This window comes from Equus asinus, chromosome 6, assembly GCF_041296235.1.
Source record: "Equus asinus isolate D_3611 breed Donkey chromosome 6, EquAss-T2T_v2, whole genome shotgun sequence".
In the NCBI taxonomy this organism is placed as follows: Eukaryota; Metazoa; Chordata; class Mammalia; order Perissodactyla; family Equidae; genus Equus; species Equus asinus.
In genome coordinates this window covers 75,337,145-75,592,855 of record NC_091795.1, presented here as the reverse complement: position 1 = coordinate 75,592,855, position 255,711 = coordinate 75,337,145, and the positions used below count along the sequence as shown (strand labels likewise).

General features: G+C 35.4%; 1 protein-coding gene across 17 annotated transcripts; it reads left to right on the top strand.

Annotated features, from left to right (window-relative positions):
- The first annotated feature begins 28,331 nt into the window (after positions 1-28,331).
- On the top strand, positions 28,332-252,277 carry BIRC6 (baculoviral IAP repeat containing 6). Of its 17 annotated transcripts, XR_011504108.1 has the most exons (75): positions 28,332-28,949; positions 64,897-65,078; positions 67,219-67,356; positions 74,125-74,318; positions 77,197-77,308; positions 79,258-79,340; positions 82,791-83,013; positions 83,094-83,254; positions 87,256-87,314; positions 91,870-93,264; positions 98,317-98,466; positions 100,973-101,198; positions 102,798-102,958; positions 103,985-104,116; positions 104,601-104,732; positions 106,818-106,996; positions 108,007-108,140; positions 108,651-108,812; positions 108,906-109,037; positions 109,680-109,777; positions 111,242-111,389; positions 112,260-112,393; positions 116,849-116,995; positions 121,214-121,401; positions 122,213-122,545; positions 122,800-122,899; positions 124,813-125,027; positions 125,192-125,400; positions 125,730-126,076; positions 126,716-126,935; positions 127,440-127,573; positions 128,311-128,448; positions 130,222-130,349; positions 133,721-133,852; positions 134,697-134,912; positions 135,490-135,673; positions 136,294-136,449; positions 137,844-137,977; positions 138,625-138,778; positions 141,075-141,191; positions 143,093-143,247; positions 143,741-143,867; positions 146,291-146,401; positions 147,854-147,987; positions 149,890-150,017; positions 156,309-156,871; positions 157,850-158,025; positions 159,011-159,107; positions 159,256-159,450; positions 160,411-160,611; positions 162,836-163,115; positions 164,263-164,519; positions 164,778-164,886; positions 167,337-167,558; positions 168,589-169,369; positions 170,782-170,925; positions 171,380-171,509; positions 174,977-175,108; positions 176,018-176,185; positions 177,318-177,491; positions 178,737-178,933; positions 184,017-184,317; positions 186,530-186,747; positions 190,236-190,400; positions 191,497-191,665; positions 214,384-214,594; positions 229,103-229,248; positions 229,912-230,022; positions 235,840-236,057; positions 237,667-237,828; positions 238,284-238,361; positions 239,799-239,913; positions 243,585-243,773; positions 247,693-247,827; positions 251,133-252,277. XR_011504108.1 is itself a non-coding variant. In XM_070512297.1 (74 exons), exons 1-74 carry the CDS (start codon positions 28,625-28,627, stop codon positions 251,310-251,312), a joined length of 14,523 nt encoding a protein of 4,840 aa, XP_070368398.1. In that variant the 5' UTR covers positions 28,332-28,624; the 3' UTR covers positions 251,313-252,277. The 17 variants fall into 17 exon arrangements, 14 of the variants coding, with proteins under 14 accessions (XP_070368398.1, XP_070368394.1, XP_014710425.3 ...); XM_070512297.1 differs by lacking the exon at positions 239,799-239,913 and having other exon boundaries at positions 104,027-104,116; positions 116,849-116,983; positions 121,214-121,302; XM_070512293.1 differs by lacking the exon at positions 239,799-239,913 and having other exon boundaries at positions 104,027-104,116; positions 116,849-116,983; positions 126,734-126,935.
- The last annotated feature ends 3,434 nt before the right edge of the window (positions 252,278-255,711 follow it).

Genomic DNA, 255,711 nt, shown 5'->3' with positions numbered 1-255,711 from the left:
ATTATGGATGACCTCAAAAACCTAATGTTGAGCAAAAGAAACCAGACACAAAACAATACATACTTTGGGATTCTATTTATGTGAAGTACAAAATCAGGATGTTGGTTACTCTTGAGTGGGAAGGAAGTAACTGAAAGAGGGTACAGGGATTGAGGCTTTTAGAATGCTGGTGTGTTCTGTTTCTTAATTTCTTAAACTCTGATTCAGTTTGTGTTCAATTTGTGAAAATTTATCAAGCTGTATACTTGTAACATGTACACGTTCTGTAAGGATACTGTGTTTGAATTAAAAGTTGTAAGTTGGAGAGAAAAAAAAACACACCCAGAATGAAGTGTTAGTGAAGTGTTGATAGCTTCTTAACATTCCTTTGAAATTTCATAAATGTTCATATTCTAAAACTGTGGAAGAACATGGTAATGAACTCTAACTTGGAATATTTCTTGCAACATTCTAAAAGGTCTTTTGGTATTGTGCAAGAATTAATATAAAGTAAATGACGTTCATTTCTGAAGTGAAAGCATGACTTACTGCAAGTGATATGAATGCTGAATGCAAACAGTGATCAGAATTGTAGTGTTGAAAGTGTTAAACTCATATTTCATCCAAAAAGTAATCATGTTCACTTAAATCTCATCATTCAAACAAAAATTTGCAGTCATCAATGATAAAATTAAAAGGACGTCGTAAATCATTTTCAACAGTAAAGAATTTGAAATAATAACTTCTAAAAATTTCACCTAAGAATTTCAATTGATCAAACAAGAAATATTTTAAAAGAATATTCAAATTGTTAACATCATCTACTCTGTTGTTAGTGTTAAGTACAATCAAGGATTTTTAGGCATAAAATATTTAATAAAACTAATTAATAGAGTCTTGTTCCAATTTAGATTTATGGTCTCAGTCATGAAACAAAACAAAAAACAAAAAAATTCAATTATTTCACAAAAACAAAAAAATTCAATTGTTATTGCAAAGCTTCACTTGTTACACATTAAAGTGTCTTAATTTACTTAAAAGGCAAACTATCACAATTTTAAAAATAATTTAATGGCTTCCATTGATGCTGTGGTGCTGAAAGTAATGTCTGAGGGAAGATACTGAATTTTATTACAGACATTCAAGGAAAATGATTCCAATAAGAACTATAGGGAAACTTTATTGGGTTCTGAACAGAGTACTATAGAACACTAGGGGAGAAATCTGGAATTTTAGCCAAAGTTTTAGAAAGATTTCCAGATGTTTTAATTTGGCACAAAGTCACTAAATTTGAATATATCCAAATGATGCAATAAAGATGTAAATAAATGAAACACTTTTTTTTTTTTTGAGGAAGATTAGCCCTGAGCTAACATCTGTCACCAATCCTCCTTTTGCTGAGGAAGACTGGCCCTAAGCTAACATCCGTGCCCATCTTCCTCTATTTTATATGTGGGATGCCTGCCACAGCATGGCTTGACAAATGGTGCGTAGGTCCGCACCCAGGATCCAAACCAGTGAACGCTGGGCTGCTGAAGCAGAACACGTGAACTTAACTGCTGCGCCATTAGGCTGGCTCCATGAATCACTTTTAAGTATTTTCCCAATAAACTATATTTACTATCATAAATTTATGATAGCAAATAAAGGTAAAAATTTTCCGAGAGAGATAATAGTATCTGAAGAGCTCAGAATTGTGGTAATGATAATTGGAATTATATTTTGGTTTCAGTGGCAGGCTACAGTGCTGGAACTACAAAACTAATTTGGAAATCATATCAAGCCTTGTATATTTTCTTCATTAGAAATTCTGAAGTCAGAGCAAACATTTAGAATGTGAAAATATTTTTAGAAATTTGGCCTCACTAGAAGTATTTAGCAGAGACGTCAATTTTTTGTTTAGGTTTTCCAGAGAACAGTGTTTTAGTAATTAATATTTTTATGGGGCCAGCCCGGTGGCATAGTGGTTAAATTTGTACGCTCTACTTCGGCGGCCTGGGGATCAGGAGTTCGGATCCTGGATGCGGACCTAGCACCACTCGTCAAGCCATGGTGTGGAGGCATCCCACATACAAAATAGAGGAAGAATGGCACACATGTTGCTCAGGACAGTCTTCCTCACACACACAAAAGATTTATAAATTAATTTGACAAGAACTAAAAGTGATTGAACATACAAAACTAAAAGTGTGAAAAAGAAGCAGAAGTTATTTAGAATATAGAAATACAGTATGCCATTTGAAATAAAACAAAATATAGGGCCAATTCAAGGGAAACGATTATCTAATAAATTGATAACATTTTGATATATTCCTTTCTGTGATGGTTAATTTTATGTGTAAGCTTGACTAGGCCATATGGTACTCAAATGTTTGGTCAAGTGTTAATTTGGGTGTTTCTGTGGGAGCATTTTTGGATGAGATTAACGTTTATATAGGTAGACTGAGTAAAAGATTGCTCTCTCTAAGGTGAGTGGACCTCAGCCAATTCATTGAAGGCCTGACAGAACAAACAGGTTGACCCTCCACCCCGTGGTAGGAGAGAATTCCTCCTGGCTGACTGCCTTTGAGCTGGGAGGACGTCTGTTTTTTCCTGCCTTCTGACTCAAACACTTCCTGGGGCTTGAGCCAACTGACCTTTGGACTGGAACTACACCATTGGCTCTCCTGGGACTCCAGCTTGCCTGCTCACCCTGCATATCTTGGGACTTGTCTATAATTGTGTGAGCTAATTCCTTATAATAAATCTCTTTGCCTATATGTGCATATATGTTTATGTGTGTGTGTGTGTATATATACACACTTCCAGTTGGTTCCTTTGCTCTGGAGAACCCTGATACAATTTCTATCTTTTTTTCCCTGTGCGTAGTCTTAAAACATGGACATTTTATGTAAGTAGCTTTTGTACAATCTTTTTCTAAATGTACTTAGTGCTCATTGATTTTCAGAAATCTATGTAAGAGAAAATAGAGTTATATAATATTTACCTTTTTAAAGCACAGGAAATGCAAGGCTTTTTGTAAGTGGGTCAGCATACTCTTGAACAGCTTGTCACAGAATATGGTTACCTGAAAACTCAACTTCACTCACCTCTGAGTACTTTTTGGCTGTCACTGTTCCTCAGACCTGGGTGTAGTCTAACTGGCCCCCAGGGGGATCTCTCTTCCTCTGGTCGCCTGACCCTTTAAGTCTGTCAGTGCAGTCTGCTGTGGGGTTTATTTTCTTGGAAGCTGAATCACACTGATAGCCCGGCCTATAGGTTCATCTCACGCTCCTGTTGTACAAGGCCACTTATTTGGGAACCTGAGTTTTCTTGTTTTGCTGTTGGTCTGGTCCCTTAGTTTGGAGGTTATTTTCCTCCCTTGAGAAGATAGGAAAAGGAGACTCCTAGCTTTGTGTGCTTCCAATTACCTACAACAATGTACAAGCATCTCTGAATTTGAGCATATTCCTGATAATCTCTAGTGTTTGCTTATTCTGTGTGGTAGCTTTCTGGCATTAATTTAATGAATCATCATTCAGGTGCAAGAAGCATCACATTTCTCTTTCTAAAGTGAATTAAATCTAACCTGAACTTCCTCAGGTCTGGCTAAAGGAACTTCCCATGTGGGTGGAAAGTGGGATTCCCTAACTCCTTTATTGGATCCTAAGAAAAATCCTGGCCTTACCTGATGCAAAGGATGAAGTGTGGTTCATTGAGTTTTCCATTGTTTCCGTTGCTCCTTCTAGAAAACCCTATTGCTGGGGGATGGTCTTCCTCCATCTAGTAGGCGCTGTTGCTCTGTAAGGGTCACTAGGGTGCCCTCAGTGCCATTCTCCCCACTGACCACAGGCTGGCACAGCACAGACTTCTGCTTTGCTCTCAAGGCCTCTGCACTTATGCCACCTTTGACCACCCTGGTCACAGCTACATAAGAGAGACACATCTTAACCTCTTTAGAAAACCTCCCAAACCCAATTCCCATCACAGTCCCCAGGAGCCCTCCTTTTTTTCTAATCAGGCTACTCATTTTTCATTCTCAAGCACCAGTATTTTCCACATTGCTATTCCATCGTCAGCACCAGGTTAATTCCTTTCCAACAAAGGCTTGGAAAAATTTTTTTCCATGACACCCACTGAAATACAAAGGAGCTGTAACCCACCTCCTATCCTCTCTACACACACACTGGTGGAGAAGAACCCAAATTCTAGAACGTAAAGGCTTGATTGGAAAAGGGGTAATTCCTGTCTATCATGATGAGGAAATACATTTCTATCATGATCTTACAGTCAGGAAAATAAGATCAAGGTGATTTTTCTTTTAAATATACTACGAAGCATTTTAGACATTAAAAAAGTATGCAGATTAGTATAATCAGCACTTGTGTTAAGAAATAAAGTGTTACTAATAGTTTGTGCTCCATAATCACATTTTTCTTGCTTTCCACCCAATAAAAATAATGAGTCTCCTAAATTTGGTGGTTTTCATGTCCATGCATTTTGTTACAATTTTACTACATATGTATATATCTTTAAGCAAAATATGTAGGATTGTTTTGAGTGTTTTAAATTTTATGTCAATGTTATCTTTTTTGTATGTATTATTCTGCATACTGCTTCATCTGTGGGGATAAAGAAAACTGTAAATTTATTCATTTCCGCTGCTGTACAGGATTTCCTTGAATTAATATATCGCATGTTATTTATCCATCCAGTGGATAGGACATTTAGATTATTACCAAATATTTGCTATTACGTACAATGTAACTATGAACGTACTTTTTCATAGCCCTTGTGCACACAAGTGACATTTCTCTAAAGGAAAATTTACCTAGAAGCAGAATTGTTGGGTCCTAGGCCATGCACATCTTCTACCTCAAGATAAGTTGCCAAATTGCTCTCCAAAGTGGATACACTAACATACCCTCTTACCAGAATTTTCCCTTTGCTTCACGTCTTTTCCAATGCTTAACATTCTCAGAATTCTTAACTTTTGCCAATGTAACTGTACCTCGTGGTTTTAACGTCCCTGATTACCAATGAAGAGGAGCATCTTCATACCCTCTGTCATTTTTATTATTATTTTACAATACTGGGTTGTCTTTTTGTATTGATTTATAGGAGTTCTTTATGTACTCAAGAAACTAATTTCTTGTCATCCAGTTGCATTTGCAAATATATTCTTCCAATCTACAGCTTGTTTTTTTACTTTGTTTATGATATTTTTGGATGTACAGAATTTTTAAACTTTAACATAGTCAAATGTCAATCATTTTCTTTCGCGTGTGCTTTAATTGTTTTTAAAGATTTTTTTTTTCCTTTTTCTCCCCAAAGCCCTCTGGTACATAGTTGTATACTTTCAGTTGTGGGTCCTTCTAGTTGTGGCATGTGGGATGCCGCCCCAGCATGGCCTGATGAGCGGTGCCATGTCAGCGCCCAGGATCCAAACTGGGGAAATCCTGGGCCGCTGGAGCGGAGCACATGAACTTAATCACTTGGCCACGGGACCGGCCCCTAATTTTTTTTTTTAAAAAGCAACAAACTCCTTTCTACCCCAAAGTCTTAAGGATATTCTCCCTGTCCTCAGCATTCCCTTGTTTAAAATCTTTGCTTTTCATATTTAGGACTTTAATCCTCCTGTTAATTATTTTTGTTTGTGGTGTGAAATGGAAACCAATTTTATCATTTTCCATATAGGTAACCAATTGTCCAAGCACCATGTAGTAAATAATTCAACATATCCCCATGAGCTGCAGTGTCTCAAGTTTCCAGGGACGTGTGGGTATGCAGAGATAATTTGTAGTCTGGTGACCCTATTACACCATCCTTAGAGTTTATCTTACATTTTTTTGTTCATCCTTGATCTTTTGGGTTTGTCTGAGCTCACATAAGCGCTCCATTCACTGCACGGTGGTTGCTTTGAACACCTCCCTTTCTTAGTCAATGGAATTGCTGGCACTTGTATTGTTAGACTATCATTTTAAAACTTTCCTATCCCTTTGTATTTCCTTTAAGAATCCCTGGCCTTGGTATCACTTGAATTGTTTTACTTTCATGATGTCACTCCTAAAGTTAAGGGTATATGTCTACTTTATGTTCAACATTCTTCTTTTTGCTGTTAGAAAATCTTCCAAGCATAAATTCACACTGATGTCGTGACATAACTCTACCTTCCTGGTCGGAATTAAACTTGGCTTATAAGCCATTCTAAATATTTTTACTCCCTTCAGAGCAACATGGTCATGAGCAAGGCAAGTGTTCTCTGGAAAGGCATTAAAAACTTTCCAAATACCATGAAGTATTTCTTGATTAATTTTAAAGTAGGAAATTTCCTTTGACCTTATCTAAAAAGTCTACAATCCTCTTCATCCTCTACTTTAAAAAATACGCTAATTCTCTTGCTTTGCATAAGTACTTTGAAGTGTGAATAAGCAGCAGGAGATGGGGCCTCAGCTTGGTCTGAGATGAAGTCTGAGCACATCCATTGGATTGCTGGGCAGGCTCACCAGAAGCCTATTGCCATGAGGGCCTGAAAATCCTTGAAGGACTCAACTTATCCTTAGGGAAGAGAGAACCCGGCATAGCAAGTTTGGTGCAGCTGCAAACCTTTAGTTTTCTGAGGGAAGAAGCAATGCTGTGTCAAGTCTGTTTCTTGGACTTAATTCCCAGGTTTGCAGTACGTTCCCTTCTCTCCCCTTCCCCAAGTAGAACCAGGATATGACAGTAAGGTCAAAGAACTCAATAAGAGTTTTAGCTAATATGGGATAAACTTCCTTCTCAACCCTGGAAATACTTTTATCTTTAAATATTTATGCTAAGAGGGTAGGTCTATAGCCAGACAGCCCAGATTCTAATCTCAGCCTTGTCCCTTAACTGGGAGACCTTTGGCAAGTTATTTAACTTCTTTTGTGCTTCAGTTTCTTCAACTGTAAAAATGAAAATAGTAAAAGTAGTAGCTACTTCATAGAATTGTAATGATGATTAAATGTTAATATATGTTTATGTATGCGTGTGTGTATATTCACATGAGTATGTGGGTATAAATGTATATAAACATATCTATTTCCCATTTGTTTGCTCATAGAACCCAGTAGCAATGAGCACACATAGCATCCGGATGTTGGCTTCTAAATCCCATTCTCCATTAAAAAGAAGCAAGACTCCATGAAGAAATGGGTGATTCCAGGACTAGGGCAGGAAAAGTACAAGATGCGCCTGGAACATCTTTCCATGCTGTGTGAGAGTCACGGGAACCTGTTTGAAGGAGCACTCACTGACCAAATCTGTAACAATTTGAACATCAAAATAAAGAATAGAAGCAAAGGAATATAACATACGAGTGAAGAACAGGACCGCAATAATAGAGATAGATAGATAGATAAGAGAAAGTTCATTTTTAAAGTAGAAAGCCATGTAGAAGAAATGATGGAATTAGCGAATCATCATTAAGCAACCATCATAGTAATGATTATGGTTGCTAAAACTAGTGAAAGTTTGAGGAATAACAGAATATTTACAGATTCTCAAAGTATCTCTCTACAAGATAAAAGGGTACAAACTACAAAGGGTAAACTAATAACTCAACAGTGGATAAATCTGGCCCATATCAACTTAATCAATGTCAAAGACAACATCACTAATAACGGGACAAATCTCCTGAAGCATGACGAGAACTCAGCATCAGTTCTTGCCAAATTGCATAGCTTGGATCTAATCACGAGGAGCTGTCAGACACATCCAAACCGAGACACCATCTACAATACAACTGGCCTGTACTTTTCAAAAATGCCCATGTCATTTACTACAGAGACAGACTGATAAACTGTGGCACACTAAAGGACACTAAAGAGGCATGACAATTGAATCCATACATAATCTTGGAATTTCTTCTAATGTAAAGGACATTTTAGGACAAATGGTGCAATCTGAATTCTGTAGATAGTGGTATGACATAAATGACAATTTCCTTGGTTTTAGCAAAAAACACACTACTGAGGTTCTTAGAGGTAAAATGGCATAATGGAGCTTACTCTTAAGTGGTTCAGAAAACAATTAGTTACTATAGGCACATGAGCATATAGAGAGGAGGGAGGAGAAGCAAAAGTAGTAAAATGTTAACAATTGGTGGATCTGGGTGAAAGGTATCCAGGAGCTCTTTGTACTATTCTTGCAACTTTTCTCTCTGAAATTAAGTCAAAATAAAAATTTTATTTTGATAGTTATGTTTACTGCCTTGATTGTGGTGATGGTTTCACAGTTGTATGCATATGTTCAAATTCCTCAAATTGTATACATTAAATATATAAAATTAAATAGGTGAAGTTTTTTGTATAGCAATTATACCTCAATAAAGTTGAAAAAATTTTAATTAAAATATATGTAAAAGAGCTTAGAATGGTGCCCAGCACATAATAAGGAGTGTATGTGTGTTTGCCGTTCCTATAAGGATAGATTAGGAGCGTAGGTTACCTGAAGATATAAGAAGGTGAGGGTAAAAACATGAGGGTAGGTGACATTTTCCTTAGATTATCTCAAGTCCCAAGATCCCAGAACTTGTAATAGTTTACTTTAGTATCTAATGTAGCCTGGATTTTTTTTTCACTTGGAAAGAATCTAAAAGCACATGATCTTAAAGTGGAAAGTAAAAAATACCTTTTTATTTGAAAAGAATGGACAGATTTTGTAGGCAGATGATAAGCACACCATCTGGTTAACTCAAGAGAAATCCTAAGAGCTTAGATTTTACATTTTTATCAGCCATGTACGGTTTAAGATAGAACTCCCTAAGCTAAAAATATCCAATCATATTTGTTCTGCTATTCATAAGTTAGTTGAAAATGCTACTCAACTGCAGTGCTAAAGGTCCCATTTATCTTATCTAAGAGTCAGAGTCCAGGGGCCAGCCTGGTGGCACAGCAGTTAAGTTCGCACATTCTGCTTTGGCGGCCCAGGGTACGCCGGTTCGGATCCCAGGTGCAGACATGGCACCGCTTGGCAAGCCATGCTGTGGCAGGCATCCCACATATAAAGTAGAGGAAGATGGGCATGGGTGATGGCTCAGGGCCAGTCTTCTCAGCAAAAAGAGGAGGATTGGCATCAGATGTTAGCTCAGGACTAATCTTCCTCAAAAAAAAAAAAAAAGAATCAGAGTCCATTGTAGTTTGTATTCTCAAGTTCAAATGTTCAACTGTGTGCAGGACAAATTAATCACATAAGAAATAGGCAAGCTTGGGGGCCGACCAGGTGGCGCAGTGGTTAAGTTCGCACGTTCTGCTTTTCAGCGGCCCGGGGTTCGCAGGTTCGGATCCTGGGTGCAGACACGGCACCGCTTGGCAAAAGCCATGCTGTGGTAGGCATCCACGTATAAAATAGAGAAAGATGGGCACAGATGTTAGCTCAGTGCCAGTCTTCCTCAGCAAAAAGAGGAGGATTGGCAGTAGTTAGCTCAGGGCTAATGTTCCTCAAAAAAAAAAAAAAAAAAAAAGAAAGAAAGAAAGAAAAAGAAATAGGCAAGGTTGGCACAATAGTAGTATCTCTAAAATTAAATAAATTTTAGTTCTTTAAAAATATGATCTCTAGGGTCTGGCCCCGTAGGGCAGCAGTTAAGTGTGCACTTTCCACTTCCGCGGCCGGGGTTCCCTGGTTCGGATCCCGGGTGTGGACATGGCACGGCTTGGCAAACCATGCTGTGGTAGGCGTCCCACATAGAAAGTAGAGGAAGATGGGCATGGATATTAGCTCAGGGCCAGTCTTCTCAGCAAAAAGAGGAGGATTGGCAGATGTTACCTCAGGGCTGATCTTCCTCAAAAAACAAAAAACAAAAAACAAAAAACAAAAACCATGATCTCACTCAATGATCCTTGATCAGGAACAGTTTTGCCCCTAGGGGATATTTTGCAAAGTCTGGAGACATTTTTGCTTGTAACTACTGGGGAGGGGGGGTGAGCGTGTTGCTGGCATCTAGTGGTAGAAACCAGGGATGCTGCTAAATATCCTACAATGCAGAGGCCAGCCCCCTACAACAAAGAATTATCTGGTCCAAAATGTCAGTGGCGCCAAAGTTGAGAAATCCTGCGCTAAATGAACACATTTTCTCCAATTTCGAGCAGTTAAAGTGCTACTAGGGATGGAATAGTGCTTCTAGTCCTGCCTTAGACATGGATATGGAGTATCGTCAGCTAGCCTAGTGCCCGATACATATTATTCACTAAATATGTATTTCTTTAATCAATCAAAAACGTGTGCTGCCCTGATTATATGAGTATTTTTATGGCTTTCCCTTCATTTATATGTGCACTAAAACTGGACCAGAACTTCACTACTACCTGTCTCATAAATAGCCACCCTCATCTCAAAATATAACAAGGGGGAGATTTTTATACAAGATTATAGACAGACTAGGCTACAGGAAATACTCATTAGAGATTGAATATGAAAAAGAACCAATTTGTGTCGCTTCCAGTATAATAAAAGAATTTTAAATATAATAAAGACGTTTATTAGGAAATCTCATTACAAACAGAGAATTCAAATGATACTCAAAACGTGGATGAGAAATCAGCCCTGCAAGTGTTCACGTGCTGTGCAATATCTTTAAAGCTATTCCGGCCACAGCTACTTGTCAAACAAACTGGGGAGGATAAATCTCTCCCATCCTCCTTCGCTTATTCTGCGCTTGAGGAAAATCATGTAGCAGGAAGTTACTTATCATGGCTCCACTCCCGAGGGAGCGTAAGCTCCAAGGTGCACCCACGGCCCCTGTTAAAATGGAGAGGGTATGAACTGCTGAGAGTTCCTCTACACCGCTTGGTTTTATTTCTCTCTAGGAATCTCATCAATCTGCGGCAAAGCCTCAGGTCATCTGATTGGTTTGGAAATCACGTTTAATGTGTTATATTCAATGACTGCCTCTTGTGTCTAGAAATCTCTGAAGTGAGAAAGAAGTGATAATTACTTAGGGAATACAGTGGTTAAAGGAAAAACAAAAGTATTAATATTTGTTAGAAACTATTATCAAATTTCTTATTTATTTGTATTTATTTGATTACGATGATTTTTAAATTTTTTATTTTATTGAGATCATAATAGTGTATAACACTGTGAAATTTCAGTTTTACACTATTTGTCAGTCACCATATATATGTGACCCTTTACCCCTTATGCCCACCCCCCACACCCATTCCCCTCTGGTAACCACTAATTTGTTCTCTTTGTCCATGTGTTTATCTTCCACATATGAGTGAAATGATTATGATGATTTCTAATTGTCTACTATATTCTAAAATATCTTACATTTAATAACAGTTCTCCCTACATTTGATATGCTAGGGAAAAATATTATATCTATTTTCAATCCAACTTGGTTTTTTAAAATTTTTATCGATTATTTTAAGAAATTAAATTAGTATTTAGTGGAAAAAAAATTAGCCAGTCCAGAGAACTTAGAATGAAATGCCACAGCCCCCACTGCCGTTCTTTCCACACTGATCCCAGTACAGCTTCTCTGGGGCAGCTTATTTTGTTTTCTTTTTCGGGTAGTCATCTTTATACCTCTCAATTATATTCCTATGTTAATATTTCCTGATGCGTCAGTTGTAGACATTTATTCCTATCTTACAAAGGTGAGGATTTAATTAAGCTCTTCCCCCTCCCCTCCATTTTTGGTAGTTATATTATCTTTAGTTAGTCTATTGGCAGTCTTTATAACTTAAAAAAGTAAACTCCTGCTTCTTGTTCATCAGCTGTTTTTCTACTAGCCCTTATCTCCCCTGTATGTAAGATGAAGCCATTACCACATCCTCGTCTTCTTCTCTCCTCCTTTTCTTCCACCCAACCTCTGTCAGCTTCACGTTTTCTTTCTGTCTTTTATTTTTATGACATCAAGGTTAATGACAAATACACTCTGTTCTGCAACTATAAATAGATATTGAATGTTTTGTCTATAATTGATTCTAAACTTTGAACTGCAGTATGCAACATTTGCTTTATTATCATTATGTAAATATTACTCAGTGCAGAAACAAGTGCTACGCCAGGACATTTCCTTCTTCATGGGTTCACTTTTTGACCCCTCTGCCACCTAAGAGTGAATGTCCCATTCCTTAAATTCCATTGGTTGTTCAAAATCAACCACATTTTAGTTTGCTTCATATATGGATGATGGCTTTCTTGTGATTTTTTTTTTCTCCTACAAATTCCAATTGCCTTTCTTTTTCCCTACTGAAAAGAAGAAATATGTGCCTCCTTTATCCATCTATTCATGTAATGAAATGCATTCCCTTCTCATTCTTGAATCCATGCTCCTTGGAGCCCACTGACTTACATCCTAGGGACGCAGATTGCTTCCCGCTCTGCTGCATTGGCAGCTCTTGGCATTGTTCCTCGCTGGACTTCTGGTTAGCTGCTGTGTTCTTGTATCCCATGTCTTCATCTTTCTTGATTTCTGCCCTTGTTTTGCTGGCATAAATCAATACATTTTCAAAAGGATTTCTTGTTTTCTAATTTAGAACATGTCCTTGATTCTCCTTTCCGAAAAATATTAAGTGTTATGCACCCATGTGAATTTCTTCTACCCTAAGTGTTCTACCCTTGTGAACTTACCTTCCAACTTCCTTCTTAGATTCCTTGCCAGAAAAGCACCAACATTCTTCTTTAAAATGCAGGCATACTATGAATTCTGTAATTTGGAGCAACTATTGGTTCTCTGTATGGTGGAATAATAATCCAAATAACATGAAAAAACTTAGTATATATTTTACAACATAAAATTTGCAAGCTTTTATAGAGATCGAGTGTGAGTTTGACTGATTTTGTCAAATTGTCTTGATTTTAACAGTATTTTCCAATAACATAGATTAACTGAATTTAAGGGTGTGGACACAATCATTGTAGCTATATAAAGAGATCTAAATTATAATGACAAATTTTAATAAGGGACATGAGATAAACATTTATATGGCCTGAAGAATTTAAGCATATTTTAATGTTTAAGATATCTTTAAAATACTGTTTCTTAGAATGTTAATTATTTCTTATAAATATAGTTTAGAATAAGATTGATTTGAGAACCTGGTACTAACGATTGAGGTAAAATCAGGTAAAGATTGAGGCTTTTAAAAGGGATCCAAAATCAGGAGCCTTTTCTACAATAAGACGTGAGCTAGTGGGGTCAACCAAGCCTAACAGATCTGTCGGAGGGATGTGATGGGTAGTGTAAAAGTCCTGGACATAAGTAGAAACTAGAATCTAAAACCAAGAGTTGGATAATAACAGTCCCCACAGCTGAACAGTGAAGATTCCTGGAATAAATGGACAGCAAGTATCCCAGTGGCAAATAATGGAGGTGAAGAGGATCACCCAACCAGCAAAGCCACTACAGGCTTTTATGCAGGGATGCTTTTCAAAATATTTGACAACCAATAGGGAACAGTCAAGGACTAACTGGGATTGAGGCTGACCATGGCTCGGTAACAGGTGCCTAGAGGACCCTGCTGGACAGAGCATTAACTTTTTAGTGGATGCATTATTGGGAGGGTCCAGCGGCCCCTGGGTGAGAGGAAAAGTGTGAGGGAGCACTGGGGTGTCCAGGAGAGTGGCTGTTTCAGCGCTTTAACCACCTGTACAGCCATGCTGGTGAGTCCTAGCTGTCTGAATTGGTGGCCAGCCTGGAGGACTTGCAGGCGTCGGAGATCCAAATAATGTTCTAACCATCCACGCAGGAACTCAGCTTCCAAGGTATTAGGGAAAAATCCATTTCTACAGAAACTGAGTCACAAGTGTGGAAACTCAGCTCCAGAGGGGAGGTTATGCCAGATGCTGAGAAACTTGGAACAAAGGTCAGGTGAGGATAAGCAGCAAAGTCAGGGCTACTGAATTTGAGCTCTGCATGTCTTATCAGCCTGGGGTCAGGGTTGGAATCACAGAAAAGGGCAGGCCAGGACCACTGTGTGTGTGTGTGTGTGTGTGTGTGTGTGTCACAGGGGAGTAATTAGAATAATGTGAATTAGAATGTGCAGGTCCAGGCAGAACATTTCACTATATTATTATTCTCTGAAATCTTACTGATTGTACCAGCCAGGGTTCAGTGAAGGAAACAGAGACCACCGCAAGTATTTTAAGCATGAAGGGATTTATTATACAGATTTATGTGCTTAGAAAATCTTTGTAAGGGCTGAAGGAACAGGTTTTAGGCTGGGACTTCAGGAGTGACTCCTAGAACAATACAGAACTGATTCACCAGGGGATTCCCTTCTGCGGCCACTACTTGGAATGATTGAGTTTTTTTTAAAAAAGCTTTTATTTTTATTTATTTACTTATTTTTTAAAGATTGGCACCTGAGCTAACAACTGTTGCCAATCTTCTTTTTCTTTTTTTTTTTTACTTCCCAAAGCCCCCCCAGCACATAGTTGCATATTCTAGCTGTGACGAATGATTGAGTTTAAGACAGCAATACCACGGATACATTCCAGGAATCCAACATGGCTCTTGTTGCCAAAGTAACTGCACCCCTCCTCCCCAGAAGCTGCGGAAGAAACGCTGAAGGTCTGCTGCAAAAAATAAAACCTCACATTTTCATGACCTCACCTGCAGCAGAAAAATAAGCAAGACAATCAGGAAAATAGCTTCCACCTCACTTCTGCCTTCCAAATCTCACTCGAATGTGTCTAATTGGTAGAAGCTAATTGACGTCCAGAGCTGTACCTGCAAAGGAGCCAGAACCGTAGATTTTAGTGTTCTAGCTTGTCCAGTCCAGGAAGGTACCTGATGAAGGGTAGAATGCAGGTGGAGTGAGCCAATCCACATTATCCACTAAAATGATACACCAATTTTAAAGTGCAAATAAATACACTGAGTGGGAAGAGAAATGACCACTCAAGGTGTCACTTAGAGGCCAGATTCTGTGCAGGGGTGCTGAATTCAGGATCAAACATTTTTCTACAGTGTTTACAGACACTATGGACTTGATTTACTTCTAACAGTTAGTACCTTATTGGTCAATCTTTTCTCCTTTCAGAAAGTTTCTTGACAGTTTTATCTTATTTTGTGAATAGGTAATGCATTCATATGGTTCAAAATTTGAAAGGTTCACAAGGCTTTACAGTAACTGTCCTTCAGCTACTCAGTTATTCTCCTTAGAAGTAAACAATCGTACCTTTTTATATGTATCCTTCCAGAGATATTTTATGCATAAGAATATATGTGTATCATATTCTCCCCTCCCTTTTTATGCAGTGATGGCTTTCATGCACACTGCTTTTCACTGTACTTTTTTCACTTCCCAATAGATCTTGGAGATTATGGCATAGCACCAGAAAAAGAGCCTCATTCTTATTTATAGATGCCTAGTATTCCATTGTATGATTATATACCACAAATTATTTAACCAGTCCCCTATTGATGGATGTTTAGATTACTTCTTTTGCTATCACAGATAATACTTCGAGAAGTAATCTTGCACACATGCCATTTCGTAAGTCTGCAGGCATATCCATAGGATATTCCTAGCTGTGGAATTGCTGGTATTTTCATTGTTTAAAAAAGAACTCAGACAATAGACAAGAAGTGGAACCACCCTAAGTGCCCAGCAACTGATGATTGGATAAAGAAGATATGGTATATATATACAATGGAATACTACTCAGCCATAAAAAGGACAAAATCGTCCCATTCACATCAACATGGATGGACCTTGAGGGTATTATGTTAAGTGAAATAAGCCAGACAGAGAAAGATGAACTCTGTATGACTCCACTCATAGGTGTAAGTTAACATATAGACGAGGAGAACTGATCAGTGGTTACGAGGGGAAAAGAGGGGGTGGGGGGAGGGCACAAAGGGTGAAGTGGTATACCCACAACATGGCTAACAATAATGTACAACTGAAATTTCACAAGGTTGTAAACTATCATAATCTTAATAAAAAAAAAAAAAGAACACGGACTAGAAATGATGAGGAAGACCTGGAAGCATTAAGATACCTCTGCAGAGGAAGGTCATCCTAGTGTGCTTAGATTTGGGTCACCCTATGGCGGATCCTCTAGGACTTTCATTAGGACCTTGTGAAAATCAGGTTTCACTTGCCTGCTTGCCTCTAAAGGTTCCAATTTACTACGATCATTTGTCCTTTAAAATTTAAGTAAAATTGCCCTTAGTAGGACAGTATAGCAATATCTATCACAATACATAATCCACGTACACTTCACCCAGCAATTCCACTAGAATTATCATGATATCTAACAATAGGGTCTGGTTAAAAAACATTATGGTACATAGAGTCAATGGCTTACCGTTAGTTGTATAAAAGATTAAGGAAGTTCTTCATAAACTGATATGAAAAGATCTGGAAACATTGTTAAGCAAAAGAAGCAAGGTGCACATAATTATGTATAGTGTGCTTCTAATTATGTAATAATAAAGAGAAGGACAACATATACTCAGATTTGATTCTAAATGAATGCTTAAAATTTCTAGAATGATACTTACAAAACTAACTACAGTGGTTAACTGTTAGTGGAGGGAAGGGAAAGCCAGGCGAATGGAAGACAACGAGGGCCGGCGGGAGGGAGAGCGAGAAGGAATGATTTTTTAAAGACAAAGTATAAAATAAAAAAAACTTAAGTAAAATAGTCCAGAAGCACAATATACTGGAAAACTCAATATTCCTCCAAAACCTCTGGAAATTCCTATGGTGTCCACATACTTCCTAGTTGCCTGTCTTTGAGTTGTTGCTTCTGCTGACTTCTCTTGTTTATCTGCTGTTTCACCCCCCCCCTCAGTGTTGTCCCTTTGCCATCCTGTGTCACAGCTGTGCATCATCTGGATTCATTCAGTTCCCAAAGCACCACCGCAAGGCTGCGTGTAGCACACCTTTACTCAAGAGCCGCACACTGTAGCACATTGTGACCCAACGAACAACTTCAACTTGGACCCTGTTCTTAAAAGTCCCCCAGCCACTCCCTCCTCATGACTGCCTCTCCATGAGGAGCCTTGCAGCTGAGTACTTGTCTCCTCTTCGACCTTCTCCCCTGTCCTCTAGCATTACTCCCAAAACTGCTGTGAATTTCTTAGGCAAAGCAGTTTGGTTCTCTCTTTGGTTCTCAGTCCACTCCAGAAGGTCTCGACCAACCAAAAGCAGCCTTTAACATGTGTATGTGTTAACGTTTTCTTTTGAAATAATTTTAGGCTTAAAGTTGCAAAAATAATACAGAGAGTTCCTGAATACCTATCTCCCAGTTTTCCCTAATGTTAACATCTTGCATAACTGTAGTACATTTATCCAAACAGGGAAATTAACATCAGTACAATATTATTACCTAAATGATAGACTTTATTTGGATTTCATTCGATTTTCCGTCAGTGTCCTTTTTCTGTTCCAGGATCCAATACTGGATCCCACATTACATTTAGTCATCATGTCTTCTTAAGTCTCTCCAGTCTGTGATAGTTCCTCCATTTTCCTTGTCCTCAAGACCTTGAATCTTTTTTTTTTTTTTTGAGGAAGATTAGGCCTGAGCTAACAACTGCCACCAATCCTACACTTTTTGCTGAGGAAGACTGGCCCTGAGCAAACATCCGTGCTCACCTTCCTCTACTTTATGTGTGGGACACCTCCACAGCATGGCTTGACAAGTGACGTGTAGGTCTGCACCCAGGATCTGAACCGGTGAACCCAAGGCTGCTGAAGCAGAACGTGCAAACTTAACTGCTGTGCCACTGGGCCGGCCCCCATGACCTTGAAACTTTCAAAGAGTACAGTTCCTTTGTAGAATGTCCCTTAGTGTGGATCTGTCTGATAGTTTTCTCAGGATTAGACTGAGGCTGCGCATTTTTAGTGAGAACCTTCAAAAGTGATGTCCTTCCCAGTATACCATATCAGGCGGTACGTGATGTTGATGTGTAAAGTAGTTTCAGAGTTGCTAACCCCATGCCTATGAGAAACAAGTTTACTAACTAGAGTATAGTACTTGTGCAGTCTTTTTCTTCTTTAACTTTATGGTCTATAGTCAAAATACTGTTTTCCAAAGTTACTTACATTAATTCTTTTCTGCTCCACTCCCTTCAGTGTGCTTGTGTTGCAGCCATGTGTCGCTTAATGACGGGGATACATTATGAGAAATGCATTGTTAGGTGATTTAGTCATTGTGTGAACATCGTAGAGTGCACTTACACAAACCTGGATGGTAGAGTCTACTACACATCTAGGCTATATGGTACTAATCTTAAGGAACCACCATCATATATGTGGTCTGTCATTGACTGAAACGTCACTTTGCGGTGCATGGCTGTAATAATTGGTAATACAGTTAGGTTAATTTGTTATAATTTGTATTCTATTTTGGGTTTCCATCACATTCGGGTTGAAAATTTTTTTAACTTACATTAAGACACGTTTTTAAGCAAAGCATATTCTCTTCAGGAGAAAAATTCTACAGGCAGCTCTCTTAAAGCAGAGGCCCAGCTAGGTTAGGCCCAAGGGTGTAATATCTTTGTCCACACACAGGGTTTTTTTTAACCATTCTGAATTCCTTGCCAACATGAAAAAATTGGGAGATTTCACATAAAAAATCCAAATTGACAGCTTTGCCTAAAAGAATCAGATCTACCTACCCTGAGCATGCCTTCCCATATGAACAAAAATTCCAACTTTGTAGGTCTGTTGTGTGACAAGGAAGTTCCCCAGGAGGTCTTTAGGTCTCCTGTGATTGAGAACTACTGCTCAGAGGGCTAGAGGGAGGGACACTGGGAGAAGACAGGATTGGAGCTCTGGTGGAATCCTCTGACCCGAGCATTCCTCTCACTACACCATGTTCTCTCTGAGCGTTAATATCAAATTAGTAAAGGTATATTGTTTAGGGGGAAGTTTAGTATAGTGGCTGAAAGTACAGGCTATGATGTCAAATGGGAGTTCAAAGTTCAAACCCTGAATCCTCCACTTACTAATATATGATCTTCCTTATCCCTTTAACCCCTCCCTTAACCTCCTGAACCTCTTAGGACTTCAGCAGCATCATCCATAAAACAGGAATAACAACAGTTTGCACCTTAGGAGTGTTGTAAGTTCTATCTCAGATAATGTTCCTCCTTCGGTCTTCTCAAACCATGTACTGCCTCAGTGCTGATCTATGTATTGAAAATTTCACTGCTGCTGCTACCTCATGAAAGAAACTGTTCATCAGGAGGGCAGTTGGGCATCTGGATCAGGGAACAACCGAATGTTGATTCTGATCTCCCTATTCTGACAATATGGAGCAGGTCAGAAATGAGGGAAAGATACCTGAAGAGATAAGGGGTGGGTATGATGTAAGGAGTGCCTCCCAATAGCCAGGAGGGATCACAGCCACCGACAAATGTTAGTCATCCGGGACAGATCATGACAGCCTAGAGGAGGATCCTGAGATGAACAGCACAGCTCTGTCTTACATGTCAGATGGCTAGACTCTGCTCGTCTTATTTTATATTCAGGAAACCTGGAGTGAATCTCTTAGAGACATGCGTCTTCCTTAACTCAATGGGGCTGTTGGCATTTGAGCTGGGGCTGGTGCAGCATCAACGTACTGGTTCTGGCAGCTATGCTGATGTACTCATTCCTCAGAATCATAAGTTCTGCTGGGCTGGAACACTATGACAGTCAAAGCATTTACTGTCACACTTTTCCTTCATTCAACCAACAGTGAGGTCAGAAAATGGTGAGTCTTCCTTGACGTCTCCCTCTCCCTCATTCCTGTATTGTTGAACCAAGAATTGTTGATCCTACTTTTTAAAACACCTGACATTAGCCACTGCTCTCCTTTTCTTTGCCACTGTGCCAGTTCAAGTCACTCTCTTTCATCTCCTGAATCCTGCCCTAGCCTACTTTGACATTTCCTCTACCTGAGACCCTCTTCCTTTGGTTCTCACTGTTCAGATTTTAGCTCTTCTGGCCTTTCTTAGCCATGCTTTCTTAAGTAGCCCCCTCCTAGTCACCAGATCAGATTCTCTCTTATACCTCCTTAATTGAACTAACAAAATCTAAAATCATCTTGTTTATTTAGTTCTTTATATTACATCCGAATGTACACTCCATGAGAGCGGAGACTATAATTATCTTTCTCACTCTGCACCCCCACAATGTAGAACAGTGTCTGGCATTGTTGAATGAATGAATAGATGAATGATCTCCTAATTGGTCTTCCTATTTCTGCTCTTACAGGGTGAGGCAAGTGAGGCACTCGCTTCAGGTGCAAAACTTAAGGTGGTGCCAAAAACCTCAGTAATCAAGATAAAGTGTATGTTAATGAAATATTTAAAAAAATAAAAATAAGTGCAAAAAATGATGAAAAAAATCAAAATTTTAAGTAAAGACAGGATCTGCACTTGCATGATCCTGTTGTACTCTTCTCAAGCTAATCCCAGCCCTGGTTCCAATGGAACCTTATTTACAAAAGCAGGGAGCTGGACTGTAGGCCATAGTTTGTAGATTTTTAAAAATAATTGCTTTAAAATATGATTTGTCTGGATCACTGAGTGTTTTGGCAGCTCTTAAATTTTGCATCTGAGGTGAGTGCCTTACTTGCTGCTCCCTATTTGGGTCCTGATTGTTGCCTTTCAATTTACTCTTCACATCGCAGCCACAGCGTCTCTTCACACGCAAATCAGATCATGTCACTCTATCGTTAAATGGCTTTCCTTTGCATTTAATATGAAGTCCAGAATTCTTGGTGTGGCTACACCTGTTGGTTCCTATGTAAGCTGGCCCCTGCCCTCCTCTTGAACCTCATCTTGTACCATTCTTTCCATTCCCTACTCAACTCCAGCAACACTGGCTGGAACAAGCCAAATGCCCCAGGGCCTTCATACAGAATTTCTCTGCCCAGAACATTCACTTTTCCAAAATACTTCTAAATATTTTCCTCTTCACTTGGTGTTTCCTTTTCAGGTTTTAGATGTCAGCTTGACTTCCACTTATGTTGACAAGCCTGCCTTGACTTTCCAGTCTCAAACAGATGCCCTATCACTTTCTCATAGCACAAGTTTTTCCTTCATACACTTATCGCATTTGCGATCACATATTTATTTTGGTGGTGATTTGGTTAACGTCTCTCTGCTTATTTGACTGTAAACTCCAAGGAGCAGAGACTGTATCTGTTTTTTGTTCTGTTGTTTCTATCATCTTTACTCTGTCACTAGTGCTGAGTGTGTAGTAGGTGCTTAATAAATGCCTAACACAGTGACTGGGGCATAATAAATTCTTAATAAATTTTTGCAAAATTATTATTAGAAAGGTAAATCAGATAGGGTATGAAAGGGAGGAGGAAAGCAAATGAACTTTCAAGGCGCTGTAATGAATGTCCAATTAGTTCCCACTGTTTTTTTCATTGGTATTTTAGTCCATGACTTTTCCTTTCATCTCAGGCTGCAATCTTATGCTTGTCCTTATCATACAGATAGCTTCTGAAAGTGTCTATCCTTAATCCAGAACAGCCCGGTGAATTTTTATGATTGCCTGAAAGTGTCAAAGCATCCCAGCCTTTCAGTTCAATGCCACATTGAGCTCTTCTCTGTAAATAATGACTGCTCACACCAAAAAGGCACTAGCTTCTTTCCAATGATTGTCCTGTATCAAATTCAGAAAATGGAAGATGTTCAACATACCTCACTTTCCATGAGTATGGTTTGGCCAAGAAGGAAGAACTGAGCCCATGAAAGAAGAGCGGGTTCCCCTTACTTCTGCTTTTCATCTTCTAGCTCTTTGCTTCTCAGAAGATGGTCTAGGCATCAGCAGGATTGGCCTCAGAGCTGGGAACTTGTTGAACACAGAATCTGGAACCCGTACCCCCAGAATCTATATTTTAACAAGATCCCTAGGCCTTGAAAAATTTAAGAACATTTGTTCTTAGTAAGGGTTTAATATAAACAGCAACCCATTCCAGAATGGGAAGAGACTGTAGTCCAAAGGTTTCCAAACCTCGCTGGTATCAAAACCCCATAAGGTGCTTATATAAAAATATAGGTTCCAGGAGATTCTAATTTCATAGGTCTAGGGTGGGGCTCCAGAATGATTGTGATGCCACCAACATACAAATGACATTTGGAAACTGCTGATTTTGTCCAGTTTTATAATTTAACACAGGAGGCAACTGAGTTAGGAAGCTTTAGCAGCTTGCATATAGTCTCTAGATAGTGACAAAGCGATACTGGAAAAGAATTCTTTCAGAGGGAGGTGGAGGGAGATTCCAAGAGTTTAATTTTATTCTTTCACTCTGATATGTATTTTTAAAACATTTTCTTATGAAGAATTTCAAACCCAGAAAAGTTGAGAGACTTTTCATAGTAAATCTCTGTATACTGACCACTTAAATTCCACCACTAACATTTTACTATACTTGCTTTATCATAGATTTACCCATTTCAATCCACTCCTCTATCCATTTATCCATCCATCACTATCATTTTTTTGATGCATTTCCAAGTAAATTGCATACATGAATTCATTTTCTCAACACTGCATCATGCAATGAGATAATTTGTTTAACTTCTCATCTTTACACTGTATCACACACTTTTCATAGGAAGGGCAAGAAAACCATGAAGATAGCAGAAGTGAGAAAAACAGCAAAAACATGTAAAAGGAGGAAAGCAGGAAACATTGGCACATTTAAAGATGATTAACTCCAATTTTTGAAGTACAAAAAAACCTCACACAAACCTAGTAAGTTTATGTAATTTACTACAGAGAGTAATTTTTTAAAAAACAGTACCTCCTAGATATGTATTAACTTCATGAAGTCTGATCTTTGGCACTAGATGCAATATTTGGAGCTAACATGCTATTGTTCCCCCTGACAGCATTTCCCGCCTATAAATCATCATATTCACATCCCAAACATACACATCCTGTAACAGCCCTAGCTCTGGCCTCTTTCCAGGACACTAGGATACCACTGAGGTGAAATGAAACTATCTGGAAAAATTTGAGGGGCTGTAATTCCTTCTCAGTTATGACAAACAAACATGGACTGTGCTCCTGTTTTCTCTTGACAGTGAATTAAAACAAATATTTTTTTTAATTGTGATAAAACACACATAACATTAAATTTGCCATTTTAACCTTTTTTTTCTTTTTTTTTTTGAGGAAGATTAGCCCTGAGCTAACTACTGCCAATCTTCCTCTTTTTGCTGGGGAAGACTGGCCCTGAGCCAACATCCATGCCCAGCCTCCTCTACTTTATATGTGGGACGCCTAACATAGCATGGCTTTTGCCAAGCGATGCCATGTCTGCACCCAGGATCCGAACTGGAGAATCTCGGGCCACCGAGGAGCGAGAAGCGGAACGTGCCGGCCCCTTAACCATTTTTAAAACTAATAGACTTTAATTTTTAGAACAGTTTTAGATTTACAGAAGAATTGAGCAGATGGTACAGAGAATTCCCAAATATGTACCACCTCCCCTGCTCTCAGTTTCCCTATTATTAACATCTTGCGTTAGTATGACATGTTTGTCATAGTAAATGAACCAAAACTAATACATTATTATTAACCAAAGTTCATAGTTTACGTTGTTTCCCTCTTTGTGTTGTACATTCTATGGATTTGACAAGTGCGTGATGTCATGTATCCACCATTATAGTATCACACAGAATAGTTTCACTGCCCTAAATATCCTGTCCTCCATCTATTCATCCCGCCCTCCTCCCCGAAAACTGCTGGCAACCACCGATCTTTTTACTGTCTCCATAGCTCTGCCTTTTCCAGAATGTTGTGTAGTTGGAATCACACAGTACACAGACTTTTCAGTTTGTCTTCTTTCACATAGCAATATGCATTTAAGTTTCCACCAGGTCTTTCATAGCTTGATAGTATGTTTCTTTTTATCACTGAACAATAATCTATTATGTAGATGTACCACAGTTTCCTAATCCATTCACCTAGTGAAGGGCATCTCACTTGCTTCCAGGTCTTGGTGATTATGACTGAAGTTACTATAAATATCCATGTACAGGTTTTGTGTGGACACAGGTTTTCAATTCAGTTGGGTAAATACCTAGGAGTGTGATTGCTGGATCATATGGTAAAACTATGTTTACCTTTGTAAGAAACTGCCAAACTGTCTACCAAGGTGGTTTTACCATTTTGTATTCTTACTAGCAATGAATGAGAGTTCTTGTTGCTCCACATCTATCAGCACTTGGTATTGTCAGTTTTTTGGATTTTAGCCATTCTAATATGCATGTAGTGGTACCATCTTGACCACTTGTAAGAGCACAGTTCAGTGGCATTAAACATATTCACATAATTATGCTACTATCACCACCATCCATCCACAGAACTCTTCATCTAGCAAAACTGAAACTCTGTACCCATTAACCAGCTCCTCACTCCCTCATTCCTCTAGCCCCCGCAACCATCTTTCTACTTTCTGTCTCTATAAACTTAACTACTCTAAGTATATCATGTAAATGGAGTCAACAGTATTTGTCTTTTTGTGAGTGGCTTATTTCACTTAGCATAACATCCTCAAGGTGGTCATCCATGTTGTGGCGTAAGTCAGAATTTCCTTCCTTTTTAAGACTGAATAATATTCATATATATTTTTCACATTTTGCTTATCCACTCATCTGTCATTAATGGACACTTGGGTTCCTACCACACTTTAGCTATCGTGAATAATACTGCTATGAAGATATAATACTGCCCGAAGATACAAATATCTTCGAGACCCTGCTTTCAATTCTTTTGAGTATATACCCAGAAATGGAATTGTTGGATCAGATGGTAGTTCTATTTTTAATTTTTTGAGGAACAGCCATACTGTTTTCCACAGCACTTGTACTATTTTACATTCTCATCCACAGTGCACAGATTCCAATTTCTCCACATCCTTGCCAACACTTATTTTCTGCATTTTTTGGTTGGTTGTTTGTTTTTGATAGTAGCCATCCTAGTGAGTGTGAAGTGGTATCTCCTTGTGGTTTTGTCCTCAGAGTGAATTTTAATGATACGCATACTGCTTGTCAATATCAGGTCAGATAGAAGGAATTCCTAGGCAATCAGCCTTTCCTTTAGAAATCATTAGAACTTTATCATAGTCTGCTTTGGGACAAAGCAAATCTCGCTGTAAACTTCAGTAGGGAAGTTAATTAATTTGAGCATTAGGGTGATGATTTCTAATTATTTTTTTTTGGTTTAGTGATTCGTTTATTGTCATCGAAGTTTTTTTTTTTTTTCCTAAATTTAGATTCCCTTATTACATCAAGCATTTCTTTTATGCAATGTTTGTATATGGCTCAATTGTGTTTGTGTATTGTGGGATTTTCCAGGAGTGTGTCACAAATGTGTCCAAATCCTAGCTCCCATTGCATGACCTCAGCCACCCATTCAGAGTCCTCTTGGTACTTATCAGGGAATCTTCAGGGACAGTGTTTGTTCCGTAAGCTCCAGAGTCAGTTTTGCCTCTCTCTCTGCTCCTATGTAGCTCCAGACACAGGTCTCCACTCAACCAGAGCCCCTGCTTACTCTTCTGCTAATCGTCATCTGTAGTTCTGGGGCAACTCGTCTCTTTTAGGCCTCAGCCTCAAATCCTTCTCCTAAAGACTGGTCCCTATTCCCAGTGGTTGCACAAGGGAGAGAGAGGGGCAGGAATGAAAAACTCTGCTCTTTCTCTCTCTTTGCTTTTTGTTTATTTTTCTTGCCTTGTTGTAGTGACTTCCATTAAGTTCCAGAACTTCCAGTACTTGTTGAAAAAGAGTGATGAAAGTGGATGTTCTTGACTTGTCCCTGATTTTAGAGGGAATGATTTCAGTCTTTTGCCGTTAAGTATGCTGTTAGCTGTAGGTTTTTTGTAGATGCTTTTTATCAAGTTGAGGTAATTTTCCTCTATTTTTAGTTTGCTGAGAATTGTTTTTTCCTTGAATAGGTGTTGGATTTTGTCAAATGTTTTTCTGTGTCAATCAGGCCTACTTTCTGTGTCCACATTTCTGATTCCAGCAAATTCCTCTTTCCAGATGATTGTTAGTGGGAATTTCTACTTCCTTTAGGTGATCACCACCTATGCCCAGAATGGCTTGGTTGGAGGCCCTCAAAAGGATTTGCTCTTAACTCCACGTGCAGGAAGACATCAACAACACAGCTGATGTTGAACTTCACCCAGTCTTGCCCAGTTTCATTTTTCTGATCACTTCAAGGAACCTTAACTGGTGTCCTGAAACACTTAACTGCAGTCTTTCAGGTCTCAGCCAGTGCTCAAACAAAAATACACACTCTCAAAAACAAGGAACAAGTTACATTAAAGAGTGCTCACTGAGACACTGTTTTGCAGGATTCTACAGTCATATGAGTTTGTGAAATGCTAGTTAAAGAAGGTTAGATAGGATTCTTTACCAGAGGAGGTCTCAAAGCTTTTGTTATGCTAATGTGTATTATAAATCTCCCAAGAGGAATAATATAGGGGGGTTGCTTCCCAAATTTCTCTGATTATGTGTTTTACTTCAGAACATCTGGGTAATTAGCTTTGGAGAATGCTGGTTTACAGGTGAAAGCAATCTAAATTCATAGAGAAGAAATCTTTTTTTCCCAATCAAAAAAAGAAAGTAACAGGCTAACAGACAAAATTATGCCCCAACTCTTTTCAATGTAGTACAACAGTAAAGCACACTGAGTTTAAACTTAGTTTTCAGGTACTAGTTTGTTTTCCTTGTCAATAAGGTGGGGGACTTGATCTGCTTGCGAGGCCTATTCAGGGGAACCTTTCGGACTAATGGAAAAGTTTGGCTCAAATGGGTCTTGAGGGAAAAAACTTTCAAATGGCAGATTTTACAGTTTCTGCTTGTGTCCTGAGATTTAAAAAGCTGTTTCAGGAGGACACCCCCAGGGACATTTAGACTTGATTATCTGCACTCCTTTATTTACCTCAAGATGCTGAAGTGCTGAGCAAGAGGGTTAAGTTATGAGCACGGGTTCTGGAGTCAAATCGTGAGTTCAAACTCTAGCTTGCTGTTACCACCTCCTTACAAGCTGTGAGACCTTGGACGAGCCATTTAACTGTGTTTCCATATTCACAAGCACTTGTAACAAACCTAACTAGGACAAAGAACTTTATCATCTCCGTTTGACACTTGGTGAAACATTCTCAGAATGTGTGAGTGACTTGCCCAGGTTCACAGATAGAGCTGATAAATGAAGCCACAGTGACTCAAAATCATTCATTTAGACTTTAATACCTGGGTATTCTTCTACTTTATTCTATGTTGCCTCAAAATATCAGATAAAAATGGCATATTTGCCATTCCAAAATGGAATGAATAGATTATATAAATACAATTTTGCATATGAGTAAAAGGTTTAAGACGTAGTTGGGATAATCCATGAAGATTTCCTGAAGGAAGTCTGCAGGAACAAAGGCAGGCAATTAACTTTCATAACTTTTCTTGAGCACCTACTGTATGTCAGATGTTGTTCTACACATTTTACAAATTATTCTTCCTGGTCGCAACAGCACTTTGATTAGGTTTTAAGGAAGAGGAAATTAGGCTTTCCAAGATAATGATCCCAAATACACAGAACATACAGTTCTGTACATCTTGATTGCACTGCAGGAATGTACACGTAATAAAATGACACAGAACTGTACACATATCATGTAAATATCAAACCCTCGCGTTTGATAGTGTACTAAAATTATGCAACATGTAACCGTTGGGGGAAACTGGGTAAGCTGGACTTCTCTATCTTTGAGAAGTATTGGTCAGGTATGTTACAGCATGTCCTTCAATTTAGGTTTGTCCAATGTTTTTCTCATAGATGGGGGTTATGGGTTTCGGGAAGGCAAAACCCACAGTACAGAGGTCAGTACTATAGCTGCAACTAACTGTGAATCTAATAATTATTTCGAAACAAAAAGTAAAAAAAAAATGCATTGTTATTCTCCAAAGGGGGATTATTAGTAAATTTATTACAGTCCTTTCTCACCCGACAACACCCACACACACCTATTAACCATTCGCATAACCTGAATTGTTTGGAATGTGGATAGACAAACTAAGCTTAGTTATATGCTTGCAGCACCTCTTATCTGGCACTTTTGTTGAACACAAAGATTTGCGGATGGGCGGGGCATTGTAATAGTCACGGGCTTGGGGAAGTTGTTCGGTTTCTCCAAACTCAGAGTAGAGGTTTTTCAGACGGCTTATTCTCGGACTAGAGCAGCGGCCCAGACCCTGAGGTCGGCTTCCGACCCCGGGCAAACAGCTGCACCACGTGTCGTGGGAACCGTCCGAGGGCAGCTGGAACCGCAGCAAAGGGCCTCAGGCCACCTCAGACAGGTCAAAAGGGCCGGAACCCCCGCCTAGCGGAAATACACAGAACCCCACTTCCCCACCCCGTCAGGAACAGGAGAGCGGGGCGGAGCCCAGGCAGCGACCACTCCCGGGCTCAGAAAAAGAAACTGGCACGTTGCGGACCCGGAGCTGGCCGGACCAGCGGCGCGTGGCACGCGCGAGCCCTCCCGCGCATGCTCCCTCCGCCCGCCGGCCGCCCCCGCCCGGGGTTCCGCCTCTTTCGCTCCCTCGCCCCCTCCCCCGCCAGCCTCCCTCCGAGCTTGGCCCCTCCGGGCGCGCGGCCGACGTCCCGCGTGCGTGCCGGCGCCTGACTTCACTTCCGGCTAACGCGCTCCGCTTGCCCCCTGGCCCCGGATGGTGACTGGCGGTGGTGCTGCACCTCCCGGGACTGTCACTGAGCCGCTTCCCAGTGTGATTGTGCTGAGCGCAGGCCGGAAGATGGCGGCTGCGGCTGCGGCGGCCTCGGGCCCGGGCTGCTCCTCGGCGGCGGGGGCGGGGGCGGCCGGGGTCTCGGAGTGGCTGGTGCTGCGGGACGGCTGCATGCGCTGCGACGCCGACGGGCTGCACAGCCTCTCCTACCACCCGGCGCTCAACGCCATCCTGGCCGTCACCAGTCGCGGGACCATCAAAGTCATCGACGGCACCTCGGGGGCCACCCTGCAGGCCTCGGCGCTCAGCGGTGAGTGTGCGGCACGCCGGGCGGGTACCGGGCCGGCCGCGGGAGGAGCCGGGCCCGCGGGATGCCGGGGAAAGAAGCCGCCCAGCCCCGGGGCTTGGCCTCCGGAGGAGGGGAAGCGGCGTGACGGGAGCAGGGTGGCAGAGAGCAGGGGTAGGGGCTCAGGCCTGGCTGTGAAGCGAAGCCCGGAAGCTGATGGAGGAGGACCTTAGGACTTGGCTTTTTCAGCGGCTGCAGCTGGGAAGGAAGGACTGGCGAGTCGGGGAGGGGTGGGAGTTGCCTTTCGGGCCTTGGGCGTCCGGTTGTAGGTTGGTCCTCCGGGAGAGGTAAGGAGGCCTCGGGGCTCGGCCCCCGAGAAGGCCAGGCCTCCGGGTAGGTCCTGGAGAAGGTGTCGGTACTGCCTTCGGCTAGATTAGAAAGCGAAAGGGTCGCAGGGTTGGGCCCAACTTGAGAGGCCGGTGGCGAGCGACCGAGCCGGCATCCAAGCCCTCCCCTCCGGTGGAGAGAAGTGGATACTCGGCTGTTCTGGGACGCGCAGGTGCTGGGATGTACAGCGTGCTTCGCGCCCGGGATGGGGGTGGGGTGGGCCCGGAGTGGGGGTGGGGAGGGAAGTAGGCGGGCCAGCTGCCTGAACTGTCCCGTCGATGACTTTAGGACTCTGGCGGACGCCGTGGAAGACTAGACCTTGTCTCTTAGCTCGGGGATTCCAACTTCTACCCCCCGACGACGAGAAACTCATGATCTGCAGTGTATGAACTATAGATTTATTTGGGTTCAGAATGAGGTGACATTTCAGGTCCTCTCTACTTGTTTTGCCCCAGCAAGCCGAAGGTTGGGATTGGGAGGTATGTCTGAGTCTCTCCAATGGAGGAGAGCAGTTCTGGGTGGTTTAAACGTTGGTCCGGGGAGGGGACTTATAGTATGTATGAGGTGAACGCTCAGTGGACTGGAGTGGAGTGTTTTGGAATTGCCGTGGCCAAGTTACATTTGGCTGAGATGGACATTTCATTTGCGGTTAAATGATGAGTGGCTTAATTTAGATGCTATAGGCTGAGATTGAAAAGTTACTGTATGAGTGACTTAGACTCATGCACTGAGATATGATATATCCACCTTTCTCCATTTAGCCAAGTGGAAGTAGTTAGGCAGTCTGCCAATTCACTTGTATTTTAACATAGACAAATAATGAAAGGTTGTTATTCTAGTTACTGTGTAAGTAATAAGACGCTTAAGAGTAGATGGCAATTTAGGGACACAGGATTTAATTTTTGTTGATGAGAGAATTGTGAAAGAAATGGATTGTGTATAGCAATAGAATATAAGCCTGTAGTACATCTAAGATAATGTCTAAGGGAAAGTTTTGGGTTGTACGCTTGTAATTTTTCTTTTCTTGTCTTAGGTAATGGACAGGAGGGGCGTCCTAGATGTAGCAGTGAGCACTTACCACGATGTGGACATTACAGCTTGTCACTATGTATGAGAAAAAGATACTCATTAGTAATTGGATATCTTTCTTCTTAAACTCACCTAAAAGTATTTCATATATGGAAAGATATAAAGAATAATTTTGATGAACATGTATCCCAGTTTAAGAAACAAAACATTACAAATAGAGTTGAGGCCTCCTATGTCCCTCCTGGAGTGCATTCCTCCAACCCTCCCTCCTCCATGAGCATAATCCTTCATTTGATTTTGTCATTTTCCTATGTGTTCGTGTTTTTTAGTATGTGCTTGAATCTTTAAAAAATGTCTAATGTCTTTCATGATTTTAAACTTTGAATAAGTGTTATCATAGTATATGTCTTTGGATTTCTAGAAGAAGCCACATTAGAAGTTTTAAAATGTTTTTGGTAGAGAGAGGAATCTCATGGCGTGCTTTTTGTCTGGAGGCCATGTTTGAGAAAAATAATGTATGCTAGAGTTTGTTATAAATGGTTGGGGAAATTGGATACATATGTATGTGCCTATTCGTGAAAGGGAAGAAAATAGTCACTCTAATGGTAGATCACTAAAGGGGAGGGTTTTAGGTGTATAAGTGTAAAGGTAGATGAATAAAACATAGCACTGATTTGGGATAGCTTAGTTGGGGTATGTTGGGGCATTTGTTAATTAAGAAAGTATGAGATTGGTGGATACAATTGCAGATTCCCAGGCATTGAGGATTGAGTATGTGATTAAAAATGTGTAGAAGAGTTTATGGCAAACAAAATAGGAGGATTACAGGAAAACTTTGAAAGTAACAGTGAACAAATTCTGAAATGTTTTTTTATACGAGAAGTGCAGTTTATTAATAATTACCAGAGGTTGTGTGGGGTCCTGTGTTTGTCATCTATTCAGATGATTGGGGAGAGAATGCTGCATTTTATGTTTTGCCAGGAATATATAGATATTTAGTAGCTTTGCTTTTAATGATTAACAGAGGGTGACAGTCCTATAAATAGAATGGGGAGAAGATGCCAGTGGTGACCATGGTCCTAACATGACTCCTCTTTCCAGTTCATGGGCAGTGAGCCTCCTCCTTTTCTACCCCAGGGGAAAGACGTCTTTGTTTGAGGGGATAAAGAGAGGTACAACCCTATAGGGCTTTATTGAGTGATACAGTAGTGTTTCTTATGGATGAGTTCAGTTTATAGGGTTATGGGTAGCCTATTAGTGCAGATTGGAAATCGAAGAATGGGAGCAGGACTTGTATGTTTTATATTCAGGTGGGTGGCAAAGATGGCGAATTTTAACTATATCTACCGGTATATATCTTCAAATTATCTGTATCTGACATAAAATGTTTATAAATACACTTTGATTGGATTAAGAGCTGTCAGTAGCTACATAGGTTACACAAGTATTTGCTCTGTGTTAGTGTCGAAGAGTTAAGATTTCTGTCTCTGTGCTGACTTCTTGGCCTGGCATTGAGTGACGTCCATGCTCTGGCCTCTACCAGTCTCTGTAGTCTTGTCTCCTTATTTTGTTTTGTGAAACTGCTTCGTTTAATTTGCTTTCCTGACTACAGTAGTTTTCCTCTTCCTTGGGATGCACCAGTTCCCTGCACACAGTTAGACACATCTCACTCAGTTTTTAAGACCTACAGCAAATCTTAACTTCCTGATTCTTTTAGGCTGAAGTGATCTACTGAACCCCTAAGCACATATTGTCCTATTAAGGTCTGTTTTAGTAATTTAGCAACTTACTGTTTGTAGTTATGTTTTCTGTCTTGAACTATTTAAATTCCATTTTATTTAGCTTTTTGTGAATATGTGATGTCCGTTTTAGCTATATTTCAAACTCCTTTTGGGAAGGAACCTTGTCAACTTGTTTATATCCCCTCCCCGGGAAGCCTAGTACAAAATATTAATAAATATTTTTGATTTGGTGTGTATGTACTAATGAGTATGTTAAATGGATGCTTCCTTACATATTGACTGCTAAATAAACACCTTCTTTGGCTTCCTTTTTCCTTGAGTAGACTCTATTTTTAGAGAAGTTTTAGAGTCATAGTAAAATTGAGCAGAAAGTACAGAATTCCCATACGCCCCTTGCCTCTGCACACACAGACTCCCTCACTTCCAACATCTGGCATCACGGTGGTTGCTATGTTTGTTACAATCAGTGAACTTGCATTAACACATCATCATCACCCAAAGTCTGTAGTTTACATTAGGTGGTGTATGTTCTATGGGTTCTGACACATGTATATGACATATCATACAGAATAATTTCACTGCCCTAAAAATCCTCTGCGCACTGCCTTTTCACCCCTCCATATCCCCTACTCCCTGGCAACTGCTGATCTTTTTCTGTCTCTGTGGTTTTGCCTTTTCTAGAACCTCATATAGTTGGAATCATACAGTAACCTTTTCAGTTTGGCTTCTTTCACTTAGTAATAGGCATTTAAGTTTCCTCCATGTCTTTTCATGGCTTGATAGCTCATTTCTGTTTAGCATTGAATAATATTCCATTGTCTAGATGTACCACAGTTTATCCATTCACCTGCTGAAGGACATCTTGGTTGCTTCCAGGTTGTTGCAGTTACGAATAAAGATGCTATAAATATTTGTGTGCAGGTTTTTGTGTGGACATGTTTTCAGTTCATTTGGGTAAATACCAAGGAGCATGACTACTGGATTGTATGATAGGAGTATGTTGAGTTTTGTAAGAAACTGCCAAACTGTCTTCTAAAGTGGCTGTACCATTTTGCATTCCCAGCAGCAATGAATGAGAGTTCCCGTTGCGCCATATCCTCATCAGCATTTGATGTTGTCACTGTTTTGGATTGTGGCCATTCTAATAGGTGTGTAGTGATATCTCATTGTTGTTTTAATTTGCAATTCCCAAATGACATATGATGTTGAACATCTTTTCATAAGCTTATTTGTGGATTCTGGGTTTTACAAATCAAAATAGCTCTACATACACGACTTTGACCGTATTGTTTATATTACTAGATACGTCCCTCTCTTTAGCTATTGTTTGTTCATGCAGTTTAGCCTAACAGTCAGGAAAGAGCCTGGTTTTGGAGACAGAGGGCTTGGGTTAAGATCTCAGTTTCTGTTCCCCCCCCAGTTTGACTATGTAACCTTGACTAAATTACTTAACATTTCTGTTGCAGTTTCCCCATTTGCAAATTGGGGATGATAATGTACAATTGTGAGAATTAAGTGTTAATACATGTAAAGTTCTCAGAACAGTGTGTTTACTGTTCAAAAAACCATTTCTTTTATTTACTTGTAAATCTCTTTAAATACCGTTTTTTTTCTTTTTCTCTTAAACCTTTTGATATTCCCTGTTAAATCTTTTGAACTTAACCCCAAATTTGAACTATTTAGGAATTTTTTCTGACTTACTCCCTTTCACCATCCTGCAGAAACCATCTAGTTTTTGCTTTGATGTAAGAGTAAGGTAATGTTAATTTATTCAGTATTTTCTTATTTAATTATTGGTGGTGATGTTTTCTCTTGCTTCCTGAAATAGCACTCCTCCTGCCCTAAATACAGTACATTTTATATTGTTTATTTTTGTATAAGCTTTTTTGAGGGCTTGTGGAGAGAATGGGCATAAAGTTTTAGGTAGTCCTGAATTTTGAATTTCAACTCACTCACTAACTCTCTACCTAAACTTCCTGAACTTCAGCTTCCTCATTTGTAAATTAAGATTAATGTTTAATCCGGATGGTTGTGAAGATTAAGTGGTAAACATATTTAAAGTGCCTAACACTGCTTGGCATATGCATAGTGGGTACACAGTGAATGCTAATTCTCTTAAGCATTGTGAATGCTTAGTATTGCCATGCTCCTCATTATTATTTTAAAAAATGTGCACTGACTTATTGTTTATGTACAGAGGATAGATAGGTATCATTCAAATGTAGGTGGAACTACAAATGTTGGTAACAAATATTAATTATATTTGGATAATTATCTTTAGTGTGTTGGTGTGGCTAAGTGTCAGAATGAAGTTAAGACTGTTGTAGTACTATTCTGTGTATACTGATTTTCCCTGTAGTATATCTACATAAGTAAATGAAGATATGTGTGTGTGGTGTTAACGGATATTGTAGTGTATGTGTAAGAGGAAATCATGTCTCTTCAGTTTCTTTTTTTTTTTAACAGTTAACTTTATTTTTTAAATTTTTTTTGAGGAAGATTAACCCTGAGCTAAGATCTGTTGCCAATCTTCTTTTTGCTGAGGAAGACTGGCCCTGAGCTAACATCCACGCTCATCTTCCTCTAGTTTATATGTGGGATGCCTACTGCAGCATGGCCTGCCAAGTGGTGCCATGTCTGCACCTGGGATCCGAACTGGTGAACCCTGGGCCATCGAAGTGGAACCTGCGAACTTAACTGCTGCGCCACCAGGCCAGCCCTGTCTCTTCAGTTTCTGAAGTGGGTTCCAGATCTCTGTCACGGTGAAAAAGAGCAAACTCCAAAGCTGCTCAGTGTTTTTAGACAAACATTCCAGTTTTACGTTTCTTTATGAATTTCTCCCTTTTTCCTTTTCCTATATAGACATTGACTTTGATTTGATTTGAGAAGTTTGTACAATGGTCATAAATGAGAAAAAGATCATTGTATTCCAGTTGCAGTGAAGTTCAGATTGAGTGAGTTTTTATTTATTGTTGAAATGACATCTTCTTGTTCAGACTGAAAGCCCAGAGCTGTCTGCTCTAGGAAGTCTTGGAATATAGAAAACTAATTAGGTTAGCCTGCATAGTCTTCAAGAAATAAATTTTGTGGATAAAACTCATACTTATCACTTTCTTAGAGGTGGAAAATATTTTTCTTACTACTTCTGATTTAGGCATGCATTAATTTGGGTAAGATGTAAAATCTTCCTGTAAGTCTGAGTTGTGGGAATTGTAAATGATTCAAACCACTTCCTATTTCCTGACTAACCTTGATACATGCAGCCTTCCTAGTCTCAATTATTCTTCTGTGAGACATAATAAACATGATATAGGGTTGGGATTTCAATAGCCCTAGAAGATAGTCGTCTTCTGGATATATCTGAGTTCTCTATAAAAACTTAATTTGGCAAATCTTTTTGTGGGCTATGGGTACATACTTTGGCTCTGTTTCGGTTGACTGACTTTAGTAATGCTACTTGATTACCTCTCTTATGTCAGAGATTGCTGTTTTACTAGCAAAACATTTTCCTATAATTAATTAGAATGAGTGTATATTAAGATTTTTAAATATGTATTTTTGCTGTGTTTTTAAGATCTTCCGTGTTTATCCAAATTTTTATGTTTACCACTCAAGTTTTCCTAACTGTTGAATGCTCAAAGATGGTTTTACTCTGGAAGAAAATTTCTCCTAGTCTTTGTTTTAGTAGTTATAGACTTATTAATGGGCGGCAGTCTAGGAAATCAGCCTCTGGAGCCAAACAGTTTGGGCTTAAGTCTTGCTTCTGTTTGATCTTGAAGTTCACCTGTAAAATGAGGATAATAGTATCTATCTTATAAGGTGATTATGAGAATTGAAATGAGTTGATATATGTAAAGCGTGTAGAAGAGTGCCTGGTATATAGTATGTGCTTTATAAGTGTTGATTTTTTCTATTCTTCTGGAAGCAGTGGCTATTTGAAAGGTTGCTGAGTGTAGTTAGATGTTTTTGCTACACGTATTCTATTGAAATTGTAGTACTCTGTTTTCTTCCAGTTTTCCATGTGTGTGAAAATGTGACCAGCTGAAATCTAATAAGCATAAGAGCAATAATTTTTGTATTATGGGAGAGAGATAAACTATATAAGTTAATGGATTTTGGACTTGAAATTGTTAAAAGGGCAAGGTGACGTGAAAAGCTGCTTTATTGGTATTCATTCACACATTTATTGAACATTTGCTAGACACGGGAGCACAAAATAATTAAGACAGCAGTTGGGCCTTTGCATGCTTGGTGATGTTTTTAGGTAAACCATTTTAGCGTAAGTACTGTAATATGCAGTCTTGCACTGCCTAACAATATTTTGGTCAGCGATGGACGGCATATATGATGGTGGTCTTGTAAGATTTAATGGAGGTGAAAAACTCTTATAGCCTAGTGACGTCATAGCTGTTGTGATGTCACCGTCATGATGTCATAGCACGAGCCATCACTCATGTATCTGTGGTGATGCTGGTATAAATAAACCTGTTGTGCTGCCAGTCATATAAAAGTATAGCACATGTAGTTGTGTATGTATATAATGGTTGATAATAAATGACTATGTTACTGGTTTATGTATTTATTATACTATACTTTTTATTGTGTTTTAGAGTATACTCTTTCTACTTATATAAAAAAAGTTTACTGTAAAACAGTGTGCCATGTTACACTTGCAGCAGCCTCATACATCTTGTGTTTATCATGTCTCTTGATTGCATCATTTTCTCTTGTGCTTGATTTAATCTTGTGTTGTTTTGTTCATCATGGCCCCTAAGTGTACAAAATCCACTGCTAATGTTGCAAGAAAGAGGCCACATCGAGTGATTGACCTGGAAATTAAAAGTGATTAAGGATTACAGTGGTTGAAAATCAGTGATGGTTATTGCTTGCCAGTCAGGCGTGTCCCATTCCATCATAACTATGATCTTGAAGAACAAGAACAAGGTGACAGAAGCTGTTAAGGGATCTGCTTCATCGAAAGCAATGAGACTAACAAAAATTCGAGAAGAGGCTGTGTCAGGACTGGAGAAATGTCTAATGACCTGGGTTGAAGACCAGACACAGAAGCGTATCCCTCTCAGCACCATGGTGATCACGGCCAAAGCAAAAAGTTTGTTTGCAATGTTGAAAGAAAAGGCTGGACCTGACTACAGTGTTGAATTTACTGCTAGCTCTGGGTGGTTTAAACAATTTAAGAATCATTATTCATTACAAAATGTGAAAATGAGTGGTGAGTTTGTGAGTGCTGATGTGAAGGCAGCTGAAGAAGTTTTGGAAACTCTAGATAAGCTGATTGTGGAGGAATATTACTTACCAGAGCAATATTCAATATGGATGAAACCTCCCTATTCTGGAAATGGATGCCTGAAAGGACTTTCATTCATAAGGAGGGCAAGTCAATGCCAAGGTTCAAGGCTTTTAAGGACAAGATAACAGTCTTGCTTGGGGTCAATGTTGCAGGCTACATATTGGGAACCCTTTGTAGTCTGGCACAGTGAGAACCCCAGGGCCTTCAAGCATATCACTGTCACTGAAATGGAGTACTGTTTGGAGAATGGCATACCTTTGAGGATTTTGCTTATTGTTGATAATGCTCCCGGACATCCTCCTTTTATTGGTGATCATCATCCTAATATCAAAGGAATGTTTCTACCTCCACATACCACCTCTTTGATCCAAGCAATGGATCCAGGAGTTATAGCAGCTTCTAAGGCCTGCTGCCTGAGAAGGCTCTTTGCCCAGGCTGTTGCTGTAACTGAGGAAAACTCTGGGAAGACACTGATGCAATTATGGAAGGATTACAACATCTGTGACTGCATCAAGAACGTGGCTTGGGCTTGGGGTGATGTCACCAAGGAGTGTATGAATAGCATCTGGAAGAAGAAACTCAGGTGCTTCATCCATGACTTCAAAGGATTTGCCAAGAATGAGGAGGTTGCAAAAATCAACAAGGCTGTTTGTTTGAGATGGCAAACAACTTTAATCTGGGTGTGGATGAGGATGACCTTGAGGAGCTCCTCTGCGTGGTTCCTGAGGAATTGACTGATGAGTTGTTAGAACTGGAGTAGGAATGCATAGCTAAAGAATAGGCAAGAGAAAAGGAAACTGCAGAAGAAAAAGAAGAACCTCCAAGAAAATTTATAGTTAAGGGTTAAGCAGAAGCTTTGCAGACCTCAGCAAGCTCCTTAAAAAGTTTGAAAACATGGACCCCAATACTGAAAGATTTTCATTAATAAAGAGGAATGTTCGTGGTACATTATCTGCTTAAAGCAAATTTATGATGAAAAAAAAGAAACAAACCAAGCAAACCACCACGGACTTATTTCTGAAGAGTGACACGTCTTCAAGAAGAGCTTCAAGGAGGTCCTGTAGAAGGTGTTCTAGAAGAAGGCGTTGTTATCATAGGAGATAGCAGCTCCATTCCTGGTATTGCCCCTGAAGATCTTCAAGTGGGACAAAATGTGGAAGCAGAAGACAGTAATATTGATGATCCTGACCTTGTGTAGGCCTAGGCTAATGTGTGTGTTTGTGTCTTAGTTTTTAACAAAAAAGTTTTAAAAGTAAAAAAAAAAAAAAAAAAAAAAGATTTTTCTAAGTAGAAAAAAGCTATGGAATAAGAATATAAAGAAAAATATTTTTTGTACAGCTGTACAGTGTGTTTGTGTTTTAAGCTAAGTGGTAACCAGAGGGTCAAAAAGTTTAAAAAAATTTAAAAGTTTATAAAGTAAAAAAGTTACAGTAAGCTAAGGCTAATTTATTATTGAAGAAATATTTTTTTAAATAAATTTATGGCAGCCTAAGTGTACAGTGTTTCTAAAGTCTACAGCAGTGTACAGTAATATCCTAGGCCCTCACATTCACTCACGCTCACTCACTGACTCACCCAGAGCAACTTCCAGTCCTGCAGCCTCCATTTAGGGTAAGTGCCCTATACCGGTGTACCGTTTTTTATCTTTTATACTATATTTTTACTGTACCTTTTCTATGCTTAGATATGTTTAGATACACGAATACTTACCATTGTGTTACAGTTGCCTACAATATTCAGTATAGTAACATGCTGTACAGATTTGTAGCCTAGGAGCAATAGGCTATGCCATATAGCCTAAGTGTGTAGTAGGCTATACCATCTAAGTTTGTGTAAGTACACTGTGATGTTCATATAACAGTGAAATTGCCTAATGACCCATTTCTCAGAATGTATCCCTGTCATTAAGTGATTCATGACTGTGGATGTGCAGAATGCTGTGTGAGTACAGAGGAAGGACTTTCTTCAATCTGAGTGAAATAGAGAAGCCTTCTCAAAGGTGTTTGTTTTAATGATCAGTTTGAAAGAGAGGATGTGGGAGGGAATGTTGTAGAGATGATCATCTTATGCCAGGGTTCTTGCTTATGCAGAGACATGTTGGTCTTTACAAACATGGTGAATTCAAGGAACAGAGAAGTTTTGGGAGAGAGGGATTGGGTTTAGGGTGTGTGTGGGTATCGTTAGAGTTGCAGCTGAGAGAGGTAAGGACAAGATCATATGTTTTGTGAACAAGTTTGAACTTGATGTCAGTGGTAGGGAGCCATTGTCAGTTATGACACGATCAAATTTGTTTTTAGAAGGATTGGAAGCTAGTGTCCAGGTGTGAGAAGTGATGAGAGAGTTAGTTTGAGAGGTAGGAACAACATAATTTGATGAATGTGGGGATATGAGAGATTGAGACGGTGAAAATTTCTCATGCTTAGGATCCTATTTTGGGTAACTGGGCGAATCGGTGAATCGTGTTTATTAACCTGAATAAGCAATACAAGAAGATGTGGTGAGCAGCTTTTGTTGGAGAAGGCTGGGAAGCAAGATAGGGAGATAGATTTCAGTTGTGTTAATTTTGAGGTTCTTGAAGGATGTCCAAGTAGAGATGTCCAGAAGGCATTTGGAAATTCAGGGTTGAAGCTTGAAGATTTGGGAATACAGGTTTGGAAGGCATTGGCATTTATAGAGAAAGCTTAGTCCAGTGGTTGAGGATACTGGCTCTGGAGCCAGACTGAGTTCCAGTCTATGATTCACCACTTGTTAGCTCTATCCTTAGGCAAGATGCTTAACCTCTTTCTGCACTTCATAATTAGTGCCTAACTCATTGGGTTATTGGAAAGATTAAATTAACTAATACATAGACACTGCTTGATCCACCATAAGCACTCAATAAATGTTACTTTTTGTATTGGTGTTTTTAATTATATAGTTCACTTCAACAATTGTTTGTCTGTCATATGGGGACAATAAGATGAATTTGAAATCCACCCCATCCCCCAAGTTTGAATGCTTTCTAGAAGAGGTGACACCTCAGCTGAGACTTGAAAGAAAAGGGATTAGCCAGGTAAAGGGCACAGCATGAGCAAAAGTAGAGGCATGAAGCAGGTAGTATTTGTTATAAGCAGTTTGGTATTAGAGTACAAAGCACGAGAGAGGGAGTGATGAGAGAGCCTGAGAATCTTGGACCTGCTCCTCCCGAGTGATGGCTCCCATATTTCTAAGTACAAGAACTCCCAGTTTAAGGTAAAAAATTTAGGGCGCTACTATGATAGGAGCTATGTTTTTAGTATCAATTAATTGATAAAATATTGCAAAAAGCTATTTTAAGTAATTTTTATTTTAGACTTATTATACATGTAGTTTGAAAAATACTGCAGTATGCAGACTTTAGGCTTTCCTCCCTACTGGCTTAGTTTTGAGATTTTTTTTTCCTGTGAGGAAGATTCATCCTGAGCTAACATCCGTTGCCAGTCCTCCTCTTCTTTTTGCTTCAGGAAGATTAGCCCTGACCTAACATCTGTGCCCATCTTCCTCTCTACTCTGCATATGGGATGCCTCCATAGTATGGCTGATGAGTAGAGTAGCTCTGTACCTGGGATCTGAACCCGCAAACCCTGGCTGATGAAGCGGAGCCTGCTGAACCTTAACCACCCGACCACAGGGCTGTTCCCTGGCTTTAAGATTTTTTTGTTTTATTAAGATTATGATAGATTACAACCTTGTGAGATTTCAGTTGTACTTTATTGTTAGTAATGTTGTGGGTACACCACTTCACCCTTTGTGCCCTCCCCCCACCCCCCCTTTTCCCTGGTAGCCACTGATCGGTTCTCCATGTCTGTATGTTAACTTCCACCTATAAGTGGGGTCATATAGAGTTCGTCTTTCTCTGTCTGGCTTATTTCGCTTAACGTAATACCCTCAAGGTCCATTCATGTTGATGTGAATGGAACAATTTGGTCCTTTTTTATGGCTGAGTAGTATTCCATTGTGTATATATACCATATCTTCTTTATCCAGTCATCAGTTTCTGGGCATTTAGGTTGGTTCCACGTCTTGGCTATTGTAAATAATGCTGCGATGAACATAGGGGTGCAGGGGATTCTTGGGATTGCTGATTTCAGGTTCTTAGGATAGCTACCCAGTAGTAGGATAGCTGGGTCATAGGGTATTTCTATTTTTAACTTTTTGAGACATCTCCGTACTGTTTTCCATAGTGGCTGCACTAGTTTGCATTCCCACCAACAGTGTATGAGGGTTCCTTTTTCTCCACAACCTCTCCAAGATTTGTCACTTTGGTTTTGGATATTTTTGCCAATCTAACGGGTGTAAGGTGATATCTTAGTGTAGTTTTGATTTGTAGTTCCCTGATGATTAGTGATGATGAACATCCTTTCATGTGTCTGTTGGCCATACTTATATCTTCTTTGGAGAAATGTCTGTTCATGTCCTCTGCCCATTTTTTGATCGGGTTGTTTGTTTTTTTGTTGTTAAGCTGTGTGAGTTCTTTGTGTATTATGGATATTAATCCTTTGTCGGATAAGTAGCTTGTAAATATTTTTTCCCAATTAGTGGGCTGTTTTTTTGTTTCAATCCTGTTTTCCCTTGCCTTGAAGAAGCTCTTTAGTCTGATGAAGTCCCATTTGTTTATTCTTTCTATTGTTTCCCTCATCTGAGGAGTTATAGTGTCCGAAAAGATTCTTTTGAAACTGATGTCAAAGAGTGTACTGCCTATATTCTCTTCTAGAAGACTTATTGTTTCAGGCCTAATCTTTAGGTCTTTGATCCATTTTGAGTTTATTTTTGTGAATGGTGAAAAAGAATGGTCGATTTTCATTCTTTTACATGTGGCTGTCCAGTTTTCCCAGCACCATTTATTGAAGAGACTTTCTTTTCTCCATTGTAGGCCCTCAGCTCCTTTGTCAAAGATTAGCTGTCCATAGATGTGTGGTTTTATCTCTGGGCTTTCAATTCTGTTCCATTGATCTGTGGACCTGTTTTTGTACCAGTGCCATGCTGTTTTGATCACTGTAGCTTTGTAGTATGTTTTGAAATTGGGGATTGTGATGCCTCCGGCTTTGTTTTTCTTACTCAGGATTTCTTTAGCAATTCACAGTCTTTTGCTGCCCCATATGAATTTTAGGATTCTTTGTTCAATTTCTGTAAAGAATGTCCTTGGGATTCTGATTGGGATAACGTTGAATCTGTAGATTGCTTTAGGTAGTATGGACATTTTAACTATGTTTATGCTTCCAATCCATGTGCATGGAATGTCTTTCCATCTCTTTATGTCGTCGTCAATTTCTTTCAAGAAAGTCTTGTAGTTTTCATTGTATAAATCTTTCACTTCCTTGGTTAAATTTATCCCAAGGTATTTTATTCTTTTCGTTGCGATTGTGAATGGGATTGAGTTCTTGAGTTCTTTTTCTGTTGGTTCATTGTTAGTGTATAGAAATGCTACTGATTTATGTATGTTGATTTTATACCCTGCAACTTTGCTGTAGCTGTTGATTGTTTCTAATAGTTTTCCTATGGATTCTTTGGGGTTTTCTATATATAAGATCATGTCGTCTGCAAACAGCGAGAGTTTTACTTCTTCATTGCCTATTTGGATTCCTTTTATTTCTTTTTCCTGCCGAATTGCTCTGGCCAACACCTCCAGTACTATGTTGAATAGGATTGGTGAAAGTGGGCACCCTTGTCTTGTTACTGTCCTCAGAGGGATGGCTTTCAGTTTTTGTCCGTTGAGTATGATGTTGGCTGTGGGTTTGTCATATATGGCCTTTATTATGTTGAGGTACTTTCCTTCTATACCCATTTTATTGAGGGTTTTTATCATAAATGGGCGTTGGATCTTGTTGAGTGCTTTCTCTGCATCTATTGAGAAGATCATGTGGTTTTTGTTTCTCATTTTGTTAATGTAGTGTATCACGTTGATTGACTTGCAGATGTTAAACCATCCCTGTGTCCCTGGTATAAATCCTGCTTGATCATGGTGTAGAATCTTTTTGATGTATTGCTGTAATCGGTTTGCCAGAATTTTGTTGAGGAGTTTTGCATCTATGTTCATCAGTGATATTGGCCTGTAGTTCTCCTTCTTTGTGTTGTCCTTGTCAGGTTTGGGGATCAGAGTGATGTTGGCTTCATAGAATGTGTTAGGGAGTACTCCATCTTCCTCAGTTTTCTGGAATAGTTTGAGAAGGATAGGTATTAAATCTTCTTTGAATGTTTGGTAGAATTCTCCAGAGAAGCCGTCTGGTCCTGGACTCTTATTTTTGGGGAGGTTTTTGATTGCTGTTTCTATTTCTTTACTTGTGATTGGCCTATTCAGATTCTCCATTTCTTCCTGGTTGAGTTTGGGGAGGTTGTAAGAGTCCAGGAATTTGTCCGTTTCTTCTAGGTTGTTCAATTTGTTGGCATATAGTTTTTCATAGTATTCTCTTATGATCCCTTGTATTTCTTTGGTATCTGTTGTGATTTCTCCTCTCTCATTCCTAATTTTATTTATTTGAGATTTCTCTCTTCTTTTCTTGGTGAATCTGGCCAAGGGTTTGTTGATTTTGTTAATTTTTTCAAAGAAGCAACTCTTTGTTTCATTGATCCTTTCTACTGTCTTTTTAGTTTCTATATCGTTTATTTCTGCTCTTATTTTTATTATTTCCCTCCTCCTACTGACTCTGGGCTTTGTTTGTTCTTCTTTTTCTAATTCTGTTAGGTGTCGTTTGAGGTTGCTTATGTGAGCTTTTTCTTGTTTTGTGAGGTGAGCCTGTATTGTGATGCATTTCCCTCCTAGGACTGCTTTTGCTGCATCCCAAATGATTTGGTATGACGTGTTCTCATTTTCATTTGTCTCCAGATAATATTTGATTTCTTCTTTAATTTCTTCAGTAATCCATTGTTTCTTCAGTAGTGTGTTGTTTAGTCTGCACATTTTTGTACCTTTGTCTGCTTTATTCTTGTAGTGGATTTCTAGTTTCATAGCATTGTGATCAGAAGAGATGCTTGGTATTATTTCGACTCTCTTGTATTTATTGATGCTTGCTTTGTTTCCCAAAATATGGTCTATTCTTGAGAATGTTCCATGTGCACTTGAGAAGAATGTGTAGCCTGCTGTTTTTGGATGAAGTGTTCTATATATATCTATTAAGTCCATCTGGTCTAATTTTTCATTTAATTCTATAATTTCCTTGTTGATTTTCTGTCTGGATGTTCTATCCATTGGTGTTAATGGGGTGTTGAGGTCCCCTACTATTATAGTATTGTTGTTGATGTCTTCTTTTAGTTCTATTAAGAGTTGCTTTACAAATTTTGGTGCTCCTGTGTTGGGTGCGTATATATTTACAAGTGTTATGTCTTCTTGGTGGAGAGCCCCTTTTATCGTTATATACTGTCCCTCTTTGTCTTTCTTTATCTGTTTTGCTTTGAAGTCTACTTTGTCTGATATTAGTATAGCGACACCTGCTTTCTTTTGTTCATTATTAGCTTGGAGTATTGTCTTCCATCCCTTCACTCTGAGTCTGTGTTTGTCTTTGGGGCTGAGGTGTGTTTCCTGGAGGCAGCATATTGTTGGATCTTGTTCTTTGATCCATCCTGCCACTCTGTGTCTTTTGATTGGAGAGTTCAATACATTTACATTTAGTGTGATTATTGAAATGTGGGGGCCTACCACTGCCATTTTATGTCTTGTTTTCCGGTTCTCTTCAATTTCCTTTGTTTCTCGTCCCATGGTTTAGTCTGTTCTGATGGAGAGCTGCTACTCTCTGTTGTCCTTCTACTTATCTCCTTTGCTCTTGGTTTTGTAGTCCCTTTCCTTTTTTTGATTTTTCAGGAATGAGGGTTTTCCTGAGCATTTCTTGAAGAGGATGTTTGGTGGCAATGAACTCCCTTAATTTTTGTTTATCTGGGAAAGTTTTTATTTCTCCATCGTATTTGAAGGATATTTTTGCTGGGTAGAGAATTCTCGGCTGCAGGTTTTTGTCCTTCAGATTTTTGAATATATCATTCTACTCTCTTCTAGCCTGTAAAGTTTCTGCTGAGAAATCTGCTGAAAGCCTGATGGGGGTTCCTTTGTAGGTTAATTTCTTCTGCCTGGCTGCCCTTAGTATTCTCTCCTTGTCGCTGACTTTTGCTAGCTTCACTACTATATGTCTTGGGGCTGGTCTACTTGCATTGATAAAGTTTGGAGATCTATTGGCTTCTGTCACATGAAGTTCCATCTCTCTCCCCAGGTTTGGGAAGTTCTCAGCCATTATTTCTTTGAATAGGCTTTCTGCCCCCTTCTCCCTTTCTTCTCCCTCTGGTATACCTATCATCCTTAGGTTACATTTCCTAATTGTGTCAGATAATTCTCGGAGAGTTTCTTCATTTCTTTTTAGTCTTAGCTCTCTCTCCTCCTCTGCCTGCAGCATTTCTATATTCCTATCTTCCAAATTGCTAATTCTTTCCTCCATATTATTGGCCCTACTGTTCAGTGCGTCTAGATTTTTCTTAATCTCCTCTATTGTGTTCTTCATTTCCAGTATTTCTGTTTGGTTCTTCTTTATAGTATTGAACTCTTTTGTGACATAGCTCCTGAACTTGTTGAGTTGTCTATCTGAATTCTCTTTTAACTCATTGAGTTTTTTAATGATGGCTGTTTTGAAGTCATCATCATTTAGGTTGTATATTTCATTGTCTTTGGGATTGTTTTCTGTGTGTTTGTCATTATCCTTCTGTTCTGGAGATTTAATATATTTTTTCATATTGCTTGATGGTGTAGATTTGTGTCTCCGCATAGAGATAGAATTTAGTTACTGCTTCCACTTGTTTCTACTGGTGTGGTGGGGGGACAGCTGTTTATACTGCTCCAACCAGGAACCCTATCAGCTGTTGCTAACTGGGCCTGGGCCCCTCCTCGCAGTCACAGTGATCCTGTGGGTTCCCTCTTCAGCTGTGGAGGCCGTCACAGGGGGGCTTCAGACTGCTGGTGCCTACTGTTGCAGACCACCTAGACGTGCTCCCTCCTTAGGGTCTGCAGCGGTGTTATGGGCTTTCCCACCAGCCAGGGGCAGGATCACTTATATTTGCAGCTCTGTCACTGTCGGTGCCTACAAAATCTCGCTTGTCCACTGTAGGTCACAGCAGAGCTATGGGCGTTTTCTACAGTCTGTGGTTAGCTCGCCTAGCTGTGCTACTTTTGTCCCAGTGTCTTCCAGCTTTGTGGTTGCTGGGTGGGTGCTCTCTACTCGTACTGTGCAGAGGATATCGCTGAGGCTTCTGTGAGACTAGAGTTTCCCCCGGGCCACAGAGCTGGGTTGCTGGAACTCCACCCAGCCCCAGTCCTCTCCCCTAGGATCTCGGGGAGCCCATTGCCCTGTCTGGGGGATAGCTGGATACCTTGAGTTCAGTGGCAGCTGGTCGGCGGCTGCCCTGCCTGGGATTCTCCTCTTTGGGACCCTCCCGGTGTTGTGGATGCTGGGCGAGGCCTCTCTGATAATGGCCCGTAAAGACTCTGCCTGCTGCCAGGATGGAACTCTAGAGTTTCTCACCTGGGCTGTGTTGCCAGCCGCTGGAGCTCCACCCAGCCCCGGTGCTCACCCAGGAGATCTCCGGTAGTCCCGAGCCCCTCCTGGGCGAAAGCCCGGTCAGTGGAGCCAGTGGCGGCAGCCGGCGGGCCGGCGGGCTGTTTGGGATTCTCTCCGGGAGCCCCCAGGCGTTGTGGATGCTGGGCGGCGCCTCTCCGCTAATGGCGGGTAGGGTTTTTCCCCACCGCCTCTGGTGTGTAACTCTGGAGCTTCCCTCTGGGCTCAGGTATAATTGCGGGGCGCTTAGGTAGGGCTCTGTTCACCTGTTTCCACTGTCGCTCCTCTGGTGTGCACTCCCTCCTGCCCTTGGCGTGCGGCGATGTTCTGGGGGCGTCCGCTGGAAGAAAGCCGCCCGCAGGCTCTAGGCTGTTCGGGGGTCAGGGTCGGAGAGTTTTCACCTGTCTCCACCACCTCCCGGAGGGAAGTACGTCCACCTTCCGATGTATAGCAGTGTGGGTCTCTCCGATGTCCTGAGATGCTATATAAATATCCTTTGTCAAGCGATGAATGTCCAATTAGTTGTAGATTCGAAGGGGGAGAGACAAAAAAGTCTGCTCACGCCGCTGTCTTGGATCTTCCCCAGTCCCATGTACCTGGCTTTGAGATTTTTATGGTGGAACTCTTCTGTCTACCCTCCCACTTCAAAAATTTTGTTGCAGTCATCTCCTCACTTTTTTTTTTTTTTGTATTTGTGGGTTCTTTTATGCCCTCTTCCTTTGTTTACTGTCTTTCCAGTGGGAGCTTGGGAGGGAGCAGAGGTAAGGGTGTGCCTATTATATCCTTGTTGTTTAATTGGAAATCTGTAGTCGTAACAGTACTTAAGATGTTGAACATCTCATACTCTGTCCTTAGGATCTTGGCTATAACTATAGATAGGATATAATTAATCATAAGTTTCTGTAACATAGTATGTGAGAACAGTGGGGATGTGGGTGGGAGGTAACTCTCTGATACATTCACTGTACTGCTCATGGCCTTATGCAAAAGGTGCCTTTGGCAAGACACTTTCTGAGTTACCATCTTTAAAATGGGTTGGTAATTCTTGTCCAGACTGCTTCATCATCTGATAAAATAATGAATGTAGAAATTCTTTGTAAACTCTAGCACTTCAAATATAAGGTATACAAAAAAGTTACGATAAACTCCTTGGGTATAGAAGAGGAGATAGTAGAGGTACAAATAACAAAAAGAATAAAGTAATTGCTGTGTAAAACGGTTTGCGACAAGGGCAGTGCTCCTAAAAAGAAGTCATTGTGATCTAGTTTGAGTATGTTAAATCAGGGATGCATTTTATTAATTTGCGCTTTCTCTCTTCTTTTCTTGGTGAGTCTGGCTAGGGGTTTGTCAATTTTGTTAATTCTTTTGAAGAACCAACTCTTTGTTTCATTGATCCTTTCTATTGTCTTTTTTGTTTCAATATCGTTTATTTCTGCTCTTATTTTTATTATTTCCCTCCTTCTACTGACTCTGGGCTTTGTTTGTTCTTCTTTTTCTAGTTCCGTTAGGTGTCGTTTGAGGTTGCTTATGTGAGCTTTTTCTTGTTTAGTGAGGTGAGCCTGTATTGCGATGAATTTCCCTCTTAGGACTGCTTTTGCTGCATCCCAAATGATTTGGTATGTCGTGTTCTCATTTTCATTTGTCTCCAGATAATATTTGATTTCTTCTTTAATTTCTTCAATGATCCATTGTTTGTTGAGAAGCGTGTTGTTTAGTCTCCACATTTTTGCACCTTTCTCTGCTTTTTTCTTGTAGTTGATTTCTAGTTTAATAGCATTATGATCAGAAAAGATGCTTGATATTATTTCAACTCTCTTGTATTTATTGATGTTTGCTTTGGTTCCCAAAATATGGTCAATCCTTGAGAATGTTCCATGTGCACTTGAGAAGAATGTGTAACCTGCTGTTTTTGAATGAAGTGTTCTATATATATCTATTAAGTCCATCTGGTCTAGTTTTTCATTTAATTCTATTATTTCCTTGTTGATTTTCTGTCTGGATGTTCTGTCCATTGGTGTTAATGGTGTGTTGAGGTCCCCTACTATTATTGTATTGTTGTTGATGTCTTCTTTTAGTTCTATTAAGAGTTGCTTTACAAATTTTGGTGCTCCTGTGTTGGGTGCGTATATATTTATAAGTGTTATGTCTTCTTGGTGGAGAGTCCCTTTTATCATTATATACTGTCCCTCTTTATCTTTCTTTATCTGTTTTGCTTTGAAATCTACCTTGTCTGATATTAGTATAGCGACACCTGCTTTCTTTTGTTCATTATTAGCTTGGAGTATTGTTCTCCATCCCTTCACTCTGAGTCTGTGTTTGTCTTTGGGGCTGAGGTGTGTTTCCTGGAGGCAGCATATTGTTGGATCTTGTTCTTTGATCCATCCTGCCACTCTGTGTCTTTTGATTGGGGAGTTCAGTCCATTTACATTTAGAGTGATTATTGAGACGTGGGGGCCTACCACTCCCATTTTGTGTCTTGTTTTCCGGTTTTCTTCAGTTTCCTTTGTTTCTCGTCCCATGGTTTAATCTGTTCTGATGTAGAGCTGCTACTCTCTGTTGTTGTCCTTCTACTTATCTCCTCTGCTCTTGGTTTTGTAGCCCCTTTCCTTTTTTGGATTTTTCAGGAATGAGGGTTTTCCTGAGGATTTCCTGAAGAGGAGGTTTTGTGGCAATGAACTCCCTTAATTTTTGTTTATCTGGGAACGTTTTTATTTCTCCATCGTATTTGAAGGATATTTTCGCTGGGTAGAGAATTCTCGGCTGTAGATTTTTGTCCTTCAGATTTTTGAATATATCATTCCACTCTCTTCTAGCCTGTAAAGTTTCTGCTGAGAAATCTGCTGATAGCCTGATGGGGGTCAGGGATGCATTTTAAAGGAGATAAATAGTACGTTTACTTTTTAGAAGAAATGATGGAAATGTTAGGGTGGAGCAGATAAGAATGTCTTCTTTGAGATTTATTGTGGGTGCCAGGAATTTAAATCTTTATGATTTGTGTCTGTACTTTTACTTTGATTTATGAAGTAGGAGAGAGAGCAGTAAGACTGGGGAAATGGCACAAGGGTGGTGGTTCTCAGCCTTGGTTGTTCGTTAGAATCACCATGGGAGCTTTTAAAAAAAATACTCTACTTGGTCCTCAGTATTGTGACTTAAGTGGTCTGGAGTGGAGCCCAGGCATACTTTTTTTTTATTTAAAGCATGACAGGTGATTCTAATGTGCAGCTAGGTTTAGAGATTCAAACTTCACCTATCACCTTACAGGAGAAAGTTTATTTGATATAAATGAGAAACAGGTTTCATTTGAATTGAATAGTATTCTATTTAGTCTTAAAACATTTTTTTTGTTAAGAAAAACCCCCCAAGTTAGTCTGTCTGCTAATAAAACTTACCTATCATATTTTAAATTGTATTTAGTGACTATATAATGAAATATGCTTCTAAGTAGCAGGGCTACATCAAGGGCCAAATTTCTGTTAGTTTTTTTGTCCTTTTCTGCCATAATTCAGTTTTGGTTGATTTTTTGAACCAGCTAAGTGCTCTTGTACTTTTTTGCCAAAATGCCACTACAGCCAAGGACCATGATCTCATACTGGGGGCAGAAGGAGAGGAGGGGTAAAAGGGGCTATAGAGGGCAGATATGGCTCAGATTATTTGTATCAGGTCAACTAGTGTCATGCCTAAAATGTCATTTCATGTAGTATTAAAAAATAGCTGTAAGAATATTGAATTTACCACCTTATAGTTTAGTTTTAATATATTAAAAAGTTCTTCAAAACTATAGAAAATGATTCATTTATTCAAAAACGTTTACTGGGAGCTGGCCCCATGGCCTAGTGGTTAATTAAGTTCAGCATGTTCTGTTTTGGTGGCCTGGGTTTGGTTCTAAGGTGTGGACCTACACCACTCATCAGCAGCCATGCATGCGCTGGTGGCGACCCACATACAAAATAGAGGAAGATTGGCATAGGTGTTAGCTCAGGGTGAATCTTCCTCAAGCAAAAAAAAAAAAGAAATATTGGAACGGATGTTAGTTCGTGATGAATCTTTCTCAGAAAAGAAAAAAAAACCCAGCAAAAAACCTCCACGTTTACTTTGTGTCAAGCACTGATGATATAGAATTAAACAAAGTCCTTGCTTTCCTAGAGCTCATGGTTTAATGGGAACAGATGTATTACGTGTGCATGCGCACACGGGCACGCGCACACACACACACACTATATCAGGTGGTGATAAATGCCGTAAGAAATTAGAGCTGGTAGGAGATGGTGGTGGGTGAATTTGTGCTGTGAGATGCTCTGGGAAGGTCTCTGTGAGGTGGCACTGGAGCAAAGATCCTGATGATGTGAGATAGCAGCAAGGCAGATATCCAGGGGAATTTTCTGTCGGCCTGCTACTGTAGTATGCAAAAGCAGCTAGATGGATTTTCATCTTATTTGCATGGAATTTGACTTGGACTCACTTAAAATGTAGACTATATGAAGAATGATGATAAGTTTGTGTGACTACCAGTCTGGAGATGTGTGCCATCTATATTAAACAGAGAACAGTAGTTTCAAATATGAACTCTAAATATAAATTCACGAGAGCACATGATCTAAATTGTAGAATTGTTGTATTAATTTGTAGCCGAGTTGCTTCTCATGTGGGCACCTTTGTCTAGCAATAGGAATTTGTTTACAGGTAGTTAAGTGTTCTCTTCAGCACCATCAGACAGGGAGGTATGTTCCCAAATTTTACTTAATTATAGCTAGGTCAAAGTCCTGAAGGAAGGGGCTGGCCCCGTGGCCTGGTGGTTAAAGTTCTGCATGCTCTGCTTCAGCAGCCCAGGTTCGGATCCCAGGTGCAGACCTACTCCACTCATCAGCCCTGTGGAGGTATCCCACATACAAAGTAGAGGAAAGACTGGCACAGTAGCTCAGGGCTAATCTTCCTTAAGTGAAAAATAAAAGAGGAAGATTGGCAGTGGATGTTAACTGAGAGTGAATCTTCTTCACAAAAAAAAAAATCCTGAAGGAAGAACGTAACTTATGTGTCTCAAGGAGGTGGTTGAGAGATTTAACCGTGACAAATTAATTAAATAGTAAATATGGAAAAGGCTCCACAATTTCTTGCACGGAGTTCGGTCCTTAAAGATTGAGTCCCATCATGGAAATTTTTCAGTGGTGATTATGTTCTCAAAATTTTCTCAATTAATGTCAGATACTTAAGATTATTGTAGAATAAGTGGTCTGATGGCAGTTTTGGATAAAGTGCATAGAGAGAATTGGAAGTTGGAACTCTTCATTGCAATAATTCTGTATCTTTTGGAGAACCTCTTCCATGCTTAGGTAGACGTTGGTTCTCTTGCTTGGAATAATACTCTCTCTGCATTGCATTTGTTAGCCTTTCTTTGTGGCCTAGCCACTGAACTTTTCCAAACTTTCTTAGCTTTGCACTGAGTTCAGTTTTACAGGAATACTCATTTTGGCTTTGAATAATAGCGTGTACTAACAACTTTCATTAAGTGATTTTTTTTGTTATTTTAATTATATTTTAAAAGCTTTGTAAGAATCTAACATTAATTTTGCACCCTCTTTATTGACTTTGAATGATGATTGTATATAGTACATTATAATGGACTATTTTAGGCTTTGAAATCTGATGTTATCTCAGTGGAAATGGAATTTTACAGTGTGTTATGTCAGTTTGCAAAGATAATATATTTCTGATAGTATTTTTGCAAGTTTTGTAGGCATGCACATGGATAGTGCATTCATAAAGAATATTTTTTTTTTAAAGATTGGCACCTGAGCTAACAACTGTTGCCAGTCTTCTTTTTTTTTTCTTTCTGCTTTTTCTCCCCAAATACCCCCAGTGCATAGTTGTATATTTTAGTTGTGGCTCCTTCTAGTTGTGGCACATGGCACGCCGCCTCAGCAGTGTGCAGTGGTGCTATGTCCGTGCTCAGGATCCCAACCACCGAAACCCTGGGCTGCCGCAGTGGAGCATGTGAACTTAACCACTTGGCCATGGGACTGCCCCCATGAGCTGAGTATTTCATAAAGTGGGTATTAGAATTGATAACTGATTTAAAAAACACAATTTCCTTCCTTTTGAAATTTCCATTTTAGAAGTGACTTACGTTATTATAGGATGTCACATAGGCTAAGGAAAAGAGTAGTTACCTATGATTTCATTACCTAGAGATGGCCATTGTTAGCATTTTGGTATGTAACGATTTTTGCTTTTTTCTACTGTTTAATACAGTTTTATAGGATTTGCGTTGTAATATGTTATGAACTATTTCCTCCTCCCATTTACTTAGTTAATAGTGCATTGTGAATATTTTGTTCATAAGGTGTTGTGAATATTTTCCCGTCTTTATTCTTTTATAATATCATTTAAAATAAATTTATTTAATAAGTGTCCAGAAAAATGGCCTCTTTTGTGTGTCTGTGTACTAGTAATACATACGTAGATTCATGTAACCGCTACCACAATCAGGATACAGAGCAGTTTCAACACCTAAAAACATTCTCCTGTGGTTTCCCTTTGTAGTCACCTCCCACCTTCCCTTCCCGCAATCTTTGGCAGTCACTCATCTGTTCTCTGTACTATCAGTTTTGTCTTTTCTAAAATGTCGTAGAAATGGAATCCTAAAGTAAGTTTTCAGTGTTGAGTTCTTGTACTTAGCATAGTGCCTTTGAGATTCACACAAGCTGTTTTTTGCATGTATCAATAATTCATTCCTTTGTATTGCTAAATTGTATTCCATCATATGGATATATCACCATTTGCCAGTTGCTCTTTGAAGGACATTTGGATGTTTTCAGCTTTTGGTGAGTATGAATAGAGCTGCTGTAAACATCCAAGTACAGATTTTTGTGTGAATATAAAGTTTTATGTCTCTAGGATAAATATGTGGAAGTGAGATTACAGGGCAGTTTGGTAAGTGTATGTTTAACATTATAAGAAACTATCAAACCAGTGTGGGTTCCGTTATGCATTTCTACTGGAAATGTATGAATTTCTACTTGCTCTGCATCCTTGCTAGCTCTTGGTATTGTCTGTGTATTGTTAAGAATTCAATACTACCCAAAGTGATTTACAGATTCAGTGAAATCCCTGTCAAAATCCCAATGATCTTTTTGCAGAAATAGAAAAATCCATCCTAAAATTCATATGAAATCTCAAGGGACCCCAAATAGCTAACGCATTCTTGAAAAAGAAGAGCAAAGTTGGAGGACTCATCGTTCCTGATTTCAAAACTTACTACAGTGCTACAGTAATCAAAATAATCTGCTACTGGCATAGACACAAAGATGGGTGGAATAGAGAGCACAGAAATAAGCCCTCACATATGTGGTCAAATGATTTTCAACAAGGAGGCCAAGACCATTCAATGGGGGAAAGGACAGTCTCTTCAAAAAATGGTGCCAAGAAAACTAGATATGCACGAGCAAAAGAATGAAGTTGGACCCTTACCTAACACTGTATACCAAAATTAACTCAAAATGGATCAAAGACTTAAATGTAAGAGTTACAAGTATAAAGCTCTTAGAAGAAAATAAAGGGGAAAAGCTTCATGACATTGGATTTGGCAGTGATTTCTTGGAAATCACACCAAAGGCACAGGCAACCGAAGAAAAAATAGACAAATTGGGCTTCATCAAAATGAAAAACTCTTGTGTATTGAAGGACATTATCAACAGTAAAAAGGCAAACCACAAATTGGAGAGTATGTTTGCAAATCACATATCTAAATATATAGAGAGAATTAGTATCCAGAATCTATAGAGAATTTCTGCAACTCAGCAACCAAAAACAGCCTGATTAAAGATTAGGCAAAGGGCTTGAATAGGCATTTCTCCAAAGAAGATATACAGATGGCTGACAAGCACATGAAAAAATGCTTAACATCACTAATCATTAGGGAAATGCAAATCAAAACCACAATGAGATACCACTTCACACCCATTAGGGTGCTATTATTGAAAAAAAAAAAAAAAAAAGAACAGTAAGTGTTGGCCAGGATGCACAGAAATTGGAACCCTTGTGGACTGCTGGTGGGAATATAAAATGGTGCAGCCATTATGGAAAACAGTATGGTGGTTCCTCAAACAAAAATAAAATTACCATGTGATCTCACAATTCCACATCTCTGTGTATACCCAAAAGAATTGAAAGCAGGGTCTTGAATATTTGTATATTATGTTCATAGCAGCATTATTTTCAGTAGTCAAAAAGTAGAAGCCAGGGCCTGGCCCCGTGGCCATGTGGTTAAGTTTGCATGCTCTCCTGCAGTGGACCAGGCTTTTGCTGGTTCAGATCCTGGGTGCAGACCTGGCACCACTCATCGGGCCATGCTGAGGCGGCATCCCACATGCCACAGCTGGAAGGACCCACAATTAAAAATATACAACTATACCTCAGGCTTTGGGAGAAAGAGGAAAAATAAAAAAAAAAATCTTAAAAAAAAGAAAAGTAGAAGCCACCCACCTGTCCATTGACACCTGAATGGATAGACAAAATATGGCATATGTGTACAGTGGAATATTAACCTTAAAAAGGAATAAATTCTGGCATGTACAACATGGATGAACCTTGAAGTCATTATGCTCAGTGAAATAAGCCAGTCACAAAAGGACAAATACTGTATGATTCCACTTACAAGGTACTTAGAATAGTCAATTTCATCGAGACAGAAAGTAGAATAGTGGTTGCCAGGCTCTGGGGGGATGGAGATGGGAAGGGAGAGTTAGAGTCTAATGTTTATAGCGTTTCAGTTTTGCAAGATGAAGAGTTCTGTAGATGGATGTTGGTGATGGTTGCACAACAGTGTGAGTGTACTTGGTGTCACTGAACTGTACAGTTAAAAGTGGTTAAAATGGTAAATTTTATGCATAGTTTACCACAATTAAACATGTGGGACTATCTGGATTCTGTTCCATAGATCTATGTGTCTCTCCATTTGCCAGTACCATAATTTCTTGTGGTGCTATAAGCTTTATATTAGGTCTTAAAAATCATGTGTAATTTGTCCAGCTTTATTCTTTATCAAAATTGTTTTGGCTATTCCAGTTTGTTTCTTCAAGTAAATTATTAGAATCAGTTTATCTGTATCTTAAAAAATCCTGCTGGGATTTTGACTGAAAATTGTGTTAAATCTATAGAACAATTTGAGAGTTATTACCATCTTTATACACTGTTGACTCTTTCAGTCCATGACCATGGTTTTATTTAGGTCTTTGATTTCTTTCACCAGCCTTTTGTACTTTCAGCATACATATTTTGTATATCTTTTGTTAGCTGTATATCTAAGTATTTTATATTTTTAGAGCTATTGTAAACTGTTACTGTTTTTTGTAAATTTTGGTTTCAGGTTGATCATTGCTAGTATATAGAAATGCAGTCAATTGCTTTTTGTGTATTGGCTTTGTTTACTGTAGCCCTGATAAACTCATATATTAGCTCTAGGAGTTTTGTTTTTGTTTATTCCTTGGGATTTTCTACTTAGGTAATCATATTGTTTGTGAATAGGGACAGTTTTATTTCTTCCTTTCTAATCCATATGGATTTTAAATACTGTTCATTTCTTATTGCAGTGCGTAGATCTTCCAGTATGATACTGGATAGGAGTGATGAGAGAGTGTACATCCTTGTTCCTGATCCTAAGGGGAAAGTATTCAGTTTTTCACCATTGAGTATGTTGATAGTGGTAGGATTTTTGTAACTGTCCTTTATCAGGTTGAGGAAATTCCTTTCATTTCTAATTTGCTCTTTTTTTTTTTTTAATTATGAAAGGATGTTGTATTTTGCCAAATGCATCTACTGACCTGATTATGTAGTTTTTCTTCTTTAAGCTATTAATGTGATAGCTTACATTGATTTTTGAATATTGAACCAGTTTTCATTCCTGGGACTACCCTACTTGGTCCTAGTGTATTATTATTTTTATATATTGCTAGATACCATTTGTTTTTATTTTGTTGAGGATTTTTTCATTGATCTGCACGAGGGATAATGGTATGTATTTTTCTTGTACTTTCTTTTCTAGTTTTGATCTCAGGTTAATGCTGGGCTCATAAAATGAGTTTGGAGGTGTTCGCTCTTGAGTTTCCTGGAAAAGGTTGTGTAGAGTTGGTGTCATTTCTTACTTAAATGTTTGACAGAGTTCTCCAGTGAAATGAGGTAGGGCTGGAGGTTTCTTTGGAAGGTTTTTAACTATGAATTCAGTTTCCTTAATTCAGATTGTCTGTTTCATTTTGGATGTTTTGGTAGTTGGTGGTTTTCAAGGAGTTGGTACATTTCATCTGTGTTTTCAAGTTTATGTGTATAGATCTATTGTGTTATTCCTCACTTTCTTTTTTAACTTCTGGAGTGTCAGATTTATTTTGTCAGCCTAAGTTGTCAAATTTATGTGCATAGAGCTGTTCATAGTATTTTCATTCTCTTTTTAATTTTTTTTCTTCTCCCCAACCCTCCCCCCCGCCAACTGCCAGTACATAGTTATATATTCTAGTTGTAGGTCCTTCTGGTTCTGCTATGTGGGACGCTGCCTCAGCATGGCTTGGTGAGCAGTGTTAGGTCTGCACCCAGGATCTGAACCCGTGAGAACCCTGGGCCACTGAAGCAGAACATATGAACTTAACCGGTCGGCCATGAGCCTGGCCCTGTTCATTATCTTTAATGTCTGCAGGATCTATAGTCAATCTTCTCTTATGTTCCTGGTATTATTGGTAATTTGTATCTTCCTTTTTTTTCTTTGCCAGTCTTGCTAGAGGTGTATCAATTTCATTGATCTTTTCAAAGAACTATTTTTTGCTTGTGTTGATTTTCTCTCCTGTTTTTCTATTTTTGCTTTCATTGATTTCTGCTATTATCTTTATTATTTCTTTCCTATTGCTTGTTTTGGGTTTATTTTGCTCTTCTTTTTCTAGTTTGATAAGTAGGAAGCTTAAGTTATTGATTTCAGACTTTCTTCCGCACCCAGTCTAATCATTTAATTCCTATAAATTTCACTCTAAGCCCTGCTGTAGCTGCACATGACACATTTTGGTATTATATTTTCATTTTCATTCAATTAAAAAAATATATATATTTTTAAAGATTTTATTTTTTTCCTTTTTCTCCCCAAAGCCCCCTGGTACATAGTTGTATATTCTTCATTGTGGGTCCTTCTAGTTGTGGCATATGGGACGCTGCCTCAGCATGGTTTGATGAGCAGTGCCATGTCCACGCCCAGGATTCGAACCAACGAAACACTGGGCCGCCTGCAGCGGAGTGCGTGAACTTAACCACTCGGCCATGGGGCCAGCCCCTAAAAATAATTCTGAATTACTTGAGACTTCTTCATTGATCTATGGATTATTTAGAAGTATGTTGTTTAATTTCCAAGTATTTAGAAGTTAACTGTTATATTTCTCTTATTGATTTCTACTTAAATCCATTATGGTCAGAGAACTTACTTTTAATTTTACTACTTTTATATTCGTTAAGGTCTGTTTTAGGACCCAGGTTATGATGTGTCTTGATGAATGTTCCATGTGTGCTCCTAAAGAATGTGTATTCTGCTGCTGATAGGTAGAATATTCTATAAATGTCATTGGTTGATGGTGTAGTTCAGTTTCTCTCTATCTTTGCTGGTTTTCTGTCTACTAGTTCTATCAGTTATTGAGAGAGGAGTGTTGAAGTCTCTCACAGTAATTATGGATGCCTATTTCTCCTTTCAATTCTGATAATTTTTGCTTTATGTATTTTGAAGTTATGTTAGATGTATATATATTTAGGATTGCTTTTTCTTCTTCTTCCTCAATTGCCCTTTTATCATATAATGTCCTCATTTATCTCTGGTCGTTTTCTTTGCTCTTTGTCTGATATAAATATGGCCACTCCATCTTTCTTTGATTGACAGTTGCATGAAATAACTTTTTTCCCCCATCCTTTTAATTTTAATCTTTTAGAAGGGTAAAAGTTTCTTGTAGACATCATAGATTTGGATTTTGTGTGTGTTTAAATTCATTCTGACAACCTGTGTTTCAATTGGCCTGTTTAGGCCATTTATATTTAATATAATTGTTGATATTTTGATTTAGGTATTCTATTTTATTATTTATTTTCTTTCTTTTTTTCTCTATTTTACTTTTTCTGGTTATTTGATTTTTTAAAATTTTGTTTTGTCTTATCTGTTGTTTTTGACTATAACTATTTGTGTATATTTTTTGTAGTTACTTGAGGGATTAGAATATACAGTCATCCCTCTGTGTCCAATAGATCCTGTATTTATGGATTCAGTTAATTGCATATTGAAAAGCCTGAGGTGGTTGTGTCTTTTCTGAACATGTACAGACTTTTTTGCTTGTCTTTATTCCCTAAATGATACAGTATAATAACGGTTTACATAATATTTACATTGTATTAGGTATGCTAAGTAATCTAGAGATGATTTAAAGTATACAGGAGGATGTTTCTGGTTATATGCAAACACTACATCATTTTATGTAAGGGACTTGAGCATTTTTGGGTCTTGGTATCTGTAGGGGATCCTGGTATCAATCCCCTGCAGATACTGAGGGATGACTATACATACTTTTCACAATCTATTCAAAAATCAATATTTTACCACTTTAAGTAGAATGCAGAAACTTTCCACCATGTTGTGCCTTCTCCTCTTTTAAGTTACAGTTGACTTATTCATTACGTTTACGTACATTGCAAACCTCGTCAGACAAAAGCAATACTTTTTGCTTGCAGTTGTCAAATATATTTTAAAGAACTGAGGCAAAGAATAATCATTTGTATTTACTCAGATATTTACCATTTCTCTTGCTCCTCCCTCATTCCTGATACTCTTAAGTTTACTTATGAAATAATTTTCCTTCTGCTTGATGAACTTCCTTTTATAGTTCTTTTTGAGCAGCTTTACTGGAAAAATTTCCCTTTAGTATTCCTTCATCTGAGAATGTCTTTATTTTACCTTCACTCCTGACAGATATTTTTGTTGGATATGGAATTTCTTTTTACAGTACTTAAAAAATGGTTCACTTCCTACTGAACCCTATGGTTTTTAGTGTTAAATATGCTTTTATTGTAATTATTACTTTCCTTAAGTAATATATCCCTTTTCTCTGGTTGCTTTTAAGATTTTTCTTCGTTAATTTTCAGCAGCTTATTGTGTCTGGCTGTGAATTTTGAACCTGCTATTTTTGTGAAGTTTCCCCTGCTCATGCAAGTCATTAGTGTCAATCAAGGGTCTGCAAACTATGGCCTGCCACCTCTGTGGCTCTTAGGCTGTCTCCTGATTTTGTAAATAGTGTTACTGGAACACATCCACACCCATTTATTTACATATTGTCTATGGCTGCTTTTGCACAATAGTGGCAGAGTTGAGTAATTGTGAGAGAGACCATATGTCTCAGGAAGCCTAAAATACTTACTATCTGACCCTTTTCACAAGAAGTTTGCTCATCTCTGGTGCAGATGGAGGAAATTTGAGTTTTTCCTGTATTAAATTTCCTGCTTGAAATTTTTTATTTTACTTTTATCAATGTGGGCCTAAAAGTCATTTTACAGATTTTTTTTTCACAAAATTCTAAAAAAGTGCAATATGTGGTTTAGGGTATGTGCAAGAGTTTTTTCCCCCTATTTAAAAACCAAAAATGACTTTTTAGCCAACTTTTCTTGAAAGCACAACAAAAATTAGTTATGCATACCTTATCTTTCTTTGAGGAATTTATTTTCAGACATTTTTCACTCATAAGGCAAAGTAAATTTCTGTTAAATAGCTGGTTTATGCCAAAATGGGATTTAAGTGTTTTAAAGGTAGACTTAGGAGATTTAATTTAAATGTAGGTTGCAAGTTGTTTATTAATGTTATTTGCAACATTAAAATTTATTGACAGTGTTGAATAATAATGCTAATAAAACCATGAACCAAAACGATATGAATAAAAGTATAATTTAAGATACAATGTTATACAAGACTTTGAAAGGATGTTTTCTTACTGAGAGTCACAATCAGGCTACTATATAGGTTTTTTTCATCTCTTTTATGGACCTTTATGTGCTTAAAATTGTTATTTTTATAAGTGAAAATAAATGTTGCATTTACCTCATTGTGAAACCTATGCTTGTTTTTTGCTATACAAATACTCAGTTCTGGGTCAGACTTAACTTCATACATGGATTTCATTTTTAACAGCAATTAGAGAATTTCTGTCCTTGGTCTTGTTGCTTGTTAAGTAATAAAAGGCTTGCTCAAACATGTGAGAAGGTGAAAAGTTCCACAGACTATTCTTTGTTCATTTCAGGATATTTTTCCTTCACAGAAATCTAGGACTTGTCTGGGGGCAGATGAGTAAATCTAATCTTGACTGTACTATCAGACTACATTAACAAAGTTCTTTCTCTCAAAATAAAGTTCTCTGGCTGAGTAAAAGATTCAGAGAAGGGGTCTGTAGTGGGTGAATAATCTTCCCCCAAAAGTCTTGTCCAGGTGGAACCTCAGAATGTGACCTTATTTGGAAATAGGATCTTTGCAGATGTGCTAATTAGTTAGGATGAAGTCGTGTAAGCTAGCAGAGCCTTCGAGGTAGTATAGCTGTTTCAGTCTCTGGTCTCCCCCTGTGCAGTAAAGCACTCACTGCTTGTGAATGGCCTTCCCAAATTCAGGTCACAAACCAGGAATGGATTCGTCTGAATGAACATGGTCCTATTGCATGCTGCTCTATGGGCCTGCAAGACCTCTGAAGAAATTGCCAAGGAGACTGCTTGGTCACTGTGCGTTACTTTGAGTGCTAGTATTGTGTTGTGAAAGAAGTTCAGAAAACAAAGTTGACTTTTTTTCAGTCATGATCTGTTGAGGAATCTCTAGTGACATTTTATGGGATTCTAGGGTTGCATGGAAACCCCGTCGAAAGCCATGGTGTAGATTCTTACATTTTATACCTCTTTGAGAAAGTTTAAACACAATTATGATTTTTATAGTTTGTTACCTGATTATATATCTTTAAAACAATAAAGCAGAATTTGTAGTTGGTTTTGTAAATCTTTATAGTTATGTGTGTGGGCAGGGCACATATGGGAAATCTCTGTGCCTTCCCTAAATTTTTCTTTGAAACTAAAACTGCTTTCAGAAAAGAGTAGTCTCTTTTATTTTTATTTATTTATTTTTTTGAGAAAGATTAGCCCTGAGCTAACTACTGCCAATCCTCCTCTTTTTGCTGAGGAAGACTGGCCCTGAGCTAATATCCATGCCCATCTTCCTCTACTTTATATGTGGGACGCCTACCGCAGCATGGCTTGCCAAGTGGTGCCATGTCCGCACCCAGGGTCCGAACCGGCAAACCCTGGGCCACCGAAGTGGAATGTGTGCACTTAACTGCTGCGACACCGGGCCGCCCCCCAAGAGTAGTCTGTTTAAGGAAACAAATTGTGGTTAATGAGTTTTGAGACTATTTTTACAGGTTCTTACAGTTTTACTTGGAGTTCCTACAATTTGTATTGTTTCTTGTGGTTTTACCTAGAGCTCAGAAGTGCTAGGTAAATATTCCTATTTTATTGTGTTACAGAGATTATTTTCCTATATGGTAACATATGTTTCAAACTTCCAGATCTGGGGCTGAACGGTAGAAATTCCATGAATTTTTTCTTTGTTTTATGCAGATAATGAATTAGTTCCTAATCAGTTTTGTAATGCCTCCAAGATGTTTGTTAGAACCCAAGAGAGCTATAATAATCTGGGATTAAGAAAGCCAGCCCTAAAATTCATTGTTTATAACATGTTGCATAGTTGTCCTAGAGATTGATGAGTAGGACCCTGATTTATTTCCACTTTTCTGCTTTTGCATCAATAGTCAATAGCAGTACTGACAACAGGGATGTTCTGTAGAGATGTGTTGAAAGTTTAGAATAGGGTATACGGGCAGCAGAATTGCTTGCCCACTGAGGAGTATCTTTTCTACTGCAGTAAAATTTCACAGTTTATTATTCTTGAAAGTCTTTCTGCAGAGACTGTGTATTTGTGGCAGAAACACTTAACATTAATCTCCTTATAAATCTCTTTATACAGTTATGTGACACTTAACGATGGGGGCACGTTCTGAGAAATGCATTGTTGGGCGATTTCATCATGTGAACATCATAGAGTGTACTGAAGGGGAACAAAATTTGCCACCCCAAAGTGTGTCTTCTGTAACATGATGATTATTTTAGGCTGGTTTATTATTATTATTATTTTTGCTGAGGAAGACTTGCCCCAAGCTAACATCCATTGCCAATCTTTCTCTCTCTCCCTCTTTTTCCTTGAGGAAGATTCACTGTGAGCTAACATCTGTGCCAGTCTTCCTCCATTTTGTGTGTGGGTCATTGCTGCAGCATGACTGACAAGTGGTATAGGTTCACGTCTGGGATTTGAACCTGCAAACCTGGGCCACTGAAGCAGAGTATGCCGAATTTCTAACCACTGTGCCATGGGGCTGGCCCCTAGGCTGTTTATTTTTAAGACAGGAGAGACTTCAAAAGTTTTTCTTGTTACCTCCCCCTTAAACTGCCTAAAAGAATTCAGATTAAAAACCTGGTCTCAGGAAGCAAGCTATCACCTTAGCATATTGTGAACTAGGTGGTAGACAGGGAGGAACCTAGAAAAGCCTGTTTGTTGGGCTTCCCTCTGTGTTCTTGTGTTTCTGTGTGCCCAAACACTTGGTTTCTAAAAAGTTTACTTCTTTTCACTTCCTTGTAAATTGCCTTCCTTTTGAAGTCCCTGACTCTCCCCAGCTCTCACATCTTCTTTTGTCTTTAGCTGAAGATGGTGTTTAAAGTGAGGGCTTTGGCCATTTTGGCACATTACTTGATTTTCCTGAGTATCATCCAGGTGTACGTATTATTAAACTTTTGTGTGTCTTTTTCCTGTTAATCTGTCTCATATTACTTTAATTCTTGGACCAGCCAGAAGAACCTAGAAGGGTAGAGGAAAATTTCTTCCTCCTCTACAGTACTTACACAAATCTAGATGGACTAGCCTATAACACACCTAGGCTATGTGGTCCTGATGTTATGGGACCACCCTTGTACATGCAGTCTGTCGTTGACTGAAACATCATTATATGGTGCTTGACTGTAAATTTAAATGTAGAAACCAATGTTATCTTTTCCAAACTTTATTTTGGTATTATATTTAAAGTTTCTGTCTATATGTTACTGTCTCTTGTAAGACTTCTTGAAATTGTACTCTAACTTATTCTGAGACATTATGGGTAATATATTCACGGGCTTTCTATTAAAATACTCTTTTGATATTGACTCAGCAGAAACTTCAGGGAACATTGATCTTCAGTGATAATTGACTGTGTTTTCTCAGTAGTAGTTCAACTAGAGGCTTTACTAGTTCTCTTAGATTACAAACATTTTCTATAATTTTATCTCAGATAGAAAAGTCCTGAAGAACTTTTGAGGTAATTATCCAGAAACTATCCATGCTTACTTTATGCTTATTGACTTTTGCAAAACATGACATAAAGAAAATATTGAATATTTTTAAGTTTTGTTTTGAACCCTTAAATTTTGAAATAGTATAGTACAAAGAACTTTCCTATACCCTTTACCCAGTTCCACTAATTTTAATTTTAAATATTTTACCACATTTGCTTATCATTCCACCACATATTCTTACATATTACTTTTCCTCTCTTGAGAGTAGCTTGTGTATATCATGTCATTTTACCCCTTACTTTTTCTGTGTTTATTTCTGAGAACAATGATAATTCTGTTTTATAACAGCAGTGTAGTTCTCAAGTTCTGATAATTTTACATTGATGCTTTAACCTATAGTACATATTCCAGTTTAATCACTTGTTCTAATAATGTTGTTTAGGGCCATTTTTTCAGTCCAGGATTATATATTGTATTTAGTTGCTATGTAAACGTTTATTTTTAATGCACTATTGGTCTTAAAATCTTGTGTTGAATTTTTGCTCTTTTAACAGCTAAACCGGGTGGACAGGTGAAATGTCAGTATATTTCTGCCGTGGATAAAGTTATATTTGTGGATGATTACGCGGTAGGGTGTAGGAAGGACCTTAATGGAATCTTGTTGTTAGACACTGCTCTGCAAACTCCAGTTTCAAAGCAGGATGATGTGGTTCAGCTTGAATTACCTGTTACAGAGGTAAGTTGAAATAACTATCACCGTGCTGTTGTACTTAATGTAATGTCAGACATATTAGCTATTCAATGAAATTATGTTGTCTTTTGAGGACATTATATATGTACCTCTATGAAAACAAAGAATTGCCTTATTGGTCACAACTTTGTTTAAATGCTTGTCTTTCCTCTGCATTATTAATTGATGCTTGTTGAAGTGGTATTTAAGTGTGAACTGTACAGGTTAAACCACTGTAAACAGAGACTCTAAAATACAGTGGTTTAAACAAGATAGTTTCTATCTAGTAAGAGTGCAGGGCCAAGTGTAGGGGCTTACCTCAACACTTAGCTTCCATTTTGTGAGTCCAACACAGTTGCTCTAAGTGTCATGATTTCCCATTCATGGGGAGAGGGAGGGCACAAGGCCAGGAGAGCACACTGGTGTGACCCTTGCAACTCTCCCTTCCTCCCTCCTTCCCTTTGTCCCCCTGCCCCTCTCCTTCATTCCTTCTTGTTCTCTTTCACAAACTCTCTCACATTTACCCTTTTCATATTCACCCCATTAGCCAGAATTTAGTCACATGGCCACATCAAACCGAGAAGTCTGGGAAAGAGGTGGTTCTTCTTTTAATCCCTCCCCTTTTTAAATATTAAAAAAATGTTAGTGGACAACCAGTAATTTTTGTTATATGTCATGTCTCTTATCCCAGTTTAAAAGTTTCAGCCATATGTATTTTTCTGTTACATATTCATTAAATAATTTGTGAGTCTATCTTAGCTTAAATTCTTTTGTGTGCATTGATGTTCATATTACATAATTTGAAAGTACGTTTTTCAGTTATTGGATTTTAAATCACCTTAAATAGAATATAATGAATTATAATACTGTGCTCCCTAATAAAGTGAGATATTATTTCTGTCTTCATACCAAGTTGTCGATTATTTTTTTACATGTATATATTTTGCAAATATATATATGTATTTCCCATTTTTAGGATATGAGAAGTGTCAAGGTGTGAAGTTTAAGTGCAGTGTAAATATTTTTATTCTGTATTTGGAAGACTTTTAAAAAAAGATACCAACATATATCCACTTAGATTTCTCATTTAGTGTCATATCACAGTCATCATGTTGCTGGAAATTTGAGTTCTGAAAACAGAGTAGCCATCTTTTTGTCATCAGAATATCTGGATCTGGGGGCATGTATAAAATTTTTGGACAGAGAATTAGTAAGTTCTACTTGTATTGAACATTTCTTCAAGACTCTCTTAATTTGAGGAATTTATACCAGTTGATATCTTAATAAAGCTGATATTGTAATCAAGGATATATATTATATTCTGTAATAAAAGATGGTATCAACTGTTTGGGTTTTTTAAAGAACTATAGAATTACAATAAAGTATTTGAACACTTATATGAAATAGACCCTCAAGTCAGTATTTTTCCTACTACACTGACTGAAATGCTGGATCTTTAGCTGGCTTCTACCATGTCCCCCCACCTTGCTTGCTCTTAACATCTGTTACTGGTTTTCTCTCTTTTTATCTAAATAATTATAACTCTGTTGTTCACATAATATTGTTTGTAGACCTTCCACCATCCCAAGCATCCTTTATTGCACCACATTAGTTTGTCACTGTCTTGCCTCAAGTATGGGCTCCTAGGTTTGGTTGGATCAATGTGGATGTATTTTTTTTCCATATATTAACCGTATATTTCTCTTAAGATAGTTCTTATTGAATATGTGGGTAACAATGCAAAGGGCTTTTTATATTACCTGCTGACTTAACTGAATGTCCCTTCTTACAGTTTTGCATAGTTTGAATATTTAAAGCTCACTGAAGGATTTTATGTCTTTACCTTTTTACCTCTTTCCTTTTTTCTCATGGTTTCAGCTTTTCTAGTTTTTTCTGTCTTGCTTTGGTTTGTAATAGCTCCCATGTATTGCAACTTTACTATGTAGTACCTCACTGAATATATTGCTTTATCTCATTTCATTTTGTAACAGCCCTTCAAATCATTATTTGATTAATTAAGTTTGTTTAAAAATAAAAGTAGGTAAACTTTAGTATAGTACCTGTCAGTCATTACAGATTAAATTATTTGAATTTACATTTTTTTTGTTGTGTTTAATTTTCTTTGATCGTCTTCTTTTTTATTTAGGCACAGCAGCTCTTATCAGCCTGTTTAGAAAAGGTAGATGTTTCTAGTACGGAGGGTTATGATTTGTTCATCACACAGCTCAAAGATGGTTTAAAAAATACATCTCATGAGACTGCAGCAAATCATAAAGTTGCTAAGGTAAGAAGTTAAAAAAAATTACCTTGTTTGGGGTTGTAATAGAAGGAATACCTCCATACTTTTGCCCATTTCTGTCCTCTTCCCATCCCTAGTCTCTCTCTAGATATTCCAATTCTGGATTTTTCTCTTTTTTAAAACACAATTTGCTTATAAGTCATTTCAAAGTTGAAACTGTTTTTATTGAAGTTTAACTTCAGTTTGTAGGAACTACTTTGCTTACTTTACTCCTAAGGCTTCTGTGCTTGGTGGCCCTGCATTGGTAAGGAGGCTGATGAAAGAGACTTTCTTGTCAGGTTATGAACTTTGATGAAGAATGGAATAAGTCTTTGAAAGTGGAGCCATTTTGGGCTTTCTTTGAAATTTTTTTTTTTGTCATCATGATGAGGATATCTATAGGAGATGGTGCTTAGAATTAAATCCTTGAATATATTTCATTAATTTCTCCTACATTTTTATTTTAAGATCTTTTCTGAGTTGTAAATGTAACACATATAAAATTTCTGTACCAAAGGATATAAGGTAGAAGGTAAAAGCCACCTTCTGACAAATAACTTTAGCATTTATAAATATCTTTTTTCTCAAGTACAGTTGTAATTATACAGAAATATTGTGATTACTGTCTCAGTTCATTGGGCTGCTATAACAGAATGCCACTGACTGGGTAGCTTATAAATAACAGAATTTTTTTGCTCACAGTTCTGGTAGTAGTGAAGTCCAAGATCAAGGCACCAGCATGGTCGCCTTCTAGTGAAGTCCTTCTTCCTGGTTCATAGCTGGTACCTTCTCACTGTGTCCTTACCTGGTGGAAAGTGCAGGGGATCTCTCTGGAGCCTCTTTTATAAAGGCGCTAATCCCTTTCATGAGGGCTCTGCCCTCATGACTTAAGTACCTCCCAAAGGCCCTGCCTACTAAAACCATCACCTTTAGGGATTAGGATTTCAAAAGATGAATTTTGGGGGGACACAGACATTCAGACTATAGCGTAAACCTTGCTTTTTTTCACTTAAGAGTGTATCTGGAGTTATCTTTTCATATCAGTCCTCATAGGTTGTCTGTGTTCTTCCTAATATTTATATTGAATTTTATTCTGCAGATTTACCATGTTTTATTAACCTTATTCCATTGATGAGACATTTTATTTAGTAAAACAGAAACCATACTGTGCATTCCAACAGAGAATTTATTGTAAGGAATTGATTTAACATGTGTTCGAGAACTGAAAAAGTGAAAAGGAAACCCTGGGGTAACACAGTGTTAACTCTGGGAAGCAGCTCTCGACCAGATCTGGAGGAACAAGGGGTTAGGGTTATCAGAACCTGCAGACTTAGAGAGTAGGCCCCATGGGCGCTGCTGCCCAGTCAGTGCCTCAGGAGCTTGGAGCTTATGGAGCTGAGACTCAGATCTGTGAAGAATGGTACCACTTGGCTGATGTTAGTACCTCTGAGGGAGCTCTATGAGACTGGTTCTGGGAATACTCAGAAAACAAAACAAAAAACTGCTGAAGGTTGGAAGAATCAGTTGCTGCCACCAGGTCCTTTGCTGAAGCAGCATTGACAGCAGTGACAAGTAATAGCAAGGAACAAGTCTTTTTCTCCCCCATCATGCTTTCCAGTTTCTATCCTGTGTTCCTTTTGTCAAAACCTAACAGCCAGGAAACTGGTTGGCAAAGAAGAAGTATAGTTTGCAGAGTCACAATCCTGACGTTACAGAAAAGAGAAATAAAGCATGGGTTTGGATCCCAGAGACAATAGTTTAGTAACTGGCAGAGTCCACTCCTTTGGCTCCTCAGCATCTCTGTAAACACTATTTATACATATTTGAACTTTCATACAACAAAAATACTATACTTTTACTTAACAAGAGGCACGTAACAAGAGAAGGTTTTCTCTCCCCATCCTCCAGAAAGGAGAGACACAAAGTTCCAATAGATACTTTACCTGTCTGTGGGTGATATTAACTACTCCTAAAATTTAATTACAGTCTCAACTGTTTAGGTAATAGAACTGTGCTACATAAAGACTCAATTAACTATAACCAAAAATCCTTACATAAAATAATCACTCTATATATCTGTCTGTATCTTTGTGTCTGTATATATCTAAATCTCTATTCATCCATTCATCCATCTATTATTTATGTAATAAAAAGGGAAGAAGATGTGCCTAGCTGCTGTATCCTTCAGTTCTGTAATGATCAAGAGGATATAGTTGATATTTATAACTTCCTCCTTCTACCTATTTCATATTCCCTTTGTCCTCAGCCAGCACCTCAGTTGGTCAGGTACGTGGTGGAGTGACCCAAGTCTTCACTCTTGGAGCATCCACATCCTCAGTGGTACTGTGTTTAAATTGTTATAATTGTCCTTTCATTTTTACTCTGAGACATGGAAGGACTTAGAGGCACCCTAGAGAATCTCTTGGATTCTAATTAAATTCTCCTTGCCTCTATTATTTAGCATCAATCTAGTTTTGTCTTGTTTGTCAGTTTTAATTATATCAACCAGTAGAATAACACCTTCTTTGACTGATGATTCAGTGACACTTGGTGCCTAAAATTTCTGGGTAGCAGTCTTACCACCTAGTTCAGTGGAACCATGGTTGTACCCCTGGTTAATCGTTCCTTCCTTAGGATGTAAGGACTCTAGAGCTTAAAGCTTAAAGAGAAATCTGTGGATGGATTAAGTATAATAGCAACCCTGTTGGGAGAAACTGTATTATGTATTTTTTATTGATCCAGAGCATATACATGATCCTGTAAGATGCGACCTTTGAGACATCTCTCCCAATTAGTACTGAAAATGAGTCTTCAGTAGGGCATTACACATTTTTGTCAGGTTTCTTCTGGATGAAAGCAATGTAAGACCGACCAGTCAATTTCATAGGCAAGAGCCTATTGCTGCCTTTTTTTTTTGTTTTTTTGGCGTTGAAGTGCTTTCTTGGTCAGAAGCAAAGTTGTGTGGAATACCATGATGGTGCATAAACCATTCTATTAGTCCACAGGCAGTGGTGTAATATTACAGCAGAAGCATTGTGGGCAGAACAGGTAAATGATTATCCAGGATATGTATCTATTACAGTGAAGGGAAATTGCTGCCCAATCCATGATCGAAAGAATCCAATATAATTAACTTGCAATCAGATACCTGACTGGTTTCCCTGGAAAGCAGTGTCGTATTGGTGGCTCAGCTTTGCTACATGCTATTGGTCAGTTAGGCAGTTAGCACCAGCTATAGCCTGGTTAGTCTTGGTGAAGAGAAGTTCATGTTGTGCTTGTACATGTCCTCCATCTCTGTTGCAGTGGCATTTTGCATACATGTCCATTGAGCAAGCGCTGGAGTGGCTATGGAGAGAGAGTGAGTGACATTGATAGAATATGTATAATTTGTCCATTTCCTCTGGAATTGGTGCTTATCTCTTGCTACTCTTCCTCCGTTTTATCTGGGATGCCGCCACAGTGTGGCTTGACCTGCGGTGCTAGGTCTGCACCCAGGATCTGAACCGGTGAACCCCGGGCTGCCGAAGAAGAGTGTGCAAACTTAACCACTGTGCTGCTGGGCCGGGCTGGAATGGATGCTTTTTGATGAGCATTCACATATTTCACAAATATTTTCCTACTCCATTTATTTTTTTATTTTAATTTTTTTTATTGAAGTGTAGTTGACACAGTTATCACATTAGTTTAAAGTGTACATCATAGTGATTCAATATTTATATACATTATGAAGAGATCACAATAAGTCTGGTTCCCATCTGTCACTATATTCTATGTTTATTCTGAGATGCCTTTCCCTAGACCTTTACCCTTGACTTCCTTGTTAACAATTTTGCAATCCTGATCTTTCCAAATGCCTGACCATCTAGCCAAAACATTAGCTACTATCCATTAATCAGTGAGGATCTTTACTTTTGGGATTGGCCAACTCTCAATCCAGACAAAGAGAACAGCCAAATGTACTGGTTAACTTCTGCCCACTGAGAAAATTTACCATTACCGTTGTTGTGTTTGGGGCTGTGATGCTGCAGCCACCTACTTTGGAGTGATACCAGCATACAACGTGCAGAACCATCTGTAAGTCAGAGCCAAGGGTTTTCTTCCTCAATTATCTTATCATAAGGAGTTCCCTGTGAAGCCATCAATGTGGGGTGAGAAGGAAGCATTATAACAAGAGTAGGTATTGTGGACATCTGAGCCACTTGCTTATTCAACATGTCCAGAACTTGCCTTTTGGACTTTTTCAAGTCTGATCTCTTGTAAACCACTTAATGAAGGATACTTGTCTCTCGTGCCCATTATTATGGTTTGGTGGATCAGATAACACCTTTTGTGATGGATGGCTCTGATTGCATAGACATTTGTCTCATGGATAGGTGTTAATTTCTATCAGGAACTACTAAGAAGCCAGGAGCTGTTTCTCAAAAAGAGAACCGGTTATTTACAGGAGAGAGCCTGGCTTTGCCCTAGCATTCTCCTATATAATTGTCCTAATTCAGCTTGCCAGAAACTCTTTAAAACGTATTTACTTGCTGCAGACCGTTCTGGTGTCATTGAATATGCTCATAAGGTACAGGTGGTAGAGCATCTTGTGGTTCAACACAGCAGGTTCCGGACCTGCTGCAGAGCTGCTTGTTCTTCAGCTCATGTATTATTTGTTTATTGAGTTACAGCAGCACACTCAAATGTGCTGGATATTGGGTCTAAAATCCAGTTAGGCCCACCAAACATTCTGCCTGTTTTTCAGCGTTTGCTATTACAAGTTGTAGCAACCTGTCTTTCACCTTGGAGGAAATATCCTGATATATCTAGACCGCTGGACCTCCAGAAACTTCACAGAGGTTGCAGGACCCTGAGTTTTTCTGGGGACTGTTGATCCTCTCTGGCTTGCATGTGTCTTACTAAGGCATTTAAGTTCCTTGCTACTTCCTCGTCATCTGGACCAATCAGCTTGTTATCAATGTTGTAGACCAGTGTGGTGATCTACAGGATGTTAGGTTGATCAGTGCTTTTATAGACTAGGTTATGGTAAAGGTGAGATCCAGTCCCAGGGTTAGACTGTGAAATTTACTGTTACTGCCAGATAAAAGCAGTCTACTTTTGGATGGTCCTTAAAAATTAGTATAGAGAAAAAAGTATTTGAGAGAAGTAAAACTCCCTACCAGGTATTGAGGGATTTGTTGATTTGCTTCAGTAATGATACCCTCGAACAGCAACTGCAATTAAAGTCTCCACCTGGTAGTTTACAGTCCACTCATTCTTCAAGAGCCATTTAACATTTTGCATAGGCCCAACAGGTCAGTTAAATGGATGTGAGAGAGTTTGATTACCCCTGTATCTTTCAGGTCTTGTATAGTGGCATTAATCTCAGAAGTTTCTTCAAGGACATGGTATTGCTTTGGTTTAGTAGAAAATGTAAGCTTTAGGGGCTTCCACTTGGCCTTTTTTGTATTAATAGTCCTCAGAGAGGATCAGAGAAACTTTCTAGTTGCCTAGTCTCTATCTCTTCCAGTTACGCATTTTGGAACTGGAGAAATAACTACGAGATAGATCAGGGAACTACAGAGCTCACTGAGACACCAAAACTCTATTAATCACTTGGCCCTCAAAATCCCCACTCACTAGTGGACCATAGTGATGTTTTAGGTCAGTTCAATGTTACTGCCTTGTAACGTCTGAAAGATCACAGTAGTTTTTGTTCCCCAGTGCACAGTGACTGTAGTGAATGCCCGCAGGTGCCTTTGGGGAAGTCTTGGAGTATGATTTACAGTGTGTAGATGGGGCATTGTTGTAGGATTCTTTCTCAGGGGGATTTGGCCTCCCTTTCAACCAAGAGGCTCTGGATCTATGAACAGGTTAGGTCTAGAAACAAAGTGAGAGAATGAACTCTCTCTCTCTCTTTTTTTTTTTTTTTTTAGCAATCCAAGTCATTTTTTGCTGCAAGTTTTTCCAGTTGAATAGATAAGTAGTAATTTAGTAGGCTGCCTAGAGTGTGCTAGACAGAGTAGAAACCATTTATAGGTGAGCAGGGACAGGATATAAAAATGAAATTATAGACATTTCTCTGGGAGAATAATACTTGACATTTTCACAGTCTAACTTCTTAAGTAATTATTTTAATATTAAATAATTGTGGCTAACATTTATTGAATGTTTACTCCTATTGTCCCAATTCTCACTTGAATTCTCATCAGAACATTATGTCAATAGGTATTTGTTTTCTCTCTTTCACAGGAGCAGGAAACTAAAGTTAATTTGACTAGGGTCACCTAGTTGATGCTGAAGCTGGGCTTGGCATCCAAGTCTGTTTGATTACAAGATGTATACTGTTAGTTACTTTTGCTGTATTATGGTGACAACAACAAATACATAAGAATCTGCTAAGCCGAAGTAAAATCTCATATACCCAGTAGTGATAAATTGTACAACGATATTGTTATGGAGATATTTGAGTGCCTAGTTTGTGCTTAGTATTGTTTATGTGCTGGAGGAATATGAAGAATGACAGATGTTATCCTGTCATTTTCAGTTATTCTTAATTGTGGATGGGATATGTAAGAAAATGTGCTACCATCTGGTTCAAAACTGTCTTTTTCAGTGTAATTAGTTCAAGTTTCATTTTTTACATAATTGCAAGTTGCTGCTTTAAATGATGAGTTAATGGCATGAACTGACTTGAGACTGATAAATAGTTCTTTAGTTTATAATGTGTGAGTTATAGGTTTGTTAAAACTGTTGAGTATGTTTTCCTTTGCTTACACTCTGATTTTCTTTCAGTGGGCCACAGTTACATTTCATCTTCCTCATCATGTGTTGAAGTCCATTGCCAGTGCCATTGTGAATGAACTTAAGAAAATAAATCAAAATGTTGCTGCCTTACCTGTGGCATCCTCAGTGATGGACAGATTGTCTTACCTCTTACCTAGTGCACGTCCAGAACTTGGAGTGGGGCCAGGCCGTTCTGTGGACAGGTATAACTTTGCTTATAAGGAGATGTGACAGTGAGTTTGAATCAATTAGTTTTTTGGATTAACCAAGAATAACTATAAAATTTGGTTATGATTAAGTATATATTTCAGAATATTTTTGGAAACCATTCAGATTCTCATTTCTGTCCAGATACTGAAGTGGAGTAAACTATTACTTGAATTACTGTTAAACAGTTTCTTTTGGTGCCTGGAAGGTATTTAAAGGGATCATAAACCTATATTTTAAAAATTCCAGCTTCGTATTTGTTTAGTAAATATTTGAGTCAACTTTAAAAGTATTATAATTATTCAATATGTAAGAATTATTTTGCCTTGTTGAAATATTGTGACCTTTGAGATAAATTTTGACAAATTAAAAAACCATGCCAGGGGCTGGCCCCGTGGCCGAGTGGTTAAGTTCGCGCGCTCCGCTGCAGGCGGCCCAGTGTTTCGTTGGTTTGAATCCTGGGTGCGGACATGGCACTGCTCATCAAACCACGCTGAGGCAGCGTCCCACATGCCACAACTACAAGGACCCACAACGAAGAATATACAACTATGTACTGGGGGGCTTTGGGGAGAAAAAGGAAAAAATAAAATCTTTAAAAAAAAAAAACCATGCCAGAATCTGAATATAAGAGCCATATATTATTTCCCAGTTAAAATGAAAAAAAAAAAATCACCTAGGGCAGTTTTCAATTAGAATTTTTTATGCTGCCTGCTCTAGATTTAAACAGTATTCAAAAATCATACCTCAATTATCATTTTCTTCAATAGAGACTTTTTGAGTCTTGCTTTGTTTAAAACTAATTAAGGAGCTGGCCCGGTGGTTGAGTGGTTAAGTTCTCGCACTCTGCTTCGGTGGCCCAGGGTTTCGCTGGTTTGGATCCTGGGTGCAGACATGGCACTGCTCATCAGGCCATGCTGAGGTGGCATCCCACGTGCCACAACTGGAAGGACCCACAGCTAAAAAAATACACAACTATGTACCCGGGGGGCTTTGGAGAGAAAAAGGTAAAATAAAATCTTAAAAAAAAAAACTAATTAAAAGGCAAATAATGCATTCATTTAAAAACTTAAATGATTTATTTGAAATATCATTTATCAGATTCTTATTAAAAGTACTGTAGTTTAGAATTGCTATACTGAAATTTTAAATTTAGCAGTTTTGATAAGTTCATGTTTGCCTTCCCAATGTAGCATTTTACATTTTGATTCAATGTGAATTGTAACTTCTTGTGCTTTTTTCTGAAGTACATTTATAAAGAGTACATGCTGATGTTAGCAAAGACACTACTGAATGAATTAACTTTTAATTTCTATTATCTTAAGTGTGGCTCTTATATTAGTTTGCAGTATTGATTAGTTTATCTCTTGGTAAACTGATACTTTGCTTATTAGTTGCATTTTTTTGTTGAATGATTTTATTATTTTATACATAACTTTAGTTGGTTGTGTTAACATTTGGGAAGAATTTTTATATTCCATAGGAATAGTGCTATCTCTATCTTTTGGGCAAAATGTAGACTGTCATTTTTAATCTGAATGACTATCAGGTAAGATGTGCTATAGCTAACATTTAAATATTCTTTGAAATATGTCTGGAGAGGAGGGAAAAAAGAAAAATATGTACTTAGAATAAATGTTTATCTGAGAGCTATGCCTGTCTTGAAATTATAAAACAGCCCTTTAGAACTATTTTCTTTACAAGCAGTAGCTAGGTTTCTAAAGAAATCAGTGTAAGCTGTGGTAAATGTTTCATTTTACAAAATACGTTTATCGAATAGGATATTCAGTGTTTCTGTTACTGTTAAAATGCCTTAAAATATTTATTTTGATCTAGTCTATGGGGTTTGTTCCATTAAAAATTATTCTAGGGACCTTATGAGGACCTCGATGAGCGTAGGTCTTTTGGAGATTTGAGTTGGGATCTACTGGATGCAGTTGCTGTTTTGTTTGGTAATATAACTAAGTGGACAGGTTTTCTGTTGTAAGAATGGCACAGATCCTGAAGACATCTGTAGTCTGTAAATGATAAGGCTGTCTAACCCAACAGCTTTGTTATTTTTCAAATCAGAACACAACTATGAGGTAAACCTAAGTTCACTAGCAATGTTATAGGAAATCACATACTAATTTAAGGGACGAATTTAAGATAAGTATTTTTCTGGTCTCTTTGTGATGACTTTTACCACTTTCTCTTTTCTTTCTTCCTGTTATCAGTTGGACTTTTGTGTTAGGAAGAGTAAGCTTTGCTTATCAGTCCTTTCTTACTTGAAGCTCTTTGGACTTTTTCTAATTTTGGTATAATCCTTTAAAAAAACACTCTAGTACTCTCACAGGTGCACTCTCAGTGAGCTAATATATTTTAATATGAAAGCGTATGTGAAGATTTCCCTTTTTTGATAATTCCTTGGAGAAGCGAACTTTCTTGGAAAAGGATTTCTCTGGAGAAAGAAGAGAAAATTGCTTTCTACTTAAAAAATATTAAAATATGTTGAGATAAAACCACTGTTCCTTTGGTTGTGGTTTTATCCGATTATTTAAAACTTGGCACATGATGAAAGCATATGGGTCTCTGCCTCTACATTTCCAGATTTTCTGTTCTCTGCTTGCTAATTATGAAACATTGGTTAATTTAATCTATCCTTGGAATTATTTATCGGTTGTAACCATTAATCAGATTTCTTTTTCCCTGCTCTGTTTAAGGGAAATTCCTAAAAGTGATCATTTTTAATTTAAAATACAAATTTGAACCTGGTCATTAGACCATTCCCAGTTTTTGTTAATAATCCAGTAAAATTTTTTCTTCAGTGTTGGATAGGAGTGTCATTATAATTTGGTGCCTAACTTTGATTACATAAAATATGTTTACTTTTAGATCATTGATGTATAGTGAAGCTAATAGACGGGAGACATTTACCTCATGGCCTCATGTAGGCTATAGATGGGCACAGCCGGATCCCATGGCTCAAGCTGGCTTTTATCATCAGGTAAAAAAGACTATCAAAAAATTTTTTTCAATATGCGTTTGTAGCCTTCGTTAAAAGCATCAATATTTTAATAATTTTTTCAAAAACTTATTTTATGCAAACTGGCTATGTACTTGTCTATATGCATGTATGTGAGGTTTGTTTTGTTCTTATGCCTTCGATCATAATTCTGACCAGCTATTTTCATAATACTGACTGGCTGTTCCCTATATCATGTATTGTGTATGAAAAAGGGAAAGATATTTGTTAAATGTAACTAACAACTGAATTAATGCTTTGTAAGTATTTTCTTTCAGATTATATATTTTATATATATATATATATATATATATATATACACACACAGTCACCAAATAGGCAGTATTGTCCAGATTTGCTTTTTGAAAAAGTATTCTTTTTGGATGTGTTTATTTTCTGTTGTTGACTTCCGCATTCATAACAGAGTAGTAAATACTTAGGGTAATGCAATAAAAATAACATACTACAGTTACTCCTGAAATTTAAATTTTGTTGGGATATAAATTACCCATATACTAGATAACTATAGAAGAAGCATTACAGGTAGTAAAGTGCAACCTGAATACATAGTATTGAAGAATTTATTAAGAAATGTGTAGAAGGAGGAATAATTAGTCAAGGAAAATAGTTTCATGTAGGGAAAGAAGAGGGTATACAGTGTAAGGATTAACTTGACAGAAAGTCATGAAAATGGTACATAACCGAGACCTTCACTGAGCTAAAGGAGAGGGACGTTAAGGAAAATGAGTTTAGATAGGCATAATATACTAATTAAAGGAAGCTTCAACTGAGTAGTATAGACTGGCTTACCAGTGTTTTGTCACTGCTAAAGAATCTAAGAAATCTAGTACTTAAATTTCAGTTTATATCATGCATGCTTATTTAATTTTAGAATTCAATTAAACTTTGAAATACATGGAAGTTACTGTCATAAAGAATCTGAAGAGTGATTATTCTTTAGTTATCTTGAAGTATTCTGAATATCTTACCTAAAATTAAATCAGAAAACCATATATATTTGAATATTTTATCCGAAGTTTGTCAGAGTTCCAGTTAAAGATAGATTAGTTTGGAGACTGACTAATATTAGAATCACTGAAATTATTTTCCTAAATTAAGGATTGAATATGGGTCATTTTTCCTGACGATTTATAGTCCTTCTTCTCATTTGATATCATTTCCTAAAACAGTCTCTGTTAAGTGATGCCATGATATTTTTCTGTTGAGTTTTGTTCATTATATACTATCGTTGCAAAGAGATCAAGTCATAGGTTTTCTAGACTCTTCTGCCTATGTTGGCTGATTAGTTTTAATATTCTAAAATATATAATAAATTTACATCTGTTGACATAGTAAGTGCTAAGTAAAGTAAGTGCTCAAAAATATTAATATTAGTTTTCAGAGGTATATTTTAGTTTAGGTTTTGATATATATGTGTATATATATGTGTGTATATATATATATGTATATATATGGCATTTTGTCCCATGTGTCTTAAAGAATACTATGTTACAGGAATTAAGTTCACTAGTTTGCTTTTTCTTTTTACTTGCCCTTTCTTGTGTAGTTGTATGGGATTCAGTTTTTAATAATAAAGCTGCTAGACTATTTCCTTTCATATACTTAACTATATTTCGAATACTTTAGTAAGATGATTAGAAGATGCTAGATCAGAGATTGGTATGTGTGTGCCTCCACGTTTGATTTTAGGGGTCGTTTTCTGATGAAATGAAATTTTTCAAATAAAGCAGCAAATTTATAAACATTTGGCAATTCGGTATATCGTTGAAACAAAACAGTGTAGGCTAATTTTCTTTTCCTCAGTATGGAATTTTACCTAAAATTATGAACTTTTTTTAGAAGAATTTTTATTTGTTAAGAAGCTACTTTAATACTTCTTAACCTTTTCTGTCTTCTTTGTAAATATGCAGCCTGCCTCATCTGGAGATGATAGAGCCATGTGTTTTACTTGTAGTGTATGTCTCGTTTGTTGGGAACCTACTGATGAACCTTGGTGAGTCTTGATTTTTCTGGACGTAATAGGCTAAGTTAGTCCTATAAATGTGCTTCTAAATTTTACTTTTCTGATCTAGATAAAATAATATTCTTGCCTTTTTACCATCTGTATTTTTGCCTTTGTCTAAGAGAATGGGGTGGTGTTGTCTATGCTCTGTCACATCACTTGGCGTACATTATCTCTTTGGCATCCCCAAATCTGTACTTGAAGAAGTGCCAAAGAATGGAACTAGGCTCCAACTGAAAACTGTAAGGCTATGATAAAAGAAATTAAAATAGCATGATTAATTGTAGCTGTTTAATCTTGGTCTGTTTAGAGCAGGCTGTCAAAAGGGAATGCACAAGAGGGTCTTATGATTTTGAAATAATTTTAGGGAATCTGTGATGATTTTCAGTCTAGTGAATGGAACTTTAGAACTTAAACATTAGAGATCATGTATTGAAACTTCCTTTGTACAAATAACTACTCTGAGTCCTTATTAATAGAAATAGTAATAATAATAGCAAATATTTATATAATTCTATTTGCTAGGTACCATCCTAAGCACTTTATATATTTTTAACTCATTTAATTCTCACATTAATTCTATGAAGTAGGTATTATTATCATCTCTGTTTTATAGGAGGGAACTGAGAATATTCTCCAATTTAATCCTTACAGTCACTCTATGAGATGGGCATTGTTATCTCATTTCACAGTAAAGAAAATAAAATTTGCTAAAGGGCATATGGCTAGGATGTGATGGAGCCAGGATTTGGTTTTAAGATGTATCACTTCTTTTGTACTAAAATTAGTTTTAGGTCTCTGAATGTTAATCAGCTCATGTGAATGGGGTGAACTTGCTAAAGTCTGTTGCAGTGTACATATGGATTCCAGGTCGCAGTGGGAAATACTGAAAATATGAAAAATTGAAGTTGTATATGTTTGCAGACTGAGAGTTCATTATGAGCAATTTCTAATTTATGTTAAAGTTCTGTTTGGTACTCAGTCTCTCCCTCTAGAAACCATCTTTATATGTATAGAAACCATTTTAATATGTATTTTTTAGTTTCTCAGGCTGATCCTCAAAAAGTTAGTTAACCCATCCCTGAAAAACTACACCATGACATTATAGAGTGCACCTTTACTCACAGATATTTTTCTATGGGAAAATTGATTCAGATTTTCAATTTGGTCTCTTTATAACCTGTTTTTTTCTTGACGTGATCAGGGAATCAAGGATTCTACTTCTTTGCCCCAGGATTCCTCAAACTCTCAAGCAGTTGGTAGAATCTCTGAGGGCCTGGGGCCAGTGCTCCAAATGAATAGAGGGAACAAGATTGATGAAGACTGGGGAACTGAGGCTGGGTGCCTTCTGAATCTGTAAGGGGGAGAAGAATAAAAACTTGTAAGGGAAAAATGGCGCTCTCGTATTTGATGGTGAGAGTGATAGAGCTAATTTGGAGGGAGATTGAAGTTTGTGAAAAATAAAATGGGTCCACTGTATTATCTAGCAATTCCACTTCTGCTTATTTCACCTAGGGAATAAATTGCTGTTGTATGCAAGGAGGCATAAAATGGATGGTCACTGTAGTGAAAAACTGGAAACATGTTAAATACCTGTCATGAGGGGAGTAGCCAAATAAAATATAGAATATTCATATAATCAACTATAATCCAGCAGTTAAAAGGAATGAACAGTTAGCTCTCTGTTAATCACCATCAGTAACTTTTAGATATGTTATTATATCAAGAAAGCTGTTGCAGAGTGATTCATACAGTAATATTGTTTATTTAAAATAAAAAACCCCTATATTTTCTGTATGTACATATATGTATCTAAACTTATAAAAATATTTTAGAAGTATATCACTTAAATTCATAACAGTGCTTGTCTGGAGTGGGATAGGAGAATACTGGGATTGGATATTATCATAGAAGTGGCTCTTTAGCTTTATTTTACCTAGTCATGTTTCACTTGTGTAAATAAAATTTTAATTAAAAAGTTAAAACTCAGGTAAGAGAAAACAATGGAAAGGGGAAAAATACCTTAGGGTTTAGCTGGGAGGGAATCCAGTCCAAAGATCATGTACGTGGGGATGCCATGTAAAAGCATTTATGTAAGACCCCTGCATATTGCAAATTATCCAAGATTTATATATGGATGTAGATAAGTTGTAGGTGCAGTGTAAAAAGAAATATGTACACTCTATGGAATAGCATTTTTTATAAGTATAGTTTTCCTTTCTTTGCCATGGAAATAGAAAAATGACTTTTAAAACAAGGTTCTTTTTTTGGTAGGAGCATCCTGACATTTCAAATAATGCCTTGTAATTAAAGCTAGTGAAAGTAAAAAAACAAAAAAAAAACAAAAAAAAAAACAATAACCGGAAAGAAATCAGTTAGTCACAGAGTTGGACAGATGATTTTGTTAAGTTGATCCTGCTTTAAATATTTGAGAAAATTCTTACAGTCATACTAGTCTTGATCTGAAGTCCTATTATTTTATTTTTATTAAACATGTTAGGGTTTTCTAGTAAACTAACATTTCTTTTTGCTCAATAAGCATTTATTTGAAAGAAATAATGTATAGTCTATGGACGTTAAGTTTCTTTGAAAGGAAATTTTGTTGAGAAGTTATTTGTCTGATGGGGTCCTGTAGTGAGTGTGAAAGGTGTATTTCTTCATTTTTAATATATGTAATTTTATCCATGCTCTATAGAGATTTTTTTGCTTTCAGATCTTTACTAAAAAGTTTTTTGTAATGTGAATTGCGTTTACTGAGTTTTTATTATATCTCATTTACAGTTAGGGCCACTGATATCTATATATATATCGGCATTATATATATACATATATAATATTTTTATATATGGAGAAAAACAGCTTTATTGAGATCTTTGACATGTAGAAATTGTTTCTATTTAAGGTGTATGACTTGATATTTTAATATTTATACACATTGTGAAAAGATCACCACAATCAGGCTACCATTTTGTGTGTGTGTGTTTGTGTGTATGGTAAGAAGGTTTAATTTAAGATATCTCCTCTTTACAAATTTCAAATAGGCAATACAGTATTGTTAACTATTGTCACCATGCTGTACATATATGGAGAATTTAAACTGAAACAAAATAGTTATTCATTTAAAGTTGTAGGAAACCAGTGTGAGGATATATTGGGACTTCAAACAATTTTATCAATGTGTTAACTTAGCATAAATTTACTGTAGCATTTATTTCTCAGTTTCTTCTAAGACTGACTTTATTTGTAATCAAAGTGAACAACTGCTATTGAAGAGTGATCTTGATAAAAATTGAATGATTTGGTATTTGAATCTTTTTAATAAAGAATACTTTAAATTCAGTTAATTGTTTTAAAAAAAAAGAAAAGATGATCCTGGAGTTCTCTGTTAATGTGCAAAGTTGATAGCTTTGTTGTTCAGTAAACTTTTCCTTCCTTATAAAGGTCTGAACACGAGAGACATTCCCCAAACTGCCCATTTGTGAAAGGCGAGCACACACAGAATGTGCCATTGTCAGTCACTCTTGCAACAAGTCCTGCACAATTTCCTTGTACTGATGGAACTGACAGAATATCTTGCTTTGGGTCGGGGAGCTGCCCTCATTTTCTAGCTGCTGCAACGAAACGAGGAAAGATCTGCATATGGGATGTTTCCAAACTTATGAAGGTAGGTTTTAATTTTGAAGTAACAGATTAGTAATTGAGAAAAATGTGTTGTAAAGTTAGGCTTTTTGTTTATTTGTTTAGGTGCACTTAAAGTTTGAAATTAATGCATATGATCCAGCAATTGTACAACAGCTTATTCTATCGGGAGAACCAAGCTCAGCAGTTGAATCAAGGAGACCAACTTTGGCATGGCTGGAAGACTCATCTAGTTGCTCAGATATACCAAAATTGGAAGGAGATAGGTATGTGAATTTGTTTTAGTGGTATTTATAGGAGTTGTATTTTCTTTTCCTAAATTTTATATTCTCTTAATTCTAATTACAGAGGCAGAAAAAATTATTAGGTCAAGAGATGAGAGACTAAATGTTTGATTAGAAATCTGAAAGAACTGTGTGACCAATTGGAAATAATTGCCATATTGAAAAATAAAATCTAAGTAATGAAATAAAATCCTTGGATTAGGCTTATAATTTCACCTTCTTCTAAGTCTTTTCATAGAGCAGTTGAATCAAATGATTTTAGTTTCCCCTTTTTTCATTTAAATTATAGAAATGCTATGAATAGTGAAATAACCTATGGGTAAGCAAGATGCCCTAATTATTTAAAATAATATATTGGTAGTCAGCAATGAGTCGAGGCATGATAATTATTTCTATAGAGCATTTTGTTAGAATTTCTGTGCTAGATTCTCTTCCATTCAGCTTTTCTGACAGATTCCTGATTTCTGTGGCTGTATTTGACCATGTAGGGGCAGGAAAGTCAAAGTATAATCCTGCTTCACCCATTTGTCTGCCAAGAAGCTCTGCAGTTGTAACTCTGAACTTGGCTAGGATTATAGAGCAACATTTTCAATATTCCCAAGTAAGCAGAAGGGAGGGTTCCATAAGCCACTTGTCTTAAGCAATAGCAGTTACCACTTCTTAAGATTCCAAAGGTAGCAATGTGAAATGGAGCCTGTCTAACTGTGATCAGATGTCGTGATAGACTGAGAAGATCTATCATTTCACTTTCAGGGGCATCTTATGTTACTTATGTGTGATTGGTGTTATACCATAGTCAGTGATTTATCATTTTACTTCACAATCTCTTTGGTGGCATGCACTTTCATTAAGAAGTAGTGTAAAACTTTATTAATGGAAATTATGTCATTAATATAATTAATGGAAAAGTCAGAACATAGAAGTTGAGAAGGTTATCTGTGTCCAGTCCCTCTTGATAATAGTATGTGGAAATTATGGGTAGGTAAGTGAATGTGGTCTGAACTCTGGAACAGACTGAATTAAAGCTTCATGGTTGTTCTCACTTATTATAAATCCCTGTAAGAGCTGGATGGGAAAGCAGCCAGCCTCTTGTCTGAATTTGACCACATTTGCCAGTAGGACTGCAAAGTAAGTGTGCTTCATCTCTGTGATTTTTCATAGAAGTTAGTGGAAAATTAATAGAGGATAGTGAAATTGGTATGTCCTTCTGAACACTAATTAGAACTTTTGCCTCAGAGTTTTGTAATTTGGGGATTAAAAATTGAATCAAGATATAGTTTTAAGATTACACACACAAACTGTGGTAAAATGTGCGTTTTAGGTAAACACATATCCAGTATTTCTGGTGGACAGGTATTATATGACATAATGTGTTGGAGTGAGATGTAAATTCCTCTGCCTGCTTTTTAGAGATTTAAAATCTATCTAGGAGAGAAGGACGCTTTTCTCCCGAGAAAGTAGGAAATGAGTCACACAGAAAGATTCCTCTAAGTTTGGGGTACAGTGAGGAAGCTGAAGAGGTAGAACTTCATCCCTGACCGCAAGCTCTTTCTCTGCCCTTCCCTTCCGCCCAGAAGCAGCGGGGTTCCTGTTGGGTTGGTAGTGAATATAATGAGTTAAAACTGTCTCTGACTTTGTGGTACAAGATACAATATATATATATTTTTTTACTTTTTATTAAGATTATGATAGTTTGCAACCTTGTGAAATTTCAGTTGTACATTGTTGTTTGTCAGTCATGTTGTAGGTGCACCCCTTCACCCTTTGTGCCCACCCCCGAACTCCCCTTTCCCCTGGTAGCCACTAATCTGTTCTCTTTGTCTGCATGTCAATATATTTTAAAATATATTGAGTTTCATTAGCTTGAAGAATAATATATTAATAGAAAACATTAAAGGTTAGCCAGAAAGTTTAAAGTAATTAGCAGTATAGCTTGCTTAGGAATTGTGTTTGACTACTTCTGCTTAGAGGACAACATTTGTCTTTGTTCTGAATTTATTCTGGGAAGAATATTTGGGAACACATTTAATTTTAGTGAATTAGCGTTTTGTCTGGATGCCTCATTTGTATATCTTTCAAATTGGAGAAAAGTTCTTGTTTAACTTTGAAGTTGTTTATAGTATTAGTATATCAAAACTAAGGTACCTTTGTAATGTTGGCATATTTAATTTTCAAAAACACATGTAATCTTAAATAACCATTTTAAACTTTTCCATAATATTTATTTTGCATGTTTACTTTGCAAAAGATTTTATATCGTTTGGAAGACTTTAGTAAATCTATTGTCTATTATATAAGTGCTGCGTGATTATTGTAGAAAAATTGGAAAAATATAGGGAAGTAAATTGAATAAACGTGGCATAGCCATGATCACACCATCCACTTGTGTGAATTTGTGTATCTTTTTTTTAACTTGTGTGATTTTTAAAAAGGGTTATTGATGTGTAATTACATATCATAAAATTCACTCTAAGTGTACAATTCAATGATTTTACTCATATGATTTTATCATGTAGTACTATAAGCATTTTTCTGTCATGAAATAATATTTTTTGAAAGATTATTGTATTTTGAAGACCTTCAGAATAAAGCTCTGTTTTTTTGCTAATTAAGGTGGTCATCTGGTAATCCTTTGTAACGTTCTTTGTAACTTCATTTCAAGACACGTGAATTCCTTCTTTAAAATATACTACTATTTTATTTTATCTTTTATCTTAGCGTAGCTGGGTACTATTTGGTTATTTTTCTTAATGTAAAAGCCCTCGAAACCTATTGTATCTTCTTGGTTTGGACTGCTTTATTCTGAGTAATTCTCAATCATTAATATTTCCTCTTAGGATTTATTTTTCCAGGTGTCTTTATTATTTTTCTGAAACCAGCCTGTTAGTGTTTGAATAGTTTGAGGATCTTTTTCACATTCTTTCTGTTGTTTAAATTATAGCTCAAAATTGGTTTATTGTCAGTTATTACCCATTGACAAACTAAAACACAGAAATTTTGTCAAAAATATCTAAGCAAGTCTACCCCCCCCCCCCGCCAAATTTCCAACGTTACCTTAAACATTTTTAAGGGGGATTACCAGCTTATGTTTTATATAAAATATCATTATAAATGATTGGAAATTTTAAATGTCAGTACAATATGTTGTTTCAAAAAGAGAGAATTAATTTTCCTTCCTAGAAAATGCATCTTTTTATTTTTGTACTCGAGGTTATCAGAATTTTAAAACTGCTATAGACATGCTGATTGTTAGAGTACAGACCCAGCCTAATACTGTGTTAGAGTGGTCTCTAATTATGTCTTTTTTCTTCTCTGCTAACAATGGAGAGTGAGGATAATATGGATGTAAAGAGAGAGGCTGGCAGTTTCTTGGCCACCTGAGTGAAGAGCAAAGGAAGGACTATTGTCTTTTGTCTTGACTCCTAACTTCTCATTTGTAATAGTTTTCTTGCTTGCCAAGGAATTCTCAACAGTCCCTCCCAAACAAACAAAAAAACCAAACACAAAACAAAAATGAAATGCATATTTGTGTGAGTATACTTACATACAACACCTATTTTACAGCTATTGTATTTGGTTTTAGAGTAACTTTCCTGAACTCAGTAATATAATAGTTATTGAAAGTTTACTACTGAAAGTTTGTGCTTGATTTTATTAGCCTCCTCTCTCTTTTATCCTTTTATTTATGCATCACACCCTAGCAGTCTTCAAATTGGTACAAATTCTATTGTAGTCTTAGAAGTTTCCACACCCTATTTCAGGCATACATTTATTTAATGATCTAAGATTATTCGTTATCAGCATTGTTATCAGTTAGGATCTCAAACTACTTATATACCATTTAAGCTAGTTTTAATAGTTTTGTATGATTCTTATGTTTGAGATGCAAAACGGTGGTTGTAACATTGTACTTTTTTATTTGCTCTCTCATATTATGTATACTTTTTTAAAAATTCAAGTTGTTTTTTACTTTGTCTTTTAAGTGATGATTTACTGGAGGATTCAGACAGTGAAGAGCATTCCAGATCAGATTCTGTGACAGGTATGTAAAAAATGTTAGATAATCTATTTTTTATATCTTTACATTTATTCTCTTGTAGATAAAGCTAAATATCACTTAATTCTAAATATCTTAGTTAAGGTAAACTCTAAATTTTTACTAATGCACACAGAAAACTCAAATATTGTATATAAGAGATCTTGAATTACTAGAATGTATATAGTGTTCCATACTTAAAATTTAAATGTACCTATTTGAGCCAAAGGAATTAAAGTGACAGTTTTACTACATCTTTGTCATAGGTGTCAGGGAATTGATATTAAGTTTTTCAAAATGTGTTCCATTTACTTGTATAATGTATTCTGTTGTTAAATAAAAGTAACATTTAAATTATTTGCTTCTTTATTCCCAAAAGAAAACAGATAAATAGAGAATAAATTTTAAAATATGAAATCGTATCCATTAAGGCATCAAGTAAAAGCTGCTTACTTGGGGCCGGCCTGGTGGTCCAGCACTTAAGTTTGCATGTTCTGCTTTGGCAGCCTGGGGTTCGCCGGTTCAGATCCTGGGTGGGGACATGGCTTGGCAAGCCATGCTGTGGTAGGCGTCCCACATATAAAGTGGAGGAAGATGGGCACCAATGTTAGCTCAGGGCTAGTCTTCCTCAGCTGAAAGAGAAGGATTGGCAGCAGATGTTAGCTCAGGGCTAATCTTCCTCAAAAAAAAAAAAAGCTGCTTATTCGTTAGCTTATGAAATATTAAGGCAAAAGAATATGCTTTATATTTTAATGTAGTTATATTACAAAAAAAGGCTAATAATGCGTCTCAAAATAAGTTTTCCTGTGTCAGAATTTAAGTCCTAACTCTGTCACTTCTAGTCTGATTGCATTTCCTACTATATAAAATAGTGATATTAACATCTGTTATTTAGAATTTTGGGGATTGATTAAGGTAAAAATATGTAAAGCATAGTATCTGGGAATTAGCCAGTATTTAAAAAAAGTGACCATTATTAAACTGTGGCTATTTGCTAATGTCAAATGTCATGAACTAAGGACATATATAAGTTATTAAATCTCTTGAGAAAAGCCATGGTATTGTGTAGCACAGTTGTGAAAGTTATAGTTAGTATAGAGTAGCAAGTACTCTCCAAATTGTAATTTGTCATGAAATCTTTTTTAAAGCCACCAAATATGATGCTGGACTGACTTTGCGTTGTTTTTTAAGGTAGTTTTTAGCAATGAAAAAGTGAATTTAAAAAGCAGGAAAATGCCCTGAATAGTATACAGATGTGTAATTAACTCTAGAAAAAAAATAAAGAATTGATTGCATTAAAAATTTAGTCTGAAGAAGAAAATGCTCTTTTTCCACTTTGATATCCTTTTGCAAAAACAGAAAAGGGCTAATACTGCATTTTCTTAATCTGATGAAGAAGAATAAACTGGTCACCTGGAGGCCTGGTTAGACCTTGAACTCTTCTGCTAAATGACAATTTGGTCTTGTCAAGTCACTTAAATTCTCTGGGCTTCAGTTTTTCCTTTGTAAAGTGAAGTGTTTGAACTAAATGTCCTTTTTTCTACTCGTAAATTTTTTGATTCTAACTATAACCTTTCCTTTTTATGCTGTAGGTTTGCTCTTTTCTCTGGGTCTAAGGATCTCAGTCGGTATTTTTGTAATTAAAATACCTACCTTTGGTCTTTTTCTTTCTCCCTTTATCTTTTTCATCTATGCCTGTTTGATTTTTCATACTTCCTTTAGATACTGTAGTTCTGTTTACTTCACTTCCCAATATCTAGAAAATTACCATATATTTTTGATAACTCCTATGATACCTCATTTAGGGTTGGGAGTGTTGTCCTTACGTAGTATTAAAAGGTAGTTATGGAAGAGGAAAAAATTTTTCTCTTACAGGCCAGAATTTTTAATTACTTCATTTGAGGATTTATAAGTGGTTCATTCATTTATAGTAAAATATGTATCTTCTACGCGAATTCTGTTATATTGAAAGTATATTGATGACTTTATGGAGGCTTGTGATAATAATGGGAGATGTGTTCTCTTCCTGAAGTATCTAAAGTAAGTCATAGATCCTGTTTCAAAACTTATGTTTACCAACTCTAATTGTTTCCCATCAGATTGAATGATATGGTCTAAAGAATTGTGGAATGTATTTCTTAATGTCAGAAATGTGAGTGGAGACTAAGAGACTTTTATCTGTTTTTCAGTGGAAGGTTATGACTTTTGAAAGTGTCTAGATGATGTCAGAGAGAAACGTTTTGTGTTTGGGCCATATGTCAGAATTAAGGATACATTACTTCTTGTGAAGAACGGCAATAATGCTTGGCAGGAGGTTGAAGAAGGGTTCAAATTAAAATGTGATGGTTTTAGAAAAGTCCCTAGATAAAGCTTAATTGCTAACCTCAGGAAGTTTGCCTGGCAGAACTGCGGTGTCACACCTAAGTAAGCAGAATAGAGAAAGATTTCCCAAAATGATTATCTGAAGAATATTATCCTGAAGAATATTTGTAGGTATATTGTGTAAAAATTTATTTTGTGGTCCAGTGGGTTTGAGAAATTCCAAGATAAGTAACGATAACAGGTTTCCTGACTGATATTTGACCTTTGTCGTTTTGCTCTCTGTCTTCTGAGGAGAATGTGTGACATATGCTGTTTCCCAGATGTTGATTAAATAGTTGGGAAGAAACAGAGTAGTAATACCACTTATTATATTTTCCTTTGTTTTTTTGTAAGGAAGATTGGCCCTGAGCTAATGTGTGTTGCCCATCTTCCTCTTTTTTTGCTTGAGGAAGATTGTTGCTGAACTAACATCTGGGTCCTGAACTAACACCTGGGCCAATCTTCCTCTACTTTATGGGATGCCGCCACAGCGTGGCTTGATGAGTGGTGCTAGGCCCTTGCCCCAGGATCTGAACCTGTGAACTCCAGGCCGCCGAAGCAGTGTGCAAACTTAACCACTACACCACTGGGCTGGCCCCTATATTTTGCTTTCTGATGAGCAGTCTCACCTCACATGCCATTTACTTTGAGTATTGTCTTAAATGTGTGTTAATATATGTAACTTATCCTTAATTTTTTTTAATATACACATAGGTGAAACTAGCTTTCCTTGGCATTTTCTACCATAACTTAAAAAAATTAAGTTTCAGTTTAGTCCGATAAATAGTTAGCATCCTCAGGATTTATTATACTGTATTAATGTTATAAAAGTCTCACTGTCAACTTTTAATTTCGTATCTAAATTAGTAGAGTAAAATGGCAGTATAAGGGCTGCAGTATAGTGAAATGAGTGGTTAAATAAATGGACAGCCATTAGTACAATTGAATTGTCTAGTTTATAACTAAAATTTTTTCTGCATAGCTAGAAATAGTTTCAGTTTTAGATGATAATAGTGACAAATATGTGAAGTCAGAGGATTATCAGAAAATGGGAAATTCTAGATAAAGCTGTCAGCATTTTGAAGATATCGTTAATGAAATAGTTAACAAAAATGGTGTAAACAGAGCTTTCAGTATATCTTAAGTGTTTGATGTTCTGTGAATCTCTGTTGTTCATTCCTTTACTTAGGCAGCTTTCAAACTTTTATGCAGTCATCTTGATTTACTTTATATTTATTTTCTTTACTCTTTTATGTTCTTATCTAACATTGTAAAGCCAATTCCCCTTTTTTTTTGAATTTTTCCACAAGTTACCTAGAGTGATCTTTACATTATTGTTGCTAACAATGTTGATGCCTGACTGATAGTAGTTTGTGCTATTGAGGAAAAGCAGATTTTATGAAACTTTCGGCTCAGTATTGAGATTATGCCTGGTTTAGAGGTTGATTGATATCTATTGCAGGGTTTTCTGTAGACAGAAATGGCATGTTTGGAGCACTGAGACTGAGAAATACTTTTGTACTGTATATAAGGGGACAACTTGAAGAGCACACACTACACAAAAGGTCAATAAGGGGTAATGTAATGTAGTTGACTTTAAATGAACTAAAAGTTAACAGTTAATACGAAGACAGGTTTCACTTTAAAATGACAAATTTTGGGAATTTTTTCTTCATAGTTATTATTTTTTTCTAAGCCGAGATTAGAATTAAATTGCATACTATGACTACCGTCTGATAATTAGCATGGTAGGGTGGGAGAGATGAGATGAACTGAGATTACAATAATGTTTTATGGATATTCTGCAAAGTGCATAAATGACAGATGCATAAATAGTATTGAGTTTTTTGGTTTAGAATTGAAGGGAAGAAATCCTATTACTTTGATATTAATAATGTCTTCATTCTTTAACCCTTTTATTCTAATTTTTTTAAAAAGTGGTTTTGCTTACAAGTTACAAGGAGAATTTGTTTTGAATTGCAAATGGTTTTGAATCTCTTGAATGTCTTTATGGTTTTTCTAAGTAGGTTCATCTCAGATTTAACTAAATTTCCTTTAAAATACTTCACATTCTTTCACTTATATAATTATAATGCACTGACTGGATGAGTAAAAAAAGAAAATTAATGAAAACATTATACTTCAGATTTTGATTTACATTCACAAGGCCGTTTCTAATGAATATTGTTCCTTTTCAAAGGGCATACATCACAGAAGGAAGCCATGGAAGTGAGCCTTGATATAACAGCGCTCAGCATTCTCCAGCAGCCAGAAAAACTTCAGTGGGAGATTGTTGCAAATGTGCTTGAAGATACTGTTAAGGATCTTGAAGAACTCGGGGCAAATCCTTGCTTAACAAACTCTAAGAGTGAAAAGACAAAGGAAAAGCACCAGGAACAACACAACATTCCTTTTCCATGTTTATTAGCTGGAGGTTTATTAACATATAAATCTCCTGCTACCTCACCCATTAGTAGTAATTCTCACAGGTCACTGGATGGTTTAAGCAGAACTCAGGGTGAAAGTATATCAGAACAAGGGTCAACTGACAATGAATCCTGCACTAATTCAGAATTAAATTCTCCTCTGGTAAGGAGGACTTTACCCATTTTGCTTCTTTATAGCATCAAGGAATCTGATGAGAAAGCAGGAAAAATCTTTTCACAGATGAACAATATAATGAGTAAAAGTTTGCATGATGATGGTTTTACAGTTCCACAGATTATTGAAATGGAGCTGGATAGTCAGGAGCAGTTGTTGTTGCAGGATCCTCCTGTGACTTACATTCAGCAATTTGCAGATGCGGCAGCCAACCTTACCTCTCCAGATTCTGAGAAGTGGAACTCTGTGTTTCCCAAGCCTGGGACTTTGGTACAGTGCTTGAGGCTGCCAAAGTTTGCAGAGGAGGAGAATCTTTGTATAGACTCAATAACTCCTTGTGCTGATGGAATTCATTTGTTGGTAGGACTGCGGACATGCCCTGTTGAATCCTTGAGTGCAATAAATCAAGTAGAGGCCTTGAATAATTTAAATAAATTAAACTCTGCACTATGTAATAGACGGAAAGGTGAGCTGGAATCAAATCTTACTGTAGTGAATGGTGCAAATATTAGTGTAATCCAACATGAATCACCAGCAGATGTACAGACTCCTTTGATAATTCAGCCTGAGCAGAGGAATGTTAGTGGCGGATATTTAATACTTTATAAAATGAATTATGCCACTCGGATAGTGACTTTAGAAGAGGAGCCAATAAAAATCCAACATATCAAAGATCCCCAGGACACAATTACCTCGCTCATTTTGCTTCCACCAGATATATTGGATAATCGAGAGGATGACTGTGAGGAACCTGTTGAGGAAATGCAGTTAACCTCAAAGAATGGCATTGAGAGAGAAAAAAAGGCTGATATTTCTACTCTTGGACACCTGGTAATAACCACTCAGGGAGGATATGTAAAAATATTAGATCTTTCAAACTTTGAAATTTTGGCCAAAGTGGAACCTCCCCAAAAGGAGGGCACTGAGGAACAGGACACATTTGTTTCTGTCATTTACTGCTCGGGCACAGACAGGCTGTGTGCATGCACCAAAGGTAAGCTGTTTGGTTTATTTGATTCTTCTACAAATCTTATAAAATCAGTGTATGTGGCATTCGTTTACATGCATACCTAGTATGACTTTTAGATACATATTGATGGAGAGAAATTTATTTTTTTATAATAAAGTGGTAAATCTTTCTACTGTTTTAACTATTTTTAAAACTTTTTTCTACTGCCCTAGGTAAGGATTCTAATTGTAAATAAGTTAATAAGTCTCTCAGAAAGTATCTTCTCTGCTTTAACCTCAAGAAAATAACCTGCTGTTGTTTCTGTGAGTCCTGACTCTGCATCTGCTCAAATTTGTGGCCTTGGGCAAGTTACTTTAAACTCAGTAAACCTTTGTTTCTTTATTTATAAACTAGGATAAGAAGGCCTGTTTCCAGGCTTGTTAGAATTAAATGAAATAATGTATGTAAAGTTTCTGGCACAGATATTGGTCCTTATTTCCTTCTGAAATAAAAATAGCTAGCAAAGAACTATTAGTTTTGCCAAATAAATTTTTGGTGTCTGATTTACTCCTAACTTTTGGCTGATTGTGAATCAGTTTTGCAACATCTGAGGCCCCGTTACTCTTAACGCATAGTGTGCAATTTTTTTTTTCTATTTTTCTTTTCTTAATAGTTGTTTTAAGTTGTAGAGAGAAAGCAATTTTTGAAAAATATTACTAGTAATATCAGACAAAATGAATAGTCCTATTGGTAGTTTAGTAGGAATTTAGGGCCAGCAGATACTTGAAGCCTAGGTAACTGTAACCAATTCTTGGCAGAGCAATTGGGTTTGAGAAGAGTTACACATCTCGTTTGTGGTTCTGGTAGAACTTAACCTGAGTTTTTCCTCTCTTTAAAAAGCTTTCAAGAGTCTGGCTAAGAAGGATAATGATGAATGTAGTGGTTCAAATTGCCTTCTTTGAGATATGTCTAGTGAAATAACAAGGGGAAAAATCTTCAAATAAAACTAGATTAATTTAAGAAAATGAGCAATGCAGAATAATGTTAGACTAATAAAACTTTGAATTAGGGTTGATAAAGTTCGGAAAAACCATTAAAATGCTATTTGGTATCAGGGATAATTTGCATTTATTGATCACGTATGTGCCAGTTCATTGTTGTGAGAACTTTACCTCTGTTAATTCATTTAGTCATCACGTCAACTTTATGAGGTATGTATTATTGTCTCCATTTTACAGACAAGGAAACTGAGGGAAAAAGAGGTTAAGTAACTTGCCTAAGTCACAGAGCTAATAAATGACAGAGTCAGCATTCAAACCTGGGCAGTCTATCATCATAGCACTTAAACTACATTATACTGCCAGAATATAACAAAAGCAGAAGACTCCTACATTGGATTTTTTGGAAGCAGAAGACTCCTACATTGAAGTTAATAGAAGGATTAAAAAGTGAAAACAATTAAATTTGCCATAGGTCATCTAAAATGGAGCTAGGTTTGGAACCTCAGTGACCTGGTCCCAGGGCACATCTTTGTAAGATACTAGTAGTTTCCAGAAATACAGTCAAAGTTTATAATGATTTAAATTTTTTAATGATACGTGCTTTTGGCAACTCAGAGGAGAAATAATATTTAAATGATAAAATGTATTAATTTATTCTTCGAGTTTGGACAATGAAACATTCTAGGAAGTGATCTCATGTGATAGGGCGTTTATCCAAATGAATTGAAGGACAAGTAAAGCCTGAAAAGTTAACCACTTTGAAAATTATCCCCCAGTTCTTCAAGGTACATTTGAAAAGATGAGATTAACAATAAAGAGGAAAGAAAAGTTGATGTTTTAAAATGTATGCACGACACTCCATCAAGTACATGTAGGATTTTTGAAAAACGTTGTTGACTGTGGATCAAATGGATGTGACGCTGTCTTATGAGTATATTCAAATAGCATAAAACTCTTTTTCTCATAGAGAATCATTAAGTCTTTTGACAAAAATCTACAGTTAATGTTGTAAGTTAATTTTAAGTAGTAGTAATAATATACTAGAAGTAGATTCTATGCAGCAGTCTTTGAATAAAATTTGGAAATAGAGTATACACACACACACACACACACACGTATGCATATATATGAAACAAGGAAACAAGGTCCCTAGCGCTCACCCTGGCACCTGCCAGCCAATCCAGAGATGTTGGCCACTTCTCCGCAGCTGGGCCAGGTTGAGGAATGGAGGAATGGCAGCCTGTTCGGGCAGGCCACTGTTATCAAAGTTCATCAGGTGCTTTGGTGTCCTAAGTGTCCTGTTAGGTTCCAGAGTTCTGAAATAGTTAATTCCTGTCACTCTTCCTAGTTCAGTAGTTGCTGTGATGGAGCTACTGACCTCTAGAGCTTCCTACTCTTGCCGTTTGGCAAGACCTAACTATTGCCTGTGTTGATTTTTTTAAAATATATTTTTCTGTTATGTTCTTAGTGGTTTGATTCATCACAGTCTACTTCAGAATAATACTAGCTTAATTCTAGTAAAATATAGAAACTTTGCTCTAATCTTTGTTTCCTCCCATCTTTGTGCTACTGTTGTCTTATGTATTAATTTAGATAAGTTATAAATCCAACCAAAAAGTGTTACAGTTATTTTATACAATCTTTATCTTTTAAAAAAGTTAACAAAGAAATTAAAATACCATTTCTGGTACTCTGTTTATTCTTGTGAATTTGGTGTTGCTTTTTTTCATCTTGAAGGACTTGTCTGCTAGCAAAAAATTCTTTTAGTCTTTGTTTATCTGGAAATGTCTCTATTTCTTATTCATTTTTGAAGAAGAATATTTTTGACATAGAATTATTGGTTGACTGTTTCTGCATAGGTCATTCTGTTGCCTTCTTGCCTCTGTTGTTTCTGACAAGTCAGCTTTTAATTTGCACAGTAATTTCCATGTCTACGATGAGTCGTTTTTTTTTTTTTATTGAGTTATTGATAGGTTACAATCTTGTGAAATTTCAATTGTACATTAATGTTTGTCAGTCATGTTGTAGGTGCACCACTTCACCCTTTGTGCCCACCCCCCACCCCACCTTTCCCCTGGTATCCACTAAACTGTTCTTAGTCCATAATTTTAAATTCCTCATATGAGTGGAGTCATACACAGATTATCTTTCTCTCGCTGGCTTATTTCACTTAACGTAATTCTCTCAAGGTCCATACGATGAGTCGTTTTTAACTTGCTGCTTTCAAGATTTCCTTATTGACTTTGACTTAAAACAGTTTGACTGTAATGTATGTGCCTGTAGATCTCTTTGTATTTATGCTACCTGAGGTTCATTGAACTGATTAACTTTGTAGTGTAATGTTTTTCATCAAATTTGGGGAGGTTTTGCCTATTATTAACCAAATTGGTTAATTTCTTTTGATCTATTTTTATTTCATTGATTCCTTTTATTGCCATCTCAAATCTGCTTCGAGTTTCTCTAGTGAACTTTTCATTTTAGTTATTTTACTTTTCAACTCCAGGAATTCCCTTTTAGTCTTTTAAAATAATTTCTGTTCCTTTGTTGTGATTCTTTATTTGTTGACTCATTTTTGTCATTTGTTCCTTTAGTTCTTATACTTGGTTTCCTCTTATTCTATAAACGTATTTACAGTAGCTCCTTTGAAGTCTTTGCCAAATCTGAATCTGGGACACTCAGAAATATTTTTCATTGATTTTGTTTTTCTGGAGCATAGATCACTCTTTCTTTGCCTGTCTTATAATTTTCAATTTAATTCTGGACATTTTAAGTAACATTGTAGAAACTCTCGATTCTGATTTCTCCCTTTGGAGGTTGGTGTTGCTTTGTTCGTTTGGTAACCTACCTGGACTAAGTCTGTGAAATCGATTGCTTTTGCAGTATGCAGCGCTGCTGTTTCTCTTCAATTTTTTTTTCTGGGTTTTTATTTTTAAGGCTTGTTTCTTATTTATTGCCTCTGTGTCCACATAGCTTGGTATTCAGCCAAAGATTTTGATAAGTGGTTGTGCCCAAATACCTTAACCAGTATGGCTGTGTTCAGGTGTGCCCTGCTTTTCTTTATTTTTATTTTCTGTTGTGCCGTCCCAGGTCTCTTCTGCATAGGCATAGAGGCCTGGCCAGTTGACTGGGAGTTTGTGGATGGCTTGAGCCCCATCTGTTCTTTGCTGTACATGTGTACAACTTCTGATCAGTGTGGGGTATGTGGAAAGTTTACCAAGCCCCCTTTGTTTCTCTCACTTCTTGTAAAATCCTGGTTATTTCTAGTGCTTTGCTTGCCCCAGACAGGATCCTGACTTCAGGTAGCAGACAGAGTTGCTAGGCCTCCTTTTTGTTGCCCTTGAGCCACTTTAAACTGACAGCTCTCCAAGTTGCATGAGCCTCTTCTGGCAGTAGCGTGGAATCTGCTGGTTTTCATGGCTTGCCCCACTCTGGATGAATGACAGTTTTGTCTATCTTTATAGTTGCTTTTCAGGAAGAAGATTTGTTGTCCACCTTATTCTGTCATGCCAGAAGTGAATCTCCAAGTATTCTTGTTAGAATATACTTTAACCATTGACTTTTTTTTGGTCTTAAATATTTGCTAAGTTTGCTTTCCAGTTTTTTTCTGTGATAGAGGTATGAAAAATAGAAATTCAATTTGATTTCATTTCATTGTGAATGCTTCAAAGAATTAAGAATCTTTGTTCAGTTTTGTTACTTTTGGTATTAAGAGATTGGACTCTGGATCCTAATATAGCTAGTGCATCAGTTTCCTCATCTGTAAAGTGGCCATGATAATAGTTCTCAAGAGTTTTTGTGAAGACTAAATGAATTAACTTAAGCATTTAAAATAGTATCTTACACATAGTACTAGATAAATAACTATTTTCACATAAGTTTATGTATTTGCCATTTTCTTCATTAAATTTAATTTTCAGTTTGCAGTTCCTTGGCATTTAAATTTCTAAATTCTTGGAGATATATTACTTTGGTAGCCCTTTTCATCTGCCTATTGAGTGATATTAAAATACATCAAGTTTCTTAACTAAGTAGTGTGCACCTGTATGTTTATCCATTTTCCATGTACCTATGTTGATAGAATTTTCCTACCCTGTAGGTGGTGAGCTTCATTTTCTCCAAATTGGAGGAACCTGTGATGATATTGATGAAGCTGATATACTAGTGGATGGGTCTCTTTCTAAAGGAATAGAACCATCTTTAGAGGGTTCCAAACCTTTATCAAACCCTTCAAGTCCTGGCATTTCAGGTATGATATTAAGTTTTTAAATGATTTTTTAAAAATGCAAATTCTTGGGGCTGGCCCTGTGACCTAGTGGTTAAGTTTGGCGAGTTCAGCTTCAGTGGCCCAAACTTGGTTCCTGGGTGTGGACCTACACCCACTTGTCAGTGGCTGTGCTGTGTTGGCGACCCACGTACAAAATAGGGGAAGATTGGCACAGATGTTAGCTCGGGGCGAACCTTCCTCAAGCACAAAGAGGAAGATTGGCAATAAATGTTAGCTCAGGTGACTCTTCCTCAGCAAAATAAAACAAATTCTTGTGATGTTCAAAATTTTCTGAGTCTTGTTTAATCTTAAACATATTTCAGTTTTACAGTCAACTATTGGTTTCTTTCTGGAGGGAATACATTTCCTTGTTGACGTTCTTTTACCAGGCTTGTTTTTGTGTATTATTTTTCCAGTAGTTGGAAAATGTTATCAACATTAAAATAAGAAATAGTTCTCAACCTGTGATAGGTTGATCAGTATTGGTGACATCACCCAACAGGTACAAACATTATTTTAGTCATTAAGGAGCTTTTCTTCTAATTAGGGAGGCAAAAAACATTTGAAAGAGAGAAGAGTTCATTAAGTAAGTGTAAAGTGAGTGGAATGGTTAATATTACTACTGGAATTGAAAAGCTGAAAAAATATTCTCTCCCTGAGGTGGTATATTCAGGCCCTCAGTGCCCCATTGTGAACCTTTAGTAAGTTTGTTTTTGTTTGTTGTTTTTGCCTTTTCTCTCATCCATTTTCTACGCTGCCCTTCAGAACTATTTTTTCAAAGAAAGTAATGTTAGCACATTACTCCTGCTTAAAAATCTTTATTTGCTTTTTGAACTTTTATGAAATAACTCTAGTCTTCTTAATCTCCGGTTACAGTAAACTTTTCATGATTTCTTAAGTGTGTCATTCAGTTTCATGCTCTTCACATGTTACGGTAAGCTCTCTTTCCCCACCCTTTACGCTACAGTTAGTCCTTTTGTTCTTCCGTTGCACTGTTACGTTTTATTCTTCGCACTTACCACATTTATTCTCCAAACCCAGCATTTAAAAGAAGTTTAGTAAATCTTTGATGAAAAGTGTGTTTAAACTCAGATGTATTCCCAATGGGAATAATGCATACAGTTGATATTTGATCTTTATGGACTCTTATATTTGGGCATTTGATCGTTCTTTTTTGCACCAAAGGCAAACTTTTAGTGATTGCTAGTATAATATATGTTAACTTTAGTGATTACTAGGAGGATATATGGTAGTCTTCACTCCTTTGTATCTCAGAGTTTCTCAGCCTCAGCACTATGGACATTTTGGACTAGATAATTCTTTGTTGTGAGAGGACTGTCCTGTGCTATATTAGCAGCATCTCTGGCTTCTGCCTGTAGGTTCCAGTAGTGCCCACAATCGCCCCTATCCAAATGGCCTTTGGGAGGCAAGATTCTTCCCTGGTTGAGATAAACTGACTCATGTCTCTTGCTATATATAATTAGTCATGACTTATTTATCTTGATTAACTATACAGCTTGGTTTAAAAAGCTAATATAGTGAATTTTTTTCATGTTTTATAAGTTATTGGCATAAGAATTTTCTTATTAAGTCTGTAAAAATACTATTTAGTAAAGATGATTCAGGTTAGAAAGAAGTGAATAATATAAAGAAGGAACGTTGATATGTTGTTAATGTTTTCAAATAATATTTGATACAGTTTAAGTCAGTTTCAAAAGCTCTAAGCTTTGAGGAAAAAATGTGGTTTGAAGTATATTTGTAATTTATAGAACTTGGTTTAAATTTTCTTTGGGAAAATATTCTAAACCTATCAGGTTTCATATTTTAGTCTTTTTTAAAACTAATTTTTGTTAATTAGAAAAGAACAATAATCTTCCAAGTTTAATGTTAGACATTTTGCAGATGTGCATACATATATTTATAAAAGAAAAGTAATCTCTCTGAAGCAGATTGTTACTCTTAAAATAGTGGTATGTATACAAGATATTCTTAACTACCACAGAAATGGAAAAAATACTGATTAAACTTTTGGTTTGTATCATTTGCCATCAAAATAGCTTTGACTTTTTAAAAATTACTTTTTTGTAAAGTAAAAAGGAGCAGACATTATGTGCTTGCTGATGTTTAGCATTTTGTTTTGTAAACAACAAAGTGTGAAAGTTAATTATTGATCTGATGTAAATTTAGCTTGCATTTCAGCACCGCTGCTTTTGTTGCCCTTATTAACCTGAGGCTAGTTAGAGCTCAGTCAGGGCTCTTCTAACAGGTTGAGATTGGATTTCTCCAATAATGAGTACCCTCTCTATAATTTAAAATATTCAAGATGGATTTTTCTTATGGCTATTATGTAGTCACTGCTGGTTACTCTAGTTACATATAGTTATGAATTTTTAGGATATTTGGCAAGTGTTGCAATTGCCTAGACAAAAAACTTGGATTAAAACTTTTTTTAAAACCTATTTCTAATTCTGCATTCACTCTTGTTAAGGAGTTGATTTATTGGTGGACCAGCCGTTCACCCTTGACATCTTGACATCTCTTGTGGAGCTAACCCGCTTTGAGACTTTGACTCCACGGTTTTCAGCTACTGTTCCTCCATGCTGGGTAGAAGTTCAACAAGAACAGCAACAAAGAAGGCATCCTCAGCATTTGCATCAGCAACATCACGGAGATGCTGCTCAGCATACTAGAACTTGGAAACTACAGACTGACAGGTAAAACATTCTTCCAAGGTATTTCATTTTAAGTCCAAATTACATATTTGTTCGAGGCAATATAGAATTATTAGACATATTACTGTTTGTTTTAACTTTTGCATATTAATGACTTTGTTCTTTTCATTTGTTGCCTTAATTTTGGAAATTCCTATATTCTTATTCTTAGTCGAGGGATAAAATACCGAGAGTAATCTACCATTGCGATTAGTTTGCTCACTTAATCCACAAATTTATTTAACAGATATTTAAATGCTTGTTTTGTGCAAGCACTCTTATAGGCACTAGTAATATGGCTTTTGTGAAATTTACATTCTAGTGAGGATAGAGAGACAGTAAGATATCTACTATGTCCTATAGTCATAAAAGCTATGAAATAAGTTAAAACAGTATGGTGATAGAGTAGTTGTTGGGTGTGTACATGTGTGTCAGAGTGAGAGAAAGAGAGAAAATGTGTGTAATGTTTTTTATATAAGGGGCCTGAGAAAGGCCTCTATGAAGATATTAGTTCAAAAGCAATAGCAAATACAAAGACCCTGAGGAGTATGTTGTACGAATTCTAGCAAGAGCAGGAAGACCAGTGTTGTTGGAGTGCAGTGAACGTAAGGGAGAGTGGTAGGAGGTGAGGTCAAAAGAGGTAGCTGGTAGCCAGATCATGAATGTCTTTATAGGCCATAGTGAGACTTTTATGCTGGGAGAGATGGGGAAATGTTAGAGGCTTTTTGAACATAGGAATGATGTGATAAAGTTTATATATTAGATTGTCTGATACAGTAAGACTACTGTGTTGACAGTAGATTCTGAATAGTGGTTGTGTGTGTGTTAGGGAGGCAGTGATAGAAGTGAGGATTCTAATTTAGATGCTATTTCGGTAATGCGGGTGAAAAGGTATTGGTAGCTTGGACCATGGTGATAGTTGATGGAGGCAGTGAAAAGAGTGGTTAGATTCTGGATGTAATTTGGAGGCAGGAGGAACAGTACATGCTGATGTATTGAACATCTGGAATGAGAGAGAAGAGTCAAGGATGACTCTGAGGTTTTGGATTGAACTAATTGAAAAATGGAATTTGTTTACAGAGATTGGAGTTGGTAATCAAGAAGTGTGGATTTATTTCTGGTAAATTTGAGATACCTGGTAGGCTTTTGGATATGAGCCTGGAATTTAGTGGAGGAGTATGGTTTGGTGATTTTTATTTTTTAGCATATATATAGAATTTAAAATCAGAGAATGAACATGTATTAAGAAATACTTGAAGAAGTTCTTGTTTCAAAGTGCAGATTCCTGGGACCCCACTCCTGGATTTAGGATGAGGCCCAGAAATCTGCACTTAATTCTGATGCACAATAGTCCACACTGTGAGGAACAAGGATATACTGGGATGTACAGTTCCCAAGGCAGGTGTAGATTCCTAAGGTAAGATCATTCATTGCTCTAAGTTTAACCGGTACATAGAGAGTTGCTTATCTTCTCACCTGATCCCATTGAGAAGCATTAAGTTTGGTTGGAGACTGCAAACCGAAGATGAATATTAATGATAATGTGGTTATGGCTGAAGAAATATTATTGCTTTATTTAGCATTTTTCCTCTTATTTGACAGCAACAGCTGGGATGAACATGTATTTGAATTGGTTCTACCTAAAGCTTGTATGGTTGGACATGTGGACTTCAAATTCGTTTTGAACTCAAACATCACCAATATTCCACATATACAAGTGACACTGCTGAAAAATAAAGCTCCAGGCTTAGGGAAAGTCAATGGTAAGAATGGATCAAAATTTATATTTGAAGGTTTTATCTTGTAGTTGGTTTCTTAAAAAAACTAATTTTCAACTTGGCTGTCTAGGTTTGACGTCCCTCCTTGTCCCTCTACCCCCATGCTATTTTTCTGCTCCACTTTTTGTGGTTTTATCTAGAAAAGTTAATCCAGAGAACATTTCAGAGCTTTTCAGTAACTCAGTATTATTCAGAATTGCATAAACTTGAATAATTTAGTTATGCTTTTTGGGAAATGCATTTAGTTCCCTTGTGCATTAGTTTCACTCAGCATTACTAGGCTTATGCATTTCTCTTCCTAAGATGCGACTTGACTGGGAAAAGAACTTTATTATGGAAGTCATATATTCTTTTAAGGTTATTAGTAAAAGCCAACCTTTCATTGTAATGCCAGAAATGTATCCATCTTTATTTATCTTTCTTAGAAGTTCAGAATTTGATATATTTAGTTATTAAAATAGATTGTACACATTTAGCATAGTGGGAAGTAGATGTTATTTTTTCAATTTCTTCTTCTTAATAGGTTAATTTAAAAGGTGAGGGATAATTTCAGAGTAAAATGATTACACACCAGGGGTTAAAACATTGAAACCTGAAAAATTTTCTGTTTCAAAAATTTATATGTACGTGTTTGTGTGTATATATGTGTATTTGTGTGTGTGTGTGTGTGTGTATTCTTTTGAATCCTGACAGATTCTGATTTAACTGGGTCTAGGACTTAGGCATTAGTATTTTTAAAACTCTGCAGGTACTGTGCAGCCTAGGGTAATTAGTTTTAGTTTCGTTGTCAGCAAATTATTTCTTCAGCTGAATATTTCAGTACCATTGAAAGAGAGAAGAGAGTATGAAACAATTAATTGAATCAGTTTTCTTCCGTTCCTGACAAGCATTTTATAGCATCCGTGATGAAAATCACAGTAGTTCCCAGTTTAACAGAAAATTTTAGAATTTTAGGCACATAAATCATTGATAATAAGCAAAATTAAGTTTACTAATATTTTTATCCTCTAGAAACAGCAGTAGATAGGCAGATCACCTTTCCTTTGTCTCCAGCTCTTAACATTGAAGTGGAACAAAATGGGAAACCGTCCCTGGTTGATTTGAATGAAGAATTGCAGCACATGGATGTAGAGGAATCACAGTGTGAGTTAAATTACAGAGCTGTTGTCCATGACAGTAAAGGAGTAGTGGTCCAAATGCATCATGTTGGGCAAAGATTTCCTTATGGCTTGCAAAAGCTTCGTTTTAAGAACACGATTAAAAAATAACCTATAATTCTGCTTTGGCAATGTGCTTTAACTTTCAGCTCATCTTTGTGAACACAGCTGCGCTAATACTCGCATTCGTGTTTTTTACTTTCTTGGGATTTGAAATCATGTCATGGTTTTATAATTTTTTTTTGAAAATCAAGGTGAATGTAAATAATATGGGAATGGAAAACAACATAATATATCAGATAATTGATTATACTTCCTTAGCATGATAGTGAATTCTTATCGGAACACGTTCTAAGTATGGTATTTTGTGTGGTGGTATTATATGTAAATGGGATGGATATTTGCTTATTAAATATTACATTTTAAATTACAAACTAATTTAAAAGAAAAATGTTTATTTTTCTTTTTAGGTCTTAGATTATGTCCATTTTTAGAAGATCATAAAGAAGACATTCTATGTGGGCCAGTATGGCTTGCTAGTGGCCTTGATCTATCAGGGCATGCTGGGATGTTGACGTTAACAAGCCCTAAACTTGTTAAAGGTGATGTAACATATTTTACAAAAGCAGAATAAATAACGCACAATTGTAAAAATAGATTTTTTTTTTTAAACTGATCTCAAAAGAGTAAGATGTTGTTTTCCTTGGGACTTTCATCAGTTTCTTGGTAGCTGAGGTCATTTCCTCTCATAAGTGAATACATTGTTATGTAAAACTTCTGATCCTACTTTCTGTGTCTTGGAGGTTTAAGTGTTTTTTGAAAAAGCATAAAGAAAATGAATACGGGTAACTTAGTATGACATAACAGAACTCTTCCAGGTAACCAGACGTCACATTCTGGCATGTTTCCCTTTCCCATCAATTTAGAGTCCTGTGTATTCAGAGAGTGTTTGTTGTGTATTATTATAATATCTTCTCTTAAGACGCTTTTTATAGGAGAGTTTTAGTACTATCAGATACGATGAATTGAGTGTCTCAGATACACACAAATTATAACTAATGTATATTAAAATAATTGGGTGTTATATAGGTAATAAATATTGCAGTAGAGGACATTTATTTCAGCTTTTGTATCCCAGGGATGAATAAAAACCGCCAACAAACAAGACACCTAGCTTGATTTTTAAAGTAAATTTGGAGGTGGGGGTGGGGTGTGGAGATCTTTCTCTAAACCAAGAAAATATCTGACCACCTAAATAACAACTATTTTAATTTGTGTACATTCCCTTCATAATGTTTATTCCCATTCACACATTTGCCTTTAGTTACACACATAGTATATATACAAATTTTAACACGCTCCATTGACTACATCTCATTCATTCATTAAGTTTATGAGACCCTGTGACGTTTAGGCCACATACTGGGATACAGTGTTGAGCAACACTAATAAAATCTCTTCTCTCATATTGCTGAGAGTGTAACTTAGTTTTGTGGAATGAGAGTGTGAAACCTAAATTTTTACATGAAAATTAGAATGTTGGCTTTGACAAAATGGTGGATGGAATTATATGACTTATTTCGAAAGACTCAATGAAGTAAAAATGTGAATTTTCCTAGAATTTACTGAGAGTAATTATTTTTGTCATTAAATTCCCAAAAAATCTTTGCAACTGGAGAAAAAGATTGCTAAATTTTTATGGTAGAATAAAAGGATGATACAAGCCAAAGAAATTTTCAAGAAGAAGATTGAGAAGGGGAAGGGTCTTATGAGATACTAGAACATAGAATAATGCAGCAATAAGAAGAGTGTTAACAGTGCAGTGCTCGCATAGTAGGCAGGTGCATCAGTGGAACACAACAAGAGTAGCTTTTGTAACCACAGAAAGATTTAATGCCTCCTTAGGCAACACATTGGTGGTTTGCTGGTGGGTGTATTAATTTGAGGGTATTTTGACAATATTTTAACTTATAGGCTTTATAGTATGATCTCAATTTAGTTAAAACAAGAGAAAACATAAGTTACTGATAATACCAGTATTTACTGAGTGCTTCCTTTGTGCTAGGCACAGTTATGTGTTTTAATTACCTTTAAGGTAGATACTATTATTATTCTTATTATACATTTAAGGAAACTGAACCATGGAGAGGTTAATTTGTCACATGCCTAATAAATGGTAGAGCCATTATGCAAACCCACGTAGTGACTCCAAACCCTGTGCTTTTCACCTGTTAATACTATAATGCTTATGTGTATGTGTGCATGCACATGTGTCTATATGCATGCATAAAAAGACTGGAGGGGGATATACATAATGATATCATCATTATCTATGGGTGGTGCCTTAATGACAGTTTTTTCTTTGTGTTTATCTGTAGTTGACAAAATTTCTGTTATTAAAATAGATAACTTCACTGATTGGGGAAAAGTATGCCAAATGTTTATAACAATTAGTCAAAATTTTGTGTCTTATGCTGTTCATATAAGCCCTGTGCTTTTTGTCCTTTTGCTATCAACATACGAAAGTTATTCAACCATATTATATGCAAACAGTGTGATTTAAAAATTCTGGCCAAATGTATTTTTCTTTTTGTGGAGTTAATTATGTAATTTGCTTACTGAAGATGAAAAACAGTTTGCTTTTTTGATGATTCAATTATTAATCGCTTTCTACGCCACTCTTCTAGGTATGGCAGGAGGAAAATATCGTTCATTTTTAATCCATGTCAAGGCAGTGAATGAAAGAGGAACAGATGAAATCTGTAATGGTGGTATACGTCCTGTAGTAAGACTTCCATCCCTAAAACACCAGAGTAACAAGGGTTATTCACTTGCTTCCCTCTTGGCAAAAGTTGCAGCAGGCAAGGTATGAAACTGTCATTTTGAACTATAACAATGCTGTTCTAAACATCATGGGTGAGATTCGACACAGTATTGGAAGTAGTGTGACCCTCCATTGATTTTTCAATAGACACTTAGTTTGTATTTTTTCTTCTCGGTGACTTAAAAAATATAATTAAGAAGAAAATATTTTAAGTTAACTTCAAGCAAACTAGCTTTTATAAAGTATACTCAGTAGGGAGTAATTGTTAGCAGGTACTTCCTTTTATAATTATTTTAGACTGTAATACTTATTTCCTCAGGCGTGAAAGTTTGTTTCTATGCCCTCCTCTGGTAACTCAACATTATTATTATTTTTTTTTTTGGTAAACATTTGGGAGATGCAGGAGGAGAAGTTGGGGCATGATTTTAGAGATATATCCTGATTTTCATGGTGCATTGTCTACAACTAGCTATGTATCACGCAGAGACTTCTTCATAATTGTCTGATCTTGGATTTTTCTGAACTCTGGAGATTTTGTTTCTCTGTCATCCTTATTCATAGGCAGTGTTAGCAATATCAGTAACACCAGTCATCTTATATTTGTCTAGGTCTTCTAATTTTTCAAGGACTTCTGTGTACTTTATCTGATTTAATTCTCAAAATAACTCAGAGGTAGGCAGAGCAGATGCTATTATTATCTCCATTTTTCATATTGAAAGCAAGTGAACCTTAGATATTGGGGAGCTGGCATATTTCACATAGCTTATAAGTGCTGTAGTTGGGACTTAGGCTCAGGACCTTGGTTTATAATCTTTAATCATTGGGTTATTGCCTTTAAAAAAAGTGACTATGTCTTTCTTTATTCCCGAATTATAATTCTGGGGAAAATTAATCCCTTCCTGAATATGAGGGTAAAAGCTGTCATTTTAATATGAGGTTTATGTTTTGATAGTCATAATTCACTTATTTTCCTTCATTTGGAAACTTTAACAGTAAATAATTTTTTAGTTTCATTTGTTTGTTGATTCAATTATTTATTTTTGTATGTTTAGGAAAAGTCATCTAATGTTAAGAATGAAAATGCAAGTGGCACCCGTAAATCTGAGAACCTCCGGGGCTGTGACTTACTTCAGGAGGTCTCAGTCACCATTCGAAGATTTAAGAAAACGTCAATTTCTAAGGAAAGGTAACCTCATTTCCTTCTACTATTATTATAGTAATAAAAGTACAAAAGAAGAATTCTAATAAACATTCCAACACAAAATTTTAAAATCTTTTACTTGAAAATTTTTGTTTCCTTTCCGTTTCTCTTAAGAATTTATAATCTCAATGAGGGTATGAATTGTCTTTTTGCTTCATTGATTTATCCCTGCTGTCTGTACAGTGCTTGTTATATACCAGGAATACAATATTTGTAGAAAAGGGAAGAATTAAATATAATTTATTATTGTAAACTTCATTTCTTTTGAGACTTTTTACATGCCAAGTGTTACTTATATGCTATTTTAAATCTTTTAATACCATAACGTTAAATTGAAAGATGAACATTCCATTGTAACATTTAATTTTCATAATTTTTAAAAAAATTGTGGTATTCGTGATTTAAAATGAGACGTTATATGACCAAGTAGATTGTGATAACTTTAGTCTAACTGTTCTATTTTGGTTGTTAATGTGTTCATATTTTCTTTTGTAGAGTGCAACGATGTGCCATGTTACAGTTTTCAGAATTTCATGAGAAGCTTCTTAATACTCTTTGTAGAAAAGTAGATGATGGTCAAATCACAGAACATGGTCAGAGCCTAGTGTTGGATATTCTCTGTTGGTTAGCTGGAGTGCATTCAAATGGACCTGGAAGGTTAATAAGATTTTACTTACCACTGAGGAATACGCTTTGGATGTTATAATTAGAAGTTCAAGATGAGTCTAAATGTCTGATATTGTTTTGCAGCTCAAAGGAAGGAAATGAGAGCCTGCTTTCAAAAACACGAAAATGTCTTTCAGACATCGTACGCGTTTGCTTCTTTGAGGCAGGACGAAGCATAGCCCATAAGTGTGCCCGATTTTTAGCCTTGTGCATCAGGTTGGTTTTTTTATGTTGAAAGCATACTTAATAGGTGCATCTGCAATTTGGCAGGTAATACCTTGCCTATAGTGTAATTTGATCCTTGTTGAATGTATATAACTTGAGAACTTTCAAAAGTTGATGAGGGTTATTGAGATTCTGAGAAAGAATTTTGGGTTTTTAGGGCAAAATGTCATGTAAATAAATCTGTTAATAAAAGAAGTCTACTGGCCTTCTCTGCCTATTGGTAGCGATTTGGGGAATTTGTTAAGGGGAACGGTCTTCCTCTTTCAAATCTACTCTCCCTGGTTGTCTTTGGATTGTTCACCTGAGGGCTGTTTTGCTATGGGATAAAAATCTTACCAGGCTTATTTGTAATATTGTACACATCATTTTCTCAAACTATCTAGGAAGTGTTTAAGTGCTAATAGTCAGTATCGACTGTACCTGCTTTATTAGCCCTTTTCGGTACAGAGAGTGGTTTTAATGCATAAGAAAACAGTTACAAAGACCCTTAGTAATCAGTCCTTCCTGTCTTTCTGCATGTTTATGGGGCTTATGAAAACATTTTTAAGATGTTTTAAAGTACTACACCATGTTTAGGGTTGAATTTTGACCTAGAGTAATGTATTTAAGATTTTTCTTTTAAAATTTTTCCAGTAATGGCAAATGTGACCCATGTCAACCAGGATTTGGATCTGTTCTGTTGAAGGCCTTACTTGATAATATGTCCTTTTTACCTGCAGCAGCAACTGGTGGTATGTGAAATTAGTTCAATCACAAATAACTGTAGTCTTAGGAAATATCTCACAGTATATTTAGGATTATTTAGTAACTACTTTTCTCAATTAGTCCTCTTTTTTTCCTGTGCTTATCTGATTTTTAAGGGGTTGATAAATTGGGATTGGGTTGGTAGATACTCTGTTCGGTAATAGTCCTAGAAAAAAGTTAGTGGGAGACTTAAGTAAATACCAAGTTATCTCAATTCATACATTTTCTGTACTTCATTAAAATCATTGAGTTGTTTGGTTGTTTACTGACTGTAGATCAGATGTTATGAACGAAAATGCCAATAAATGCCAGAGAGATGATGTAAATAAGTAAAATCGTCCATGCACATACTGTGAGTGATTGGTAGGGACTATGGCAAAGTGGAATTCTCTAAAAGGGGCCAGTGGATTTGTTTCAGCACCCGAAGACTGTGGAAATGCCATTCAAGAATGAATGTAGTTATCAAATAGGAATTGACAAAGAATCCCCTAAAATAGCACATATATTAGGTAACGAAGATTTAAAAAATATTTTTAATGTTTTGTGCTGTTACTATGAAGGGCTACTGATTTACCCTTTTAAACTTAATGTTAATTTTTGGTAGACTTTTCTCTCTGCCTTTTGTTTTATCAATAACCAACGCATTCAACAAGTTATCTCAATGAGAGAAGCACATTTCACAAGTATTTGGTCTTTGTGGAATACCAGGAAAGAAGTTTGCTCAAAGTTGGTTGGTAGATGGCTGTTTTATCAATATCTTAATTTAGATAGTCTGTTTATGTTTACCTTGAACATACATAGGATAGAAAACTATTAACTCTATATTTTATAGAGTAGGATGTTTTGGACTTGGTTTGCTCACTTTTAGTCTCTGGTGTTTAAAACAGTTTCTTGAGGATAGTATTAGGGGTAGGATGCTTAAATTCTGGGGTATACTTAGTAGTTAGATTTCTTAACTTTTATGAGAGTCTTAAAATACGTCACCATGATCATGTTTTAAGCTGTGTTGATCTGTATCTAACTGGCAGTATAGAATAACTATACTCCCTTTACAAGCTAAAGTGTGTTATTTATAACTCACCGCTATCCATTGCTTTTGAAAATTTTAGTACAGAGAAAAGTATTTCAGGAAGGATGACTTAAAGGACCTGGCATATCTCTGCTTTCCCAGGTATTCTGAAATGTCCCTTAAAGTCATTTCACATTACCGAAAACCTAAACAGCTAGGTAGACTTGATACATTTCTCAAAAAATGTGTTTGAAGTTTTGTCAGTGTCCTCTTAGAGTCCTCCAAGGAGTTGGTCCTTCTTTGTAAGTTGTCTTTAAAGATTTTCTTTTCTGAAAATCTTTCTAGGAGAAGGGGACATACTGATAAATAGATAATCTGAAGTTCTCTTTGTTAGAGAAAAGTGAGGGAAACAAACATTGATTGTTGGTTTTCTTCTTTTCAGGTTCTGTCTACTGGTATTTTGTCTTACTGAATTATGTTAAAGATGAAGATTTGGCTGGGTGCAGTACGGCTTGTGCATCTTTGCTTACTGCTGTGTCTAGACAATTACAGGACAGGCTAACACCAATGGAGGCTTTGCTTCAGACAAGGTATTTTAATATATGTAGTGCCTAATTCTGCACCTTTCTGGTTATGTTACCATCTTGGCCCAAAACTATTATTATATATATTTGCTTAAAAACTGTTTTTCTTGCAAAAATATATTTAATTTATGCTTAGCTTTTTTCCGAATGATATTAGCCTGAGGTTTTCTTTTCCCCTATTTTCTCTGAAATTATTTTTTTTAACAATTTGGAAGTCCTGAAGATAGTTATTCAGAGGACTAATTATACTAAAGTACTTAAAAGTGATATTTCTTGCTAATGGAAGAAGCATTTAAGGTAATTTGTTTCTCTATTGTTAAAACTTTGTAGGTGGAATTAGGTAAATCACTTATTACCCTTAACTAGTATTCTTCATCTGCTGGTTCATTTTCTAAAATTTAAACATAATGGAGTAAGAAATATCTAAAGGTTAGATTTGAGTACTTCTCTGATCTTCAGTATTTGAAGTAGACTATTCTTTTCTTTAACACAGTTGATTTTGTAATCTTTTTTTTAGATTAGAAATCTTGATTTCAGTGAAATTTTACTCAAAGCCTGTGTACTTTCTGCTGAGTCAGTGTAATGATTGAGGTAAACGAGGGATGCCCGGGATGCCTGATAGCTCTTCCTTGCTTCAGTCTGCAGAGGAAGATTCAGTGTTGCTTCATTAGCTACCAGCTTATTGGAGTCACATTTGTTGAGTCTTTGGACCATGCCTTTTGGAATTTAGATTTGCAGTGAACACAGTTGAGATTCACTGAATTTAATGGTCTCCTTCTGCCCTGTGTCAAACTGCTTTTTAAAACTAAGTAAACAGATAATTTGTTAATTAGATGGCTGACAGGAAAATTATTAGGATATTATTTTATTTTTCAGATATGGATTATATAGCTCACCATTTGATCCAGTCCTCTTTGATTTGGAGATGAGTGGCTCTTCTTGTAAAAATGTATACAACAGCAGCATTGGTGTCCAGTCAGATGAAATCGATTTATCGGATGTCCTTTCAGGTAGTAACTTCTTTTATTGAAGGAATTTCTGAATTTTATATCTTGGGTTTAAGCTACCATTGACTTGAATAGATTATAATTACTACATTCGGTCATTAAAAAGTAAAATTCTTTAGAACTTAACTGTAACATCTGAAACATTAGACTGTTTGCCTTTATTTCTTAACTCCCTCCTCAAAAACTATTAGTTATTGGGGCTGGCCCCGTTGCCGAGTGGTGAAGTTCACGCACTCCGCTATGGTAGCCCAGGGTTTCTCTGGTTTGGATCCTGGGTGCGGACTTGGCACCACTTATCAGGCCACGTTGAGGCAGCGTCCCACATACTACAACTAGAAGGACCCACAACTAAAATATACAACTATATACTGGGGGTATTTGGGGAGAAAAAAGCAGAAAGAAAAAAACAAGAAGATTGGCAACAGTTGTTAGCTCAGGTGCCAGTCTTTTAAAAAAAAAAGTTATTTTTGAAAGGGTTGTGAATTTATTTTTTTGTTTGATTTTTATGTTTTATTGCATGTTAGTCTGACTTTAATGCTCATAAGAGACTATTTAAACTTTATTTGTTGTAGCCTTTTCACTTTTATTTGGTATGCCTTTGCTGTCCATAAAATCAAAGAACATTATTTCGTATTTCAAAAAATAAAATTAATATATACTTAATAAGCAAAGATGCAGAAAGAAAAATAATTTTCTGCATCTACTATTACACTTTCCTGAGGCAAACTTTGTACACAGTGTTGCATGTATCCTTATATACATTTCTGAAGAATATGCTTTTAGGATCGAACATACAACACTATTTGTATAATCTTTTCAAGTGCTAGAATTTGGTTTATCTAGTTTTGTTAGATAAAGTGATGACCGTTTTATTTTTCCTTTTGTCGTACTGAACTTACTGCAAATGTTATGAGTAAACCAAAATGTCAGAAAATTTATTTGTAAACATATTAATTACTACATTAAAAAGTAAATTTGAGGAGTTAGTCTCAGTTTTGTTTGTGTTAAAGTAAATTATGAATTGTGAAAAAAGCAAAAGAGGAAAATCAAATATAGAAATATACGTAAAATGTAAAATGCCTCAACTCCAACCCCTCCACCCTCTTAGATTACCTTTGTTAACAGTATGTTTAGCCATTTAGTCTTGCTTGTTACACATGTTCATGAACGTTTTTAATGAAAGAGATCATACTATACTTACTGATCTGTTACTTGCCTTTTAGTGACTTACGCTGTCTTGGGTATATGTGTTATTTCGTCTGTTTGATGACATAGACTTTATGCCAATCTCTCTCTATCCAAGTGACATCAATTTATGAGTAGAACTCAGAGGAGAGATTAGGACTAGGTATGTAGAAGCCTTCCGTATACCTTAGGATACAATGAGATCTATTATGGAGAGAGTGTAAGGGGAAGACCATAAAGCTCAGGCCAAGCAGACAGTTAAATTACAAGAGCAGGCACACTCAGTATAGAAGATTCAGAAGCAGGGACTTAGAAATCATGATGTAAGTCTTCATATGAATGTCTCATCATTTTATTCTTCACCCTTAGTTCTTTTACAGCATTCCTTTTCTCAGTTAATGGCATCAGTGACACAAAACAAATCTGAAGGTCATCATTGATACCTCTGTCTTTCTTATCTTTCACATTCAGGCTCTCAACAGGTCCTGTCTATTTTTTTACCTATGTATATTTCATATCTGCCTAACTGTCTTACGTCCCATGATCACATGATGATAGTCTAAGCCACAGTCTTCTTGAAGCTAGACTACAATAATAGCTTTCTAACTGGTTTTTCTGCATCTGTTCATGCCTTGCCTCAGTACATTCTCCACATTGCAATGAGTGCTACCAGTTTTGAATGCAAACCCCATTGTTTTGCCTCTCTCCTTAAAATACTTTTCGTGTTTTCCATTACTCTGCAGTCTAAAGTCTCCAATATAGCATATAAAGTCTTCTATGATCTTGTCTCTCTTTACCTTGCCACTATTAGTATCCTTTCTCTGGCCGAGTGATTCTCAAAGTGTGGTCCATTGACCAGCTCAGGGTTTCTAAGCTCCTTTCAGGCAGTCCATAGGTCAACTGTTTTCATGATAGAGCAGTGTTGTTTGCCTATTCCACTGCATTGACATTTGTACTGATTGTGCAAAAGCTTGATGTTCTTCACTACACACTTAGAATAAAAAATATATCATTTTCACTTAGAAATGTCCTTGATGAAGTAGTAAAAATTGTGAATTTTATTAAATTTTGAACCCATGAGTATGAGATGGGAAATATGCATACTGAAGAACCATGGTTGTTTCAAGGAAATGCTCTCATGCAGTTGTTTGAGTTATAGGCCGAACTCATTGCTTATTTCATGGTACACCATTTTTATTTGCAAGAATCACTGGCAGGCAAAATATGTTTAGCAGACTTAATTATTTGGTAGGTATTGTCTCAAAAATGAACTTAAAAATGCCTGTCACTGTCTATCCAATTGATAGTGTTTATTGCCGATGTTGTAAGTAGTTTTAAGCAAAGGCTAGAATTTTGGAAAACTTGTATCCTCTATCGTGCACTTGACAGCTTCCCAATATGTACATAAAGACTTTCTTGATGGGCTACGATGATATTAGTGAATGGCATTTTCTGATATTATATAATGGAATGTGTTAACATTTGGAAGATCTGTATACAGTGGTAAACCAATATTTTCTAAATGATCAGTGCATGATGTTTCAATATCATGCATGTTTCAACATCATGCATAGGTACAAGATTCCTTAAAAGTACAAGATAGGCCAATTAATGTAATAGAGGTTGAGAAGTTTATTGATAAGATTTCAGATACCATATTGCAACTAATCTTTAAAAAACTAACACTTAAGTTTTTCAATATGTAAGGCTATTAAAATATTCTTTCCTTTTCCAACTACATATTTGTATTGGGTTGGATTTTTTTTCATATGCTTCTCCCAGAACAACATATTGCAACCCATTGAATGCAGAGGCAGACAGAAAAAATCCAGCTACCGTCTGATAAGGCAGATTTTAATGAGATTTGTGGAAATGTAAAATGTTGGCACTCTTCTCATTAAGTTATTTTTCATCAAAGTATGATATTTATTTTATATCTAACATTTATTACTATTAAATGAATTAGTATTTAAAATATTCTCATCTTAAAATTTCTGCCATGATAAATATGAATATATATACAACCAACATAAATGAAAGCCCTTTAGAGTTTTTAATTATTTTTAAGATCTGTGGAGGGGTCTTAGGATTGAGAAATGTTCTTCTGGCCATATTGTTCTTTCAGTTCCTTTAATGTGCCATATTCCTTCCTCTAGAGGGATTTAACTCCTATTGTTTCCTCTGCCTGCATTCCCCTGCCCCAATGGAATAATTACATAAAAATCTCTTATTCTTCCCCCTGATTTCCCCTTGACTTACTGTATTAGTCCTTTAAACTTCTCTTAAGTAAAAAATAGCACTTTTTTTTTTTAAGTTCAATTGTATAATTAGTTGTTTAATGCCTAGTAACCTGTAACAGAATATGTATTTCATGGGGACTGGGTCCCGTCCTTTTATTCTTTCATTGAGTAAGTGCTCAACAGATTTTTTTTTAACATTATGTGTCAGGTCCTGTGCTGGACACCAATGGGACATTGTAGAACAAGGCTAGGACAGTTTAGTCTTGCATTTAATTTAGTCCTTCAGATGTTGATGACAGTTTTTATATCTCCCCATTCTTTCTATCTTTGGTTTCTGTTTTACTTTGTTAAAGAATTTTGTTTAAAGTAGTGCTAATTCCAGAAAATTTGGGAAGTACTGAAAATAACTCCCCCCCCCACCGCCGCCAATACCACATGCACTCTTAATTCTTTTGTGTTCTTCCATCCAGTTTTCGTACTGTGGTTTTATTGCTGTGGTTTTATTGTTCACGTAGTTGAGACCATGTGATTTTATTTTTATGATTATACAGTAGTATGCCTCATTCTAGAGAGCTGATAATATATACAAAATGTAAAGAAAACTTTATGAATAGATCTTACTATTTTGGAATGTTTCTTTAGTTTTTATTTAGTGTAATATTTATACAGTTGACATCACAGAGTGTGTTCCGACTTTATACATACTTAAGTTGGGCAATAGCTAATGTAAGTAGCTGGTTTATTGTTTTTTCCTCGTTTAAAACCTAAATCACTTGTTCTTGTTTCTTCTTAATGTGAATGGCCACTAAGTTGCTTTTATGCAACTCTGCTTTTGTAGCAAGGAAACTACTATCAATACTCCTATTTGTGAGTTTTCTTAATACTGTGTTTATTGTTGAAGCACTGTGTAAAGATTGTGTGTTTATACATCTTATCTACTTAAAATTGGAGTAGCAGCTGTAATTCTTGATATGACTATTGGTTTTTTAAGATTAATTTACGTGTTATAAAACTTGTCTCTTTTCTATATTAGGAAACGGAAAGGTCAGTAGTTGCACAGCTGCTGAAGGTAGTTTCACATCTCTCACTGGACTTCTAGAAGTTGAACCCCTGCACTTTACTTGTGTGTCTACTAGTGATGGAACCAGAATAGAAAGGGATGATGCAAGTACGTTTACTGGTATATACCTTCTTTTATTATATACATTTTTTATTATATATTTTATGCTGTAATAGTGATATGTAAGTATTTAAATATCAGCTTATAATGTGTCTAAGTTCCTTTGCTGTCATGTTAAGTAGAAGCTTATTAATAGGAGGGACATTTGGGGGAAAAATCATAGGTAGGTTCATATTCTTTTCTAAGTCAATTCTTAGGATTTTTTTCCTACCTTCTAGAACATTGTCTTAAATTTTTTTGTTTTTATATGTGTGCATTTTTAGAAGCCTTTAATTTGGGAAATATCAAACATAATGAAAGTAGAGGAAGGAGTACAATAGACTCTATCTTTCCATTACCCAACTTCAATAATCATCAACTGATGAACAGTCTTATATGTAGTTTTGGCATCAAAGTGTTATTTCTTGCATTCAGAGTTAAAAGTGTATTTGATAATGTCTTTGAGAAGGTTGTGAGAATGAGTGAATAGGGAATACTATTTTTCCAGCTAGTTTGGATATGTGAACTAATATTTGAGTGTGTTGAATATGTGGTGGTGTTGATGTTATGAATGAGTAATCAATGGGAATTCGTGTTTATTTTGTACATCTTGTTTTCTTTGTTTTTTCCTCGTATTGTAGGATCAGTGTTATGTACAATTAGTTCTATCTTGTCACAAATAATTGAAATTTTTATAATTAAGAATGTTGGTGGGGGCTGGCCCCATGGCAGAGTGGTTAAAGTTCGCATGTTCTGCTTTGGCAGCCCAGGGTTTCATCGGTTTGAGTCCTGGGCACGGATATGGCGCCACTCATAAAGCCATGCTGAGGTGGCATCCCACATGCCACAACTAGAAGGACCCACGACTAAAAATACACAACTATGTACTGGGGGGCTTTGGGAGAAAAAGGAAAAAATCTTAAAAAAAAAATTGGTGCATGGTTTTATATTTATATTACAGTCACGGAAGGGTTTGAATATTGTCTTGAATTAATTCTGCTGTTGGTGATTTTGTGTAAGTGAATGTCGTTTTGTTTTCTTCATCAGTTTAACACAAAGTAAAAATAGTTTGCGAAGTTATGAAAAATTTAATTTTGTTGTTGTTGTCTCCAGAATGGCAGAAGGTTTTAAAAGGAACTTGTCAGTTCTTTATTTGAGTGCCTTTTTATTCAGAAGCATCTTATGTCTTAAAATTGTGGAAGTAACCACTAAGTGAAATTCATGGCTTATGTAGTTAAGATGAGAGTTTTAATTTAAAATGAAATTAAAATCTAATATTTCTTTTATATGGAGATGCCAGAAGGGTCAAAATTTATTTGTGTTTGTTTTCTTGGACTTATATAGTCATTTTGTAGAAACGTATACATTTACACTGAAATAGAAATATGCCATGACAAGAAATTGAATTTTCAGAGAACTCTTTAGTTATAAATCAGGTTCTTTCTTGGAACTGTTATGAAATTAAGTATCTAAAGTTTTCATCTTAAGAAAATCATGTATTTGGATAAGTAATGTTTTCAGAAGGTATAAAATTTAAAACAGATAAAAGATTAGGTTTGAAGAAAAAATTATTCCATCATACTCCCTACCCATTTCCTCTCCTTCAAAGCAAGCAATAGAACTGGTCTTGTCTTTGCAAAGGTAGTTTGTCTATAGAAGAATCACCTCTTTATTCCGTGCAGGTTGAAACCACCACTAGCAGAGGAATTTGTCTTGTTCTCACCTCTTTTTTTGATAGCTAGTTTTTGAGGCCCTTTGTATAAAAATAGAAAAGGATTATTGAAAACTCAGGCTGTGCAAAAGATTTTTAAATTAGTTTTATAGTAGCAGGATGACTTGTTTTCCTTGGGTTATTTATGTCTATTATGTGTCTGTAGTGACTTAATTCATTTTCTCATAAATATTATTTGGGCATTAGATTTTAAAGTCAATAAAGGGCTAAAATACTCATGGTTAGTATTGAAAATCACTTAAATTACCCAGAAAGTACAACATAAATCCTTCATTAAGTCTAATAATTTTCCCTCTAGAGTTGGAGTTAATAGCTGTTGCTTTGGTGAAACCCTACATGAAACAGATAGATTTCGTTTCGGGGCATACAGCTCATATGAGATATGATTGCTTTTTTCTTTGACCAAGCTTATATAGTTGAATTTGTGTAAGTTAAATAAGACGTAGTATGGCTGTACTGTAATAAATGTGTTTGATTTTTAATTGAGATTTTTAATTGTGAGAAGCTATGTGCAGTTTTGTTATTACTATCTTGTTTATAGCTTAATTGTTTTTTTATAGATTATTTGAATCCTGGCATAATATAGCCATTGGTAGATGTTAAGATAGGCTCTCAGATTACCTGTTTTTTTCCTTTTCATTACTTCCGTGAACTTTAGATTCATTATCTGTAAAATGGAGTGACAGTAGTACCTACCTATGTGCCGTTGCAGTGTATTGTGCCAGTCTCAGCATATCGATCTCAACCTATGTATGGATAGTAATCAGCTAGAAATGCCTGGGAGCACTCACCTGGGTTGGGCCCCAGCAAATGTCCCACAACCTCTCCCCTTTCCAACCCAATATTCTGACTAGATTGACTCTTGTGGTTCTTACTGTGATTGCAAGACGCCCTTCGGTAATAATCATTAGGAAATTTTGAAGAAAAAAAGTTTATTAGTTACAGGACCTGGAGTGGACAAACCATGCCACGGGGGCACACAGCGAGGTCATGGTTAGAGAGAGAGAGCAAGTATGGGCCTGCGGTCCTGCTTTTATTGGGGTTGAGGGTTTTGCGGGCTCACTCTTTATTGGTGAATTTAAAAGGTAAGAGCTAGAATTTAAAGCAAGAGAAGAGAGAATAAGAAAGGAAAAAAACCAAGCTGCCCAAATGGCCAGTTATCTGAATTAAACAGGATCCCTAAAATAAAGGAGCCTGTTGCCGGGGGCATGCTCGCATCCTGGCTGTTTATCTAGTTGTGTGGCTGTGTTTATTCGAGATGGCCGCCTTTGAAGTGGATGCCTCCACAATCAAAGCTTAAGTCCGGCACTTGCATTATGAAAAGAAAAGCCAAACTGTCAGAGTATGCTACACTAACAAAGATTAGATGAGTTGATATAAGTTCCATATTTAGCACTGTGCCTCACATTGGCTTTGGTTTCACATAACTCTTGGTTCTAATCCTAGTTGTACCACTGTCAGCTCTACAGGGTAACTTCTCTGAGCCATTCTTTACTTAATCAACTAAGAAACAGGATCATGGTATCTGCTTCTCAGGATGTTCATCTGTTGAATGTAGTAATTAACTAAAACTGTGTCATGTGGTAATGGACACTAAGCATTTTCTATTATCGTAGCAGTTATCCTTCCTCAGTAGAACTTTCTAGTAAAGGCCTGGTATAATGCAAATATTAATGCTCCTGCTAGATGTGGCCTCTACTTGTTTTGTGCTGAGCTGTTTATTTGTGAGATTAAATTTTTATCTCAGCTTTTTCCAAAATGTTTTCCTCAAATATTGGTAAATATATAATGGGAAAAGAGTTCTTTTATAGTGCATATTTGAAGAACATTGAAAAAGAAAGTCAAAGAAATTTTTTAACTTGTAATATTTCATAGACCTTTAATGATGATAATGTTCATAGGTAAACAGTAGGTGTCAGGCTTATTTGTGCACAGGACATGATTCTTCCATATTACTGTTCTGGGGAGCAAATGGTAGGAAACATTGCTTTACGTGTTCTGTGCGGGCCAGACTCTCTGTCTAAGGCTGTGCTTTAAAATGAGGAAATGTGTCGTCATTCTGTTTAAATGCTGTTCTTATAATTGAAGGTCTTTTCGAGTGTTTTGGGGGAGGGAGAAGGAGGTGTCTTTGTTGTAAGAAAACTTAGTAAAGCAAATTTTAGTTTATTTCTTATGCTCAAATTGTGTAATAAGATAACTCTTGTATTTTTGTTTTAGCCATGTTAAATGAAATTTCTTCTATGCTGAAGATATTTTTAAACTCAAAAGTATACTACTTTTTGTTTGATTTAGAAGTTATTTCTAAATCCCTTAAGCTTGAATACTATTATCAATATACTTTTACCATTAAGATTTCCTTATTTATACTCTCTAGATTCCTATCTTTTAAAATGAAAAGTAACTATAGTTTTAGTGTCAAAATTGTATACTGCGTATATGTTTTTCTGTAAACTTTTTCTTCATCCTGGTTTTTTGTCTTTTGTTTTTTTCCCCTTGTCTTATGCCAGTGAGTTCCTTCGGGGTTACTCCTGCAGTAGGTGGACTCTCATCTGGGACAGTTGGGGAAGCCTCGACAGCCCTGAGTTCAGCAGCCCAGGTAGCTTTGCAGTCTCTCTCTCATGCAATGGCTTCAGCCGAGCAACAGCTACAGGTGCTGCAAGAGAAACAGCAGCAGCTTTTGAAGCTTCAGCAACAGGTTGGAGACTATTTGGCTCTTTGTTCATGCTGTCTCTAAACTTCAAAAGCTGAAAAAGTACTGTAAAAATGACCATTATTTTCATAAAGGAAAGTAGGGTGACCGATCTGAGCTAATCATTTTCTACAAAAATTGAGGTAATGTCTGTGATATATTTAAATTTTTAAAAATTATATAGGTGCATTTTATTTGATACATATCTGCAGGAATATAGTTGTTTCTTTTTTTGCAGTCTTTAAGTAAAATTCATTCTTACTCTGTTTAAACATTCTTGGTCAAACATTCCAGTTACTATTTTTATGGATTGAAGAACCTAAAACCTTGTAAAGACCAATTAGGTTAATGTGAATTAAAATTCAGTTATAATAACAGTTGTTTTGGAGATTTCGTCATGATCTAAATGCAGCCTATGCAGTTCCAGGTGATAAATTCTATCAGGTTATGCATCATGAGAATCCACCTCCAATTAATATTTTGTTTTGAGGAGAGCTTAATTTTCTTATTTACATTTAATTCTTCTACTTCCTTTCCACCTTTACTTTGAGAAAGTCCTAGTTCCCAATACTCAGGAAATTTTGTATCAAATATTTAACAAAATTTATATAGCAAAGAAATACTCCATCATGTTAAGTCCATTTTTAGTTTAATTTCATTTTTATTTAACTAGAATCCAGTTAATCATGTTTATCTTCATAATATGTACCCGTGTAGTATTCCCCATGTGTATTGTATGTGAAGTACACAATACTTATTATGTAGTATTAAGATAGGCAGGATTGGTCTATATTTGTTGCTTTTACTTCTTTTACAGAAAGCAAAGCTGGAAGCCAAATTACATCAGACGACAGCTGCAGCAGCTGCAGCAGCGTCAGCAGCATCAGCAGTATCAGCAGTAGGTCCTGTTCACAACTCTGTGCCTTCCAACCCAGTGGCAGCCCCTGGATTCTTCATTCATCCATCTGATGTTATTCCACCCACTCCAAAAACAACACCACTTTTTATGACTCCACCACTCACCCCACCCAATGAAGCAGTTTCCGTTGTGATTAATGCCGAACTTGCACAGCTTTTCCCCGGCTCAGTTATTGATCCCCCAACAGTCAATCTTGCTGCACATAACAAAAATTCCAACAAGTCCCGAATGGTAAATTATTATATTTTAAATAGATGTTCGCTTAGACATTTAAAAATATTTTGATGTATACTGTAACGTTAGAAGGAAAAATTTTATTATCCAGCTTGATATATTGAATTAGATTATTTTCTTTTATAAAATATTAGAGAATATACATCAAGAAATGAAACCTGTTAATTTGATATTATGGTTACTATTATGGTTACTAGTTTTTGTAGAGCAAGAGTAATATCAATATGGAATTATACTTTTTTCTTTTCTAGAATCCACTTGGTTCTGGTCTTGCCCTTGCAATTTCTCATGCTTCACATTTTCTTCAACCTCCACCTCACCAGTCCATTATTATAGAGCGAATGCATTCAGGTAATCTTTGACTTTATTAAAATTTTTTTTTGCCTAGTGTTCCAGCCCTTTGAGGACTCAGTATTCAGTAGTTTGATTTTCCTTTGCAAATATCTTTGCAAGCATCTGCTTTTGGGTAAGTACATTTTACCAATAAGCACTACATAAAGCTCAAGCTGTGTGCTTGCCAAGTTGATTAGAAGAGTGCTGCTAAGTAGGTTCACTAATTTTGTCCAAACAGTGGATTTGATCTGTATGTGATTCTCACCTGTTGAACTATGATTGACTTATCTGTCTGTTGTAGCTGCTCAATTGCCATTACAGTGGAAGTTACACTTTAAAGAAGTATTCCTAAGACTAGCATTCTGGCATTGGAACCATTTCTTGAGAATAGCAGACAGAATTCCTGCTAATTATAATAACTGAGTAAGATTAATAACACTTCATGATCTCTGGATGACTCAAATTTTACCTTAGCTTGTACCATGCTTATATGCTAGAGACCTGTAATTGGGATAGGTGCTTTCAATTAGAGCATGTTTACTAATAATCTATAGATAAATTTTACCTTATAATCCTATCAACTCTTAGTTCTTGGCTTCAACAGCAGAAGTATTCAGCAAAATCCTTAGGCATGTTTTATAGGAGGAAGTAACTTGAATACAGTGCTTACTCTATCACTTTTCATTATATGAGCAGTTGAATTGTATTCGCTTTATTGCAGTGGGCTATTTCCTCTTTGGAAGAGAGAATTTTAAAAAAATAGCAAAAGTCTTAATGGTGTTTTCTGCCTAACTAATCATTCGTTGGTAACAACGTTAGTGTTTACAACATTGAGTGAAATTTGTTGTTGTGTGGTCTTATGAAATGTGAGCAGTTGTTTATACTGTGATTTGATTTTTTTATCTATGGAATTGACTGTGACACATAAGCCCCTAAGGAGGAGAATTATGTTTTTTGTTGTTTAATACTTTTTCGGTTTAGGAGAGTATTGGTAACTGCCTTGTTTTCTTTTAAACTAGCTCCATCAAGAGTAGCACTAGTCCTAGAAGTTTAATTTAGTTGGATTCCTTCACTGTAAAATGTAGCTGGTAAGGTTATTACCTCACCTCAACCCGATAAAGAATGAAAAGAATTATGATATTATTGATGATTCTGCATACTGTTTCACTAATTGAGCTTGTCACCTGAAATGTGTGTGAGATGAGAGATGCAAATGTGCTCCTTCTTCTGTTCCTCTCAGATCATCCTTTCCTTTCATTAGTGTGAGCATCTCAACCATGCTGAGTGTGATTTTAGTGCTTACACAAAAGAGACATACTACCTCTTTAGTGTGGCCCTTAAAAGTAAGCCATCTACTTCATCTACTGAGCTGAAGAGACAGGGATGTGTCAGGATGTGGGGAAAAACATTGTTTGAGATAAGCTGTATCTGTCTCCATTGGAGGATTTTCCTAAGAAATTTTTTTGTGGTAGTTGTGACTACATGTCGTTTCAGCCTTGTACTTTTACTTTATATCTTAACACCAATTTAAGATGCAACTCTATAAGAAGTTAGACAAGGCTTAAGAAAACTAAAATCAAGTAATACAATTTGATGTCATTAGCACATCTAGTTGTGAAATTAAAAAAAAAGACCAAATGGCTAAAAGATGAGCAGATAGGTACTTTATAGAATTAATCTATGTATTATTTTTGCTCAGTTAATTTTTTTGCTTTAATATTTTAAGTTAAGCTTATATATACAGTTGATTGCCTTCATAGTAAACTTTTGTATATTTTTACTTAAGTTGGGGTTCAAACTAACGTAGACTGAGGTTTCGGAAAAGTTTTGAATAGTTACTTACTAACTTTTCTTCTCATTTATTTGTAGTTTAGTGAGTTGATTTCATATTTTTTACAATGAATGTTCCAAACTGTTGCTCTCTCTCATAGGAGCAAGGAGATTTGTGACCTTGGATTTTGGCAGACCAATACTGTTGACGGATGTATTGATTCCCACTTGTGGAGACTTGGCCTCCTTGTCAATTGACATTTGGACATTAGGAGAAGAGGTGGATGGGAGGCGATTGGTAGTGGCAACTGATATAAGCACCCATTCACTAATTCTTCATGACTTGATACCACCTCCTGTGTGCAGATTCATGAAGGTAAAGAACTTCAAGAAAGTGAATTGATATGCTTCCATGTTTCTGACAAGTTATGAAAAATATTCAGACATCTAATTAAAAACCATAACTATATCTTTTTAAATACATTACTCAGATTTTGTTGCAGATGAGTGTGTATGTATATTTATAATTTTTCATTTCAGATCACTGTCATTGGACGTTATGGAAGTACAAATGCCAGAGCCAAAATCCCCTTAGGATTTTACTATGGTCATACCTATATCTTGCCTTGGGAGAGTGAACTGAAGTTAATGCATGATCCTCTAAGGGGAGAGGGAGAATCTGCAAACCAACCAGAAATTGACCAGCATTTAGCAATGATGGTTGCCCTCCAGGAGGATATACAGTGCAGGTTGGTTGAAAATTGCAGTACATTTTAATATTATTGAAATCCTTTATTTTGTATGATGTCTTGTGTGTATATTTGTCAAGAAATGTCTTTTTATAGGTGTATATAAAAGAATAAAAGGAAGTAGGACACTAGGACATTACAATAATATTGAATGCATTAATATATTTGATCAAATAAGTGGCTCTATTTAGTATTTACCAATTGATTAATTCTTTTTAGTGATTGTATGTTAACTTGTTTTAGAGATTTAATTTTTAGTGTATATTTGTACATGCACATCCAAGAGAACATTGCAGGAATTATCTTGTTCATTTATTTTTTACTTATAGGTATAATCTAGCTTGTCATCGACTGGAAACTCTTTTGCAAAGTATCGATCTTCCTCCTCTCAACAGTGCCAACAATGCACAATATTTTTTGCGAAAGCCAGACAAGGCAGTCGAGGAAGACAGTCGAGTTTTTTCTGCCTATCAGGATTGTATTCAGCTGCAGCTTCAACTAAATTTGGCTCATAATGCAGTGCAGAGGCTCAGAGTAGCTCTAGGTGCAAGTAGAAAGATGTTGAGTGAAACATCAGATCCAAAAGATTTAATTCAGACGTCTTCCACAGAGCAGTTGCGTACTATCATCAGATATTTATTGGACACTTTGCTCAGCCTTCTTCACTCTTCCAATGGTTCGTATTTGGCTTAAGTATTTTAAAGGCTGTGAATATATTTGATGTGATTTTGTTGTGTGTTTTGTTGTGTTAATATTTCCTGAGTACTGTTAATTTTGATATCCTTTCTAATGTGAGTATTGATTTTTTTTTGGTCAACTATTTTTTTTCCCCCTGATTTTTATTTGTTTTTCTTAAATGGATTTTTGGTTCTTTCTTTTCTTGAGTTTCTGCTGTTGATGTGCCACATCATTGTGTTACTGGCAAAATAAGAGATACTGTTTAAAAGTGCAGGAGCTACACAACTATTGGTAAATTGCTAATCTAATGTAGGACTGTTGTTTTCTATCTAGGAGCTACTTTTGATCATTACACATGCACACGCACACACGCACACACACACACTCACTCACACAGCCATCTGATAACACCCAATTCCACATGTAAGAAATATAATTAAGTGCTAATTCATCTCTTCCTCAAGTATTCAGCAATTAAAATTCCGTATATGAGGAGTGAATAAATGAATAGCAAAACAAGTAGAATGTAATTGTGTACTGACTGCTGGTAAAGAAGAAAACATATCTAGGCATGCTGACTTTGATATTACAGCATACACGTAAATAGGAAATTTTACTGTTTTCTTTCTTGTAATAGGACACTCTGTTCCTGCAGTTTTGCAGAGCACATTTCATGCCCAGGCCTGCGAAGAACTTTTTAAACACTTGTGCATCAGTGGAACCCCCAAGATACGATTACATACCGGTCTTCTGCTTGTTCAACTCTGTGGTGGTGAAAGATGGTGGGGTCAGTTTCTTTCTAATGTTCTTCAGGAATTGTACAACTCAGAGCAGCTTCTCATCTTTCCGCAGGATAGGTAGGTCAGAAAATATTGGCATTATTTGTTGTTAGTGATTTGTGCTTCTCACCGTCAATGTTCACATTTTGAAATCGTGTATGTGTGTGGATACTGAGTGTGGAGAAATGAAGCATGGCTTTTCACAGTTTGAGGAATGCCCAGTGAAGGGCATACTGAAGAAGGTTATACGTGACATAACAAGACTGCCTTCTTTTGTTTCCTGATTGAATCTGTGGAGTTTATAGATCTGTGTTTGCAAGTATTTCCTATTAGATCGTGTACTGTATATGTTAAATCTGCTTTTTTAGGCTAAATTTCTCTCTACCTGATTTCTTGTGGATAAACTTAGAAAAATATAACCAATAGCTTGAAAAGAGCCTAATGTTAATGTAGCTTCAGATACAAATCTTGCTAAGAACCAAATATTCTATCATTACTCTATTAAATTTCAGCGTAAATTATTTTTAAAGTGAACAATTAAGTTGATTCATACTGGGTATTTTATTTATATCTTTCTTTTAGGGTCTTCATGTTACTTTCCTGCATTGGTCAAAGATCACTTAGTAATAGTGGAGTATTAGAGAGCTTACTTAATCTCTTGGATAATTTATTGTCACCTCTTCAGCCACAGTTACCCGTGCATAGGAGGACAGAAGGTATTATTTAAAGCAGTGATCTTTAGTAAAAACATAAGATTTGTATAAATACTACTTCTATAAAATGGCTAGTCTGAAATACTTATTTTAATATTCATTGCTGCACATTTTGTTAATATTTTTATGATAGAGACTTTTTAGAATGACCAGCCTTCATGTGATTGACTGCCATATGGTTATTGCTTTTTAAATCTATTAGTTTTTGATTATTTAAATTTTGAACTTAGAAATTGTAATATGTTTTTTCTAAGCTGTCATAACTAAAATCAACTCTCTGATTTAAGTTTAAGCTTTAAGGCACCGTTGCTGTTCTGATTATTGATAATGAATTTCATATGAGCAAAAAAAGTAGTGGATTAAAAACTTTAGAACATAATTTAAAGCTATATGAATTATAAATCGAGAGTTAGATTTTTTATTTCAATCGTCTGTAAGTCTAAGAATAGCATTTTATTCCTTGTTTTCTAGTTTAAAAGTTCTCATCTCTTGGATTCACCGTACACTTAGGAATTTATTTTTGTACCATGAAGCATTTGTATCTTCCATTAGATTTAATGTATTATTCAATTTGTAGCCATAGGTCTAATTTTGAGGCTGCTTATAAATAAATATTAGTGTTAGTAATGATATGGTGTGTTTCAGTCTTATAAAATGTTTTGTCTCATAATTATTTTATAAGACTTCCTTAGGACTCTTAGAGTCGCCTGATTATTTTGTTCCCTCTCATCTCTGTATAGGAGTACTAGATATTCCCATGATCAGTTGGGTTGTTATGCTGGTGTCCAGGTTGCTGGATTATGTGGCAACTGTTGAAGATGAAGCCGCAGCTGCAAAGAAACCTTTGAATGGTAAAGACAGAGAGAGGTTTCTGACAGGTATCAGAAGTTTATAATAATCTCTTGGTGGGGATTTTGAGTGACAGTGCACTGTTGGTCTGGAGATTCCAGCTGCATATAATTTATGTAAAATATCAACAGGAATCTGTTTAAGGATAGAATTTATTTTTGAAAGACTTTATGGACAAGCCCCTTGTCTGAATATGGCTTTTAGTTTCTAAATAGAATCATGCCTTTCTCAAGATTTTCCTCTATGCTCATTTAAACACTTTTTAGGGCCGGCCTGGTGGCGCAGCAGTTAAGTGCGCACATTCCGCTTTGGAGGCCTGGGGTTTGCTGGTTCGGATCCCGGGTGTGGACGTGGCACCACTTAGCAAGCCATGCTGTGGTAGGCGTCCCACATATAAAGTAGAGGAAGATGAGCACAGATGTTAGCTCAGGGCCAGCCTTCCTCAGCACAAAGAGGAGGATTGGCAGCAGTTAGCTCAGGGCTGATCTTCCTCAAAAAAAAAACAATAAAATACTTGTAAGTGCTTTTTAATAGCATACATATAAATATAGTTATGAAAAGGACATCTATGAAGAGTTCTTGTAATTTTATTTTAGTGTAGTGTGTCATTCGGTTTACCATTATAAAGTATAGTTCTACTGATTAAGTACAAATGGCTTTTATGCTTAGATACAGAAATTCTCAATTTTTTTGTTGAGTTGTAACCTTTCTCCATAAGCTAGAGACGCAGAAAAATTTAAAAATTAAAGGAAATCAAACTGCCAGACAAATTGCCTTCTTCCCTTCTTCCAAGTTAACAAGACTTTTCATAAAGGATTTGAAATAGTGACATCTAATATGGATATACAGCCAGTAAATGCCATAAAATTTGGAGTTTTATTTTGTCAGAATCCTAGTATTTAAAGATCTTTTGAGATGTTTTATAGGTGAATCAATTGTTTATGGTGCACATTATGTTTGGGAAGAGGGTAGAGAATTCTCGTGTACAGGAAATTTTTTTTTTTTAACAAGTGTATGTCTGTGGGTCAGTTTATTCAGTTATAGGATATAGAGGTAAGACAGAGTGAAATATAGCTACAATATAAAGTTGGAATATACCAGATAGTCTTGGAGGTCTTAGTTTTTATTTATATCATTCAGACACAATGGAAACACACTGGTGGAAAACTTGTTTTTTAGGGTTTGAAGAATTTGAACTGACTTGACAAATGGATATAGAGATAGAAAAAGATATCTTTAGACTAAGCAGACATGAACAAATAATTGGAGATGGTTAAAGTGTGGTAGAAGTAGGCCTGAATTGAGCAGAATGATGCTTGAAGAATAGTCTGAAGACATTCCAAAAAATGAGAATAAGTAGAGCTACGCAGCATGGTTTTTGAACTATTCAGCCTTCTTTTTGCAGTCATTAAGTCAAATTAATTGAGTACCCCTTCTTTGGGTCCCTGCACAAAAGCATTTGAGTTTGAAAGAGCCAGTAGTGAACGTTTTTGTTAAAATTGACTGACATTATCAAAGTTGTGTTGTACAAAGATTAATCTTAAACAATTATAGAAATAGCTGGCTGTTATCTTAAAAGAAAGATTGGAGACAGAACTCTGGTCTTAAAGTCTTTTAGAGTCTAGGTTAACCTTTCTAGGGTCAGATCTTCCTAGCAATTTCTTTATAATGGTTTCCTTAATTTTCTTTAAAAATGCTTTTTCATGATTGGCACATTTATAATTTTGTGTTTTCTAAGTATGAAAAGTATTTTAAAATCACATTTAACAGAATTATTAATAAAATTTTTCCTTGCTGTGTAGGTAACCAGTGGAGTTTTATTAACAATAATCTACATACTCAGAACATAAATAGATCTTCCAAAGGCAGCAGTAGCCTTGATAGATTATATTCCAGAAAAATCAGAAAGCAGCTAGTTCATCATAAACAGGTAATTTTCAATACTTTTTAAAATATTAATGTTTGAGAACATTCCTTCGGAGGTTGCATGAGATATACTTGCCATCATATCCTGGATATGCCATTTAACGAGCTACTTAACTTAGGGAAATTATTTAATACTTTTGACACTGAGTTTCCTTATTTCTAAGATAGCAGGAATATGAAGTTTACAGATGTTTGGTGATGTCCTTTAAACTGTCTACCTCATCACATCTCTATTACTACCATTCTAAGTGAGGCCATCATTATCCTTTGCCTGGTCAAAAGGCCTCTCTGCCTTTGTTTTTTCTTAAGCCAATCTATTTTTCATGCTGCTCCTAGATAGTTCTTTGTAAATACAAACCTGATACTATCAGTTCTCTAAATTCTTAGTGGTTTCCAGTTGACCTTTGGATGAAGGTAAAACTCCTTAATATTTATTGCTTTTGGGGTATTTATCATCTGCCCCTCTAACTTTCAGGTTTGAATTTTGTTCTTGCCATATGGAATTTGAGTTCCTGGACCACCCACACCAGTTTTCTCATCCAGGATTTTTGTATGTGCCAAGTCTTCCCCCTCTCCTCCAACCACTTAGTTGACTCTTTTGCTTGGATCACTAACTTATTTTTCCGGCATTAGTTCATGTTCATGTCCTCAAAGAGGTCTTCCCTTTCTAAATTAGGATAATACCCCATGCAGTATATTCCCTGTGTATCCTATATTTTTCATTCCATTGTATTCATCACAATTTTTTGTTGGGATTTCTTAATTTTGTTTAACATGAGATTTGTGCATTTCACTGTGAGTAAATGATTTCTTAAAATATTGTTAGGAATCATGCAGAGTGCTCTTTTGTCTGACTTTTTTTGCTCAAAATGAAATGTGCTTTTTTATGCCTGGCTTCTTTTGCTGAAAATGATATTTTTTGGATTCATCCATATTGTTGAGTCTATCAGTTGTTCTTTTTTATTCCTGACCATTATTCCATTTTTGGATGTTCCAAAATCTGTTTATCCATTTTCTTGTTGATGAACCTTTTAGTTTTTGGTTTATTCTTTAATTGTTCCTCTTTGAAGCATAAACAAATATGCATATGTGTTCCTCTCTCTGCTTCTTCAGTGTGCAAATGCATGCATGCATGCATGCACACACACACACACACAACGTTCCCTCAATCACTCTTTCCTTCACAGAAAATATCATATATTAGAAATGTGGTTTTATTGCAGGATGCCTGGGGGTTCTTGTGGTTTCTGTCTCAGTTAGTTCCATGATCTCTCTTGAAATTACACATAAAATTTATTTGATGTGCATTTGATGTGGAAGTGAGGTTTGTAGCTAATGTCAGATTCTTAGGAGCTAGGACTTTATTATAATTACTTTTTAAAATCTGTCTTCCTCTTTCTCTTATACTAGATACAAGGATATAGACTATATCCTTGATAGCTGGTACAGAGCCTAGTGTGTTGTTACTAAATATTTATATAATTGATTTAAGATGAAATGAGATTTTATATGAAAACCCTTAGGATCTGGCAAGTTTATGAAAACTTTGGGTTGTTTTTAGAAAGTGGCTTAGCAACAAATTGTTTATTTTCACTTCTAAGTTTTTCAGCTGTGAGGTAACTATTCGATCCTTTGCAAGAAGATTGATCTGAATCTTTTTCCTCAACTCTTTTTCTTGTTGAGACAACTAATTTTAGGTAGTACTAGTTTGCATTCTTTCAAATCCAGTTAAAATGTATTGAGCACTTAATAGTACGCTTACTGTATTTAATTTAGGATATGAAGGTGGAAGATAAACCTAGAATATAACCCAGTGGATTTTTCTTAGTAAAATATCACTATTTTATTCTTTACTATGAGGGACATTATTGGGACAGTTGGCAAAACTTAAAATGGGGTCTGAGGAAAAGTTGGTAGCAGTGCATCAGTGTTACGTCTCTGATTTTCATGGTTGTATCATGGTTGTGGAGAAGGTTCTTGTTTCTAGGAAATACCAGTAATGTATTCGGGGGTGATTGGTCATCAGGTTGCGAACTTATTGTGAGATATTGTAGAGCAGAAATGTCGGTACAGTGATTTAAATTATTAAGATTTTGGTTGTTTCAAAATAAAAATTATATTTTTTCTTGATTGTAGTTGTGTATGTTAATTGTAGAACTTTTGGAACAATTTTCTGAAACACTGATTTGTAGTAGTTCTTTACACGTTCACGTAACATGTATTGATTATTTCATACATGTGCATGCTGGTTTTAACTTAGGATACGTTTATCTTCATATATGGAGGTAACAGCTAAATGGATATTTCTTTATAATATATTATTATTGCTTTTTTACTGATAACAGAAATATGTATCAATAGTAGAAATTTAAGAAATATTCTTTGAAAAGTAGGTATATTAAGTTCTTGACTAAATTATTCATTTATAATTATGGTTATAACTTTCTAGTTGACTTTCTGTTTAGAGTAATGTTCTGCATAGATGGCTATATGGGGAAGTCATTCAACAGATTCTTAAGACTTTGCTGGGCAGAGATTTTTTTCTCCCTTTTGGTCTGTTTGCTCATTGCTACAGACTGGTGGTTGCCAGGGGTTAGGGATGGGTCAGATAGGATAGGAGAGAGTTGGGTGGGCAATCTGAACAATGGATGGGTAACGTAAAAGAACAATATGAGGAAACCTTGTGATGATGGAACTCTTTCATATAATTGTAGTGGTGGATACATGAACCAACGCATGTAGAATTATGTACAACTAAAATACAGAAACACAGACAGACACACAAATTACTACAAGTGAAACTGGAAAAATCTGAATAAGATTGGTGAATTGTAACAATGTCGTTACCCTGTGGTGATATTAGACTATAGTTTTGCAAAATGTTATCATCAGGGGAAATTGAGTGAAGTGTACAAGAGCTGTCTGTATTATTTCTTAAAACTTCATATGAATCTGCAGTTATCTCAATAAAAATTTTAATTAATAAAAAATACAGATCAAAAAATGTGCTACTCTTGAGAGAGATTTCCATAAAAGCAAAACTTAGACTATTGTGCAAAAAAAAATGTTTTCCTCGTGTATTTTAAATAATTCTTATCCTCTCTCTGAAAGAGTATCTATCAGTCAGTCTCATGAGTGGCTCACATAAGAAAGTGTTCCAGTTATTTCGCTTCTCCCATGGGTAAGGAATTGATTAATTCTTGATTGTAACATGGAGAGATATTGTAGTTGGGATTTGGAAATGATTTTTTTTTTATCAGCAACACAGTTAAAACTGGACCTTTCAGGGAATTACTTATTCTGTGAGGAGTATTATAATTTACTTTGTTGTTTTTAGTCTTGTTAGCTGTAAGATTAACTTTTTTTTTTCTAAAGCAACTTAACCTACTAAAAGCAAAACAGAAGGCTTTGGTGGAACAGATGGAAAAAGAAAAAATACAAAGTAACAAAGGATCATCATATAAACTTCTGGTAGAGCAAGCAAAACTAAAGCAGGCCACTTCAAAGGTATGTCCTGTTACTTCTTAAAGTAATTATCTCAGAAAACTTACTTTCCTTTTAGTATTTTAAATTCTTTGAGTAGTTAAGTATCTTTAATAATGATCAGGAAATTTAAATATATGTTATTTTGCTTATCAACAGAAAAATCTATTCTAAACAATTTTTAAGGGGGGGAAGGTAGCTTTTAACTCAAGGAAATACATGATAAATGTGGACTTAGAATATTTTTCTAGTGTATTTGTTTTAAAGTGAATTGTGTTACAGTAAATTAAAGATAAAAGACTCAAGGAAGTGTACAATTTTCTTAATGTGTCCCTTCTAAGTAAATATTAAGTTCAATGATTGGTAAATAAAATTAAAAAAAAATAACTCGATATGTATTTTTTTTAATATTGGGGGATAACATTTATATGTAGCAACCAAATTTGTACATTGTGTTTCTATAAATAATGAAGTTATAGTTCTTCCATTAGATATTGAAATCACTGAAATTAATGCTCGATCATTGAAGTTACATAGGTTTCTTTACCTTCCACCTTTTATCAATTATGCTTAGGATGTTTGGTAATGTTTAAGATGTTAGATTTGACTTAATGTAGCCTTTCTGTGGAATTTCACTTTTCCGGAATTTTGTTATATATCCTATACCTTACTCTAAAATAGAATCTCAGGTATATTGGTCAGCATAGCTTTTAATAATCTTGCTTTTTGAAGGTTAGGATTTATTTAAAAATTTTCTTTAGAAGAGTAAGTTTTCTGAGTGAATATTTTCATTTCATAAATAAATTTGTACTGAAAGAATTTTCATTCAATAAACATTGATTTAAGTATTGTAAATTTCTCCGTACAGCATTTTAAGGATTTAATTCGTTTACGTCGGACAGCAGAATGGTCCCGTTCTAATTTAGACACAGAAGTTACAACCACAAAAGAAAGTCCGGAGATAGAACCACTTCCGTTTACTCTGGCCCATGAACGTTGTATTTCAGTAGTGCAGAAGCTTGTCTTGTTTCTCCTCTCCATGGATTTTACATGTCATGCAGATCTTTTATTATTTGTTTGTAAGGTAAGTAAACTAATAGGCATAATGTATAATTATAGACTTAGGGTAAGTAAAAGAATTAAGAAAGCATGCAGTTGTTAATTTTTTTTATTAATAGAAATAATAGTGCTTTTATTGGTTTTCCTTTTATGCAATTTAGTTGTTTTTATTGTCCTTTGAAAGATTTAAAAAATATTTTGTCTCTTGTTTCTCAGGATACCTGATTTGTATTTTAATCAGGTTAAAACTAGATTAATGTAGATTTGAATTGTAGGTAATAGGGATATATCTATCTCCAACCTACTTTTTTTCTGTTAATTAAAATAGGAAATATACAAATAAGTGTCGAATTATAGTCATGTGAGGATTTCATTGCCCTGAAGGCTTTCTTGTAGCATATTCATTGTTTATAGAAATTGTTTTTAACTACTCAACCCAGATTTTAATATTCGATCCATGAAATTAGTTTCTTTTGCATCCCATGGCAAGTCGTTATTTTGATACCAAAAGCATATCTCATCATTGAAAACTGTAACACTTTATTTTTGGAGAAAACATGTAATTACTATTTAAGTATATGATTTTATAAAATGTATTACAGGTTCTTGCACGCATTGCGAATGCCACGAGGCCGACGATACATCTATGTGAGATTGTGAATGAACCCCAACTGGAGAGACTGCTATTACTTTTGGTTGGAACTGACTTCAATAGAGGAGATATATCTTGGGGTGGTGCTTGGGCTCAGTATTCCTTAACTTGTATGCTACAGGATATTTTAGCAGGTTTGTCAGGATTTATTTTTCATAGGGTATGTCAAAATTAGCATGTTATTGCTAGACTAATCTTTAAAGGATACTATAACCCCCAAAAGTATAAAAGCTCTCTTTAACATTATAGCAGTAGCAACCACTTATACAAAAAATACTTTTTTGTATAAATGTAAGTCTTTATGGAGCAGTTTGTTAAAGTGCAGGGATATCGGAGCTAGTCAGCTTCACTATTAATACCATCAGTCAGCTGCTTACTAGTTCTTTATGTGAGCTTGACGAAGGTACTCTCTCTGCCTGTTTTTTATCTATAAAACAACGGGAAAAAAAGTGCCTTTCTTATAAGTTGTTTTGGTGAATATGTGTTAATATATGTAAAGTGTTTATAACAACTTCTTGTTCATATTATACGTCTTGTGTTTTCTACTAGCTACTTGTCTTTACAATATGAAGGTAATGCCATGGGTTCTAGCTTTTCCTTAGGTAGGTGGGGAACCGTTTGCCTCAGAATCCTTTATGGTTTTTAGAGCATACGTGCTGTCATTCTCTAAACTGGAGGAGAAAATAGACTTTCCTATGTTTGGATGTGTATTTATAAATTATTAAAGCAGTTAGGACTGTCTCCTTACATACAGGAGAATTACTGGCTCCAGTAGCTGCAGAAGCCATGGAGGAAGGAACTGTGAGTGAGGATGTAGGTGCAACAGCTGGCGACTCTGATGACTCCCTTCAACAGTCCTCAGTTCAGTTGCTGGAAACTATAGATGAACCTTTAACACATGATATGACAGGTACATTCTTTGAATTATGTTTCATTTAAACTATCCTTTAGCTCTTTTTTTAAATGAAAATATATTTCAAAATTAAGAATGTTAGTGAAGTATAAAATTAATTTCTATATTTTTCTATTAGATCTTTGGCCTTGGTAACAGTATCAGTTATTTTCCTGATAAATATGTTTTGTTTTGATTCTCTAAACTAATCCTCATTATAATAAACTGCTATGCTTTCATAATGTCCTGGTTATTTTGATATGGCCTGATTTGGCTATGTTGAAGAAATTACAGCCTAGAAAACAATTAAAGATATGCAGTCGTGAAGATATCAAGGTTAAAGGCTCTTGTTGTTTAAGATCCACTTTTTTTTGGTGTATTTGTTTCTTTCTTTGTCTGTTTTCTTTTTTGCCTTTTTAGAAACTATACATGTAACTTAGCATGCACAATTCTTCATGGCACACTCCCTGCTTTTCAAGACTGTTTTAATTACTATCCTATATTTGCCAGATAACTGTGGTTATTTCAACCACTTGTGATACCTTAATCTTACATTCTCTCATGATTTTATCCTTGCTACATGATATTCCCTTTATCTGGAATAGACTTCCTTCTGTTATTTGCATGGTGAGCTTCTTATCTAAGATTCCCATAAAAGCATGCCCTCCTCCAAGAAGCTTTTTCCATCACCACCAGCAAAGTTGGACACTGCCATTGGTGCTGCCTTAACACTCTTGATTATCTCTGATAGCACTTATGTTGTAGTTTTTTTTAATTTCTGTACTGTTTACCCTCACCTCTGAACCTCTATTCATTTATTGGAGGGTAGAAATTTGATTTATTAATCTTCATTTGCTAGGCAGTCTATAAATATATGTTGAACAAGAGGGTGAGAGGACGGGAGGGTAAAGGTTGGAAGGCATAGAAGGCTAATTAAGAATTTGGAGACATCTGAGAGCAAAATAATTTCTAACTCATAATAGAAAAATAAGGTGAGTAGGTGTCTTATAACTTAAATCTTTCCTTTTCACTTTAATACTGGGTATCATTTCCTGAAATATTGGATGTAACATAATGAGTTACATATTGGAGGTAACAAAATGAATAATATTATTCATTCTAGAAATGATTAATGATTGTTTTTAGTAGCTAAGTTAATGTAACTTGATTCAACAAAGGCTGATCCCATGGATTTTTTTTCTGGGAAATCAAATATTATTGCATTCATATTATGTGTTCCAGTTGCATATTTATGCTTAATTGTCAAGTATAAAAATTTAGAGATTTTTATGTCAGTATAAACAAATATGTTACATACAAGTAAAATAACTTTTTCTGTAATTAAAAGCAACATGGTGGTTAAATTTTATGTTATATACTCCATCAATAAAATCACTTTCAATTATTTGAAGGTGCGCCTCCTCTTTCCTCTTTGGAAAAAGATAAAGAAATTGATCTTGAGCTACTTCAAGATCTAATGGAAGTTGACATTGATCCTTTAGATATTGATTTGGAAAAGGATCCTCTTGCAGCCAAAGTTTTTAAGGTATGATACACTAGAGTATTCTTTCCAATTAAAATCTGTTATCTTACACTTTTGGTTTATTAATTACTTAAAAGAGGAAAGTATACATATTTATCACCAAATGTAACCCATTATTCAGTGTACTCAAAGTGCATTAGATTGCTATAGGTGCTATAGTAGTTTTTTAATAATACCAGTGGGATAGTGTAAGGAAAACTTATATCACTTCATTAATATAGCCACTAATATTATTTTATATATTAGTAAGAACCACTGATAAGCATGAGGAAGTAAAGTTATGGATTATGAACATTTCAAGCAGAATTTAAGCTTACCCAAGCTGAGTTCATTGCAGATTCTACTTCTATGTTAGCCTCAACATTTTTTAAAGGAGGTACACCCCTAATACTTCATAGCTATTCTTTTTGTGTGTAAGAAGTTTTATTAAGGATGCTAGTTATCTCTCAGGTTTTAAATAAGTAAGGTATTTTTGTATTTTGGTATAAAATGAGGAGACTGAGCCATTCCTATAGATCATTAAGATTTGGGAATTTAAAGGGTGGGGAGAATGTTTATTTTGTAGCCATGTTTGAGTTTAGATAAGATGAATAATATGTTACTCTTAGTAAAGAGGCAAAAATAAACCAGTTTTTTTCTATTCTTTTAAGCCAATAAGCAGTACATGGTATGACTATTGGGGTGCTGATTATGGCACCTACAATTACAATCCTTACATTGGAGGTCTTGGAATTCCTGTAGCAAAGCCACCGGCAAATACAGAGAAGAATGGATCACAGACAGTTAGTGTTTCAGTGTCTCAGGGTAAGTGTGTGTTCATATCTTAAGGCGTATGCTGTTCTTAAATCCTAAATTTATGTACGCTTTGTCCCTTGAGAAGTCAAGCCTGAGTATATGCTGAGAGGGTTTAGTATCACAGACATGCCGTGAAAGTGACATTCAGAGCTGTATGTTTCTTTGTCAGTCAGTTTGGAGGAGTTTCCATTTATGGTCCATCTTTTATTTCTCAAAATCACACCTAGCAAAATACATTAATGAGTCACATGAGTTTGCCAGTAATTTTAATTAATTGTGCTTTTATTTATGTATTTTTATAATAAACTTGTATTTTATTTGTAAACTGTATGAAACCACATTGAATATTATTTTTGTACTCTTCTAATCATGTAGAATGTATCAGACCTTTTTTTTTTAAATGAAATCTTTTCTTGGGTCCTGCCTGGTGGCTTAGTGGTTAAGTTTGCATACTCCGCTTTGGTGGCCCCAGGGTTCGCAGGTTCAGATCCTGGGTGTGGACCTCATCAAGCTGTGCTGTAGCATATCCCACGTATAAAACCAGGAAGATTGACACAGATGTTAGTTCAGCGACAATCTTCCTCACCAAAAAAAAAACAAAACTCTGTCTCTCTCTATAAATATAAATATATATTAAATATTATATATATATAAATATATGTAGAGAGATATATATTCTTAAAGTTGGAACAATCATGCGTTTACTGAAAAGTTGCAAGAATAATACAGAGAAAGTTTGTTATTCTGACCCGTTTGGAAATAAGTTGCTAATCTGATGTTATTTTTGTTTTGTTTTATTTGTTTTAAAGGACATCCTTCTCCATAAACACATTAGGAGGAAGCACATTCCATCAAAATCAGGAAATTAACATCAGTATTAACATTCAGACCACATTAAATTTTAGCAGTTGTGTCTAATGTCCTTTATGCACAAGGATCCAGTGCAAAATCCTACATTGTATTTAGTGTCATATCTTTTCAGATTTATTCAGTCTACCACAGTTCCGCAGAGTTAACTCTCATGACCTTGATACTTTTGAAGATTGCAGGCCAGTTGTTTTGTAGAATGTTCCTCAGTTTGGGTTTGTATGTTGTTTCCTAATGATTAAACTGTGATCATGTATCTTTGGCAGAAATATCACAAAAGTGAAATGCTCAGGTTTTCTTATGGCATCTTTTTAGGTGGCTCATGATTTTAATTTTTCCCACTACTCGTGGTTTTAAGTTTAATTACTTGATTAAGGAGGTGCCTGCCCATCTTCCCCTAACTGTAAAGTTAGTCTTGTCCCCTTGGTAAAAACTTTTTGGGGGCTAGAGTGGCATGGTACTTGGAAACTATTCTTTTTTAAAAAATTTATTAGTTTATTCATTTAGTTTTGAATAGACTCATGGTTTCTTGTTTTATTCAGTGGGCTATAATTCGTTGTCATCATTTTTTTATTTGTTGGTTTGTTATTTCTTGAGATAAAATATAAATAGCATAAAAATTACCATTTTAGCTATTTTTAAATATATGGCCATGACATTTAAGTATATTCACAGTTGTCATTATTTATTTTGATGTTTAGATTGTCCCAGATTTGACCAGTGGGATCTCCTTTAAGCCGTTCTTTTTGACATTTCCTCATCTTTCTTTGAGCACTTCCCTGTTTTCTGGCGCAGCAAGATGCCCCAGGCTCATCATTTACTTTCCCTTCCCCAGACTGAGAACTAGCCACTTCAGCAGGGAGGAGAAGGGTATTTCAAAACTTTTTATTGGAGAAATGTGATTAAGAAACCAAGATTTGAGTGCTAGGTATACTTACTGCTATTTTGGTGGCCGTTTCCATGCTCTGTTGGTGGACCAGTTTAGGGAGTGTGTGTGTGTGTGTGTGTTGTGTCTGCGCACATTTGCACCTGTATTTATATCTGTGTGTCTGTCTATCAGTCTATCTGTAAAGAATGCCATGAGTTCACATCAATCCATCACTTAATCTAACTCCATAGGCTTCATTTTAGTTTTCTCCTTTTCCATATTTGTATCTCTTTTCCCTGACAGTGAAGAGCCTGGTTCTCATTATCCTTAATTTATTTGCTTCCATTATTATTACTTCACTTATTTGTTCTGCTTCTGTCTATATGTCCACTCTCCCATCTCTAGCCTCCTTGGCACAGATGCTGTTACCTGCTGTGGCTCTGTTGTTCTTACGTGAGGACAGACTCCTCACCCTGTTTTGGGTTTGGATGTCAACATTTTATTATAGGAGGTAGGACATGAATAATAATTATCACTCTAGTTCTTTTTCCTTTTAATTGCTTTTTTTAGCTCTAGATGCTCGCCTAGAAGTTGGACTTGAACAACAGGCAGAACTTATGTTGAAAATGATGTCCACCCTGGAAGCAGATTCCATTTTACAGGCATTAACAAATACATCTCCTACATGTAAGTAAAAAGTCACCATTCTTAGTGCATTGCAATGAATAATTTATCTCTTGATTATTTTCGGATGCACTCAGCAAGGACAGATTTCTACATGCCATGTCTGGTGTGAGTCTGAGTGGGCTAAGTATTTACAGCCTCTCCCTTGCTGAGTTAGTAGCAAGTTGAGAAATAAGACAAAGATTAACAAATCGTGAGAGTGGATGGGGGAACAAAATACATCCATGTAGTGCTGTTAAGTTCAATCCAAAAACCTGAATCATGTTTTTGTTATTGTGGTGTTCTGAGGGTAATGAAATTCCTAGCGAAGTCTGCATAGCTAGCTACCTGGGAGTTCATTGCATTATATCTAAATTTATGATAAAGTGAGTTTTTAAGTAGTGACATCTTTATCATCTTTAAAGACTAGAACGGAAAACCTTGGTAAGGGTGACAGCCAGTTGGACGCAAATTGAACTGCATAATTGAGAGAGTGTACTACTTAATTATCTCTATCAAAGGAGGGCAAACTTTTATAATGAAAGACCCGATGGTAGATATTTTAGAGTTCCTGGGCTGTACTGTGTATGTTGCAACTACACACCTCTGACTTTTTAGCAGTAAAGCAGCCATAGACAATACATAAATGAACGGGCATGGCTGTTAAGAAACTGTGTTAATAGAATCAGGCAGCCTGCCAGATTTGGCCATCAGGCTATAGTTTGCTGACTCTTAATGTACAGTGCTAGACTTGGGTCAATTTCCTCCTGTCAGGTGAGTACAGTTAAGATAATCTGTCTCTCAAAGGCAAAGATTGAGCAGCTGTGCTAAGGAGATGTGTATTTTTCTTAGGCCTAGGAATCACTTCACCTTCTCTGGGTCATGGTGAGTAAAGGAGTAGATACTAATTAGAACCTAGGAAAGACATTATGTCCTTCTCCTATGAAGGAGAGTTCACAACCCATTTCATTAGGGAAATTTGGGTTTTTAGATCTTCCTATGTTAAATGGAATTTTTTTGACCTGCAGTCTTCATTTATTTCTTGCCTTAGGAGGTATAGAAAAAAAGGAGAAAAACAGAAAAAATAGTCTAGTGTTCTATAATCTTAGTATTACAATACTTACTATTACACTACTTACTTGCTAGTACACTAAATTATACTAATATTGTTGTGTCTTATCTCCTATGTAATATGGGGGTCCTTTTTGTTGAGTCGGCCTCTCCATGACCACAGACAACTCAGTACTGCCCCAAATAGCCCTTGTCTTTGTTAGACATTTCTTGCTTAAAACAATTTATTAGAAGATCCTTTTGTAATTTTTATCTTTCTCTTAATATATTCTATCCTTTGATTATTGTCCTGCACAGAACTGTGTCCCCCTTTTAGTATAATTTTCTAAATATAATGAAAAACCTCTCTTAGCATCCCTACATTTCTCTGGTCCCATGAATACACACTCACTTAGTTAGTTTGGTGTGTGACCTGGGCATCAGAATTTTTTTAATGCTTCCCAGGTAATTTTAATGTGCTGTCAAGGTTAAGAATCAATGGGCTATAGTCTAGATTATTCTAAAACTACTTTGTCAAGAATTAGTCAAGTTTCATCTTTTTCTCTTTTTTCTTTTCCTCTTTTATTAATTAGGAAAAAAATTGAAAATAGAAATTGCTAGAGAGTAAGATTCTTTTCCCTTGGTGGACAAGTCCTATGAATTTAAGAGCTTCTTCTCTCTTTGGTGATTGTCTTTTTGACTTTCAAGGAATGTTGTAAAAACAAGTTTTCAGATAATAAAATGATGAACCATTTTAAAGAATTCCGTTTTAATTCTTTTACAAAAAGATCTTTACTTACCTATAGATATTAATAGCTAGTTAACATTTCTCCTGATACTTTGTGTATAAAATCATAATTGTGTTTAATTTTCAGTATCACAGTCTCCCACTGGAACAGATGATTCACTTCTAGGGGGTTTACAAGCAGCGAACCAATCCAACCAGCTTATTATACAGTTATCATCTGTCCCAATGTTAAATGTTTGTTTCAACAAACTTTTTTCCATGCTTCAAGTCCATCATGTTCAGGTATGACTTCAGGAGAAATGGTGTATTTTTAGAGATTATTGCCAGCCTAATAAAAGATGAAAATAACTAGGAAGATCATTCTCAACCTGACAGGGATGATTTCTTTATCATACTCAGATGAAAATACTGGAGATACTTTGATAACCACAGCTCCTCAGTGATAGGTCATTTATAATTTTTATGACTTTAAGCTTTGCTGCTTTAGTTCCAGCTATATATTATACATACTACTGTAAAGACTTGAATCACCTCTTTTAACTTAGAGAAACATTTGTATTAGGTAAATTATAAATTTTAATTCAGTTAAATTTTGTTTCATCAAGAATTTTAGGATGTGTTTGCTTGCCAGCTGAATGAGGTTATTAAATAGCAGAAGTATTTAATAGAAGAATTATTTACTCATAATCATAAGGATTCATACATAAGATTTTTGTTTAAATATTTCGCAATGTAATAGGTACTTTTTTTCTTGTCAATTTTCATTCTTTTACAGTTGGAATCACTTCTTCAATTGTGGCTCACATTGAGCCTGAATTCTAGTTCATCTGGAAACAAAGAGAATGGAGCAGACATTTTTTTGTATAATGCTAATCGAATACCAGTCATTTCATTAAATCAAGGTAAGATTTATTAGGAAGAAAATTATTAACATAGGATAAGTAATAATTTTTAAAGGTAATGATTAGGTTAATATGTACATAATCTTTGTCATTAGGGTTGTAAAGCTTTAGTGAAAAATGCGCTTACTTATACACTGACTTAATTAGGAAAGAGAACAGAAAACACTTACTCTCTGGTCTGTATTATCTTATGCCTGTTTGCAGCTAAGATTTACAATGTTTTGTTAATTTTTACATTGTATTTCCTTAAAATATTGTCTTGTTCACAGGCTTTTCTGTTGCAATTGGTGTTTCTTAAAAATGTGAAATTAACTTCTAGGGGAACTGGTGAATTGGAGAAGGATGTCAGTTTCCTATAGAAGTTGTCTTAGTTCATTCTTTTTATTGGCAAATGCAAAAATGTGTGGGAGTAGTGGGACTAGAATAACATCCTTCAACAGGAATAGAACTAATGTTCAGTGTGGCTACAGGAAATTATGAAAGTGAAAATGCTCGTCTGTTTCTGGTGCTTTCTCCCTAGAGAGGTGCATCCTGTATCTTGCATGGTTCTCACATGGCCTGTCTTCCAGTCTTAGTGACAGCCACACTCGTTCATGGTCCCACTTACATCTGCATTGTCTCAGCAAGAGCTGGCCCTGCTTTAATGAATAGGTTTCCATCTTGTCCACTGTATTAGTACTTATTATTATAAATTGTACTCCCATCACTATTTTTAACTTTATTATAAAAACATTAAACATAAACAAGAGTAGATAGATGAGTGAAAAAATAATTATTGCTTGCTAACATCAGATGTCTAGTCAGTATTCAAATTTCTGATTGTCTCAACTATTACAAAATGTTTTTATTTGAAATGTTTATTGAAATAAGTCTATACATTTTAACTAATTAAGTTTCTTAAATCCCTCTTAGTCTGTAAAGGTTCCCTCCATGTCTTTTTCATCCCCTGCAAAGTCATTTGTCAAAGAAGTTTAGTTGTTTGTCTCCCAGGATTCTCAGGGTCCTGGTTTTACTTATTGTGTCTCCCTGATGTCCTCTGTATTTCTTGTAAATTAGTAGTTAGATCTGGAGCTTAATCTGATTTGAGTTTGTTTTTTTTTAACTCAATTTTGTAGGTTCTCTCTTTATGATGTTAACAGGCACCACCAATGCTTAATGCGTAGACTCATTAACAATTCACTAGATGTTTCAAAGTGAAGATCGTCTGTTTCTGTCATTCTTTCTACATTTATTAGCTGAAACTCTTCCATAAAGAGAAATTTCCTTTCATATGCTGTTATGTCACTCTCTCGTGGTACAGTTTGTATAATAGAGGCGGGGAAAATGCTGTAAATTTTTTGTTTTTTAAAATTAGTTTTTAAAATGAATTGGTTCACAAGTAGTCTGCATTCATGACTAAGTAATGTCTTTAAGAAATATCTGTATAGGGCTGGCCCCGTGGCCGAGTGGTTGGGTTCGCGCGCTCGGCTGCGGGCGGCCCAGTGTTTCGTTGGTTCGGGTCCTGGGCGCGGACATGGCGCTGCTCATCGGACCACGCGGGGGCAGCGTCCCGCGTGCCGCAACTGGGGGAACCCACGGCGAAGAGTGCACGGCTGTGTACCGGGGGGCTTTGGGGAGAAAGGGGGAAAAATAAAATCTTTAAAAAAAAAAAAAGAAATATCTGTATAAATTCCATGATTTAAAAACATTTCTTTTGCAATTGTTTTGCTTATTGATGTTGAAATTGTGCCATTTGTGGCCAGTTTTATGCTCCTTTTAGGTTTTTTGGCTTTATTTAGAAGTACATGACTTTGTTTTTGTTAGCTTTTCATAGGATAGATGTTCCAGACTCTTTATATTTTCTGCCTAACATCTGGAATCAGCCATTTTTAGGAAGTTTTAAGGGTACAGTCTGGGCACTGTATTATGTTTGTGTATTGTGAATAACTTTTTTGGCTATTCCAGCTGCCACAGGTGCTTCTTATCTGGGCCTTGCAAGTGACCTAATCATGTTGTTTTAGCTTTTACTTTTGTTGTGAAGTTGCGTAGGTTTTGAATGGTTTACCCCAGCCCTGTTTTTCCAGTATGCCCTGTTATTTTCAATTTTTGGTTTTGCAGAATGTGAGGATTTTTAGTAAAACACAAATTGTGTTGCAGTAGAAATGCCTGTAGTTTGGAAAGGACAACAAATTTATAATGATAACATCTGATTTTATATGTCATGGGCTGAACTTTAAACTTAGCCGTGAAATGTCACTGACTCTTAATGCTTTAGTTACATTTAATGAGGAACTCTTTTCATTTGTATGATTTGAGGACACTAGATAGTGAGTTGATTTAAAGAAACAGTCATAATTTTGAATTAATTTTTTTTGTTTTTAAAAACTTAGTAAACATTTGCTTTTTCTGAGTAAAGATTTTTCCTTTTTCTCTTTTCTGCACAGCATCAATAACTAGCTTTCTCACAGTGTTAGCTTGGTATCCCAATACTTTGCTCCGGACATGGTGCCTTGTGCTTCATAGTCTAACGCTCATGACAAACATGCAGCTTAATCGTAAGTTCAAAAATTGATTTCTTTAAATCTCTGACATAGACTTTATTATTCTTGCTATTAGATTCTTAAAAAAAGATTTTTCCAGGAAGTAGTATAATTGTGAAAATGATTGAATTCCTTATTTGAATATGTCTTTTCTGAATTTGTTCTTATATATCTTTCCTTTGTGTATCTTTACTTTGGTAATATACATACTCTCATATCTACCATTACAAGTTCAAATCATATTTTTACCTTCTGAAAACTTACTTGTTATTAAAATAAAATTATGTTTAGAGTACGAAATCAAATATTTAATGTTAGTCTGTGTTTTATGCTGGTTATTCTTTTTAAAGTACTCTTGCACTTAAAATGATTTATTCTTTATAATATTCATGAACATAAATGGTTAGATTCCTCAGGTTTTGTTTTTCACATCTGAATCCCATATTCACTGAACATAATTGCTTTTTCTCAGATTCTAATGTCCTGTTAAGTTTCCTACTTTCCTCACCCCCATCCCTCTTTTTCCCATTTAAGTTAAGATGGTAAAATAATCTCTGAACCTTCTTAGAAAGGAACTTTTAGTGCTTTCTGTGGCTTTTTGTATCCCTAAATCAGGAAGATACTCTCCTACATTTTATTCTATAGTGCTTGTTGGTGTTACTTTTCATGATTAGTTCTAGGTTTTATCTGACATTCTTGAGGTTGTTGTAAGGTAGGGATCAAAGTTCATATTAGAGAGCGAGGACTAGCCATTTGTGAATTGAAATCTTCATTGCATCTGTAGATTATGACAACCGGTGGGTGGATTTCATCCCCATCCTCTTGGGCTTAATTTCATTAAATAGAAAGCTCTGGCACATTGATAAAGATATTAATTTAAATCATTGCTTAGTGTAAAATGCTATTCTGTTTTTTCATTTGGAATGTATTTTCCAAATATGGGTTCAAAAGCATCATTATTTCCTGCTGAAGATAGATTTAACTGAAAGGATATTTTATTCAATTAGAAAACTGGTGTGTTGCCTGTATATCAGTTAACAGTGTACAACCTTTATACAACTGGCATGCAAAAGTGAATAGTTTTGGGCTCAATTTATCTTGGAAAGCGGGGTTAAAATTTACCTGACTAATATACTCTGACTGGGGGAGATGATTACTAAGAATAGGCTCACCAAAAAGGCAGTAAGCGTTTAGTTATTTCTTTTCCACTTGACTGTAAACTGAATAAGATGCACATTAAACTAGGTATTTTTCACAGTTGGATTAGGAGAGAGGCAGGAGATTTGTGGTAGATGAAAATAGTGAATGGGTCCAACTCAGTCAATGCAGTGGAAATTCAGACCCTTTTAACAAATGGTAATCCCATGAATATGTTTTCTCCAGGAAATTAAAAAATGTTTGAAATATTGCATTTCTATTGTTTCAGGGTCCATTTGTTAAGAACATTTTTTTTTTAATGTTTTATAGCTGGTTCCAGCAGTACCATTGGAAATCAGGAGAGTACTGCCCATCTGTTGGTTTCAGATCCAAACCTGATTCATGTTTTAGTGAAATTTCTTTCTGGCACCAATCCACATGGAACAAATCAACATAGTCCACAGGTAATACAACTTTTGAAAGCCAGTGATAGGCCCAGGCTACACAATAAACATATTTGTAAAGAAAAACTTCATGCACCTAAATATGTAAAATTTTTATTGCTAAAGTATTAAATGATAGCCTTGTATGTGTAATGTAATAAAATGCCTTGAATTATTTATAGTAATAATAGCTGTACTGAAACTGAATTATAGCTGGTAGTAAGTTTTCTCTTGGATCTTTACTGGGTATTTATGTGAATATGTATTTTTGGCATTAATTTTGTATAATGTAAGAAACATTCTGGAAATACTTAACTGAAGTCAGGGAAGCATTTAAAAAATTTTGGAATTACAAAAGTTTTTAAAATAATGTATCATGTTTAGTGACCTCTACTGTCAAGATTGAAAGTTCACTAACTTAATCATTTTATAATATTAAATATTCTATTTAACAAAAAATATGTATCAGAGCTTATAAGCATTTTTAGTCTTACTACAGATTTCCTTTATATCAGTTTAATTTTGTGTTATATTGTACTGCTTTTTTAAATGTTTTTACTTCAATATATTTCTTTTCATCCAAAACTAGATTTAGCATTCATAGCATCTTTTTAAGGAAAGTTATTCAAGATTATCATGAAAGCTTATCTTTTAATTCTTAGCTGTGTGTTTACCTATATGCTAGGTCTAGATAATGTTCTAGGTGCTAAAGACTGAATCTCTGAGCCTTTTGGAGCTTAAATTCTGGTGGATAAATTTAGTCAAAACTTTCATACTGAATATGTGTTAATTTTGTAGATCATAATAAAATAAATGAGATAAGGAAAAAACTGAGAAAGAAGAAACGACTTGTAATTAATGCCAGAGTTTTGGTGGGGGCAGAGGCGCATTGTCAAGTGATTATTGTACATAAAGATTACATGAATTTGGAATGTGAAGATGTCTGAGATCACTGCTTACCACTTCATTATTTTACATATGAGAAAATATGCATTATCTGCATTGCCCACCATTATACAACTATTTAGTGGTAGTGCTAGGTGTCAGGGAGCATGCCACTGTATAAAATAGTGTTTTTCCCTCCTTTCCTGTTTTTTTAAGACAGAGTAAAACTTATTAAATATCAAGCTTTCTTCAGGTATCTTCGTTTTATATAGATAATTTGGTTACAAATGTTATGATTTATATGCTCAGTATTAGAAATTGTTTACTTCAAAATAGTTTGGAGAATTACATTGCAATTTATTTTTTTAAAACTCCTCTAAGGTTTTATGATCATACCAAATTAGGATTAAATAAAATACGTAGAAGTGTTATAAAACATTCCAAAACATACCTCAGGTTACTTAGTGTGGTTCTCACTATCCTTTCTTTCATTGATGAGATAGAAGTTTAGGAAGGCAGTTTTATGTGAATTGGTACAAGTTTGCTTTTAGCTTTTAGGGTTTTTATGTTTGTTCATAGTTTTGTCTTTTTCATTCACTTTAGTATTTGCTCTGCTAGTATTTGTTTACGTGACCTTTTGTAGATCACTTCATCTCTTTGAGTCTCAGTTCTTTTGTTTTCAAATGGGATAATTAATAAGGTTCTTTGTGAAAATCAATGCATAATTCCTTTGTACTTTTCAAAGGGTTATAAAGATATTTCTTACGTAATGAGATGAATCTTTTTTTGTATTGAGTTAAATAAACCTAATGTAAGTTGTTCTAAACCATAATGAAAAATTATTGACAATAGAATCTGTAATTTTCAATTTAAAAATAAATGTATCAAGACCTAAAAAGTTGATTTCCTGCTATCACTGTTAATATTTTTGTTTTTCTTCGTATGTATCGCTTGACTTAACACATGATACTTTTTAAGAGAATAATTCTGTAAATAGTATCAGTAAGCAGTTTTCAGTGGAATTTCATTTCTTTTCAGGTTGGTCCAACAGCTACACAAGCTATGCAAGAATTTCTTACTCGATTACAAGTGCATCTTTCTTCAACATGTCCTCAGATATTCAGTGAATTTTTGCTTAAGCTAATTCATATACTTTCAACAGAAAGGTAAATTTCAGTATGTACATATATTCCTGTTATAGAAGTAATATGTAATCCTCCAAATAAACTTTCCTTTACCATTTGTTGGAGGTTTATCTGGGAACAGATAAGAAGAAAGATAGTAGGGATTAAGGGGAGAAGTGTTTACTGATGTGTTTCGTGATTGTTTTCACTTCATTTCGTAATAGTGTTCCCAGATCCTGAACTCTCTGTTATGAAAGGAATTTGTTAGTGTTGTCTAGTCAATTCTGACTCCTCGTGACCCTGTGTACAGCAGAGCAGAACCCTGGCTGGTCTTTTTGGGCCATCCCCTCACCTTTCAGTACTGTAGCAGACAATGCTCCGCTGCTGTTCATAGGGTTTTCATGGCAAGTTTTTCTGGAAGCGGGTGGCCAGGCTCTTCTTTCTAGTCTGTCTTAGCTGGAAGCTCCACTGAAACTGTGGGTGACCCTCCTGTTATTTGAAATACCGGTGGCATAGTTTTCAGCATCACAGCAATACACAGATGCCACAGTCTGGCATCCCACAGATTGGGGGTATGGTTTCCTGACCAGGAAAGGAACGTAGGCCTCAGTGGTGAGAGTGCTGAATCTTAACCACTAGACCACCAGGGCTGGCTATGAAAGGAATACAGTGTGTCAGATCTCTCCTTGCTTGTGATGGTTTCGTAGATTTGTTGTTATAAATCTTCTAGGTGAAATTTACTTTCAGCTGTTTAAATTGTTCTAGAATACAGATAGAGAATTAAAGCTAGTATTGATTTTATTTGAAACCAAAATATGATAAGAAAACTTGAAAATGATAGCTTAGAATAGAAAGTTACATACTAATCTCAAATAGAAATTGTAAGTAAATTTATTAACAAAATCAGACAATATGTTAAAAGAATAAACTGTGACCATGAGGGGTTGATTCTTAAAATGCAGGAATGATTCAATATCATATAATATATATCATACTAATGAATCATTTTTATCATACAATAAGACATTTCATAATACCCAAGGTTGCTTTCTGATAAAAACTTTTAATGAAATATAAACAGTGTCATCTTATTTAAAGTTAAAATAAAAACTGCATGAAGATCAAATCTAACTCTGGCATATTTGATTATTTTAAAAATTCTCGTTAACATCAGGAACAAGTTGAAGGTGCTGTTAGCTGTCTATTATTTAACTTCATTCTGGAAGTGCCAGTGAATTTAAAATTTTTTTTTAAATGTTTATTAGAAAATGGTTAAAATCATTTGTAGATTACATGGCTTTTCTTCAAAAAATTAATTTAAAAATATTAGAAACGAGGAAAAGGTGACAGTTTGACATAAAATTAATAGTTTATTCATAGTAATATTTTTTATAAAACAGCAAAATACCTGACATGTAGTACAAAAATTGAAGTGCAAAATTTATGTGGAGATATCTTTTCATACTTGCAGATAATTTTACCTCATAGCTGTTGTCTTTGTGCGTTTTCCTCTTCCTTTATAACTATTTTAAAACACGAATGTGGTTGTAGTTCAACTTGTTTGTAGTATATACACAGTGAAGGATAGAGGCAAGAAAAAGTAGATTTACAAAACCAAAGACATGCTATTAGGATGTGCATACATGTATTTGGAAACATGAACGTGAAGATTATGTGAGAACTTGGGTGATAAAAATAAAACCAGCTGACAAGCAAAAATCAGTCACCATTTATTTCATTTTTCTTTTAACGAGGCTTTTTTTTTTTTAACTCTATATGAGATCTCTAAACATATTCAATAGGTAGAGGCTTTAGTATAGTCCTGTTCATGGAGTTATACAACACTAAAAGTTTTCATATGAAAATTCTATACATTTACTCTAACATTTCCTACAGAAATATTAGTGTTGCTTTCAGTTTAGTTACATACTATGTTTTTTTTAAAGCGGAGATATTTATAGGTTTACATGCCTCAAAAACTAATTAGAAATTTCTTTTCAGCTACTCTTCCATCCTCTTCCGCCCTATATACACACTTCATAAATTTTCTAGCACAATTTCTTTAATTGAATCCATAGGCCCCGGCCCAAGATCACTCTTAGTTTTTGTTTTGCGTGTTTTTAAGAAAGTCACTGGTGTCCTGATAAATTACCAGCAACTCTTTCATTACATTAATAATATAGATTGAAAAGAAATACCCAGTCTTAGTATAAGGAGGGCATTCAGTTTTATGAGGTGAGTATTTTGCAGATATTTTCTATTGGTCTGTGGATTATATTTTCATTTTATTAACGGTCTCTTTCAAAAAGCAGTTTTTTGTTTTGATGAAGTTCTGTCAACGTTTTCGTTTGTATATTGTTATTTTTGTGTCATAAAAAAATTCTTGCCTAACCCAGTGTCATGCAGGTGATCCCCTATGTTTTCTTCCAGAAATTTTATAATTTGGGGTTTTATTTTTAGGTTTACATTGAGTTAACTTTCCATTTGGGTTAAAGTTCTTTTTTTTGCCTATGGATGTCCGTGTTCCTATACTGTTTGTTGAAAAGACTGTCCTGTTTTCATTGAATTCTCTTTGTACCCTTTTCAAAAATCAGTTGACTGTATTTGTTTTGCTCTATTTCTGGACTCCCTTCTATAAAATTGATGTTTGTGTCTGTTCTTTTCCAATATCACTCTGCCTTGGTACTTTTATATTATTTCTTGAAATTTGGTAGTGTGGATTTTCCAACTTTGTTCTTCTTTTTTTAGAATTGTTTTGGCTATTCTAGTTCCTTTGCTTTTCCATATAAATTTTAGAATCAGCTTATTGTCCCCCCCCCCCCAAAAAAAAAAACCCCTGCTGGAGTTTGATTGAGAATCCATCAATCTATAGGTCAATTTTGGAAGAGTTGTAACCTCTTTGAGATTTTTCTTTGTACAGTCACGTGGTCAGTGAATAAAGACAGTTTTTCTCCTCCTGTCCAATGTGTATGGCTTTTTTTTTCCCCTCCCCTAAAAGTCCGGGTTAGGACTTCCAAAGTCATCCAATCGAAATGGTGAAATTTGCCCTCTGTTTTTTTCTCGTTCTTACTGGGAAAACATTCAGTCTTTCAGAAGTAGAGATGTTATTAGCTGTAGCTTCTTTTGTAAATGCCTGATATCAAGTTGAGGAGGTTCTTTTGTTCCTAACTTACTAAACTTTTTTAAAAATCATTTATTACTCTTAGATTTTATGAAATGCTTTTTCTGCATCTACTGAAATGATTATATTTTGTTTCTTATAAAGTCTGCAGATATGGTGAATTACATTGATTGATTTTTTTTTTTTAAGATTTTACTTTTTTCCTTTTTCTCCTCAAAACACCCCAGTACATAGTTGTATATTTTTACTTGAGGCATGTGGGATGCTGCCTCAGTATGGCTTGGTGAGCGGTGCCATGTCCGCGCCCAGGATCCGAACCAGTGAAACCCTGGCCGCTGCAGCGGAGCGTGTGAACTTAACCACTCGGCCACGGGGCTGGCCCCTGTTTTTTTTAAGTATTGGTCAATATACATTCCCAGGGTAGACTCACTTGGTCATTATATATTATTCTTTTTATATCTTACTGGATTTAATTAGTTAGTATTTTGTTGAAGATTTTTGAATCTGTTTACGAGGGATATTTGCATTTTTCTTAGAATGTTTTGGTTTTTGTGTCAAGGTAATGCTGGACTCATAAAATGTGTCCACTTTTATATTTTCTGGAAGAAGTTGTGTAAAAGTGATTATTACTTACATATTTGATAGCATTCACCATTGAGGCACCCTGGGTCTGGAGTTTTCTTTCTAGAAAAAGTATTCAATTTATTTTATAGATAAAGGATTGTTGAGGTTTTCTTTCTACTTGAGTGAGCTTTGGCAGTTTGTGTCTTGAAGGAATTTGTTTATTTCATCTATGTTGTTGAATGTATTATTTGTAATATTTCTTAATTATCCTTTTAATGTTTATAGGATCTAGTTAGATTCCTTTTATCATTTCAGATGTTGGTAATTTTATCATTTACTTATTTATTTTGGTTATTCTTGCTAGCAGTTTATCCATGTTATTGATATTTTCAGAGAACCAACTTAAAGCTTTGTTGATATTCTTTATTTTTTCATTTCCAATTTTTATTTCTGCTGTAATAGTTATTTCCTTTTTTCTGCTTTCTTTGCGTTTTATTTGCTCTTTTCTAGCTTAAATTGACTTTAGACCTTTCATCTTTTCTCATATAAGCATTTGACAATATCTGTCTCTAAATTGATCTATTTAGGCCACTTTACATTTAATAGTTATTGATATTGTGGACTAAAATTTATCACTTTGCCATTTTTCTATTTATTTAATCTACATTACCTGTTTTTGATATTTTTCTGTCTACTTTTGGATTAAGTATTTCTTTTTTGATTTCATTTTGTTTCCACTATTGACTTACTATTGATAACTAAAAAGTTTGATAATAGTGTTTTCCCTGGCTTTACACTATACATCTTTATTTCATCACAGTCTACCTTCAAATATTATTTTACCTCAACTCAGTATAATGTCAGAACTTCAGAATAGTGTATTTCCAATTTCTTTCTCCCATCTTTTGTGACATAGTTGTCATATGTTTACTTTTACATATGCTGTAAACACATAATACATTCCTATGGTATTTTGCTTTAGATAATCACATATCTTTTAGACACTGAAGTAAATAGTATTTATGCTTGGAAATAGACAAGCCTCTTCTCCTGTATGATTAGTGTGAGGATTTGAGTCATTCTTTTCCGGAGTTGAGCTGGGTTTGGGCTTTGCTGTTGCTATGTTACCTTAGTGTTACATCAGCTTCAAATTGATCTAGTTACTTTCTGCTTCAGTAGGGCTTCGGGTACAGGGGGCTTGTTTCCAGTGTTCTTGCTCCATCCTCAAATTTTCATTCTTCCGTATACAATTGTACCACAGAGGGACTCTCTTCATGGCTGCTTCTCTAGTAGTCAGCTACTTTTGCTTGTTTCTTGGTGTTTGCTCCTAGTGGTGGCAGGTGTTCTCTGATCTCAGTCTTTGGCAGGCCTCAGGGCCCATCAATGAATTTTTTTCCTCCTTCTGTCAGCCAAATTCTGGCTTGTATCTTTGGCTATTTCTGAGCAGGAGAGCATTTCCTTCTCTCCACTGGTGGGAAACTCCTAATGATATTTTAGGATTTCTTTTCCTGACACCAAATATATGATGTTTCTTTCAGTATCATTTTTCTGATTATCTGACATCCACTGTCTCATACAATTCAATTCTATTCTGACACCACCCAAAGTTAGCATGAGATTCACACGTTTAACTGCTCAGTCTCACAAGACTGCCCTCACTTCAGGGGCCAGTTTCAAGTTCCCAGGTTACCCACCCATCCGTCCAGTTTGGCTACAAATTCAGGTGTTCTCACAACCCTCTCCTTAGGTTCCATAATCCACTAGAATGACTCATAGAACCTAAGAAAAAGTGTGTTATTTACCAGTTTGTTATAAAATGTATAACTCAGGAACAGCTAAATGGAATAGATACATAGGGCGAGGTGTGTATGGGAGGTGGTTAGGGAGAGTGCCTGTGAATGGAGGTGATCTCCAAGAGTTCTGTGTTACCACCTTCGCATACCTGGTGTTTAGCAATTTGTTAAATGTTTTTGCTGAATTCTTCTTACCTATTTGTCTTTTGCTAGAATCTCTTCTTCCCCAGTTCTGACACAGAAAAGCCAGTGCTCATGTTGCATCTCCCTGAAGGTGCCTGTCTTTTCATGGATTTCAGGCTTTTTGGTACCCTGTGATCTCAGCTCTCTTATGGATTCAAGAAAACTTATGACTTGACAGTTAGTTTGGCTTCTTCTTGTTGATAGGTTGGGGGTGATGATCTTTCTAGCTTTTTGTATCTTACGCATAAGCAGAACTTGAGAGCATTCAATTTTGATGCATAAGAATTATTTGACTGAATCTTAATTTTTGAAAAACAAAATCAGTAGGGAATGTCTAAAATAGCAACATTTGAGGATGTAACAAACCAGAGCTCATTTCATTATGAGGAGTTCCTTGTGCCTTAAGTATTTTAATCTGTAGCTGCAAAATCACCTATTTTATTTACTTGTCCTTTAGTTTTCTATTTGGAAGGGAAATCATTTTTTGGTTTTGTATAAAGTAGAGGCAAGAACAAGGACGACTCAGGAAGAGATCTAAACTGTTTGCTACAAAATGAAGTAGTGAATACCAAAAGTTTAATTATTCTTTAGCTTTCTTGTATTGTGGTAGTTAGTTCTTTCAAAACAACTTGAAATGGATTGCTTTTTAATCCTCTTTTTTTTTTTTCACAGGGGTGCCTTCCAGACAGGCCAAGGACCTCTTGATGCCCAAGTAAAGCTCTTAGAATTCACTCTGGAGCAGAATTTTGAAGTCGTTTCAGTTAGTACTATTTCTGCTGTGATAGAATCTGTCACCTTTTTAGTGCATCACTATATCACGTGCTCAGACAAAGTAATGTCTCGAAGTGGATCAGATAGCTCAGTGGGTGCTCGAGCATGCTTTGGGGGACTCTTTGCCAACCTCATTCGTCCAGGTGATGCAAAAGCAGTTTGTGGCGAAATGACAAGAGATCAACTCATGTTTGATTTGTTAAAACTGGTTAACATTTTAGTACAGCTGCCTCTTTCAGGCAATAGGGAATACAGTGCAAGAGTGTCTGTGACCTCCAGTACAACAGACAGTGTTTCAGATGAAGAAAAAGTCTCAGGAGGCAAAGATGGTAATGGAAGCAGTAGTAGTATTCAAGGATCACCTGCATATGTTGCTGACTTAGTGTTAGCCAACCAACAGATTATGAGCCAGATTTTGTCTGCTCTGGGCCTGTGTAATAGCAGTGCCATGGCGATGATAATTGGTACGTATTGAGAATATTAATCTTATACTTGTTTATGGTACTATATCTCTTTTCTTAAGCAATATATGAATTCATTTTCTTTTTATTTTATAGCATGGAGCTATTTTATTGTAAACTTCTTAGCACGATTTTTATTAGTGAAAACTTTTACGGAGTGCCTTCAATCAATAAATGAAATTGAAATATTGAAAAATTTTAATTGTGAATTTAAAAAAATTGGAAAATACTAACAAAATAACTTGTAGTGAGGTAAATTAAGAAAAAAAAATCACTCTCATAAATCAGGTACCATAATATATAGCCACACATCTCTAACGTTTTAAAGATGAAAAATTTCACATCAAATTTTGTATTAGGAAACAAGTGAGATATATTTATTCACATTTTTTTAAGTGAAATGTAAAATTTTATTCAAAGTGTACAACAGTTTCTATGACACATATATCAATGTAAAACCCATATAGTTGCTTAACTTTACTACCTATTGAAAACTAATGTTAGTTTTTTTAAATAATTGAACTTGTGTAAATTTTGACAAAATCCATTTCTGATAACATTTTTGTGTGTTAGTATTTCTTTCTTTGTGTAAGGGAAATAACCATATCTTCTCTTTGATTAGATGTTTTGAAATAGAGTTACATAACAGTATCGCTTCTTTTTCTTTCAATTTTCTTTCTTCTTGATGTATAGCTAACAATGGTGTATAGCTAATGATATATAGCTTCTTGATTTATACCTTAGTCATAACAGAGCCATTTCCTTTTATTAAAAAGATAACCAAAAACATTCTTTACTGAATGTTATGAGAGAAATTTTTATTTCTAGATATATGTATATGTATACACACACACACAGCTATTATGTACCCATCCTTCAATGGTTTCAGGAAAAATGGCTTTTAAGGCTTCTCTATTTTAATTATTATTGGTTTTTAAGGATATGTTTTTAAAAAATGTGTAATCTTTTTATTTGAACTAGGGGCAAGTGGATTACATCTCACTAAACATGAAAACTTTCATGGTGGGTTAGATGCCATATCCGTTGGGGATGGATTGTTTACCATACTGACAACTCTTAGTAAAAAAGCTTCTACAGTCCACATGATGCTGCAGCCAATTTTAACCTACATGGCCTGTGGATATATGGGCAGACAAGTAAGTTCAATCCAGCAACAATTAGACTAATTTAAGTAGCTTCCAGCAGTGGCAGTAGAGGATTATGTATAGGACGGAGACAAATAGAGTATTCATATTACATATTGGAAAATGAACAGCATCAGCGGATGAGAACTGTAGAGCTTCTATTATTAGTAGAAGCTGGAGAGTTAAGTTTTCTTGAAGGGATATTGTCAAAGATGACCACAGTGATATAAGAATAAAACATTTAACATATATTCTTAACTTTCAGATTTTTTTTCCTGTTGTCCCGAGAAGTAGTTTTTTCCTTTTCCCTAAAAATAGCATAGTTGAATACCAAAATGTTCTCTGTAGATGTTACATATGCAAATTTAATATGAGTATTTTTTCAAGCTTATGTTGCATGTTTAGTTTCCTTTCAGTTAAAAGGGATTAGGGTAATTTTAAAAGAAAAATTAGAATGTTACTGTATTTTATATTTTCTTTTTAAAATAATGAAATTTTAGGAATCAGTGTGATTATTTTAACTTCTAGTCCCTTGACCATTTTTTCAAATGCAGATTTTAAAACATAATTTCTTAAAGAGTCTTTTTTATGTCACTATATAATTTTTCTTAAATATTTATTGCATGTGTATATATATTTCTCCATTGGAAGATACAAAGTTATTTGAGAAGGATCAGTTTTTAAGTGAAATTAGTGTCTAGTGTAATACAAAATCAGTATGCATTAAGGTTGAAATGGTAATAGTAGGGAAAGACAGATGTTTAAAAAAATGCTCTGAGTTCAGAGAGGAGACTATTTCCTTCCTTTTTGATTCGGGTAAGATTTCTTGTGTATTTTGGCAGACATTTGGTATTTGGTCGTTTAGATTAAGGCTGTCACTTTACAATAATTAACTATATAAGAATATTACATTGAATAAGAAGTTTAGTTGTCCTAATACACAGGAAATATTTAATCACCATTTTAAAATCACAGTATACATGTGTGTTTTTTTTAGGGCTCTCTTGCTACTTGCCAGTTATCAGAACCATTACTGTGGTTTATTTTGAGAGTATTGGATACTAGTGATGCCTTGAAAGCTTTCCACGATATGGGTAAGATAAAATTCCAAAAACTCTCATTTAAGTGTAATCATTCGATAGTACATTATGTTCTTATTTTTGTAGCCTTCTGTGAAAGTTGACTCAATGTCAAACCATCTATCTTAACATAATTTTCATTTAGTATTCTTTTTAAATGTAGGTGGTGTTCAGCTCATTTGCAACAACATGGTTACTAGTACAAGGGCTATTGTAAACACTGCAAGAAGTATGGTATCAACTATTATGAAATTTCTTGACTCTGGTCCAAATAAAGCAGTTGATAGCACTTTGAAAACAAGAATCCTAGCCTCTGAGCCTGACAATGCAGAAGGGATCCATAACTTTGCACCCCTCGGTAAGAAAAGTTATTAATCTTATCGGTATGCATTTATGTAGTTTATTAGCTGGTATGAAGCAAAAATAGTTGTCAAAACATTCTGCTGATTAAAAGGAAGTGTTTTTTTTTAAATATTGGCACCTGAGCTAACAGCTGTTGCCAATCTTATTTTTTCTTTCTGCCTTTTCTCCCCAAATCCCCCCAGTATATAGTTGTATATTTTAGTTGTGGGTCCTTCTAGTTGTGGCATGTGGGACACCACCTCAGCATGGCCTAATAAGCGGTGCCATGTCCGCACCCAGGATCTGAACCAGGGAAACCCCGGGCCACTGAAGCAGAGCGCGCAAACTTAACTACTTGGCCACGGGGCCTGCCCCTAAAAGGAAGTTTTTGATAGTTCTTTAGTAGTGAAATTTATTTTTATTTCTGAGTTTAAATAGAAGCACAATTTATGAAACCAAATAGCAGATTTTTATGTCAGTCTTCACTGTAGATGTTAATCAGTTTTGAAGGACTTGTTCCTTCTTATTTTGACTGGTATTTTCTTTTTAAGAAACTTCAGATTTAGACAGTCCTTTTTCCAGTCTACGTAATTCCTTTTATTTATTTTTTTTCTGTATTTCTAACTCATGAAAATTGACAACTGAGAATAAAGGTGATTATTTTCAAGTTGAAGCCTATATTAGACATTCTTTTTTATTTAAATCATTTGAGGATATTTGTGCTAGATTTGTTGTTACTACTTTAGTTTTCATTTGACGTGTGAGTATAAAGAAAGTAGGCAGCAGTTAATAATGAACTGTCTCCTTGCCAGTTGACTGGATGTCCTGATGTTTTATGAATACTGTGACAAATCATGCTAAGTGTACTAAGTACATTCCTGGTATCAAATGTTCATGTTCTGAGCTAATTTTTCTAGTGTAATTGTTGTGATTTGAATAGTTCTTGATGCTTTATTGTGTTTCTTTTGCACATTAGGTACAATCACATCTAGCAGTCCTACTGCCCAGCCAGCCGAGGTGCTTTTGCAGGCTACACCACCCCATAGAAGAGCTCGCTCTGCTGCTTGGTCCTACATCTTTCTGCCAGAGGAGGCTTGGTGCGACCTTACCATTCACCTTCCTGCAGCAGTGCTTCTTAAAGAGATACATATTCAACCTCACCTTGCATCTCTTGCAAGTGGGTAATATTTTTAATAAAGACACATCATGAATATAAACTATAATATAGAAACATTTAAAAATGAGGAAAATATTTAGCAGTGATGTACTCAGATTTATTTCCAGATTGCTTAATTTTGAACAGTTTTTAGTTTAATATTAAACGTTACCACCCAAATCATTTCCCATGAAATGGATTAACATGGTTATTCCCCTCAAACAAATAGAATGTTGTATGAAATCCAAACAAATATATTCCCATTATGCATTATTTTGCCTTTCTTCATCTTCACATTTATTAAGCAATAGCTTTAAGTCAAAATGAGTTAGTTTACATACCTCTAAATAGCAGTTTTAGTTTTCCTAGCTCTGTAATGTGAAATTAACATCGATTCATTTCTCCCTCTATCCCCCATTGTAAGATAATTACATCTGTAAAGAAGTTTTTATTGTAATATTTGAGTGTAATATTTTGAATATTTGAGTGTGATTTTTAAAATTTGTAATATTTTGAGTATCATTCATTAGATGCTTTTTTACTGAGTACATCTTGTTGTAACTTTGCCAGGTAAATAATTCAAAAGAATTTTTAGAAAGCAAGTTACACATTAAGAACAGCAGGAACTCTTTCAAGTATTCATAAAGGAATGGGAAATACTACTTTGCATTTATGATGGTCCCCAGGTTTTTTCTATATAAATATACTAGTTTTTACAGAATTGTTCAAATTATCACGTTTGTTTATGTTCTTTGAGTGATTCTTACTGCTATCAAATGCCACTCAATAATTACATGAAGAACTATAGGAAATTTTGTACATCCCTGGCATATTTGGAAGAATAAATTTTTCCACTTATTTGCAAGATTAGGCTATTATTATACCCTAATAAACGGTTGTGGAATCCACACGTCTTAAATAAAAACAGATATAATGAATAAAATAGTAGAAAAGAAAAACACTAATCCACTGTGTTTTAGCAGGTCAAAAAATATATTACATGGTAAAATGCAAGCCAGTATAAGACTTGGGATAATCTAAGATGAGGAAGAAATTGATTTTATTTGGAAAGATAAAGAGTGGTTCATGTAAATGATAGCTTTGAAGTATGGTTAGAATTTGGACATGGGAATTGAGATAGGACGAATGTTACACAGGAGAACTCTGTTCATTATAAAAGTCTATAGGTTAGGTGTTGCCTACATATGCTTAATAAGACATTTTGGTTTTATTATTGGATTGGAGCACAAATTGAAGATACATTGTGTTTCATTGGAAATAACATAGCCTTTAGAATCAAACGTGGACTTAAATATAAAATGTGTTATTTGTTCCTGTGGGAGTTTGGATTACTTAATCTTTTTGAGTTTGTCAGCTTGTGTAAATGTGGATAATATTTATCTCAAAAGGTTATGAACATTAAATTTAAAAATTGATGTAACTTGTCTAATTCTCAGTGTAAACCTGGTATGTAATTGGCATACAATAAAAGTTACGTCCTAATTTTACAATTAAAATTAAAATCAAAATTCAAATGTTGTTTTAGTTGATAGAAAATTTATTATATGGGCTTCCATGTTATGTTAGATAGAAATAATTTTCCCATAGCAGCTGCTGGTTGGTACTTCATTGGGCCTCCTTAAATTTTAGCAGGGAGTGATCTTTTTAAAAAGAAAACTGGATATTTGTTTAAATTTTGAAAGAGAAACAAAAGATTAGAAGTGGAAACAGTTTCTAAACATGGCTATGTTTAAAATCAATGCAATATGATAGTAGTGAAATAATGAGTTGGTGGGAAAGCACTTTTTTTTTTTAACAATTACATTCTTCCCAAATTATTTATAGTAGTAACCCATAGCATATTAATCAGATGTCCCATATTTTTGGTGATAATTCTGAGTGAAGTAGAAATAACAGAGTAATTGCCTTTTTGACTGCTCTTTTCCTTGGATAGAATCAAGTACATGTGGATTACATATCTTCAGTTATTCCTTTTTTAGCTGAATATTAGAATTTTTTAAACCATTTTTATTATATTGTCGATTTCATATTTTATGTTGGAAAATAGCTCCAAAATCAGTTATGGTGAAAGTCAGTGACAAAGTATGATTTGGTGTATAAAATTTCCTTCTACTAGTTCATAATAAATATAACTGAAAGCTGCTGTTTTACCGGGATTTCCACTATAATATGAGGTCTAGTTCACTTTTTCTTTAGTGATTCTTTAATTTTTCTCCTCCTGCAGCCTGCCCATCCTCAGTGTCTGTTGAAATAAGTGCAGATGGAGTAAATATGCTACCTTTGTCCACTCCTGTTATCACAAGTGGTCTCACCTACATAAAAATTCAGCTTGTAAAAGCTGAAGTAGCTTCTGCTGTCTGCCTTAGACTCCATCGTCCACGAGATGCTAGCACATTAGGCCTTTCACAAATTAAATTACTGGGCCTCACCGCTTTTGGTACCACTTCTTCAGCAACGGTTAATAATCCCTTTCTTCCATCTGAAGATCAGGTATCCAAAACAAGGTATGTTTATTTCTCACTCTTAAAAAAAGTTTTCTGTGCTTTTTATGAAATTGTTTATTCTGTGGTTTCTTTCTTTTTTAAGGTGTAGGAAGTTCTTTGTTCCATAGGTATCTATATAATATCATAATTTTATTAAGATTAATAGAGATAAGAATTCTGTAGAAGCAGAACCCTGAGGATTTGAGATTAAAATTGAGATTTATGTGTGTTTAATCCTTGAGATAACCCAGAGTGTGGTATATGTGAGTATGGGTTCCAGTTCTTTGGATCATAGTCTAATATAGGAATTTCCAGATGTCTATCACCAGGAGTACATCTGAACCATACAAACTGATCATACAGACAGATACCTAGTCTTATATAATAATTCATAAATGCCAGTCAGCAGAAGGGTTAGATTTTAACCATACAAACTGACCAAACAAAGACCTGGGTATATCATTTAATTTATATCCTTTGGGTAAATTTTGATAGTTGGAAATTTTATAGACTTGATTTGTTGAAAGTTTTGCCTGGTAAAAAAAATTTAGGATTTCTTTTTTAAGATTGGCATCTGAGCTAACAAGTGTTGGCAGTCTTTTTTCTTTGTTTTCCTGCTCTTTCTCCTCAAATCCCCCCAGTACGTAGTTGTATATTTTAGTTGTGGGTCCGTCTAGTTGTGGCATGTGGGACGCCGCCTCAGGCCTGATGAGCCCCATGTCCGTGCCCAGGACCTGAACCGGCGAAACCCTGGGCTGCCGAAGCGGAGTGTGCGAAGTTAACCACTCGGCCACTGGGCCAGCCCCTAGGATTTGTTTTTTATTCTCAAGCTGCCAAGACTGCAGTTTTGAGAGTCTACCATCCTATAAAGTTTGTATTTATGTATGTAAATATATGAATATATAAAAGCATTTCCTGGATAATAAAAAAAGCAAGCACATAGTTCCTAAATGCTATTACTACTGAAGTAATTTTATTTGTTATGTTATAGGTGAAACTTAGTGTATGTTTAATTCTTTATTGATGTTACAGTCTTCTAAAACTTCTTTTACATAGGTTGGTGCTATTATGAAACACAACATGTAGATCTTTAAGTTTTGTTTTACCCATGAAATAATTTGAGTTACTTAAATTTACCATATAAGCCATTTTGTGTTGTGTATTTCAGTATTGGATGGTTACGGTTATTACATCATTGCCTTACTCACATAAGTGATTTGGAAGGAATGATGGCAAGTGCGGCTGCACCAACTGCTAATCTGCTACAGACTTGTGCTGCCTTATTGATGTCGCCGTACTGTGGAATGCATTCACCCAACATTGAGGTCGTGCTTGTAAAGATAGGACTGCAGTCCACTAGAATTGGCCTCAAGCTTATAGACATTCTTCTGAGAAATTGTGCAGCATCAGGCAGTGATCCTGCAGGTGACAGTTAACTTTGATATTTTAATTTTTATGTATCTGCAAAGTAATGACAGTTGGACTGTGTGGTATTTGTGATTAGTTCTGTTTCTGAAATTAGCTTCCATTATTGCTTCATTAGTTTTGGAGTTTATTTTTTGTTATTGTGTTGGAAATTACAGAAGAGTTATTTTTAAAGAATAATTTAAAGTGAAATTGATCAGATCTTCCCATCCCGTTTGCTTATTTAGCAAACTTTTTCTTTTGATTCTTTGTTTCAAGATTTAAATAGCCCTTTACTTTTTGGAAGACTGAATGGACTCTCTTCTGACTCTACAATAGACATTCTTTACCAGCTTGGAACAACTCAGGATCCTGGAACAAAAGACAGGTATATGACAATCTCATTTTTCATTTAAGGACACACATACACATAATCACACATAGCGAATGTTGCTTGTAATACTGTTGCCTTAGGTCATTTAATAAAAGTTGACTGTTGATTATATTATACATTTACCTGTATGCCTTACATGATGCAACATCTGGAGAGTTTGACATATTTGGATATATTATAAGCATATTTGAACTCGAATAGAAATATTAATCAATATTGCTTTTGAGGAGTGGATTGGAATAAAATACTAAATATATCACAACCATGTTGTGAGGGGATCTGTGTAAGTTGATGGAGTCATACTCATATTGTCTATCTTAGGTGGTACTTATTAAATGTGTGAATATAGGAATATTGTGTCTATATTAGGTACTTGGACTGTTTTGATAATGGTAATAATGTTTGTTTTGATTACTTATTATCACTTGTTTATAAGACTCTACCATGTTTCTTCTGCTTCCTACCACAAAGTGAAACACTGTCATACCAAGTAAATAATATCTGAATGTTTCACCTAAATGTTTAGTGATTTTTCAGTATAATATAATTTTAGAAGAGTTTTACTAATGTAGTTCTTCCCTGATGTCTTCTACCTCCAAATTGATAAGAACTCCAAGTATTTTTGAAACAGATTTTTAAAAAATTGTTGAGTGGTTTTGATATTCTCTGTTTTTATGAATATCATCTATATCAGAAGAACATTTATAGACTGTGTGATTCTAAATAATCTTTATGCTAGAGATTATTTCCTGAGTTAATATCCTTTTATATATGTATAGGATATTTCATATCCTTTAATATTTTTGTTAATTTGTATTTAAAATGAAATCATTTGGTATTTTCTTAATTTCCTCATAAATTATTAACAAATAATTTTTTGTTCGCTACCTGCTCATTTTTATAGGTACTTACTGAGTAGCTGCTATATGCCTGGAATTGTGCTAGATACTAGAGTCTGGCTTTCTGCCCTTGGAGTTGAGGAGACAGAGCAGTGTTACTCACAAGGGAAGATTTACGCAGGTCACACTTGGGGGTATGGAATAGAGTGCCAGGCAGTGAGGGTGTCTAGGAAAAATTGTTACTTAATCACTGATAATGTAATAGGTCTCATTTATTTTCAGCTAATTGCCTTCATGTTCTCTAGATTAAAAATGTTTAAGTGGCGTATTTAACAAAGTAAATTTATTTTCAGCATGATAACTTCAAAATATTAAACAGGCTAACTTCTTTTCCATTAAACTTTTTGCTTTATATAAACGATAGAACTTTTTAAAAATAGATTGGACTGTTTTTTGACAAAGTAAATAGGAATTTATGCCAAATTTTAATCATAATGGTTGATAGGGTTAAGAAATACATAAAAAGTTTGTGTTAAATATTTTTCTAGAGCAGATTTCTTGAAGTATCTTATGATTATTTAATTTTTAATAGTTTTTTATTATAAGAAAATTACACTTAATAAAATTATTTTCTTTGCATAATTCTTTTTAAAACATAAACGTTTCAGAACTAATGATAGTAACTAGATTGTTCGCTGCTATGTACTGAGAAAATTGTACTCTTCCCTAATTGTTTCATCTCCCTTCCCGTTCTCTAACTTGTGTTTATTTTCTATTATATGAAATGTAAAGGCTTTTATCTTCAGTCTTCCAGGGTAGAAGGAGGGATTAAGTTGTAGTATATACCTTTGACCCCCTTTCTTTTACCCTGAGGCAAAGATTCTTGTGGTCTAAACTAGAAATTTGAAGGCAAACAAAACAAAGATAATACAGTGTTTTAAGTACTTGGCAATAAGTCTTATCACCGTTCTTTTTTAAATAAAGACTCCAGAGCATTATTGCTTTAAAAAGTCTTTTGCTTTCATTTAGTGGTCCCCAGCTCTAGGGGTTTGAGGGTAGGGTGGTGCTTGAAAAAGTACATATGTTGGGGCTATATTCTGTTATCAGAGTGAGGGAACGTGGGTGGCTGCTACTAGTATTTTATAGTTCGGAGCCAGAAGTATGAAACCTACTATATTGTATGAGATTCTTTGCAATGAAGAATTGGCCCCAGGTCACTGCTCTACATTGTGTGAATTTGTTATAAAACAAAAGGCAATTGAGAGGAGAGGGTGAGTTTGTTAAGCTATGTGTCCTATAGTTGTATATATTTATATATTTTGTCATAAATGAGGTGAGAATCAGTGTTTATTTGCTAAATTATAGTTGTGTTCTCTCAAACATTTTCATTTGTTGAGATTGGTAAGGTTATTGGAAAATTAGAACTACTATGTCCTTTATTGCTGATATAATTCCTTTTCCCTCCTATTTTAGATTAAAATCATCAAGAACAATTAGTACACTATTCTGATAAATACTTTGGTTACATACAGTGGTGATATTTATCCATATAAAATTATCGGTTGTGGTATAATTGGTTATTTGAATATATTTTCTTCTTTTAAGAATTCAGGCCTTGTTAAAATGGGTCAGTGATTCTGCAAGAGTGGCTGCTATGAAGAGAAGTGGCAGGATGAGCTACTTGTGCCCTAATTCTTCAACCATAGAGTATGGTCTTCTAATGCCATCTCCTTCTCACTTGCACTGTGTAGCAGCAATTCTATGGCATAGTTATGAACTGCTTGTAGAGTATGACTTACCAGCACTGCTGGACCGAGAGCTCTTTGAGTAAGTATGGTTTGTGAAATCTTTTTTTTTTCCCAGTACTAGATCACTTTAGGTTTTCACTTGATGAAGCAGTATTTTATATGCTTATTTGGATAAAAATAATACTTTGAAAATAGTAATTGAATATAATCAGGTATAATTTTGAAATTAGATGTCACACAAATTTAATTAGTCTTCATGATGTTTTTCCCCTCTGTGTTTATGAAGATATGTTAGTGTCCCTGTCCGCTTTTCTCACCTATAGTTAAAAAGTTTAAAGGGTGCTTCCACAGTTCACAGTAGTTATTCTCATTTGCAAATTTACCCACTAGATTCTTTTATCTTTAATGTGAAACTATGAAGGAAAAGTATTGTGAGAAATTTTGGAAGACCTACTTCTTTACTTTAGACCAAGTTTTTATAATTAGCTGTTTTTACTGCTTTCTAGACAGCTGTTACAATTGTTCTTTTGAGAAGTAGTTTCCACTTACTCACATTTCTACACCAAACTCAGCTAAGGGTTTGCTGAACTTATTGCCTGATAACTGCTAAGTCTGTAGCAGAATATTATATTTATTTCTCAAGAGTTCTATGACTCATAAAGGTTGGCCTTTTGTCCTCTAGTCTGTCATTTTCATATTTGGCCCTACCAGTTGGCATAATCCATGACTTACTAGTGAAACTCATTAATAGTTTTCAATTTGCAGACATGAATTTAAGCCATCAGTCATGTCAATTCAATCTAAACATTTCTTTGGTATAATTTTTCATTGTTTCTCTTGGTGACTTTTTTGAGGTCACACACAGAATGGTAGAACTATTTTAATATAAATCTCTTGGTTTTCTGTACTCATTTTACAAGTCTAATCTAACCTCCAATCTACTTAAATAACATATCTCACAAGCAGTCATCCTGAAATCTTAAGTCATAATATTTAATGTCAAATAAACTATAACTTTCATCAGAGTGATCTCTCAGAAATATTTGAAGCAGTGAGGTCTTTCTAAAAATATGTATGTGTTGTTAACGTGGTATCTTTTATTCCCCTAGGTTGCTTTTTAATTGGTCCATGTCTCTTCCCTGCAATATGGTTTTGAAGAAAGCTGTTGACAGTCTACTTTGCTCGATGTGTCACATACACCCAAGTTATTTTTCTTTGCTCATGGGCTGGATGGGAATTACCCCTCCTCCAGTACAGTGTCACCATAGGCTGTCCATGACAGATGATAGTAAAAAGCAAGATCTTAGTTCGTCTTTAACAGATGACTCTAAAAATGCACAAGCGCCTCTCACACTGACTGAATCACATTTGGCAACCCTTGCTTCCTCCTCTCAATCTCCAGAAGCTATCAAACAATTATTGGACTCAGGTTTGCCTTCTCTTCTTGTGAGGAGTCTGGCTAGTTTCTGCTTTACCCACATTTCTTACTCAGAAAGCATTGCTCAGTCACTAGATATTTCCCAGGACAAACTCAGGCGGCATCATGTTCCACAGCAATGTAGTAAGATGCCTATCACAGCAGACCTGGTTGCTCCTATTCTTAGGTTTTTGACAGAAGTTGGCAATAGCCATATTATGAAAGACTGGCTCGGTGGGTCTGAAGTCAATCCACTATGGACAGCACTTCTGTTTTTATTGTGTCACTCTGGGTCCACTTCTGGAGGACATAATTTAGGTGCACAGCAGACCAGTGCAAGATCAGCTTCTCTTTCTTCAGCTGCTACAACAGGATTGACTACTCAACAGAGGACAGCAATTGAGAATGCAACCGTTGCGTTCTTTCTGCAGTGCATTTCATGCCACCCTAATAATCAAAAGCTGATGGCACAGGTAAAAGTAGAAAACTGGCTTATGTTGTAGCTGTCTTATTTAATATGCTGTCACATAACACAGTGAAATCAATTAAGAAAGGGGCATGTATTAAGGGCAGGTTGATGGTAAAGTTTGGGGTTGGGTGGATCCAAATTTAAACCATTATTAAAAATAAAGTACTGATACCTCCTCCCTTCTCCCCTGAACTGTCACATAAATCAGTTATTCTTTTTTATGAGGTAATGGGATACTTCATTGAGATTCTAGCTATGGGTCATACATTCCTCCCTTAAAAACTCCCCCAAGTAAACAGAACAAGCCTAAAAGAATAAAACTTCAGCTGCTGAAACAGGCTTGATCACTTGAAGGTGGTCATTGAGAGCCTCATCGGCATTGATGCATTGTCTTTTGTTGTAACTGGATTGTTACAACTGTTGGTTTGCTTCTAATGAAGTGGATGTTAGCGTAGGTTTCAGATAGGAGACTCTTGACAAATCACATTAAAAGTCTGAAAGGTGATTTCATTGTATTAAGTCCATGGTGCCAAAAAAGTTAGGCTTATCTCAAGAGTAATTCGAGTTGCTTTTTGCCAGATTCTGCTCCTTTCTAAGTGTTGTGACCTTAAACAAGTTGTTTAACCTATAAAATGGACGTAGTAATACCTGCCTCAAAGATTTTTTTGAGAGGATTAACTATTACAATGTATATAAAGTATCTAGCATAGAGCCTGTCTGAGACGTTGTAGACACCGATAAATAGGAATCAGCTTCTTTTTTTACCTTATTTAGTACTGCTTATTTAGGTCAAACTTTATTAATATCTAGAAGGATAGCTGTCATAACTTTCAAAAAATACTGTATGGTGTAACTGTTTAGAAGGAGAGGAAGATACTTTACTGCCTAAAGTGATTAATTATTAGGAAACTGTATCTAATGTGCCTAATTAAAGAGAAATGATTAAATTACTAATTTTAACCAATTCCACAAATATGGGTATTTGAAAATTTGATTTCTGCCTCTAGCTAGCATGAAATTTTGTGTCCTGTTACTTTCTGGCCTAAATCTCATCTCTCAGCTTCTTCTTAAGGCTTTGTTTTATATTTTCAGTGTACTTTTTTCATAGTTTTTATTGCATTGTAACCACATTGATACTGACTAAATTTAAAACTAAGTTGATTATACTGGATATTTATTATGTGAAAATCTTCTAGTAATAATTTTTCTTATCCACAGAAATTTTTGTTGCACGTTTAACTTTTTATATACTCTGTATTTATATATTTTAAGATGATATAATGTATTCTTTAATTGATTATTTGATGAATTCACATATACTTGTTAATCGACATTCTTAATTTCCTCTTTATTCTTCAGAGTACAAAGATGCAAATAAATACTGTATTTAACTTTTTAAATCTCTTGCCTGGCCAGGTTCTCTGTGAACTATTTCAGACATCTCCTCAAAGAGGGAACCTCCCAACATCGGGGAACATTTCAGGGTTTATACGTAGATTATTTTTGCAGTTGATGTTGGAAGATGAGAAAGTGACAATGTTTCTTCAGTCTCCCTGTCCAGTGAGTATTTAACAGTTAAATTAAATTTTAATGATAAGCTGTATGTAAATATATTTTGTAATTTCATATCAGGGCTTGCAGTTATCTCAACATTCTAATTTCTCATATAGCAAACTGCAACTGGGACAAATTTTATACCTAACGATAGAACTTAAAAATCTCTTGCGGATAACCCTCCCTGCCTAGAATAACCTAATTATACTTTACCGTGAATGGTACAATTTGATTTGGGGAAAAGTGGCAGAATATTAGGGTACAGTAGTGCTAATGTAAATGTTGGCCAACAAATCACATGGCAAATAAATGTGCTACATTTGAAGAAATATGTAAAGTAAACCCTTTATATAGTGTGTGCATTATTGAATTTTTAAATTCTTTTATGCTTTTGAAATTGTTTTGTAACGATATACATTTCTAAAAATCATTTCTTGATTTCTTTTGAATTAATTTTCAGCTGTACAAAGGTAGAATTAATGCTACTAGCCATGTCATCCAGCATCCAATGTATGGAGCAGGCCACAAATTCCGTACACTTCATTTACCAGTCTCGACGACATTATCAGAAGTTCTTGACAGAGTGTCAGGCAAGTCAAATCTAAATATCAATTTTTCTTTAACTTTATGTTAGATGTATATGAAATTTTATTATTTTTATAACTTTGTTTTACTGCATCCACTCAGTCAGCAACCATTTAATGACTAGAAGAGGTCAAGATATCTTCACGTTTTGAAGCATGAGTAAGAAGCTGATGACGTGGACATAATGTACAGTACACTCCAGCACCTATAGTTCGTTTGGTGTGATGTGTGTTATGTATAATAATGACAGAATGGACGGTTGGAAATGTAGACAAGCTGTGGGAAGCCATTGATGGAATTTTTTCACAATAATCCATTTGGCTGTTTTATAGTAGGTGGATTGCAGGGTTTTAGGTTGGATGATAGGATTCTAAGTAATTAACATTTACTAAATCTGGGGAAGAAATGAGTGGTCAAGAGATGAAAATGAAGTAGAATTGACTGGTGACCTTACTGTTTATAATAGTCAGTGAAGAAAGCAGGGAGAACTTTTCCGCTAGGTTTCTTGTCTATATTTCAAAAGCTCCCAGGTAATGCCTTCAAACAGCATATAGATTACTAAAGTAAAAGCAGCTTTTGAGGGAGAATGCAGATTGATTGTGGATAGTTTGAGTTTATTGCCTCTCAGAAATCCTAATCAGTGAATGAATTCACTGAGCATCTTCTATGTGTAAGCTCAGTAATATGTTCTAGCGTTGTAAAAGTAAGCAAGACACATACTCTGCCCCTCAAAGTGTTTAAAAAGATAAACTGAAAACTTTAAACGTCTGCATTCTAGTTTAAATATAAGTATGTTTCTATCTGTATACATTATGGGGGTACCCAAGTTTTTAAGCAACATTGATAACTGAAGGAAATGAGTATCTCAGAAAAAAGTTAGAGATGTCTGTTTATCAGTTGGAAATAGAAATCTAAGCTTAGAATAAAAGACTGGGTTGAAGAGATTTGGGAGTCGTTACCGTACATAGATGGTAAGTGAAACCACATGAATGGAGATGATCACTTTTATAAAGTAAAGTAGAAAGATTCTTTTCCAGTTTTAGTCACTGCATCTAACACAAGTATGTGCATGAAATTGTAATTCTTTCCTACAACAATAAAATGTTAGAATAATGTATAAATAACAGCTTTTTCTTATTTGGAAATGTCTGCCTTATCTGTTACAGCTGAACATTTTTGAAAATTTGATTTTATAGACATTTTTCTAACATAGCTCTGAACTTGTCCCTTCTACATCGTGAGGAAAAAAATAAAAATTAATTAATTCAAGGAAGTGGGGAAGAGTACTGAAGTTCAAGTTTTGAGATTTCATACATACGTTTAACTTGATAATGGAAAAGTATAGACATAGTACCAAATAACTGTAATTTTAACATTTTTGTTTACTATAAAAGAATGTCTAAAATGTCGTATTCTCTAGTTTAGAATACTTTACATCATAGTTCCCTTTATTACTTAAAAATTTTAAAACTAAACTGATTGCTTTGGAAGAACATTACATCCTAGTAGGAAGTCCAGCAGAGTCATTCTGAGCAAACAACAAAACTGGGTGAATTTAACCTGTTTAGTAATGCTTTAGTCCTTTAAAGTGTATTTATGATCTTTAGCCATATTTTACGATATATTTACATGTGTGTATATATTTGATTAACATATCTGAAGACAAATCATCCAAAGTTATTTAGTCAGTAATTTTACCTACTTCTCATAGCTTTTGGCTATATCACTTTCAAAAAAAGGTTATGTGTCAGTATTTTTTGCTTTTACAAATTTCTATCATTGATTTTAAGCAATTTGATTATTACCAGTTTGATTATTATTATATCATATTATTATTATGCCTTGTAGTTTTCTTCATGCTTATGATTTGGGTTTGTTGACTTTCTTATGTGGGTTTATAAATTTCATCAATTTTGGAGGTTTTTTGACTATTATTTTCTCAGATATTTTCTGCCTCCCAACTTCTCTCCTCTCTTTTGGTGATTCCCAATATACATTTATTAGACCTCTTGAAGTTGTTTCACAGCTCACTGAAGCGCTGTTCGTTTTTTCTTCCCTATTTTAAAATTTGGGGTTTATATATATATAAGTATTATATTACAAATTTATATTGCTCTGTCTTCAGATTGATCTGTTTCTCTTTGGTGGTTAATCTGTTAGAAGTTCTATTTGGTTCTTTTTTATATGTTCTTGTCCTTATTTAAAATGTACACAACTTTCCTCTATCATTTTGGACATATTGGTCTGTTTATGTTGATTATTTTTTTTCTCATGGATTGTATGTTATTGCTTCTTTATTTGCTGGGAAATTTTTACTGGATGCCAGACAATGTGAATTTTACTTTTTACTTTTTTGGGTGCTGGATATTTTTTGTATTCTAATAAATATATTTTATTTTGTTCTGAGATGTAGTTATATTACTTGAAAACAGACTTTTGCTTTTAAGGCCTGCTTTTAAGCTTTATTAAGTAGGACCAGAGCAGTTTTTAATCTAGAGCAGAACTTAAGCTGATGATGGAAACTTTTTGTAAACCTGTACTGACTAGTACAGACCTGTTGAGCACATGAGATGTGTCTGGTGAGACCAAGGAACTAAAGTTTTCATTTTAATGTATTTGATTTTAAATAAGTACTATATTAGAATAGAAGTAGGGTACCACATTTGAAAATGGAGGTCTAGGGCTTATTTAGCCCCCTTACTGAAGCAATACCCTTCTGAGAACTCTGTTAGAAATTCACTAGGCATTGAGATTGCTAGATATTCCAACCCTCATTTTAGACCCTGGGGTTGGTCCCCTTGCTGCTTTTGAGAAGTAATTTCCCTGGCATAAGGTAGGTTTCTGTTATGTAATGTTCATCAGTAGCCACTAAAGACTCAAAGGAGACCCTTTGTAGATCTCAGGAGCTCTCTCTCTATGCAGGTGTCCTGTAGCCAACCACTACAGAATTTTTTAATTTCACAAAAACAGATGCTATCTAAAGGCAATCCATAGTTAGGAAGAAGCTCTAGAAATTGAGGTCACTGAGATATTTTCAGATACTCAAAGAAAACTATAAAATAGATAATACAAAAGATACTGTTATATTATTTGCTCATTTCACCTTTTTAGTCTTGTAATAAAGCATTGGATCATAATTGTGTTGTTAGGAAAGTAAAGAGAACCTGTATCAATCATTTTTTTGTTCAATCATGGTTTTTCATTGCCTCTAGAGATAGTACTGTTGTAATATGTAATATTTTCTAGAGAATGAAAATTTAAGTATCCTGGGTTAAGAACAGTGGTTGAGTCCCTTTCGTTAATATCAGCAAGAATTCAATATCAGACTTTCTCATAACATTTCTTCTAAATCTATTTACATTGCCTTCATATTAATGATAATATAATCTTGTATAATCTTTCCCTGAGGTTTATTGCTTCCCTTCTTAATGATTTTGAGAAGAAATATATTTTACATAATATTTTTCTACAGATACACCAAGTATCACTGCTAAACTAATTAGTGAACAGAAAGATGACAAAGAAAAGAAAAACCATGAAGAGAAAGAAAAAGTTAAGACAGAAAATGGATTTCAGGACAATTACAGTGTTGTTGTTGCTTCAGGTATGCTTTCTATTTTTCTATAGTCTTGATTATGTTGGGGTTTCTATGAAATATAGCAATTTATGTTTATAGGAACTTCATGTAATAAAAAATATTAAGGCAAAAACTTGACTTATAATGATGTCTTAATACTAGATATAAAACTATTACACCAGAGATCCATTACTCTTTGGGAGTAAAATTGTTAAACTTATTTTATGTCGAAAGTTTACTGTATTTGATTAGATAATAAACACCTGTGACTAGATAATTCATTTTAGCTTGACAGTGTACAGAGAATTATACTTTTAACAAGGCCACTAAGTGTTAAGCATTTTTTATGCAACTGCAAAGCAAAATGAAAAGTATTCACTAGTTTTCATTTATGATATTGTGTTCTTACATAAAATTAGGGAATAAAAAATAAAAGAAAATTTATTGAAAAGTGAGTTTTTACTATTAGGTACAGGAATAAGAAAAAATGGCCAGGGTAACATAATTTTGGAGAATTATTTTCCTTAACATAGGTGCGATGATTTTAAGAAGGCTTAGCCTTGATTACCTTACTCCTCAAAGAGGAGACTTCTATATTGGTTTAACCTGTCTTAGAGAAGAATTAAGCACACAAGAGTTCCTACATAAATTTGCACAAAACTACTTTCTAGTGAATGGATGGTCATCTGTATCTCAGAAGTATAGTAAGCAGTATTTTTTACTTTCTTGGAAAATAGTTAGACATGTAGCCAAAATTATTCATGGAGTGTCACAAAGAATAAATAGAATCGGGAGATCAGATACTAGATTGGAAGAAACATTTCTGCTTTTTGGTGTTAGTTGGGAATGTGGTGCTTTATTCAAATATCGTACTAATATACTTTTACTTCATTAATGTTTTGGCTATGTAGAATCTTACTGATTTTCTTCTTTTAGGGCTGAAATCCCAGTCTAAGCGTGCGGTGTCAGCTGCACCACCTCGCCCACCATCCAGAAGAGGGAGGACAGTGCCTGATAAAATAGGAAGTGCTTCCTCAGGAGCAGAGACTGCCAACAAAATCATTACTGTCCCAGTGTTTCACCTGTTCCACAAACTTTTGGCAGGTAATATTCACAATGATGAAGCATCTAAGAAATTTTGGTGGTCTTACAACTGTATAAATCAGATACAATCACCAGAATCATATTTTATCAGGTGCTGTTGATGAGATAAATTAGTGAGACTTTGTCCATACAGTTCCCTCAAAGTATCCTTTTTAACACTATAATGTTGCCTATTTACACTTTACTAGCTTTCTAAATTTTGCTGTCAGTGTGCATTAAAATGATTGGTAAATGTTTTAAAGGGTTTATAACAAGTTATATAGGAAATAATGTGAGGCAAATCTTAAAGAACTAGCTGTAGCATTAGAACTCTTAGATGTGCCACCAATAGTTAAGCAGTATTTTTTCTCTCGCTAAAACATATTCTTTGACTAATATACTTCCATTGATCAGAGTGATATCCATTTTATCTCCATTTTTGTGCTGTATCACTATAATCAAATTGCCAACTAACTTTGAATGGGTTTTCGTTCTTAGCTTTACATTGTTAATTTATAGCAGAGGTTATCAAACTGTGCCTGGTGGACTGGATGCCTCTTTTTGTAAAGTTTTATTGGGATGCAGCTATGCACATTTACTTATGTATATTGTCTAACTGTTTTCATGCTACAATGGTAGAGTTGTTAGTTGTAGCAGAGACCATATGGCATCCATAGCTTAAAATATTTATCTGGCCTAGCACAACCAGAAGGAGCTACAACTAGAATATACGACTATGTACTGGGGGCTTTGGGGAGTAATAAAAAAAAGAGAAGATTGGCAAAAGATGTTAGCTCAGGTACCAATCTTTCCAAAAAAATTTATCTGGCCTTTTATGGAAAAGATTTGCTATCCCCAGATTTATGGGAAGTCTGTTCCTTTGCCATGAGCTATTTGCCATAGCTCAGAAGATCTTGGTGTGATTTGGTTAGCAACTAATCAACAGTTTCTGTAGATATTTCTTCATGTGTTTCAGAAATAGATTTAATTTTTGTAAGCTTTTCCATGGGCTGATTTTAAGTTATTTTGAAATTGGTGGCAGAATCAGATTCTTACCTGTAATTCAATAAAAGCAGTAAGTAATTGAGTAAATTGAATCAAATAAATGTCTCCTTCTTGGATTCCAGGTTTAATTTAGTTATGTCATTTTTAGGCCAGCCATTGCCAGCTGAAATGACACTTGCCCAACTTTTAACTCTCCTGTATGACCGAAAACTTCCTCAAGGTTACCGCTCAATAGATCTGACTGTTAAATTGGGATCAAGAGTTATCACAGACCCAACTCTGTCAAAAACAGATTCTTTTAAAAGACTACACCCTGAAAAAGGTATGTGTATGATACTCCTTTAAAATTACAGTCTATAATCTGAGCAGACAGGGATTTCTATAGCTGATGACTTGATTTACCTTTGTTTTCATTGTGTCAACTTAACAAGATATTTTTCTTCCTGACTGAGCTATTTGTAAATAGAAAAAGTTGCCATTATTTCCATTGGAAATTAATATTAATTCCTCTTATAGCATCACTTAATTTCTGATGTTATTTCTATGTGAGCCATGTGAATTGTTTATCATTTTATAATCAAAGTGAGAACCCAAATTTAGAATTTTCAATTTACTGATAGTTGAGTGGTATTTCATGCTCATAAACACTTTTTTCCCTCAAAAAGAAATGGGATTGTACATTTTCTTACCTTTTTATTTTTCCTTATATATTCCATTAAATTAAATGTGCTTTTTTTATTGCCTATTTTTTTCATATGGGTATAACAAAATCGATCTTTTCCCCAATTGTGGAACATTCTGATTGTTTCCAATTTTCACTACTATAAATGCTATTTATGCAATGATTTTCATAGTATATATCATCTTATTTTAACTTGAGTTTTTCTCAAGATTCAAGTTCAATATTATTAGCTTTTTGTCCTTTTTAGTGAATTTTAGTATATTTCCATTGCCCAAATTTTCAGCAGGATTGTCTTTTTTAATGTTTATAGGGTCTGATTATTTGTGAACATACTAACCTTTTGGTTTTCCTTTGTCAGTGATTCAGAGTTAAACCAATATGGTATAGTTTTTAGTTTTCAGTAAGAGAAGTAAGTTTTTCTTAATTGGATTCTTTAGAGCATAACATGTACGTATGTTAATATTTGCTGTGAATCTCTAAAGACTTACTGATTTGTACATAAACTGTAACTCACAACTATGCCCTAAAGGACAATGCTTCTCCAACTTCACTATGCCTATAAATTACCTACAGAACGTTGTTAAACTGCAGATTATTATTCAGTATGTGTAGGGTGGAACCTGAAATTCTACATTTCAGAAGCTCTCAGGTGATGCCAGTGCTACTGGTCCATGGACCATCTTTGAGTAGCAAGACTATAGGAAGCAACATCAGAAGTCATTTAAACATTTTTATGGCATCTAGCCTTAATACAACTATATCTGAGTAACAAGATATTTATACTCTTTTGTTGAATAGAGAGATGATAATATCTGCTATGTGAATGAAAGTGTATTAATGGAAATAGATCCTTTCTTCCCTATTATTTATAATTTATTTTTCTAGATCATGGTGATTTACTTGGTAGCTGTCCAGAAGATGAGGCTCTCACTCCAAGTGATGAGTGTATGGATGGGATATTAGATGAGTCTTTACTTGAAACCTGTCCCATTCAGTCACCATTACAAGTTTTTGCAGGAATGGGTGGACTGGCTCTTATTGCAGAAAGACTACCCATGCTATATCCAGAAGTAATTCAACAGGTAAGATAAAATTCCTAATTGAATATATCACTCCATGGTGACACCCTTCATTCTTTTTGTTGGTTTGTTTTTTAACGTAACCTTTTGGAAGTACCATTTCCCTTGCAGTCTTTGAGTATTATATAAATCTTCAAAGATCAACCTATACAGAACTTTGTGAGAGTTAGTTGGGACTGAAGAAATATTGAAGACTGAGCGTGTTTGCCAAACTCACTACACTGTAGAATTTACCTTGATTTTATGGTTGTCACACTATAACAGTTTTGTGTCTATGCTTCTTTAGGTGTGATATTAATTATGGATATTACTGGGAATGGGAGAGTAAAATAGTAGTGTATGTTTCTACCCAAATTTTCTTTTCGCTTAAGTTTTATTCCTCTTTTAGGTGCCATTTCCATTTTGGGTAGTTTTAAAAACATTAATTTAATCTCTTCACCTGTTCATTAATATTACTGTTGTTGGTGTGTGTACTTTCAATGTTTTTTTAATTAATGTGGTGGGAGTATGATGCATGGAGAGTTGAAAATACTACGTTCTTTATGTTTGTTGAATGAGGTAGGGGAATTATTCTCTCTGGCTTCATGTACCTGGTATATATGTGCCTGCACTGGTTTCCTAGGGCTCCTGCATTAGTTTCCAAAGCACCACAAACTGGGTAGCTTAAAACAATAGAAATTTATTCTCTTACAGGCCAGGAGGCTGTAAGTTTGAGATAACAGAGCCGTGCTCCCTCTGAAGGCTCTAGGGGTGAATCCTTCCTTGCCTCTTCTTACCTTCTGGTGATTGCTGGCAGTTAATGGCATTTATTATGGCAGGCTTATAGCTGCAACACTCCAGTTCTATCTACATTTTCACATGGCTGTCTTCTTTGTGTGTATCTGTGTGTCCCTCTCCTTATAAGGACACCAATCATTAGACTTAGGGCCTCATCTTAACTTGATTATATCTGCAAAGACCCTAGTTCCAAATGAGGTCACATTGACAGGTACTGGGGGTTAGAACTTGAGCGTAGCTTTTGGGGGGGATACAGTTCAACCCACAAAAGTACCTATTCAGTAAATGGTTATTGCTTCCCAGCTACTCAAAAAGGTTAAGATATTTTAAGGTGATAGAACCATGATATAAGGTGATTGACACAGAAAAATTGACTAAAATTTTATTTCTTTCTGGAAAAGGTAATGACATAGCTAAAAGTTTGAAGTGGAAAAGACTCCAGCATTCCCAAGATTATCATTGCTTAATGAAAATTATTTTTCTAATTCAGTATTCAGTGTGGTCTGTTATATTGATTAGTACCTAAAAGTGGCATGCTGCTGTAGTACATACCTAAAAGTGTGGAAGTGACTTTAGAACTGGGTAGTTGTCAGAGTGAGGAGTATGATAAGAAAAGCCTAGATTGCGTTGAACAGACTGTTCGTAGAAATATGGATGGTAAAGCCTCTGCCAGTGTGGGCCCAGAAGGAAGTGAGGTTCACAGTAGAGAGAACCTATATCATCTTAGAGAATACCTAAATTGTCATAAGCAGATTGTTGGTAGAAATACGGATGTTAAAAGTGCTAATGGTGAGGCTTAGAAGAAATGAGAAACATGTTATTGGAAACTGGAGGAAAGGGGATCCTTGTGTTTTAGTGGCAGGAACCTTGGCTTATTTGTGTCCTGGATGTGGAAGGCAGCACTTGTAAGCGATGAGCTTGGATATTTAGCTGAGATTTCAGGTGAAGGTGCCTGTTCTCTTCCTGCTAATAGTAAGAAGTGAGAAGAAAAAGATAAATTGAAGGAAGTACTCTTAAGCAACAAGCAACCAGCACTTGATAATTTGGGAAATTCTCAGCCTGTCCAGATTGCAAAAGATACTAAAATTAGAGATTCACTGTCAGAAAAGCATGCTCTGGAGAAAAAGCCAAGGGTGTGGCTGTTCAGCCTTTGCTAGTGCCTCAGAAAAATCAAAATGTTAGAGTATTCAGTCACACAGATGGCTCTTTTGAAGAGATTAGTTGAAATACTCATAGATCCCCTCAGCCATCTAAACAGAAGCCAGGAATAGAGACAATGATGTGACAGTGGTAGCAAAGTCAAAGGAGGAGATGTGACGATGGAAACAAAGGTCCAAGTGAAGCAGCCAAAAGCCAAGGAATGTGCGCAGCCTTTAGAAGCTGGGAAGTCAGGAACGGACGTGCCCTGAGGCCCTCCACAAGGAACACTTGTGATACTTAGAATCAAGAGCTTTGCTTCTAACCCCGTAAGATGTGTTTTGGATTTCTCACCTCTGGATCTTTAGGATAATAAAGTTGTATTGTTTTAAGACACTAAGTTTGTGTTAATGTGTTAGCAGCAATAGGAAATGAATACAGATTTTGGTCCATACTTTCTTGTGATGTCTTTTTTGGTTTTGGTATCAGGGTAATACCAGCCTTATAGAATTGGTTGCGAATTTCTGATATCTCAAATTAAGAAAACTGTTAGATGGATTTACAACAGATTAGACAGTACGGATTACAAAATTAGTGAACTGGAAGATGTGTCAAAAGAAATCATCCAAACTGAAGCATGGAACATGTAAGGAATGCAAAGAACGTAAGAGCTATACAAATATATAGGTAGAAGTGAAAAATTCTAACATGATTTTATAATCACAGAAACAGAGTGGATTAAAGCAGGGACAGAAACAATACTGAAAGGAAGAAAATTTCCAAAACTGATATAAAACCTCAATCCAAAATTCAAGAAGCTCTATAAACCCCAAGCAGGATATTCATGCCTAGAAACATCATGGTAAACTGCTTAGAAACAAAGACAAAGAAAAAAATCTTGAAACCAACCAAAAAGAAGTGATCTATTTGTTTCAAAACAGCAAGAATAACACTGACAACTTACCTTTCAACAGAAACCTTGGGACTCAGGGAGTTATGTCTTTAAAGTGCTAGAAGGAGGAAAAAAAATCTGCCATCCTAGAATTTTATACCCAGGGAAGAAAATTTTGTACAATCCTTCACCACCACAGCCCTTCCATAAAAGGTAAATTTGTAATGGCAGAACAGGGTTTACAGGATTAACTCTCCTGTATGTAGAATTATAAACACTAGAAAGAATATTTAAAAAATAAACAATTGCTTAAAGGCTCTTGAAGAGTGACCACAAGCAGGCAGATATTGGAGAGGATTTAAACAACAGAAAGAGTGAAACCACATTTGATGAGATTAGTGCCTATATGACTTTTCTCCTGACACTACTCCTCAGTCTGTGTGGGATGGGACAGGTAGAACTCAAGCAAAAACTGCAGTCTTATTGGCCAGAAGAGTTTGGTTCTTCCATACTGGCTGGAAATTGAGTGGAGAGGAAATCAGAAAGGAGGGAGCCACAGATGGGGGAGCTCTGAATTCTACACATGAATTCCTGTACAGCTGTAGCTGGCTCTGGAATTAGGCATACGTGGGAGTCTTGAGGGCCAGCAAGAACTGGAAGGCTGAAAGAGCTGTGCAGAGATTTCAGCTTCTATCCATCATGGAGGAGACAGAATTTGCAATTCTAGTCCTGCCTAGTTAAAGGTAAAAATCATAGCTTTTCCATTGGAATTGTAAATGAGTCATGTATTAAGAGTAAAGATGACATCCCGGTAGTAAGGGATTCTCTTGAGAAATAAGGGCAAAACCAAAATAGACTCTCTTAATAAATTACAGAAACCTTCCTAAGTTCATGGTGACCCACCAGTAATAAAACTATGTGCTAAAACAAAACTAAACACACTCCAGAGGAAGATTATAAAATTAAGAGTTACTACAACATCTCATTAACAATGTGGTGTCTAATAAGAAAAAGTTACTAGACATGCAAAGAAACGAGAAAATGGGACTTGTAGACAACAGTAACAGATCTTATTCACATTTTGCCAGTTGTCCCACTAATGTTCTTAGAGCCAAAAGGAAAAGAAAATTCAGCGTTCTTTTGCATGTTTGAGGGAAGTGGTGGTCTGAGATCCAGTTGAGGATTATATGTTGCATTTAGTTTCTCTTTATTCTGCTTTAATCTGTAACAGTTCTGCTGTCTTTATTTGTCTTTCATGACCTTGAAATTTTTGAAGAGTATAGCCCAGAAATTTTGTCTATATAGTCATGCACTACATAATGACATTCTGGTCAGCGATGGACCGCATATACTTCAATGGTCCCATAAGATTAGTATTTTATAACCTAAAGTGTAGTACGCTATATCATCTAGGTTTGTATATACTTATACACAGAACACACTCTGTGATGTTCACACAAGGACGAAATTGCCTAACAACATGTTTCTCGGAACGTATTCCGATCATTAGGTGGCACGTGATTGTATAGGCACTCAAATATATACATGTGTCTATACATGTTTCTCCTAGATTTGTTTGCTTATAGGACCTAGAGTCAGAGTTTCCCCTCCCCATCCCCCACCATCAATATATGCATATCTGTATCCCATATCTTCTTTTTTGAATAGCATCTTCCACTAAAAGAGATCAGGGCTCCTTGGAAAAATTCTAGGATTGGGGCAGGAAATGTACAAGATGAGGCTAGATACAGAAGCCTGCTTTAAGGGAGTTCCACTGACCAAATCTGATTCTACTTGAGCGTTAAATAAAATGATAATAAGAGATTATAACTTATAGAATAAAATTAGAATCCATCCTGACATAAATTAATAAATGAATGAATAAATAGATGGGGAAGAGAGCGTTCTTACTTACAGTTCAGTGCCAACTCAACTGCCATAGTAATTATTGTTTCAGGCAAGAATTATAAAAATGCTAATTCTAATGGGTCAAAGTTTGACTAGAAACAAGGTATTTACATGGTCTCAGAATGTATCTACAGATACTTAACTAATTACAAAGGAGAAAATGGTAACTTCAAAGCTGAGATACTTGGTAGACACCACCATACTCATGGTATCCTGTAACTCATAGTGTTTGGAAGCTTCTTTTTAAAAACATGTCCCTTTATTGATCCTTATATGTATTCCTGTATTTCAGAGAGATCCTTTGAAGTCAGGTCTTTAATTTGAATCTAATGTTGAAACACGCAAATAGCCAAACAAATTTTTTTTTTTAAGGTGAGTGCTCCAGTTGTAACATCTACCACTCAGGAAAAGCCAAAGGACAGTGATCAGTTTGAATGGGTGACCATTGAACAATCAGGGGAATTAGTTTATGAAGCACCAGAAACCATTGCAGCTGAACCCCCACCTATCAAGTCAGCAGTACAGACCATGTCTCCTATACCTGCCCATTCTTTGGCTGCTTTTGGATTATTTCTTCGTCTTCCGGGCTATGCTGAAGTGCTACTGAAAGAGAGAAAACATGCCCAGTGTCTTCTTCGATTGGTATTGGGAGTGACAGATGATGGAGAAGGAAGTAAGTGTTTAGTGTTAGTAATGAAATTTAACATAGGTAAGTTGTGTAAAAGTTATTCAGATCATTGCCTATTATTCATCATTTATTTCCTTCATAGTTTGGCTATTAGATGATTTGTTGTTGATGACTTAGTTCCAATAATAGTCATCATAAATCCTAAAGAATCTCTATTTTCATTTCTTTATTCATTCAAAAGGTTTTTACTGAGTGCTTACAAAACTGCTGGACGTCACTTGGAAGGGTTTAAAGATGAAGTAGATATTTAGATCCTGCCCTCAAGTAGTTAATGTCCTCCATTAGTAGCAACGAGGAATGTATATAAACAAATAGAGTTAAAAAGTTATAAAAGCCTTGAGAGAGGTACAGCAGTGTAATGGAGGCTTACAGGTGTGAGATTATTTCCTTACCACCCAGTGATGGGAATAAAGTGGCATAGTATATTTTAATGGAGCCTTAAAGGGTAAGAGTCAATTTAAGTTGAGATGAGTTATTTCAGAAAGAAGGAATGATTTGAGAAGTGTTGTTTGTATGCTCAGATTACGTGAGAGGGGATAAGTTAGCTGATGAAAATTTGTCTAAAAAGCAGCACTGAGAGCTCATTTTAAAAGCTGTTATTTGTAACAGATCATGGAAAAGCTTATTAAGAACTTCAGATTTTATTCTGAATAGCAATGAAGATTTATTAAAACATATTAAGGTAGTAATGTGATGAGAATCTTTTTTAAGAAAATCTGATTAAAGAGAACAGAATGAGGAAAATAATATAATATATAATAATGTATTTTAAAAAATAATTATAACAAAAATAATAGTAAGCTATGGTGATTGTTTCTGTTGGGCTGGCAGTTTTGTTTTAATAGAAGGACATAAAGAAAAATCACAGGGGCCCCGTGGCCGAGTGGTTAAGTTCATGCGCTCTGCTTCGGTGGCCCAGGGTTTCGCCAGTTCGAATCCTGGGCCCGGACATGGCACCGCTCATCAAGCCATGCTGAGCCACGTGCCAGGCACAACTAGAATGACCCACAACTGTGTACTGGGGGTCTTTGGGAGAAAAAGGAAAAAAATCTTTTTTAAAAATCTTTAAAAGAAAAATCACAGTTCACATTACCTAGCAAGTAGATTTTCATTTGGTTTACCTCTAATTCTTCAGTCAATGACTGTTCAATTTGAAAATGAATATTTTTTATATTATTTTAAAATCACGTGCTTTTGATTAGAGGTGGTATCTTTCACATGCCATTTAGAAAGAATACACTGTCAAACCCTGTACAACAAAGTATATTTAATCTAATAAAAGTATAACAATTTATTTGTGGATCCTGTAACTTTGAAGCTATTGAATGTTCAAATTACATACTTTTTCTTTTCTGTTTTCATATTGATGGAATTCTTCCAAAATGTTGACATGATTTTAAGTGTTTTTGTAATTGTTACTAAATTATAGCTTCTACATACTAAATAGTCCTGGTCATTTGGTTTCATATGTAAATGTATATACTAATTTTAGTCAATCAGGAATTTCTAATTACTTGATCTGACTTTTTAATTTAAGCAGATAAAAGGGTAAGAACTATTGTATTTTAGGACTCTATTATGATACAGTAGGTGTAATGCTGAAAAGAAAAGGAAAGAGAATTGCCTTTATGCCATTTCAGACTAATTTTAGTGAGTATGTAATGAATGTTTATTAAAAAGCATGATTCTGATGTCCTTTTCTGCAATAGTTGTCTCATCCACCATTTAGGTAGCGGTGGTTTTTTTGGTTTGTTTTTCATTTATTGCTCCTTTCTAGCTAAAACATAATAGAAAACTATATTGCAAACAAAACAAAATAGTTTTAGTCTTTTATTGTCTGTTCACGGTGGAAACTACGCCTAAGGCATGCAGTTACTTTCATATTGTTGCAAGAAACTTTTAAAGCTTCTTTTTTAGTTGTTAGGTTTAGTTTAAATTCTAGTTTATATTTTTGACATAGTCTATAACTATTATCATATGAGTATATTTCAACTTTCTTTTGGAGTTTATATATATGATGTCTTGCAGAGCTTTTCAAGAAACTCTTATTAGATATTACTATCCTGTTTGTGGTATTTGGGTTGTTTTCTAATGAATAGATAATTTTATATTATATTGTTATTATTAATTTGTGACCCTGTATATTGTTCCTTATTGTGTTTTTAAATGTTAATTTTGAGTTTTCTTTTTAATCTAGGTCATATTCTGCAATCTCCATCAGCCAATGTGCTTCCAACTCTTCCTTTCCATGTCCTTCGTAGTTTGTTTAGCACTACACCTTTGACAACTGACGATGGTGTGCTCCTGAGGCGGATGGCATTGGAAATTGGAGCGCTACATCTCATTCTTGTCTGTCTCTCTGCTCTGAGCCACCATGCCCCACGAGTTCCAAACTCTAGTCTCAATCAAACAGAGGTAGATTCAGTTTTAATTCTTTAGGTTATGAAAAACTAAGTTAAATTTATGGAGTACAAAGTATAATTTTTTCTGAAATAATATATTTCAGAGACTTGTGTGTTTCTTTTTTGCCGCTCAAACAAAGTATATTTAAAAGAGGAAAACTATGAACTAATTGTTGTCTTCTCTGTTAGGCTCTTTCAGAAAACTGTAAGTTAACCTGTCTACTTAAAAAAACACAAAAAAGACAATAGCTTAATAAGCTTTTCCATTTATCAGGATATGCTGATATCCTTTTTCTTTCTTTTCTTGAACTTTAGAGAATCAGACTATGGAATAAGAGGTTCTAGCCAGAACAGTAACACAAGAAAAAAATAACCATTATTTTGATATGATTTGATTGTGTTTATGGAAAACCAAAAATAATTAATGGCAGAAGTAAGTTTAATAAGGATTAAATATTCAGGTTCAATATATAAAAACAAGTTATTTCTGTATACCACTAACAGGTGTAAAATGAGCCTTTTAAAGATAATGTTTAGAATAGCATCAACAATAGAAAATATCTATGACTAAATCTGAAAAATTAGTACAAGACCTGTATTCATAAAACATATTCAATTTTAAAAAGAAATATTTATAATACTTTAGTAAACTGAAGTCTGTGCCCATGCTTCTCTTCCATGGAGTAGGAAATACAACTGTTCAATAATATTTCTTCCCAAATCGATCCTTAAGTTTGATGCTATCATATATCAAAACTTATTAGTAAGCTATGGTATTAGTACAAGGTTAGATAGAAGCCCAGCAAACAAGAGAGACTCAAATCCATGTATATTTGGTTATCTTATATGTGGCAACGGTGACTCTGCAACATAGTGGAGTAAGTATGGTCTTATCAGTAAATGGTCGTGGGATCAGTTAAATATCCATGTGGAACAAAAATGAATTTTTAAACCCGACTGTAACCTGTATGTAAAAGTTAATTCTAACTGGATGACAGATCTAAATTTTTATAATATATACAAACTACAACAATACCCTTTTACAAAAAAAAATTGGTGGTTACCTTTATGATCTTGGAGTAAACAAAGATTTCTTGAATAGGGCATAAAAAAACAACCCATAAGGGAAAAACACTGGAAAAAAGCAAGTACTTTAAAATTAAGAACTTTTTGTCAGAAACACTATTGAAAAGAGTGGAAAGGGAAGCCACAGAATGGGAGACTATATATGTGTATATAAAGAACATGTCTCCAGAGGGGCCAGCCCCGTGGCCGAGTGATTAAGTACACATGCTCCGCTTCGGCGGCCCAGGGTTTCACCAGTTCAAATCCTGGGCGCAGGCATGGCACAGCTTGTCAAGCCATGCTGAGGTGGCATCCCACATGCCGCATCTGGAATGACTCACAACTGAAAATACACAACTATGTACCAGGGGCCTTTGGGAGAGAAAGGAGAAATAGAATCTTTTTTAAAAAAAAAGATCTCCAGAATCTTTAGAGAGCTTCAAAAATTCCAAAAGGAAATGGTAAACAACCCAGTAGCAAATACGTGAAAGGCTAGAATGAGCACTTCGTAAGAAGAAGCTATCTGAATATCCAGTAAATGTGAAAAGGTGATTTGTTTCTTAGTTACCAGAAAAGTACAGATGAAAACTTTTAATTCATTCTCAGTACACATCCATCAGAATGTCTAAGATTTCAAAAGCCACCATACCAAATATTGTCCCATCATCATTTGTAATAATACAAAGACAGTAGAATAGATAAAATAAATAATGTAGAAACAGTAGCATGAGTAAGTAAATTGTATTCTACTATGTAGTTAAATACTATAAGGTAATGAAAGTAAACAGCTACAGCTAACTATGCCTAATAGCATTAATGAATCTCTCAAACAACTAAAATGCCAGACATAAAGGAAGATATACAGCATGATTTCATTTATATAATGTTTAAAAATTAGACAAAACTTTAGTGACTAGGTTTTCATGTTTAGGTGGTAAAATTATAAAGAAAAGTAAGAAAGTGATATAAAAATCAGGATTATAACTAGCTTTGTAGAGGAACGAGGGTGTGACAAATAGGAGATGGAATGAGGGCAGTTTCTTGCCTGCAGTGGTTTAATTCTTGACCTGCATGGTTGAATAAGTGTTTGCAGTTCATTGTTTTACATATTTGTTTTGTGTTCTTTCTGGATATGTGTTAAATTTCACACTTAGAAATTTTTTTTTAATTAAAAGCTATTTTTATTAATAATCTTAATTCTACTGGTAAATATATGGTAATGACATTTTCATGATTCATTGAACAGTTTATTTTATAAAATGTTAAAGATGGAATTCCTCAGTCTTAGATCCATAAAACTGTATTGCAGATCAATTTGTGAAAGTATTGTTTGTAAATAATATTCTTCCTTAGAAAATATTCCGATTAAATGAAACAAAAACATTGGTATTATTTGTAGATTACCCTTGAAACTAGTACTTAATTGCAAATGTTTTGAGGGTTCATAATATGTTAAATTTAATGAAAATTCTTTAAAGGAGGATTCTTGTTACAGAATTAAACAAAGATTAATAATAATTAATAATAAAGAATTGACCTTTGCAGCATTTGAGGTTCTCTTATTAAACCAGTGATTCTCAGTCATTTTTTTGTCTCTTTTATATTCACATTTTTAATAATGTCCTCTATTCCCAAACGAGATTTTTCTACATGTCACATTCTAAACAAGAAAGAAATTGAGAATTACTCCTTCTAGAAATAGAGGCAGTCTTGCTTAGTATAATTGAAAACATATAATGACACTATTATAGAATTCTCCTGAGATATGCTTTTACTAGATTCATCCTAAAAGATCTGGCTCATATTCCTATTCCTTTCACTGTTTTCTCTATTTGATTTTAAGTCTTTGACTCTTTTTAGGCCCTAAGGTGCCTTACCTCATCTTTCCCTAATATTTTTAAAATTTTAATTATTCTTAAATATAAGCATTTGTTCTCCTGTATTCCCCTTCCCCTAACTCCTGGCAACTACCAGTCTGCATTCTGTCTGTGTATTTACTACTCTAGATATTTCATATAAATGGAATTGTACATGTTACTTTTTGTGTCTGTCTTCTTTGACTTAGCATAATGTTTTTGAGGTTCATCCACATAGCATGTATCAGTACTTCATTACTTCTTATGGCTGAATAATATTCTGTTGTATATATATATATATACCACAATTTGCTTGTCTGTTCAGCCATTGATGGGCATTTGGGCTGGTTCTACCTTTTGGCTGTTGTAAATAGTCTTGCTGTGTGAGCGTCAGTTTTTACTTCTTTCGATATGAACCTAGGCATGGAGTTGCTGGATCACATAGTAATTCTTTGTTGAATTTTTTGAGGAGTCTCCAAACTGTTCTCCCTAGCAGCTGGACTGTTTATATTCGTATTGATAAATATTTTTGAGGATAAATAAAACTAAATAGTTATAAATTTTTATTTTTTGTTAAAAGCCACAGGTATCAAGCTCTCATAATCCTACATCAACAGAAGAACAGCAGCTATACTGGGCCAAAGGGACTGGCTTTGGAACAGGCTCTACAGCTTCTGGATGGGATGTGGAACAGGCCTTAACTAAGCAGAGGCTCGAGGAGGAGCACGTTACCTGTCTTCTGCAGGTATATATTCAGAGTTGATATTCTCAATGATAATGGTTAGATTATTTTTTGTATTTGTACTGACTTTTAAGTATTGATGACTATTCAACTCATCCTCAGCTACTTTTATAAAGCCCATTGTGCTCCCTGCTCTCAGTACATTTAAGATACCACTGGGCAAAGATTACTCTTCACGACTTGTAGTTCTAAATTTCTTCCTCTCAATTAGCTTATTCACTGAGAGGAAAGTGATAAGGACGAAATTGTCCAATAACTGGAAAATGTATCATATCTCCCTTCTTCCAGTCATCTTCTCATCTGAAGTGCTATATCTGGACTCTTTAAAAAAAAAGTTATTTATGTCTATCTTTGTTTCTCACATTCTTCTATTACTTTTCTAGGTTCAGGCAAGTTTAACTAGTATAGAAAGTTTTTAATACCATAGAAATGAGAAGAGAGTTTCTTTTTTTTTTTTTAAAGATTTTATTTTTTCCTTTTTCTCCCCAAAGCCCCCCGGTACATAGTTGTGTATTCTTCGTTGTGGGTTCCTCTAGTTGTGGCATGTGGGACGCTGCCTCAGCGTGGTCTGACGAGCAGTGCCATGTCCGCGCCCAGGATTCGAACCGACGAAACACTGGGCTGCCTGCAGCGGAGCGCGCAAACTTAACCACTCAGCCACGGGGCCAGCCCCGAGAAGAGAGTTTCTTAAAGATTAGCTTTGCTTCCTGCACCAACTAATTGCCTAAAATTGGTCAACTGTTTGACCATTATTTTCTGCAATTCTAGAATGACAGGCTCATTCTAAGATTCCATCACCCTCAAAATATGGGTAAACTGAATTTATTCAATAAAGTAAATATCGGAGTTGTTTTAAGCTTTTAAGTTTATGTTCTTAGGTGGCTTGCTTCTATATGTCTGGTTATATGCTGTGCACCATCATGCAAAACACCTCCTTCTCTTGAAAATCTAAGGAAAAGACGTCTTATTTTTAAAACATACATGGCGAAACATTGATTGAGTTGAAAATATATACTCTTGGTAATCAGATTGAATATCAAACATAAAATAAGGGCTTTTAAAGTATGTAAAGCTAAAATCCAACAATTTTTATTTTTAGGTTCTTGCAAGTTATATAAATCCTGTGAGTGGTGTGGTAAATGGAGAAGCTCAGTCATCTCCTGAGAGTAGAGGACAGAACAGTAATGCCCTTCCTTCTGTACTTCTAGAGCTTCTCAGTCAGTCCTGCCTTATCCCAGCCATGTCATCGTATCTACGAAATGATTCAGGTAAATCTCATTGTAATTAGTCCTCTGAAATATTTTTGTGGGTGAATACTTTCATTTACTTATTTTATCATTATCAGTTTAAATAGTAAAGTTCAGTTGAAATATTTAATGTTATTCTTCCCCAGTATACATGTGGGTTTGAATTTCACTGATTTTTTTCTTAAAAATTATTCTGGAAATATTTAGTTCTTTTGGGGACCCCAAGTTGATACTTTATAGACAGCTGTCCTAGAACATAGAATAAAAGTTTTCGTTATCCCTTTGTTTTCACCTGTGAAAGTACTTTTTTTTTTAACAGCCTATAACTGAAAATCATAGGGCAAAAGCTAGCTTCTTCACAGTAGCGTTCTGATCTGAATATGGTTGGTTGAAGTTCTGTGCATTTTTAATGTTTTTCTCAAACACTGTAGAATTTCAGACAATAGTAATTTGAAGAAAGGCAGATAGATAATTCATTCTAGTCCATAGGTACTTGATAATAAAAGTATTAATTTTTACAGACTTAATAAAGACTATCATAGGTACTTACTCTGCCAGTGTACAACTGATTATTGATTGAAACTAGTTTATTATTTCCTTGGTTGTGGAATTATCTTTTAAGAAATGTATTCTTTTCCTAAGTAAGAATAGAAAAGTTATATGTTTTATTTAGAGACTCAGAAACATATAGATATTGGCAAGAAAAACAAGCAGTTAATATCTTTTTCTTTTAGCCAGGATTTTTAGATTTATTTTTTTATTTCAACTCTCTGTTCTACTTCTTATCTCTGCCTTTATTTGTATTCTTACTCATAAGAAGAGATATTTACACATTTACTTGAATTATTGAGGAAGAATAGGGAAGGAAAGTGATAGGAGTGAATCTTGAAGTAGTCTATTTTGGTGCTTGGTAGCAGTTTAAATGCACAGTTAGATGGATGCAGAAGGTACTTGTATGAAGGGATTGCTGTCCCTGTTCTCCACCATCACAGACATTACTGTGCTTCAAAACACCATTTCCCAGTCTGCCTCACACTGCTTCATAAAAATATTGGGATAAGATATGATTTAGGTTGATTTTTGTTTAGATTGACCTGTTTCATCCATCAGATTCATCTTTTTAAAAAAGTAGATGTCAAATGCACAATATATTTTATGATTATGTAAAATATTTGGAGCTGTACACAGTCAGATCTCAGTGCCAAAATTTAATATTAGATTATATGGAAAAATTGAATAGAGATAAGCCTTCTCTTTATCTCCTCCCACATTATTAAAATATTATTTTATTAATCCTTTTACTTTCAAAATACATGGCCTCTCAAAAATTTTAAAATTTCTGTCTTGTTCTGAAATCCAGTCTTTCTGTAACACTGAGCTTTTATCTTTATGGTTCAAGGTCAAAAAGGAAATCTGCTACTATTTACTTTTACTTTTTAAAAATAATCTATTCATGTAGGTGCACTTTCTGCTAAGTATGTTAATAAATAAACTGTGATTTTGGTAACTATATGGGATCAAAAAGACTTAGATATTGTATCTTGGAACTGTTTTAGAAGTTTAATGTGACAAATTGGAATTTGACCTTTCCTTTGTGACTTACTGTTTTCCTGGAAGAAAGAAACTTCTTGACCAGGGTTTAGATTTACATACTCGAATCTGGTACCTTGTCCACTGGTATAATTTTAATTGATACGTTTATATTGAATGTGGTAAAATTATTTTGAAATAATATTTTAAGACAAATTAATGTAAAATGATTAACTTAAGTAGGTCAGATAATTGGCATCAACACCTGTTAAATGATGTTTCCAGTGATCAGAGAAAATTATTCTGGAGTTTGGAATATATTCTGATCTCTAGTTTGTGAGAAACAAAGTATCTTATTTAAGTGTGCCCATTTAGAATATTCTAAATATGTTTTTCAGGAAAATATAGCTTAAATACTATATTATTAGACATAAGTTACATATGTAATTATCAGTTTTAGTTCAAATGTTAACTTTTAAGTGGCATTTTAAAATAAGAACAATTTATCTAGTCCAGAATCTTCCTGGAACTTAGTAAAATTCCTATTTTAGAGGATTAGCCAAAGTCCATTTCCCAGTTTCGTCATTTGTCTATAGAATATTATTTTTGTCAGTTTTGGGGGGTACAGTAGGGTAAAGCATCCGGTCCAGAATCTTTTACATTATTTAGTTGTCATATCTCTATTTTCCTTTAATTTGAAACAGTTCCCAGTTTTTCTTTCTTTGATGATATTGACGTTTTACAGAATACAGATCATTTATTTTATAGGATGGTCTAACAAGTTGGTGTTCGAGTGTGAAAGCAGTGCTAATAATTTTGCTTGAGACATTATATTCAAGGTATGGTTTACTTCCATTGCTAGCAGATGATGTAGAAGAACACAAGCCTAATGTAATAGGCTCTTTTGAGAGCTGTAGTAAAATAGCGCATGTTTCCTTCCTATTACGTCTTTTTAAATGACAGGTGAGCAAGACAAGAAAATGTAGAAACATACAGTAGTTTATGCTCTGCTTTTCACTGGTCTACCATTAACTATTGAATATAGTTTCTTATCCCCCTTCCCACTCCCTTTTTGACCTTCTTTTCTGGCTCCTAATGTCCAATTAGATACTTCATAATCTTCTTTCTTCTCAATTACTGTTAAAGATTGATATGAATACTGGAGTCCGCTCCTCGTTTCTTTTAATAAAACCTTCAAGTTCTCATATTAGAATGCTCACTGTGTGGAAAATTAGCTAAGTCTGTTTTGTTTTGATGAAAGTTTAAAATTTGGCCAAAAAGTTTAAGTGATTAATAATGCTGGCCATACAGATCAATAATAATTGCACATAAAATTGATCTTCACTTTTAGCCGTGACCCTCTTTGTATCACAGGTAAAAAGAGAATGTTGTCCCTTGCAAAAGTATTGCCAGAATAAAGGGAGCATTCAGATTCCTCAGGGGAAAGGATAACCTTTTTTCTATTACTGACTTCTAACAGTTCTGTAGCTGAGACACCAATCCTGTTCTCAGAGAAAGCACTGATTATATTTAGTCATTAAGTAATTCTATAACAACATTTTTACTTGTAGCATAATACTGGCTATACCATTATTTACCCAATTTGTTATTTTTAGATTATTACTTTAACTTATAAAATTAAAAAGTACTGAAGGCTATTATGACTATGTATGTATCTAGAGCTTTATACAGATTTATGATTGTTAGGAGAAAATCCTAATATTTCTTCATTTATGAATTCACTGTGTTTCTAGCAGGAATTTTTAATAGCCCAATAGTAGTTGTCCTACTATAACCTTTTCATAATTAGCCTCTCTTTGGTGGCCTTAAAATGGGTGGAGAAGAACGTTTAAAAGCTTATTATTTGTGAAGGAATGGAGAAGTTTTTGAAGTGTTTGGTTTGATGGCATCATAGCAGCAATATAAGTCTTCATATTTAGCCTAAATTAACCAGATTAGTGAAAGGTTACAGCGTGCTTCTATTTACTTAAAATAGATTAGTAAGTTTGAAGCTTACATAATAGTTCTTTTATGCTAACTAAAAGAAGGACATTTGTTAGTGTTCTTGCTTGGTTTTTGCACATTGGATTAACATGAAATTAGTAACATAACTCTGTTGGCCAACTGTATGTAGCAAACAGTAATTTTTAAAATATGTATTTTTGGATTTTTCTTCAAAAGCTTAATTCAATAAGCTAAGTCTGTAATTGAGAGACTTGTTAGAAAATTTATAAAACAGTAAATTTGAAGCCACAGCTTCAAGGTAGATAACTGAAACAAGTGAATTATATGTTTGTATTAGGATATTTTATCTCCAGTATCATACTTAATAAGGAGTGATAGGAACTCTAAAAGAGAGAAAGTAGTTATTTTTATGAACAATTTCTTAGGTAGAAAGGAAAATCCTCATAGAATGTGTTCGTTTTGATTTCTCTCACTCACAACATTCTAATGTCCATTTATCATAGTCCTCTTATTTTGAAAACTGCATTGTAAACAAGGATCATTTTTCCTCGAGCCAGTCAGTTGCATTTATGCTTTTTCGTAAGCCTGCAGTTACCCCACTGGCCACTGGGTGGAAACCCTGTTTCATTACTAGAAATACTTCACAAAAATGGATGAATGTGAGAGTTAACAGATAAAATGTTACTTTAGAGTCCCTCACCCTCACCTCATCTCATTCCCATTTTGGAAGATGATGTGTTCCTATTTTCAGAAAACAGTACCACTGGGTACATTAAATTACTTCCCATTAATTTAGTGGAACATGCTAAAAATCCTTTATCATTATAAAATGTCTACCTTTTTAGTGCTGATTTCATAGTAGGGAGGTAAATATCATTTCAGAAAGAGAAATTAGAGTATCCTGTTCAATCCCTGTGTATATACTTCTTAGGAAGGAACAAATGAGTAAAAGGAAATCCAGAGAAATTTATTGTTACCCAGGTTTAACTGTTTAGCAGTAATGTGACCATTATTAAACTCACATATTTTTAAATATTAAAGCGAGACATAAATGGATGTTTTCAGTATGGAAGGTACAAATTAGAGAAAAAGCACAGGACTTTTTTTATTGGGAACATTATAAAGTATCTATTAATTTGGCTGGTTGTCTTAGCTAAATGGTGGTACATACTAGCGTTAAAATTTTCTCGTTTTCACTGTATTTGTTTGGTAGTTCCCTAACTAGCTGTAGTGGAACAAAACCCATTATTAAATACTTCATTACACCGTCTTATTTTTCTTACACTGGATTTTGTGTGTTTAAAGTTCTTATTATATCTTATCTTTTGTTATATTCCTCAAAAAGTTAGGATTTAAGTTTAATTTCATGCATATGCTATTTGAGAATAAAGTTAATTTTGTCATTATGGCAAATGACTTAATTAAAATATAGCCACATTCTTTAAATCCAGAAGTTATTACTAAAAAGTTACTTCAAAGTAAATGTACAGTTAGAAGTGTGCCCATCTTTCTAGGCCTCAGGGCAGCAAATTCCAGAGGACCTGTTGTTCTCTGAGGGCTTAGAAATTGTATTAGTGCTGTTACACGGAAAGATACTGGTTTATCCACAGAAAATATATGATTTTGTCATTTATGAAAATTATTTTGCTTGTTTTGTTGATACTCATTGCCTGAGAAACAAATAAGTAGAAATTATTGAGCTGTCATAACACATGGTACTTCACTGCATATCCTTATTTATAGTTTTCTTGGTAATAATTCGTTTGAAACTTTTGAGTTGTATTGTATATGCCATTTATTTTCACTGTTCTAATACTAGGTCAGAAATAGGTGAAAGTTTTAAAAGATTATTTTACTGAGTAGAGTTGCATGCCATTTTCAATCCCAAACTGTGTTATAATATGCTCCAGTTTTCTTGAAAATTAGCTGGAAAGTACAAATAAAATTTGGAACACTTGCCTATATTTAATGTAATTATTTCTACATATGGTTGAAAAATAAGATACTGTCAGGACCTGTCAGCCATTTCATTCTTGGTAAAAGAGTAACAGAGTACCAAAATTTTGAACATGTTAATGGCCACTCATGAGTGTCTCTGGCACATAGTTGCTTGTCAGCAAATATTAGTTCCTTTTGTGTAAAATTGTCATATTTGTCAAAGGCATCCTATGTGAAAATATCTTTGGTATAGAATACATCAGTTTATCTGTTAAATCGTTATACTGGTAAATCTTATGAGGAGGAGAGGTTGCTTAAAGTGAAATTTAGATGGATTGCCAAATGATTTGATTTGTGCTTGTAAAGGTAACGTATCTGCAACACTTCGGAGATGCTTTCCTTGATTCTCAGAGTACAGTGGTCTTTCCCCTCCTGTTAGTTGGCAGTGTACCTAATGCTTATATTTTCACTGCTCACATTGCAGTCTGGTTATAGTATAAATTTTCTTAATAAGATTCCACCTAACCAATCTGCCAGATTAACCGTAACTCTCCATTTCTTTTATATAAACAACTCTACCTGTGCCATATATGTGTGTGTGTGTGTGTGTGTGTGTGTGTGTGTATATATAAAGCCTGTAAGAGTTAGTTGTTTTTGAATTTATTTATGCCAGTGGTATTGCCATTACATGATTAAATATTACACAGACTAGATGTTTATATGATAAATCAATGGAATGCTTTTTAAAAGATCCTGTAAAAAAGGAATTGGCTAAAATAGTCATAGAATTAGATTGATATGAGAAACTATAAAAGGTTTCACGTGTACACACACACACACATTTTTTCCCCCAGTAGAATACCCTTGCAGCTGGGTAGAGCAAGTTGGCCGTGACTTGTATAAAAAATGTTCATACTTTGATCCTCTGCCAGAAATCTTTGACCCTTTGATGTGGGTTTCCGTGTATTTCATTCTTTTTGTCTAGTGGCTGGCTTAAATGCCAGCTTGAGCCAGAATTCAGCATATCTATGATTGACATGAATCTCCAAAACAATTTGTTGGATAAAGCTTGGTGGAGGACTATAAATTCAATAAATTAAATAATGGAAAAATTGAAAGGGAGATGAAAGATTGTTTATGAATTGTTAGATACAGAAGTTATGTTCATCGAAGTATTTGTGTAAAACTCATTGATGTTTCTGTTACAGCACTTACATATGGTGGAATTACTGCTAATTACATATTACATTCATTACTCTACAATAAAACAACTGCTAACTGATATTTTATTAATGGACAAATATTCTTAATGATTTGTGCTCACTTAAGATATCCTTTTAATAATCTCATTTGCAGGGATCTTAACTGCAGAGCCATGTTTTATTTTTAAATGTGTAGTATCAAAGAATAGTTTCTGGTTTATTTATTGAATTGCATTTTAGTGAGAATTTAAGAGTACTCTAGATGAAAAAATTCTGTCTCTGTTACTTTACTGTAGCCAATGTTTATTTCAACCTTTTTAAACTGTATTTTGTTTGAGTGTAATTTCTACAGCTATTGATCTGCTAGAGAAAATATAGAGTTAGGAAGGATTATAAGAGTCAGGTTTTTAGATCAGTACTAAACAATTGAGCTGCCTTTTGAATAAATTAGTTTACTAGGCAAAACGTATGTGTTAGATGATTATCTTTTAACATACACACATTAACCGTGTTACTTGTAGGGATATTTGTTGCAGATACTTATGTATTAAGTTTTAGTATTCAGTTACTTGAAAGAATTTATAATTTACAGAGAAATAATTTAAGTATCTCTTATTGCTTTGTTTCCGTGTGATATTTCCATGAAATATAAGGTGATTTTATATTTCAAGTTAGGCAAAGTAAGAATGGATACATTCTTTAATTGAAAATTAAGTATTTGAAGAATGAATTTATTTAATTTTCACACTAGATTTTAAGTCTGCTCAACATTGCATAAACAAATAGTAATATTAGATCGAGTTGAGGTTTTTACACTTTAGGTGAGCCTCTCCTATTTTATGTTACTGAAATTCATCAGAGAAATAAAGTCAACACATGCTGAGGATTCGTCACAGAACAAGATGCTTTTTCTAGGTAGTGTTCATTTTCTGTGTAATCTTACAGTGACAATTGCTTAACTACAAAAAAATCATTATAAAGCATGCCATTTTTGAAGTATTAAATATAAATCCTAAGGAAGACAATGACTTTGAAAATATTCAGTGTTTATTAATGTTGACTAAAGCTTTATTTTCCTGTACATTTTGTTAGTTGTCTTTCCCGTACTGACTAAATTTCCCTTTCCTGTATTAGATAGATTATTGGGGGCTTAAAGAAAACATAAATATGTATGTGATTGTAAATAATATATGTTCAATATGTGCTTTTAGAAAAATGTCTGTGGCATTGTTGCTTTTGTGTCTTGTTTACGTTGCCAGGTCTCGCATGTTTTCTGGCAGTAAGTCTTTATTGTCCATATTCATGGCTGCACTCGGGAGCAAGGCACTCACCCTGGAATGTGTGTCATCATCTTCTGGAAGTGTACTTTTAAAGGGTAGTCTTAGAAATCATTCTTGTTAGAGCTGGGTTTTGTCCTGAATGCAACCTGTGAGAGTGTGGTACAGATATATACAAAAACCATTACTAAGAGGTTAAGTACTATCCCAATAATGCTTAACATGACCAAGATAGATTCTTCTTTTTCTTCTTTGTCTTCTTGCTTCTTTACGTCTTCTGCTGTAGTGTTGACAGAAGTACCCATTTTCCCAGAAAATCTCTTAGTCTAGAGAAAAAGAAAATTGATTGTGAAACAAATCCCTGGGAACGGTACCTTTGAACTATATAGAGAAATAGTAAAATAAATTTTCTATACTTGTTTTTCTTGCATAATTTTTCAATGTGCAGTTCTGTTTTACTTTCTTAAGATGGTGGAAAATTATAGAAAATGTGTTTTAGTACAACTTCAAATAATCTATTAACAGTTGGACAAAATAATAGAAAATATGAAAAGGCACACATTAAATTCTGCCGTTTATATATTATGAATTCTAAATTTAGTAGCTATAAATATATCTTTAAATTTTCTACATATATCTAAGCTGACGTATTTAATATGAACTTCAGTTAATGTCTGATATTTATGTATGATCAGTACATATTTTAGCCTAAAACAATGAAGTTACTACATGTCAGAGTTTTAAAATAATTAAAAGAGAAGTATTCCTTACCCTACATTGTGTCAGGAATAAAGTGTTATCAGATATCCTGCTTTAGTCCATAGTAGTGATGAATGAACATTTTCTCTTCATGGAGAGCTTCTGTTTACACTCAGAGAAAAAGAAGTGAACAAAACCTGGACAAGCTTCATATAGAAGGTGGCAAATGTTTTCAATTCTCCCGAAGGGATGGGTCTTCATTACTAGTCCGTGGTAAATTTCAGGGTAACTAGCCAGTGATAAGCCAAACGGTAAATGTGTTCCATTTTTGTCTTAGAATTATTTTTAGCTTTTATACATGCTGAATTGTGTTTCACAAAAGCATGCTAATGTTTGTTATTTCTTATGAATTTTCTGTCTGATGAACCTTTGAACTATTCTGTTTCTTTTCAGTCATTTGAATATCCTTTTCCCCGCTGAAATGTTGTAGTTTCAAATACAGAAAATGAGAGTTTTCTAATTCTACCTAGTCCTAGTTTCTGTTTGCAAATTAGAAAATTTCTCTTACTATAACAATTAGAGTAATGTCACACACCACTATCTGTAGTTGTTGATGATAATCACAAGGTATTTTCAAGCATTGCATAATTCAGCAAACAGGCACATCTGAGGATCAGAACGATAGTGACTTTGATTGCATAATAGTAAGCAGTAACATTGAACATGCACTCAGCACTTGCTGAGTAAATAAGGAGCCACAAGCCACTCTTGCAGATATGGCATTGCAAAAATGTTGTGCCTCTGCTCTTTCTTTGTCAGGCTGGTCACATTTAATCCTTCAGTAACAAGAAGTGTGCTGTGTGAAAAGGAACTAAGTTTAAAGATACCTAAGGGTTTTCTGATGAAGCTCTTCATGGCAAAAAATAGGATTAGGGAATTCAAGATCGAAATGATCTCTTTTGTACTCTAACAGACAGGTTTTCTTTAAGAGTTTGTTAACGTTTACTGACTCCTTTTGTTCACTGACCGCCCACCCACATGTGATAGTTTAAAAGTGCGTGCCCGGGGGCTGGCCCCGTGGCCAAGTGGTTAAGTTCCCGCGCTTGCTGCAGGCGGCCCATTGTTTCGTTGGTTCGAATCCTCGGTGCAGACGCGGCGCTGCTCTTCAAGCCATGCTGAGGTGACATCCCACATGCCACAACTAGAAGGACCCACAACGGAGAATACACAACTATGTACTGGGGGGCTTTGGGGAGAAAAATGAAAAAAAAATAAAATCTTAAAACCACAGAGGTGTCATTAAAAAAAAAAATGCATGCCGGCCGATGGCATAGTAGTTAAGTTGGTGTGCTCTGCTCTGGCGGCCCAAGGTTCATGGGTTCAGATCCCAGGTATGGCCCTATGCACCACTCATTAAGCCATGCTGAGGCGGCATCCCACATGGATGAACTGGAGGGACTTACAACTAGAATATACAACCATGTACTGGGGGGGGCTTTAGGGAGGGAAAGATTGGCAACAGGTGTTAGCTCAGGGCCAATCTTCCTCATAAAAAAACATAGAAAAGAAACTCCAGGAACACTTTTTAAAAAATGCAAATCATAAGAAATGATGCAGCAATGACATTTATTTAAAGTTCCTTGTAAATCGAACCTACGATTTTATGTCTCATGCTGTTAGTACTATTCTCAGTCTCATTGTCCACTACTTACTACCCTGTCTCTACAGCTTTTGCTTTCATCCCTTCCTGATATGAGGAGAATATCTTCTTCTGTTTCCGTAATTTAAGATTTCAGTAGGCTCTTTCCACTGCCAACTTAACTGAATAAAAGAAATACCAATAGAATAAAAGGAAATACCATGTTTCATATATTTTAGAAGAGCTGTCTTATTTTCTGTAGGCCCATTTATTTCCAGATTTAAAAAAAATTTAAATTGTCAACCATGCCTCTGTTGCAAGTTTGTCATATCTTTTTTCCCCTTTCTTCCATATTGATAGTTTTAGCATGTTGGACTCTCCTTGGCATTATTCTTATAATGGAGAAGTAGCTCCTCATTTTGTGGTTTTTCCTGTTCTTGATAACTTTGTAACCGTTTAATTATTTTTTAAAAATCAACATCTTGGATCACTTACATTCTTGTATAATTTTACCTAAAATGTTATGATTTTATGTAGTTTACTTTTTTAATTAGTAGACTTTATTTTTTAAAGCAGTTTTAGGTTTACAGAAAATTGAGCAGATAGTACAGAGTTCCCATATACCCCCTTCTCTCTTCCACTCATAATATCCCATTATTCGCGTCTTATGTTAGTGTGGTACATATTACAATTGATGAACTAATATGATACATTATTTTTAACTAAAGTCAGTAGTTTACGTTAGGGTTCACTCTTTGTGTTGTGCAGTTCTGTGGGTTTTGACAAACGCGTAGTGTCATGCCTTCCAACAATACAGTATCATACAGAATAGTTTCATTGTCCTAAGCAATCCTTGTGCTCTACCTATTCATCCCACCCTTCCCCTCTCCCTCCTGAAACATGTAACAACCACTGATCTTTTTATGGCTCCATGGTTTTTCCTCTTCCAGAATCATATAGTTGGAATCATTCAGTATATAACCTTATCACACTGGCTTCTTCCACTAAGCAATATGCGTTTAAGTTTCCTCCATGTCTTTTTGTGGCTTGATAGCTCATTTCTTTTTATCGTGGAATAATATTCCAATTATATGGATATACCACAGTTAGTTTATCCATCACCTTTGAAGGGCATCTTGACTGCTTCCAGTTTTTTGCAGTTATGAATAAAGCTGGTGTAAACCTTGATGCACAGATTCTTGTGACCATTTTTCTTCCATTGATCTATGTGTCTATTCTTTTGTCAATATTATGTTGTCTTGATTATCATAGCTTTATAGTAACCCCTGAAGTCTAGTCGGATCAGTCCTCTGATGGTGGTGGTTCTTCCTCAGTATTGTCAGCCATTCTGGGTATTTTGCCTTTGTGTATAATTTTGGAATCAGTTGATCAATATCCACAAAATAACTTGAGGTTTTTATTGGGATGATTTATATTCTATTTTTCATTGTATGTTACATGGGACAAGACTGGGAAGAGTAAAATACAGTGCAATATTTTACTAAATGAGTTTATAAAACAATACAAATGGAAATCTTTGGATAACTGGCTATATTTATTTCATTGTAAATTCTAATGTTTCAAATACTTAAATGTAGAAATGGAAGCCATTCAAGACCTCAGTCGGGGGCCAGTCCCATGGCCAAGTGGTTAAGTTCCTGCGCTCGGCTTTGGCAGCCTGAGTTCGCCACTTTGTATCCTGGGCACGGACATGGCACCATCAAGCCATTCTGAGGCAGTATCCTACATAGCACAACCAGAAGGATCCACAACTACAATATACAACTGTGTACTGGGGGGCTTTGGGGAGGAGAAGAAGAAGAAGAAAAGATTGGCAACAGATGTTAACTCAGGTGCCAATCTTAAAAAAAAAAAAACAATTTCTGTAGAATAGGGAAAGTTTTTCTAATGCTTTATTCTTTTGCTGGTCCCAGGTTGAAAGAAGGTGAAGGAGTATGCATTTATGTCTGTGTTTACATATATTTGAAAATGAAAACAACATATTAGGGGAAAATATTTATAAAACATATTGTGTTCTTTTCCTCATATGCACAGTAGTGTTATAAAGCAGTTGAAGAAAATAAATATCCCAGAAGAAGAAAGAGCAAATGGTATGTGAATAAGTACTTAACCAAAAAGAAAAAAAATTTTAATAACAGCTTTATTGGGAGATGATTCACTTACCATACTATTCACCCACTTAAAGTGCACATTCAATGATTTTTGACATATTCACAGATATGTACAACCATCACCACAATCAAATTTTAGAACATTTTTATCACTTTAAAAAGAAACCATATAGTACCCTTTAGCTCTCATCCCTCTATTCTCTCATCACTCCTCCAGCCCTGAGCAACCACTAATCTGCTTTTTCTCTATAAATAGAGTTGCCCATTGTGAACATTTCATATAAATGGGATTATATATATAGTCCTTTGTAACTGGCTTCTTTCACTCAGTATAATGTTTTCAAGGTTCGTTGATATTGTTGCATATATCAGTCCTTAATTCCTTTTTATGATTGAATAATATTCCATTGTGTGGATACCTACCACATTTGCTTATCCATTCATCAGCTGATGGACATTTGAGTTGTTCACACCTTTTGGCTATTGTGAATAATACTTCAGTGAATATGAGTATATAAATATCTATTTTTGTTCCTCCTTTCAATCCCTTTGGATCGTATATACCTAGGAGTGGAAGTGCTGGTTCACATTGTAATGTTATTACCTGACTTTTTAATTACAGCCATGATAGTGGATATGAGATGGTAAGTATCTCGTTGTCGTTTTGCTTTGTATTTCCCTGATGACTAATGATGTTGAGCATCTTTTCATGTGTTCGTTGGCTAGTTGTGTGTCTTCTTTAGAGAATTATCTGTTCAGATTCTCTGTCCCATGAGTGGGGTCTGGGCACAAGGAAGCATCTACCTTTTAGCCATACTTACTTGGAACTTAGCCACAACATCAAGTAGCTGGTGGTAGGATGAGAAATGCTGAAATCTTGCCCCTCCTCAGATGATGATCTTCCAACTTGAGCTAGGGAGAGAGGGAGCCTTGCTTCTATTAGTCTGGAGTGGATTTTCTTTTCTTGCTGAGTGGAGCGTAAGATCTTGATTCAAATACCACAGACTCTTGCTTTTCTGACTGAGTTTTAGTAGGTTTTCTTGAGAAGATGTTTTCTCAGTTTGTTGTATGCTCTTAGGGCTCCTATTTCCAGAGACCCTAAGTGGTGGTGTCTTTTAAAGAATTTTTATCAGTTTCCTTGGGGAGCAGGTTCACTGAACTCCTTATGCTGTCATGCCAGTGAGAAAAAAAATTGAGGCCTTATAAACCTAGAAAAAAATTTTGTTCTCTTATTAATTAAATATTCTATATCCTTACAGTGGGCTATTTTACATCCATTAATTTCTTGAAAGTAAAAATTCAACACATACCTAAATGTACAGTGTTATGCTTTTCCCTTGTAACATTAGTTTTATTAAATATTAAAATACATAACTTTTTCTTTACCCAAGTATTATATTCATTTTTTAAAAAATTCACAGCCTTTAAGATCGTATCCAATAAATGGTTGTCTTCCTGCCCCTGTCCTATAGGTAGCCAATTCAGCTCCCTAGAGATAATCAATAGTACTAATTTCTTATATTTTTTTATAGCGATCCTATGTATATATAACAAGTAAATACAAATACATGTTCTGCTTCATCTTTGTCATTGTTTTGTTTTGTTATATGTTTTACCCAAATGGTAATGTACCAGGCAACCATGTTTCTATTCTCTGTTCCTCCCACCCCCAAATTACATACTTTGGAATTTTCTCCAATGCAGCATAAAGCATATCTTCATTTTTGTGACTGCATAATTGATATTTAGTAATTAAAACAACTCCATACTGACAAACATAAATTGATTCTTTGCCTGTTTATAAAGAATGCTGCAGTGACTAATTTTGGTGACCTTCATAATTTTATCTATAGGGTTAATTTTTAGAATTACTAGAATTGCTTATTCAAAAGTTGTGTCAATTTGTTATTTTGACAGATTTTAACTTTTTCTTATAGACGTTATAGCAGTAAGTTGAGCAGCTATTTCCACACACCTTTATAAAAGTTCTATACCAACTTCCTTCCAGCCATACAAACATATGTAAATTTTATATAGATACACACATTAATTTTGCTGTACCATTTGTGAGACATATGTAACAGACATGTTAACCCTATTACCCCTAAGAATTTCAGGGTTTATTTCCAAAGACAAAGGCAGTCCACTACATAACCACACTACAGTAATCAAAATCTAAAGATTAAGATTGATACAATACAACCATCTAATCATCTAATCCACCGATACCATTCGTATTTCATCTGTTGTCCCAATCATGTCCCCTATAGCAAAAAAAATACTGCTTTTTGTCCAAAATTTAATCTAAGATCACATGTTACATTTAGTAACCTCTTTCATCTCCTTCAATCTGGAACATTGCTTAGACTTTTCGTCTTTTGTGACCATGACAATTTAATAAAATCGTTTATTATGGAAAAGTTCAAAGTATGTAAAAGTAGTGATTGTAACATAATGAGCCCCCATGAACTCCATCACCCAGCTTCATCAGTGATAAACACATGGACATGCTTTTCATTTATATCCTTACCCAGTTTTTTCTAAACACATATATACACATGGGAGATTATTTTAAAGCAAATCTAAGACATCATTTTATGAGTGCTATAGATAACTTAAGCATCGCCTGAAAGGACAAGGGAGAAAGTAAAAATTAATTTAAAAATAAATTACCTCATGTACCACCATCCAGAAATAGTAATCAGTAACATTTAATGACTATGCATATATAGAGCTAGAAATATAAACAGTTTGGTAATAGAAGAAGATGATAAGACCATAAAAATGTTTGGGGCAAACAGATTAGCTATTTCTATAAAAATGGAGAGAAGAGAGAAAGGCTGGTGTTGAAACATCAAAGTTTACATAGCTAAGCCCTTAAAACTTTTATGTGGACTGGAATGAGTAGAAATTCTACAATGCAAGTATTTTTGTCAGTCATCTATTAAGCCAAACAGGCTTTACATGATTTATAAAGAATTTTTGTTTTGTTTTTGCCCAGAGGCTTTCTGCTCTAGGCATTGTTTTTGTTTGTTTGTTTTTTAGGGTTTTTTTTGTGCTGAGGAACATTCATCCTGAGCTAACATCTGTTGCCAATCCTCCTCTTTTTTTTTGCATGAGGAAGATTAGCCCTGAGCTAACATCTGTTCCAGTCTTCCTGCATTTTGTATGTGAGTCACTGCCACAGCATGGCTGACAAGTGGTGTAGGTCTGTGCCTGGGATCTGAACCCACAAACCCCAGGCTGCTGAAGTGGACTGCGCCAAACTTAACCACTATGCCATGTGGCCAGCCCTGGGATTTTTTTAGTCAAGTATCATTGTAGATTTTTTTGGTTTCTTTTTCTTATTTGTTCCACTAGATAGTTTCAAAATGGCAAGCATTTGGTCAGTTAATATCTATAGAATTTACTTACTCTTTAAGATGCATTAATTGTAAAATTTGTAATCTTATGGCAAGTAAAATTCAGTTGTAATTGTTTTGATTCTCTGGATCCTTTGCATTTCCATTTATATATTTCAGTCATCTTGTCAATTTCTATTCCCAGTGAAAAGCATATTGGGAATTTGGTTGAAATTGCATTCAATCTGTATATCAATTTGGAGAGAATTGACTTCTTAATAGTATTGAGTCTTCTAGTCTACGAACATTGTATGTCTGTTTGTTTAGATTTCCTTTAATGTCTCTCAGCAGTGCTTTTGTATTCTTGAACTTATGACAAATTTATCCCAGTGTTGGCTTGGTGGCATAGTGGTTAAGTCTGTGTGCTCCACTGTGGTGGCCCAGGGTTCACAGGTTTGGGTCCCAAGTGCAGATCTACACACCGCTCATCAAGCCGTGCTGTGGGTGTGTCCCATATACAAAATGAAGGAAGATTGCCACAGATGTAAGCTCGGCGACAATCTTTCTCAAGTGAAAAGGGAAAGATTGACAATGGATCTCAGGGACGGTCTTCCTCACTTAAAAAAAAAATCCCAATTTCATTTTTCTGCTATTGTAAATGATACTGTTTTTTAAAAATTCATTCTCCTGTTGTTACTAGTATATAAAAATATAGTTGAATTTAATTTATTCACCTTATATCTTACTACCTTGTGAAACTACTTAGTTTTACTATTCCTTAGGATTTCTGTGTAGATAATCATGCCATGTACATTAAAGACAATTTTATTTCTTCCTTTACCATATGTATGCCTTTTGTTTGTTTCTTTAAAAAAGTATTTTTTATTGTACTGTTGAGATTATGCAGACTTTGTCAGTTTTGGGGAAAAGTATTGAGTCTTTAACCATTAGATATGATGGTTGATCTAGAGTTTTTTTTAGATGCCCAGGTTTATCAGGTTGAGGCACCTTTCTTCTGTTCCTAGTTTGGTTCTAGTTTTATCATAAATGAGTTCTGAATTTTGTTAAATGATTAGTTTAGATCTGCTAAGATGATAATATGGCTTTTCTTTTTTTGTCCGTTAATATGGTGAATTACATTGACTTTTCAAATGTTAGGTCAACCTTGCATTCCTGGAATAAATCTCACTTGGTTGTGATTTATTATCCTTTTTTGTTTCTGTGTTCATGAGCGTTATTGATTTGTAGTTTTCTTTCTTGTGATGTCTTTGTCTCATTTTGGTATACGGTTAATTTTGTCCTCAAAATGAGTTGTTCCTACTTCTTCTGTTTTCTGAAGGAGGTCGTGTAAGATTAATACTATGTAGTTTTTAAATATTTGATAAAATTTATCTGTGAAGCCGCCTGAAGTTTTTTAATAAAATGTTTTTAGTTAAGAATTCAATTTCCTTAAGTGCATGCGGCTATTCAGATTTTCTTTTCTTTTTTAAAGAACCGATTGGTGTTGGTTTTCTCTGTTTATTTGCTTTGTTTATTATCTGCTTTCCACAGTGAGAGCATAGGAGTGGTTGCCTGAAGCTGGCAAGAGGAGAATGATTAACTACAAAGGGGTGTAAGGAGAAGTTTTTGGGATGATGGAAGTATTCTGTATTTTCGTTTGGGCAGTGATTACCCAGGAGTGTTTATTGTCAGAAGGCATTGAATGCACACTTAAAATTAGTTCATCTTATTGATTGTGAATTATGCCTCTGTAAATTGATTTTAAAAGTTATAAGTAAATCATCTGGAAATGATTTAATGATTTTGCTTGGGTTACTTACAGAGTTTTTTGTAACAAAATGACAGTTAGAAAAGCCTGACACTTTAAGATTCCAGAGAATTAAAATACATAAAAGGCTAAATTTCTCATTTTACCATGTGAATGTAGTAGAAAGCTAAATTTGAGACTGTGCTGTAAAAATATGTTGAAAATTTTTTTTTAAGGTTGTGAATTATATAGTATTAAAGCTTAAAAGTGACTAGCACTTTTTAGTGTGCTTTAAGGAAACTGTTATGAGGAATTTCAGGCCATATTAAATTTTTTTCCCAGGCATAAAACACTTTTTCTCTCTCCCTTAGTAAATCATGCTAGTGCTTTTGTCTGAAACTGTGACCTTTGCTTGGCATTATACTTGAGTGGCTAAGGGTCTGGACTTCAGAGCTGGATGACCTGTGTGTGCATCCTGCCGTCTCCACTGCCCTGCTTGTGCAGCCTTGAGCAAGTTCTTGAGCAAGTTCTTCGTTCTTTCTCTGCTTTACTTTCCTCATGTAGAAAATGAAGATAATACTACCTCACAGGGTTGTGAGAATTAAATTAGTTAATATATGTAAAATGGTTAGAACAGCTCCTGGCACTTGTGCTCCCAGTGTTAGCTGCTATTATTATTATCATAATCACTGTTACTACTTACCTTTGAGACAGAAGTAGTATACAGAAAAGTGTGATTTTCTTTGTTTTTAAAGCATCATGATTGTTCCATTAATGTGTAAATTTGTTTTCTTGTAAAGCAGAATCAACAAGAAAATAGTATTAGACTAGAAGTCCAGAGATTTCAGTGGTTTTCTGAGTCCTTTATTGGGTGCTTAGGAAACAAATTTTACTACATTGGTGTTAGTTACCTGTGATTAAAGGTATTATTAAGTTTTGTAGTATGTACTACCAATTAGTACCACTCATTACTGTTCCTAATTGTATAACATGTCATTTAGATTTTGTCTAAGTTTTACACGAATCCACATTTATAGGAGGATTACTTCTAGAATTAGTATCTGGTTTCAGTGAATTGATGATAATGTGATCATAGAGTCAGTTCCTGGATTTCTTAGTTGTCTTTCAATTTTAGCAAGGAAACTGACCATACTGTTTATAATTAGTATTTTCATTTGGGGGTTAGTAATCAATGTACTCTGACTTATACCTTTATCCTTAAAAATTGGCCAGTGGGAAGCTACTATTATGCCGTTTGGAGATGTACTTTTTCATTTTATTTAAAATTTCCTTTGTCAATTATTTCTTCATATTTTTTGGATCATATGGTTTATTTATATATCAGAACATTTTAGATTTAATTCTCCAGGGTAGTTGTCTTTTAATAAGAACACGGTATTGCCTCAATTGTTTTGTTGTAAGGACAAAATTGGTGTTCAGTTTTAATCCCACTGATTATTATCCTGGCAAAGTGTGTATTATTAACCCTTTAAGACAGTTTTTGTGTATACATAATAATCCTCTATCACCTTAATGTTTGGAGTTACTTAATAAGATATGATTTAGTGTATAATTTATATTACTGCTCCTCTGATCCAAGAATATATATTATTAAATATATATATATATGTTACAAAAAGCCATGCTTTGTTGTGTTGTGTTTTATTTTTATGGCACTAGAATGTTGCAGGGCAGTGGAGTATGGATTATTTGAAGGCCATATTATAATATGGAGCATAAATTCTATTCAGAGAACTCCATTCAAAAGAATCCAAGGAGGGGCTGGCCCCATGGCCCAGTGGTTAAGTTCGCGCGCTCTGCTGCAGGCGGCCCAGTGTTTCGTTGGTTCAAATCCTGGGTGCGGACATGGCGCTGCTCATCAAACCACGCTGAGGCGGCGTCCCACATGCCACAACTAGAAGGACCCACAACGAAGAATATACAACTATGTACCAGGGGACTTTGGGGAGAAAAAGGAAAAAAATAAAATCTTTAAAAAAAAAAAGAATCCAAGGAAAGACACAAATTCTAAGGAAAGGCTGTAACTATACATTATTTAATAACATTAGAAAGTAAAATTATACCCTTTAATGAACACACTGTCTAAAATACTAAGTATTTTTCTTTTTATATAGAGGTCAGGTTAATTGTTAAGATTTTAACTAGAAATAATGTATAATAATGTCACTTTTTCTAACTGAGACAAGATCATAGCTTAATCCTTTTGTACATGTGTTTATAGCTTAAATTCTTTAAATTGTCTATGTGTTATCAAGTTACTATGATTGGTAATTACTAAATTATATTATCAATAAAATACTTACTACATTCCAGATACTCTGATAAACCGTTACAAAACAGTTCAAACAGATATATGATGAAAAGTATTTCCCCTTAACATTGCCCCTCCAAACCCTAATCCTTCTCTTCACAGGAAACTACCATTACTAGTTTATGATTAATATTCTGAATATTCCAAATCTATACAAGTATATCCAGTGCATGTATGTATCCTTTGTTTTGAAGTAAACCTGAAACAAAATATTCTTGCTGTTTTGAACATAGTCTGAAGATTTTTTCTTTTAAGCATAGTGACTGGCTGTGTGACACCTAGAACCGCTAGAAGAAGACCCATCTCTTTGGATAGAGCCCATACGCACATACTTTTCATAGTTTGTGTATGTAAACAATATGAAGGATTTGGATCTTTTTTTTTTTTAAAAGATTGGCACCTGAGCTAACAACTGTTGCCAATCTTTTTTTTTTTCCCTGCTTTTTCTTCCCCGATCCCCCCAGTACATAGTTGTATATTTTAGTTGTGGGTCCTTCTAGTTGTGGCATGTGGGACACTGCCTCAACATGGCCTGACTAGTGGTGCCATGTCTGCCCCCAGGATCCGAACCAGCGAAACCCTGCGCCACCTCAGCAGAGGGCATGAACTTAACCACTTGGCCACGGGCCTGGCCCAGGATTTGGATCTTGAAGATGGAACTAAGCAAGAGAATTTTTTGCTGTGATGGAAACATTCTGTATCTATGCTGTCCAGTATGGACTCGTGTGGCTATTGGTCGCTTGAAATGGAGCTAGCACAATTGAGGACAGAATGTTTTATTCTTTTACATTTAATTAAATTTAAGTAGTCATATGTGGCCAGAGGTTACCATATTGGACAACTCAGGGAGCATCGTGGTATAATGAAAAATGTCTAGAATTAGATGTACCTGGGTGTCAGTGTTGGTCTTGCCGTTTTCTATTTGTCTGCCTGTGCAACTTACTTAATCTTAGTTCCTCATACTCATAATGGGGGTGATAATGCCTTCTCCAAAGAATAATACACACACAGAAATGTCACTGAGTTGAAAAAAGGGTGAGATGTATCATACCAAAGTTGATAAGCCTGGTGAAGGACTGGAGAAGGAGAGAAATGGTCAAAAGAGACTATAGCCTTATCAGGATTGTTTCACTATTTGTCAGGATGATCAGTTTGAGATGGTGCTCATGTATGTAAAATGAATGTTTAGAAATTCATTGATTTTCTCTAAGTATTCCTACATAGTTCTCCAGCCATAACAAATAATATTTGAGTCCGTGTTTACATAAATGTCATCTTCATGTATTTTTTGCAACTTATTTCAGTCAAATAGGCATGTAGGAGACAGATCTACTTTACTCTTTTTAAATGCCCCATACGATAGAATCATTTGGATGTGTTGTTATATATTTAGCCCTTTAATTTATTACCCTTAGGTTGCTTTCAACTTTCAGTATTGTAAACAGTATTATATTGATTACCCTTGTTTATAGGTAATTAGTAGCAAGTGATATTGCTAAGTCATTAGAATATGGGCATTTTAAATGCCAAACTGGTTATCAATGTGCATATTTACCTGTTTCTATAAGTCTAGCTTTCCCATATCCTCACAAGTATTAATGTTGTGTTTTATGCCTATTGATTAGTAACTTTGGGTTTTAACTTGGACTTACCTGAAAACTGTATTGTACTAAGTTATACTATAATATTATAGTAAATAATAAGATTAGATCATGGGTTGGAAAAGAGGCTTTAACCATAACCAAGTATGTATGGAAAATTTATATGTGATAAAGATGGAGAGGGTAAAATTTCAAATAAGTGAGGAAAGAAGAGGCAATCATGCTTTCCTACCCTAGTCCTCTGCATCATCATTGCAAGGTATGAAACAAGGGCCTGCTCCTCCATTTCTCTGAACAGCCTATTTGTCATCGGACCATCAGAATCAATTTTGTTAAGTCCTTTATCCCTTTATATCAGTTGCCACATGAAATCCAGGATTCCTAGGTGATGCCTCATCCTCTGATACTCTAATCCCAGTATTGCTCTCTGGGCAGTAAAGTAATTCCTACATCCGCCAGGTACTCCCCTAATTCTCCCTCCCTGTTTCAGCCTTCTGTGTAGCATTCAGAGTACTTACTGGTGTGTGAAAAATTTTTTAATCATTTGTCCTTTTCTACCTAGAATGTAAGCTACATGAGGGCAGGGATTTTTGTTTGTTTTTTTCGCTGCTGTATTCCCAGCCTGTTTAACAGTAGGTTCAGTGAGTATTTATGGAATAACTAACATAATAAATAACAAATATTTACAGAATAACTTTTTTCAGTGACTGGTATAGGAAAAAAGTTACTAGATCCTGATCTCATATGATTCACAACAGTAAATTCCAGTTGGAAGAAAGCCATAAAACTTAACAAAATTTATACAAACGTTAGGAGCTACGTATGTTTTTAGAGTAGGAAATCCATTCTTAGATGCACGTGGTTTTAAGAAAAAATTTCATTTGAGTTGTAGGTAATAATTAAGTTAGCATATAATCAATTTTTTAACAATTTGTTGAATTATACTTTTGATAAACTGTGATCATATTGTTCTATTTTACGTAATATACAGTGGTTTTATCACTTCAATTTAATTTTTAAAATATATTTCCACTTCGTGCTAATAAGTGTATTTACTGCCATAATTTATTATCTGGGCTATTTAATTTTTATGTGTAATATAACTAGGTAGTTGCTTAATTATATTTCTTGCTCTCTCCCCAACTCTGTCCCTTATTTATTTTTATTCCCTAAAAGTGTCTATTATGCTTTTTACATTGGTGCTTCATAAACATCTGCATTAGTCCGTTTATCAACTAACCAATTAATCTTAAGATTCAAGTAGGAGCTGCATTGCTGTGGACTTACTTTTATATTGCACATGTTCTCATTTTATATTTTTCCCCTCTTCTTATAGTTCTTGACATGGCAAGACATGTGCCACTCTATCGAGCTCTGCTGGAATTGCTCCGGGCCATTGCTTCTTGTACGTCCATGGTGCCCCTGTTGTTACCTCTTTCTACAGAGAATGGTGAAGAGGAAGAAGAACAGTCAGAGTGTCAAACTTCTGTTGGTACATTATTAGCCAAAATGAAGACCTGTGTTGATACCTACACCAACCGTTTAAGGTACTGTACTTTTCTTCATTTCTCTTGACCTTGCCTCAAACAATCTTTAAAATAGCTTTATGAGGTTTTCTAATGATATATGCTAATTAAACACACATACACACAAGCAATATATAAAACTAGAAGGAAAAAGTATCCACCAAAGGCTACACTCAGAAACCTTTGTTCACATTAGCTTATCAGACATCTCCCTCTACAGTCTTATAGCTATAGGTATGAAGTTTTTCTTAAATGCTGTCACATTGTACCTATTATACAGATAGATGCTAGTTTTATTCAGTGTTGAGGTCAAAGATACTTTTCAGTGTCAGTAAATATATATTGCTGCCACTGTTCTTAGTACTTCTAATTATGCATTGTATATAGGTGCTGTATTTTACTTAACCATCTAATAGTGGACATTTCGGGTTATTTCCAATTTATAATTACCTCAGACATACATCTTTTGGGGCTTGTAGAAATCTCCACAGTAGATTCATAGAAGTGGAATTGTTGGGTTTATGGATTACTCCTGTTTCATTTTGATACATATGTTATAATTCACACTGTAAGTTTTTTATAAGTCAGAGGATTCAGTATTTATTTGTTGGAATTATAAAGTTAGTATTTATCTTCATGTAAATTTAAATTTTTAAATGAATATTTAAGATTATATCTCACTAGATTCAGATAAATTCTGCTACGAAAACTCTTTTTAAATAACCTGGTAAGCCTTTTCCTTTCTCTTAGAATCTGTTTAGTGGTTGTCAGTTTTACTTAAAGATGGCCTAATTCTGATTTCTAAGGCATTTATACTACCAGTGGAAGTTTATTCCTTTGTCAGTGGTCTTTTGAGTCAATTAATATTCTTTACCATCTTTGCAATATATTTGTTCTACCTATTTTCACTTATTTTTTAAGAACCTAAAATTTGGGAAGCAAGAATGTATGTCAAACGATGGCAGAGAATTGGTCACTGGAGGAATAGTTTTTGTCAGTCTTCACCTTTCAGAGAGAAATCAACTTCTCAGATAATCGTCACTCTTCTTAGCTTATTGTATTGTCATTATCACTTTAAAAACTAATGTCTTGCTGCCAGTCAGCAGGAATCGTAAATTAGAGAAGAGAGTAAAGAAGAGCCAATTGGCAGAGATATAAAAAGCTGTAGGTTCATACTACTCTTTTACCAGGGAAGGAAAGTGTAGAGGTATATTTTCTTTCATAGTATGAGATATTTTCTGTTGAGGAGAAAAGAATAATATTATGTTTGGTTCCATCCTTTACTGTGGCAAAAATTTTTTCAAATAGTAACCTAGGCAGCCAGCATAATTGTATAAAAACAATGTGATGTCATAATTGAACTGAAGGTCTAATTTCCTAATTGACTTCAGTCACACTGAGAAACGTCTAACTGAACATCCCATGCTCTGCCCTGGCCATCTGTGTTCCTTACTCTTGTACCTAAAAAGATAGTTCTTGACAAAGCAATTAATGTAAAATATATAAAGGGGGCTGGCCCCATGGCCCAGTGGTTAAGTCTGCATGCTCTGCTTTGGCGGCCCAGTGTTTTGCTGGTTTGGATCCTGGGCGTGGACGTGGCACTGCTCATGAAGCCATGCTGAGGTGGTGTCCCACATGCCACAGCTAGAAGGACCCACAACTAAAAATATACAACTGTGTACTGGGGGGCTTTGGGGAGAAAAAGGACAAAATAAAATCTTAAAATAATAATAATAATAATATCACAAATTTGTGATGTTATAAATGTGAAAATAAGACCATTAAAATAAAAATAACTTTCTTTATACTACATGTTTCCTTATGCTATAATTTCTATTGGATCCTGCAAAAATGCAGTTGTAGTACATTGAGTTCTATGGTAATTATAGAAGATGCTTATTGCATTGAATGAAATTTGTACACCTAGAGTGCCTTTTTCGTTGCTTTCCTTAAATTAACAAATTTCCAGTTCACATAACATATTCAGTATAATTTTTTAAAAAGTGAATGACTTCTGGGGCTGGCCCAGTGGCGCAGCCATTAAGTGCATGCATTCCGCTTCAGCGGCTCGGGGTTCACTGGTTTGGATCCCGGGTGCGGACATGGCATGGCTTGGCAAGCCATGCTGTGGTAGGTGTCCCAAATATAAAGTGGAGGAAGATGGGCACAGATGTTAGCTCAGGGCCAGTCTTCCTCAGCAAAGAGGAAGCAGGTGTTTGCTCAGGGCTAATCTTCCTCAAAAAAAAAAAAGAAAAGTAAACAACTTCTGTATAAAATGTATTAATTAATGATTCACTACAAAAATTTAATTTCAGATAGAAGATAACTTGAGTTTCGTTTAACTGGAGCTCTTTATTTTTCTACTTGGTTACCTAAAAAGAATTATTCTTCAGGTTGTTTCCTTCTTCAACAAGGAAAAAAAAATGATGCCTCAGACTTCTAAATTCTGTACCAACAAAACACGCCTGTACAGATCATAATCAGTGTTCACAAAGTTCATTTCATTTATGTTATTTTATCTTATGGTGACCCTGTACAGTAACTATTTCTAATAACTGTTTTACTGATGAAGAAACACTACTAGTGCATTTTTTAATAGAATCTGAATATGTTTCTTAGTCAAGATCCATCCATCATGATACCTGTTACATTATACAGCCTCTGTTAGAAAAAGAAACCAGTAAAGACATACGTATTTTAACATCCCTACTTTCCTTTCAAGGTTTGACATATTGAGAATTCATTTTCAACTTTACAGAGAAAGAGGGTAAATCTGTTTTTTTCCAGCCTAGCAAGACTTAAGATGTATTTCTTTTCATATTTTCATTATAATAGACCTCTAATAAAATGAACGATGTAGTCCAATTTCCTGTAGAAGTTAACATCCACAGAAATTGGCCTAAGTTCAACATTAACACTGTTTTAAAGTGCAGAGCTTTCCCCTCCCCCTACCTGCCTACTCCATCCCCAGCTATATTCTTTTAAAAACCCTGGATACTCTTGAGAAGACGATGGGCAAGGCAAATATGTTCTGTTTATGTATCATTTTGAGGATATTTTTAGTGCTTTATTAGGGTTTGGAGTTATGGCTTAAAAATAATATGTAGGTGTACCCCAACTCAGAAAATTATTACATTATTTTTATCTCTGCTGTCTTGGAAAGGTAAGGCTGAATAAAGTACGTCTATTTAGTATAGAGGGCTTTTTTTTAAGTAAAACAGCAAGTACTAGTTTACTAATTAAGTTATATGCCTATTGCCTTGTTTTTTCCCTCTTGTTAACTTATTTCTCATTTGTAACTGTTTTTTAAACCAAGTATATACAAAAGGCATGCAGTTTTTTTTCCCCTTGAAACAAAATTTTAATATATTTAACTCTTTGGTCATCTTAGATAAAGAAAAAATGGATTCACTATGTACTCTGCAGATCTCTAGGTCATGATTGTGTTTATATATAATGATTTTCATTGAAATTATTTCTTCTGTATATGTTACGTTTATAATTTTTGTCTTCCTTTTGTGGGTGAGAGAAATTAAAATGTTTTGCCCAGTTTACTTTTACTGGCAGGAATAACCCAAGTAAGATTATCCTATCTTGAGGTCAGCGCCTAAACCCAACTAATTTTGATCTCGAAATTCAAAGAATGGGGGGGATTATATAGGTTAGCTGGCTCTCTCCCAAGCCTGAAACCTTTTGTAAGAGGAAGTAGAAAGCTATCATTAAGAAGCTTAAAAGGCAGATCATTTATCTTGTATTTATCTAATTTATGCATTACAAGTTTGTGATTATATTTAGATAGGTGAGATCTGGCCTGATCACAAGATCGTGACTGATTTGTTCATTTAACAGATGTTTATTGAATAATGTTCATGGGAGCATAACAAGAAGATAGAGTCCTTTTTCTAAGGGACTGACAGATAAATGGGAGAAGCAATCACTAGACAGTTTTAATTAGATGATACATGGCATATTAGAAGTATACGACATTACTGCAGAATCAACCCAGATTTGGAGGCCTAAAGAGTAAGTAGGAATTAGTTAAATGAAGAGGGACAGGGGGCTGGTATACCAGGCTATGGGCATAATGTTAGCAGTGAAAGGAAGCATCACGCATTCAGGGAAACCTAGAGAAGTTTGGTGTGCCTGGCTGTAGTGTGGGTGGGAGATGAGGCTAGAGAGGAGAGCAGGGGCTAGAAGATGAAAAGAGTTGTATTAGACAATAGAAAGTTAGTTCCTAGGTGGAAATTCATTCTGTGTACCAGACGTTTGACTTAAAAAAGCAATCATGTAACTCAGGCTTTATAAATCACGTATTAACTGCATTATTCTGCCTGTGGGTTAATACTGGCAACTGCAGATTTATCCCTGGGGATCCCCTTCAGTAGAGTGCAAGTGCTATACCATAAATAGTTCTGGGAGCATGGTTTCCTTTGTTCACATATAAGAATCTAAAGTCTAATTCCAGGTGGAAGTTTTCTAAAACTAGTCCTACTAAGTTATTTTACCGACCCAGTTAGGCAGAAAACTATCACCTCTTGGCTTGACGGAGGCTCTGAGTCATTAGCAGAGAATCTTAAGTCTTTTATATTAAGGTTCAGGGATGACAGGGTGAGACTACATACGTGTTCATACATTCCTCTGCTGTTTTCTTAAAGCTGTCATCCAGCTTAAGTTGTAGATGGGGAGAACTCGTACAGCAGTAAGTAGGTTTTAGATGTAATTTTTCTGGAGCCTTTTGTCTGTATTATTTTGGAATTTATCTAAATCTAAAGTGTGCTCATGTAATAATGGGATTTTATTAATCTGATCAAGTAAGCCAAACAGTTTTCATGATTGAAAACAGGAGGAAATTTTTCTTGGTAGAAATTCTTTGTCAGAGTACAGAGCCTCAGCATTTATGAGGAAGAACTTTTAGATGTTATACCACCTGTGCGATTGTTAGAATCTTTCTTTAGATCAACTGACTTTAAAAAAAAAAAAAAAGCATTTTATTTGAAGAGGAAACTTCAAATTACTACCATATCAGAAGAACCATTATTATTTGCCATAAATAGAAGATAAGAGTAAAAGCGAATAAACTAAAATAAAAATACTGACTCCACACCTGTTTTCTGCTTTCAAAAGGAAGGTTTGGCAAATGCTAAAGAATTTCCAAAGGGTTATTGAGACCTTTCTTTTCATTGGAAAGGGGCTAGCTTTCTCATTATGCAATTCAGTTATCTAGTACCATATTTCATTACCACTTAATGTCTTCTCACACTTTGGGAAATCTTCTTTAATAGGGTATATCTTCAAGTCCTCTAAAATAGAGGCGTTTTGCAAATATAAACTAACAAAATAGAAAAAAGAGAAAAAATGGCAAGATGTCCATTAACTATCTTACTCTCTCTCCCTTTTTATCTGTGTTGAATTGGGAGAAACTAAAGTTAGCAGATAGCCAAACTAGCCTAGCTTTTGTTTGTAAATGTAGCTACAGTTTAGAATGGTATTGTGGTTCTTATCATCACCTTAAAAGTTTTACAAAAAGTAGTTGGTTTTTAACTTAACATGCTTCTCTTCCTTTTTGTTTTTTACTTCCCTGATTGCTAAGATACCCAGGGCCCTCTCTGGGCCCTCTGTCTGGTTGAAGCACTTTCTAACCAGGTCTGTCCTGCTGTTCCAGGATTTTCCCCTTTTTGTTTAAGACAGACCTCTTATTTCAGAATACTTTCCTAAGTATGGATATGATAATTTATATAAAAAAAAGGAAATGGCCCTTTAGCCTTACAAGGGGGCACTTGTATTTTAATATAAGAGTAACTCAAGTAATTCTTGATGAAGGAGTGTATAGGAGCTGTATTAGGTGGGTTGCCTTTTACGTCATGCTCCCTTTTCGGTGGTCGGCCGGCGGGAGTAGCCCAGGTAGAATCATTACTGCAGTTACATTACCGAACTCTCTGTGCGTCCAAAGGCTTCAGTGAGAAGAACTGCTTAGAGGAGGAGTATGGGATGGCTCAGTGGCACAACGCCATGGGAATGCTTTGTATGCCTGATAGTTCTGTAATTACTGAGTTTTTGCTGCTATGTATAATAATATATTGTGTGACATGTATAGTTATATATGCACGTGTATATCAACACACATCTGAAAAGTAGCTTCTAAAGTTTAATTTTTGAATAATAAACTTTAAGGCATGTTTCATATTTCCCTTACTTATAATTATACCTTAATAATAAAATGATATCTCTTATGGGTGAAGGTTAGTTTGATAATTACAGCACTTTGATACGGTTGGTATTTAGTATAAACGAGAGCACTACTCAAGTAATGAATGTACTTCTAGTTTATTATGTTCATCTTTCCTGGCTTATCTGCTAAATTAACCTTTTGACATGGCAAGGTGACAACTAGGAGTGGTTTGTTGTGATTTAGTGTGTTTTTAAAAAGTTGACAGGGGTTGACCTAGTGGCGTAGTGGTTAAGTTCGCGCACTCCACTTTGGCTGCCCAGGGTTCGTGGGTTTGGATCCGCGGCATAGACCTTCACATCTCTCATCAAACTGTGCTATGGTGGTGGCCCACATGCAAAGTAGAGGAAGATTGGCACAGGTGTTATCTCAGGGCCAATCTTCATCACCAAAAACAAAAAACAAAAAAAAAAGGACATTTCCTTAGACAGTTGTTAAATATTTACTGTGCAAATTGCATTAAGAGCTTCCTTAAAGATGATAATATTTTAATATTCTTTTATTCATGATTCTATATTGTTATTACCTACTACCTCTCCTAATACATCCTTTCAAAATTCACACTTCTTAATAACTGCATAGAGTTAATTTGAGTCTAATGGTTAACATGGATAAACTGATCAAAATTGCTGTTGGCTGATTGCCAGTAAGCATTTAGATGAAGATAAATCAAGCATAACATTCCTTTTGGAAGCACAGAATGCTGTGCAAAGCGTATCACTTCAAAATAAAGAATTTTCCATTCAACACTCTCCAACTTCTGTCTGCAGCAGACAAGATTAAAGGTAATTAATTATCGGAAATTTTTCAGAAATCAATTTTTTTAATATATATGACATATTTTGTACATTAGTCTCGTAGAATTTTGAAAGCATACCTTAACTATACCTCTAAGGTTGCCATCATCTATCACTTAAAACCTAAACAGTATTGGAACATTTTAGGATGCTGTCATCAGGAAACTTTTTTTCCTTGTTCCACTGAAATTTTTTTATAATAGTTTGAACAAAAATGGGGAAACAGTTGATTAAACCATAAATATTGGTTCTGTTTAAAACTTCATTTGCCTCAGTAATATTAAGTGGTTTATTTACGTTATTTCAGAGAAATTGTTCAAAAGCCACCTTAGTAATCATTTCAATGGAGAGATTGAAGGACTTCCAAAATAATAAAAAGCTCTTCTTATTTCTTTGCTTGTCTACTTCCATACTAGGCACTTAAGAAGAACAAACATTTAGTGTTCATCCATGAAGGACTTACATTCTAAGTGGAATTTACTCCCTTGGCTAGTGTTTGGAAACTTTTATTACCATATACGTTTCATTTTTCAGATGCCCTCAGTGTAGCAATATTAACCCTTTTCTTTTTTTGTGAGGAAGATTGTCTCTGAGCTAACATCTGTGCCAATCTTCCTCCATTTGCCTGGGATGCCGCCACAACGTGGCTTGGTGAGCAGTGCTTGGTTCATGCCCAGGATCCAAACCTGTGAACCCCAGGCCGCTGAAGCAGAGTGCATGAAATTAACCACCATGCCACCAGGTTGGCCTAACCTTTTTATTTTTTACCTAATGCAGAAAGAATTTACCAACTTTTCATTTATTTTATCCAAAAGTCTTAATTCTTGCCTTTTTTCTTTAGCTTTCTAGTTTAATGAGTTTTGTGTTTAATACTTTAAATCATTAGGCTTACAAGCAGTGGGAAGAAATAGTTCCCTAGGAGCCAAAAGAGAGGTAGAGGGACAGAGGGAGGGAGTGCATTGAGAACGAGACAGCATGATACCAAAAGTCGGAGAGAAAGGCTGTATACAAAGTGTAAGCAGTGTTACACGCATGCCAAAGACAGTGTGATGAGATAGATGTTTATTGATGCTGAGTCCAAGGTCACTACCACTTACATGCATTATCAATTGTGTTATATGAGCTATATGTTTCAGGATGATTGCCGCTATCTTTATTATCTCAGACAAAATCTCAAGCAATCTTAATTGCTGAATTTGAAGTCTCTTGCTAAGTAAGATTTAGTTTATAACAAATCTTTCCTGACACATCATAGTAAATAACCTGTCTCATGTTTTTATCTTCAGGGTTTTAGAGCTGTAAGGGACTCTTTCAGGTAGTTCAGATCCCTCTGAAAAATAAGGTCCATAAATACTGTGATTTGTTCCAGGTTCTCTGATACTTAGTTGCAGAGCTCAGATCTCCTAATGTCCCAATCAAGTATATTTATCCACTGAATTAAACTTAAGTTCCAAAGAACAATTGGATTTGTGTATCAATAAATAATTAGAAATGGGAGAGATGGACTTGCTTCTGACTTAGCTTTGTATATTTAGGATATATAAAAAAAAGTTTTTAATGTTGACAATGAAGTAAAATTATTTTTAGTTGAAAAATTTGCTTTTGATAATTATAAAGTATATACAATAATGTGGATTCTATGAAGTTTTTCTTATGTTTCCTTTTACTCATCTTTTTTCATTCTCCTGAAGAATTTTTAAGTTAGCACTATGATAGGATATTAAGGCATATTTCCTTAGCTATGTGTAGCATTCAAGTTGTGCCTAAGTAATAATTACTGTATTAATTACTAAAGTAAACTAAGCTTCAATGTGTTTTGTGGTCTATCTAGTGCGTAAACAGGTAGCAACTTTCTATAATTATTTAAATAAAGAGTAAGGCAGCTTTACCTGTTTGATGTTTTTCTTGCTTCAAAGAATTAATAGAAACCATTCTTCTGAAAGTTTCTTAGTTATTGATGTATGTAGTTTTCCTCTCCTGTCTTTTCAAGCTGATCTGGTATCTACTTGCATAGATTAGGGCAATGTGTTGGTGATAAAATTGTTTCTTATTTGTTGCTAAAAGAAGCCTGTCACCACCTGAGAGGCTATTGTTTTCCGTCTCCTGAATTTTATTGTTGTCTTAATATACCTTATATTTCTAATATCTTTAGCTCCCTTGTCAAGAAGAAATTAAAGAGTTCATATAGCAATACTTCATATTTAAAGAATAAGCAAAAATACTCCCCTCTATTTATGACCAGTTATTGATCAGTATTTTATTTTAAACTCTTAAAAAAAGAAAGAACTTGAAAGTAACTCTCAATTACCTCCATTAATAAAGGGATTGTGGCATGGGTAACATAACATAATACTTTAAACGTTTATCTATATCATTTCCACTTGAATTGAAATATAATCTTGCAGTGTGAAAATTCATTCCGTTGCCCATGAAATAATCGCACTGTGAGATGTGACCCCTTTGGCTTTTACGTACCAGACCTGGTGAAATTCATCTCCTACTGGCCATTCCAACCTGTGTTATCTCAAAATGAAGTCAAAGTGTAACCATAGTAGTTTGGTTCAAACTTCATAGCTTCCTTGGAGCTGGAACAAAGGCAATTATTTTGTCTTTGATCTTCTATGCAGACTTTTCCTGCTGGACTCCAGTAGGCAAACAATCATATTTAGTATTTAATAGTTTCACCAAAAACTTGAAAGAGGGACTTGCTGTCAGTCAGATAGTCTTAATGGCTAATACGGATGTGACACAAATGTTGAGTATAAGGTCTTCTGGACATTGAACTTCTTAACAGCATTAAAGCAAGCATCTATTATTGCCATTTCCCTTAGCTATCTCGAAGAGTCTTTCTGGTGCAAAGAAGTTTATCATATTTTAAAATAACTGAATTCACTTGTAGAAATACCCAATTCCTTTTTATCTAACTAAGCAGTAAGATTAGTTGACCTCATCCTTAAAAGGCGTATTTTCTATCAAACTCTCTTATTTTAACTCCCTTAAGCTAGTTCCTCTAGGGCTTCAATCCTTTAAGAAAAAATTTGAATTCTAGCCCTCCTATTTGTTTCTGTTGGAAAAATATTTCCTGGTTTCTCCTCTTTTTCCTCTCTGCCTCTCAAACCTACACAATGAGAAAGGCTTGATTTCTTAGCCAAAAAGCATTTGTTGTAACCATATATGTTTTTTTAAGTTTCTGTTTTTGATGACCTTGAACAAGTTCAGTTGTTTATCAGCCTTTCACTTGGCGGTAGAGACAGTGATGCCAACATTTATTTTAATCTCTCTTCTTTGCCTCAGTTGGATTGTCCCTTAGTGAAGCTTATTATTTGTGGCAGCTCCATTCCACAATAGCACACAGTACTTTCATTATGTCCTGTGATGTTTAATCTGACCTAAAAATTATTATATTTTTTATCTAATCTAGAAATCAAGGTTTTATTTTTAAAGACTTCTCATACCTCTGTTTTGAATATTTCCTTCTCTCATACTGTTCATTTATTCTTGCCAAGACAAGAAAGATTTCATCTTCAACTTTCATTTAAATCATATTGAAAACTAAAACTTGTACTTCCGTTTGGAAAGAGTTTAAGTAAAAACAAAAGGGTATCTAGAGCTTTAAACTAATCATGGAAAGCATTTATGTTAATTAAAGAGGTCTTTGCCCCATTTACTGGTGCATTTAGAGAATTATTTTCAGATTTTCTGGAGACATTAGAAGCAAATAATTCTCCACAGTAATATATTTTTTAAAATCCTTCTGCTTACTTTTAATCTTAATTATTTTAAACTATAATTCTTGCAGAGAGCTTTAGAGCTGTGGAGTATGATATGATGCATTGTTTTATAAACATAGAAGTTTCATTCTCTTAGCGTTTTAGAATCTTCCTCTAGGATGCCAATTCTTAATAGTTCTGAATCTGAACATTTCAGCATGTAGTCTCCAGATTACTTCTTTAACGTGGCTCTGGTTTTTAAATGTTTATTTCAACTGTGTGATAGCTTTGACTTTAGAATTATGAGTGCAGGGGATTGAAGTGGTCTTTCCTAATGTTCTACCAAGAAAATAGCTATATAAGCTGTTTTCAGTTTATAGGTTATAAAGGAACATAATCTGATATTTTGTATTTAGTTTTACAAAATATCCGACTTAATTTGGGTGATAGTATTAGAAGAGGCAATTCAATATAATTGAATGCTGACTTATGGGGTTTTTTTTTCCCTTTTCACAAGAAAGATTTGCCCATTTTGCTCACATCCTAGTTCAGATTATGTGTCACAGAGCCAAAATTTGCTTTATATGTTAGCTATTTAGTTGGAATTCACAGTATAGTGGAAAATGTTTGCAGATAATTCTGTGCAATAGTAGAAACTTCAGTTGATTCCTCGTATTTCTTCAGGGCAGTGATCACAACCAGATTCAACGTATGCACAAAGCAGCGGATACCATGGTAGCGGCCGTCGCTGATTGCTTTTACCATGTTGGATCCATTGTCAGTCTCAAAGACCTACTTCCAGCTAGGTGCCTTGAACTCAAATAGCTTTTCACACAGACTTCAGGATGTGAGCGAAGGTATGGCCTTTTTTCATGAGCTGGGCCTACATATGGGTTGACAGTAACCTGCAACTTTTAATAGAAAAGAGACTACTGGCTATAGTTTAATGTCAGACAATGACTAGTTGTAGTCATCATTAGGGAGGTAGTTTGTTCTTCATATATTTAAAGTACTCATGTTTCGGACATTATCCCTTTTTTCCCTGTATGTTTTTGTCAAAAAAAACTATCCACATAAAAATTTCTCATTAGAACCTGGTGTAAAGCTCTAAGATATATCTGCTTTATGATTCCACCACTGTCTTCATTTTGAGATGTATTTGGTCATTTCTTTCATATATTTGGTGTAAAAAATATTTTTTAAACTTCTATGGATTTTTGCACTTTTTCTAACATTTTTTCTTTTGTGGTCAAAAAAATACAAAATTTATCATCCTATTTGCACTATTTTAATAGTAGGGATTGCTCCTACTAGTCTTCTTTTGAAAACTGGAATTAGAAAATTGGTATTCATGATTAGGGCTTGAAATTTAGACTTAGTAGTTTTCCAAGAGTAACTTGCTCTAAATTGCATTGATACAGTTGACTCTCCACACCAGAGGTTCTTGTTTCTTCAAGGAGAAAATACCCTAATTCTGGAAAAATGAGCTTCACTCCTGTATCTTCTTTCTCTACTTGGCAAGATGTATTTCTTTAAGTGAAATCTTTATGGAAAGTACAGTGGATCAACTGATTGATGACAGATTTTAGGGTACCATCTTTATTTTATTATATCTGTAACCGTAACTCTTCTGTTTTCTGAAACTACTTACTGTTGCTTTCCTATTATGGTTCAGTGTCCCTATTATTTAAGAATTTTTTAAGCCCTGGGATTAGAAAGAGAATCATTTATAGTTGGGAAGAGAGAGTCCTTATAAATTAAAGGATGTACTGTCAAGCAGCTTATGCATTTCTCTTGACTCTCAGTGTTTGACACTAATTGTGAATAGCTACTGTTAAATTCAGAAGTTGAGAATCTGTTTGAGCTTGTCTACTAGAATCATGTTTTCATTAAGGAAATTGGTGGTCTCAACTTTGTTTCGTAGCTACAAAAGACAATATCGTGTTTGATTCTAGCAGTAAAAATGTTTGATATTTCATTCTTAAAACATTCATTCACTGTACTCTCATTACATACATATGCAAACATATATGTTCGTAGACACAGACACACAGATGTTGATGACTGAAATGATATACAGTCATGTGCTGCATAATGACATTTCAGTCAACAATGGACCAAATATACAATGGTGGTCCCATAAGATTAGTACCACGTAGCCTAGGTATGTAGTAGGCTATGCCATCTAGGTTTGTGTAAGTGCACTCTATGATGTTTGCACAAGGACGAAATCACCTAATGACGCATTTCTCAGAACATATCCCCGTCGTTAAGCAATGCCTGACTGTACAGTATAATATCTACCAAGTGGTTCCTAAGAGGAAAAGGAGAGTTGGCCATGTGTTCTCTGTGACTTCTTATACCTCAGGGAAGATAAGAAGACAGCATAAGAGAAAAGGCAATAACCAGGTGACATTATGCCTCTTCAGTTAGATCATCTCGTCAGGTGAGGTAGTATATACCTTATAGTCAAAAATATCTGTGGGTACTAGTTTTTTCACATACTATGGGAACCAGTTCAAAGCACATGCATAATACTGTATCCATTTACCCTTGCTATTCCACCTGAGTGGCTTTTCTTAATTTACCTCTTATTATCTACCTAAAGTTAAACACTGAGTTTCTTTTGAGCAGATTTTTGTCTTTGTGATAAAGAATGGTTCATTTGTACATAGACAACATGATATTTTTTTAAAGCCTCTTCTGCCTTCTGTTAGTCTTTTTATAGTTCTCTAAGGCTCCATGCTCACTTTGTGAAATAATGTTTTAATATAATAGCCAAGTCCTTTTGTGGTAGGTATACAACTAGAAAAATAAGTAATGTGTAGTTTAGATCATACCTTACCATGCAAATTTTAAACCCCTGTATTTATATGTGATTTCAGTTTGTTTTAGATTGTTTAATGAATTAACAAAGATGTAGATTTTTAGTATCTAAGAAGTAGTGTAATGATTATTTTGTGAACATGTGGTGAGAGTTGAAATAGAAAATTGATATTTAGTTGTTATTTTCAGTGAATCTTATAATAAAATACCACTGCATTCATCTAGAAAATTTAAAGAAACATTTTGATGCCTTATGCACAGAAATTTTACTGTAATACATCCTGTTATGATATACAATTTGATATAAAGTTATGTACATTTTAGACCCTGAATAGAGAATAATAGATGAGTATCTTTAAAATGATTATGCCCTAAAACTTAGTGTTTAAAAAATTTCCAGTTTATAGAAACACATTGTATTAAGACACCTAATAGTGAACCTGCATTTTACTCTGGAATTTCTCTTTTTCTTTCCCTTGGAAATTAATATACTCTGAATGAAATACAAATAGTATTAAAATAAAAAACTCCATGTGGTTCCTTGATCCCCAAGTCTTAAAAGAGAGAGGATAGACGTCTGTCATTTTTTAGATACAGAAGTGATTTCTCTACTTCTAGGTATTTATAATTACTGTAAGTATGTTTTTAAAAGTGTGGATCCAAGGACATATCAGGTATCTCAGTGTTTTAACAGTATGACATTTCTGCAATGTTTGTCTCTTGTATCTTTTTGCATTTGAAGGGAAAACCTACCCAAAACTTTATCATACTAGGCATTATTCTATGGTTTCAAAAGTAACAATGAATCTAATTTAAACAATCCTCAATATATATCAAGTATATGTCACATAAGATGCACACTACCATTTTGATTTTTAACTACTATTATTGACTTATAGAGATATTTATTTTTCAATCCTAAAGTCTTAATTTTCCTTGTATTTCTTTCCATATTAAAAAAAATTTTCAGATCTAAAAGAGAAAATGTTAAAACAGGAGTAAAACCAGATTCATCTGATCAAGAACCAGAAGGACTTACTCTTTTGGTACCAGACATCCAAAAGACGGCTGAAATTGTTTATGCAGCCACTACCAGTTTGCGGCAAGCAAATCAAGGTACAATACTATCCCTTTTATGCTGTTTCTTTTGATTCAAAGATGTTTCATTTACTTACTGAAAACTGCCTTTTTTTTCCCTCTATGTTAATGGTTTTCAAGCAAGTTCATTTACCTAAAAGTTTTGTTCTATGTCAGGTTTCCAAATTAATAATGAATAGTCTCTAATTTTAAAATATTTGCCTCTACCATGTCTGATTGCTAAGACTAAATTTAGTAGGCTGACAGCATGCATTATAAGTTTCTCTTTTCTTCCCATTGAAAGTCATGAAATTGAAAAATGCCATTGTGTTAGGTGGAAAATAGTACAGTAAGACTATGTGTGAGAATTTAGTGAAAATTGGTATTTTCATGTGTTAGCAACAGAAGATATAAATGATTCTGCATTATCCATTGCACTTCTGCTGTTTTTGCCTGAATGGATGAAACCTAATTAACATTTCAAGAATTTAAGCTTTAAAATTGATAAGGTTTTTTAAGCCCTATTAGTTATGTTTATGAAATAGAAAGAAATCTTTTATTCTTAAAATGGTACAATAGGAAGATAATTGTGAAGAGTTTGGTAATTTTTTGGAATTCAGAATTTGAACTCTAGAAGTTGTTTTTTGTTTTAATTTTGTAAAATGTATACTTACGTTATTTATCTTGAAATACAAATAACAGAAAAAAAACTAGGTGAATATTCAAAGAAGGTGGCTATGAAACCCAAACCTTTATCAGTATTGAAATCACTTGAAGAAAAATATGTGGCTGTTATGAAGAAATTACAGTTTGGTAAGTTGAAATTTTAATCTTTATTCAAATTTCATTTCACATTTTAAATAGTGCTATTGAAATGTGTTCTAGCAAATTAGAGATTTTAAAACTTGCTTGTACCATGAATTATTCATATTGTCTCGTGCACTCTCTGTGTGTGTGTGTATATATATACACACACACACACACATATGCACAGGAAAATTTTTATCATCTTTTTATCTCTTTGAATTTATATCTGTATTTATAGTTATATAAATCATAATTCAGTGGAAACCTAGGAAAAATGAAAAGCCAAATGTCTAACAAACAGGCAGAAGTGATTTCTTTCTTTACGTCTCCAGTTCTGGCCTGAAGGAAGCCAAGACCTGGGGCTTCGAACAAAGTCTGTTACTCCTACCATTTTAGAATTCCATGAGATTTACCTTTAGAAAATGTAGTTACGCATAGTTCATTTGTAGCCTTTCCCATTCCAAAACTCTTGACAAGTAAGGGCCAATGATAAGATCGTCGTTTTAGCGCCCCTCAAAGAACACTAAAATAGGAGTCAAAAAACATAGATTTTTGTCATACTGTCTTTGAAACCTCAGTATTAATCATTTGGCTTTTGTTCTACTTACCTCTCATGTTTGCAGTAAAAATCACATGAGATGGTAGATTTGACAGTGATAAAGCAGATCATTTTTATCAATGATAAAAAGATCAGGCAGATCTTTGCAAAGGTCTTGTTCGCCATTTTAAGATTAGAAGAGTTGAGGTGAGGGGCTAGCCCCGTGGTCGAGTGGTTAAGTTGGCGCGCTCCGCTGCAGGTGGCCCAGGGTTTCGTTGGTTCGAATCCTGGGCGTGGACATGGCACTGCTCATCAGACCACGCTGAGGCAGCGTCCCACATGCCACAACTAGAAGGACCCACAACAAAGAATATACAACTATGTACCGGGGGGCTTTGGGGAGGAAAAGGAAAAAATAAAATCTTTAAAAAGAAGAAGAAGAGTTGAGGTGAAGTATACTGATAGTCAGAAGGCATATAACAATTTTCCAAGGGATTCGTGTTTTTGGATAATTCTGCCAGCCATTGATAGATTTTGACCATTTTGTAATAAACACTTGAATTCAGGAAAATGTAATAAACCTCAAATTCATTCAACACTATATTAATAACTATAAATGATTACCAGAGTAGCAAAAATACTGTCTGCTACAGTCTTAAAGTTGTAAAAGACTAAGAGCAAATGCCGTACAAATAGAAAAATGAAACAGATATCCTCAAAGGGATATCATAAAAAGGAATAATCAGAATTATCAGGAAAGGGCACTCACAAGTATGATCATTACAGCCACACTCAACAACACAGGTATCAGGAAAAGTATGCTCAGAGTTTAAATAGACTTCATTTTTAAAGTCTCTCAAACGAAACCTTTGTAGTGATAAGTTAACGTATGTCGTTGCTGCAAATCTTTTTTGAAACTAAATCCACTATATCATGTAGAATAAAACACCTGAAGTAGACTGGAGATATATCAAGAGTTGTCAGAAGCATCGCATTCAAATTAAATATTGGATGTATACATCCACACGTTTTTTCTACACACAGTTAGAGGTAACTGTTGGTAACCTTGAAGCAAAATCAGCTGTTAGGTGGGTTTATCTTTAGCTTCGCGCTTCTGTATGCTTTTTCACTGTGACAACCTGTTTCCTCCAAAAGCATTCCCCTGTTCTCCTTCCTCCACCTCAGATTCAAAAGCTTAAAGAAGCTGCTTCTGCTTGTCTATTGGCTATGTGATTATGCTTTTATCCTGAATGAGATTTGGTCTGTGAGTGGCCCCAACTAGGTAACAGTGCATATCTGCTGAAACCTTTAATGCCTATTTCTGGATTAAAGGAGTGGAATTTTGAAACTCAAGTCAATGGACAGTAACTTTGTTGGGAAACCCCAGAAAGCATGCTTAGCTTAAAAATAAATCCTGAAGAAACTAAGACCTTTTTAGTATAACTCTCGTAGAGATGTCAGAAGGGCATTAATTGGTTGCTTCCCACTCACCCTATTAGACATAGCACTAGTTATTTGCCAAAACTAGATAGAGGGGAAGAACAAGCGCTCCATGGGCATGATATTTCTGGTCCAAGATTTTAAATAGCATTTTTTAAACCACCTATGATTTGCTGTTACTGCTCAGCTTTGGATTGACTAGTCTTTCATAATTTAAAAAAGCTTTGGATATCGTTACTAGATTTAATCTGCTTTTTATTCTTAATTTGATTTTGGATTTTGGATTTTTTTTTTTTTTAAAGATTTTATTTTTTCCTTTTTCTCCCCAAAGCCCCCCGGTACATAGTTGTGTATTCTTCGTTGTGGGTTCTTCTAGTTGTGGCATGTGGGACGCTGCCTCAGCGTGGTCTGACGAGCAGTGCCATGTCCGCGCCCAGGATTCGAACTAACGAAACACTGGGCCGCCTGCAGCGGAGCACGCGAACTTAACCACTCGGCCACGGGGCCAGCCCCGGATTTTGGATTTTTATTAATGTTTTTTGCCCTTCTTTAATGTATATAATTTGCAAACTTCAATTTCCTGTTCAATGTTTAGAGTGCTAGCCAGGAGTGGAGGTGTCAGGAATAGGGTTGGGGAGAGAGAAGAGGGGATTCTTTCCAACCAAGGATTGGCTTCCTCCTACATGGAAAACATTCCTGCCTTGGGGGTGGGAGTGGGTCAAAAAATTATATGGATTATTTTATATATTTATATAGTTAATTTTGTATAATCTTAGTTTATCATTGAAAACCTGGTTTTGGCTTTTCAGAAATCTTTTAAAAGTGATTATTTTTCTCTTCTATTTTTACTGTTAGAGTTTATCAATCCTGAAAAGACGCAGTGGGATATAACTATCACTTGTGTTCTGATGTTGTATAATACCTTTTTCTCTTAGAAATTTTTCCATAATCTTTGCCACGCAGATTTCTCCTTTTTATACTTTACTTTGGGGTTTGGTTAGTTTCTAATGATATTACAGCCTTTTGCCCCACTCAGTTTGGCAATCTAGTCTGTTCCTCTCACTCTAAGTATGTTAACATGCTTTTTAAACAGTACTCCTGAAGAAGCATTTTATTGAAAATTCCTTTTTTGTGAGTAGTAAAATAAAAGCTTTATTTGGTTTATATGAATTTGATTGAATGTTACTAAGATTCTTTATAGCTTTTTGGACTCTCATTAGTTTCTATAGTATTTTATTAAATCATTCTGTGTTACTTATTGTTGCATAAAAAATTACTCCCAAAACTTAGATGCTTCAAACCTTTATTATATCACAGTTTCCCAGGGTCAGGAATTCGGGAATGGTTCAGCTCACTGGTTCTGGCTTAGGGTCTCTCATTAGGTTGCAGTCAAGATGGTGACTGGAGCGTCAGTCAAGTGAAGGCTTCACTAAGTCAGAAGGCTTCAGTGCTTTCCAGATCACTCATGTGGCTGTTGATAGAAGGCCTCAACTCCTTCCCATGTGGACCTCTCCATAGGATTTCTTGAGTGTCTTCACAAATCATATCTGACTTCTCTGAGAGAGAGCCAACAGGAAGCCGCACTGCCTTTTGTGATGTAGTCTTGGGAGTCGTACACATTGCTTTTGCTTCATTGATTAGAAGCAAGTCACTAAGTCTAGCCCATACTCAAGGAAAAGGGAATTAATTTCTACCTTTTGAAGAGACTGTCAAAGAATTTGTCAAAGTATTTTATACCAGCAATCTTCTATTAGGAAAATAACAAGTTTGTTCTAAGATTCTTAGAAGAAAAGTTTCCTGAAATATGTTTGTATATGTGTTGGAATTAAATATTTTATTGAACTTTAGGTTTTGGTTCACTTAGGTCATATACAAATGTATATTAATGGCTTTAAAAAACATACTGTAATGTTCATGTAATTGGAGCTGTTTAGCTACATTCCATCTCTGTATGTTCTTTAGCTCTTTCAATCCAAAAAGCTTTATTTCATCAATATGAGTGTGCTTATGCTTCTAAAGTGTATGAGAGATTCTGATTCAAAATTATTACCTCTAATTAAGAAATTTGGAGTCATATGTCAGAGCCCTTGATTAATGTTACCCAGACAGGAAGCTGCTCTCATACCAGGTAAAATCATAAACTCTCCATGTTGGATATGACTTCAAACATAATTGACTTTTGATACCCATTGACTTTTGGGATAATGTAGAATAATTCAGAAAAAATACATGTTCTCTGTTGAGTTTTTTTTAATAAACTGCATTTTCTACCTTATATATCAAACATTTTTCAGTATCATGATTCTTCTACAATTTGATATTTATTGACTGCTTAATATCTATCACATGATGTACTATGATTTGTTTAACCAGTAACTGGACCTTTAGGTTGTTTCCAGTTTTTCAGTAATATATGCAACATCTCAGAGGCCATCATTATGTATAAACAGTTATATGATAAAGAAGTTTCCTCCAGGCATGGGAATGGGCTCATTTGTGTTTGTGTCTGGTGGAGTGCTATTTATACAATTTAAGGGAAATTTATCCCTGTAGTATGTGAAAGGCAGCAGAATCAGGCAGATAAAAACTCCAGTTTACAAGTTTACTGATAGAAATTAGTCAGTAGTCATGCTGAGACATAGTCCATTTGATCAGTAACAGTATTATATGTATTGTGTGATAAAGTAAGCTTTTAGCATTGCTTCTTAAATTAGATTCTACTTGAACAGAATTGGTAATAGTTTCTACAAGAAATGAACTAAGAGTTCCTTTTTTTCTCTGAAGGATTTGTTAAATAAAGATTGTGGGAGTCGTATTTTAAACACTGTAGTGCACAGACCTCTAACATTGATTATAGGTCTTTCCCTCTTTTTCTAGATTATCAGCTCCTCGAAGGCAGATATAGTTTCCTATTTATCATTTAACCCAAATAGCCTAGCCTAGGACCTTGCACTTAGTAAGTTCTTGGTAAAATTTAATGCATTCATGTTAATTACAATTTTATAACATTAATGTTCTTCCAAATATTTAGAATTGTATGAACACAAAATCAAAAATTATCATTGCTTCTAATGACAGTATTTGCCTTAATAGGTGGCTTGGGTTTAGGGTTATAATTTATTTAAATATTTTTGTTTTAATCCATTAGTGGAGTTGGATTACTCTGAATTAGAGAGAAATTTCAAATTCACTGTTTTCTTTCTGTTGTATATGTACATAGCTTATAAGTAAAGAATAACTTTAAGTCCTTCCAAATCTGCCTAAATAAATAAAGAATTAGCCCATTAATTATTTTCTGTCAAAGTGCCTAGAAGATTACCCTAATAATCTTCTTTTATTCTGTTAATTTAAATTCCAGAAGTAATGCAAGAGTAAACTTCAGCCTGGCATTTCTGTTTTGTGGTTTCAAATCAGTGAAAATATGTAAAGACTTATTTTATTTTTTAAAAATGAAATATAAGGAGAATACTTTCGGCATTTCACGTTCTGAATTATTTTGGCAAAAATATTATATACCACTCATTTTGAGAATAAATTATCTGCTACTTTGTATTGTCATTAGCTACTTGATATAATATAATCTATCAGCATGTCCACACAGTAGATTAAAAACCATTTTCTTACTTTTGCTTCTATTACATATTCCATCCATCTAACAGTAGGTGTTACATAAACATTTATTGTATGCTGTTCTTCCACATTGCGGTATTCTCTGTTTGGTGTGGAAGAAGGACAAGAGATTTATTTATGTTTTCTATTTATGTTTTTTATCATTATAGCAACTTATCCTCCATTCTAGTTCCTTTTTTTTTTTAAGTGTTTTTTCCTTCTTTTTCTTCTTTTAGACACGTTTGAGATGGTTTCTGAAGATGAAGATGGGAAATTGGGTTTTAAAGTAAATTACCACTACATGTCTCAGGTGAAAAATGCAAATGATGCAAACAGTGCTGCCAGAGCCCGCCGCCTGGCCCAGGAAGCTGTGACACTTTCAACCTCACTGCCTCTTTCATCATCTTCTAGTGTGTTTGTGCGCTGTGATGAGGAGCGACTTGACATCATGAAGGTAGAAAAAACAACTTTTTCCCCTGTCTCCCTGGCTAATCTGCTTATTCAAATATTCATACAAAACACTAGAAATGCATGAATTTTAATAAGTTCAATAAAGACATCCGTGAAAGGAGTCCTTTTCTAATGTTAGTTCAAAGTATATGGATGAGACTGCTGTTCAAAATAAAGATTTAGAAGAAAATACCAAAATACCCTCCTTGAGCAGAGGCTGTGCACAGCCTGTCATAGTTTTAGAGCATAGTATCAAACGTTTTAAGGCTGGTCAGTAGAAAAAAAGTTATAGGATTTCTTCCTTGTCATCCAAGATACTTCTCTGTTTTATACTATCAGTCTTCAAAAATGACTCTTTTTGTTCTTTTGTAGGAAATTTATGTATATACAGATCCATAAGATCTGTGAATTAAGTAATGATAATATAATGATAAATAACCTACACCTTTATGTTTTAACACTGTGGTGGTCTGGCCTTAAAATTCAAGAGATTGCTGCAGCAAGAAAATTTTAAAGATGTGACACCTGGGGGCGGGTGGGGAAGCTTTCTTTACATTTATGAATTAATTCCTGGGTTAAATGTTCAAGCTTCCTTAGATACACAACTGAAACTATTGACTGATTGATTTGAGGAAGATTTTTTGTTTGCTTGCTTTTTCACTTGATGTTTTGGATAATTTCTTAGTAGAAGTCTCATAGACTCTGCCTATTTGGCCACACTCTTACCTGCTCCTTATTACAAACAATAGAGCCAATTATAGGATGATTGCCTAGCAAAATATTTTATCACTAAATGGACCACATAAAATTACTTTATCTCTGTTAAGCATTATGTTATACCTAACATAAAGGATCCCAACATGGAGCCCCAAAACATAAATCAGAATTGTCACAGATACTCTAGTGCCACTTGCCTCCACACATAGCTATTCAGGACCAGAGGCTTTCTGCTCATGCTTTGCACAATAAATACCTGTTGATTAACTCAAGTAAAATTCGTTAAATAATTCTGACACTCACTTTTGGGTTCTCTGCTGTTTTTTGGACTACTGATAACCCTAAGGGGGAAACACTACTGTTCTCTCAAAACATTTGTGTTGGCAAGTTGTTACATGAGAACTTTTGTTCCTGTTATCTACTTGTCTCATTATCCCAGAGAAACATATTAAAAAGTAAGTTATTCCTTAAAACATTAACTTGTCTGAAGATTTAGAGCAGAAAATTACCCTCATACCTTTGAGATATGATAATGAATGTACCTGGAATCTCAAATTGTTGAAAATACCATAAAGAACACCATGAAGGAAAGCTCTCAGAAAAAAGTAACTTTAGTATTTTAAAAGGTTTTTGATGTTAAGCTTTCTTGCTCCCAATAAGGCATCTCTCTTTTAATAGCCCATTTTCACCAAAATCAAATTACTGTAATCCTAACCTGAAACCATTTCCTAATCCTGTATTTATTTTGACTTTTAACTTCATTTTTAACACGTTCTGGTCAAGATATATGTAGGATGCAAGACTGTTCTTATTTCATGTAGATTGTGTTTTCCTTATTAAATAGCAGTGTTTAAAAATAGTAACATAGGCTTTTGTGTGTTGTATATTCATGCTAGGTTCTGATAACTGGTCCAGCAGACACCCCTTATGCAAATGGCTGCTTTGAGTTTGATGTATATTTTCCTCAAGATTATCCCAGTTCACCCCCTCTTGTGAATCTAGAGACAACTGGTGGTCATAGCGTACGATTCAATCCAAACCTTTATAATGATGGCAAGGTAATGTATGCAGTGTTTTGTTTCTAATGCTAAATAAAGTACTGTAACCAAAGGTTTTTTTGTAATTTGAACAAAATATATATGATGATAGATAAAAATTAGACTACTGATGATATGCATGGTGCAGTCTATACAGAAACTGATAATAATGTACACCTGAAATTTCACAATGTTATAAACCATTATGACTTCAATAAAATAATAATTAAAAAATAGGTTACCTCTATTAACATGTAGTAGGTGCTGATTTATTTTCCTTCTAATGCCACACAAATTTGAATCACATCTGAAGATGCCAATTTATTTTAACAGACCGACCCTTAGGATTTTGTTTGAGGACATAAAACTGAGATACTTTGACATGATAGCATTTCATTTTGACTTCTAGTTGTGACAGTTGCTTTTAAAAAGTACTCCTTTCAGTTCTATTTATGCTTTTTTGTCTTCTTCCTCAGGTTTGTTTAAGCATCTTAAATACATGGCATGGAAGACCAGAAGAGAAGTGGAATCCTCAGACCTCAAGCTTTTTGCAAGTAAACAGATTTCTCTGACAGTATCACTTAGAAAATAAAGACCTATATGTGTTTAAAAAAATGTTTTCAGTGATCAATAATAAACAATAGTACCCAAAAGAAAAGATAGATTAATAGGGGATACATATTAAATAGCTTATAGGTGAGCAGTTAGTACAATGGAGTCTCATCTTATCTAGAGTTTAGAATCTTAAGTTAGGGGATAAGACAAAAATTGCATTTTGTCAGAATTGCCTTTAAAAAAAATCCCGAGTTGCCCTAAAGTACACTGTGGTGCAATAAGAAAAGACAAAACAGATCAGTCTCTCCCATCTCCCAGTCACTACAAGGCTTAAACTCATGTGAGTAGAATTTAATAGACTCCATCTGTATTACATATCGGTCCACATATGATATGGTTCTTCTATAGTTGATAATGGGACTCATCTGAGGCTCAGAAGTACTGTCCTGGAAGTCATAAAACTTGAGACTTGTAGTTCTTATTTTGCAGAGCATTTGACATACACGTTTCATAGTCTTGAATTTTATAAGTAAATTTCCACAAACCACTTAAGCACATAAAATGTTATATAGTATCCCATCAAGTGTTTTCTACCAATGCTTTATCTTAATAGCTCAGAATTCCAGCAAAGAGGTGGACAAGTAAACATATTAATAACGTGACTTAACTTTGTTGCTCGTTCATTGAGGAGGCAGAAAAAGATCGCTTTTGCTACATAAAAGTTTAAACTCACATTTACAGTTTAGTGTTTATTTTAAGAAATAGTACAATAAATTATGCCAAAGTAAGCCTCTTAAAGTTGCCCTACCCTCAAAGGATTCTTTTCATACATTCTTATTTTGAATTAGGTGAAAGAAGATATGAAAACTAATTCTTTAGGATGTTACTTTTTTTGATTCTCTGAAAAGAGCTGGTAGCATCCTCATGAATTAAAGAAATAGTTCTATAATAAATTTTTTCCCCTTTTGCTAATATGAAGACTAAGAAAAAGAGAGATTACATGATTCATGCAAAGTAACTAAGGAAGTTATTAGAATATTCCTCCAAGTAACTGCTTCTTCATTTTAGAAATGATTGTCAGTTCTAGTCCAAAAACCTTAAAATATTTTTTCTATGTGTATGTTACTCTTGTCAACATAAATTAAGCTTATGATGAGTTTTATTATGAAGGGAAACTCATAATAAATTAGACTTATCTGAGAATTTGAATCAATTTTTGAGTTTTTTGTTGAATTTATGTAGTTTTAAAAATAAACCTATAGTTAATTTTCAAAGTTTCTTTGTTTAAAATTTGACTTGCTTTTACCTTTTATATTGCCTGTATATCTAATGTATACCAAAAATCCTGTGAAATAAAGAAACTTATGCTTAAGGATTTAAATTTTTCAAGTTCGGAAACTTTACCCACACATAAAAATGATCTTTTTTATATACAGTCATGAACCGCATAACAACGTTTTGGTCAACGACAAACCTCATATATGACGGTGGTCCCATAAGATTAGTACCATATAGCCTAGGTGTGTAGTAGGCTATACCATCTAGGTTTGTGTAAGTACACTCTATGATGTTCGCACAATGATGAAATTGTCTAATGACGCATTTCTCAGAACATACTTTTGTTATTAAGCAATTGTATGACTATATTCCCTTTAGGGTTTTTGTCATATACATTGTTCATATAGTCATAATTAACATAGCAGATAAATTATTTGTATGCTGCTCTGTTCACTTAACATTAGAGCATACCCATTTTTCCAGATTACATTTTTATAATTTCTAATTGCTATATAATAAATCTTTTGAGTTCATGTACTATAATTGAACTATTTCTCCATATTGACTAAATATTTCACTTCTAATTTGTTTAGTTTTACAAATAATACTGTTATTATATGACTTTCTCTATTTAGATAGCTTCCTGAATCTAGATTTCCAGATCTATGCTGAACTTGACTTGGACAGGAGCAAGAGGAGGCTGTATCTTTTCTGTGGCAAGAACGAATAGCCTTGTCTTCTTCCAGATCTTAAGGGAAAACCTTTCAGTCTTTCCCCATTGAGTATGACGTTAACTGTGGGTTTTTCATAAATTCCCTTCATCATGTTGAGGACCTTCCCCTCTGTTCCTAGTTGGTTGAATATTTTGTCAAATGCTTTTTCTGCATCTATTGAAATGATCATGTTATTTTTGTTTTTTAGTCATTAATATATGATGTGTTATATTAATTTTCAAATGTTAAACCACCTTGCATTCCTGGAATAAACCCCGTATAATTCTTTTTATATGTTACTGGATTCAGTTTGCTAGTATTTTGTTTGAGGATTTTTGCATCTATATTCCTAAGAAATATTGGTCTGTAGTTTTCTTGTGATCTTTTATTAACATTATACCATAAATAAATGCATCTAGGCAGGAATGCATTACTCTTTGTTTTCTGTTAGGAACTTTCTTCAGAGGCAGACTACAGGGCCTCAGGAAAAATTACTTAATTTTTTTTTAGTTAGATTTGGGGACCCAAAGTTGTTTTACACTTTTATTTATCATATGTGCACAAAGGATAAAACTACTTTTGTCAGATTGAAAATTCCCACAAAAAGTTTTGAATGTTATATACAATTAAAAAGGTTTCAGAAATATTTTGAACAGCGACAAGCATTATTGGAATTGCTTAGTTTCTTTGTAGTGAAACTCTTAAAAGAATAATATTTATTTGTATAAAAATTCACATTTTTTAGTCTTATGCTGTAGGTCTCATATCCAGCAGTAACCTAGTAATAGTTTCAACTATTTGAATAGTTTAAGATCAAAAGTTACATTACTTATTAGAACTGTCATCAAGAATTATTACATTTTATCAGTAGCACCAAATTTTAGCATTGCATACATAACTTTCTTAATGTTGCTATAATGTACCTAAAATAGCTATTAATGCCTTATGAATAGTTTGTTCTAATTGGATGTGTTAATAAAGATGTCATGTGCAAGAGGAATTAAACATATTTAATGGTTCATGTAATCAGCCACTTATAAATGGTTATAAATGTTAACAAATTTATATTACCATTTTTCTTAAAAAGTTCAGGAATCAGCCACTGATTAAAGTCCTACTCAGTATCAGCATAATTTTCCTTAGAGGGAGGTACTTACTATTTTGAAAGGCCAAAAGCATTTTACTAATTAAAAGTATTTCTTTCCCTCACCCCTGAGATGTTATTATTTCATATATAGTTTCTTATTGCAAATTAATATTTTCTGTACGCTGTGCTTTCCTATGTTTGAAATATCTTTTTTTTAAATTTTTTAAATTTTTATTATTTTTTTATTCATTTGTTTTTGGGAAAGATTAGCCCCGAGCTAACATCTGCTGCCAATCTTCTTCTTTTTGCTGAGGAAGACTGGCCCTGAGCTAGCATCCATGCCTACTTCCTGTACTTTATATGTGGGACGCCTGCCACAGCATGGCTTGCCAAGCAGTACCATGTCCGCACCCGGGATCCGAACCGGTGAACCCGGAGCTGCCAAAGCGGAGCGTGCAAACTTAACCACTGTGCCACCTGGCCAGCCCCCTGAAATATCTTTAATAAAATTTTTCAATGTACCTGACCAAGTCAAAAGATTATATCTTCTGACATAATATGAAAATAAAGGAAATTAAAAAATTAATAATTCTTAATAGGAGTAGAGTAGGAATATGGCAAATTGGTGGATAGCCTAAGATAAGAATAAGTTGTGGGGCTGGCCCCGTGGCCGAGTGGTTAAGTTTGCGGGCTCCACTGCAGGCGGCCCAGTGTTTCATTGGTTCTAATCCTGGGCGCGGACATGGCACTGCTCATCAAACCACGCTGAGGCAGCGTCCCACATGCCACAACTAGAAGGACCCACAATGAAGAATATCCAACTATGTACCAGGGAGCTTTGGGGAGAAAAATGGAAAAAAAAATAAAATCTTTAGAGAATAAGTTGCAAGAATGGATAGTGGTAGGGATATAGTGACCAAGTGAATATATAAAATGGTAGGAGAGAAGATTGTTGACTAGTTGAGTGGCCTGGTAGAAGACCAGACGATAGTGTTAAAATTTTTGTTGACGCAGATAGTGAAAGGAAGCTGTTAATATGGTTCTTGATTTAGATAGTCCCTGAACAAATTACAATGAGAATGTCTTGCAGTTTTGTGGATACTAATATGAAGCTAAAGAGGAGGACAATAAATTCAGCCTCTGAATAAAAGTCTTTAACTCTTGACTTTGTGAAAATATCAAAGAATTGACTAAGAATCAGTGAACCTACATTATGGAATGAAAATATATTTTGTTTGTTATTAAGGTAACTTAAATATTGTAACTATATGTATATAATTTACTATGATGTGTAGTGACTCCAGGTTGTGTTTAATCTTAGCTGTTCTTAGGTCACATATTTCAGGTTCAGGTTCCCATTTTTAAAATTTTCTGAGAAAATCCATCCCTTAAGATGCATATCCTTGACATTATTTAATCATCTTTCCTAATGAAAGTGCAAATTGCTGTCAATCCATTTTCATTTATGAAGTGGGCAGATGGTATCTAATGTTTTCCTGCCTCCAAAGATGTTATGTGTATTAGCTAGCAGTATTATATCAGCTAACAATGAGCTCGTTCAAAATTTGTCAAATCTGGAAAAACAAGCCTTCTGGTATGTAAATGGAGGGGTCGAGGTGATCTTAGAGCCATGTCATCTTGCCAATGAGAGCTTCCAATGATAAGATTTTTGTGATATTGTGGAAGTTAGTTTTCCTTGGAATAAAAATAAACACTTCCTCATGCATAGTTTTCCTCACAAGTGAGTATTGTTAAGAATTTGTGCTTAGCGTTATGCTCTTTAGGTGTAAGGACAATTTGAGGACAGTAGCGTTTAGATTGGTATGAGATGTGGGATGTTTATAAACATGTTTTTTAGCAGTTTCAGGAAGTAGGATCTTCATATATATTTTTATTTTTCAAGGATTCAAGAATGTAAAATAAGATGTATAAATATTATATAAGACTCTACCTATTTTAATTTTGCTTTAATAGTAAAGTATTTCAGTGTCATAATTGGTAATTATGTCATAGTTATCAATTTTATGGTGATAAAAATATGTGGAAGCACATATTAAAAGGGACTCTTGGTTGATAAAGCAAGATATCAGTTTACTGGTAGTAAAAATCCCATTGTAAGTCTTCTTTATTTCTTTGTTCCTCAGGTATTGGTGTCTGTTCAGTCCCTTATATTAGTAGCTGAGCCTTATTTTAATGAACCAGGATATGAACGGTCTAGAGGCACGCCCAGTGGCACACAGAGTTCTCGAGAATATGATGGAAACATTCGACAAGCAACGGTTAAGTGGGCAATGCTAGAACAAATTAGAAACCCTTCACCATGCTTTAAAGAGGTATGTTCAATAAAATTAATGATTTGCTTTATTAAAGGCATCATAGAATATAGTTTATTAGTATTGCTTGCCTCTATATTTAGAATGTCTGTGGTATGCTAAAGTTTATTACCATTTTCAATCACGAAAAATCAGTAACGATGTAGTACAGATGAATTTTAAAAGCACCTGCTTCCTAAAAGGTATCTGACTATATTTGGGGACAGTTTTATTAATTCCTTTTAATTGTACCATCCTACTTGCAAACTGTCTAAATATGTTACTCAAATATTCCTCATAAAAATATTCTTTTTATTAGAGGTCAGGATACTTTCTAAAGTTGTCTTGCAAATAGAAGGTTTGCCTTTATACTAATATCAGTGTGTGAATTTTGAAGAAAAGCCATTTTCTTTTCTTTAGGAAAAAGTTGCACTTACTGAGTTCGAAACCTGTTTTGATATTCTCAAGTGCTTTTATTTCACCCCATCCTGAGGCCTGGCTCTTTTCCTGTGGTCAGTTGTCTCTCCGTAGTCTGCCTAAAAATGATTGTAATTTTCACATCATATCAAATTACTTGATCACATCTTACTCTGTCTCTGAAACATTTTTATTTCTTAAAGTTGTTTTTCTTGATAATCATTCTTAAATTGTGCTAGAAACTGAATATTTTAGAGGAAAAATTGGCATGTTTACCTGGCAGGAAACTGATCTTTAATATAACTAGGCAAATATTATGTGTAACTGTTTTATGTGTAGCATCATACCTGAAGCCTCATCTTCATCAAATAGCATCAGTGAGGGTTAAGTTCACAGACTCCACTTCGGTGGCCCAGGGTTTTGCCAGTTTGGATCCTGGGCACGGACATGGCACCTCTCGTCAAGCCATGCTGAGGCAGTGTCCCACATGCCACAACTAGAAGGACCCACAACTAAAAATACACAACTATGTACCGGGGGGCTTTGGGGAGAAAAAGGAAAAATAAAATCTTTTAAAAAAAAAATAGTAGCAGGGAATATACTCTGAAGGAATAGAAAAAGAACATTTCTTCTTTTATTTTTGTTATTACTAAATGAACTTACATTTTGAATGATGAAGTTGGGTATTTTACTTTTTCAAAGGCTTTCATTTTTACCTTGAAAGGCTGTGGGAAATCACTTTTCCTAATATTACAGAGAAATACAAACATGCATTTCTTTGTGCTCTTAAGCATAATATTCTGTCTCTTTTCAAGCTTGAGTTACTTATATTAACTAATTCATTTTGCAACCATATCAGGTGTCAACTGTTATTAGGCACTGAACTAAGGTACTCAGAACTCAACATCATAAATTAATTTTTTCAGTCCCCCTAAGATTCAAATAATGAATTCAGATATATGAACTACTTGTTGAGTTCGCTAGCATGTGTAATAGTCATTTCAGACTTAACACTGTGTGAGACTGCAGTCTTGATTCTTCCTCCCCCTCTCAGTAAGAGCACCATCATCTAAGCCAACACCCTTAATCATCTGTGACTTTGTTGTTTTTTCTCACATACCACATTCAGTCTATTGACGAATCCTGTTGGCTCTACCCTTCAAAGCATAGTCAAAATTTGGTGGTAAAAAACATCTTTGCCATGGCCACTCTGTTTCAGTGCACCATTACCTCTTGCTTGGGCTGTTGAAGTAGGTTTCTATGTGATTTCCCTGCTTCCACTTTTGTCCCTCTGCAATGATTCTCCACACATAATCAGATCATCTTACTCCAGGGACTGCCCATTATATGAAGAAGAAAACCCAAAGTCCCTACCATGGCCTACAAATCCCTACATTGTCTGGCCCCTGTCTACCCATCCTTCACCATCTCTAAGAGTTTAAAAGCTTTTGATGCCAAATGTTAGGATGTGGAGCAGTTGGAACTCTGATAAACTTCTGATGGGAATATAAATAATAGAGTCTCTTTGAAAGACTCTGTCAGGTTCTAACAAGCTGTGACTAGCAATTCCACTCCCTGGTATATGCTCAATAGAAATTGTGTACGTATTGGTTATAGAGAATGTTGATTGCAGTATTCATAATTGCTGTAAATTGAAAACAGCTCAATTGTCCATCGATAGAATGAATGGACAAATTATGGAATATTCATAAAATGGAATACAGCAATGTAAATAAATGAACTGCTGTACACATTAACACGGCATGTAAAAGGACATTCCATATGATTCCATTTATGAAAAGTTCAAAAATGAGTGAAACTAACTTATGCTTAAAGAAGTCAGGATAGTGTATACCTTTGAGTGAAGATTAATGATGAGAGGTTGCACAAGGCAGGCTTCTGGCCTGCTTGGTGTAATGTTCTGTTTCTTATCTGAGTAAAGATTACATTGGTTTGTTCACTGTGGGAGAATGAGTTCAATTGTGCACATATGATTTGTGCACTTTTCTGTATATGTCAAACTTCAATTTTTAAATGTATTGAAAAAATTTATAGGTATATATACTCCGTTGATGTATCATTTGTTGGTTCATGCATAAAACTTTTTTCTGGAAGAAGAGTAAAACAGTGCAAGGAACTCAGAGTGAGAGGATGACTTTTTTTTTTTTTGAGATTGGCACCTGAGCTAACATCTCTTGCCTATCTTTTTCTTTTTCTTCCTTCTTCTTCATCTCCCCAAAGCCCCCCAGTACATACTTGTGTATTCTAGTTGTTCCTTCTGGTTGTGCTATGTGGGACACTATCTCAGCTCTTGACAAGTGGTGCCATGTCCGCACCCGGGATCCAAACTGGCGAAATCCTGGGACCCAAAGCGGAACGCGGGAATGTAACCACTCGGCCACGGGGCCGGCCCCGGGGATGAATTTTACAAAAAGCATATAAGTATAATTTGAAACAATAAACCTTCTCATCCTTTGAGAACCTAGTTTATGTTGAAGGAGGCACCCCTTGTCCATGAATACTTTCCTAATTTTCTTAATCAGATGTGATTCACTCATCTTTGAATTTCCTGGGATGTTTTGGTTTTGGTTTTTAAATATCTTTTTCTGGTGCACCCACTTCTGTGGTTATCAAAGTTCTTCTTGTCAGGCTGTCTTTCACTTTTGTATCCCTACAGTCAACAAACGCACAAACTCTTAAATGTAATAGGATCTTATTGGTGTTTTACATCCATTCCCAGGTTTTCCTACTGATTTTTCCCTTGTAGGTATTATTGCCTTTTCTTTAGGGGTGGTAAGCTCATTGGACAATATAGTAGCTCACCCAGAATACAGACTAATATTTCCAAATTGATTTAATAATATTTCCAAATTGATCTATTTTCTAACTTAAATTTGTTAGCCATAGACTTGTACTGCTTACACAGGGAGAAATTTTACTCAGTTTATCAAGGATAGAATTTTTTAATCCCAAATGTAAGTCATAATTATTACAAGAAAATTTAACTTCATAAAATAAAATCCTATCCTTAACCAGAGATAAAATTAAGAAAGTAATAATAGTGCCTTTTTTAGGGCTACATTCTGATTTCTGTGCAAATGCCTTTCACATTTGGAATATCTTTACTTATCTAGGTGTTGTTTGAGTTCTTTTTCGAAGATACAAATTTTGATAAGTTTCCTATTTTCAATGCTTTTCTAACTCTTCTCTCCTGGTTTTTTTTATTTCTATTCATTGTCTGAATATGTTGTATTATATACGTCTTATTCTCTCTGAGTAGGATTAACTATTTGCGTATCTTATTGGGATTGGGCATTATTTTCTGCTACAGGAGTGGGCATTTCAACACATGTCATAAGCCTGATTCTTCCCTGTTAATAATGTAGAGTTCGCTAAACTGAGTTTTATCAAGAGAAAAACATTGCAGTGTCTTTTAAATCTCATTTTTTGGTAATGCCACAAACTTTGTCTTTTAAATTCTGACCTGAACACATTTTGTTCTCTTGCTTGTTTTATTCTTAAGGTTATACACAAACATTTTTACTTGAAAAGAGTTGAGATCATGGCCCAATGTGAGGAGTGGATTGCAGACATCCAGCAGTACAGCAGTGATAAGCGGGTCGGCAGAACTATGTCTCACCACGCAGCAGCTCTCAAGGTGAGTAGGCCTTCCTAACGTGAGTTCTGTTGGTGGCTTTGAAAGAAGAGTTGTATATTCATTAAGAGAACCATGGCAACTAGATGGTAAAGGGTGGGAGGGATCAAAGAAACATAAAATTTAAGTTCAGAGGCCTAAATTGCTATCCAACAGTCTGTAGAAAAGGTACATTCGTTTCACAATGAATTGACAGTTCCTCAAATTAAAAACAGGGACAGAGACTGAGGCAAGAGAGTTTTTTTTAGAGTTATTTGGAGATGATGATAACAAAGTGTGCTCCATGCGTGACTTTTTTATTCCTTTAGCTTTTCCCTAGGCTTCTTACCTTCCAGAATTTTGTTACTTGGAGTAGTGAGGGGATGGCGGGTGTAGAGCCTCCAGCAGCTGATGGGTAGAAGCGTCTGTGACACACTTGTTTGGGGGAGATGAGCAGTTGTTTTCAACGTGGGTGTTCATAAGGTGGAAATGTCTCACAGGATGGTTTTAGAGATTTTTCCCCCTATATGGGAATCCTTTCTTCAAGAGCCACCCTTTTTTCTCCTGCTTAATCATATCTGCTTTTACTCACCTTTGTTCCTCTTATCTTCCACCAGTTATCTCCCCTCTTCCTATCTTCAATTTTTTCCATCTCTGCTGGCTCCTTTCCTTCTAACTTTAAAACTATCTTCACTTAAAATGATTAGATGATGATAATAAGGATTTATTAGTTTTTTAGGTAGGATTTTAAAAAATAGCCATATCTTTTCAGGTTACATGTAGAAATATTTACAAATGAAAAACTATATGATGTCTAGGATTTGCTTCAAAATAAAATGGGAAAAAGCAAGTGGTGGGGATAGAGATGAAACAAGACCGACTGAGTTGATAATTGTTGAAGCTAGGTGATGGATACATGGGAGTTTATTTTATATTCTGCCCACTTTTGTATATGTTCGAAATTTCCCGTTTTAAAAACTTACAAAAAGTTATTTTTCTCTTTAATACTTGCATCCCCCTAAGCTAGTTTTATTTTGCCCTTATTATTAGAAAACTCTTCCTTTTCTTTTACTATCAAAGTAGAGCAATTGACACTTCTGCCTCCATTTTTTAAACCACCCTCTCACTAATTAGCCTTTTTGCAGTTTGACTTTCTACCAAATTACCCACTTTCCAGTTCTCAAAGCCACTGACCCTGGCTCACCTCTCTGTTCACTCAGCTCTCTCCCCTCCACCCTTTGCAATTGCTTCCTTTTCACCTAGCTCACTTTCATGCAATTTTCAGCGTAAATTTCACTTCACGGAAGCCTGCCTTCACTTTTAAATTAGATGATTTTACTATGAGCTTTTATAACTCCCCATGCCTACCTATGAAAACACTCATAACAGTGGCCTAATGTTTGTCTTTTCTACTGTACTTTTCATCTGTAGACTGTCCTGGGCTCCTCCTCTTCTCACGCTAATTCTTGAGGTGTATTTTTTCTTTCGCCTTCTGAGTGATTGTATACCTGAAGGCTTATGTTTTGACCCTCAGGGCTATTTTTATTCTCTCTCTTTCTCTTTCTTTCTCATTGTATGTATGCCCTAGACTTTGGCCATTTACTCTTTAAAAGTGACTTTTCAAACTATTATCTGCTCTTTGCTTTCTCAAAATTATATTACTGGCATTTTTATTTGGATGTGCTATCATCACTTCATTAAAGGTCTAAAATTAGAGCCTATCTTCCTTCCAGTCAGGTTTTCTAACTTTCTGTATTTCCTTAATTTTAAACTATTTTTCTTTGTTGTAAAATCTTCAGATAAGATTTAACTCCTCCTTGATCTGGTATAGCTGGTTAGGACATCAGCGCTGCCTTCATAAGGGGATTCCCGCCCCCCACCATCATTCCCATTCAGTTCCAACAGCTTAGTCTTAGTTTGACCAGCTTCTTTGCACTTGGTTCTGCCCCTTCCAGTTCTTTCTACAGTGCGTAACCAGATTGACCCTCCCCAAACGCGTTTAGATTTGTCTTTTCCTTTCATAAAACCTCAGGAGCTAAAGTCCAGCTTCTTTGGCTTTATCTCAGTCATGTCTTGCTTATATCTCAAATTCTTTTGCTCTGTTGTTTCTGTGTCACCTTGACCTGGAAATCTTTCTCTCTGAAACAGTCCAAATTTATGTCATTTTAACTATACCTTTGCTCCTGAGTACTTTTTGAGAAAAGTATGCAGCTGTTCAGCTTGATTCCACAATAAAGGCATAGTATTCCCACCTCAGCTGGACCCTTATAATCATTAGATTTTTCTTTATCTCTCCCTACTTGGTGTTTTCTCCTCTAGTCCACAGTGGAAGGGAAATTGGGGCTAGAGGAATTTTTAGTTACCAGCATATAAACATACTTTGAAACCTTACAAATGGCTGCGAGTGTGTAGTTGTTTTATCTTGTTTATATGTCTTATACCTCTAGCCAAAATTTAGACTCTGTAAGGGCAGAGATTGTACCTTCCTTATACTACTTATTGCTTTTACATTGTCAGTGTTGAACACAGTGCCACATCTACAAAAATTGTGCTGTAAACGTTGGCTAGTTAATTTTCAGTCAGCTGTGACACAACTAATTTTCAAAGCCCTTGGTAGAGAGATTTGAGGCCATTTCTCTCCCACGAGGAAATTATAACCCAAACTTGTTTGTAGACAACCAGTGACTCTCTAGTAATGTCTCTACTCCCTTCCCTAAATGGCAGTATGGGGTAATACAAAGTTATGTAATCTCTCTAAATCTTCTTTTTCATTTGCTTAAATTGAAAAGAATTCTGATGGTAAAATTAGTTCTGAGGTTTGTTCTGGGCAATAAGTGAGACAATCAGTGTGAAACATTTTGCAGACATTCTACATTGGGCCTAGTACCTGATAAATACTTGTTTTCATTCACTAAAATAGCAGTGGGTTTATTTTAATTTATGGATTGTCTTTCTCTCAAAAATATGCAGCCAGAGGCAGCATGTATTCCAAGTCAAGTGGTTACTCTCTTTAAAAGAGTGTGTGTAACAAATGGCTGGTGTCCTGTGAGTCATCAGTAATGCTGTTTCTCTAGGGGTTGGGAGCGTGGGTAGGATCTGTGGGCATGCTACTCAGGGCTTTTCAGCAGCATCATTATTTTGGGGTTAGAGATTTTTGCCAATTTTATTCACTTCCTGTTACAGTAGCTAGCACCTAAGGAAGGTGCTCAATAAATATGTGTAGGCCTAATACTTTGGATTTTATTTTAAACTCAGTTCCTTCCTCAAATGATGATGTGTTAAAATCCTGGGGTTTGCGATTCTGACATCATTCATTTTACCCTGTGTAGCGTCACACTGCTCAGCTCCGGGAAGAGCTACTAAAACTTCCCTGTCCTGACGGCTTGGACCCTGATGCGGAAGATGCCTCGGAGATGTGCAGTGCCACAGCAGGAGCTGAGGAGACTCTGATGCACGATCAGGTCAAACCCAGCAGCAGTAAAGAACTTGCCAGTGACTTCAAATTATGAGCTGCGTTGACATGGACTTCATAGACACAAAGGCTTTGAAGCACAAGCCAAATATGTCAATATTTGTATGTAAGAAACTAATTATGTAATAGGTAATGAAACTGAAACTATACTATGCCCTTAAGGAGATCCAGTTTAATTCAAGGTGATCTTTTATTTACCTGTACAAGAGTGTAACTTTTTTGTGCTTTTATTTTTCAATTGTGAGAACCACTGATTGGTATGTTCAACAAATTTGTGTATACAAAGAAATGGATAAATCACTGATATATAAGGGAAACTACCTTAGGAAAGAATGTTTACTGAATGTTTATTTTATTTTTTTTTTTACTGTAGAGTGAGGGGTTGTTAACAAAGAATATATATTGGTCATTCTTACAACTACTATTTAAAGTCAGCAACTTTTCACTGAATTTGATAGATTTTATGTTTGGCCATATCTTCATGCTCATATTTGGTTTCTGAAGACCTCCTACATACACTTCAATAAAAGTTAAATGGACATACTCCCTCTTTTTTGATTTACTGGTACATTTTTTAAATGATAAATCTGCCATAAAATGCATTATAGCTGGAGACTTGCACTTGTATGGATGAATTTATTACATTCAACGTATTTAATTTTATGCCTTCTAATTCTAAGATGCAGAAAAAATAAATGAACATGATTTTATTCTATGCCAACATTTGGGCCTGTGATTGTATCCGTTATTTGAATTTAAGTATATGAAAAGGAATGGTCAATTTGAAAAGTCCTCTAAACTGATTTTTTCCTAAAGGGCTCCTTTTTTCCTGGACTATCTGGTTTTATTACTAAAGTCACATGTATGTATTAAACATTGAGGCTCTGTAGAGCAGAGAGGATGTACCTCTCTGGTGCTGTTCCAGTACATTCTGTACCTGCCATATAGGCTCATTTTCATGCAAATTCTTCCTAGAGCCAAATAAATAAAAACTTAGGTGTATTAGTATGTCTTCTTTCTAAAACGGTTTGATATGGTGTGAAGTGCTGTTTCTACAAAGAATTGGACACTTTCAGGACTTAAGCGTGGGACAGGAAAGGATATTTTTCCAATACCAGTTATCACAAAGGAAAAGCTAATGTGGTTCTTGACAGTATTTACGTAAAACGAAGTGGCATGTGGGAACCCTGAATCTTGAGCTGACTCAAAGGAGAAGCTGTGTTCTGAACCGAGAGTTGCTGTCTGAAGAAAAGGGGAAACTACAAGGTACAGAGCTCCTTAAACGTGGAAAGGAGGGACAAACAGTATGTGATCCAGAAATTAAAGATTGTTCCAAAACACATTGTGTTAGGTCTGCTGGGGGGTGAGCTACACCAAGAATGACAGAATAGAGTCAGTTTCTCAGAAAGAAGAGTCAATTCAGTGTCATCCACAGACATGCTAGCTAAAATCTGAGTATAGAATTATCAGCAGTAAGTCAAGGGACAGTCATTAACCCTCTAGCCTTTTTGTTTGTTTCTTGGTCCGTGAGGGTCCCATCAGGAATGGATGGATGTTGAAAGCTGCTATCCATTGTATTGTTTGCTTCCAGTTTTGGATTTTATTTTTAATCATTAAAATAAGGTTGAGCCATTTTCCCCGCTCCACACTGTTAGTCCTCAGAAAACTTTACAAAAGGAAAGTAATGATACCAGTACTATAAGGTCCAATTCGTGTTTTTAAAAAACCAAGGCCTACAAGTCTAAACTTGAGACCAGTTACATTAAAATGGTTCCATCTGGCATCCAGACTTATGCCAGCAAACATTTGAGCACTCACGTTGTTCTAGGTACAGGTTCCTGCACTTGGGGGTTGAATGATAGAAATTAAAACATGTCAATGCAATATGGTAAGTCCTCTGATAGAGTTATTAAAGGGCACTATTAGGAGCACAGAGGAGGGACACTTAGCTCAGGCAAAATGGGCACTGAGGTGACGTATGGTCAGGAAAGGCTTTCAAAAGGAGGATATCCTGAGTCTTGAAGGATGAGAATAAAGAAGTTAGCCAAGCAGAAACAAATTATTCCAGACACAAGAGAGCAAAAGGAGAGCTCAAGTTAACGGCACAATGTTAGATACTGGATTTTAAGAGGCAAAGTGGGAATAGTCACATGGGATGTAGGCTGTGGTGTTGGAAAGAGTGGAGGGGTTGGGTCCTGGAAGGCCGTGTTTGCCCTGTTAAGGAGCTTTGGCATCCTGTAGTTGATGGAGAGCTCTCAAGTAGCTTTAATTAGGGGAGCAACCTGGTCAAATTTGGTTCAGGAAGATCATTCTGCCAGCTGTTCAAGGCAAAGAGATCAGTTAAGAGCCCACTCTAGAGTCCAGGTGGTAGGTCATAAACTAGGACAATCAAAGGGGTGGAGAGGAAGAGACAATTGACAACTTGGGGAAATGTATATTTTTTGGCATAAGAATAACTTCGGCATTATTTACAGGCTAAGGAACCAGTCGGGGAAGGATGAGTATGAGGCCTTGCAGAAGGATGGAGCAAAGGCCAGCAGACAGGATGTCCTAGATCCAAGAGCACATGCAGGGAATATGAAGAAATTGGGAAACCAGTAAAACCAATTGATCTATTCATTAAACTATTAACTATGAAGTTATCTTAAAAGTACAAAAATAAATAGCTTAAATACCATTCTAGCATTAAGACTAGTATCTCCAAAGTCAGACAAATAAATAAAATACCATAAACATTTTTTTCTTTGATGTCCTATAAGTTGGTTTATGTAAGATAAGATGGATGGGATGAGACGTTCTAGCTAGTGTGTCTTAAACTGTAGGGAAGAGCCAAGGTTTTTGGTTACCCCTCCTTTAGACTAGAGACCAAAGCTTTATACACACAATAAAAATATGACAGCATTATCACGTTGCTTGCTCTCACTTTTGGTGCTTAGCCCGTTGCTGACTGGTGGCAGTCTTCAGACCGTGACTTTAGCAGCACTGTGCTAAACTCAATTAAGTGAGGTTGGTCCCCAGCCAGGCATTACTAATTGGCCATTTATTCCTTACAGTAAAGCTAATTATTTAGTGGAGAAATTTCTACAGTTGCGTTTTTCACTATGCAATATACTTTTTTCCACAACTGAAAGTTAATACTCTGGTATGTCCTTGTATAGGTGCTGGAATAGTACCAATTTACTGAAACAAGCTTCAGATCTTGGAAAGTAATGAGACTGGTTAGACCAAAAGTTTCCAAGATGGAAACAGACATGCCCACTGGCTCAACCTTGATGTAGGAACAGACTCACTTGCAGACCTTGGGGGAGCTAGATAGACTCAGAGTTGGAGCAGGTAGCCAGTATGAGAGAGGACTGGAACAAGGAGCCAGGACCAAGCTACTGCTCTGATGCTTTAGTCTTGGGCGAGGTGGTCAGAACAGGGCAGGCCTCAGGCTCGTTTAGTTTCAGTCATACTGAGGGGTTTTTAAATTATGATAGTGATACTGAGCAAGGGCTTGATCCGCTCGCCCCAAGGTAAAAGGCCAAGCAGGTGATGGTAGAGAAAGAACTTTAATAAGCAATGAGCTAACATAGCGGAAGATGGTGCACTGTCGTCCTAAATAACCCGTCTTAAAGGGAACTGATTTGGAAATGACTTAGATAAGGCAAACGGGGTTGGGGAGGGGGCTCAGGAGTGTTAGGTGACGGATGACCACAGAATGTTGGGTGCCTCTCCATAGCGGATCTCGCATTGGAATCTAAGAAAATCTTAGTTCCTTCCTTATCTGGGACAGAAGGAACAGTTTGGGCAGAGGACATAAGTTTTCTGCTAACAAGTTATTCTTTCTACCAGTTACAGATTAGCTTGCCTACACGCAGATCTAAGCGGTTTTCCAAAGCACACTGAGAGTAGGATGAGGTGGGGCGCATGTGGCCTTGGAGGCTCAAATTCTAAGACTCCTCTGCACATGGGCGACTGTCTCATGTTTCTTATGAGGTGTGAAGCTTAGAATCCAACATTTTAGCTTCTTAATGCCTCTGCGTGATGCTCAGTCGGGCAGAGGGCTGTCAGCAAGTTACGCTCCTATCAGGGTCCTCCTGCTGTTCTTCAAGGCAAGCTTAGAAACTTGGGTTACTTTGTTTCCTACGTTAACCTCGTTAACCTGGTCTTGGGTACAGGCATAGTTTCATCCTAATCCGGGGAAACTTTAATTCCTTCATCCTCGGTTTCAATAGTTACACTGTAATGTATGGCTTGCCATGGAAAATTGGGAAAATACTGAAGAATATGAAATGTGAAATTAAACACTTAATTTTCTGGTATATTTCCTCCTATTTTCTGTATTTTTCTGTATAATTGATTTATTGTATATACAGTTTTATCAACTTTTTAACAATGTATTATGCACTTTTTAAATCCTTAAATGAAAATTAATGGCTGCATAATAGGGATGT

What these genes read in the sequence shown, in the direction of transcription:
- BIRC6 (XM_070512290.1), top strand. Translation starts at nt 28,625, where the DNA reads ATGGTGACTGGCGGTGGTGCTGCACCTCCCGGGACTGTCACTGAGCCG. An exon ending in GCAGGCCTCGGCGCTCAGCG is followed by an intron (nt 28,950 to 64,896) that starts GTGAGTGTGCGG and finishes CTCTTTTAACAG; the next exon opens with CTAAACCGGGTGGACAGGTG. An exon ending in GTTCCACAAACTTTTGGCAG is followed by an intron (nt 176,186 to 177,317) that starts GTAATATTCACA and finishes TGTCATTTTTAG; the next exon opens with GCCAGCCATTGCCAGCTGAA.